Source organism: Coregonus clupeaformis, chromosome 10 (genome assembly GCF_020615455.1).
Source record: "Coregonus clupeaformis isolate EN_2021a chromosome 10, ASM2061545v1, whole genome shotgun sequence".
NCBI lineage: Eukaryota > Metazoa > Chordata > Actinopteri > Salmoniformes > Salmonidae > Coregonus > Coregonus clupeaformis.
Genome location: NC_059201.1, coordinates 54,360,638 through 54,648,995, shown reverse-complemented (window position 1 = coordinate 54,648,995; position 288,358 = coordinate 54,360,638). Strand labels below are relative to the sequence as shown.

The 288,358-nt window shown below is 43.1% G+C and overlaps 3 protein-coding genes and 2 long non-coding RNA genes across 10 annotated transcripts; 1 reads left to right on the top strand and 4 right to left on the bottom strand.

Annotated features, from left to right (window-relative positions):
* Positions 1–30,113: 30,113 nt before the first annotated feature.
* LOC121575574 (E3 ubiquitin-protein ligase Itchy) lies at positions 30,114–78,142 on the bottom strand. Of its 3 annotated transcripts, none has more exons than XM_041888752.1 (24): positions 77,975–78,142; positions 75,731–75,799; positions 75,090–75,231; positions 71,662–71,786; positions 70,729–70,860; positions 70,276–70,324; positions 67,657–67,856; positions 66,961–67,180; positions 66,273–66,368; positions 62,530–62,704; positions 61,813–61,882; positions 50,694–50,778; positions 50,466–50,594; positions 49,136–49,208; positions 46,805–46,876; positions 46,460–46,548; positions 46,160–46,319; positions 37,506–37,639; positions 37,119–37,259; positions 35,676–35,796; positions 35,092–35,196; positions 34,873–34,969; positions 33,661–33,733; positions 30,114–33,213 (listed from the first exon to the last, which is right to left on the bottom strand). In XM_041888752.1, the coding sequence occupies exons 2-24, from the start codon at positions 75,753–75,755 to the stop codon at positions 33,114–33,116; spliced, it is 2,613 nt and encodes an 870-aa protein (XP_041744686.1). In that variant the 5' UTR covers positions 75,756–75,799; positions 77,975–78,142; the 3' UTR covers positions 30,114–33,113. The 3 variants fall into 3 exon arrangements, with proteins under 3 accessions (XP_041744686.1, XP_041744688.1, XP_041744687.1); XM_041888754.1 differs by having other exon boundaries at positions 67,657–67,838; XM_041888753.1 differs by having other exon boundaries at positions 77,981–78,142.
* A 9,077-nt stretch (positions 78,143–87,219) lies between these two features.
* On the top strand, positions 87,220–179,976 carry LOC121574659 (N-terminal EF-hand calcium-binding protein 1). The gene is made up of 13 exons (XM_045223291.1): positions 87,220–87,496; positions 90,603–90,627; positions 134,730–134,838; positions 146,074–146,099; positions 148,186–148,283; positions 156,537–156,673; positions 169,979–170,100; positions 170,412–170,491; positions 176,040–176,093; positions 176,911–177,023; positions 177,666–177,743; positions 178,128–178,222; positions 179,597–179,976. The coding sequence occupies exons 1-13, from the start codon at positions 87,371–87,373 to the stop codon at positions 179,623–179,625; spliced, it is 1,092 nt and encodes a 363-aa protein (XP_045079226.1). The 5' UTR covers positions 87,220–87,370; the 3' UTR covers positions 179,626–179,976.
* Positions 179,977–183,066: 3,090 nt separating this feature from the next.
* LOC121576023 lies at positions 183,067–184,241 on the bottom strand. Its single transcript, XR_006661518.1, has 3 exons — positions 183,991–184,241; positions 183,572–183,854; positions 183,067–183,452 (listed from the first exon to the last, which is right to left on the bottom strand). It is a non-coding gene; the product is annotated as an uncharacterized LOC121576023 (long non-coding RNA).
* A 3,697-nt stretch (positions 184,242–187,938) lies between these two features.
* LOC121576022 lies at positions 187,939–194,877 on the bottom strand. 2 transcript variants are annotated; one of them, XR_006002404.1, is made up of 4 exons: positions 194,846–194,877; positions 189,179–189,249; positions 188,080–188,205; positions 187,939–187,960 (listed from the first exon to the last, which is right to left on the bottom strand). It is a non-coding gene; the product is annotated as an uncharacterized LOC121576022 (long non-coding RNA). The 2 variants fall into 2 exon arrangements; XR_006002405.1 differs by lacking the exon at positions 194,846–194,877 and adding an exon at positions 191,083–191,153.
* Positions 194,878–220,005: 25,128 nt separating this feature from the next.
* Positions 220,006–270,077, bottom strand: LOC121575573 (protein CBFA2T2-like). 3 transcript variants are annotated; one of them, XM_041888751.2, is made up of 11 exons: positions 269,861–270,077; positions 232,251–232,403; positions 231,216–231,457; positions 229,951–230,040; positions 227,302–227,498; positions 226,757–227,004; positions 224,266–224,351; positions 223,327–223,534; positions 222,294–222,362; positions 221,867–222,057; positions 220,006–221,386 (listed from the first exon to the last, which is right to left on the bottom strand). In XM_041888751.2, exons 1-11 carry the CDS (start codon positions 269,886–269,888, stop codon positions 221,066–221,068), a joined length of 1,833 nt encoding a protein of 610 aa, XP_041744685.1. In that variant the 5' UTR covers positions 269,889–270,077; the 3' UTR covers positions 220,006–221,065. The 3 variants fall into 3 exon arrangements, with proteins under 3 accessions (XP_041744685.1, XP_045079022.1, XP_045079023.1); XM_045223087.1 differs by lacking the exon at positions 269,861–270,077 and adding an exon at positions 252,105–252,397; XM_045223088.1 differs by lacking the exon at positions 269,861–270,077 and adding an exon at positions 240,281–240,555.
* Between the last annotated feature and the right edge of the window lie 18,281 nt (positions 270,078–288,358).

Sequence of the window (288,358 nt, the reverse complement as noted above, 5' to 3'; positions counted from 1 at the left end):
GCCATCGTCTACTACACTGCTCTCATCACCCCACAGGGGATCATCGACACGGCTGATTAGCCATCCTCAGAAGACCACTTCCAGAACGAGTGAAAGTAAACAGACGACTAAGAAGAAGGACATTGTGACCTCTTGTGGACAATCTGAGCCTTACATCTGAGCCTTACATCTAAAAGGCCATCCAAAAAGAGAAGGCCCAATCGACCCTTTCCACAAAGGCCTGGGTCCAACAGAGATGACAAAGACAAACACGTAAATACATGCATTACTTATTACCAAAAGGGCGGCAGTTCTGGGCAAAATATTAGGATTACTATTAGAGTAGGTCCATGTGTATCCAAGTGTTTTTCTCTCTCTCGCTCTTTAACTCGTCATCTTTTGTAACAAGTGTCATATTGTGTTAGTCCGCTAGGGACCCGTTTTCATTGTATTAAGTTTTGTAATCCCTACCTATACCGTGTATGTGTTTGTATCTTGTGTTATCATTTTAATTAGTTAGTAAATAAATAATTAAATCAATTTGTGTGGTACGGAATGATAAGTAAGACCCGGGTTCGTGCAGACTTAAAGAACCTACGACTTTCAGAATGAGACTGATATGAGATAAATTATTAATAAATGACTGTTAAATGATAAGAGATATCTATATATTTTTAGAGTTATTTGGGTAAACGGTAACTCGTTAAACAACTTTTCCCATGGTGCCCCAAATTCATAATGAGTTAATTGTTACATGATTAGGTAATTATTCGATAAATAATAGTCATCACAATAATGAAAGGCACGTCACAACACTGTTCAGAGGGGACTTGTCCGTTGGTCTGGAGTCCAAATTGGAGATGTTTATTTCCAACCGCTGTGTTATGGTGTGGGGATGCTTTGCTGGTGACACTGTCTGTGATTTATTTATAATTCAAGACACACTTAACCAGCATGGCTACCAAAGCATTCTGCAGTGATACGCCATCCCATCTGGTTTGGGCTTAGTGGGACTATCATTTGTTTTTCAACAGGACAATGACCTAACACACCTCCAGGCTATGTAAGGGCAATTTTACCAAGAAGGAGAGTGATGGAGTGCTGCATCAGATGACCTGGCCTCCACAATCCCCCGACCTCAACCAAATTGAGATGGTTTGGGATGAGTTGGACCGCAGAGTGAAGGAAAAGCAGCCAACAAGTGCTCAGCATATGTGGAAACTCCTTCAAGACTGTTGGAAAATCATTCCAGGTGAAGCTGGTTGAGAGAAATTGAAATTGTAACCAGCTCTGTATTGCCTGTTTGAGGAAGAGAGATACTTTGCCACTTCCCATTTTCGGTTAATTGAAAATGAAACCTTGTTCAATCTGCATAAAGTTCAAAATGCAATTTTTTAACAAGGGATGGGTATTTCTTAGTAATCTACTTGAGAACCATTTTTCATTTAAGTAAAACTTTTTTTATAAGTGAAGCTTTTAGTGAGAGGTTTAGTGCTTTAATATTTAGTAATCTCAGCCCACCCAATTCATATTCATTATATAGATAATGAATATGAATTGTCTTTATCTTGTCTGGCTTAGCGTCCAAGATAAAGATAAATATTTTTTGCTCATATGATTTGAAAAACTAGTCATCAGGGGTAGGCATCGCCATAAGTAAGTGAGTAAACTGAGATATGACTAACGAATTAATCAGTGTAATTTTTCCATAAATAGAGAGGTTGCAGGATTTTTCTTTCTTTAAATCTTATTTTTACTAATTTTGTATTGAAACTCATTGTGGAGAGCTCACTTATATATTTTTTGATATGAATACTAAGTATGTCTACTTCACCGTCAGCCCATTTTATAGGCAAACTGCAGGTTCATGTAAAAGTTGTGTCTTTTAAAGATCCAATACGTATTATTGTACACTTATCATAATTGGGTTTTAGTCCAGAGAGCTAGAAAAGTTATCTACATCTTCAATGAGACATTGCAGGGATCTAGATTGCGGACTTAATATAAAACTTGAGTCATCGGCATACATGGAAACCTTTGTTTTTACCCCTTGGATTTCTAATCCCTTAATGTTCTTATTTGATCTGATTTTAATAGCTAGCATTTCGATGTCCATAACGAATAGATATGGTGACAGCGTACACTCTTGTTTAACTCCTCTTGACAAAAAAATCCTGGCATTTATATATAAATTCCACTCATACTTTATCAAAGGCCTTTTTAAAATCCGCTACGAATACCAGGCCTAGATTCATGTTGTTCTGTTATTTCTAGCAGTTGTCATATATTGTCTCCAATGTATCGTCGATGTAAAAAACCTGTCTGGTCAGGATGAACAATACCTGGTAAAACCTATGCATTTTGCTGGTATCTTTTCATCACAACATTGACGTGTAAGAGGCCTCCAGTTTTTTAGATGGATTAGATCTTTATATTTACCATCTGGGTCTTGTTAAAGTATTAGTGAAATCAGACCTTCCTGTTGAGTACCTGACAGACTACCATTTTTATATGAGTAGTTAAAGTTGCACTGCGTAAACTTGTGTGTACAGGTGTTTTTGGAAACCTCCATTGCTAGAATACGGTATTTTTTCTAGATTAGAACTCAATTTCCCAGAAACACCCACTCTCATAGGTGGTCACACACACACACACACGTAAATAGTGCCATACATGCACTCAAACATATTCAGATGGCCTTGCTGTTATGATTTTTGTTGTCCTTGATGTCTTCTATTTTTTGCTTTGTTGTTTTCTTTTTTCCTTTGTCTTTGTCATTTTTCTCTTTTGTTCATTTTGTTGGTTGTTGGTGCATTGGGGACGGGGGCTTGGGGAAGGGGGTATTGGGGGTGGGGAATGGAATTATTATTTTTTCCTCGGTGGGGGGGACTGTCTGGGGGTCTCGGATGGTTGAGGGGCATCTCTTGGGGAACTGTGTGGGGGATCTTGGAGGGCTGGTGGCCTGGCGGTTGGGAGCTTTGACCGGTGGCTGATGGATCGCTGGTTCGGGTCCCCGTTTTTGACCTTGTGGGAGATCTGTCGACGTGCCCTTGAGCAGGGCGTTGACCCTCGTTGCTTCTGTGTATCGCTCTGGATGGGAGTCTGTTAGATGACTAATGTGATGTAGTTGTTGAGCGGCTTCACTGCAAGTATATTGTATGTTTTAAATATTCAATAAATACAAAAAATATATACGTAAAAAAAGATTGAATCCTACTACACCGGCTCTGACGCTCGTTGGATGTCGCAGGGCTTGCAAACTGTTACGGACTACAAAGGGTAACCCAGCTGCGAGCTGCTCAGTGACACGAGCCTATCAGACGGGCTAAATGCCTTTTATGCTTGCGTCGAGGTAAGCAACACTGAAGCATGCATGTGAGCACCAGCTGTTCCGGACGACTATGTGATCACGCTCTCCGTAGCCGATGTGAGCAAGACCTTTAAACAGGTCAACATTCACAAGAGCGTGGGGCCAGATGGATTACCAGGACGTGTACTCAGAGCATGCGCGGACCAACTGGCAACTGTCTTCACTGACATTTTCAACCTCTCCCTGACCGAGTCTGTAATACCTATACATTTCAAACAGACCACCATAGTCCCTGTGCTCAAGAAAGCGAAGGTAACCTGGTTAGATAACTACCGCCCCGTAGCACTCACATCGGTAGCCATGAAGTGCTTTAAAAGGATGTGAGCCATGACCAGCAAGACCATCATTCTGGAAACCCTAGACCCACTCCTATCCCGCCCCAACAGATCCACAGATGACGCAATCTCAATCGCACTCCACACTGCCCTTTCCCACCTGGACAAAAGGAACACCTATGTGTATCAGTGTTCAACACCATAGTGCCTACAATGCTCATCACTAAGTTAAGGACCCTGGGACTAAACACCCCCCTCTGCAACTGGATCCTGGACTTCCTGACAGGCCGCCCCCAGGTGGTAAGGGTAGGCAACAACACATCTGCCACGCTGATCTTCACCACGGGGGCCCCTCAGGGGTGCATGCTCAGTCCCCTCCTGTACACCCTGTTCACCCACAACTGTGTGGCCAAGCACGACTCCAACACCATCATTAAGTTCGCTGACAACACAACGGTGGTAGGCCTGATCACCAACAACGATGAGACAGCCTATAGGGAGGAGGTCATAGACCTGGCAGTGTGGTGCCAGGACAACAACTTCTCCCTCAACTTGAGCAAGACAAAGGAGATGATCGTGGACTACAGGAAAAGGAGAGCCGAACACGCCCCAATTCACATCAACGGGGCTGTGGTGGAGCAGGTCGAGAGTTTCAAGTTCCTTGGTGTCCACATCACCAACAAACTGTCATGGTCCAAACACACCAAGAAAGATGTGAAGAGGGCACGACCACGCCTATTCCCCCTCAAGAGATTGAAAAGATTTGGCATGGGTCCCCAGATCCACCCAGACTATTTGCATTGACAGTCCCCTGTATATAGCCTCATTATTGTTATTATTATTTGTATTTTTCATAGATACAGTGGGGAAAAAAATTATTTAGTCAGCCACCAATTGTGCAAGTTCTCCCACTTAAAAAGATGAGAGAGGCCTGTAATTTTCATCATAGGTACACGTCAACTATGACAGACAAAATGAGGAAATCCAGAAAATCACATTGTAGGGTTTTTAATGAATTTATTTGCAAATTATGGTGGAAAATAAGTATTTGGTCAATAACAAAAGTTTCTCAATACTTTGTATATACCCTTTGTTGGCAATGACACAGGTCAAACGTTTTCTGTAAGTCTTCACAAGGTTTTCACACACTGTTGCTGGTATTTTGGCCCATTCCTCCATGCAGATCTCCTCTAGAGCAGTGATGTTTTGGGGCTTTCGCTGGGCAACACGGATTGAGATCTGGAGACTGGCTAGGCCACTCCAGGACCTTGAAATGCTTCTTACGAAGCCACTCCTTCGTTGCCCGGGCGGTGTGTTTGGGATCATTGTCATGCTGAAAGACCCAGCCACGTTTCATCTTCAATGCCCTTGCTGATGGAAGGAGGTTTTCACTCAAAATCTCACGATACATGGCCCCATTCATTCTTTCCTTTACACGGATCAGTCGTCCTGGTCCCTTTGCAGAAAAAACAGCCCCAAAGCATGATGTTTCCACCCCCATGCTTCACAGTAGGTATGGTGTTCTTTGGATGCAACTCAGCATTCTTTGTCCTCCAAACACGACGAGTTGAGTTTTTACCAAAAAGTTATATTTTGGTTTCATCTGACCATATGACATTCTCCCAATCCTCTTCTGGATCATCCAAATGCACTCTAGCAAACTTCAGACGGGCCTGGACATGTACTGGCTTAAGCAGGGGGGACACGTCTGGCACTGCAGGATTTGAGTCCCTGGCGGCGTAGTGTGTTACTGATGGTAGGCTTTGTTACTTTGGTCCCAGCTCTCTGCAGGTCATTCACTAGGTCCCCCCGTGTGGTTCTGGGATTTTTGCTCACCGTTCTTGTCATCATTTTGACCCCACGGGGTGAGATCTTGTGTGGAGCCCCAGATCGAGGGAGATTATCAGTGGTCTTGTATGTCTTCCATTTCCTAATAATTGCTCCCACAGTTGATTTCTTCAAACCAAGCTGCTTACCTATTGCAGATTCAGTCTTCCCAGCCTGGTGCAGGTCTACAATTTTGTTTCTGGTGTCCTTTGACAGCTCTTTGGTCTTGGCCATAGTGGAGTTTGGAGTGTGACTGTTTGAGGTTGTAGACAGGTGTCTTTTATACTGATAACAAGTTCAAACAGGTGCCATTAATACAGGTAACGAGTGGAGGAAAGAGGAGCCTCTTAAAGAAGAAGTTACAGGTCTGTGAGAGCCAGAAATCTTGCTTGTTTGTAGGTGACCAAATACTTATTTTCCACCATAATTTGCAAATAAATTCATAAAAAATCCTACAATGTGATTTTCTGGAATTTTTTTCTCTCAATTTGTCTGTCATAGTTGACGTGTACCTATGATGAAAATTACAGGCCTCTCTCATCTTTTTCAGTGGGAGAACTTGCACAATTGGTGGCTGACTAAATACTTTTTTCCCCACTGTATATTTTTTTACTTTACTTTCTTTAGTAAATATTTTCTTAACCCTATTTTCTTAAAACTGCATTGTTGGTTAAGAAATTGTAAGTAATCATTTCACGGTAATGTCTAAACCTGTTGTATTCGGCGCATGTTGCAAATACAATTAGATTTGATTTGGGGAGTTTCTCACATTCTTCTCTGAAGATCCTCTCAAGCTCTGTCAGGTTGGATGGGGAGCGATGGGGAGCGTCGCTGCACAGCTATTTTCAGGTCTCTCCAGAGATGTTAGATCGGGTTCAAGTCCAGGCTCTGGCTGGGCCACTCAATGACATGCAGAAGCTTGTCGCGAAGCCACTCCTGCGTTGTCTTGGCTGTGTGCTTAGGGTCGTTGTCCTGTTGGAAGGTGAACCTTCGCCCCCCAGTTTGAGGTCCTGAGCGCTCTGGAGCAGGTTTTCATCAAGGATCTCTCTGTACTTTGCTCCGTTCATCTTTCCCTCGATCCTGACTAGTCTCCCAGTTGATGCCGCTGAAAAACATCCCCACAGCATGATTTTTGCCTGTCTGCTCTCCAAATTTCTCTGTTTCTTTGGCTTAGATGGAGGAGTAGTTGCTGCTGCATCAGGTCGTTTGCCCATCACGCCTGCCATGTCTGTAAGCTAGCTATCTATGCTAGCCAGGTGTTGGCCATGGGCTCAGCTAGCTATCATACCACTAGAATATCCCCTGTGAAACCGCCTCCTCAGGGATGGAAAACACATCACTCATTGTGTGGTCCACAAAATCTGGCGGGAAAATCCGACACAACCAGGAAAATGAATACCAGTGAATACAGCGGTTCTAAGGCAGGCTAGGGGTGCACTATTTTTACTGTTGCATCACATTGGATGACCACTAGCGACCTATTGAAGCTTTTGAACGTAAACAAATTCAAAAAGTGACATATTGCAGCTTTAAGACATATCACCTCTTGCTCCTCCTGAAATAATGTTTTTCTAACCATATAGTGTGCAAATTAGTCACTTCTTCAGTAGGCCTACTACTTTGGTTTTGGCATGACACGGGTATGATGAAAGGTTAAGGAGAATTTCATTTAGATCTCCCTATCAAAACATTATGGGCCTGTTTCCAGGTCTGATGAACACTAGACTGGAAAACAGTTCTGTATAAAACAGATTCATTTCACAGGAAAACAGGTGTGGCCATGTGGGTGTGGAGACATACAAACACAAATGCATGCACTCACTCACTCACGTACACACACACACACACACACACACACACACACACACACACACACACACACACACACACACACTGATTGGGATCTTATCTATACCTCTCCCTGAATTTAGCTGTTTCTATTTAGTCATGTTTTCAAGCAGAGATCTACACAATCATGTCTACTATTATTCCACTATGCGGTCTCTCATCCATTCTACTGAACTACTAAAACCTTGTCGTCAAAGTGGCGGACCTTGGACAATTAGGTTGAGGTTGAACCACCCTCTGGAGAGCCCTGCGGTTGCGGGCGTTGCAGTTGCCGTACCAAGCAGTGATACAGCCCAACAGGATGCTCTCAATTGTGCAAACTTGATGATTGAGTTGGAGGCGTGCTTGGCCACGCAGTCATGGGTGAACAGGGAGTACAGGAGGGGGCTGAGCACGCACCCATGACGGGCCCCAGTGTTGAGGATCAGCGAAGTGGAGATGTTGTTTCCTACCTTCAACACCTGGGGGCGGCCCGTCAGGAAGTCCAGGACCCAGTTGCACAGGGCAAGGTTCAGACCCAGGGCCTCAAGCTTAATGATGAGCTTGGAGGGTACTATGATGTGGAATGCTGAGCTATAGTCAATTAACAGCATTCTTACATAGGTATTCCTCTTGTCCAGGTGGGATACGGCAGTGTGCAGTGTGATGGAGATTGCATCGTCTGTGGATCTATTTGGGCGATAAGCAAATTAAAGTGGGTCTAGGGTGACAGGTAAGGTAGAGGTGATATGATCCTTGACTAGCCTCTCAAAGCACTTCATGATGACAGAGGTGAGTGCTACGGGGCGATAGTCATTTAGTTCAGTTACCTTTGCTTTCTTGGATACAGGAACAATGGTAGCCATCTTGAAGCATGTGGAGACATCAGACTGGGATAGGGAGAGATTGAATATGTCCGTAAACACACCAGCCAGCTGGTCTGCACATGCTCTGAGGACGCGGCTAGCGATGCCGTCTGGGCCGGAAGCCTTGCTGGGGTTGACATGCTTAAATGTCTTACTCATGTTGGCCACGGAGAAGGAGAACCCACAGTCCTTGGTAGTGGGCTGCGTCGGTGGCACTGTGTTATCCTCAAAGCGGGCAAAGAAGGTGTTTAGCTTGTCCGGAAGCAAGACGTCGGTGTCGGCGATGTGGCTGGTTTTCCTTTTGTAGTCCGTGATAGTCTGTAGACCCTGCCACATACATCTCGTGTCTGAGCCGTTGAATTGCAACTCCACTTTGTCTCTATACTGATATTTTGCCTGTTTAATTGCCTTGCGAAGTGAGTAGCTACACTGTTTGTATTCTGCCATATTCCCCGTCACCTTGCTATGGTTAAATGTGGTGGTTCGCACATTCATTTTTGCGCGAATGCTGCCATCTATCCACGGTTTCTGGTTAGGGTAGGTTTTAATAGTCACAGTGGGCACAACATCTCCTATTCAATTCCTGATAAACTCAGTCACCGTTTCAGTGTATTCGTCTAAATTATTTTTGCAAGCTACCCGGAACATATCCCAGTCCACGTGATCAAAATAATCTTGAAGCGTGGATTCCGATTGGTCAGACCAGCGTTGAATAGTCCTTAGCACGGGTACTTCCTGATTGAGTTTCTGCCTATAGGAAGGGAGGAGCAAAATGGAGTCATGGTCAGATTTACCGAAAGGAGGGCGGGGGGGGGGGGCCTTATAATCATCCCGGAAGTTCGAATAGCAATGGTCGAGAATTTTAGCAGCCCGTGTACAACAGTCGATGTGTTGATAGAACTTTGGCCGGCTAGTCCTCAAATTTGCTTTGTCAAAATCCCCGGTTACAATAAATGCAGCCTCAGGATATGTGGTTTCCAGTTTGCATAAAGTCCAGTGAAGTTCTTTGAGGGCCGTCGTGGTATAGGATTGAGGGGGGATATTCACGTCCGTGACTATAACCGAAGAAAATTCTCTTGGGAGATAATACGGTCGCCAATTAATTGTGAGGTATTCTAGGTCGGGTGAACAAAAGGACTTGAGTTCCTGTATGCTACTACAATTACACCATGAGTCTTTAATCATGAAACACACACCTCCGCCCTTCTGCTTCGCGGAGAGATATTTATTTCTGTCTGCGCGATGAACTGAGAACCCATCTGGCTGGACCGATTTTGACAGAATATCCAGAGAGAGCCATGTTTCCGTGAAACAAAGTATGTTACAGGCCCTGAAGTCTCTCTGGAAAGAAATTCTTGCCCTGAGCTCGTCGACCTTGTTATCCAAAGACTGAACATTAGCGAGTAATATACTTGGAAGCGGTGGGTGGTGTACGTGCCCCCTAAGTCGAACCAGCAGGCTGGTCCGAGTGCCTCTCCTCCGCAGGCGATGTTGTCACGGTTTCGGCCGAGGCTGCTCCTCCTCCTGGTTCGGGCAGGCTTCGGCGGTCGTCGTCCCCGGAGTACTAGCTGCCACCGATCTATGTTTCATGTTCGTTTGGTTTGGTCTTAATGTTGTACACCTGTGTCTAGTTAGTCCTCGTTAGTGTTCTATTTAGTTCTCGTTGTGTGTGTCTGTGTTTGTGTGTGATTGCGCTTCTGTTACGTGTTGGAGCTACTATTTCCCTCCAGTGTTTTGGAGTGGTTACTTTGCACATGTTTTGTGCGCCGTTTATTTTGTCGCCTGTGTGCGCCTAGTATTCGCCTTCAGGCTTATTGTGCTTTTGTTTTGTGTGAATTTTGCACTAAAGCCTTTGGACTGAGCCTCTGCGTCCTGCGCCTGATTCATACACCACACCCACCTTCAGCACCTTATGACAGATGTTTTGGGTCAGCCGCTGGAATCAGTTCAATTGCCCTTGGGAGAGCAAACAAATTCGCATTCCTGGTCGTAATGCTGGTGAGTTACCACCGCTCTGATATCCAATAGTTTTTTGCGGCTGTATGTAATGATACAAAACACTTTCTCAGCTAATAATGTAAAAAATAATACATAAAAAAACAAAATACCACAAAGTTTCCTAAGAGCTAGTCGCGAGACTGCCATCTTCGTCGGCGCCAGTCGTTGATGCAATGTCTATAACGTTTGTAGGTCAGGGATAGCCGGGCAACACCAGTCCTAAAAGGCTGTAGTGTGTGCAGTCTTTTGTTCCAGCCCTGCATTATCACACCTGATTCAACTAGTTGTGAAGACCAAAATTTGCTGATTCAATCCTTTTATTAAACACTTTCCCTTATGCAGTGAAAATGATAAAAAAATAATTCCTTCTGAAAATTGTCTCCATCTTGAGGTGGGTGGGTAGGTTGTCTCACATCAAATTCCGCTGTGCTTTGTATTTTTGTTTATCTTCCAGTTTTTCAGGAGTTTGGAATGGCATGGTTACTATTGCGTTATGTTAATAACATTATGATGTAATTTTGATCCCAAGACAATGCCTATAAAAGTGCGGGTCCCAGCCGCTCACTGGGTATAACCAGAGAGGAAGAGACGAAGCGAGAGGTTTTACTCCACCCAAAATCTGTCCATGAAAAATAAAACATTTTTGGATGTTGGTCAATGAGTGTCAAATTTGGTCAACAAAAAATGTAATTGCTAATTTGATCTACTAGAAGTTTCGGAATGGCTAGGTTGCTACGAATAGCCCAGAATGGTTAGGTTGTTACGACTTACATCAAGGACCTTAGCCACAGCCTGTTCACCACGCTACCATGTACAAGGAGGAGACAGTACAGGTGCATCAAAGCTGGGACTGAGAGACTGATAAACAGCTTCTATCTCCAGGCCATCAGACTGATAAACAGTCACCACTAGCTGGCCTCCGCCCAATACACTGCCCTGAACCTTAGTTATTGTTACTAGCCGTCTACCAACCGGTACTCTACCCTGTACCTTAGAGACTGCTGCCCTATGTACAGTGAGGGAAAAAAGTATTTGATCCCCTGCTGATTTTGTACGTTTGCCCACTGACAAAGAAATGATCAGTCTATCATTTTAATGGTAGGTTTATTTGAACAGTGAGAGACAGAATAACAACAAACAAATCCAGAAGAACGCATGTCAAAAATGTTATAAATTGATTTGCATTTTAATGAGGGAAAAAAGTATTTGACCCCCTCTCAATCAGAAAGATTTCTGGCTCCCAGGTGTCTTTTATACAGGTAACGAGCTGAGATTAGGAGCACACTCTTAAAGGGAGTGCTCCTAATCTCAGCTTGTTACCTGTATAAAAGACACCTGTCCACAGAAGCAATCAATCAATCAGATTCCAAACTCTCCACCATGGCCAAGACCAAAGAGCTCTCCAAGGATGTCAGGGACAAGATTGTAGACCTGTCAATCTCCCTCGGCCTGGGGCTCCATGCAAGATCTCACCTCGTGGAGTTGCAATGATCATGAGAACGGTGAGGAATCAGCCCAGAACTACACGGGAGGATCTTGTCAATGATCTCAAGGCAGCTGGGACCATAGTCACCAAGAAAACAATTGGTAACACACTACGCCGTGAAGGACTGAAATCCTGCAGTGCCTGCAAGGTCCCCCTGCTCAAGAAAGCACATATACATGCCTGTCTGAAGTTTGCCAATGAACATCTGAATGATTCAGAGGAGAACTGGGTGAAAGTGTTGTGGTCAGATGAGACCAAAATCGAGCTCTTTGGCATCAACTCAACTCGCCGTGTTTGGAGGAGGAGGAATGCTGCCTATGACCCCAAGAACACCATCCCCACCGTCAAACATGGAGGTGGAAAGCTTTGGGGGTGTTTTTCTGCTAAGGGGACAGGACAACTTCACTGCATCAAAAGGGACGATGGACGGGGCCATGTACCGTCAAATCTTGGGTGAGAACCTCCTTCCCTCAGCCAGGGCATTGAAAATGGGTCGTGGATGGGTATTCCAGCATGACAATGACCCAAAACACACAGCCAGGCAACAAAGGAGTACCTCAAGAAGAATCACATTAAGGTCCTGGAGTGGCCTAGCCAGTCTCCAGACCTTAATCCCATAGAAAATCTGTGGAGGGAGCTGAAGGATTTTTTTGTTGTTATTCTGTCTCTCACTGTTCAAATAAACCTACCATTAAAATTATAGACAGATCATTTCTTTGTCAGTGGGCAAACGTACTAAATCAGCAGGGGATCAAATACTTTTTTCCCTCACTGTACATAGTAATTGAACACTGGTCACTTTAATAATGTTTACATACTGTTTTACCCACTTTATATATGTACACCGAGAGTACAAAACATTAGGAACATCTTCCTAATATTCATTTGCACCCCCTTTTGCACTCAGAACAGCCTAAATCCGTCTGGGCATGGCCTATACAAGGTGTCGAAAGCATTCCACAGGAATGCTGGCCCATGTTTACTCCAATGCTTCCCACAGTTGTGTCAAGTTGGCTGGATGTCCTTTGGGTGGTGGACCATTCCTGATACACACAGGAAACTGTTGAGCGTCAAAAACCCAGCAGCGTTGCAGTTCTTAACACACTCAAAACCAGTGCGCTTGGCACCTACTACCATACCCGTTCAATGGCACTTCAATCTTTTGTCTTGCCCACACAATGTCTCAATTGTCTCAAGGCTTAAAAATCCTTCTTTAACCTGTTTCCTCCCCTTAATCTACACTGATTGAATTAGATTTAACAGGTGACATCAATAAGGGATTGTAGCATTCACCTGGATTCACCTGGTCAATCTATGACATGGAAAGAGCAGGTGTTCCTGATGTTCTGTAAAGCGCATTCGGAAAGTATTCAGACCCCTTGACTTTTTCCACATTTTGTTACGTTACAGACATTCTAAAATGGATTAAATAGTTTTTTCCCCTCATCAGTCTACACACAATACCCCATAATGACAAAGCAAAAACAGGGTTTTAGAAATTTTTGCAAATGTATTAAAAATAAAAAACTTAAATATCAAATTTACATAAGTATTCAGACCCTTTACTCTGTACTTTGTTGAAGCACCTTTAGCACCGATTACAGCCTTGAGTCTTCTTTGGTATGACGCTACAAGCTTGTCACACCTGTATTGAGAGAAAGAATGGCGCTGGAGGGGATGGCTGCCGTTTTAAGGGCTCCTAACCAATTGTGCTATTTTGTGAGTATTTTTTTTTATGAGTCTGACGCAAAGGATATAATGCAGCTCCCAGACAAGGACCAAATCCCCGTCATTCGCATCAAGAAAAAAAGGAAATACAGGGGGCGGAGATCAGGGTGACTTCTGAGAATTCATCGGCGAGTGGGTAACCCGCCTCTACCATCCATTCTATTGGCCAACGTGCAATCACTGGAGAATAAACTGGATGAGCTCAGTTCGAGATTATCCTACCAACGGGACATTAAAAACTGTAATATCTTATGATTCACTGACTCGTGGCTAAACGACGACACGGACAATATACAGTTGGCTGGGTTTTCCGTGCATTGGCAGGACAGAACAGCTACGTTCGGTAAGACGAGGGGTGGGGGTGTGTGTCTATTTGTCAATAACAGCTGGTCCGCGATGTCTAATATTAAGGTGGTCTTGAGGTATTGCTCGCCTGAGGTAGAGTACCACATGATAAGCAGTAGACCACACTATCTACCAAGAGTTTTCATCTATATTTTTCGTAGCCGTCTATTTACGACCACAATCCAACACTGGTACTAAGACCGCACTCAACGAGCTGTATAAGGCCATAAGAAAACAAGAAAATGCTCATCCAGAAGGAGTATACCACCTCAGTCACCGGCTTCATCAATAAGTGCATCGACGACGTCGTCCCCACAGTGACCATACTTACATATCCCAACCAGAAGCCACGGATTACAGGCAACATCCGCACCGACCTAAAGGCTAGAGCTGCCGTTTTCAAGGAGCGTGACACTAATCCGGACGCTTATAAGAAATCCCACTATGCTCTCAGACGAACCATCAAACAGGCAAAGCGTCAATACAGGACTAAGATTGAATCCTAGTTGGGAAGAGATTTTTTATGTACCGATTCCATGGTACAGGTTGTATGAGAGTTGATATATAAAACGACGCAAGATTCAAGACTTTGTGCTTTTCAGCTAAAATTATTATATAGAATTCTTGCCACCAACTAAATGTTGAATATTTGGGGCATACAATCATCGAAGCTCTGCAGATTTTTTTGTAAGGATACAGAACCAATAGACCATTTATTTTGGTATTGCCCTCAGGTAGCCTGTTTCTGGTCTCAGGTTCAGGAAGGGCTGAAAATGCATAACATTGATCTAAAATTGTCACTAGATATAGTACTGTTGGGAGATCTGGAGAGACCAGGTCAGTCAATTACTAATATACTAATACTCTTAGTAAAAGTATTTATCTTCAACTCGCAATCTGTGGATTCTATTCGATTAAATAGATTGAAAGATATATGGTGCGTAGAAATCCGAAGAGGGTGGCCAGCAGAGATAGGTGGGATTGGCTGAAGAAAGCTGAGGGTTGGGATGTGGAGTTGGAGACAAGTGGGAGTGGAGTTGCTGGGCGGGGGATAGAATGACGGTCAAAGTAAAATAAAGTAAAAATAAAACATAACAAAAAGTAAGTTTGAATGACACTGAATGTGACACTGAATTTGAAAGACGCAGTGTTACTACAGCTAATGCCTGTTTGCCTGAGGCTGATGCCGTGCAGGTGTTTGTACACATGCATATAGACACACTCTCATTTAAATGCACACATGTGCACATACACGGACACACACACGCAAATAGTGCCATACATGCACTCAAACATATTCAGTTGGCCTTGCTGTTATGATTTTTTGGTGTCCTTGATGTCTTCTATTTTTTGCTTTGTTGTTTTCTGTTTTCCTTTGTCTTTGTCTTTCTCTTTTTTCTCTTCTGTTCATTTTGTTGGTTGTTGGTGCATTGGGGAAGGGGGGGGACTGTCTAGGGGGGGTCTCGGATGGTTGAGGGGCATCTCTTGGGGAACTGTGTGGGGGATCTTGGAGGGCTGCTGGCCTGGTGGTTGGGAGCTTGGGCCGGTGGCTGATGGATCGCTGGTTAGGGTCCCCGTTTTTGACCTTGTGGGAGACCTGTCGACGTGCCCTTGAGCAGGGCGTTGACCCTCGTTGCTTCTGTGTATCGCTCTGGATGGGAGTCTGTTAGATGACTAATGTGATGTAGTTAATGAGCGGCTTCACTGCAAGTATATTGTATGTTTTAAATATTCTATGAATCTAAAAAAATATATACGTAAAGAAAGATTTAATCCTACTACACCGGCACTGACGCTCATCGGATGTGGCAGGGCTTGCAAACTATTACGGACTACAAAGGGAAACCCAGCCGCGAGCTGCTCAGTGACGCGAGCCTACCAGACGGGCTAAATGCCTTTTATGCTTGCTTCGAGGCAAGCAACACTGAAGCATGCATGAGAGCACCAGCTGTTCTGGATGACTGTGTGATCACGCTCTCCGTAGCCAATGTGAGCAAGACCTTTAAACAGGTCAACATTCACAAGGCCGTGGGGCCAGATGGATTACCAGGACGTGTACTCAGAGCATGCGCGGACCAACTGGCAACTGTCTTTACTGACATTTTCAACCTCTCCCTGACCGAGTCTGTAATACCTACACGTTTCAAACAGACCACCATAGTCCCTGTGCTCAAGAAAGCGAAGGTAACCTTGCTAGATAACTACCGCCCCGTAGCACTCATGTCATTAGCCATGAAGTGCTTTAAAAGGATGTGAGCCATGACAAGCAAGACCATCATTCCAGAAACCCTAGACCCACTCCAATTTGCATCCCGCCCCAACAGATCCAGAGATGACACAATCTCAATCGCACTCCACACTGCCCTTTCCCACCTGGACAAAAGGAACACCTATGTGAGAATGATGTTCATTGACTACATCTCAGCGTTCAACACCAAAGTGCCTACAAAGCTCATCACTAAGTTAAGGACCTTGGGACTAAACACCCCCCACTGCAACTGAATCCTGGACTTCCTGACAGGCCGCCCCCAGGTGGTAAGGGTAGGCAACAACACATCTGCCAGAAGTTGTAAAATTGACTGTGTTCATAAAATGTAGATAGTAAGCATTGTTGTTCACTAGTTTACTCCAAGTAGGGAATGGGTGGTGGGGTTGGAAAGTAATGAAGAGGAATATTTTTTTTTTATAGGATATGTATATGCAGTGGGGAAAAAAGTATTTAGTCAGCCACCAATTGTGCAAGTTCTCCCACTTAAAAAGATGAGAGAGGCCTGTAATTTTCATCATAGGTACACGTCAACTATGACAGACAAATTGAGAGAGGAAAAAATCCAGAAGATCACATTGTAGGATTTTTTATGAATTTATTTGCAAATTATGGTGGAAAATAAGTATTTTAAAAGGGGATCAATAAGGGTCGTAGCATTCACCTGGCTCGATCACGTTCCATTTTTGCCTGTCTGCTCTCCAAATTTCTCTGTTTCTTTGGCTTAGATGGAGGAGTAGTTGCTGCTGGGTCAGGTCGTTTGCCCATCACGCCTGTCATGTCTGTAAGCTAGCTATCTATGCTAGCCAGGTGTTGGCCATGGGCTCAGCTAGCTATCATACCACTAGAATATCCCCCGTGAAACCGCCTCCTCAGGGATGGAAAACACATCACTCATTGTGCGGTCCACAAAATCTGACACGACTAGGAAAATGAATACCAGTGAATATGGCGGTTCTAAGGCAGACTAGGGGTGCACTAGTGTTACTGTTGCATCACATTGGATGACCACTAGCGACTTATTGAAGCTTTTGAACGTAAACAAATTCAAAAAGTGACATATTGCAGCTTTAAGACATATCACCTCTTGCTCCTCCTGAAATAATGTTTTCCTAACCATATAGCATGCAAATTAATCACTTCTTCAGTAGGCCTATTACTTCGGTTTTGGCATGACAGGGGTATGATGAAAGGTTAAGGAGGATTTCATTTAGATCTCCCTATCAAAACATTATGGGCCTGTTTCCAGGTAGAAGGATTACTTTTATACTATTCCAGGTATTACTTAAAGAGGTAGGGTTTCAAGTGTCTCCGGAATGTGGTCAGTGACTCCGCTGTCCTGGCGTCATGGGGGAGCTTGTTCCACCATTGGGGTGCCAGAGAAGCAAATAGCTTTGACTGGGCTGAGCGGGAACTGTGCTTCCGTAGAGGTAGGGGAGCTAGCAGGCCAGAGGTGGATGAACGCAGTGCCCTCGTTTGGGTGTAGGGTCTGATCAGAGCCTGAAGGTAAGGAGGTGCCATTCCCCTCACAGCTCCGTAGGCAAGCACCATGGTCTTGTAGTAGATGCAAGCCTCAACTGGAAGCCAGTGGAGTGTGCGAAGGAGCGGGGTGACATGAGAGAACTTGGGAAGGTCGAGCACCAGACCAGACTAAACTCCCAGTATACTTTCTCCCATCCATTATACTGTACTACTAAGACCTTGTCATCAAAGTTGCATGGTTGAGGTGGAAAAATAGGTTAAAACAAGTTCAATTTGACTTACTTTGTTATTAACATACAAAGTTATGAAGCAGGATAAATTAATTTCACAGGAAAATTAGAGGTGAGACCATGTGGGAATGGAATGACAAATAACAATGGACAATTCTCTAAGTAAAAACAGCATAGTATGTCTAAATTAATTTTCCAACATAACTCCTATAAACAATTATAGGGTGTTGAGAGAAAGAGGAACTGAACTGACAGATTCTGACATTCCCCTCTCCTTTGGAAGAGGATACCTTTTTTCTCAGACTTGCTATTAATGTGAAAGGGTTGGGCAGTACAACAGCATTACTGTCCATTAATACTTGTTAAATGACTCATTTGTTGGTCATGCCCATTTGTAAAATACATTAATCTAGTGAACAATAGGCTAAATGCTGACCTATTAATCAGTATAGAGGAATGTGTTGTAATTCAAAAGGTGAGTATCAGGCTATTCTGTGGCTTGACAGTAGTTATGAGTTACGCTAACTCAAGAAGGCTCTATGACAGGTTGAAATAAAATCAAATCAAATGTTATTTGTCACATACACGTGTTTAGCAGATGTTATTGCGGGTGTAGCGAAATGCTTGTGCTTCTAGCTCCGACAGTGCAGTAATATCTAACAAGTAATATCTAACAATTTCACAACATATACCCAATACACACAAATCTAAGTAAGGAATGGAATTAAGAATATATACATATATGGACGAGCAATGACAGAGCGGCATGGACTAAGCTACAGTAGAATATTATAGAATACAGTATATACATATGAGATGAGTAATGCAAGATATGTAAACATTATTAAAGTTACTAGTGTTCCATTTCTTCAAGTGGCCAGTGATTTCTAGTCTGTCTATAGGCAGCAGCCTCTAATGTGCTAGTGATGGCTATTTAACAGTCTGATGGCCTTGCGATATAAGCTGTCTCTTGGTCCCAGCTTTGATTCACCTGTACTGACCTCGCCTTCTGGATGATAGCGGGGTGAACAGGCAGTGGCTCAGGTGATTGATGTCCTTGATTATCTTTTTGGCCTTCCTGTGACATCGGGTGCTGTAAAATGTAAAAAAAATGTAAAAAATGTGTCCAGTAGGGTGGGCAGTTTGCCCCCGGTAATGCGTTTGGCAGACCGCACCACCCTCTGGAGAGCCCTGCGGTTGCGGGCGTTGCAGTTGCCGTACCAAGCTGTGATACAGCCCAACAGGATGCTCTCAATTCTGCAAACTTGATGATTGAGTTGGAGGCATGCTTGGCCACGCAGTCATGGGTGAACAGGGAGTACAGGAGGGGGCTGAGCACGCACCCTTGAGGGGCCCCAGTGTTGAGGATCAGCGAAGTGGAGATGTTGTTTCCTACCTTCAACACCTGGGGGCGTCCCGTCAGGAAGTCCAGGCCCCAGTTGCACTGGGCAGGGTTCAGATCCAGGGCCTCAAGCTTAATGATGAGCTTGGAGGGTACTATGATGTGGAATGCTGAGCTATAGTCAATTAACAGCATTCTTACATAGGTATTCCTCTTGTCCAGATGGGATATGGCAGTGTGCAGTGTGATGGAGATTGCATCGACTGTGGATCTATTTGTGCGGTAAGCAAATTAAATTGGGTCTAGGGTGACAGGTAAGGTAGAGGTGATATGATCCTTGACTAGCCTCTCAAAGCACTTCATGATGACAGAGGTGAGTGCTACGGGGCGATAGTCATTTAGTTCAGTTACCTTTGCTTTCTTGGGTACAGGAACAATGGTGGCCATCTTGAAGCATGTGGAGACATCAGACTGGGATAGGGAGAGATTTAATATGTCCGTAAACACACCAGCCAGCTGGTCTGCGCATGCTCTGAGGACGCGGCTAGGGATGCCGTCTGGGCCGACAGCCTTGCGTGGGTTGACATGCTTAAATGTCTTACTCATGTCGCCCACAGTCCTTGGTAGGGGCCGCATCGGTGGCACTGTGTTATCTTAAAGCAGGCGAAGAAGGTGTTTAGCTTGTCCGGAAGCAAGACGTCGGTGTTGGCGACGTGGCTGGTTTTCCTTTTGTAGTCCGTGATAGTCTGTAGACCCTGCCACATACATCTCGTGTCTGAGCCGTTGAATTGCGACTCCACTTTGTATCTATACTGATGTTTTGCCTGTTTAATTGCCTTGCGGAGTGAGTAGCTACACTGTTTGTATTCTGCCATATTCCCCGTCACCTTGCCATGGTTAAATGTGGTGGTTCACGCGTTCATTTTTGCGCGAATGCTGCCATCTATCCACAGTTTCTGGTTAGGGTAGGTTTTAATAGTCACAGTGGGCACAACCTCTCCTATTCAATTCCTGATGAACTCAGTCACTGTTTCAGTGTATTCGTCTAAATTATTTTTGCAAGCTACCCAGAACATATCCCAGTCCACGTGATCAAAATAATCTTGAAGCTTGGATTCCGATTGGTCAGACCAGCGTTGAATAGTCCTTAGCACGGGTACTTCCTGTTTGAGTTTCTGCCTATAGGAAGGGAGGAGCAAAATGGAGTCATGGTCAGATTTACCGAAAGGAGGGCGGGGGGGGCTTATAATCATCCCGGAAGTTCGAATAGCAATGGTCGAGAATTTTAGCAGCCCGTGTACAACAGTCGATATGTTGATAGAACTTCGGCCGGCTAGTCCTCAAATTTATTTTACAATAAATGCAGCCTCAGGATATGTGGTTTCCAGTTTGCATAAAGTCCAGTTAAGTTCTTTGAGGGCCGTCGTGGTATAGGATTGAGGGGGGATATTCACGGCCGTGACTATAACCGAAGAAAATTATCTTGGGAGATAATACGGTCGGCATTTAATTGTGAGGTATTCTAGGTCGGGTGAACAAAAGGACTTGAGTTCCTGTATGCTACTACAATTACACCATGAGTCTTTAATCATGTTTCTGTGAAACAAAGTATGTTACAGGTCCTGATGTCTCTCTGGAAAGAAATCCTTGCCCTGAGCTCGTCGATCTTGTTATCCAAAGACTGAACATTAGCGAGTTAAATACTTGGAAGCGGTGGGTGGTGTGCGCACCCCCTAAGTCGAACCAGCAGGCTGCTCCGAGTGCCTCTCCTCCGCAGGCAATGTTTTGGGTCAGCCGCTGGAATCAGTTCAATTGCCCTTGGGAGAGCAAACATATTTGCATTCCTGGTCGTAATGCTGGTGAGTTACCGCCGCTCTGAGATCCAATAGTTTTTTGCGGCTGTATGTAATGATACAAAACACTTTCTCAGCTAATAATGTAAAAAATAATACATAAAAAAACAAAGTTTTCTAAGAGCTAGTCGCGAGGCTGCCATCTTCGTCTGCGCCAGTCGTTGATGCAATGTCTATAATGTTTGTAGGTCAGGGGTAGCCGGGCAACACCAGTCCTAAAAGGCTGTAGTGTGTGCAGTCTTTTGTTCCAGCCCAGCCCACACCTGATTCAACTAGTTGTGAAGACAACAATTAGCTGATTCAATCCTTTTATTAAACAAAAGGGGACCATCGTGTAAAGCTAACTTAATTTTTAGATTTTCTTTATTCTTTTCACTGCATCAGGGATAGCGGGGATTTTGGCTTTGCAGCCATCTTCAGTGTCTATCATTCCTCAATACCTACACACTGACGAAGGCTGCAAAGCCAAAACGAAACATCTGTGTACACTTTCCCTTATGCAGTGAAAATGATAAAAAATTATTTCCTTCTGAAAATTGTCTCCATCTTGAGGTGGGTGGGTGGGTTGTCTCACATCAAATTCTGCTGTGCTTTGTATTTTTGTTTATCTTCCAGTTTTTTAGGGGTTTCGAATGGCTTGGTTACTATTGCGTTATGTTAATGCCATTATGATGTAATTTTGATCCCAAGACAATGCCTATAAAAGTGCGGGTCCCAGCCGATCACTGGGTATAACCAGAGAGGAAGAGGCGAAGCGAGAGGTTTTACTCCACCCAAAAACTGTTCACAAAAAATCAAACATTTTTGGATGTTGGTCAATGAGCGTCAAATTTGGTCAACAAAAAATGTAATTGCTAATTTGATCTACTAGAAGTTTCGTAATGGCTAGGTTGCTACGAATAGCCCAGAACGGTTAGGTTGTTACGACTTACATCAAGGACCTTAGCCACAGCCTGTTCACCACGCTACCATGTACAAGGAGGAGACAGTACAGGTGCATCAAAGCTGGGACTGAGAGACTGATAAACACGGGTATGATGAAAGGTTAAGGTGGATTACATTTAGATCTCCCTATCAAAACATTATGGGCCTGTTTCCAGGTCTGATGAACACTAGACTGGAAACCAGTTCTGTATAAAACAGATAAAGTTAATTTCACAGGAAAACAGGTGTGGCCATGTGGGTGTGGAGACATACAAACACAAATGCACGCACTCACGCACTCACTCACGCACTCGCACGCACACACACACACACACACACACACACACACACACACACACACACACACACACACACACACACACACACACACACACACACACACACACACACACACACACACACACACACACACACACACACACACACACACACACACACACACACACACACACACACACACACACACTGATTGGGATATTATCTATACCTCTCCCTGAATTTAGCTGCTTCTGTTTAGTCATGTTTTCAAGCAGAGATCTACACAATCATGTCTACTATTCTTCCACTATGCTGTCTCTCATCCATTTTACTGGACAATTAAAACCTTGTCATTAAAGTGGCATGGGGTGGACCGTGGACATTTAGGTTGAGGTTGACTAAGCATACAAAGCTCTGAAGCTGAATAAATTAATTTCACAGGAAAACTATAGGTGAGACCGAGTTCAAGGAACTACCCTGATGTCACACACACTCCCGATGTCACACACACTCCTGTTTTTTCGCATTGTTTGTAACTTATTTTGTACATAATGTTGATGCTACCGTCTCTTATGGCCGAAAAGAGCTTCTGGATATCAGCTGGTGCGATGATAAGCTGTAAACCACACTATCTACCAAGAGAGTTTTCATCTATATTTTTTGTAGCCGTCTATTTACGACCACAATCCAACACTGGCACTAAGACCGCACTCAACAAGCTGTATAAGGCCATAAGCAAACAAGAAAATGCTCATCCAGAAGGAGTATACCACCTCAGTCACCGGCTTCATCAATAAGTACATCGACGACGTCGTCCCCACAGTGACCATACTTACATATCCCAACCAGAAGCCATGGATTACAGGCAACATCCGCACCGACCTAAAGGCTAGAGCTGCCGTTTTCAAGGAGCGGGACACTAATCCGCACGCTTATAAGAAATCCCACTATACCCTCAGACGAACCATCAAACAGGCAAAGCGTCAATACAGGACTAAGATTGAATCCTAGTTGGGAAGAGATTTTTAATGTACCGATTCCATGGTACAGGTTGTATGAGAGTTGATATATAAAACGACGCAAGATTCAAGACTTTGTGCTTTTCAGCTAAAATTATTATATCTATAGATTTCTTGCCACCAACAAAATGTAGAATATTTGGGGCATACAATCATCGAAGCTCTGCAGATTTTGTTGTGAGGGTATATAATCAATAGACCATTTATTTTGGAATTGCCCTCAGGTAGCCTGTTTCTGGTCTCAGGTTCAGGAAAGGCTGAAAATGCATAACATTGATCTAAAATTGACACTAGAAATAGTACTGTTGGGAGATCTGGAGAGACCGGGTCACTCAATTACTAATATACTAATACTCTTAGTAAAAGTATTTATCTTCAACTCGCAATCTGATAGATTGAAAGATATATGGTGCGTAGAAATCCGAAGAGGGTGGCCAGCAGAGATAGGTGGGATTGGCTGAAGAAAGCTGAGGGTTGGGATGTGGAATTGGAGACAAGTGGGAGTGGAGTTGCTGGGTGGGGGATATAATGACGGTCAAAGTAAAATAAAGTAAAAATAAAACATAACAAAAAGTAAGTTTGAATGACACTGAATGTGACACTGAATTTGAAAGACGCAGTGTTACTACAGCTAATGCCTGTTTGCCTGAGGCTGATGCCGTGCAGGTGTTTGTACACATGCATATAGACACACTCTCATTCAAATGCACACATGTGCACATACACGGACACACACACGCAAATAGTGCCATACATGCACTCAAACATATTCAGTTGGCCTTGCTGTTATGATTTTTTTTTCTTCTATTTTTTGCTTTGTTGTTTTCATTTTTCCTTTGTCTTTGTCATTTTTCTCTTCTGTTCATTTTGTTGGTTGTTGGTGCATTGGGGAAGGAGGACTGTCTAGGGGGGTCTCGGATGGTTGAGGGGCATCTCTTGGGGAACTGTTTTGGGGATCTTGGAGGGCTGGTGGCCTGGCAGTTGGGAGCTTGGGCCGGTGGCTGATGGATCGGGTCCCCGTTTTTCACCTTGTGGAAGATCTGTCGACGTGTCCTTGCAAAAAAGTATTTGATCCCCTGCTGATTTTGTATGTTAAGCCCACTGACAAAGGCATGATCAGTCTATAATTTTAATGGTAGATTTATTTGAACAGTGAGACAGAATAACAACAAAAATAAATCCAGAAAAACGCATGTCAAAAATGTTATACATTTATTTGCATTTTAAATGAGGGAAATAAGTATTTGACCCCTCTGCAAAACATGACTTAGTACTTGGTGGCAAAACCCTTGGAAATCACAGAGGTCAGACGTTTCTTGTAGTTGGCCACCAGGTTTGCACACATCTCGGGAGGGATTTTGTCCCACTCCTCTTTGCAGATCTTCTCCAAGTCATTAAGGTTTCGAGGCTGACATTTGGCAACTCAAACCTTCAGCTCCCTCCACAGATTTTCTATGGGATTAAGGTCTGGAGACCGGCTAGGCCACTCCAGGACCTTCATGTGCTTCTTCTTGAGCCACTCCTTTGTTGCCTTGGTCGTATGTTTTGGGTCATTGTCATGCTGGAATACCTATCCACGACCCAATTTCAATGCCCTGGCTGAGGGAAGGAGGTTCTCACCCAAGATTTGACGGTACATGGCACCGTCCATCGTCCCTTTGATGCGGTGAAGTTGTCCTGTCCCCTTAGCAGAAAAACACCCCCAAAGCATAATGTTTCCACCTCCATGTTTGACGGTGGGGATGTTGTTCTTGGGGTCATAGGCAGCATTCCTCCTCCTCCAAACACAGCGAGTTGAGTTGATGCCAAAGAGCTCAATTTTGGTCTCATCTGACCACAACACTTTCACCCAGATCTCCTCTGAGTCATTCAGATGTTCATTGGCAAACTTCAGACGGGCATGTACAGTGGGGGAAAAAAGTATTTAGTCAGCCACCAATTGTGCAAGTTCTCCCACTTAAAAAGAAGAGAGAGGCCTGTAATTTTCATCATAGGTACACGTCAACTATGACAGACAAAATGAGGAAAAATAATCCAGAAAATCACATTGTAGGATTTGTTATGAAATAATTTGCAAATTATGGTGGAAAATAAGTATTTGGTCAATAACAAAATGTTCTCAATACTTTGTTATATACCCTTTGTTGGCAATGACACAGGTCAAACATTTTCTGTAAGTCTTCACAAGGTTTTCACACACTGTTGCTGGTATTTTGGCCCATTCCTCCATGCAGATCTCCTCTAGAGCAGTGATGTTTTGGGGCTGTCGCTGGGCAACACGGACTTTCAACTCCCTCCAAAGATTTTCTATGGGGTTGAGATCTGGAGACTGGCTAGGCCACTCCAGGACCTTGAAATGCTTCTTACGAAGCCACTCCTTCGTTGCCCGGGCGGTGTGTTTGGGATCATTGTCATGCTGAAAGATCCAGCCACGTTTCATCTTCAATGCCCTTGCTGATGGAAGGAGGTTTTCACTCAAAATCTCACGATACATGGCCCCATTCATTCTTTCCTTTACACGGATCAGTCGTCCTGGTCCCTTTGCAGAAAAACAGCCCCAAAGCATGATGTTTCCACCCCCATGCTTCACAGTAGGTATGGTGGTCTTTGGATGCAACTCAGCATTCTTTGTCCTCCTAACACGACGAGTTGAGTTTTTACCAAAAAGTTCTATTTTGGTTTCATCTGACCATATGACATTCTCCCAATCCTCTTCTGGATCATCCAAATGCACTCTAGCAAACTTCAGACGGGCCTGGACATGTACTGGCTTAAGCAGGGGGACACGTCTGGCACTGCAGGATTTGAGTCCCTGGCGGCGTAGTGTGTTACTGATAGTAGGCTTTGTTACTTTGGTCCCAGCTCTCTGCAGGTCATTCACTAGGTCCCCCCGTGTGGTTCTGGGATTTTTGCTCACCGTTCTTGTGATCATTTTGACCCCACGGGGTGAGATCTTGCGTGGAGCCCCAGATCGAGGGAGATTATCAGTGGTCTTGTATGTCTTCCATTTCCTAATAATTGCTCCCACAGTTGATTTCTTCAAACCAAGCTGCTTACCTATTGCAGATTCAGTCTTCCCAGCCTGTTGCAGGTCTACAATTTTGTTTCTGGTGTCCTTTGACAGCTCTTTGGTCTTGGCCATAGTGGAGTTTGGAGTGTGACTGTTTGAGGTTGTGGACAGGTGTCTTTTATACTGATAACAAGTTCAAACAGGTGCCATTAATACAGGTAACGAGTGGAGGACAGAGGAGCCTCTTAAAGAAGAAGTTACAGGTCTGTGAGAGCCAGAAATCTTGCTTGTTTGTAGGTGACCAAATACTTATTTTCCACCATAATTTGCAAATAAATTCATTAAAAATCCTACAATGTGATTTTCTGGAGAAAAAAAACCTCAATTAGTCTGTCATAGTTAACGTGTACCTATGATGAAAATTACAGGCCTCTCTCATCTTTTTAAGTGGGAGAACTTGCACAATTGGTGGCTGACTAAATACTTTTTTCCCCCACTGTATATGTGCTTTCTTGAGCAGGGGGACCTTGCGGGCGCTGCAGGATTTCAGTCCTTCACGGTGTAGTTCTGTGTTGATTCCTCACCGTTCTCATGATCATTGCAACTCCACGAGGTGAGATCTTGCATGGAGCCCCAGGCCGAGGGAGATTAACAGTTATTTTGTGTTTCTTCCATTTGCGAATAATCGCACCAACTGTTGTCACCTTCTCACCAAGCTGCTTGGCGATGGTCTTGTAGCCCATTCCAGCCTTGTGTAGGTCTACAATCTTGTTCCTGACATTTTGGAGAGCTCTTTAGTCTTGGCCATGGTGGAGAGTTTGGAATCTCATTGATTGATTGCTTCTGTGGACAGGTGTCTTTTATACAGGTAACAAGCTGAGATTAGGAGCACTCCCTTTAAGAGTGTGCTCCTAATCTCAGCTCTTTACCTGTATAAAAGACACCTGGGAGCCAGAAATCTTTCTGATTGAGAGGGGGTCAAATACTTATTTCCCTCATTAAAATGCAAATGTTTTTCTGGATGTTTTTGTTGTTATTCTGTCTCTCACTGTTCAAATAAACCTACCATTAAAATTATAGACTGATCATTTCTTTGTCAGTGGGCAAACGTACAAAATCAGCAGGGGATCAAATACTTTTTTCCCCTCACTGTGTGTGAGAATGCTGTTCATTGACTACAGCTCAGCGTTCAACACCATAGTGCCTACAAAGCTCATCACTAAGTTAAGGACCCTGGGACTACACACCCCCCTCTGCAACTAGATCCTGGACTTCCTGACAGGCCGCCCCCAGGTGGTAAGGGTAGGCAACAACACATCTGACACGCTGATCCTCAACACGGGGGCCCCTCAGTGGTGCGTGCTCAGTCCCCTCCTGTACACCCTGTTCACCCACAACTGTGTGGCCAAGCACGACTCCAACACCATCATTAAGTTTGCTGACAACACAATGGTGGTAGGCCTGATCACCAACATTGATGAGACAGCCTATAGGGAGGAGGTCAGAGACCTGGCAGTGTGGTGCCAGGACAACAACCTCTCCCTCAACGTGAGCAAGATAAAGGAGATGATCGTGGACTACAGGAAAAGGAGGGCCGAACAAGCCCCAATACACATCGATGGGGCTGTAGTGGAGCGGGTCGAGAGTTTCAAGTTCCTTGGTGTCCACATCACCAACAAACTATCATGGTCCAAACACACCAAGAAAGTTGTGAAGAGGGCACAACAAAGCCTTTCCCCCTCAGGAGATTAAAAATATTTGGCATGGGTCCCCAGATCCTCAAAAAGATATACAGCGGCACCATTGAGAGCATCCTGACCGGTTGCAACACCGCCTGGTATGGCAACTGCTCAGTATCCGACCGTAAGGCGCTACAGAGGGTAGTGCGTGCAACCCAATATATCACTGGGGCCAAGCTTCCTGCCATCCAGGACCTATATACTAGGCAGTGTCAGAGGAAGACCCAAAAAATTGTCAAAGTCTACAGTCACCCTAGTCATAGACTGTTCTCTCTGCTACCGCACGGCAAGCGGTACTGGAGCGTCATGTCTAGGTCCAAAAGGCTCCTTAACAGCTTCTACCTCCAAGCCATAAGACTGCTGAACAATTAATCAAATGGCCACCCGTACTATTTGCATTGACAGCCCCCTGTATATAGCCTCATTATTGTTATTATTATTATTAAATATATTTTTTTACTTCAGTTTCTTTAGTAAATATTTTCTTAACTCTATTTTATTAAAACTGCATTGTTAGTTAAGGGCTTGTAAGTAAGCATTTCACGGTAATGTCTACACCTGTTGTATTTGGCGTATGTGACAAATACAATTCGATTTGGGGAGTTTCTCCCATTGTTCTCTGAAGATCCTGCCAAGCTCTGTCAGGTTGGATGGGGAGCGTCGCTTCACATCTATTTTTATGTCTCTCCAGAGATGTTAGATCGGGTTCAAGTCCAGGCTCTGGCTGGGCCACTCAATGACATTCAGAGACTTGTCCCGAAGCCACTCCTGCGTACTCCCCCCAGTTTGAGGTCCTGAGTGCTCTGGAGCAGGATTTCATCAAGGATCTCTCTGTACTTTTCTCCATTCATCTTTCCCTCGATCCTGACTAGTCTCCCAGTCGATGCCGCTGAAAAACATCCCCACAGCATGATGCTGCCACCACCATTCTTCACCGTAGGGATGGTGCCAGGTTTCCTCTAGACGTGATGCTTGGCATTCAGGCCAAAGAGTTCAATTTTGGTTTCATCAGGCCAGAGAATCTTGTTTCTCATGGTCTGTGAGTCCTTTAGGTACCTTTTGGCAAACTCCAAGTGGGCTGTCATGTGCCTTTTACTGAGGATCGGCTTCCGTCTGGCTACTCTACCATAAAGGCCTGATTGGTGGAGTGCTGCAGAGATGGTTGTCCTTCTGGAAGGTTCTCCCATCTACACAGAGGAACTCTTGAGCTCTGTCAGAGTGACAATCGGGTTCCTGTCTCCTCCCCTTTATATACACTGATTGAAGTGTATTTAACAGGGGACAACAATAAGGGATCGTAGCATTCACCTGGTCAATCTATGACACGGAAAGAGCAGGTGTTCCTAATGTTTTGTACACAGTGTATATATACACTGAACAAGAATATAAACACAACATGCAACAATTTCAAAGATTCTACTGAGCACAATTAATCTAAGGAAATCAGTCAATTGAAATAATTTCATTAGGCCCTAATCTATGGATTTCACATGACATCTCCTTCGCGTAGAGTTGAGCAGGCTGTTGATTGAAGGCTGAGCTGTAGTCACTGAACAGCATTCTTACATGGGTATTCCTCTTGTCCAGATGAGATAGGGCAGTGTGCAGTGCGATGGCGATTGCGTCATCCGTGGATCTGTTGGGGCAGTATGCAAATTGTAGTGGGTCTAGGGTGTTGGGTAGGGTGGAGGTGATATCTTCCTTAAGTAGCATCTCAAAGCACTTCATGAAAACAGAAGTGAGTGCAACGGGGCAATAGTCATTTATAGTTCAGTTACTCTTGCTTTCTTGGGTAGAGGAACAATGGTGGACATCTTGAAGCAAGTGGGGATCACAGACGGATAGGATAGATTGAATATGTCCGTAAACATTCCAGCCAGCTGGTCTGCAAAGTCGTTTGCGGCAGAATTAAGTGGGAAAAGTCGCTAAATGCTGTCAAAACACACCAAAGGCAGCCTGAAAAGTAGAGGAATTTGTCGCTAGAATTTTTTACCAATAAAAGTCACTGTATAAAATATGGTTGGGACGTTCCAAGGATTCCAGATAGCAAGGACCAAGACATGATTGAGTGCAGCACAAATATTCACCGTCACGGGACAATGAATCTGCATAAAGGTTCAGCCACCCACCACAAAACTCTTCACAAATCATAATTCATTCAGTTCTCTCAAGAAAAAAAGCTTTGAAATGAGTACAAACATACAATCAAGTAGGATATCAAGTTGATTAAACTAAATAAAAAGGTTACAAATATATAAAAGACTGAAGTTCCAGTAGCTCAATGTTTTATTTCAGAATTTTCTAAATGAATTTAGACATTTTCAACATCAAAGATCCTTCCTCTTCACATTCACATAAGAAAAAATAAATAGTATCCAACCATAAACTCCCTTTTATTAAAAGGTCAGAGCTTTTACAAAGAAAAATACAGTGAATACACTATCAACATGATTTACAATCCAATCATCATTAGAAGTTAAAGTAGTAGTTAACACCTGCATATTTCTATAAATGTTATTCCTCTATGATCTGGGAACATGGCAATAAAAAAAGTGGTTAATCAGCCGAGTAAGGTGCTATCGCTTGTTATTTGTTAAATATTCCATTGTTTTCTACATTTAATTCACAAATTATGATTTGTATAACAGCAATCTTCACAAAGTGGTGAGCCAGAATCGGTGCATGTGGCAAAGAAGTCATGAGTATGAAGTGAAGAAATGGAAAAGAATCACCCTGACAATTCGCCCAGTTATATAAAACTGTTTCAGAGCCAAGACAGAGACAGAGCCCAGCCATACAATACATGGCGATTTTAAAACAAAAAATGAGTGTTTCTTATTGGACAAGTTCAAGGAGTCCATCCGTTTCAAAATGTTTTCAAACTACTGAACATGACCCAGATGCTCATAGCGAAGACAGCCTGGCATTAACATATAATATTTTTGCCAAATATGTAAGTTGGTGTCCAGTGCATTCAAATAACACACTCAGGACAAGGTTATGCATGTCACTTGCATGTTTGATTTGACTGCAAATACACATCTGTGACCTAAACATTTCATGAATGAAAGCTATATTTCACCTAACTTTATTACACTGCCACTGTTCCTGTGAAGAAATCCTACCAAGAGGCCTTATATAGATATGCCTGAGAAGCAGAGGACACAAAAAGGTCAGAAGTGGCAGATCTCATTCAATGCCAATCAACAGGCTGGTGTTCATCAGGTCACGCGACAGAAAAAGTTTTGCAACATTTTGCAATGACAACCAAGAATGAGGACAAGTCCAGGTAGTCCCTCCCGGTTTGTCAATTTTCTTCCATGTGCTGCCGAACACAACCCATTTGTTTTCTGGCAAGCCTTTCCTCTTCCTCCCCCCTCCTATCGGTCTGTCTGAAACTAAGCTTAGCACTTATCTTGACTTGACTCTGGGCTTGTCTGTTTGGTGTCTATACATTTTTAAGATACAATGTTGCCTATTTCCAAACATATTTTCCCTCAAAACACAGTGCTGACCATTTGGGGTTTTGCATGGACATGGTTCAGATTTTATTTTTGATTCACAGTCTTTTTGCTATGCTCACTGCAGCGGTTTTAGAATATAGCCAACATCATTTGGCTATATATAATATCTAGAATGACAAAACTGAACCCTATAAAACTAGGGCCGCATTGGTGTTGAGTTAATTACATGTTAACTACTATTTGTTATTGTAATTCTTATCCTCTTAGTCACTTAACATAATATACAGTATATTTCTTAGGGCTATGGGCCTGGAACATGACTTACTGTATATTCGGGTTCATTCATACTTAGTTCTACTTAGTAAGTACGCAATTTGAAAAAGTTAACTGCATCATACTGTATATTCATGTAAAGTTATACATGCTGAGCGTTCATTAAAATCAACTAGTTTGAATACTTAATCGTTTGATCTTTAGTCATGGAGTTAATAGCCATTGTTATACCTTTCAGTGGGAGTGATTTTCACAAGCTGTTGTCTTAGTTCATTTCCTAATTATCTCATTCTTAAATTTACTCCTAAAATGTCCTCTTCCCTATCGGTTGTCCTTACGTTAACTCTTGACACGCTGCTGACATTCCCACGTCATTAGTAACTCATTCGGTTTGCCATAAAAAAAAAAATAACGAAACTGTTATTAGCGTATACATTTTAACCCCTATACAGCTCAAACCAGTACTGTCCTGATCCTGCATTTTTGGGAAAGAAAGGTTCCCTCAAATCACACAACAAACCATGGTCGTCTACAGTAGGCACAAAAACAAACAGTTTCAAACAGAAATCTAAAATGGCTTGGGCACTCTTATTAGACAAAATGTTGTCACTTTTCTTCCATTTGAGGCCTAATGAATAAGACCCTGTTATACTACAATGATTCCAGGCTATAAAAAAAGCATTCTCCATATTCTGGGTTGGAATCAATACCTAGACTTGATTAAAAACTGACATAAACAATAACTTTGGATTGCGGTAAATAATGAATGTCTGATTTATCTATATTAAGGGCATAAACATCTGACTAGAACACTATTCTATTGCACTTAAAAAATATAGCTTTTCATCTTTGCAACATTCACAAATACCTTACTGCCACAACACGGTGGTGTGGCAGCAAAGTAGATGCCTTAAGTGTCAATATTTCTTTCGGAAAGCGACATGTTAAATCAAGTAAAACTGTCAATCTCTAAATGTTAAATCGACGAGAGGTCAATGTCTTTTTGGAAGAGTCCGCAGCACTCGATCCTAGCATTAATTCATCCACCCATTCATACACTTAACAATCAGGGCTCAGGGAGACGAAGGGAAGAAATGATACGGCTGACATTGTACTGCATAGTCAATCGTCTTCCGTGATTATTAACTACTGTGGTGCAGTGTGGAGATGAGACAGAGACAGAAGTGACTTGGGGAGGGAACATCCCCTCTTCCTCCCTCCCTCTCCCTATTCCTCCTCTCCCTCTCACTTCCTCCTCCTCTCTTCCTGGACACGTGGGCTGAATAAGGCAAGCTGCAACAGGGTCACACAGTTTAGTATGAAGTGTCATCACCATGGAGACAGACTGACTCCACCTCAGGTGTAGGGGTTGTGTCTATAATGGGGCTCGGGACTGCAAAAAGGAGTGTGTCTATCAGTGTCTGCCCTTAGCAAGAGAGCCAGGACCTGGGGGAAAAGTGCTGTTGCTGGAGAGCATAACGTCGCGTGGAAAACGGCTCCTCGTGGCGACCATTTTGGCTTCCCCATGTTACTACTCCTGTCCGAAGCCCTCAGTTTCCTCAATGGCAAACATCAGCTTTTCCTTCAGCTGCTCGTAGCTCTTGTAGGGGGGCAGGTCCAGTCGATTAAAGCTTTACAAACACAAAAGGAATACAGAATGAGACAGTTACATTGTAAATAGACACATAAATGATACAGACTTGAGAAATTAGGTCCCGTGTGTCTGTTGGTAAGAGCATGGTACTAGAAACACAAAGATCGGGGGGGTTCAATCCCACGGGGATCACAGACACATAGTAAACATTTATGTTCTCACTGTACAGAGTTGCTTTTGATAAAAGTGGCATGAAATGTATTAGATATTTGATAAAATTATTTGAAAAAGAGAGGAAAGGTTGTCTATGGTTGAACTGAAAACGACAAAGAAGTCTTGTGCGGAAGGGCAACGTTTAATGCAGATTGAGTTCAGAGAGGCGAACTGGCACAATCCCTTTAGATAGGCCAGGAATTAGATTTTGATATTCAGACAGTGAAAGTGCTGAGAAACTACCTGTGAGTAACGCCATGAATGAACTTACCAAGTGTGACTTCTTGGAAGCCAGTTTTCTTTGCCCACCTTCTCGATGCAGAACTTCTGTGGGCCATTACTCCCTAAAAAAGTAACAAATAAATTACACGATTCAACTCTCCTCACTTCTCATCCACACAAGTAACATAAAAATCCTCAATGTCTGTAATTGGGCCTGGTCTAGAGGTCTATACTTGTTTGTCAATTTCCATCTTCAGGTAACTGTCAAAATTAAGGAAACACTTGAGTAAATGAGGGATACAAAGTATATTGAAAGCAGGTGTTTCCACACAGGTGTGGTTCCTGAGTTAATCAAGCAATTATCATCCCATCATGCTTAGAGTCATGTATACAAATGCCCAGTTGCCCATTATTTTGGCTACTGTGACTAGAAGAAGAGATCTGTGACTTTGAAAGATGGGTCTCAAGGGAGCATAGGGGGTTGAAAGGTTGTTTGTGTGTCTCAGTCACCAGATCTCAACCCAATTGAACACTTATGGGAGATTCTGGAGCGGCGCCTGAGACCGCGTTTTCCACCACCATCAACAAATGTTGTTCACTAGTTTACTCCAATTAGGAAAGGGGTGGTGGGGTTGGAAGATAATAAAGGGAAATATATTTTTTTAAAGGATGTGTATGTGTATATGTATGTATGTATGTATGTATGTATGTATGTATGTATGTATGTGTGTATGTGTATATGAATGTGTGTATATATGTATGTGTGTATATATATGCATATATATATATTTGCGAGGGGAAAAAAATATATGGGGGATTGGAAGTGATGCAGACAATTACATTGATGGAAGTTACAATCTATCTGCAATATTAAAGCTGATCTACCCCCAATTTTTTTTTTTTTTATGATGGAATTTCTCGAGGAAGAATGGCATCTCATCCCTTCAATAAGAGTTCCAGAGAATCAATGCCAAGTCACATTAAAGCTGTTCTGGTAGGGGACACTTGGTGTTTCCTATATTTTGGCAGTTACCTGTATGTCTCCCCTTCTGTCTCAATGTCTTTATTTATCCAAATAAAAATCCTCCAAACATATTTTTCCATGGATGACTTGCTCAGTATCCATAAACAATCCCTTTAGGTGTGGGTTAGTTGAATGAATATAACAAAACATATCTTATATTGGGATAACAGGGACAGGGGTTAGCCAGCCTGTTCTCTAACTTTTTCAAATACATGTATTATTTATTCTCCAACGTACCCATGAGGTCAGCGAAGCCACCCATGGGGAGCCGACAGGTGCCAGTGACAAACTGCAGCAGCCTCATACGTTTCTCATTGTCCATCTCCTTCACAAACTGGAATAAACATTTTCACGTCAGAACATTTATGCGTAAAAATATGCCAAACACCCCTTCACGATATTCCATAATTCGTGAATTAATTAACTGCTTCATTAAAACGGTAGAGCCATGCTGACCTGCCAGAACCAGAGGATCTGTTTGCTACTGCGTGCGTAGTGCCTGTAGATGGTGTTCCTCTGCCAGTCCACCAGGTCTATCTCCTGCATGCCACACAGCATCACCTGGTGGGGGGGACCAGATATTACATTACACCACACTCAATGGGGAAGAGCTGTGCACTCTGGAAGCGTGAGTTTTGAACCCAGTCCACCAGGTCTATCTCCTGCATGCCACACAGCAACACCTGGTGAGGGGACCGGATATCACTTTGGGAGAATTTAGTTTTATAACCCGCTATTGTGGTGATTGACCAATGCTGGTTTCCAAATTGACCCCGAGAATCAACAGTCTAGGGCAGAGGCACTCGATACTTCAGTGCAAGAGGGAGGGAAAAGTTTAAATACTGAAGGTAGGTCTCATGCCACATTCTGTTTAACAGTCATACGGTTAGATTAAAAGGAGGCCTCACTATTTGGAGACTCCCCTTACAGATTGTCTAAAAAAGATTGAGTAAGCAAAAAGCTCTGTGAGTGGTTTTCATGTCACATTTGTTCATTACAGAAACGTATTCGATCAGTCTATGAATGAACCCATTGTGTACCTCCAGTTCCTTTGCGTCAAAGTACTGCAGGTACTGCTGGGGGAGGACCTCATTAAAGCCCTCGAAGAAGGCCTGGGTCTGCTCTTCCACCCCTCTGGACAACCTCCACTCTGCCACCAACCTGAAGGAAGGACACAAAGAAAGACGTACAATAATGTGTATGAAAATGAGCTTTCTTCTGTTGGAAAAAACATCTGATAGAGAAAGAGTTCACACACACATACTGATTTCTACACTGAACAAAAATATAAACGCAACATGCAACAATTTCAAAGATTTTACTGAGTTACAGTTCATATAAGGAAATCAGTCAATTGAAATAAATAAATTAGACTCTAATCTATGGATTACACATGAATGGGAATACAGATATGCATATGTTGGTCACAGATACCTTAAAAAAGAAAATAGGGTTGTGGACCAGAAAACCAGTCAGTATCTTGTGTGACCACCATTTGCCTCACGCAACGCGAAACATGTCCTTTGCATAGAGTTGATCAGGCTGTTGATTGTGGCCTTAGGAATGTTGTCCCACTCCTCTTCAATGGCTGTGCGAAGTTGCTGGATATTGGCGGGAACTGGAACACGCTGCCGTACACGTCGATCCAGAGCATCCCAAACATGCTCAATGGGTGACATGTCTGGTTAGTATACAAGCCATTGAAGAACTGGGACATTTTCAGCTCCCAGGAATTGTGTACAGAACCTTGCGACATGGGGACGTTCATTATCATGTCGAAACATGAGGTGATGGCAGCGGATGAATGGCACGACAATGGGCCTCAGGATCTCGTCATGGTATCTCTGTGCATTAAAATTGTTATGGATGAAATGAAATTGTGTTTATTGTCAGTAGCTTATGCCTGCCCATACCATAACCACCATGGGGCACTCTGTTCACAACGTTGACGTCAGCAAACCGCTCAGCCACAAGACGCCATACACGTGGTCTGCGGTTGTGAGGCCGGTTGGACGTACTGCCAAATTCTCCAAAACGACATTGGAGGCAGCTTATGGTAGATAAATGAACATTCATTTCTCTGGCAACAGCTCTGGTGGACATTCCTGCAGTCAACATACCAATTGCACGCTCCCTCAAAACCTGAGACATCTGTGGCATTGTGTTGTGTGACAAAACTGCACATTTTAGAGTGGCCACTTATTGTTCCCAGCACAAGGTGCACCTGTGTAATGATCATGCTGTTTAATCAGCATCTTGATATGCCACACCTGTCTGGTGGATGGATTATCTTGGCAAAGGAGAAATGCTCACTAACAGGGATGTAAACAAATTTGTCCACAACATTTGAGAGAAATAAGCTTTTTGTGCGTATGGAACATTTCTGGGATCCTTTTATTTCAGCTCATGAAACATGGGACCAACACTTCACATGTTGCATTTATATTTTTGTTCTGTGTAGTTGGTTTTCACAGCAATCCTACCTGATGTATTCCTCTTTGTTTTCCTCAGTGACCAGGACGTTGCCTCCGTCTGGCTTCAGCTCGTGAGTGGTGACCTCCCCCAGGATCTCCTTGTCCACAGAGAAGTACATCTCCAGGCCACACTCCTCCAAGTTGTTATCCCTGGTGGTTGGGAATCACAAGAGGGCAGTCATCAGCACCTCCTCTTCTCCATCATAGTTATAATCATTATAATTATAATCATTATAATCATCATCATTTTCTACTTTTCCTCTTCCTTATAATCATTATCATCATCCTAACCCTTGTCATCATCACCCTCACTCAATAACAATCAACAGCGTTTCCCGTTTATAAGGAAAGCTGTTCACACTAATTCCCATTTCTAACCCCCATTCCTGGACTCACTTGATCCAGATGAGGGAGTTGTAGAATTCCGGGTCGATGGATTCCAGGTCCTTCAGGGCCAGGGGTTTGTTCAGGATGCGCTTGTAGAAGGGCAAGGAGAATCCCGTGTCGATGAACTTCCCATGGAACAAGGCCTGGAGAGAAACAAAATGAACCAGGGATGTGAAGGGCTGTTGCGGTGACCGTATTACCGCCACACCGGCAGTAAAATTCTACGTGACCGTTGAGTCACGGTAATCTCCTCTTATGCACTCCAGACATGCATTAGTAGCTCCCAACTCGCTAACGATCATCAAATCAATTTTTATTTGTCACATGCGCCGAATACAATAGGTGTAGACCTTACAGTCAAATGCTTACTTACAAGCCCTTAACCAACAATGTAGTTAAGAAAAAATAAGTGTTAAGTAAAATAAAATAAAACATAATTAAAGAGCAGCAGTAAAATAACAATATCGAGATTATATACAGGGGGTACCGGTACAGAGTCAATGCAAATAGTCCAGGTAGCCATTTGATTAGTTGTTCAGGAGTCTTATGGCTTGGGGGTAGAAGCTGTTAAGAAGCCTTTTGGACCTAGACTTGGCGCTCTGGTACCTCTTGCCGTGCGGTAGCAGAGAGAACAGTCTATGACTAGGGTGGCTGGAGTCCTTGACAATTTTTAGGGCCTTCTCTGACACCGTCTGGTATAGAGGTCCTGGATGGCAGGAAGCTTGGCCCCAGTGATGTACTGAGCCATACGCACTACCCTCTGTAGTGCCTTGCTGTCGGAGGCCGAGCAGTTGCCATACCAGGCAGAAATGCAACCAGTCAGGATGCTCTCGATGGTGCAGCTGTAGAACTTTTTGAGGATTAGAGGACCCATGCCAAATCTTTTCAGTCTCCCGAGGGGGAATAGGCTTTGTCGTGCCCTCTTCACGACTGTCTTGGTGTGTTTGGAACATGATAGTTTGATGGTGATGTGGACACCAAGGAACTTGAAGCTCTCAACCTGCTCCACTACAGCCCCATCGATGAGAATGGGGGCGTGCTCAGTCCTCTTCTTTTTCCTGTAGTCCATCCTCTCTTTTGTCTTGATCACGAGGGTGAGGTTGTTGTCCTGGCACCACACAGCCAGGTCTCTGACCTCCTCCCTATAGGCTGTCTTTTCGTTGTCAGTGATCAAGCCTACCACTGTTGTGTCGCCAGCTAACTTGATGGTGTTGGAGTCGTACCTGGACATGCAGTCATGGGTGAAAGGGAGTACAGGAGGGGACTGAGCAGGCACCCCTGAGGGGCCCCTGTGTTGAGGATCAGCGTGGCAGATGTGTTGTTACCTACCCTTACAACCTGGGGGCGGCCCATCAGGAAGTCCAGGATCCAGTTGCAGAGGGAGGTGTTTAGTCCCAGGGTCCTTAGCTTAGTGATGAGCTTTGAGGGCACTATGGGGTAGAACGCTGAGCTGTAGTCAATGAATAGCATTCTCACGTAGGTGTTCCTTTTGTCCAGGTGGGAATGGGCAGTGTGTAGTGCAATAGAGATTGCATAATTTCTGGATCTGTTGGGGCGGTATGCAAATTGGAGTGGGTCTAGGGTTTCTGGGATAATGGATGTGAGCCATGACCAGCCTTTCAAAGCACTTCATTGCTACAGACGTGAGTGCTACGTCTCGGTAGTCATTTAGGCAGGTTACCTTAGTGTGCTTGGGCACAGGGACTATGGTGGTCTGCTTGAAACATGTTGGAATAACAGACTCAGTCAGGGACAGGTTGAAAATGTCAGTGAAGACACTTGCCAGTTGATCAGCGCATGCTTAAGAGTACACGTCCTGGTAATCCGTCTGGCCCTGCGGCCTTGTGAATGTTGACCTGTTTAAAGGTCTTACTCACACAGTCGTCCGGAACAGCTGATGCTCTCATGCATGCTTCAGTGTTGCTTGCCTCGAAGTGAGCATAGAAGTATTGTAGCTTGTCTGGTAGGCTCGTGTCACTGGGCAGCTCGCGGCTGTGCTTCCCTTTGTAGTCTGTAATAGTTTGCAAGCCCTGCCACATACGACGAGCGTCGGAGCCGGTGTAGTACGATTCAATCTTAGTCCTGTACCGACTCTTTGCCTGTTTGATGGTTCGTCGGAGGGCATAGCGGGATTTCTTATATGCGTCCGGGTTAAAGTCCCGCTCCTTGAAAGCGGCAGCTCTACCCTTTAGGTCAGTGCGGATGTTGCCTGTAATCTATGGCTTCTGGTTGGGGTACGTATGTACGGTCACTGTGGGGTCGACGTCATTGATGCACATATTGACGAAGCCAGTGACCGACGTGGTGTACTCCTCAATGCCAACGGAAGAATCCCGGAACATAGTCCAGTCTGTGCTAGCAAAACAGTCCTGTAGCTTAGCATCTGGGTCATCTGACCACTTCTTCATTGACCGAGTCACTGCTTCCTGCTTTAGTTTTCGCTTGTAAGCAGGAATCAGGAGGATAGAGTTATGGTCAGATTTGCCAAATGGGGGGCGAGGGAGAGGTTTGCACTCGTCTCTGTGTGTGGAGTAAAGGTGGTCAATAGTTTTTTTTTTCTCCCTCTGGTTGCAAGTTTAACATGCTGGTAGAAATTAGGTAAAACGGATTTAAGTTTCCCTGCATTAAAGTCCCCGACCACTAGGAACGCCGCCTCTGGATGAACATTTTCCTTTTTGCTTACGGCCTTATACAGCTCATTGAGTGCGGTCTTAGTGCCAACATCGGTTTGTGGTGGTAAATAGACAGCAACGAAAAATATAGATGAAAACTCTCTTGGTAAATAGTGTGGTCTACAGCTTATCATCCAATACTCTACCTCAGCCGAGCAAAACCTTGAGACTTCCTTAATATTAGATTTCGTGCAGCAGCTGTTGTTTACAAATACACACAGACCGCCACCACTTGTCTTACCGGAGGCAGCTGTTCTATCTTGCCGATGCAGCGTATATCCCGCCAGCTGTATGTTATCCATGTCGTCATTCAGCCATGACTCGGTGAAACATAAGATATTACAGTTTTTAATGTCCCGTTGGTAGGACATCCGTGATCTTAGTTAGTCTATTTTGTTATCCAATGATTGTACGTTGGCTAATAGGACTGATGGTAAGAGGCAGATTAAGCACTCGCTTTCGGATCCTTACAAGGCACCCCGACCTACGTCCCTGATATCTCTGTCTCTTTCTCATGCGAATGACTGGGATTTGGGCCTTGGCGGGTGTCTGAAGAAAAACCTTTGCGTCCGACTCGTTAAAGAAAAAAACTCTTCGCCCAGTACGAGGTGAGTAATCGTTGTCCTGATATCCAGAAACTATTTTCGGTCATAAGAGACGGTGGCAGAAACATTATGTACAAAATAAGTTACAAATAACACTGAAAAAAAAACACACAATAGCACAATTGTTTAGGAGCCCGTAAAACGGCAGCCATCTCCTTCGGCACTATCAGGTCGCTAATGGCCTGGTACTCAGGGCTCTATTGTCCCTCTAACCACTATGCCATGAATGCAAATGCAATCGAAAATCACATCAAACATTTACAATCAAAACAGTACGTTGTTTTAAAACTCACCTCACTGTGATTGATCAATTCGAAGAAAGAAGTTCAACAACAGGTTGAAACAGAGTAGAAAACATGTTTGTTGTGGATGTTGTTTCAAAGCCTAACAAAACGAAATGGACAGCGCTTTCTAAGGTGATAATAAATTCAAAACACCCATATGCATATTAGAGCTTATGCACAGGCCTATAACACAGTATACAGAAAGTATTCAGAGCCCTTGACTTTTTCCACATTTTCTTACGATACAGTCTTATTCTAAAATTGATTAAATTGTTATTTTCCCCTCATCAATCTACACACAATACCCCATAATGACGAAGCACAAAACTATTTTTAGAATTTTTTGCAAATGTATTACATTAAAAACTGAAATATTACATTTACATAAGTATTCAGACCCTTTATTCAGTACTTTCTTGAAGCACCTTTGGCAGAGATTACAGCGTTGAGTATTATTGGGTAAGACGCTACAAGCTTGGCACACCTGTATTTGGGAAGTTTCTCCCATTCTTCTCTGCAGATCCTCTCAAGCACTGTCAGGTTGGCTGGGGAGCGTAGCTGCAAAGCTATTTTCAGGTCTCTCCAGAGATTTTAGATCGGGTTCAAGTCCGGTCTCTGGCTGGGCCACAAAGACATTCAGAGACTTGTCCCGAAGCCACTCATGCGTTGTCTTGGCTGTGTGCTTAGGGTCATTGTCCTGTTGGAAGGTGTACCTTCGCTCCAGTCTGAGGTCCTGAGCGCTCTGGAGCAGGTTTTCATCAAGGATCTCTTTGTACTTTGCTCCGTTCATCTTTCCCTAGATCCTGACTAGTCTCCCAGTCCCTGCCGCTGAAAAACATCTCCACAGCATGATGCTGCCACCACCATGCTTCACCGTAGGGATGGTGCCAGGTTTCCTCCAGACGTGACGCTTGGCATTCAGGCCAAATTTTATTTCTCATGGTCAGAGTTCTTTAGGTGCCATTTGGCAAACTCCAAGCGGGCTGTCATGTGCCTTTTACTGAGGAGTGGCTTCCGTCTGGCCACTCTACCATAAAGGCCTGATTGGTAGAGTGCAGCAGAGATGGTTGTCCTTCTGGAAGATTCACCCATTTCCATAGAGGAAATCTAGAGCTCTGTCTGAGTGACCATCGGGTTCTTGGTCACCTCCCTGACCAAGGCCCTTCTCCCCCGATTGCCCAGTTTGGCCGTGCGGCCAGCTCTAGGAAGAGTCTTGGTGTTTCCAAACTTCTTCCATTTAAGAATGATGGAAGCCTCTGTGTTCTTGGGAACCTTCAATGCTGCAAAAAAAAGAATTGGAACCCTTCCCCAGATCTGTGCCTCGACACAATCCTGTCTCGGACCTCTACGGACAATTCCTTCGACCTCATGGCTTGGTTTTTGCTCTGACATGCACTGTCAACAGTAGGATCTTATATAGACAGGTGTGTGCCTTTCCAATCAATTGAATTTACCACAGGTGGACTCCAATCAAGTTGTAGAAACATCTCAAAGGAAACAGGATGGACCTGAGCTCAATTTCGAGTCTCATATAATTTTTTTAATTTATTTAATAATTTCTAAAAACCTGTTTTCGCTTTGTCATTATGGTGTATTGTCTGTCGATTGATGAAGTGAAAAAAATCATTTAATCCATTTTAGAATAAGGCTGTAAAGTAACAAACTGTGGAAAAAGTCAATGGGTCTGAATACTTTCCGAATACACTGTATGAGCCCAAGCCCGAAACCCCCCCCCCCTGAATTAAAATAATGATTGTGCCTTTATACAATACATAGCCTTCCACATGTTTCACATGGCAGAAATAAAAAAATGTAAATACTGATTTCAGATATCTTTGGTCTAGCCTACAATTACATTGAATTTGTATTTGATTTTGAATAGCCTAATAATAGGGCATTTTTTATATTTTCATAATTAATAGGCTGACACATTACCTTTTGCTACAGAATATCTCACCCCTGTGAGTTTCCATCTCCTCCCATCTCTCCTTAATTTTTTTCTCCAGTGCGCAGAGAGAGGGGCTGTTAACAGTTTAATGAAATATGTTTCATTGTGAAAACATGTTACTTTCATTTTTCCCGAACAGATTTCACTTGGTTTCCCAAATTAAGCACTGGGTATCTGCAGGAAGAGGGTTGGAGAGCCCATGGCATACAGAGTTTGGGTGGAATATCATCTGTTGCGCATCGAAATAACCGGAGTAGCCTACATGAGTGAAAAACATACCGGTGGAAAGTGGCCTCCATTCGCTATTCCAGTGCATACAGATGATGTCTTTTTTGTCTTGACCACTGTTCCTCACCATTTGATAACGGGCCATTCTTAAATCTTTACTAATTTTACATATTAGTAAAGACAAGATTAAATTGAGAATAGTCTAAGGGGTGAAAATATGATCACTTGATGAGAGAACAGCGTGTGCATCCTGAGGCAAGGAACAGAGTGCAAGCTTTTGCAACTTTTTCAAATCATCAATAGCCTATACTGCACTACCAAGCAAAAAGGCAGTAACTGCTCATAGCGTGGAACTGAGAAAAATTGCTTTTTTAATTGTCCAGCCAAATGAATTCAAGGGAGATCATTGGAGATGTAGTGATCTGTTGAGTTAATTTTTCATTAATGTTGAACCTGACCTCTGACATGACCTTTGACCCTTAAACGGCAGTTGCTGCCTTCTTCCTTGGCATGATATGTTACAAATTGCAGGGTAATACCAACGCAAAGAGCAGTATCTGCCATTTTCATTTGTTAGTTTACTATACTTCACATTTATGCTATTAATAAAAGAGCGTATAATTACAGACAGTGTAACAGAGTTGAAACTGCATCCTTTGTGTGTCTTCCACTAAGATACCAGTTGCATTTACATGGAAATGTCGGTTCTGCGTCAGTCACATTACATTTTTTGACATTTTAGTCATTTAGCAGACGCTCTTGTCCAGAGCGACTTACAGTTAGTGAGTGCATATGTTCGTTTTTTTTCATACATACTGTGTTTTACAAGTAGACCAGGTCTTGTTATAAGAATAAAAGTGAAAAGCAGCACTGCAATTGTTTGAATTACATTAAATTATTACCTATCTTGTAATATATAGATTTTTAATGAGATAGCAATGCTGTGTGTGTGCTCAACCGGAAAACGAGGGTGCGTGGCTTTTGACAATTCAGTATAGGGTGCACGTCTGACTGTTAGCTGGCTAAAGATTGTGTGTGTGGTGTAACGTTACTGATTCAAATAACCAATGGAATGTACTGACTCAAAGAAAGCATCAGATGAAATTTCAGAATATAATTCATTGTAGGGCTTATAGATTGAAGTTAGTATCAATTGCAGATCTCCTCTTATGGGAGCCGGTAGCATTGTTAGTCTATGCTCGCCAGCTAGTTAGCTAGCTAGCTATCTAGCTAATTAATTATGTTCTCAGATCTACTTAGCTAGCTAGTTCTTACCAGTGTCTGGGTGTCAGCGTTTCAGAGCAAGTTCAACCATCATTTCCCCCCGGGAATGCTGTGCCATGATGTTGTGTCCCTAGATTAGCAATGTATGTGTGTGTAGCTGTCAGTCAGTGTCATACAGGTTTGATTGTATCACTATCAGAATAAAATGATATGATACCAAGGTAAAAGGCAGTAACTGCAGCCAAGGGCAGGTTAAAACCAAGCTACAAGGCAGTAAGTTCAGTTACTGCCATTTACCTTGGTTTCACAGTAACTTTTTGCAGTTACTGCTAATATGACCCCCATTTTCTCCAAAACACAATATAACATTAACATTTACCAGACGCTCTTATCCAGAGCGACTTACAGTTAGTGCATACATTTTCATACTGGCCCCCCGTGGGAAACGAACCCACAACCCTGGCGTTGCAAGCGCCATGCTCTACCAACTGAGCTACAGGGGACAATATGAAGCAGGATACTTGTCCACATGATTAAGCATGTATTTAAGGTAGCAAAAATGACATTACCTAATTTTCGACCAAATGAGCAGTTACTGCCTTTTTGCTTGGTAGGGCAGTATAGTCGCATCATGCAGCCCATATATGTTTTGATTTCTAAGACATTCTAAGGTTTGTATCATTCACAACTAAAGTTGCCAAATAACTCTAAATCTAGCGTATATGACCTGTTTCCAATTATCACTTTTACGCTCAACATAGCCACTTCATTTTATTTACTCGCTCCAGAATGGGAAAAATATCCTTTCTTTTTTATTCAGCTAAGTTCAATTAGATTCTTCTTACTATAGAATCATATAAAACAATGACACGGGACTTAAGCATATCTTGTCTGCTAAATGAACAAGCCTACAGCCTATGGCATGGCGCATAGCCAGATAACATACAGTAGGTCAAGGCATATTCTGTTCATCTGAAATACATTTTCTTTATATCATAATGTTTCTTTAGACCTGCCTAAAATAAATAATGGATTTATTGTGATGTGTATATTCAATTGTTTATTTATATATTTTTAAATGTAGATGTTCCAAAGGCGCACATCAGCGGTTTGTATGTGTGGAGGCTTGGAGATGCTAAACATGTTTATGTTAATTAACGGTAAATTACCGTGAGACAGGCTGTCTTTCGCATGACAATAACCAGCTGACAAAATGTCATGACCACCACAGCCCTAGATGTGATCAGGAACTACAGTGTGGCTTATTTCAGGGTTGTGTTAATTCGGCACCAAACAAACTTAAAAGGCCTAATACAGCCGTTTTTGTCTCAATATCAAATCATATCTGGGTAACAATAAAGTACGTTACTGTGATTGTTTTCAAATTGTCAAAAATAAACAAAAACAGCTTTTTAGCAAAGAGCAATTTCTCAAGCATTAATTTTTATAGGACTGTCTAGGGGTGGTCTGAGTTGGGAGGGGAAAACTGAAAACTAGCTGTTATTGGCAGAGAGGTTTGGAACTCTTTTTGATTTGTCTATTCCATCCCACCAAAACAGGAGGTATTTTCAAACAGCTCTTACACTAAAAGGGCATTATCCTAATTTTCATAATTTCACAGTATTATTCCAACCAAATAGTGTGGAAATTCGACCTAAGTGGAAGTCAAGTTTCACCCCATAGAGAGCATTGAGGTAGGTACCATAGCAATGAAGCGTCCGATGAACTTGAAGTACTTGAGGTGGTCGGGGTTGATGTAGGAGGCAGGGTTGATCTGGAGACAGTAGTTGTCCTTGCCGGCATACTCAAACAGGCAGTACATTGGGTTCAGCACCTCGTGGGATAGCAGGAAGAACCACTCCCTGAGAACACACACACCATATAAGAACATACCATACACGCACGCATAAAAAAAAGGTGACATTTGCATTTTTGAAACATTCAATCTTACAATGATCTCTAACATGAGTTCATACTTAACCTATCAGAATAGGTCATTCACCTTGCCACCCCTCCGTAGTCCAAGCCTTCCTCTCCAGGGAAAATGATCCACAGTCTCCGCCTGAGATCTTGTGGATGAAAGCTCATCATCTGATGGACACAGAATTGGAAACAGTTACAACGTTGGACTATTCTGTATTCATCCGCTATTCTGTACCACAGGCACTGGTACAAAAATAGAGTACTCAAAGTTGCTCAAAATAAATTAAACTATTTCTCTTACACCTGATGTCTTTTCAACTAGTGTTATTTTTTATTTATTCACAGGACTACAAAAACAGCCAGTGTCTAATATATATTTATTTATTTATTTGTAATATAAAATATTATTTTTTAATACACTCACTTGCTGGAATGAATCCTCAAAGAGGGTTTTGCGGGTGACTGTGATCTTGATGTGCTGTGGCATTGACAGTTGCTGGAAGACAAAGATAATTACTCAATTTACGGCCACAGGAACAAGATAATACCTATGGGTCGCAATTCTCTACCATTCTGCCATAAATGACAAATCCTAACTTCCAATTAAGTCACATTTTCTTAGTCACTTGTAAGTGCATACTTCGGGAGAATTGAAGACACACTGAATTTTTATATCTTTGAAATTTTGCAGAATAAAATCTCTCGAATCTTGTTTTCATGAGTGTCCTTGAGATAGAAGGTTCTGCATTTCACCATCAGGTATTCCAAGATGGGTGAACAATGGGTCGAGACTTCCACTTCGCTAGAGTCAGCACACCATTTGCTGTTGATGAAGAGGCAAACACCTCTTGATTTCCCTGAATCCAGTGTCCTGTCTCAAATAAAAACGTTTCCTCAGCAATCTACTCAGAATATCCCATAACGACAACACAAAAAACAGGTTCTTCAAATTTTTAAAGAATTCAGACCCTTTGCTGAGACTCGAAATTGACCTCAAGTGCATCCTGTTTCCATTGATCATCCTTGAGATGTTTCTACAACTTGGAGTCCACCTGTGGTAAATTCAATTGATTGGACATGATTTGGAAAGGCACACACCTGTCTACATAAGGTCCCACAGTTGACAGTGCATGTCAGAGCAAAAACCAAGCCATGAAGACGAAGGAATTGTCCGTAGAGCTCCGAGACAGGATTGTGTCGAGGCACAGATCTGGGGAAGGGTACCAAAAAATGTATGCAGCATTGAAGGTCCCCAAGAACACAGTGGACTCCATCATTCTTAAATGGATGAAGTTTGGAACCACCAAGACTATTCCTAGAGCTATTCCAAACTGAGAAATCGGGGGAGAAGGGCCTTGGTCAGGGAGGTGACCAAGAACCTGATGGTCAATCTGACAGAGCTCCAGAGTTCCTCTGTGGAGATGGGAGAACCTTCCAGAAGGACAACCATCTCTGCAGCACTCCACCAATCAGGCCTTTATGGTAGAGTGGCCAGACGGAAGCCACTCCTCAGTAAAAGGCACACAACAGCCCGCTTGGAGTTTGCCAAAAGGCACCTAAAGACTCAGACCATGAGAAACAAGATTCTCTGGTCTGATGAAACTAAGATTGAACTCTTTGGCCTGAATGCCAAGCGTCACATCTGGAGGGGATGTTTTTCAGCGGCAGGGACTGGGAGACTAATCAGGATCGAAGCAAAGATGAACTGCGCAAAGTACAGAGAGATCCTTGATGAAAACCTGCTCCAGAGCGCTCAGGACCTCAGACTGGGGGGGAAGATTCACCTTCCAACAGGACAATGACCCTAAGCACACAGCCAAGACAATGCAGGAGTGGCTTCGGGACAAGTCTCTGAATGTCCTTGATTGCTGCCAAAGGTGCTTCAACAAAGTACTGCGTTAAGGGTCTGAATACGTAGGTAAATGTGATAGTTTATATTTTTTAATAAATGTGCAACATTTTTGAAAAACCTGTTTTTGCTTAGTCATTACGGGGTATTGTGTGTAGATTGATGAGGGGGATAAAAAAAAAAAATCAATTTTAGAATAAGGCTGTAACCTAACAATATGTGGGAAAAGTCAAGGGGTCTGAATACTTTCCGAGGGCACTGTACATCCCTGGGGCTGAGCTCCCTAAGATCCAGGACCTCTATATCAGGCCGTGTGAAAGGAAGACCCAGAACATTCTTAAAGACCCAAGCCATACTGTTCGCTCTGCTTTCGCACGCCAAGCGGTACCGGAGCATCAAGTCTGACACCAACAGACTCCTGAACAGCTTCTATCCCCAAGCCATAAGACTGCTAAACAGCTAACAAAATGGCTACATGGACTTTCTGCATTGACCCTTATATTTTTGCACTGTCTCTATGCACACACACACTCTATGCACATTTTACACACTCACTCACTCTCACATACTCTTCATTTACTCACACACACACATTCATACTGACTCTACACCCACACACTCACATAAAATCAAATACGCTACTGCTACTCTGATTATCATATATCCTGATGCCTAGTCATCTTACCACTATACATATCTAACCCTACCACGCCAGAATCCCTGCACATTGTATATATGGTATAGGCACTGACCCTGTATATAACTTACTTACTTTCTCGTGTTCTTATTTCTCGTGTGTTTTTGTTCTAGTTGACTGCATTGTTGGGAAAGAGCAAGCAAGTGCACGTGTACTAGTGCAGGTGACAAAAACTTGAAACTAGGATACAGGGTGTGTTGGGTACATACCTGACACCAGAACCTGAAGTACTGCACTTTAGCTTTGAAGTCCCTGACGTAGGTGATCTGGGGCCCGTTCTCACTGTGGGAAGCAAAGATGAAATGCATGAGCTTGTTGACACTGACATGCTTATTTCATGGGTCTCACTGGAGAACAACATTTTACATCTTTGGATTGAGTGATACAATTGAACCTTCGCTAAGCCCCACCTCAGAATTTGGGACAAACAATCGCAGTGCTCCGGTGGATAGCAACTGTTGCTAACCAAGCTCGAGTCACGACGACTCGGACAAACTCACGTTTCAAAAGCATGGAAGCCAATGAGGGCAATCTGAATCAGAGAGGTGCGGGGGACTGCCTTAATCGACGTCCGCGTCATCGGCACCCGTGGAGCAGTTGTTGTTGGGGGTTAACGGCAGATTTTTTCACCTTGCTGGCTCGGGGATTCAAACCAGCGACCTTTCAGTTACTAGCCCAACACTCTTAACCGCTAGGCTACCTGCCACCCCAGGGGTACTTGCGACTGTGATTCCTGAAATGCAGAGCTTGTTGGAGTATTTTTATTTAACCTTAAATGCATTGTTTGCTAACTCGTTAGCTAGCGCTCATTGAGTTAACATTGAAAACTTTGCTCACTAACTAGCTATCCAGTTAATATAACTTGTTTTCTCCTAATGCATGTTAGCTAGCCAAGTTAGCTATTATGAATATAACTTTCATCTGCTATTGACATCAGGAGATGATGTGAGAGCACTAGTTGGCTCCAAAAGTGGTTAGCTAGTAGCTTTGACTGCATGCTGACACTGCATTCAGAGCCATCCAGTGACTTGCCATACTACAAACTTTTTTTTACCAGGTTCATGTGAAGCAATTGTAATGGCTGTCCACCACAACATTCCCAAGAGTCTCCTGATCCGCAAGGGGTAGTCTGTGTTTAATTTCACTGTGTATTAAAAACACAGTTTGCGATCATCGTGAGGGATTTTCTCCAATGGTTTGAACTGGCATTTGAACTTCCAGGGAAAATGGGGGTGGGCTTAGTGAATGGTCAATTAGGTGGGTGAGTGCACCTGTGAACTTCGACTAATGTGATTTGTGCATTAAAATTAAGTATTTAAAATATATGAGAGTGTGTGTTAGCACGTGAGTGAGTGAGTGAGTAATGTGTATGTGTGTGTGTGTGTGTGTGTGTGTGTGTGTGTGTGTGTGTGTGTGTGTGTGTGTGTGCGCGCATACGTGCGAGAGTGAGTAAGCAAGTCTAGAGATTAGAAGGCGGCCAGCAAACAAAAGGATCACTAGGAGTGAATGAGTGAACACTTGAGGGTTTAGTAGACTCACAGGGAGGATTTGCCCGTGCGAGGGTCGATGTAGGTGGTGGTTCTCCGGTTGTGGTCCACAAAGTAGGGGATGCCGTCTACGGTGAACCTCATCTCCCAGCCTTCAGGTAGGGGCTTGTCATTCAGCAGCCTACAGCAGGGACAGACACACTTATTTACAGGGCATCGACAGTCATGCACTACTTCCTTAACAGTACAATCCTTGTGTTTGTTTAGAAGTGAAACTGACCCTTGTGTCCGTGGGTCCTCCCACTGAGTCATCCGCGTTGTGTGGTGAACAAAATAAACCCTGCCGTTGGTGTCTGTTCGCTTCTCTGCAGTAGACAAAAACAAACAGAGCAAGAAAGAGACTTAGAATCCCTCATCATAACACGTCTGTTTGCTTCTCAGCAGTAGACTTAAAAACAAAAAGAGCTAGGGTTCTATTTTTCATTAAGGCAGCGCTTTTTAAAAATGTATATTTAATATTGCAGATAGATTGTAGCTTCCATCAATGTAATTGTCTGCAACATTTCCAATCCCCAGTATATTTTTTGGTACATATATATTTTTTGGGGTATACAGTGGCTTGCGAAAGTGTTCACCCCCCTTGGCATTTTTCCTATTTTGTTGCCTTACAACCTGGAATTAAAATGGATTTTTGGGGGGTTTGTATCATTTGATTTACAACACACGCCTACCACTTTGAAGATGCAAAATATTTTTTATTGTGAAACAAAGAAGAAATAAGACAAAAAAAACAGGAAACTTGAGCGTGCATAACTATACAAGTCAATACTTTGTAGAGCCACCTGTTGCAGCAATTATAGCTGCAAGTCTCTTGGAGTATGTCTCTATAAACTTGGCCCATCTAGCCACTGGGATTTTTGCCTATTCTTCAAGGCAAAACTGCTCCAGCTCCTTCAAGTTGGATGGGTTCCACTGGTGTACAGCAATCTTTAAGTCATACCATAGATTCTCAATTGGATTGAGGTCTGGGCTTTGACTAGGCCATTCCAATACATTTAAATATTTCCCCTTAAACCACTCAAGTGTTGCTTTAGCAGTATGCTTAGGGTCCTTGTCCTGCTGGAAGGTGAACCTCCGTCCCTGTCTGAAATCTCTGGAAGACTGAAACAGGTTTCCCTCTAGAATGTCACTGTATTTAGCGCCACCCATCATTCCTTCAATTCTGACCAGTTTCCCAGTCCCTGCCGATGAAAAACATCCACACAGCATGATGCTGCCAACACCATGCTTCACTATGGGGATGGTGTTCTCAGGGTGAGGAGAGGTGTTGGGTTTGCGCCAGACATAACGTTTTCCTTGAGGACCAAAAAGCTCAATTTTAGTCTCATCTGACCAGAGTACCTTCTTCCATATGTTTTGGGGAGTCTCTCACATGCCTTTTGGCGAACACCAAACGTGTTTGCTTATTTTTTCTCTTCTGGCCACTCTTCCGTGAAACCCAGCTCTGTGTAGCATAAAGCTTAAAGTGGTCCTATGGACAGATACTCCATTCTCCGCTGTGGAGCTTTGCAGCTCCTTCAGGGTTCTCTTTGGTTTCTTTGTTGCCTCTCTGATTAATGCCCTCCTTGCCTGGTCCGTGAGTTTTGGTGGGAGGCCCTCTCTTGGCAGGTTTGTTGTGGTGCCATATTCTTTCAATTTTTTAATGATGGATTTAATGGTGCTCCGTGGGATGTTCAAAGTTTCTGATATTTTTTTAAATAATCTGTACTTCTCCACAACTTATTCCCTGACCTGTTTGGAGAGCTCCTTGGTCTTCATGGTGCCGCTTGCTTGGTGGTGCCCCTTGCTTAGTGGTGTTGCAGACTCTGGTGGTGTATATATACTGAGAACATGTGAACACTTAGACTGCATACAGGTGGACTTTATTTAACTAATTATGTGACTTCTGAAGGTAATTGGTTGCACCAGATCTTATTTAGGGGCTTCATAGCAAAAGGGGTGAATACATATGCACTTCACATTCTTAGGTTATTTATTATTTTGAATTTTTTGAAACAAGTTATTTTTTTCATTTCACTTCACCAATTTGCACTATTTTGTGTATGTCCAATGACATGAAATTCAAATAAAAATCCATTTAAATTACAGGTTGTAATGCAACAAATAGGAAAAACGCCAAGGGGGCTGAATACTTTTGCAAGGCACTGTACACAGTACCAGTCAAAAGTTTGGACACACCTACTCATTCAAGGGTTTTTCTTTATTTTTACTATTTTCTACATTGTAGAATAGTGAAGACATCAAAACTATGAAATAACACATACGGAATCATGTAGTAACCAAAAAAAAAGTGTTAAACAAGTCAAAATATATTTTATATTTGAGATTCTTCAAATAGCCACCCTTTGCCTTGATGAGAGCTTTTCACACTCTTGGCATTCTCTCAACCAGCTTCACCTGGAATGTTTTTCCAACAGTTTGAAGGAGTTCCCACATATGCTGAGCACTTGTTGGCTGCTTTTTCTTCACTCTGCCATCCGACTCATCCCAAACCATCTCAATTGGGTTGAGGTCGGGGGATTGTGGAGGCCAGGTCATCTGATGCAGCACTCCATCACTCTCCTTCTTGGTAAAATAGTCCTTACACAGCCTGGAGGTGTGTTGGGTTATTGTCCTGTTGAAAAACAAATGAGAGTGGGACTAAGCCCAAACCAGATGGGATGGCGTATCGCTGCAGAATGCTGTGGTAGCCATGCTGGTTAAGTGTGCCTTGAATTCTAAATAAACCACAACTGTGTCACCAGCAAAGCACCCCCACACCATAACACCTCCTCCTCCATAATTTACGGTGGGAAATACACATGTGGAGATCATCCGTTCACCCACATCGCGTCTCACAAAGACACGGCGGTTGGAACCACAAATCTCCAATTTGGACTCCAGATCAAAGGACACATTTCCACCGGTCTAATGCTTGTGTTACTTGGCCCAAGCAGGTCTCTTCTTCTTATTGGTGTCCTTTAGTAGTGGTTTTTTTGCAGCAATTTGACCATGAAGGCCTGATTCACACAGTCCCCTCTGAACAGTTGATGTTGAGATGTGTCTGTGACGAACTCTGTGAAGCATTTGTTTGGGCTGCAATTTCTGAGGCTGGTAACTCTAATGAACTTGTCCTCTGCAGCAGAGGTAACTCTGGGTCTTCCATTCCTGTGGCGGTCCTCATGAGAGCCAGCTCCTCATAGTGTTTGATGGTTTTTGCGACTGCACTTGAAGAACCTTTCAAAGTTCTTGAAATGTTCCGTATTGACTGACCTTCATGTCTTAAAGTAATGATGGACTGTCGTTTCTATTTGCTATTTGAGCCGTTCTTGGTATTTTACCAAATAGGACTATCTTCTGTATACCATCCCTACCTTGTCACAAAACAACCGATTGGCTCAAACGCATTAAGAAGGAAAGAAATTCCACAAATTAACTTAAGAAGGCACACCTGTTAATTGAAATGCATTCCAGGTGACTACATCATGAAGCTGGTTGAGAGAATGCCAAGATTGTGCAAAACTGTCATCAAGGCAAAGGGTGGCTAATTGAATAACTTTTTGGGTTACTACATGATTCCGTATGTGTAATTTCATAGTTTTGATGTCTTCACTATTATTCTACAATGTAGAAAATAGTAAACATAAAGAAAAACCCTTGAATGAGTAGGTGTGTCCTAACTTTTGACTGGTAGTATAAAAAAGTATATATATATATATATATATATATATATATATATATATATATATATATATATATATATATATATATATATATATATACACATACACACACACACACACACACACACACACACACAGTGAGGGAAAAAAGTATTTGATCCCCTGCTGATTTTGTACGTTTGCCCACTGACAAAGACATGATCAGTCTATAATTGTAATGGTAGGTTTATTTGAACAGTGAGACAGAATAACAACAAAAAAATCCAGTAAAACGCATGTCAAAAATGTTATAAATTGATTTGCATTTTAAATGAGGGAAATAAGTATTTGACCCCTCTGCAAAACATGACTTAGTACTTGGTGGCAAAACCCTTGTTGGCAATCACAGAGGTCAGACGTTTCTTGTAGTTGGCCACCAGGTTTGCACACATCTCAGGAGGGATTTTGTCCCACTCCTCTTTGCAAATCTTCTCCAAGTCATTAAGGTTTCGAGGCTGACGTTTGGCAACTCGAACCTTCAGCTCCCTCCACAGATTTTCTATGGGATTAAGGTCTGGAGACTGGCTAGGCCACTCCAGGACCTTAATGTGCTTCTTCTTGAGCCACTCCTTTGTTGCCTTGGCCGTGTGTTTTGGGTCATTGTCATGCTGGAATACCCATCCACGACCCATTTTCAATGCCCTGGCTGAGGGAAGGAGGTTCTCACCCAAGATTTGACGGTACATGGTGCCGTCCATCGTCCCTTTGATGCGGTGAAGTTGTCCTGTCCCCTTAGCAGAAAAACACTCCCAAAGCATAATGTTTCCACCTCCATGTTTGACAGTGGGGATGGTGTTCTTGGGGTTATAGGCAGCATTCCTCCTCCTCCAAACACGGCGAGTTGAGTTGATGCCAAAGAGCTCGATTTTGGTCTCATCTGACCACAACACTTTCACCCAGTTCTCCTCTGAATCATTCAGATGTTAATTGGCAAACTTCAGACGGGCCTGTATATGTGGTCTAGCGAAGGCGAAGGTCTAGAGCCATGCGTCCTCCGAAACACGACCCTGCCAAGCCGTACTGCTTCTTGACACACTGCTCGCTTAACCCGGAAGCCAGCCGCACCAATGTGTTGGAGGAAACACCGTCCAGCTGGCGACCGAAATCAGCTTGCAGGCGCCCAGCCCGCCACAAGGAGTCGCTAAAGCGCGATGGGACAAGGAAATCCCGGCAGACCAAACCCTCCCGGACGACGCTGGGCCAATTGTGCACCGCCTCATGGGTCTCCCGGTCACGACCGGCTGTGACATAGCCTGGGTTCGAACCCGGAACTGTAGTGACGCCTCAAACACTGCGATACAGTGCCTTAGACCACTGCTCCACTCGGGAGAACATACATAATATTTGTGATGATCTCTGTCTCCATGAAGCCTGGAGGATTATGCATCCAAATGAGAATTACTCTACTATTTAATCCACCACACATACAACTTTTTCTATAATTGACTACTTTTTAACTTCACAACTGGGTTTTAGACCGAGATATCGGTATCATGTGTTTTTTGGACCATTCCCAGGTCATCATAGTAATTTACCCACCTTACAGGGTCAGAAGGTAAGATCAGAAGGTGGCGCTTAAACCCTATGCCAGGGTTCTTCAATTCCGGTCCTGGAGGGCCGAAACACCTCTGTTTTTCCATCATCTCCTTCTAATCAGGGGCTAATTCAGACCTGGGACACCAGGTGAGTGCAATTAACTACCAGGTAGAAATAAAAAACAGAAGTGTTTCGGCCCTCCAGGACCGGAATTGAAGAACCCTGCCCTATGCTATTTAACACACCTGAATGCATCGTCTATTTAAAGAATCAATGGAATCTCTATATTGAGAACGATGAAACATCCAACATATCTCCTTCAATAATTTGGGAAACAGGCAAGACAGTTATGAGAGGGAATTATTTGTAGTACTACATTGTTGGGTTTAGAGCTTGCAAGGCAATGAAGGCATTTCACTGTAATTGTGCATGTGACATTAAAACTTGAATATTATTTCCTATGTCGCAGCTAAAAGAAAGAAAACATTAAAACTACAGTTGGACTTAGATTTAAGGCATCTTGATTAAATTAAAAATACTTCCTCCAAACAGCTCTTCAAAGAATTACAAGCTGCAAGATCAGCATTAGACCAATTTCTTACAGATAAATCAGAAGCATCTATTTTCCAGGCTAGACACAGATTATATGAATATGGAAGTAAGCCAAGTCGCCTCCTCTCAAAACTGGCAAAGAATATAACAGCACCAGACGCTATCCCTTCATTAAAGGATCAATCGGGGGTGGAACGACTCAACACTAGGGAAATTAACTGTCTCTCTACAGATCAGACTCCAGCAATAATATGGCTGACATGAAATCCTTTCTGGATAAACTCTCTCTCCCAACAATACCTGTGAGAGACAGAATTACAATGCAAGAAATATCCGAAGAAATACAAGAGGCAATTAAAACCCTTAAAAATGGGAAGTCCCCAGGTCCTGATGGGTTTAGACCAGAGTTTCATAAGAATTGACAAGATTTAACTGAATCCCTATTTAGGAATGTATACAGACTTCCTTTGCCAAAGGCGAACTACCTCCAACTTTAAACCATGCTAATATTTATCTTATTCTTAAGAAAAGTAAACCAGCAGAAGACTGCTTGAGCTATAGGCCTGTGTCCCTTATTAATGTGGACAGTAAGATCTTATCTAAGATCCTAGCTAGGAGAGTAGAAAGATTTCTACCAACTTTAATAAAGCTGGTAGACGCAAAGGCATTCATTCACCAATGTCAGACATCTCCTCAGCATAATACAACACGGTGAGCAATCCCAACATAGAGCAGTGAGCCTATCACTGGATGCTTCGAAGGCATTTGACCGAGTAGAATGGCCATACCTATTTCAAATACTTAAATCGATTTGAAGTGGGAGAGAATTTCATTAACTGGATAAAGTTGATCTACCATGCCCCTCAGGCTGCTGTGATAAATGGAATGCAGTCACAGTTTTTTGGGGGGGTAGAGGGACACGACAGGGCTGGCCACTGTCGCCCGTCATTTGCCTTGGTATTATACATACCCAGGAAGGTCGTACAGGTGTCAAGATTGGAAGACAAATCCACATATCTCTCTCTATATGCAGATGATATTTTGTTATTCATTTCTAACCCATAAATGTCTATTCCCATTCTTATTAACTTAAAAAGAGGTTTAGCGCCTTTTCTGGTTACAAAATGAATTGTAATAAATCAGAAGCTATGCCCCTAGGGAGCTTGGGTGACAATTTGAACAATTTCAGTTCAATTAGACAAAAACTTGTTTTGTTTATCTTGGTGTAAAAATCACAAATAAACTTCAAAATCTGTCCAACAGCAACTTACCACCTGTACTTAGAGCAGCTAAGGAAGACCTAGACAGGTTGACGGACTTGCCATTATCATGGTTGGGTAGAATTAATCTGATGAAAATGAATGTTTTCCCAAGACTTTTGTATCCTCTACAGATGGTCCCATTATATATACACCAACAAATACTTTGAATAAACTCAATAAATATCGCAGACTTTAAATGGCACAGAAAAATACCAAGGCTGAGAATGAGTAAACTGCAGCTACCGTATAATTTAGGAGGCCTGGCAATACCTAATTTGGTATTTTATAACTGGGCATGTCATCCTCACATAATTGCAGAATGGCTCAGAGATTAACCTTGCTCTAAAATGGATCAGTAATGACTCTTGCGTCACATTTCCGTAAGCATTAAATCAGTTTCATGACTGGTAACTGAAACTCAGCACAGAAACATAACCTGAATCTTAACAGTACCTTTAAAGGGATACTTCGGGATTTTGGCAATGAGGCCATTTTCACGTCTCTGTGTCCAGTATGAAGGAACATAGAGGTAGTTTCGTGAGCTAATGCTAACTAGCGTTAGTGCAATGACTGCTAGTTAGCAGTTCTGACTCCCCTTATTAATAACAAGGTCTTTCCCGCTGTCGTTTCTGACAGCATTTTCCACCTCTGGTACCAGAAAGGTATAAGGTCAATAGAGATGTTTGATGGTGACATTGCTATCATTTCAGCAAATCCAACAAAAATATGATGTATCACACAGACAATTCTATGCGTATCTTATTGAATCCAAGATGGTGTTCCCCCCACATAACCCCAGTTGACAAGCTCCTGTTCAAAGCTGAAAGAACTAAGCACTTTATTTCTTCATTTTATGCTGCTATACACTACTGTAGAAAGTAACTCAAGTGCTCTAATTAGGGTATGGGAAACAGAGATGGAAAGAGGCACACAAATTCAAAACTGGATAAAGGCTGTGCTCGAGGCAAGACAACTGTTCATCTGTGAGATGCAATATAAGATTATGCATAAGGTTCATAGGACTCTCATACAGTTGAAGTCGGAAGTTTACATACACTTAGGTTGGAGTCATTAAAACTCGGTTTTTCAACCACTCCACAAATTTCTTGTTAACAAACTATAGTTTTGGCAAGTCGGTTCAGATATCTACTTTGTGCATGACACAAGTGATTTTTCCAACAATTGTTTACAGTTTATTTCACTTATAATTCACTGTATCACAATTCCAGTGGGTCAGAAGTTTACATACACTAAGTTGACTGTGCCTTAAACAGCTTTGAAATTTCCAGAAAATTATGTCATAGCTTTAGAAGCTTCTGATAGGCTAATTGACATCATTTGAGTCAATCCCAGAACAACAGCAAAGGACCTTGTGAAGATGCTGGAGGAAACAGGTACAAAAGTATCTATATCCACAGTAAAACAAGTCCTATATCGACATAACCTGAAAGGCCGCTCAGCAAGGAAGAAGCCACTGCTCCAAAACCGCCATAAAAAAGACAGACTACGGTTTGCAACTGCACATCGGGACAAAGATCGTACTTTTTGGAGAAATGTCCTCTGGTCTGATGAAACAAAAATAGAACTGTTTGGCCATAATGACCATCGTTATGTTTGGAGGAAAAAGGGGAATGCTTGCAAGCCGAAGAACACCATCCCAACCGTGAAGCACGGGGGTGGCAGCATCATGCTGTGGGGGTGCTTTGCTGCAGGAGGGACTGGTGCACTTCACAAAATAGATGGCATCATGAGGAAGGAAAATTATGTGGATATATTGAAGCAACATCTCAAGACATCAGTCAGGAAGTTAAAGCTTGGTCGCAAATGGGTCTTCCAAATGGACAATGGACCCCAAGCATACTTCCAAAGTTGTGGAAAAATGGCTTAAGGACAACAAAGTCAAGGTATTGGAGTGGCCATCACAAAGCCCTGACCTCAATCCTATAGAAAATCTGTGGGCAGAACTGAAAAAGCGTGTGCGAGCAAGGAGGCCTACAAACCTGACTCAGTTACACCAGCTCTGTCAGGAGGAATGGGCCATAATTCACCCAACTTAATGTGGGAAGCTTGTGGAAGGCTTCCCGAAACGTTTGACCCAAGTTAAACAATTTAAAGGCAATGCTACCAAATACTAATTGAGTGTATGTAAACTTCTGACCCAATGGGAATGTGATGAAATAGAAGCTGAAATAAATCATTCTTTCTACTATTATTCTGACATTTCACATTCTTAAAATAAAGTGGTGATCCTAACTGACCTAAGACAGGGAATTTTTACTAGGATTAAATTGGAATTGTGAAAAACAGAATTTAAATGTATTTGGCTAAGTTGTATGTAAACTTCCGACTTCAACTGTATGTAATAAATGAATGCAGAATTCTCTGATACCTGTTATAATTGTAAGAAGGAAAAAGGAATGGCCATCTGTTTTGGAAATTACATTTTTCTTGGAATGGACCCATAAGTGTCGTGGGAAATAGGCCCTCACTCACCATAGCACAGCACAATCTTCTTAAATAATTACTCTGTTGCCCGCAAATACCTTCTCCTTAACTGTATGAACTACCAACCACCAAAAATAAATCTGTGGTATTGTGAGATCTTTAAAGTGCTGCCACTGGAGAAAATGTTTAGGAACAAGGAAGGAGATTTCTTTACAATATTGGACCCCTTTATGCCATCTCTTCCCCCCAATCTTGCAGATACCCAGAGAAGTGTCAATATACAAATACTATGAATCTATGGATCTTTCGTTGATACAACTGGACCCTGGCCCTTTTGACTCCGCTTTCTTGTATGGAATAATTTTTGTTGTATAGCTGTAAGGCAAGGCCTCTATATTCCGTTAGGGGTATTTTGTATTTTTATATACACTACAGCCACACACTTTGCGACAGTCAAATTAAGGAAGGCATGTATGGAAAAAAATATTTAGAGGTAATGAAACATTGTAAGAGTGCAGAGAACTCCAAGTGAACGTACAATTCGTATTGTTTTTGTTTACTGTCATTGTTTTGTTGTGCTATGTTTTATGTTCCCTTTCGTTTTGGAAATCAAATATATGTACAATTAGTTTATGATGTTGACCTGAAACAAGGAAAACCAAAACATGTATAAATAAAGATATTCTAAAAAAGCTTTGGTGCAGGCTTTCATTGACCAGTGAGTGGTCAAGCCCTCGTCAGACCTACAACGGTTTAATTCATAGAAAGCCTGCCTGTTTACACTAACAGCAGGTGTACGCACATAATTCCCGCTGTCAAAATATAACAAATATTTCTGACACACCCACAACGCAACAGCGAGTGCACTAAGATTTGTGTTTGCATTTGGTTTGTCAAAATAGAGTCCTCAAGGCATCTACAAACTAGGTTTGGTTTTCTCCTAGCAGAACTCTGTTAGGTGAAGAGAACATCTGCCTCGCATACTTGCTAAAGACCTTGGGTCAAAAAACAAGAAAAAAGCTGCAATATTTAAGTTCTTTGTCCCACTTGAGACACTGTATCAATAACATACCCAGTAACACTTCCTAAAAATAGCCAGAAACAATCCAAGATTAAGAAATCTACCATTAATTGAAATTTTTGCCGAGGTCTGAGTCGCACAATTTTAGATTTAACTAAGATGTTTGGTGCAGTATTTCTCAAGTGAAAAAATGTGCATGAAAAGTAGTCTCCTCTCGTTGAACGACAATAAACACTAAATTGAAGAATCCCTACTGTTGACCACTCACAGACAAAGGGGCGTAGACTTCGGCTACCGAATAACGGCTTGCCTCAAGAAAAAAAAGTGTGCGCTCGAACAGCTGAAAACAACCCTGCCGAACACCAAAACTAACAAAAACTTCACAACATTTCTGCAAACTGTGTCGACTGGAAAGCATAGAGTAAGCTTTAGAATCCCTCATCGTACCACATATAGATTTCAATTACAGTGGTATGCTTAGAAAGTGGATTGAATCCTATATCTGTCAAAATAAACCCAACTGGAGACAGCTCAATTTTGACACACCAGTGTTGGGGTAAAGCGAAAGAGTGTGAGCAGTTGCTAACTAACTGGAAGTAATTGTAGCTGGTTAGCTAACTAACCTAGCTAACTGTGGGGCAAAAACAATTTATAGTTAGTTAGCTATAACACTGCCCTGTGCTAGCAAACATGACGCTGCCTCCAAAACTGGCACGGCATTTCTACCAATGTTTACATTTTGAAGTGTGTGACGTCTCCACATTCCAAGCATAGTGACATAAGTTACAGTTGAAACGCATTGTCGTGGAATGTGCTACTTACCCCAGCCATGTGGCAGCGGCCCAAGTGGGTCAAACTCTTTGTTTGCTGCAGCTATTTGCTGATCCTGGAGCTACAATGGAGAAACAAGGAGGGAAATTAGCAGAGTTTACAGTACATGTGCTGAAAAATGATTCTTTACATTGGTATACAGTGGGCTTTACATTGCCTTAATAAGGTTGCTAATCATAGATGAATCAGTAATTTGATAGGTGACTACATGGTCCCACCCTATTACTTCCACCAATCCAACCGGTTCACAACTGTGATTCCTTGAAGGGCAGATGTATGTTATTTTAAGTATTCCTACAGAGCCTGAGGGTATGTCCCATATTATCTCCTTTCTCATGAAGTGTGCACTCGATCACTACTTCCCACAAGCCTAAAAGCATTGGATTGGTGGAGCCATGGACTAAATGTGAGTTTCCACCATATTTCCTATACCAGTCATTACTTTTTAGATCAGTGGCCCAATCCCAAATCCACCCCTAGACCCTAGACCCTATACACTTGTGGAGATCTGAGATGATTTGACAGGTGTAAGCAATTTGGTAATAGTTTCAATTTGGCCCTTTGATAAGGTAGGTGGTTCTAAGGCTAAGTTTCACCTTCCAAATAATCTCAGATCTTCACAATTTGGGATTGGGCCTATGCAGGGAAGTGAACAAGTGCACACTTTGGGAGGAAGGAGAGAGAATTGGGACGTAGCTCATGTCTTACCCCAAATATGAACCTCTGGTTGAACTGCTGCATGGCCCCCTGCAGCTGGCTGCGCTGGTGCTGCCACTCCTCGTAGTTGCGCACTGACTCCTGCGTGGGGCGCTGCCACGTGGTGGTCCGGGTGATGTGGTCCACGAAGTACACCCTGCCCATGGGGTCCACACGCCGCTCCCACCTACACGGGATATGAGGGGAGAGGAGAGTGAATTATGTATGACGGCAAAATGATGAAGGCCCTGTTTGAATACTTCAGAAATAAGGATCCATTTCCTGTCTACCTTTCTTGAAGTAATCACAGATCTGAAATGGTTGGATTGGTGTAAGTAATAGGGTGGTAACCTTGCTTACATCTATCCATTCACTTATACAATGAGTGTACAAAACATTAAGAACACCTTCCTAATATTGAGTTGCACCCCCCCTTTTGCCATCAGAACAGCTTAAATTCGTTGGTGAATGGACTTTACAAGGTGTCGAAAGCATTCCAGAGGGATGCTGGCCCATGTTGACTCCAATGCTTCCCACATTTGTGTCAAGTTGGCTGGATGTCTTTTGAGTGGTAGACCATTCTTGATACACGGGAAACTGTTGAGCGTGAAAACCCAGGAGCGTTGCAGTTCTTGACACAAACCAGTGCGCCTGGCACCTACTATCATACCCCGTTCAAAGGCACTTTAATATTTTGTCTTGCCTATTCACCATCTGATGCATGTCACAATTATCTCAAGGCTTAAAAATCCTTCTTTAAAACTATCTTCTCCCCTTCATCTACACTGATTGATGTGGATTTAACAAGTGACATCAATAATGGATCATAGATTTCACCTGGATTCACCTGGCCAGTTTGTCATGGAAAGAGCAGGTGTTCATAATGTATTGTACACTCAGCGTACAATCAATCAATCAATCAATTTTATTTTATATAGCCCTTCTTACATCAGCTAATATCTCGAAGTGCTTTACAGAAACCCAGCCTAAAACCCCAAACAGCTAGTAATGCAGGTGTAGAAGCACGGTGGCTAGGAAAAACTCCCTAGAAAGGCCAAAACCTAGGAAGAAACCTAGAGAGGAACCAGGCTATGAGGGGTGGCCAGTCCTCTTCTGGCTGTGCCGGGTGGAGATTATAACAGAACCATGCCAAGATGTTCAAAAATGTTCATAAGTGACAAGCATGGTCAAATAATAATCAGGAATAAATCTCAGTTGGCTTTTCATAGCCGATCATTAAGAGTTGAAAACAGCAGGTCTGGGACAGGTAGGGGTTCCATAACCGCAGGCAGAACAGTTGAAACTGGAATAGCAGCAAGGCCAGGCGGACTGGGGACAGCAAGGAGGTGGTTCTAAGGCTAAGTTTCACCTTCCAAGAGCCTTCAGAAAGTATTCAGACCCCTTTTTCCACATTTTGTTACAGCTTTGTTCTAAAATGGATTTTAAAAAATTATATCCTCAGCAATCTACACACAATACCCCATAATGACAAAGTGAAAACAGGTTTTTAGAAATGTTTGCACATGTATTAAAAATAAAAAACAGAAATACCTTATTTACATAAGTACTCAGACCCTTTGCTATGAGACTCGAAATTGAGCTCAGGTGCATCCTGTTTACATTTGATCATCCTTGAGATGTTTCTACAACTTGATTGGAGTCCACCTGTGGTAAATTCAATTGATTTGACATGATTTGGAAAGGCACACACCTGTCTATATAAGGTCCCACAGTTGACAGTGCCTGTTAGGCCGTCATTGTAAATCAGAAATTGTTCTTAACTGACTTGCCTAGTTAAACAAAGGTTAAATAAAACTAAATAAAAAAAGAGCAAGAATCAAGCCATTAGGTCGAAGTAATTGTCCGTAGAGCTCTGAGACAGGATTGTGTCGAGGAACAGATCTGGGGAAGGGCACCAAAACATTTCTACAGCATTGAAGGTCCCTAAGAACACAGTGCCCTCCATCATTCTTAAATGGAAGAAGTTTGGAACCACCAAGACTCTTCTTAGAGCTGGCCGCCCGGCCAAACTGAACAATCGGGGAAGAAGGGCCTTGGTCAGGGAGGTGACCAACAACCCAATGGTCACTCTGACAGAGCTCTAGAGTTCCTCTGTGGAGATGGGAGAACCTTCCAGAAGGACAACCATCTCTGCAGCACTCCACCAATCAGGCCTTTATGGTAGAGTGGCCAGACCGAAGCCACTCCTCAGTAAAAGGCACATGACAGCCCACTTGGAGTATGCGAAAAGTCACCTAAAGACTCTCAGACCATGAGAAACAAGATTCTCTGGTCTGATAAAACCAAGATTGAACTCTTTGGCCTGAATGCCAAGTGTCATATCTGGAGGAAACCTGGCACCTACGGTGAAGCAGCTGTGGGGATGTTTTTCAGCGGCAGGGACTGGGAGACTAGTCAGGATCGAGGCAAAGATGAACGGAGCAAAGTACAGAGATCCTTGATGAAAACCTGTTTCAGAGTGCTCAGGACCTCAGACTGGGGCGAAGGTTCACATTCCAACAGGACAACGACCCTAAGCACACAGCAAAGACAATGCAGGAGTGGCTTCGGGCTTCGGGTCTCTGAATGTCCTTGAGTGGCCAAGCCAAAGCCTGGACTTGAACCCAATCGAAACACCTCTGGAGAGACCTGAAAATAGCTGTGCAGCGACACTCCCCATCCAACCTGATAGAGCTTGAGAGGATCTGCAGAGAAGAATGGGAGAAACTCCCCAAATACAGGTGTGCCAAGCTTGTAGCGTCATACCCAAGAAGACTCTAGACTGTAATTGCTACCAAAGGTGCTTCAACAAAGTACTGAGTAAAGGGTGTGAGTACTTATGTAAATGTAATTTCAGTTATTTATTTTTAATAAATTAGCAAACATTTCTAAAAATCTGTTTTTGCTTTGTCATTAAGGGGTATTGTGTGTAGATTGATGAGGGGGGGAAAACTATTTAATCAATTTTAGAATAAGGCTGTAACCTAACAAAATGTGGAAAAAGTCAAAGGGTCTGAATATTTTCCGAAGGCACTGTATAGCTACACTTAACTCAAAGAAACAAGTAGCGGAGGCATTTCTAAAGTATTACAACAGGGCTGATATTCCTCTAAGGAGGAATTTACCATTACAACTGAGCTAGAAGTGGTACCACGCAACATTCCTAGTGGCCATCTTTGTGCAGATGCTCTATTGAAACTCATTTAACCCAAATTATTTTACATTGTACTTTAACACTTTCTTTAATACAGCGTAATATACACAGTTACTGTAATCCAAAAATACATTGGTTACTTTTCAAAGAGTAGGCTTAGTTATTTACATTTACATTTTAGTCATTTAGCAGACGCTCTTATCCAGAGCGACTTACAGTTAGTGAGTGCATACATTCTTTAAAAAAAAATCATCATTTTTTTTTTCATACTTGCCCCCCGTGGGAATCGAACCCACAACCCTGGCGTTGCAAACGCCATGCTCTACCAACTGATCTACATCCCTGCTGGCCATTCCCTCCCCTACCCTGGACGACGCTGGGCCAATTGTGCGCCGCCCCATGGGTCTCCCGGTCACGGCCAGCTACGACAGAGCCTGGATTCGAACCAGGATCTCTAGTGGCACAGCTAGCACTGCGATGCAGTGCCTTAGACCACTGCGCCACTCGGGAGATATACACTACTGCCGTATGAAAGCCAAACATACAGTATATGAACTAAGGATTTGATGAATAAAGTATTTGTTTCTTAAGCGTTAGTTACCCAGAGGGGAGAGACTCTGGTCGGTCCCATGTCGTCCTCTTCTCAATGTGATCCACGAAATACATGCGGCCATTCTGGTCCACCCTCTGCTCCCAGCTTCATACAAAACATATAGAACAGTCAGAAACTAGAGTTGACAGGCAACAGGCTTTCGCAAATGTAGTCTTAATACCTAAAGGAATGTTAAGTTCCTCATAAAAAGCATAGTAAAAATGTGCATTCACATTTCAAAAAATATTACTACTAGTAACTGATGTACATTTTACTATTTATACTTATTACATGCAACTACCCACGTTATACATTATACAATAGGGATACTGGCACTTATGTAACAGACTAAACGCTGACTAGAGTAATCCATTATCTTTTTGACTGACTGTCACATGAGTTAGCCATTTCTCAAGTCCCATCTACTGGCAGTTGAGAGGTTGTTTGAAATATAAAATTGAAGTGTCAACCGCTATTCATAACCAATGTGGAGTTAAACATTGAGTCAACTCTACAAAGTGGTGTACTACTAAAGTCAACCTTAACGCTCACTTTTACACAATGCAGACACACAGCGTGGGGATATATTGCACAAAACATACAGTAGGCTATATAGGGCATACAGTCAACTCCTGACACTCTTTTTGTACTTGCTAATGATAAACATCTGGTTAGGAATCTATGAGAGTCCCCTTACCCTGGAGGCAGTGGACCGTTAGGGATGACTCGGGGGGGCCCACCGGCTGGGGGTGCACCGGCTGGTGCCCCGATGGGCGGGGGGCCGCTGGCTGCCTGTGGGGGTGCAGCTCCGTTCTCCTGAGGGGGGTCTGAGGAGGTCCCGCTGGCCGAAGCCAGGGACGAGCCGTCTGCAGCAGGGGGCTCACTCACCTCGCTGTGGGTGGAGCTGCTGGAGGAGGCTGGACGGAGGAGAGAAGGTTAGCTGTGGTCGCTAGGAGACGGTAATGAGAATCTAGTAAATAAGGCTAAGGTTACTAGAATGCATATCTGTGTTGAATACCATATCTGGCCAGCACTTTATTCTTTCAATTTCACAATATGGCATGAATAGTGAATGGCATTAAAACATGACAGTTTCATTACATGAGAGAAGGCAATAAATGGACATGGCATTAGCATGTCAACACATGAAAGGAATATCTTTCAATAGTTCTGTCAGAGAATTCTATGGTTATCTCTTGTATTACTATGGTTTTACTTTTTCTATAGTATAGTATTTCTATAGTTTGGCTATGGTATTACTACGGTATTGCTGTGGTATTTCTATTGTATTACTACGATATTTCCATGATATTTCGACCGTATTTTTATATCAAGGGTAATACTATGGTATTTCGATAGTATTTCTACGGTATTCTTTTTGCTTGGTGCCCACCTGGGGAAGCGGCTGGTCTGCGTGGGGTGGGTGGGGGAGGCCGTGCAGGTCTGGGCGGCCGTGTGGACTTGGAGCCCCCTGGGGATGGGGCGGGAGACCCCGTGCTGCTGACCGTGTGGCTGTTGGGGACGATGACCCAGTCCTCTGTGGAGTCACTGGAGGGGGACGTGTCCCTGCTGGATCTGGGTGGTATGATATCACTAAAAGTCAAAAGATGGAAACAAAAGTAACAATGCCAATGGATGCTGATCCTCTTTCAACAAATACTTTTTCTTCGACGTTTTCACTGTAATGTAGTGCCTTTTGCTTTTTGTTTCCCTTTGTGCCAATTATTTTTGTGATCAACCTTTTTATTTACTACTTTTATTTTACAATACACACATACCGGAGGATCCCATCACTGATATCAGCAATTATGACACTACAAAACAATATAAATATTTACATACTGTCAAGAGTTAACGTCATGTAAAATAAAATGTCCTCCCCTCTCCCTTACCAAGAATGTCAATTAATTAGGATCAAGAATTGTTAAGATATGTCCTTTGTTAAGATCATTGCAAATCAGCAAGCAGTTATCCGGACTTCCCAGAGTATATCGATAACGTATTGAAAAAATGCAACTGATATTGATATAGATTTTCCATATCGGTGCCCATCTCTAGTATTCACAATGGGAAGATATACTACTGTGACTGAGTAATATACAAAAGTATTTTCAAATCAAATCAAACTTTATTGGTCACATCCACATGTTTAGCAGATGTTATTGCGGGTGTAGCGAAAAGCTTGTGTTTCTAGCTCTAACAGTGCAGTAATATCTGTGTTTGTTTGTTTGTTTTTTACCCCTTTTTCTCCCCAATTTCGTGATATCCAATTGGTAGTAACAGTCTTGTCCCATCGCTGCAACTCCCGTACGGACTCGGGAGAGGCGAATGTCGAGAGCCGTGCGTCCTCCGAAACACAACCCAAACGAGCAGCACTGCATCTTGACACAATGCCCGCTTAACCCGGAAGCTAGCCGCACCAATGTGTCGGAGGAAACACCGTACACCTGGCGACCGTGTCAGCGTGTACTGCGCCCGACCCGCCACAGGAGTCGCTAGTGCGCGATGGGACAAGAACATCCCTGCCGGCCAAACCCTCCCCTAACCTGGACGACGCTGGGCCAATTGTGAGCCGCCCCATGGGTCTCCCGGTCGCGGCCGGCTGCGACAGAGCCTGAACCAGGATCTCTAGTTGCACAGCTAGCACTGCGATGCAGTGCCTTAGACCACTGCGCCACTCGGGAGGCCCAGTGCAGTAATATCTAACAATTCAAAACAATACACACAAATCTAATAGTAAAATAATGGAATTAAGAAATATATAAATAAATATTAGGACGAGCAATGTCGGAGTGGCATAGATTAAAATACAGTAGAATAGAATACAGTATATGAGATGAGTAAAGCAAAAATGTGTAAACATTATTAAAGTGACTAGTGTTCCATTATTAAAGTGGCCAGTGATTTCATGTCTATGTATATAGGGCAGCAGTCTCTAAGGTGCAGGGTTACGTAACCAGGTGGAAGCCGCCTAGTGATGGCTATTTAACAGTCTGATGGCCTTGAGATAGAAGCAGTTTTTCAGTCTCTCGGTCCCAGCTTTGATGCACCTGTACTGACCTCGCCTTCTGGATGATAGTGGGGTGAACAGGCAGTGGCTCGGGTGGTTGATGTCCTTGATCTTTTTGGCCTTCCTATGACATCGGGTGCTGTAGGTGTCCTGGAGGGCAAGTAGTTTGCCCCCGGTGATGCGTTGGGCAGACCGCACCACCCTCTGGAGAGCCTGCGGTTGCGGGCGGTGCAGTTGTCGTACCAGGCGGTGATACAGTCCGACAGGATGCTCTCAGTTGTGCATCTGTAAAAGTTTGTGACGGTTTTAGGTGCCAAGCCAAACTTCTTCAGCCTCCTGAGGTTAAAGAGGCGTTATTGCGCCTTCTTCACCACACTGTCTGTGTGGGTGGACCATTTCAGATCATCAGTGATGCGTACGCCGAGGAACTTGAAGCTTTCTACCTTCTCCACTGCGGTCCCGTCGATGTGGATAGGGAAATCTCCCTCTGCTGTTTCCTGAAGTCCACGATCAGCTCCTTTGTTTTGTTGACATTGAGTGAGAGGTTATTTTCCTGGCACCACACTCCCAGGGCCCTCACCTCCTCCCTGTAGGCTGTCTCGTCATTGAGTTGGAGGCGTGCGTGGCCACGCAGTCATGGGTGAACAGGGAGTACTTGAGGGGGCTGAGAACGCACCCTTGTGGGGCCCCCGTGTTGAGAATCAGCGAAGTGGAGGTGTTGTTTCCTACCTTCACCACCTGGGGGTGGCCCGTCAGGAAGTCCATCACCCAGTTGCACAGGGCGGGGTTCAGACCCGGGGCCCCGAGCTTAATGATGAGCTTGGAGGGTACTATGGTGTTGAATGCTGAGTTATAGTCAATGAACAGCATTCTTGCTGACTCAATACCTTAATAAGTACATTTTCCCAAACATTTACAAAAGTAGGTTTGTTCACTTGAAGCACTTACAGAAGACATAAAACAATTATGAGAAAATACTATAGTAGTATAAAAACACGATACCTGTTGCCACTATCTCCGTTCTGTCTCACCTCCCCGTTTGGAACAGCAACTGTTGAAATGTTTTTAAACATCAAAACAAAGAAGAATACAATTCTGAGGGGAGAAATAGATCACATTCAATCCAGGGAAAAATATTAAAGGGATAGTTCACCCAAATCACAAAATGACCCTGTAAGCTGTCTATGGACAAAGTATGACAGCAATCCATGCTTTGATCTGGCCACTGTTTCAAATGCAAACTTTTTTGTGGCACAAATGCAAGTCAATGATACCTATAATATTCCCACGGGGGCCAGTATGAAAAATGTATGCACTCACTAACTGTAAGTCGCTCTGGATAAGAGCGTCTGCTAAATGACAAAAATGTAAAATGTAACTAGCATTTATGCGTAATAAATCAATGTCATTTTGTAATTTGGGTAAACTATCCCTTTTAAATCACATGACCCTCACCATGGTCCCTCTCTGCAGAGGTGAATGTCTCTGGGTCCACCTGCATGCCGTCCAGACAGACTGACAGGTCCCCCACCACGTCTGTGTGGTCTCGGTCTGAACACAGCTGCAGGGTCTGCACCACCTCAGACACTGACACACAGGAGAGGAGAGTTGAGAGATTTGGCATGCACGCACACCGCACATACACAAAGACATGCACACACACAGGCATGTAAGCATGCGTGCGCACACACATGCTAGTTTGTAAACAAACTAAAAAACATGGATGTGGTGGATTAGCTTGAATTCTAGCCTAGATGTAGTCCCATCTCATGTGAGAAATATGACTTGTGTTCCTGAAAAAGCTATGGCTGGGATAACAAGTATCATATGCATGTATTGACCATATTATTATAATTTTTATTCATTAGCCTACATAGGAGGTGCGTCTGGTTCCTTTGACCTCTGACTGTAGTGCAAGAGTTTATGAATTGGTGTTTGAGGGTCACATGTCGACCATCACTGAAAGGACTCACTGTATTGGCAGAGCAAGCCCATTCGCCTGCTTGAGTGAAAGTCAAAAGTGGGCTAATATAAGCTGTGGTGAGGGCTGCTTCACAAAGAATAACATACATGTATCAAATAGTGGATTAGAGAGGAACATCTCATTTCCCCCTACCAGACCACAGCACACACATACAAATATTATTCCATAGCGTGTTTGCAGAGTCAGACAGATTTAGGCCTATGTGCAGGCCTTGACAAGACAAAAAGTATTTGTTAGTATATAAAGGCCTATATGTAAATATGACGATCACTTATTGCAAAGCTCTTGTATATCTTATGTCCCAATGCATTACGCTTTTCCGGTATCAAATAGTCAGAGATTTCAGATAATCACATTTCATACTATCTGCTCTGTGCCTTATAGGGAGAAGAGAATGAACTCACGTTTCATATCATTGGACTTTAGGGTTTCACTAATTTCCAATGTGGCCATTCCCAATAAGATGTCGGCCTTCAGCGTCTGATGACTCCATACCCGGAAAATGAGCTTACTGAAAGGTGTGAGAATTCTGTGTAGAGGGAAAAAGCATATTTAGTTACGGTTGAAATACTGCACGTAAGCTATACAACAGTACACAAGGAGGAGACAATAGTGTTGTCACGACACCAGAATTTTTACTTCGAAACCGATACCAGGTTTAGTATCACGATACTCGATACCACAGCAACAAAATAAGGCCTATTAGCCAAAGAACGGCAATTGATCCAGACAGATATTTTTAGTTTAATATCTTTACATTTGACATTTTAGATTTTCTTACGTATGCACATACAATCAATGTGACTTTTTTTAACCAATCTAACTACAAAACAACATATTGGTAGTAATTTATTTTAATAGTAAATCTCTATTGATAAACTGGGTAAATCAAGATGTAGCCTATTCACAATACAGGTGAATGCATATTCAATATGTATGCGCATGCATCGAGTTATTGAGCTTGTTTTGGCTGATATCACGAGGCTACAGATAAAATAACAATGTTTACCTTCCATTTGGGTAGGGCTGTCCACGACCACCAAAAAATCTTGGGTCGACCGAAAGTCGTCTGTTCGTTTTCCATATATAGACATACCCTATGTGTTTTTAAAAAATCAACTATACGCATTGAGCTTGTCTGAAGCTTTAAGCTTACGGTTTGATGAAATAAGACAAATGCCTCAAGAGGACACCAGAGATCTAGATAACCAGAAGACAAAAAACGTAACCTGGGCTAACTATTCTCCTCACGCTCCTGCTGGCTTTTGCAGATTCTGCCATTACTCTCCTGAAGTTGCTGGTAATAGGCAACTTTTCTCATGTGGAATGCCAATTTATCTTACCATTTCTACCGCTCTGCATGCAAGTTATGGTTTTCATATGCACATTTTCGTGAAACAGTCATTTCTAATAATGTCTTCATATCTCAAAATCATTGTCATGTGGTTAATCAAAATTATATCCAAATCTAAATGAAAAATGATACAAACCTAAAAAGTAACTTATATTGCCATCTATGTAAAAATAGCCTACATAAACCCAACAAATAAAAACATTGCAGCCTGCAGGTAGAAAATATCCTGATAAAAATAAATATCCATAAATCACATTGGCTACACATGGCCTGTCTACAACGAACTTGAAACATTGTATAAACTATTAATTTGGGTCCGGCCCGAAGCTTGCACTAACGAACTTACAACATTGTATAAAATATTCTGGGCCCTCAGAGTTTCCTGTGCCAGTTAGCTCGGTACAGACACAGCTGTAGGCTATTTGCGCAAGGGATAAGAAGCAGTGCTTGACTTGGGCAGGAGTACCGGCACCTCATATTCTCTACTGCTTGAGTTCCTGTTCCTCTTATAGAATATTAGCTCAAAAGTATTGTGGAGCTCCTGCACCTAAACAGTACCAGCACCCAAAATGAGTACCGGAACCTATTTCAGTCCAAGTCAAGCACTGATAAGAAGTAATCAGGCAGACCTATTTTATGACGTTTCCACTGGATCAGAGCATTACATTGTTCCCTTTCACGCTGTGTGGTCTGGAAAGATTTTTCAAATACATTGAGGAACTATTGTAATTCTCAATGGATGTAAAAACAGACTTCATTTGCTTGCTGTTTTGAGGTGAAGAAAACATTGATTTGAGAAGCTCCACAGGTCATTACCGCTGGTGCGTTAAGCCAATCAGAAATACTATCGGATCCCCAAATGGGCACATTTATATGCATACATTTGCGCGCAGGCCAGGTAGCCTATAGGCCTACTTCTATGCGTGCGCGTCCTTCCTCAACATTGACAGGAGCGCTCCAAACAAAAAGACATTGACTAAATTGACAAAACTTGTAAATGGAATGAAATAAACCTAAACTTGTTTCTCACAAGTGTAGCATCGGTTGTGCGCTCTGTAAACAACGTGTCCACTCCGACAATGACAACAGGAATAATAATATTTAATGCATTAACAGAAATTACGTAACCAAAGTAACAAACATTATAGATTGGGAATTAACGGTAAATGTACTACTGGTGATATATGTACTGGGGAAATGATATACACTAACAATCAAACACAAACAATTCACACAATGAAGTTATGAAACAATGAATATGCACAAATTGGTGGGAGAGAGCGCATTCTGGAGAGAAGTGCATTGTGCATCTGGGCGCATGGTGAATCCGACGTCTGCATTGGCCATGCAGCATTTACGGTGACATGGCCTCAGCAGAAGTCAGGGCATTCATACTTCTTGCGCTTCGCAGAGCAGTGCAGAGCTGTTGTCAAGGAAGTGAGTTTGTGTTTTCTACAAGGTGTACCGACCCCACCTACCATCAACCAATCATGTCAATGCAGAGCTGTACAGAGCCCTCCGCATTGTTACATTTGGGAGGCGCATGGCGATGCGCAATATATATATATGAACGCAAATATATATATATTTGTTACTGCTCGACTAAAACAATCTCGGTCGACCAACAGCCTAACGACCAAACAATCGACTAATTGGGGTCAGCCCTACATTTGGGACTTACTTTATTGTACTGATCAACAAGCACAACAAGCAAGCTCTTCCTTTATAAAAGTGTGCTCTGTCTCTTTAAGACCCATGACGTCATTTACACACAAAGACAATCTTAACGTTTTTAAAGTGTTCTAGCCTGTACTGGACATTATTTTGGGAACAGTAATTAGCAGTTTCAACATTTCTACATTCTGTGTTGCACTATTCAAATGTGTTAACTTTTGTGCAGCATAGGTGGTGATGCAGCCCAGACTCCCAGTGAGTTCAGTGGTTCCTCATGGCAGGCTAGAGCAAACAATGAATGAGTAAGTGGAGCAGGCATGGTGCTCTTGTGCTACAAGGGGACATCGGCTGCACTGATAGACTTGATCCTCTCTCAATCAGTAGACGACGCAAGACACATTTGACAGAAGTACCGAAAGTAAAAACATTTTTTAGCACCGAACCGTTTTTCATGTTATAGTATCGAAAAAGTACCAACGTTTCGGTATACCATGCAACACTAGGAGACAACATGCAATTCTTGGTGACAGGCTTAAACAAGAACACTATTATAAGGAGTGAGTTACTCCCATACACAATTGTAAGATCACTGTGGGCCGGTTTCCCAGACACAGAAAGCCTAGTCCTGGACTAAGAAGCACTTTCAATGTAGAATCTCCATTGAGGAAGCTTTTTAGTCCAGTACTGGTCTTAATCTGTGTTCGGGAAATAGCCCTGTGAGTTTGACAAATGCACTATATAGCCTATGCTAAATGAATATACATGCAAATATGAATGCAAATAGTTATTGCTGTAGCTACTTACACTGTGAGTGGCTGCTTCCATTTGGGGTTGTGGGTGTTGTTGCATTTCTCTGTCTTCTTCGACTGGCCGTCCACAGCCACCTCCACGTACGGACTGGGGCCAAACCAGTTCTTTTTGTTCTCCTTCAGTTTGGCCGACAGCACTGCGTGCCAAAAAGGAAATAAAACACACAAATAGCATGGTAAGCGAGAGTGTAATAAATGCTCTTATCAGTCACTGAAGTCAGATATAGAAATAAACCTCAGAATGGAAATGTGAGAACTACATTCACTTAGGCCTAACCACTACCTTTGTTTTGGGGTCTGCTAATATCCTACTATGTTATGTTTTTTATATTTTTTTGAACCACTGAAAATAAAAGTTCCCTCAAAATAAAGTTATTCTATATACTATAAATACTTGATCAGAGCCTGTGCCATCAGCTAGGCCTATAGAGAACAAGCACTGGCCAGTCCGATTCAAAGGTGTCTTCTACTGCCTCCTCGGGTGTCAGCGGTTGATTACTATTTCCATTCTATTCAAACGATATTACATAGGCCTACTGAAAAAAGAAAAACATACTACCACTTTACTATTAGCCTATATAAAGTACTAGCTACTTAGGGCTATAATTTCGGCTGTAACAAAATGTCAAACCTCACCGGTAACTTGAAGTTGGGCCTTCATGGTTCAGCCATTAACACTGCAGCCCACTTCGCCTATGACAGGATCTGTAGAGAAAACAAACGTGACATCACACGTAAACATTAGGAGACAAGACACTTGTTTATATTACAGGTGTCCTCGTTTACACAAGGGATTATCCCACTGTAGTCAATGGAACATTTAAATATACTACTATACTTAGGACTATAACAAACTTAAACTAAACAAGCCAATAAAATGCTAACATCGAGCATTTTGTTATACAGAGTAAAAAGTTGCCAAATAGCCTACCATGGCATTCTAATAGGCTAGGCAATCCCAACTACCATGTTACTGTTCAACCATAGAGCCGTGACATTGGTGGTTACAGCTAAACTCAGAAGGATAGGAAAAGTTAAATCCCTCCTGGATTACCAGATTACGTAAACTGGTACATCATGAGTCACCGATAGTTTTAGGCCCTGATTGGTGTCCTCAGATAGTCTTTTGGCCTAGCGGCTCATAGGTGACTGAGTTACAGGCTGTGGGTCCTTGTCAAAAAACTATGACATTTGAGATTATAGATTTCATTATTGCTTAGATTATGTAAACGTAGTCCTATGTACATAACCAAATTTGGTATGCAATATCCTAGCTAGAGTGCCGACAGAGTTGTATCCAAAGCAGAGCCAAGACAATTCAATCAAGTAGATTTAATTTAGGTTTAGGAAACCTGTCTCTTCGATAACAAGCTATGAAAATGCTTTTGCATGTGTACCTATGTAAGGCCAGTGTAAGCTTTCAATCTGCCAACAAGTTAATAATTAATGTCTAAGAATATGCCAATGGAACAGTCCACGCCATTTAAAATATATTCAGGATCGTAAAGAAGGTAAACAAACACGGAAATCTGAGACATACACATCAGTGTAGGACAGTTATTTTTGTTTGGGATAAAAGCTTAGGTATGATGAAGCAGGTTGGAGCTGTCTAAAAAAGCCTCTATTTGCTCATCATCAATGCAGTGATTGCAAATTGTAGGAAAAACAAGGAGAAAATGTATAGGATATTGCAATAATAATGTATTACAATTATAAAGCGCTTTTTCATTATACAATAATAAGGTAGCCTAGCCACCCAAAGTTTGAATATAAACCAAATTTGATCATATTAACATTTCTCTTAACACAAGTAAATAGGCATTTTTAGACTATAAATCCATAACTTAGGCTATAAATACATGACGTTACTGTTTCGTTTCCCCTGGCCAAAGGGGACCAGAGCGCATAGGCATCTCTAGGCTACCTGCAGCTGTGGTTGTTATCAGTAGGCTACAGTTGATCAGACTGAAGCACGGATTAATTGTGCACGAGTTGAAATCATGAGGCAAATCAGTCTAAACAACAGTACTTTGTCCCTCTTTTCAAGGCTTGTGTGTCAATATTTGTTGGGGCAAATGCCAGCTCGCCAGATGTTGCCAGAGGCCCTGCTGTGCTGATCTCTGCAATGTGAAAGATAGATTGATTTACACATCTCGAAATGTCTATTTAGTATTTCGAAATACGCAAGTCAACATTTTGAAATACTTAAGTTATAATTTCGAGATACTAATTCGACTTTTTTTAGATAGTGTCGACCTTTTAAACAAATGTTGTTTGTGGCAATGGGCTTCCACAGAAAAAAGTTAAATTAGCTAACTAACTAATCCACGTTTTAGTATTAGCTAGGTCTACATGGTTGTATTTTGCTAACGTTAGCTAATTTAGCTAACTAAAGTAGCTACTGTAAGTTAGCTAACTAGCTGGCCTGTAGATATTCTTTGAATAATTTCTGATTCAACAGGGTATAGATACAACAATGTATAGCCTACTGCTACATGGTATAGGAGCGATAAAATAGGGAAATGTCAAGCGAAAAGCGAAAGCGGAGATTTCAATAACAAGACCCGGTCGCTCTGTCTGGTTGAAAGCAGGCCAAACAAGCTAGCTAGCCTATCACACAACCGCTAACAACAACTCTGCTAGTAGCTATCGTTACCTATTAGTTTCACAACATATAGTAGAACAAACACTACCTAAGCAAATCAAGATTAGATCAGTAGCATGTGTCGTAAAGTTTTGCACAGGTTTGCTAGCTTTGAATTTTGCTGTCACATAGGTGAGCTAGCTAACGTTAGCTAGCTAGCCTAGGCTAAATAGCTAGCTACGGATATCTTTGAAAACGGACAATTCATCCATAAAAACGATTGGATTACGTCTTACCCGTACCCGAGGGTAGCAAATGTTTCTGTAATGTCCCCCTCACGCCCACCAAGGCATATGTGGACGGTAAATGATTTCTCAGAAAAACTAGAAAGCTATCTGACAGGTACCGCTCATAACCCTTGGCACGGTTTGCACGAGCCCATTCACTTCTTCGTCTATGGTATTTTGGCGGTTCGCAAACAAACGTTAGAGGTGCATGCCGCCACCTACTGTACTGAAGTGTGTAGTCAATCACCGTTATTCTTCTTCTTCTTCTTCCTCTTCTTTTTCTTCTTCTTCTTCTTCAAAGAGGTTTAACGGCGGTTGGCATCCAATTTGTTGCATTACCGCCACCTGCTAGACTGGAGTACAACTCCCTCATCTATTCCTTAAAAAATGAAATAATACAAAGCACAGAAATATACCCTACCATCTAACACTGCACTTACAAATTCAAAACTATTCCTAATAATTAACCCCACCCTTCTTCACTATTGAAATATACTCACTCCTACCTCATGCCCTCATCCTGAAATGATGAGACATCACCACTTAACACTCCCTGTAACTCTTCTGCTGTCAAGTCTCACACACCCAAATATCTCTCTGCAGCTGCCACCACAACCTCAATTTTCTTCGACTTGCGTTCCATCCCTGCAGTACAATTAATAACCATTGCTATAAACGCTAAAACTCCAATCTTACTGAAACATATATCACTTGCTTGCCTATCCCCCTGTACTGTGCCATTAAACCCCTACAACTCATCCAGAACGCTGCAACCCGTCTGGTGTTCAGCCTTCCCAAGTTCTCTCACGTCACCCCGCTCCTCCGCACACTCCACTGGCTTCCAGTTGAAGCTCGCATCTGCTACAAGACCATGGTGCTTGCCTACGGAGCTGTGAGGGGAAAGGCACCTCCGTACCTTCAGGCTCTGATCAGTCCCTACACCCAAACGAGGGCATTGCGTTCATCCACCTCTGGCCTGCTGGCCCCCCTACCTTTGCGGAAGCACAGTTCCCGCTCAGCCCAGTCAAAACTGTTCGCTGCTCTGGCACCCCAATGGTGGAACAAGCTCCCTCACGACGCCAGGACAGCGGAGTCACTCACCACCTTCCGGAGACACTTGAAACCCCACCTCTTTAAGGAATACCTGGGATAGGATAAAGTAATCCTTCTACCCCCCCCTTCTACCCCCCCCCCCAAAAAAATAAAATAAATAATAATTTGTAAAGTGGTTGTCCCACTGGCTATCATAAGGTGAATGCACCAATTTGTAAGTCGCTCTGGATAAGAGCGTCTGCTAAATGACGAAAATGTAAATGTACTGGTACATACCCCCTACTCTCAAAACTCAAAAGAACAGACAATGACTCTTCTGTTTCCCCACTCTCACCACCCTGCTTGCGCCGCACCAAACGACGAGCATCACACACACCGGGAATCTTCTCCTTCAGTTGATCCACTTTTACATTTACTGCTACCCCAGTAATCACTCCTTTCAATGGTGCCCTTTTCTTGAGAGCGAAACCATTCACATTTCTTGCCCCATTTGTTTAACTCTGAGCGCCTTCTCCCTCTGACCAGCAGAAACACAAACAATTATCACTAGACCACTTCTGGTTATCCTCACCGATTCCACTATACCCAACGCTTTTTTCACCCATCTTGAAACCACAAATGGATCAGCCAAAAGGCAAGGATCCACTTTTTCCACAAACTTCACTCCTAATGTCACAGACTCATCTTTATCCTGACCCTCTGTGCAAGCCTCTGGCTCCGAGTACTTCACCACACCTACCACCTCCAATACTTCACCCTCATTCTCTTCCATTTCTCCTCCTGTCTTCAGCTCACTTTGCTTACATTTCCTACCTGTCTTCTTTAACTAACCTTCTCCCTTTTTCCCTCCATTTTTAACCGACTCAAACTCACAGTCTTCCTCCCTCTCTCTCTTAGACCTCCTCTGCCTCTCCTTTTCCCTCCACTCCTCCTCCGTCATCCAAGCACACGTCTCCTTATTATAATACTGCTTTTCTCCTAACCAATATCTGCTTCTTGCCTTCTCAAAGGACTACATTTCCCCTCTCCTTTCCCCTCTGGCTTCTATTCTATCCTCTGGACTTGTGTCGACATCTTGGCCTGCGTCTTCCATTGGAAAAAATGTGGTCCGCCACATAGTCCATTGGCCACCACTTCATACAATTTCCATGCTGCCTGCTGCTCAACGCTTCCGATCCCCCTCGCCTTACTGGGTAGAGCTGGCCTTACACTGTTTTCCTCCTTCACAAAAAGCAGCCTCCTACAGCGTTCTCCATCAGCGTCTTCCTCCGTCAATCACAGTTTACAGACAGACAAAATAATAAAGAAAGAAACACAACCTGATTTCTGCCTACATAGACATACCCACAAGTAATGATTTATCATGAGAGGGCCATAAACAAAAAATAGTAACGCTTATACTGCCAGAAAGATTACAATCTCACCTTTCTGGTATAAATAGTTATAAATTGCTGAGGTGTAGTTATTTTTAGGACACAAGCTCAAGTACACAGTACAAATAGGATAAAAATATAAAAATATTGGTGACAAAACAGATGGCACTGTGATAGACTACATCCAATTTGCTGTGAGTGTTGAAGGCTATTTTGTAAATGACATCGCCGAAGTCAAGGATCAGTAGGAAAGTCAGCTTTACGAGGACATGTTTGGCAACATTTTTATTTTAACCTTTATTTAACTAGGCAAGTCAGTGAAGAACAAATTCTTATTTACAACGACGGCCTACACCGGCCAAACCTGGACGACGCAGGGCCAATTGTGCGCTGCCCTATGGGACTCCCAATCACGTCCAGTTGTGATACAGCCTGGAATCGAAGTCTGTAGTGACGCCTCCAGCACTGAGATGCAGTGCCTTAGACCACTGCGCCACACGGGAGCATGAGTGAAGGAGGCTTTGTTGCAAAATAGGAAGCCGATTCTAGATTTAATTTTGGATTGGAGATGCTTAATGTGAGTCTGGAAGAAGACTCACAAAGCATATTTTTTCATATTCAACAAAAGTGGGGGAATAGGGCTTGACATTATTGAAATACTTTCTAAATATAGTAACAATCAAATTATAAATGACTTAGTGTAATATTTCACATTTATTATAACTGTAAAATAAATATGATCATACTTAGTTGCAGTACAAAATTGTAACTGATGACAGAGCATTTTCTGCCCAGTGTTCTCTGCACAGATGCAATTCAAATGCCTGCTGACTCATTACAACTTCAGCTTTAAGCACAAGTTGAGTTCGTCTCTCTGTGACCAAGAGAAAGTGATCTTGTTTCAATTCTACAAAATAATTTTTTCATGTTGGGAGCTCTAAATCCATCTAAGAATATCACAGCGAGATGAGACTGCGTTTGCTGCCATTGCTAGTCTCCCGTCCTATTTGCCGTATTTTAAGCGGAGCTGCCAAATTCACAAACAAGAGAATTCGATCCTTTGTCTGGATAGGCCTTATGCAAATTATGTGTGAGATTTTAATGGTAGGTTTATTTGAACAGTGAGAGACAGAATAACAACAACAAAATCCAGAAAAATGCATGTCAAAAATGTTATGAATTGATTTGCATTTTAATGAGGGAAATAAGTATTTGACCCCTCTGCAAAACATGACTTAGTACTTGGTGGCAAAACCTTTGTTGGCAATCACAGAGGTCAGACGTTTTTTGTAGTTGGCCACCAGGTTTGCACACATCTCAGGAGGGATTTTGTCCCACTCCACTTTGCAGATCTTCTCCAAGTCATTAAGGTTTCGAGGCTGACGTTTGGCAACTCGAACCTTCAGCTCCCTCCACAGATTTTCTATGGGATTAAGGTCTGGAGACTGGCTAGGCCACTCCAGGACCTTAATATGCTTCTTCTTGAGCCACTCCTTTGTTGCCTTGGCCGTGTGATTTGGGTCATTGTCATGCTGAAATACCCATCCACGACCCATTTTCAATGCCCTGGCTGAGGGAAGGAGGTTCTCACCCAAGATTTGATGGTCCATGGCCCCGTCCATCGTCCCTTTGATGCAGTGAAGTTGTCCTGTCCCCTTAGCAGAAAAACACACCCAAAGCATAATGTTTCCACCTCTATGTTTGACGGTGGGGATGGTGTTCTTGGGGTCATAGGCAGCATTCCTTCTCCTCCAAACACGGCAAATTGAGTTGATGCCAAAGAGCTCAATTTTGGTCTCATCTGACCACAACACTTTCACCCAGTTCTCCTCTGAATCATTCAGATGTTCATTGGCAAACTTCAGACGGGCCTGTATATGTGCTTTCTTGAGCAGGGGGACCTTGCGGGCGCTGCAGGATTTCAGTCCTTCACGGCGTAGTGTGTTACCAATTGTTTTCTTGGTGACTATGGTCCCAGCTGCCTTGAGATCATTGACAAGATCCTCCCATGTAGTTCTGGGCTGATTCCTCACCATTTTCATGATCATTGCAACTCCACGAGGTGAGATCTTGCATGGAGCCCCAGGCCGAGGGAGATTGACAGTTCTTTTGTGTTTCTTCCATTTGCGAATAATCGCACCAACTGTTGTCACCTTCTCACCAAGCTGCTTGGCGATGGTTTTGTAGCCAATTCCAGCCTTTTGTAGGTCTACAATCTTGTCCCTGACATCCTTGGAGAGCTCTTTGGTCTTGGTCATGGTGGAGAGTTTGGAATCTGATTGATTGATTGCTTCTGTGGACAGGTGTCTTTAATACAGGTAACAAGCTGAGATTAGGAGCACTCCCTTTAAGAGTGTGCTCCTAATCTCAGCTCGTTACCTTTATAAAAGACACCTGGGAGCCAGAAATCTTTCTGATTGAGAGGGGGTCAAATACTTATTTCCCTCATTAAAATGCAAATCAATTTATAACATTTTTGACATGCGTTTTTCTGGATTTTTTTGTTGGTATTCTGTCTCTCACTGTTCAAATAAACCTACCATAAAAATTATAGCCTGATCATTTCTTTGTCAGTGGGTAAACGTACAAAATCAGCAGGGGATCAAATACTTTTTTCCTTCACTGTAGGTTTCCACTAGCCGACTCAACTCAACTCCATGGTGAAGGAAGTTTCTGATGTAACTAGTGGCCCATTTCACAATATTTGTATTTTATTTTGGGGGGTAGAAAAGCTTTAAAATTGCAGATACAGTGCCTTGCAAAAGTATTAAGCCCCCTTGGAATTTTCCCTATTTTGTTGCATTACAACCTGTAATTTAAATGGATTTTTATTTGGATTTCATATAATGGACATACACAAAATAGTCCAAATTGATGAAGTGAAATGAAAAAAATAACTTATTTCAAAAAATCTAAAAAATAAATAACGGAAAAGTGGTGCGTGCATATATATTCACCCCCTTTGCTATGAAGCCCCTAAATAAGATCTGGTGCAACCAATTACCTTCAGAAGTCACATAATTAGTTAAATAAAGTCCACCTGTGTGCAATCTAAGTGTCACATGATCTCAGTATATATACACCTGTTCTGAAAGGCCCCAGAGTCTGCAACACCATCAATCAAGCGGCACCAACAAGCAAACGGTACCATGGAGACCAAGGAGCTCTCCAAACAGGTCAGGGACAAAGTTGTGGAGAAGTACAGATCAGGTTTGGGTTATAAAAAAATATCAGAAACTTTGAACATCCCATGGAGCACCATTAAATCCATTATTAAAAAATGAAAAGAATATGGCACCACAACAAACCTGCCAAGAGAGGGCCGCCCACCAAAACTCATGGACCAGGCAAGGAGGGCATTAATCAGAGAGGCAACAAAGAGACCAAAGATAACCCTGAAGGAGCTGCAAAGCTCCACAGCGGAGATTGGAGTATCTGTCCGTAGGACCACTTTAAGCCATACACTCCACAGAGCTGAGCTTTACGGAAGAGTGGCCAGAAAAAGAAAAAAATAAGCAAACACGTTTGGTGTTCGCCAAAAGGCATGTGGGAGACTCCCCAAACATATGGAAGAAGGTACTCTGGTCAGATGAGACTAAAATTTAGCCATCAAGGAAAAATGCTATGTCTGGCGCAAACCCAACACCTCTCATCACCCAAAGAACACCATCCCCACAGTGAAGCATGGTGGTGGCAGCATCATGCTGTGGGGATGTTTTTCATCGGCAGGGACTGGGAAACTGGTCAGAATTGAAGGAATGATGAATTGTGCTAAATACAGGGAATTCTTGAGGGAAACCTGTTTCAGACTTCCAGAGATTTGATACTGGGATGGAGGTTCACCTTCCAGCAGGACAATGACCCTAAGCATACTGCTAAAGCAACACTCGAGTGGTTTAAGGGAAAACATGTACAGTTGAAGTCGGAAGTTGACATACATTTAAACTCAGTTTTTCACAATTCCTGACATTTAATCCTAGTAAAAATTCCCTGTCTTAGGTCAGTTAGGATCAACACTTTATTTTAAGAATGTGAAATGTCTGAATAATAGTAGAGAGAATGATTTATTTCAGCTTTTATTTATTTTATCACATTCCCAGTGGGTCAGAAGTTTACATACACTCAATTAGTATTTGGTAGCATTACCTTTAAATTGTTTAACTTGAGTCAAACGTCTATCTCTTAACACCATTCATTTTTTATTTCTATTTGCCATATATTTTTCAACTGTGCTATGATGTTTCACAAAAGTTCTGATCCTTTCTATTCTCATAGTTTCTACAGATTGTAAATTAAAGATAAACATTTTTGCTAAAAGTATTATTATATTATTGATCGATTGACTATGACTTTTCAAATCACCCAGCAGTGCTATTTGTAGAGTTAGCTGCAGGTAAATGTTGCAATTCTTCAGGCATTCCTGGACCTGCGACCAAAAACAAGCTACATACTGTATGGACAGTACCAAAACAAATGATCTAATGATTCTGTCTCTTCGCAGCAAAATCTGCAGAGCTGGGATGGTTGTATCCCCCAAATATATAACATTCTATTGGTTGCAAGAATTTGTATAATAATTTAAATTGAAATATTATAAGTTTTGAATCCAGTGTCGTTTGGTGTATCAGTTCATAAACTATGTGCCATGGAATCGGTACATCGAAAATCTCTTCCCAACTATTTTACAATCTATATGAAACAGCTGTCAATTTTTGGGTCCTTAAATGAAACTGGTATACTTTTTTATTAATCACAATTTTCTTTAAACAATTTTGCTCTTTAATGCATGGCCGACAGACAAGTTCCTTACTCTTTTCACCTTCAACTTGCCTCTTCCATTTCTGCGGTAATGCTGCAATCAGTTGGTTGAAATTCTAGATAGAGCAGACATTTCCAGATATTTTTGTTAGCTACATGTGTGACATAACTCCACCTGTCTTATTTATGATATCATTTACAAAGATTATACCTTTTTTAAAACATTTTCGAAAAATAGTTTAGTGTTAGGGTTAGACATAAAGTTAGGGTTAGGTTTAAAATCTGATTTTAAGAAGACACATTTTATAAATTGGCGGGGTTTAGCCATATTCATGACTTTGTGACGACCCCTTTGTGCGCAACAACGTAGCTAGTAGGCCACATTTTTTGCATGATAAATTAGAATTTCAAGAAGTTAGAGATTCACTCCCAAAATGAAAATAAAATATTTTTACACATGGAAACAAAATCTTGTGGGAGATAAAAAAAAAATACAATAAAAAAAGTAAAACAATCAATGTTTATTTATTAAAAAGAGTTTAGGTTTTGTTTGAAACAGGATTACAGTAATACATATTCATAAGAGTACACAAATCACAAACTCTGCACTGAACCTTCAGTGACAAAAGCTCTCCCCTGCACAGGTTGGGGTGAATATGTGAGAAAAATAATATATTTTATCTCTGGTATTGTTATTCATTGGCTAGCCTATCACCACCAGATGGCAATGTCTGGCCCAACAAACCTCTGCTGCAGCTACAGTGGGGACAGAAATTATTGACTCCCTTGATAAATCACTGTATAAAATAAATAATTCAAATACTGAGCTATATTGTATGCTCCAAAAAATTGGGAACTTATATTATTTTATACTAATACAATTGCTCAGAGAAAGATTAATATAAAATTGTATAAAAATAAAAAAAAGGTAGGGGCGAAAATTATGGACCACCCTGTTATCAATACCTTTCAATACCTCCCCTTCTGAGGATAACACCACTGAGCCTTTACAAAAATGTTTTATGAGTTGGAGAACACATTGGGAGGAATCTTAGACCATTCCTCCGTACAGAATCCTTCCAGATCCTTGATATCCATCGTATGTGCTTATGGACTGCCCTCTTCAATTCAAACCACAGGGTTTCAATGGGTTTTATGTCCGGAGACTGAGTTGCAGAATTTTGATTTTGTGGCCAATTAAAAATTTATTTGTGGATTTTGTTGTGTGCTTGGGGTTAATGTTTTGCTGGATGATTCACTTGCAGCCAAGTGTCAGCCTCCTGGCAGAGGCAACCAGGTTTTGGGCTAAAAGTTAATGATGCGGTTGACCTTAACAAGGGCCCCAGGACCAGTGGAAGCAAAATAGCCCCTAATATCAAAGATCCACCACCATATTTTACAGTAGGTAAAATATAGATGCCAAACCCACCACTGGGTTGTACTCGGCCAAAGAGCTATATTTTCATGTCATCTGACCAAAGCATTGTTTCCAATCCAAGTGCCAATGCCCTTTAGCAAACTTCAGGCATTTACCTTTGCTGTATGACATGAAAATAGAGCTCTTTGGCCGCACACACCAGTGGTGGGTTTGGCGTCTAAATGAGAATGCATGAGCAGAATTTTTTTAAGGTCAATGGCACCATGAACTTTACCCAGTAAAAAAGCTTGCATCATAAATAACGATTCATTATTATGTGTAGATCAGTCACATCAATTTACCCATGATACATCACAGTTTTGATTCTCTCTCAAACAGGATCATTATCTGCTAATTTCGCTGAGTCTACCTTTAACCTACAGGTAGCGGGAGGCCTAATTTTATTTCCTCCATATCAACATCCTTATTGTAGCTCGATCAATGTTATTCGCTACTAATGTTTGAAATTTGCCTATTCCAGCCTTTTCTACCGTTTATCTTGTAAAATAATGTTATTATTGCGCCACGTGGTATCTTTTCCTCCTCTTGCCTTGCAGGGATGCGCAACAAAGATTTCGACCAATCAGCGCTCTAGAAGGTGGGGGTTACCTACCGCAGAAAGTTGCAGAGCAACATCACTGTTGGAGCACCGTTGCAAAGCAACGTCACCGTAGGAGCATCGTTGCCTAGGCTTTAACAGGGCAGGGCGACACTTTTGAACCCCTTGTCAAAAGGCTACCCTTTTGAGCTTTCAAAAGAGCAGGTGTCTACAAGTTGCCTATACATCTTCCACATCATTCAGAGATGTTGGCGTGCACGGAGATGATCACTATGTGCCTTCAGTCGGCGAAAAATAAGCATATTCGCGCTCAGCAGGAACAACCGCAGCCACTGCAAAGCCCGGTTAATGGACTTCCAATTTTCAAAGATGTAAGTAGTCATATATTCTCTCTGAATGTTTCTGACAGCAGAGCTATCAAGCTAGTGAAATTCTTTATTTGCCTAAGATTGATGTATGTTCATTTGGGCTACAAACAACTGTATTTACAAACAATGTAAACATTTAGTGGCCCATTTCACAATACTGAGCAATATTGTAAGCATGCACAAAAAATTGTATACATGATTTAACTATAGGTAATGGTGTTACCAGTGAACCTCGAGGTATTTATAATCAATCATCATGGAGATAAAGCTACTGGTTTTGTAACCATCTTGTTTTGAATATTCATGATAAGTACATGTTGCCAAATTGTGGCTAAAGACACCATTATCAACCTACTGTAACCAACACAAACATTCAATTGAGGTCCAGTACCCATATCTCCACCTCACCTTACTGCACTCATTGACTCCTGATATGATATTTGACGACCATTTATTGAACTCAACCTCTGGGTTGGTGTGTGTGTGTGTGTGTGTGTGTGTGGACATGTTTAACTGTTCTTGTGGGGACCAGAAGTCGTGTTTAACTATTCTTGTGGGGACCAGAAGTCCCCAAAAGAATAGTAAACAAACAAACATTTGACCAACTGGGGACATTTTGTTAGTCCCCACAAGGTCAAATGCTATTTCTAGGGGGTTTAGGGTTAGAATTAGTGTTAGGGTTAGGGTTAGAATTATGTTAAGGGTTAGGGTTAGGAGCTAGGGTAAGTTGTAGGGTTAGGGTTAGAAGCTAGGGTTAGGTATAGGGTTAAGGTTAGGTTTTTGGGTTAAGGTTAGGGTTAGGGTAAGAGTACGGGTTAGGGTTAGGTTTAGGGATTAGGGAAAATAGGATTTTGAATGGGACTGAATTGTGTGTCCCTACAAGGTTAGCTGTACAAGACTGTGTGTGTGTGTGTGTGTGTGTGTGTGTGTGTGTGTGTGTGTGTGTGTGTGTGTGTGTGTGTGTGTGCTGGGCGGTATCCAGATTTTCATACCTTCATACGTTCCTGTACCATACCGGGGTATTTGGTATTACCGGCAGTAACAAGGGGCGCTATTGCTCTCCAAAAAATTTTTGGGGACAAAAGTATTTAGGCACCAAGGATCTTCATCCAGGATGGGATTGCTGGTCTCTGCGGTAACCAAGAAGCTTGATCTTGACATCTAGCCACTTAGCTAGTAAGTTAGCAAACCAAATGTATAGCTGGAGCCCTGAGTTAGAGATAATTTATTTGGCACATCTTAGATTGTTAACTTATAGTTAGTTATAAGCAGTGGCATAGCAATGTTTCTGCAAAGCTTGACACGAGTCAAGATCTGAAGCAATAATGGAAAAGCTCCGTAGATAGACTGCTGTTTACATCGGCTTTTACAGTAACCTTGAATACTAACACACTGAAGTGACATAGTGGCTTCTATTGTGTAGTTTTTACAGCATCCCTTGTTTTTTGGTTAGTTGGTTTATATGTTACATGATCATCACAGTGAGTTAGGATCTGTTCATTTGTGGATATCTTATTCATATAACACACCGAAGCTCCAATGAGGTTTTTACTGTCTAGTTTTAATTGGATTCCTTGTTTGTTTGTTTGTTTCATCACAGTGAGTTGGGATCATATGTTATTTATGTGACCCTCTCTCCCCACCATGCACTAACCAAAGGAAGAATAATGAATGCACTTAGATAAAAATCTATTTTCTATGACATCATCTCCTTGTAAATGTATTGTGCAGTTCAGAATATAGATTTATTGAGATGCATGCACTCCTGCCTGACAATACCAACTGATTAACTTTATGAATGGGAAATTGATTTTCTATCGCCCTCAAGTGATAAACAACCCAAATATAGCGTTAGAGAATGTTTGGCTAATTAATTCGGTTGATAAGTGGGTTAGCTCTTTGAGATATTAATATATTACAAGGCTAAATAGTTCCGAGATACGGTTGTAAATTTTGCCCTTGGAAATGTGTCGTCTTATATGGCATATTTTTCCCTATAGGTAACATACAAAAGTCACAGTTTATGATAGCAATTTGAATTCATTGGAGTGTGAAGCTGTGCGTAATGTTTGTTATCGGAACACTAATAATCATGGTCTAAGCTGCAATTTGAACACAGAGGAATACAACCTCATATCTCAAATGCTTGAATTAAGCAGAAGGAGAAGGCCAACGCTTCAAAAGATTCTCCTCTGAAGGTTTGATGACTTCTTTGTTGACCGTGTGTAAAATATTTGTGTGTGTGTGTGTGTGTGCGTGCGTGCATGACTATGCGGGTGTGCATGACTGTGCATGCATGCGTCCTTGTGTGCGTGTGTGCGTGTGTGCGTTTCCGTACACTGAAAACAGGAAATGACGATGAGGGAGGTCATCCTCAGGCAGTCACTTGGGCACCTATTTATACCCCTTTTCTAACCTGAGGCCAGTCTCCTTCCCCTCATAGAGCACCGTGTCAGTAGGACACAAGGTTCCCACTGGTTTAACACCTGCCGACGTGCCATCCGAAACGGAGACGCTCTGGGAAGCAAGGCTGACCTTTATCTGCACGTTGTAAATGATGCATTATCCTCTCAGAACACTGGAGCAAAATATGGGGCCATGCAACTGAGCCATTCTCACTGCTGTCTATAAGCAAATGCCAAGTAAATAATATTTAGACAGATAGGAGAATGTGTTGGGCTAGTTAGACACATAATGGGCTTCTTTAATACATGTTCTTTCATTTCCAAGGAAGACAGGAAAGCTAATTTCTTCTATTTTTTTGTTAATTGAAGTGTAAAATAGATGTCTTCAGATCTTTAGATGTCTTCAAATCTTTCATTCAAACAAGCAAAATGGGTCATGGGAATGTATTTCTATAATTTACAGTAAACACAATGGCATGACTTTTCACTTATCGACTTGTCTAGCACAGACAAATGCATCCGAAATAGAAAAATAATTGTGTTAGATACGTGGTCACACTATTTGTCACAATTAACATAAGGATATCACAGTCTCTGGGAACTGTTTTTATGATGAATTACCCCAATTTGAAATAGCCTTGCAAGAAACCCTATTTTGACGCTTTGTTAAAAGCCATACCTAAATGTTTTCCCTTTTCTTTCAGATTTTCCGCCGCGCTGACAAAAACGGTGAGTAAACAACATAGATTTTGTCTCAAGTTTTGATAATGTGTTCTTTAAAACACAAAGATATTTTAACATCACCAATAACACATTTGATTAATTTATCAATAAATCAAGGTATATTCCCAAAGGAATGGAAGTCAGCTGTTGTTACCCCCATATAAATCTGGAGATTTTTTTTATGGTAAATAATTATAGACCTATAAGTATTTTGCCAATAATTTCAAAGGCTGCAGAGAGGGTAGTTGCTGAGCAATTGACTGATCACTTGAATACTAGTGATTTCTCATTACACCCTATGCAATTTGGTTTCAGAGCTATTCATTCTAATGAGTCAGCAAACTGTTATTCTTTGGAGAATGTTACATTGAAACTTGACAATGGGGGAGGGGTAGGAGCTGTGTTCTTAGATATCCTTCGCCTGCGCTTATGGACTGCCCTCCTCAATTCAAACCACAGGTTTTCAATGGGTTTCAAGTCCGGAGACTAGTGCTGAACAATTGGTGCTTTTTGAGGTCAGTTCGGTTTTGGTTAGATAATTTAAAAATAATCACGGTTTTTGATTTCGGTATCAATTATTATTTTTAGACATTATGTGGGTTGAATGCTGAAACAACACTGAATAAAACAATTAATAAAAGTCCCATGATGGTAGTGACTGCACATTACTGCTTATCACATTAACCATAATTTATTCACATTACTTTACTTTAATAAAAATATTTGTTTTCTTTGATGACTTTATTATTTCATTCCAAGTCATTATTTCATCTCTATAGAGCTGATGCTTATGCTGTCTGACAAAATCACTATTTTAGTAGTTTTTCAAAGTAAATAAAAGCATACTTTTATGACTTTTATAACATTTACATTTTAGTCATTTAGCAGATGCTCTTATCCAGAGCGACTTACAGGTGCAATTAGGGTTAAGTGCCTTGCTCAAGGGCACATCGACAGATTTTTCACCTAGTCGGCTCGGGGATTAGAACCAGCGACCTTTCGGTTACTGGTACAACGCTCTTAACCACTAAGCTACAGTGAGGGAAAAAAGTATTTGATCCCCTGCTGATTTTGTAAGTTTTCCTACTGATAAATAAATGATCAGTCTATAATTTTAATTGTAGGTTTATTTGAACAGTGAGAGACAGAATAACAACAACAAAAATCCAGAAAAACGCATGTCAAAAATGTTATCAATTGATTTGCATTTTATTGAGGGAAATAAGTATTTGACCCCTCTGCAAAACATGACTTAGTACTTGGTGGCAAAAACCTTGTTGGCAATCACAGAGGTCAGATGTTTCTTGTAGTTGGCCACCAGGTTTGCACACATCTCAGGAGGGATTTTGTCCCACTCCTCTTTGCAGATCTTCTCCAAGTCATTAAGGTTTCGAGGCTGACGTTTGGCAACTCGAACCTTCAGCTCCCTCCACAGATTTTCTATGGGATTAAGGTCTGTAGACTGGCTAGGCCACTCCAGGACCTTAATGTGCTTCTAATTGAGTCACTCCTTTGTTGCCTTGGCCGTGTGTTTTGGGTCATTGTCATGCTGCAATACCCATCCACGACCCATTTTCAATGCCCTGGCTGAGGGAAAGAGGTTCTCACCCAAGATTTGACGGTACATGGCCCCGTCCATCGTCTCTTTGATGCGGTGAAGTTGTCCTGTCCCCTTAGCAGAAAAACACCCCCAAAGCATAATGTTTCCACCTCCATGTTTGACAGTGGGGATGGTGTTCTTGGGGTCATAGGCAGCATTCCTCCTCCTCCAAACACAGCGAGTTGAGTTGATGCCAGAGAGCTCGATTTTGGTCTCATCTGACCACAACACTTTCACCCAGTTCTCCTCTGAATCATTCAGATGTTCATTGGCAAACTTCAGACGGCCCTGTATATGTGCTTTCTTGAGCAGGGGGACCTTGCGGGCGCTGCAGGATTTCAGTCCTTCACGGCGTAGTGTGTTACCAATTGTTTTCTTGGTGACTATGGTCCCAGCTGCCTTGAGATCATTGACAAGATCCTCACGTGTAGTTCTGGGCTGATTCCTCACCGTTCTCATGATCATTGCAACTCCACGAGGTCAGATCTTGCATGGAGCCCCAGGCCGAGGGAGATTGACAGTTATTTTGTCTATTTGCGAATAATCGCACCAACTGTTGTCACCTCTGCTTAGTGATGGTCTTGTAGCCCATTCCAGCCTTGTGTATGTCTACAATCTTGTCCCTGACATCCTTGGAGAGCTCTTTGGTCTTGGCCAAGAGAGTTTGGTATTGGTGGAGAGTTTGGAATCTGATTGATTGCTTCTGTGGACAGGTGTCTTTTGTACAGGTAACAAACTGAGATTAGGAGCTCTCCCTTTAAGAGAGTGCTCCTATTCTCAGCTCGTTACCTGTATAAAAGACACCTGGGAGCCAGAAATCTTTCTGATTGAGAGGGGGTCAAATACTTATTTCCCTCATTAAAATGCAAATCAATTTATAACATTTTTGACATGCGTTTTTCTGGATTTTTGTTGTTGTTATTCTGTCTCTCACTGTTCAAATAAACCTACCATTAAAATTATAGACTGATAATTTCTTTGTCAGTGGGAAAACGTACAAAATCAGCAGGGGATCAAATACTTTTTTCCCTCACTGTACCTGCCGCCCCACCATTTCTTTGTGGATTTTGATGTGTGCTTGGGGTTATTGTCTTGCTCAGCCTCCTGGCAGAAGCAACCAGGTTTTTGGCTAAAATATCCTTGTACTGGGTAAAGGATCTGACGGATCTGACGACACCTATAGCTTTAATAGTTTTTTGTGTTCTGTGTTTTGGATAATTTTATTATTGTACTTTTTTGAATGATGAATTATTGTTGTTAAAGTTCATGATGCCGTTAACTTTAACAAGTGCCCCAGGACCAGTGAAAGCAAAATAGCCCCATAACATCAAAGATTCACCACCATATTTTACAGTAGGTATGGGGTTCTTTTCTGGACATCTCTTAATTCCTGTAGATTACTTTTATTTCTCCCTTTTTGTTTACAAAACTCTTCTGTACAAGCTTCCAATATATCTCACTTCTCTGTTCAAGTATAAAAAATACGGGCAACAAACCCGCTCACGGGGTGGGTTAACTCTTGAGGTCCCTCGTGTCTTTACCAACCTAGGTAAATCAGCCTTTAGTTTTAACGCCCCCCCATGTTTGGAATAATTTACAAACCTCATTAAGTCTTGAAACCCTGGTGCCAATAAGGCAGTTTAGAATGCTGATGAGGGACGAATTGTTTTGGTTGATTGTGGTGATTTATTTGTGTTGTTGAGATGTGGTGTGTCTATTTATTGTACTTCTTACTAAAGCACTATGTTGGCCAAATCATGGGCTGGTGCCACCAACTGTAAAGGTTAGTGTCACTAGGGGAAAATGTTATTCGGGCTCTAGGGCGCAAGTGTAGAACGCATGTTACCCTTCTAACATCAGCTCGCTTGCAATAAGGTGGGAGGGGTGACAATGTTTGAGGTTTGTCCTTTTAAAAACCACTTTTTGTGTAACACGGTTGATAATGGCACGGATTTTGAGAGTGCCCAGTGCCGATGGAAGGAGAGATGTATATTTTGTGCCGGTGAATCTCGTATTTAGAAACATAAAATAACGATTGGCTTCCCCCCATTTTGTTTAATTTGATTAAAAACTAAGCATAGCCTACCCTCCCCTTAATCAAGGCTGGTTTAGCAGCATCGCATAGGTGCGTTTTTTTTATCCTGGCCATTAGCTAAAATTAGCCAATGAATAAAGGGGTTTTAAATGGTCTACTGAGAGTGCTTTGACATATTTTAGGTTTTTGCCCTCATGGTTTTTCATTATTCACAATTCACATACCTGCATTTCTCATGTTCAAGTAGGCTATCCATCTCCATTTTCAGAGAGCGCCCCTCGTCCGATTACCAAAGACACGCTCCTCCAAAACTATTCAGTCCAGGGGCCATCTTTAGAGTAGGGACTGCAAAAATACTTGACTAATTATTAGTAAATGGTTTATTAATGTGGGAGTAATTAACACTAGAACCACGAAAGCAGTCATTTTGACTGCACATTATTATTATTTTACTTTTGTATTGTGAGCCCACGAGGGGACAACTCATGACATTCCCGGCCAAGATTTACAGATCCTGTAATTGACAGCGCCCCCTTTCAACCCATCACAGAACAAACAAACTGCTCTTCCCCACCATCCTTCTACAACTCTGAATACCCTGCTGGTTCTCAGGAGACAGTCAGCAGACCCCTGTTACGACTCACATGTATTAAGGGAGGGAGGTCATCCGAGACCTTTGGCTCCACAGCTATGTTACAACGAAGGAGTCCTTCTTTCCTCACTCTCCTTAACAAGGAGAAAATGGCGAGCGAAATAGGACAACTCAACATGTTTTCTTCACTGTATTAAAACTGTTGGACTCATGACATGTTGATATAACCTGAATATACATTGTGATACTTTTCCTCTCTTTTTCCCATGTTATTAAAAGGTATAATGTGGATTTTGCTGTAACATAACATGTCTGGATTTGATCATGGTGACGTTTGCATTCCCCAAACTACGTACTTCATCCCAGAGACTGTTTTTTATTCAAAACACCTTTTTACATTCTGTGAAATACTTTCGAGTATGTTTCATGTTTATTTCATATGAACATTGATATGCTGAATGCTTACAATCTACGGGGTGTTCCCTTATCGCACAACCGGGCCATTAGACCCCACCTCTGTGAGTCTGACTATACAGTAAATAGGAGGACTTACTAAACAGAAATTAGATCAGATCTTTGTGAGGTGTAGGTCACTCCTTGACGTTCAATGTTCCATCTCCTTGGAAACCAAAACATTGCTGCAAGAAACCTACTCAACTTTGGCTTGTACCATCCTACTCAAACAGAAAAACACCTGAGAGGAACCCGCAACTTTGCTCACTCATGATGAATCGCTGAGTCTTCTTGGCTCCCAAAGGGGACCCGAACCAACGTTATATTATCTCCTTGGACTGAACGAACTGAGAACTGAACTGAGAGAGAAAGAAATCCTATGTTTGAGCTCCGACGAGGGCCTTCTTTTTCTTGTTTTTTGGTACTTTCACCCATATTTCTCCCCAATTTCGTGATATCCAATTGGTAGTTACAGTCTTGTACCATCGCTGCAACTCCCCTACGGACTCAGGAGAGGCGAAGGTCAAGAGCCATGCGTCCTCCAAAACACGACCCTGCCAAGCCACACTGCTTGCTTAACCCGGAAGCCAGTCGCACCAATGTGTTGGAGGAAACACCGTCCATCTGGCAACTAAAGTCAGCTTGCAGGCACCTGGCCCACCACAATTAGTCGCTAGAGCGCATTGGGACAAGGGATTCCTTGCTGGCCAAGCCCTCCCCTAACCCGGACAATTGTGTGCCGCCTCATGGGTCTCCCGGTCACGGCCGGCTGTGAACGATGCAGTGCCTTAGACCGCTGCGCCACTCGGGAGGCCTTCTTTGACCGAAACCGTCAAACACCAGGACCACAGACCTTTTCCCTGTGTACCACTCTGTCATAACGGAAACTCAACTATACCAGACCACACTCAAATTCACGTAAATACCTTGTTGCATTAAATTTCCCTTTTGTGTGACGCTGTTGATTAAGACTATTGTTGATATAGGATTGGTATAACGGTTAATGATAACTACGGACAGAGTTAATTCAAGGGATCTATATTTTTGGATAGGATAACCAAAATAATTACAATAAATTATTCAATAAATTATTCCAGTAATTAATCAGTAAATTATCTAGAATATCCATTACTTTGCCATTTTTAAAGTCATGACCCCCTCCATCCTTAACTTTTCCTAAATAAGTCTATATAACACACTGCCGTTGTTAGAATCTTAATATCACAAACAAAACTGAAGTTATAACCAGTTTTAGGAGGGCATGTCATTTTTTGAAAGTTTTTCCACGTTGCCCTTCCTTCTCCCAGCAGTAGGGCCTGCTCCGCTCCTTCTCCCAACAGTGGAAGGTGCCGTGCCCAGTTGATAATCACCCCGATAATTGCCTCGAAACTGAACCTATACCGAAAATAATTTCACACATATAACAACAGACGAAATAAATGAAGTTAAGTATGTTGGGGGAGAATGGGTGAGTTGATGAGCGAAAGATGCATAATTATGTAATCACCAATTGTGAATTAAGCACAGGGTGGGCCATTCTATTGTATTGGTACAGTATATTCAAATTATAATCTCAAAATGGTACGTACCCTATATCAGTCCACCAAATCCAAACAATCTTATCATTCTACTCTGGAGTACACATTGGGAGCGTACGTAATTTACAATGGCAAGAAGACCAAGACGAATGGATGCACATGCTGCGTTAGCGCTGCTACAAGATCTGAATGAAAACGACTCAGATGGTGGAGAAAAAATGTATCATGACATTGCTGATTAATATTTTTCTGATTCTGAGCCTCAGCGTGAACCTACACCTAAGCGCATAAAAGCCAGAACGGTACGCACTGAGCAGGTGGCCGTGCCACCACCAAATGAAATGGTGAGACAGGAGAGAGGAAGGGACAGCACCGTTTGGATAGAACAAGCCGGTGACCATGCTACGGGCCGATTATCAGCACAAAATGTAATCACTGAGAGAGCAGGCCCGACATCTCAAGCAAAAAACAACATCAGCAATGCACTCACCAGCTGGAAGCGTTCATTTCAATCCTGTATGTCCGTGGAGCATTCTGTGGAAAGACAGTGTAGACTATATGGAGAGCTTCAGGTCAGACATGTATGGGATACCTTTCTTTGGAGAAACCATGTCACGGGATTGCTTCAGAGAGATCATGCGTTACCGCCGTTTCAATGATAAACAAATGAGAATGCGACGCCTGGAAACAGACAAATTCGCCATGGTATCCGACGTATACACTACCAGTCAAAAGTTTGGACACACCTACTCATTGAAGGGTTTTTCTTTATTTGTAAAAGAATTTTACATTGTAGAAAAATAGTGAAGACATCAAAACTATGAAATAACACATATGGAATCATGTTGTAACCAAAAAAGTGTTAAACAAATCAAAATATATTTTATATTTGAGATTCTTCAAATAGCCATTCTTTGCCTTGATGACAGCTTTGCACACTCTTGAGGTTTTTGTTTTTACATATAGCCTAGAGTAACATAAACTAATGAAAATGTTTTTGTGTTATTTGAAATGCTTTCTTCTTCGTATTCATATTTCACCTTCATAAACACAACCAAATGATTATTTTTGCGATAGCATATATGAAATATATGAATTACACTGTTAGAATGTTGCAGTCAGAATGACTGCTCATTAGTTTGAAGGGGGGTCCCGCGAGGCCCAGCGGTTCTAGTGTTAATAAATGGTGAACACACAATTTATGAAACTGGTATCAAGGGACTCATGCTGCTTACGCCAAATGACGCAACAGGAACCACCCACTGGAGGTGCAATAGCCCATCCGCATTTAACCCAACCACTCTGAATCAGGTGAGGGGGGCTGCCTGTAGCGACGCCCACGTCATTAGTGCCTGGGGAGCAGTTGTTGTCAAGGTTAACTGCCTTGCTCTAGGGCAGTTAAAATCTGCAGTTCTAGGGTAGAACTAGAGATTTTTCCACCTTCCCAGCTCAGGGATTCAAACAAGCAACCTTTCGGTTACTGTCCCAACGCTCTCGCCGCTAGGCTACCTGCTGATCCGACAAGTTGTGCATTCCGAGATCCCATTCTTCATACCACTGTTATACTGCGCCGTTATTTGCCTGTTTGTAGCCCGCCTGTTAGCTTGCAGCATTCTTGCCATTCTCCTTCGACCTCTCATCAATGAGCTGTTTTCGCCCACAGGACTACCGCTGACTGGATGTTTTTTGTTTGTCGCCCCATTCTCAGTAAACCCTAGACAATGTCATGCGTGAAAATCCCAGGAGGCCGGACATTTCGGAGATACTGAAACCGGCACGCTTGGCACTGACGATCAAATCAAATTGTATTTGTCACATACACGTTTTTAGCAGATGTTCTAGCGGGTGTAGCGAAATGCTTGTGCTTCTAGTTCCGACAGTGCAGTAATATCTAGCAAGTAAAATCGAACAATTTCACAACATATACCCAATACACACAAAACTAGGAAGGAATGGGATTTAAGAATATATACATATATGGACAAGCAATGACAGAGCGGCATGGACTAAGATACAGTAGAATATTATAGAATCGAATGCAGTATATACATATGAGATGAGTAGTGCAAGATATGTAAACATTACTAAAGTGACTAGTGTTCCATTTCTTAAAGTTGACAGTGTGTGGTCCTCTGTAGCTCAGCTGGTAGAGCACGGCGCTTGTAACGCCAAGGTAGTGGGTTCGATCCCCGGGACCACCCATACACAAAAATGTATGCACGCATGACTGTAAGTCGCTTTGGATAAAAGTGTCTGCTAAATGGCATATTATTATTATTAAAGTGGCCAGTGATTTCAATAGGCAGCAGCAGCCTCTAATGTGCTAGTGATGGCTATTTAACAGTCAGATGGCCTTGAGATAGAAGTTGTTTTTCATTCTCTCGGTCCCAGCTTTGATGCGCCTGTACTGACCTCGCCTTCTGGATGATAGCGGGTTGAACAGGCAGTGGCTCGGGTGGTTGATGTCCATGATTATCTTTTTGGCCTTCCTGTGATATCGGGTGCTGTATGTGTCTTGGAGGGCGGGTAGTTTGCCCCCGGTAATGCGTTCGGCAGACCGCACCACCCTTTGGAGAGCCCTGCTTTTGTGCGAGGTGCAGTTGCCGTACCAGGCGGTGATACAGCCCGACAGGATGCTCTCAATTGTGCATCTGTAAAAGTTTGTGAGGGTTTTAGGTGCTAAGCCAAATTTCTTCAGCCTCTGTTGCGCCTTCATCACCACACTGTCTGCATGGGTGGACCATTTCAGTTTGTCGGTGATGTGTATGCCAACGAACTTGAAGCTTTCCACCTTCTCCACTGCGGTCCCGTCGATGTGGATAGGGGGGTGCACCCTCTGCTGTTTCCTGAAGTCCACGATAATATCCTTTGTTTTGTTGATGTTGAGTGAGAGGTTATTTCCTGGCACCACACTCCCAGAGCCCTCACCTCCTCCCTGTAGGCGGTCTCGTCATTGTTGGTAATCAAGCCTACTACTGTTGTGTCGTCTGCAAACTTGATGATTGAGTTGGAGGCGTGCTTGGCAACGCAGTCATGGGTGAACAGAGAGTACAGGAGGCGGCTGAGCAAGCACCCTTGTGGGGCCCCAGTGTTGAGGATCAGCGAAGTGGAGATGTTGTTTCCTACCTTCACCACCTGGGGGCGGCCCGTCAGGAAGTCCAGGACCCAGTTGCACAGGGCGGGGTTCAGACCCAGGGCCTCGAGCTTAATGATGAGCTTGGAGGGTACTATGGTGTTGAATGTTGAGCTATAGTCAATGAACAGCATTCTTACATAGGTATTCCTCTTGTCCAGATGGAATAGGGCAGTGTGCAGTGTGATGGCGATTGCATCGTCTGTGGATCTATTGGGGCGGTAAGCAAATTGAAGTGGATCTAGGGTGACAGGTAAGGTAGAGGTGATATGATCCTTGACTAGTCTCTGAAAGCACTTCATGATGACATAGGTGAGTGCTACAGGGCGATAGTCATTTAGTTCAGTTTCCTTTACTTTCTTGGGTACAGGATCAATGGTGGCCTTCTTGAAGCATGTGGGGACAGGAGACTGGGATAGGGAGAGATTGAATATGTCCGTAAACACACCAGCCATCTGGTCTGCGCATGCTCTGAGGACGCGGCTAGGGATGCCGTCTGGGCCGGCAGCCTTGCGGGGATTAACATGCTTAAATGTCTTAATCACGTCGGCCATGGAGAAGGAGAGGCCACAGTCCTTGGTAGTGGGCCTCGTCAGTGGCACTGTGTTATCCTCAAAGCGGGCGAAGCAGGTGTTTAGCTTGTTTGGAAGCGAGACGTCGGTGTCGGCGACGTGGCTGGTTTTCCTTTTGTAGTCCGTGATTGTCTGTAGACCCTGCCACATACGTCTCGTGTCTGAGCCGTTGAATTGCGACTCCACTTTGTCTCTATACTGATGTTTTGCCAGTTTAATTGCCACACTCAAAGTCGCTTAGGTCACTTGTTTTGCCCAGTCTAACGTTCAATTGAACAGTAGCTGAATGCCTCGATGCCTGTCTGACTGCTTTATATAGCAAGCCATGGCTACGTGACTCACTGTCTGTAGGAGCGAACCACTTTTGGGAACCTAATAAACTGGCCACTGAGTTTATATTAGACAAAGAAGAAAATCACAGAATAAATGCCTTATAGATTAACATTGGTTTATATATTACCTTATAACAGCCTTACTACACATTTCAAATTAGTGCATGTCGTGTTCCCCCTGCCCACTTAGCTAAGTGTTTAAATATTAGACTACATTCAATTCAATAGTAGAAAAAGGAGAGCGAGTGAGTGCCAGTTCCTTAATGTTTTGTCTGTTTTGTCAGCCAATGGCTACATTAAGGAACTGGCAGTCTCTCTCTCTCCCTCGCTCTGTTTTCTTCTACATAGTTTATGTGGATGTGGATAGATTTCCAGCGTTGTACTGTGTTTGACAGTGCCATGCGCGTTTGTGTATCTTTCTGCCAAGAAGTGACAGGCCTTTTAGAGAATGAAATTGGCGGAATACTTTCCAGACTTTCCAGCTTCCAGTGGTGGTGGCTATGTAATGTAATCAGACACCAGAGTCACTCGTTATTACAGCTCATAAGCCCACTTGCTGGGCTGAAGAGACTGAGATTCAGAAGCAAATAAACATTGATAAAACAATTAAAATACAGACAGTCCCCAAATTGACCTTTATTTTAATACATGATGACTTGTGTTTAATAAAATGCACTGTATACATGTCTAGTAGTAGGCTATTGCAAGTAGTCTCTAAATGTTCCCCCGAATCCTCCCCTTACCTAATTAGCCTATTATAGTAGGTATGAAATATATTTCATACAATATACAGCCAAAATATTAGGCCTAACTGCCAGCAGTTTCTCACAGACAGACCACTCGGATGAGCAGGACCAGAACTTTTAGCAATAAGTCGGTTCATTTCACACATTTAGCAGCGTTGGCCTCAAGAGCCCTTTTGTTGGTCTCCAACTTTTTCTGCACCATCTTATGTTTTTCTGTTCTGACTGAGTGACTGCCAGAGAGTCAGAGCGGGTCTCACTCTCTTAGATGATGCGTGTTTGACTTTAATGCCATATCAACAGTGGATTTATTTTAGAATCTGCCTCGCACATAGGCAACAATACAATTGACAGGAGCCTAGTATTTTGTATAGACTTCAGAATTGTATGTGTAAAGACATTTAGGCCAACATGTGCACACAGTGCCATGGAATGAGAGAAGAGATTTATGATATCATGCTTCTGACCTGATCCTATTTAGAAATATTGTTATTTGTTTAAAAAAAATATTGATTGTTTTTATTAGAAAGATTCACCGTCCGTGGGTTTATGGTGAGAACGTACATAGCTCGAATGCAATGCAATTTAATCTGCTATTTCTGGAGAAGTGCAAATATGTATCTGTAAGATGGTTCTTTGATGTTAATAAAACATTACACTTGTTACTTTACTGGCGCCGACGAAGATGGCAGCCTCGCGACTAGTCTTAGGAAACTTTGCGGTATTTTTTATTTTGATGTATTATTTTTTACATTATTAGTTCAGAAAGTGTTTTGTATCATTACATACAGCTGGGAAAAACTATTGGATATCAGAGCGGCGCTAACTAACCAGCATTACGACCAGGAATACGACTTTCCCGAAGCAGATCCTTTGTTTGCTCTCCCCAGGGTAATTGAACTGATTCCAGCAGCTGACCCAAAACATCGCTGGCGGAGGAGAGGCACTCAGCGCGGCCTGCTGGTTCGACTTAGGAGGCGCGCACACCACCCACCGCTTCCAAGTATACTACTCGCTAATGTTCAGTCTTTGGATAACAAACTCGATGAGCTCAGGGCAAGGATTTCTTTCCAGAGAGACATCAGGGCCTGTAACATACTTTGTTTCACGGAAACATGGCGCAGACAGAAATAAATATCTCTCCGGGAAGCAGAAAGGCGGAGGTGAGTGTTTCATGATTAACAACTCATAGTGTAATTGTAGTAACATACAGGAACTCAAGTCTTTTTGTTCACCCGACCTAGAATACCTCACAATCAAATGCCGATCGTATTATCTCCCAAGATAATTTTCTTTGGTTATAGTCACGGCCGTGTATATCCCCCCTCAAGCCGATACCACAACGGCCCTCAAAGAACTTCACTGGACTTTATGCAAACTGGAAACCACATATCCTGAGGCTGCATTTATTGTAGCCGGGGATTTTAAGAAAGCAAATTTGAGGACTAGGCTGCCAAAGTTCTATCAACATATCGACTGTTGTACTCAGGCTGCTAAAATCCTTGACCATTGCTATTTGAACTTCAGGGATGGTTATAAGGCCCTCCCCCGCCCTCCTTTCGGCAAGTCTGACCACTCCATTTTACTCATCCCTTCCTATAGGCAGATACTCAAACAGGAAGTACCCATGCTAAGGACTATTCAACGCTGGTCTGACCAATCGGAATCCACACTTCAAGATTGTTTTGATCACACGGACTGGGATATGTTCCGGGTAGCTTGCGAAAATATTTTGGACGAATACACTGAAACTGTGACTGAGTTTATCAGGAAGTGTATAGGAGATGTTGTGCCCACTGTGACTATTAAAACCTACCCTAACCAGAAACCGTGGATAGATGCCAGCATTCGCGCAAAACTGAATGCGCGAACCACGGCATTTAGCCATGGCAAGGTGACTGGGAATATGGTAGAATACAAACAGTGTAGCTACTCGCTCTGCAAGGCAATTAAACTGGCAAAACATCAGTATAGAGACATTCTTAACCAAAGCGACTTACAGGAGCAATTAGGGTTACAATTAGGGCACATCGACAGATTTTTCACCTAGTCGGCTTGTGGATTAGAACCAGCGACCTTTCGGTTACTGGCACAATGCTCTTAACCACTAAGCTACCTGCCGCCTGAGACAAAGTGGAGTCACAATTCAACGGCTCAGACACGAGATGTATGTGGCAGGGTCTACAGACAATCACAGACTACAAAAGGAAAACCAGCCACGTCGCCGACACGACGTCTCACTTCCAGACAAGCTAAACACCTTCTTCGCCCGCTTTGAGGATAACACAGTGCCACCGACGCGGCCCATTACCAAGGACTGTGGGCTCTCCTTCTCCGTGGCCGATGTGAGTAAGACTTTTAAGCATATTAACCCCTGCAAGGCTGCCGGCCCAGACGGCATCCCTAGCCAGGTCCTCTGAGCATGCGTAGACCAGATGGCTGGTGTGTTTACGGACATATTCAATCTCTCCCTATCCCAGTCTCCTGTCCCTACATGCTTCAAGATGGCCACCATTGTTCCTGTACCCAAGAAAGTAAAGGAAACTGAACTAAATGACTATCGCCCTGTAGCACTCACCTCTGTCATCATGAAGTGCTTTGAGAGACTAGTCAAGGATCATATCACCTCTACCTTACCTATCACCCTAGACCCACTTCAATTTGCTTACCGCCCCAATAGATCCACAGACGATGCAATCGCCATCACACTGCACACTGCCCTATCCCATCTTGACAAGAGGAATACCTATGTAAGAATGCTGTTCATTGACTATAGCTCAGCATTCAACACCAAAATACCCTCCAAGCTCATCATTAAGCTTGAGGCCCTGGGTCTGAACCCCGCCCTGTGCAACTGGGTCCTGGACTTCCTGACGGGCCGCCCCCAGGTGGTGAAGGTAGGAAACAACATCTCCACTTCGCTGATCCTCAACACTGGGGCCCCACAAGGGTGCTTGCTCAGCACCCTCCTGTACTCCCTGTTCACCCATGACTGCGTGGCCAAGCACGCCTCCAACTCAATCATCAAGTTTGCAGACGACACAACAGTAGTAGGCTTGATTACCAACAATGACGAGACAGCCTACAGGGAGGAGGTGAGGGCTCTGGGAGTGTGGTGCCAGGAAAATAACCTCTCACTCAGCGTCAACAAAACAAAGGAGATGATCATGGACTTCAGGAAACAGCAGAGGGTGCACCCCCCTATCCACATCGACGGTACCGCAGTAGGGAAGGTGGAAAGCTTCAAGTTCCTTGGCGTACACATCACTGACAAACTGAAATGGTCCACCCACGCAGACAGTGTGGTGAAGAAGGCGCAACAGAGCCTCTTCAACCTCAGGAGGCTGAAGAAATTTGGCTTGGCACCTAAAACCCTCACAAACTTTTACAGATGCACAATTGAGAGCATCCTGTCGGGCTGTATCACTGCCTGATACAGCAACTACACCGGCCGCAACCGCAGGGCTCTCCAGAGGGTGGTGCGGTCTGCCGAACGCATTACCAGGGGCAAACTACCCGCCCTTCAGGACACCTACAGCACCCGATGTCACAGGAAGGCCAAAAAGATCATCAAGGACATCAACCACCCGAGCCACTGCTTGTTCACCCCGCTATCATCCAGAAGGCGAGGTCAGTACAGGTGCATCAAAGCTGATACCAAGAGAATGAGAAACAGCTTCTATCTCAAGGCCATCAGACTGTTAAATTGCCATCACTAACACATTAGAGGCTGCTGCTGCCTATTGAAATCACTGGCCACTTTAAGAAATGGAACACTAGTCACTTTAGTAATGTTTACATATCTTGCATTACTCATCTCATATGTATATACTGTATTCTATAATATTCAACTGTATCTTAGTCCTTGCCGCTCTGTCATTGCTTGTCCTTATATGTATATATTCTTAAATTCCATTCCTTACTTAGATTTGTGTGTATTGGGTATATGTTGTGAAATTGTTAGATATTATTTGTTAGATATTACTGTACTGTCGGAGCTAGAAGCACAAGCATTTTGCTACACCCTCAATAACATCTGCTAAACACGTGTATATGACAAATAAAATTTGATTTGATTTGTAGCCATGAAGTGCTTTGAAAGGCTGGTCATGGCGCACATCCACATCCACACCATTATCCCAGAATCCCTAGACCCACTTAATTTGCATACCGCCCCAACAGATCAACAGAATATGTAATCTCTATTGCACTCCACACTGCCCTTTCCCACGTGGACAAGAGGAACACCTACGTGAGAATGCTGTTAATTGACTGCAGCTCAGCGTTCAACACCATAGTGCCCTCAAAGCTCATCACTAAGCTAAAGACCCTGGGACTAAACACCTCCCTCTGCAACTGGCTCCTGGACTTCCTGACGGGCCGCCCCCAGGTGGTAAGCGTAGGTAACAACACATCTGCCACGCTGATCCTCAACACGGGGGCCCCTCAGGGGTGCGTTCTCAGCCCCCTCCTGTACTCCCTGTTCACCCATGACTGCATGGCCAGGCACGACTCCAACACCATCATTAAGTTTACCGACGACATAACTGTGGTAGGCCTGATCACCGACAATGATGAGACAGCCTATAGGGAGGAGGTCAGAGACCTGGCCGTGTGGTGCCAGGATAACAACCAGGATAACAACCCATTCTCATCGACGGGGATGTAGTGGAACAGGTTGAGAGCTTCAAGTTCCTTGGTGTCCACATCACCAACAAACTTTCATGGTCCAAACATACTGTCACGCCCTGACTCTGAGGACTTGTATTTGTTGAGTCAGGGTGTGTATTTTCCGTGTTGTGTGTTGCTATGTTGATTTCTATGTTTTAGATCTAGCATGTGCAGATCTATGTTGGCCGTGGTGGTTCCCAATCAGAGGCAGCTGTAGCTCGTTGTCTCTGATTGGGAACCATACTTAGGCAGCCTTTTGGCACCTGTTAGTTGTGGGATCTTGTTCCGTGTAAGGTATGTTGTTTGTATGCTACCTTGGACTTCACGTTTCGTTTGTTGTTCTGCCGTGTGTTTAGCCGTAAATAAATATGAATGCATATCACGCTGCGCCTTGGTCCTTCTCGTCCGTAAACGATCGTGACAGAAGATCCCACCAATCCTGGATCAAGCAGCGTGACGAGGAGAGAGGAGGACTTGGGAGGAGATGAGCGAGAGTCTGGCAAGAGGGATGGAGGCCATGATCACGGGGGAGAGACAATCCCCCAAAAAATTTAGGGGGGGGCTCACGCCGTGGACGACGAGGCAGCAGGAGGCCGCGATAGAGCGGTTCCGCTGTTTAGCAGAGGAGGCCACCAGATTAGGGGGGTCATTGGTTCAGAGGGAGCAGAAGGAAAGTGTAGAGGCACGGCGAGAGGAGCTGGTTAGGCAGCAGAAAGAGCGGGGGTTAATGAAGGAACCCAGTCCCGCTCCTCGCACCAATCAAGTGGTGCGTGTCGCCAGTCCGGTCCGGCCCGTTCCTGCATCCCGCACTAAGCCAGTGGTGTGTGTTCCCAGTACGGTTCGGCCCGTTCCTGCTCCTCGCATCAAGCCAGTGGTGTGCGTCGCCAGCCCGGTCCGGCCTGTTCCTGTCCCTCGCACCAAGTCAGTGGTGCGCGTCGCCAGCCCGGCCCGGCCTGTTCCTGCCCCTCGCACCAAGCCAGTGGTGCGCGTCGCCAGCCCGGTCCGACCTGTTCCTGTCCCTCGCACCAAATCAGTGGTGCGCGTCGCCAGCCCGGCCCGGCCTGTTCCTGCCCCTCGCACCAAGCCAGTGGTGCGCGTCGCAAGCCCGGTCCGACCTGTGCCTGTCCCTCGCACCAAGCCAGTGGTGCGCATCGCCAGCCTGGCCCGGCCTGTTCCTGCTCCCCGCACCAAGCCAGTGGTGCTCGTCGCCAGTCCGGCCCGGCCTGTTCCTGCTCCTCGCACCAAGCCAGTGGTGCGCGTTGCCAGTCCGGCCCGGCCTGTTCCTCCGGAGCCAGAGAGTTTCCTCATCCACGGACATTGTTTTTTGGTACGGACCAAATCTGAATCAATCATAGACGTCTATGTTTGGTTCAGATTTGGTGCGGTCCAGACCGGACTTGATTTCATCGTCCACGGACATAGATTTTTGGTGAGACTGACCTGCCCAGCAGCACAGCGCATCGGACTTGGTTTACATAAGAGAGCACATCACACATTTTTTGCTTGAGAAATACTTCACCAAATACCGTAGCTAGATGTAAAATTGCGCAACTAAAACCTAATCTGCAAAAACTTCTAAATTAATTACACAATTCTTGAGTTATCTTAGATTCATTCTGACTACTTTGAAGAAGTGATACTGGCATTGTTCCAATGGTGACTCATGGGAGACAAACATCAGTAACTGCCACATTGAAACACAACCCCAAGACTGAAATCTCGTATTTCTTAGTTAGCAACAAGAAACACATGGGGAATCTGTGCTTTCAGTCGCTCTTTAATAATACAATTATACTGCTTAAAAATGTATGCATATGGAATGAATATCAGTAGCATCATTGAAATATAATTAAACTGAGGAATAACCATCATTTTAATTGAATAAATGTTCCTCCATAAACTAAGATTTAACAACTTCCACTTGTCAATGTTATGTTTTCTTTGTTGGAGGACTGGAAGCATATTGATATCCACTATCTTATCTAACTCTGATGTCAACATAATCTCCAGATACTTCATACCCGATTGCATCCACTTTAAATTAAAAGGGGTTAACCATAGTTGATGTGCATATTGTAGAGACTGGCATAGCCTCAGATTAATGCCAATTAGCCTTGTATCCAGAAATAACAGGATAAAACAGGGGTTTTTAATCAGCAACACGATGTCATCAGCATATAAGAACAATTTATGTTCCTCTCCCCCATTATATACTCGTTGAATCTCTGGGTTTCCCTTTATAGAGATCGCCAGAGGTTCTATCGCTATCTAAAATAGTAAAGGAGAGAGAGGGTCCCCCTGTTTTGTAGATCTAGATAAATAAACAATTGAGAAATCATTCCATTAGTCTGTACAGCTGCCATCGGACCTGGATACGGGACATCAATCCAATTCATAAACCCAGGACCAAAACCTAACCTACTGAGGACAAACTTGAGAGACCAGGGCAGGATGGAGAGTTATTCAGCCACAAACGTCTGAAGCTATCACTTGAGTTCCTATTTTTGACAAAGCCAACCTGGTCAGTGTGGAAGATATCTTGAATAGTTTTCTCCAGTCTAGAGGCAATAATCTTAGATAATATATTTTTTGTGTTTTTGTGATCGGGCACAAAATCCCCAGCTGTCACCGATGCTCGTTTTATGTGAGCGAGTCAGAGATGCAATCTGAGGTCTACCGATCCCATCTTTGAGCCGTCCCAGTATTTTCAAACGTTTGATTTTATCGGCACAAAATCTGCAAGTGTGATATGTGGAATGACAAGTTTCGAGAACAGTGATCAGCAATAGCCAATGAGAGCTCGCCAGAGAAGAATGTGTAGACTCTAGCAGGAGTGATGACTAGTAGCCTACTAGTATGTGTTTGTACTTGCCTTTAACCGAAGCCAAGTGTCAAATTACTGTTAATTCTAGATGCTCACAGCTCATATTTTCTGCTATTGATTGTCCTTCTGCATGTAACAAGAAAGATATAAAAAAAAAAACTAAATAGCATTCCCACTTTATCAAGCCATTGAGGTAATATTAACGGATGTGCGCCTTTGCTCTTGTGGCGCTCTGGTGAAATTGCCCTGTTCTCGTAAAGTGTTTCTGGTATGTCTTCGGGCCACATGAGATTATAAATTATCAAAATAAACAAAACACGTGTGGACAGCCGCAGTTCTACCATGTCTCTCCTGAGGTCCTAATCATCGCTACCAAACTGTAATTACCTCTCAATAGCCATCAACGTCCAGAAAACTGTTTTGAGGGATGCTTAAATGTGCTTCGGCTTCTACTCAGCTTTTAGCCAACGGCTATCACTGCTCTTCATCTCTTGATTTTCATAAACTCCACTTCGATATCTGGGTGGTTAGAAAATAAGGACCGCAACAGTGACCTTTATATAGACGAGTCTGCCTGATGAAATAGAGCAGCGATGAAGTAGAGGCTCTACTGCCTGATGAAATAGAGCAGCGATGAAGTAGAGGCTCTACTGCCTGATGAAGTAGACAGCGATGAAGTAGAGGCTCTACTGCCTGATGAAGTAGACAGCGATGAAGTAGAGGGTCTACTGCCTGATGAAATAGAGCAGCGATGAAGTAGAGGCTCTACTGCCTGATGAAGTAGACAGCGATGAAGTAGAGGCTCTACTGCCTGATGAAGTAGACAGCGATGAAGTAGAGGCTCTACTGCCTGATGAAGTAGACAGCGATGAAGTAGAGGCTCTACTGCCTGATGAAGTAGACAGCGATGAAGTAGAGGCTCTACTGCCTGATGAAATAGAGCAGCGATGAAGTAGAGGCTCTACTGCCTGATGAAGTAGACAGCGATGAAGTAGAGGGTCTACTGCCTGATGAAATAGAGCAGCGATGAAGTAGAGGCTCTACTGCCTGATGAAGTAGACAGCGATGAAGTAGAGGCTCTACTGCCTGATGAAGTAGACAGCGATGAAGTAGAGGCTCTACTGCCTGATGAAGTAGACAGCGATGAAGTAGAGGCTCTACTGCCTGATGAAATAGAGCAGCGATGAAGTAGAGACTCTACTGCCTGATGAAATAGAGCAGCGATGAAGTAGAGACTCTACTGCCTGATGAAATAAAGCAGCGATGAAGTAGAGGCTCTACTGCCTGATGAAATAGAGCAGCGATGAAGTAGAGGCTCTACTGCCTGATGAAATAGAGCAGCGATGAAGTAGAGACTCTACTGCCTGATGAAATAAAGCAGCGATGAAGTAGAGGCTCTACTGCCTGATGAAATAGAGCAGCGATGAAGTAGAGGCTCTACTGCCTGATGAAATAGAGCAGCGATGAAGTAGAGGTTCTACTGCCTGATGAAATAGAGCAGCGATGAAGTAGAGGCTCTACTGCCTGATGAAATAGAGCAGCGATGAAGTAGAGGCTCTACTGCCTGATGAAGTAGACAGCGATGAAGTAGAGGCTCTACTGCCTGATGAAGTAGACAGCGATGAAGTAGAGGCTCTACTGCCTGATGAAATAGAGCAGCGATGAAGTAGAGGCTCTACTGCCTGATGAAGTAGACAGCGATGAAGTAGAGACTCTACTGCCTGATGAAGTAGACAGCGATGAAGTAGAGGCTCTACTGCCTGATGAAGTAGAGCAGCGATGAAGTAGAGGCTCTACTGCCTGATGAAGTAGACAGCGATGAAGTAGAGGCTCTACTGCCTGATGAAATAGAGCAGCGATGAAGTAGAGGCTCTACTGCCTGATGAAGTAGACAGCGATGAAGTAGAGGCTCTACTGCCTGATGAAGTAGACAGCAATGAAGTAGAGACTCTACTGCCTGATGAAATAGAGCAGCGATGAAGTAGAGGCTCTAATGCCTGATGAAATAGAGCAGCGATGAAGTAGAGGCTCTACTGCCTGATGAAGTAGACAGCGATGAAGTAGAGGCTCTACTGCCTGATGAAGTAGACAGCGATGAAGTAGAGGCTCTACTGCCTGATGAAATAGAGCAGCGATGAAGTAGAGGCTCTAATGCCTGATGAAGTAGACAGCGATGAAGTAGAGGCTCTACTGCCTGATGAAGTAGACAGCGATGAAGTAGAGGCTCTACTGCCTGATGAAATAGAGCAGCGATGAAGTAGAGGCTCTACTGCCTGATTAAATAGAGCAGCGATGAAGTAGAGGCTCTACTGCCTGATGAAGTAGACAGCGATGAAGTAGAGGCTCTACTGCCTGATGAAATAGAGCAGCGATGAAGTAGAGGCTCTACTGCCTGATGAAGTAGACAGCGATGAAGTAGAGGCTCTAAGTATAACAACGGCGGTGGTTATTTACTTTCTTTCTGGCCTGTTAGAGAGGCTATCAAAGAGCTAGCACTCTAGTCTAGCTAAAATGTTAGTTATGAATCCCCTATGGAGGCTCAGTATATCCTTGGGAATTAATCAAAGTCTTGAGGAGCTGAGATCTTCAGGACTAGAGTTACTGAAGCTGACCTTTTTGAGAGATAAGACGCTGTCCTACTTTGTGCACTACTTTTTGTTTACTTTCTCCTCGCAGCTTCTCATTTAGCTTACTGCAGCGACTTCCCATGGCTTCGATTAACATTTTATTCCTCCCCTTATGCAACGGAAATATACACTGTGTATACAAAACATTAAAATGCAAAAGGCCTCCTGTGGGGACAGGTGATTAAAAATGTAGGACAAAACACACATCACGACAAGATAGACACCACAACACTACAACACTACATAAAGAGAGACCTAAGACAACACAGCATGGCAGCAACACATGACAACACAGCATGGTAGCAACACAACTTGGCAGCAGCACAACATTGTAGCAGCACAAAACATGGTACTAACATTATTGGGCACAGACAACAGCACAAAGGGCAAGAAGGTAGAGACAACAATACATCACGGGAAGCAGCCACAACTGTCAGTAAGAGTGTCCATGATTGAGTCTTTGAATGAAGAGATGGAGATAAAACTGTCCAGTTTGAGTGTTTTTTGCAGCTCGTTCCAGTCGCTAGCTGCAGCGAATTGAAAAGTGGAGCGACCCAGGGATGTGTGTGCTTTGGGGACCTTTAACAGAATGTGACTGGCAGAACGTGTGTTGTATGTGGAGGATGAGGGCTACAGGAGGTATCTCAGATAGGGGGGAGTGAGGGTTTTATAAATAAGCATCAACCAGTGGGTCTTGCGACGGGTATACAGGGATAACCAGTTTACAGAGGAATATAGAGTGCAGTGATGTCCTATAAGGAGCATTGGTGGCAAATCTGATGGCCGAATGGTAAAGAACATCTAGCCGCTCGAGAGCACCCTTACCTGCCGATCTATACATTACTTCTCCCTAATCTAGCATGGGTAGAATGGTCATCTGAATCAGGGTTCGTTTGGCAGCTGGGGTGAAAGAGGAGCGATTACCAAGTCTAGATTTAACCTTAGCCTGCAGCTTGGATATGTGCTGAGAGAAGGACAGTGTAGCATCTAACCATAATCCCAAGTACTTGTATGAGGTGATTACCTCAACCTCTAAACCCTCAGAGGTAGTAATCACACTGGTGGGGAGAGGGGCATTCTTCTTACCGAACCACATTACCTTTTTTTTTTGGAGGTGTTCAGAACAAGGTTAAGGGCAGAGAAAGCTTGTGGGACACTAAGAAAGCTTTGTTGAAGAGCGTTTAAAATAAAATCCAGGGAGGGGCCAGCTGAGTATAAGACTGTATCATCTGCATATAAATGGATGAGAGAGCTTCCTACTGCCTGAGCTATGTTGTTGATATAAATTGAGAAGAGCGTGGGGCCTAAGACTGAGCCTTGGGGTACTCCATTGGTAACAGGCAGTGGCTGAGACAGCAGATGTTCTGACTATATACACTGCACTCTTTGAGAGAGGTAGTTAGCAAACCAGACCAAAGACCCCTCAGAGACACCAAAACTCCTTAGCCGGCCCACAAGAATGGAATGGTCTACCATATCAAAAGCTTTGGCCAAGTCAATATAAATAGCAGCAAAACATTGCTTAGGGCAATGGTGACATTATTTAGGACCTTTAAGGTTGCAGTGACACATCCATAACCTGAGAGAAAACCAGATTGCATACCAGAGAGAATAATATAGACATCAAGAAAGTCAGTCAGTTGATTATTGACAAGTTTTTCCAACACTTTTGATAAACAGGGCAAAATAGAAATTGGCCTATAACAGTTAGGATCAGCTTCATCTCCCCCTTTAAATAAAGGACACACCGTGGCTGCCTTCCAAGCAATGGGAACCTCCCCCGAGAGGAGAGACAGGTTAAAAAGGTCAGAGATAGGCTTGGCGATGATAGGGGCTGCAACCTTAAAGAAGAAAGGATCTAAACCATCTGACCCAGATGTTTTTTTGGGGGGTCAAGTTTAAGGAGCTCCTTTAGCACCTCAGACTCAGTGACTGCCTGCAGGGAGAAGCTTTGTAGCACGGCAGGGGGAAAAGAGGGAGGGGCATCGGAGCTAGTCGCATTAGAAGGGCTGGGAGATGAGGAAATGTTGGACGGGCAAGGAGGCATGGCTGAGTCAAATAGGAATCCTGACTTAATGAAGTGCTCCTTGTCAGTAACAACCACATCATCAACATTAAGGGACATGGGCAGCTGTGAGGAGGAGGGTTTATTCTCCAGGTCTTTCACCATTTTCCAGAACTTCTTGGGGTTAGACCCAAGAAATAACTAACTTTGGCCTTCAGGATAGCCTGAGTGCACTTATTTCTAATTTGCCTGAACGAGAGCCAGTCAGCCTGAGTATGCGTGTGCCGAGCCTTTCGCCAAATGGAATTATTGAGGTGGAGTAACTGCCAGATCACAGTTGAACCAGGGGCTGAACCTGTTTTTAATTCTAATTTTCTTTATGGGGGCGTGTTCGTTATCAATACCACTGAGCGTCTTCGACAGAGGGGATCAAGCTGATTCTATACCAATTTACAGAGGCCAGGTCATGAAGGAAGGCTTGCTCATTAAAGTGTTTTAGCAAGCGTCTATGACAAATCAGGACAGGTCATTTAACTGAGCAGCCATTTCAAACACAGGCTGTAAAACAGTGATCACTAAGGTAATTACAGAAAACACCAGACTGATACCTATCAGGATTATTTGTGAGGATAATATTAAGGAGAGTAGCCGTTTCTGGGTGTTTTGGAGTCATACCTTTTGGAGAATTTAATTTACCCAGACCCATATGCATTAGGGCGTCTAACCATGGTGCTCTGAATGACAGAAATCACATTTAGATTATGGTAATGCATCTTAACAGAACATGCAACTCATAATGAAGCAGTCAATTAAACCTCATTTGCCAAAATGCAATTCGTGGGAAAACACCATTCTAAACAGCACACCTGGGAAAACACCATTCTAAACAGCGCACCTGATAGCGGTTCCATATGTGACAGAGATAAAAAATCTCTGTTCGAAACTTAGAAAGAGGGGGAATGTAAGGTGCAACAACTAGGATGGGTTTTTAATATGAGTAGGATTGTGCCTTTGGCTTCTGGACAACGAAAGAAAGTTAATATGAAAACCAAAAGAACAGGAGAGAAATGGCATAGCGGTGGGTCCAATAGGGAAGTAAAAGGAAATACATTTGCTAAAATTACATAATTACTCCTGTCTATACCGAAATAAACACAAATACACCAAGACAGTCGTGAAGAGGGCACGACAACACCTTTTCCCCCTCAGGAGACTGAAAAGATTTGGCATGGGTCCCCAGATCCTCAAAAAGTTATACAGCTGCACCATTGAGAGCATACTGGACAGTTGCATCACCGCCTGGTATGGCAACTGCTCAGCATCTGACCGTAAGGCACTACAGAGGGTAGTGCGTATGGCCCAGTACATCACTGGGGCCAAGCTTCCTGCCATCCAGGACCTATATACTAGGCGGTGTCAGAGGAAGGCCCTAGAAATAGTCAAACTCCAGTCTCCAGTCACCCAAGTCATAGACTGTTCTCTCTGTTACCACACAGCAAGCGGTACCGGAGCGCCAAGTCTAGGACCAAAAGGCTCCTTAACAGCTTCTACCCCCAAGCCATAAGACTGCTGAACAATTCATCAAATGGCCACCCGGACTATTTACATTGTTTTTACACTGCTGCTACCCGCTGTCTATTATCTATGCATAGTCACTTTACCCCTACCTACAGTTGAAGTCGGAAGTTTACATACACTTAGGTTGGCGTCATTAAAACTCGTTTTTCAACCACTCCATACATTTCTTGTTAACAAACTATAGTTTTGGCAAGTCGGTTAGCACATCTACTTTGTGCATGACACAAGTAATTGTTCCAACAATTGTTTACAGACAGATTATTTCACTTATAATTCACTGTATCACAATTCCAGTGGGTCAGAAGTTTACATACACTAAGTTGACTGTGCCTTTAAACAGCTTGGATAATTCCAGAAAATGATGTCATGGCTTTAGAAGCTTCTGATAGGCTAATTGACATCATTTGAGTCAATTGGAGGTGTACCTGTGGATGTATTTCAAGGCCTACCTTCAAACTCAGTGCATCTTTGCTTGACATTATGGGAAAATCAAAAGAAATCAGCCAAGACCTCAGAAAATAAATTGCAGACCTCCACAAGTCTGGTTCATCCTTGGGAGCAAATTCCAAACGCCTGAAGGTACCACGTTCATCTGTACAAACAATAGTACGCAAGTATAAACACCATGGGACCACGCAGCCGTCATACCGCTCAGGAAGGAGACGCGTTCTGTCTCCTAGAGATTAACGTACTTTGGTGCGAAAAGTGCAAATCAATCCCAGAACAACAGCAAAGGATCTTCTGAAGATGCTGGAGGAAACAGGTACAAAAGTATCTATATCCACAGTAAAACGAGTCCTATATCGACATAACCTGAAAGGCCACTCAGCAAGGAAGAAGTCACTGCTCCAAAACCACCATAAAAAAAGCCAGACTACGGTTAGCAACTGCACATGGGGACAAAGATCGTACTTTTTGGAGAAATGTCCTCTGGTCTGATGAAACAAAAATATAACTATTTGGCCAAAATGACCATCGTTATGTTTGGAGGAAAAAGGGGGTCGCTTGCAAGCCGAAGAACACCATCCCAACCATGAATCACGGGGGTGGCAGCATAATGCTTAGGGGGTGCTTTGCTGCAGGAGGGATTGGTGCACTTCACAAAATAGATGGCATCATGAGGAAGAAAAATTATGTGGAGACTGTATGTTGAAGCAACATCTCAAGACATCAGTCAGGAAGTTAAAGCTTGGTCGCAAATGGGTCTTCCAAATGGACAATGACCCCAAGCATACTTCCAAAGTTGTGGCAAAATGTCTTAAGGTATTGGAGTGGCCATCACAAAGCCCTGACCTCAATCCTATAGAAAATGTGTGGGCAGAACTGAAAAAGCGTGTGCGAGCAAGGAGGCCTACAAACCTGACTCAGTTACACCAGCTCTGTCAGGAGGAATGGGCCAAAATTCACCCAACTTATTGTGGGAAGCTTGTGGAAGGCTACCCGACACGTTTGAGCCAAGTTAAACAATTTAAAGGCAATGCTACCAAATACTAATTGAGTGTATGTAAACTTCTGACCCACTGGGAATGTGATGAAAGAAATAAAAGCTGAAATAAATCATTCTCTCTACTATTATTCTGACATTTCACATTCTTAAAATAAAGTGGTGATCCTAACTGACCTAAGACAGATAATCTTTACTAGGATTAAATGTCAGGAATTGTGAAAAACTGAGTTTAAATGTATTTGGCTAAGGTGTATGTAAACTTCCGACTTCAACTGTACATGTACAAATTACCTCGACTAACCTGTACCCTCGCACATTGACTCGGTACCGGTACCCCCTGTATATAGCCTCGTTATTGTTATTTCTTTATTATTTTTTACTTTAGTTTATTTGGTAAATATTTTCTGAACTCTTTCTTGAACTGCATTGTTGGTTAAGGGCTTGTAAGTAAGCATTTCACGGTAAGGTCTAAACCTGTATTCAGCGCATGTGACAAATAAAGTTTGAATTGAGGATCAGTAGCTTCTTACATTTTTTAGCTGTGGATTGTTTCAAATCACCAGTGTGTAGGCCTATGCCTTTTTGGGAAACCCTCAATTTGGGCAGCGCGCATGTCAATAGGCCTAGCTGATTATTGAGTCGCGGCTGTCAATGAAAAGCATTTAAAATATGTGTGAAGATAATGTGTCTTAAGTATAATTGAAAATGTTGAGACAAGAAGAAAGGGAGGAGTGTGTTGCGAAGTCTCTCTCCAGAATGGCTCAGCTATCTCCCACCAATTTTTGCACATTCATTGTTTCATTGGGTGAATTGTTTGCCTTTTGATTTTTATTTCCCATTACATATGTCACCAGAAGTAAATGTACCATTAATCCCCGTCATTTGGTTACATACATTTCTGTTAATGCGTGTATTAATTACACTCATTTACCATTCTTATTCTCAGAGTGGAAACGTTGTTTGCCTAGTTCACAACCTGCTACACTTGTGTGAAACAAGTTTTGGTTTATTTCATAACCATCATTTTACGAGATTTGTAAATTGTTTCATTGCCTTTGTTTGGAGTGCTCCATGTCAGCAAGGAGCATGTGTCTGGTTACTCTGTCCTGATAAGGTTGAGAGAGGGCACGCGAGTGAGAATGCATAGAAGTATCTTGCCTGTTGTGCGGAAATGTAGGAAAGTGTTGTTTTTTTTTACATCCATTGCGAATGATAATATAGTAAAATCAGTCAGTTATGTTTATTTAAATTTTTTATGAGCATGGTCTTATTTCTATTACAGCATATTTGATGACTGTCATTCATATTCCATTCACCCAGCTCAATGTAACATCGATACTCAAATTTTCCCTATACCCATCATGAGGTTGCTACAACCTAGCCTATAAATGAAAGTTTACAATGTAAGTGCACTGGTCGAGAGAAAGATTTGAGTAATCAAGGTGACAGACAGTGACACATTCAATACTGCCTTGCACACTCTTGCCTGCATCTAGCTGATCTAGGGTGTAATCATTAGTCCAAGGGTTCCAAACAAGAGTTTCCATTGGACAAATTCAGGTAGGTCTATCCCCGTTTCATTCCGTTTGCTTCCGTTTAAGATTTTGTTTTTCAACAGAATCGTCGGAATGAATACACCCCTGATTACACGCAAACAGTTTACTTTCATAGCAGCCACATACAAACAGCATGATCACTTTGCTCATTGTATATACAGTGAGGGAAAAAAGTATTTGATCCCCTGCTGATTTTGTACGTTTGCCCACTGACAAAGAAATGATCAGTCTATAATTTTAATGGTAGGTTTATTTGAACAGTGAGAGACAGAATAACAATAAAAAAATCCTGAAAAACGCATGTCAAAAATGTTATAAATTGATTTGCATTTTAATGAGGGAAATAAGTATTTGACCCCCTCTTAATCAGAAAGATTTCTGGCTCCCATGTGTCTTTTATACAGGTAACGAGCTAAGATTAGGAGCACACTCTTAAAGGGAGTGCTCCTAATTTCAGCTTTTTACCTGTATAAAAGACACCTGTCCACAGAAGCAATCAATCAATCAGATTCCAAACTCTCCACCATGGCCAAGACCAAAGAGCTCTCCAAAGATGTCAGGGACAAGACTGTAGACCTACACAAGGCTGGAATGGGCTACAAGACCATCGCCAAGCAGCTTGGTGAGAATGTGACAACAGCTGGTGCGATTATTCGCAAATGGAAGAAACACAAAAGAACTGTCAATCTCCCTCGGCCTGGGGCTCAATGCAAGATCTCACCTCGTGGAGTTGCAATGATCATGAGAACGGTGAGGAATCAGCCCAGAACTACACGGGAGGATCTTGTCAATGATGTCAAGGCAGCTGGGACCATAGTCACCAAGAAAACAATTGGTAACACACTACGCCGTGAAGGACTGAAATCCTGCAGCGCCCGCAAGGTCCCCCTGCTCAAGAAAGCACATATACAGGGCCGTCTGAAGTTTGCCAATGAACATCTGAATGATTCAGATGAGAACTGGGTGAAAGTGTTGTGGTCAGATGAGACCAAAATCGAGCTCTTTGGCATCAACTCAACTGTGTTTGGAGGAGGAGGAATGCTGCCTATGACCCCAAGAACACCATCCCCACCGTCAAATATTGAGGTGGAAACATTATGCTTTGGGTGTGTTTTTCTGCTAAGGGGACAGGACAACTTCACTGCATCAAAGGGACGATGGACGGGGCTATGTACCGTCAAATCTTGGGTGAGAACCTCCTTCCCTCAGCCAGGGCATTGAAAATGGGTCGTGGATGGGTATTCCAGCATGACAATAACCCAAAACACACGGCCAAGGCAACAAAGGAGTGGCTCAAGAAGAAGCACATTAAGGTCCTGGAGTGGCCTAGCCAGTCTCCAGACCTTAATCCCATAGAACATCTGTGGAGGGAGCTGATGGTTCGATTTGCTAAACGTCAGCCTCGAAACCTTAATGACTTGGAGAAGATCTGCAAAGAGGAGTGGGACAAAATCCCTCCTGAGATGTGTAAAAACCTGGTGGCCAACTAAAAGAAACATCTGACCTCTGTTATTGCCAACAAGGGTTTTGCCACCAAGTACTAAGTCATGTTTTGCAGAGGGGTCAAATACTTATTTCCCTCATTAAAATGCAAATCAATTGATAACATTTTTGACAAGTGTTTTTCTGGATTTTTTTGTTGTTATTCTGTCTCGCACGGTTCAAATAAACCTACCATTAAAATTATAGACTGATCATGTCTTTGTCAGTGGGCAAATGTACAAAATCAGCAGGGGATCAAATACTTTTTTCCCTCACTGTATATATATATATATATATATATATATATATATATATATAATTCCTTCTCACAACTATCTACGCGCTCTCCTCCTCTCACTTTTTCCCTTCGCTTGTGGACTTCAGTGCACAACACATCAGTTGTCTATGACCAGGCAAAAAACATTTCCAAGCCAAACCTTCCTATCATAACCGCTACACACAGCCTACATTGTTGTCACCATATTAGCTACATCATAGTCAACATAGCTACTAGAACTAACGGGTTAGCAAACCCACTACAGTCATATTGTACAGTGTACAGTCAGCAGGCAGTTTAGCAGTGACACCGGTGGGCCCCTGTGGCAATACATCTATAAAACCAAAAGCGTACTTTGACTTTGAAGAGTTTCAGTGTTGGATAGCCATAGCCAGCTAGCTATCATAGCATCCCTCTCTGTTTTAGCCGGGTGTTTGAGTAGGCTAAACTAGCTTGCTGCATTTTCTAGCTAAGTGAAAGTGAATGTGAAAAAAATCTAACGAAATATACAGTAGCTAGCTCTTTCTCCCTCTCTCCCTTGCTTCTCCTTCATTTTTCAAGAAATTAATTTGTTCAAAAATGTTCAACGATTGTCTTTCTCTCTCTTTGAGTCAACTACTCACAACATTTTATGCACTGCAGTGCTAGCTAGCTGTAGCTTATGCTTTCAGTACTAGATTCATTCTCTGATCCTTTTTTAATGTTTCACTATTTTTTTATTCACTGAGGAGGATGGTCCTCCCCTTCCTCCTCCGAGGAGTCTCCAGTGATTAAAACTATAGTTCCTCACAGTAAGCTATTTGAAAAATCTTTCCAACAATTTCCCCCTCGATAATCACCAATCCTCGGTGTGAAAGAGCAATGGAAGTTAAAGGCCTACTGCTGCATTGGGCTATAGGCTATGAGATTCTTGCACTCATTACTTTAGCCGCCAATGGATCACGGTGAATCAATGTGTCCATATGGCAGAGGCTGGTGATCTCGCATTAGTTAACTTTCAGATTTTTATGATTAACCATGTGACAATGATTTTGAGAAACAAAACCATTATTATTGAAATGAAGCTGTTGCACGAAAATGTGCATATGAAAATCATAACTGGCACACAGATCGGTAGAAATGGTAGAATAAATTGTACGCTTCCCAAACTTGAAACTCACGCGCCGCCTTTGAAGTCTTTATAAAATAATTGCCAACACGTTTCCATGGTCGGATTTTGCCTATAGGCTACTTAAATAAAACATTCAGGTTTTAAACGATTAAGTATATTTTCAAAATGCACACTGCCACCAGCTCACATTGTAAAGTGGTGGGTGACGCGCTGATAGCCTGTTGCTTGCACTTAAATGGTGAATGGGAGGCGCGCTAAAAATACCAGTTGAGAAATAAAAATAATAGCTATTAAATAAAAGCACGTTTTACTCCAGCAGCAACCAGCTGAGGAGCTGCAAGAGAAATCCTGCTCAAAATCTATTTTCCATTCCAAACTATCTGGATTCTCTTTTCTATTCCAAACTATCTGGATTCTCTTTTCCATTCCAAACTATCTGGATTCTCTGTTACATTCCAAACTATCTGGATTCTCTGTTCCATTCCAAACTATCTGGATTCCCTGTTCCATTCCAAACTATCTGGATTCTTTTTTCCATTCCAAACTATCTGGATTCTCTGTTCCATTTCAAACTATCTGGATTCTCTGTTCCATTCCAAACTATCTGGATTCTCTGTTCCATTTCAAACTATCCGGATTCTCTGTTCCATTTCAAACTATCCGGATTCTCTGTTTTTTTCTCCTAGTAATTTTTCCATTCCAAACTATCTGGATTCTCTGTTCCATTCCAAACTATCCGGATTCTCTGTTCCATTTCAAACTATCCGGATTCTCTGTTCCATTTCAAACTATCCGGATTCTCTGTTTTTTTCTCCTAGTAATTTTTCCATTTCAAACTATCTGGATTCTCTGTTCCATTCCAAACGATCTGGATTCTCTGTTCCATTCCAAACTATCTGGATTCTCTGTTCCATTCCAAACTATCCGGATTCTCTGTTCCATTTCAAACTATCCGGATTCTCTGTTCCATTTCAAACTATCCGGATTCTCTGTTTTTTTCTCCTAGTAATTTTTGCTGGCAACAGTTTTATTTATTGGCTTGTCATTTTTTTTACCACCCAAAAGCCTGCAATTGCCAGCTAACGGAAACACTGATGGATGACAATATATGTCCGTTGCATGAGGGTCATCTTGGTCGTCTTCTCTGTACCGTGTGTTGACATTCAGCACAGAAATCATATTCTATTATACACTTGAGTGTATAAACATTAGGAACACGTGCTCTTTCCATAACATAGACTGACCAGGTGAATCTAGGTGAAGGCTATGATCCCTTATTGATATCACTTGTTAAATCCACTTCAATCAGTGTAGATGAAGGGGAGGAGACAGGTTAAAGAAGGATTTTTAAGCCTTGAGACAATTGCGTCATGGATTGTGTATGTGTGCGATTCAGAGGGTGAATGGGCAAGACAAAAGATTTAAGTGCCTTTGAACGGGGTGTGGTAGTAGGTGCCAGGCACACCATCTTGAGTGTGTCAAGAACTGCGATGCTACTGGGTTTTTCACGCTCAACAGTTTCCCGTGTGTATAATGAATGGTCCACCACACAAAGGACATCCAGCCAACTTGACACAACTGTGGGAAGAATTGGAGTCAACATGAGCCTGCATCCTTGTAGAACGCTTTCAACACCTTGAAGAGTCAGTCCATGCCCCGACGAATTGAGGCTGTTCTGGGGGCAAAAGGGGGTACAACTCAAATATTAGGAAGGTGTTCCTAATGTTTTGTACACTCAGTATATACAGTATCATAATTCATTTGAAACACATTTCTTATTTCTCACCTTGCGATTCCTCAACTAGCATTCCGAAAGTATGTTTGAGTGAACATTTAGCCCACTGCTTAAATTCTTTGGACTGTATGTCTCCCATAGGTTTTATTACATAACACAACCAGTTCTCATTCACCTCACCAGTCAACTCCACAATCTATTAGACTGATTGTCTTGTTTTGTCAATCAAATTTTAACAACATGTAAATCTGGATGTCCTTATGAAGACTTTCCTGGTTCCGGCATCTCCAAACATAGCTATGGTAATATAATGAGACATGAGTAAATTCACAAGTAAATTGAATGGCGGGAATGAGTTTGGACAAGATTATTAGAAAGCTACCTCTCTCTAATGCCACATGTTCCAGCTAGGTGCACAATGAGAACTTATTACCAGTCTACCAGATGCTAACCTCAACTCGATCGCTGTCTCTCCCCCCTTCAAATCAAATCAAATCCAATCAAATTTTATTTGCCACATGCGCCGAATACAACAGGTGTAGACATTACAGTGAAATGCTTACTTACAAGCCCTTAACCAACAATGCAGTTAAGATTTTTTTTTAAATAGCAAATAATTAAAGAGCAGCAGTAAAATAAAGTAACAGTAGGGAGGCTATATACAGCGGGTACCGGTACAGAGTCAATGTGTTGGGGCACCGGTTAGTCGAGGTAATTGAGGTAATATGTACATGTGGGTAGAGTTAAAGTGACTATGCATAAATATTAAACAGAGTAGCAGCAGCGTAAAGGGGGGGGACAATGCAAATAGTCTGGGTAGCCATGATTAGCTGTTCAGGAGTCTTATGGCTTGGGGGTAGAAACTGTTAAGAAGCCTTTTGGACCTAGACTTGGCGCTCCAGTACCGCTTGCCGTGCGGTAGCAGAGAGAACAGTCTATGACTTGGGTGACTGGAGTCTTTGACCATTTTTTGGGCTTTCCTCTGACACCGCCTAGTATATAGGTCCTGGATGGCAGGAATCTTGGCCCCAGTGATGTACTGGGCCTTACGCACTACCCTCTGTTGTGCCTTGCGGTCGAAGCCCGAGCAGTTGCCATACCAGGCGGTGATGCAACCAGTCAGGATGCTCTCGATTGTGCAGCTGTATATCTTTTTGAGGATCTGAGGACCCATGCCAAATCTTTTCAGTCTCCTGAGGGGGAATAGGCTTTGTCGTGCCCTCTTCACGACTGTCTTGGTGTGTTTAGACCATAATAGTTTGTTGGTGATGTGGACTACAAGGAACTTGAAGCTCTCAACCTGTTCCACTACAGCCCCGTCGATGAGAATGGGGGCGTGCTCAGTCCTCTTTTTTTCCCTGTAGTCCACAATTATCTTATTTGTCTTGATCATGTTGAGGGAGAGGTTGTTATCCTGGCACCACATGGCAGATTTACTGGTACTGTTGTTGGGTACGCTTTGTGGGCAACTGTTGATGTAATCTGACAGTACTACTGGCCAGGGCAGACTGGAGGGAGGGTTAACCCTATGGCCCCTGGAAAGTATAGGGCCAGGGGATTTTCCTAACCATGTGACCTGGCCTCACGTAGAAACATAAATTGACAAGCAGGGCACCAAATGTAAAGCATTTGGTTAATTTAATCATAATCAAAGCCATGAAATTGGTAATATTATCCCCTTACAATGAACATTACACAATATTCCAAAGGTCTTGTGTTAGTTTCTGTATCATTGATGTCGTTAAATATAATAAAAGTTAAAATGGTGCCAAGTCAGAGTAGGAGAGTATGAACTACATAGAATACAGTGAAATCAGAAGCGATGATCTTACAGATCCAGTCACTAGGGATTTGAACTGGCTCATGCTGTCATTCTCTGCCAATCAAGGTCAATTCCCATAAGTACATTCATCCCACAGCAGGCTACTCAATTGCTATTCCTTCTGTCTGACCCCTCAGTAATAATGGATGAAATACGCCGAAGCAACAATGTGCTCTTCTAGGTCATCCTGGTTTCTATGAGGAAGACATTTCAACCCAGAACTGTCAGAGAAGTGAGCTCCCTGTAGTCACCATTGGGCTGCCAAAGAGGAAGGCATCAAATATGGTAGCTGGACAGCAAGACCTGGGAGGTCTTCAATGAAAGAAGGGCATGGTCAGATGTTGAAGGCACACATCTATATCGGATTCTGTACAACATGTACTAGATCAGGTATCTATCCTTTCCTTTATCCTGTTTTTGATACCTGTGCACCTGTGACTGACATTATTTTGAAATAAAGACTATAAAAGAGCCTCTCATTGTTTCTAGATAAAGCATGAAAATATTGTACCATGTTTCCTGCATATTTACTTCTATTTCCTAAAAACTCGGTAGAGCGTCATCTCAAATCAGATTTTGTGGAAGAATATTCGGCAGGTAGCTTAGTGGGTAAGAGCGTTGTGCCAGTAACCGAAAGGTTGCTGGTTCTAATCCCCGAGCCGACTAGGTGAAAAATCTGTCAATGTGCCCTTGAGCAAGGCACTTAACCCTAATTGCTCCTGTAAGTCGCTCTGGATAAGAGCGTCTGCTAAATGACTAAAAATAAATAAATAAATAAAATAATATTCCTTGGAGATTTCAGCCGTGTTATAGCCTTTGCCTGTTTTTCTTATCACTGATCCTCAATTCTGCACAAAGCCACTGACTGCATCATATAGGACCTTGTTGAACTAAGAACTCTTTCATTATGTCAAAATTGGCTTTTTCCTATTACCAGGAAAAAGTTGTAAACAATTACTCTAAGTCTGTTTGTCGCAGCTTTTGAAAGTGTATTAGCCATTTGGTGGGGTTGTCGTTAGCTACAGTATTTGAAGTGAGAGGAGGTGACGGCAACGGCCTTTCATCATCCTCCCAGCCAGCACATTACAAATTCAGAACATCCATGATGAGGTCTGCCACGGAGCTCGGCGAACAGATGGTCCTCAAATTTGCCCTTGAATTGAGCAGAATCAACCGGCTGTAACTTCTGGCATATTGAATTATAATAATTGTTACCTTGTTGTGTGCAATTTGGCCAGATTGGCCTGACTATTTGGGCAGTTTGCTGGAAAGTAGCTCTGAGTTCTTTTTGAGCGTTTGGATATGGTTTGCCCTTTCAAGTTGCTTTACTTTGTGTCCAGGGCAAGAGCTGAGAACTTAAGCCAAAGGCTGCATCCCAATAGAGCTCTGCTACCCGACCTGAGCCGATGGGCCCTGACATTATACATCAGGTAGGGCCTGTTTTTTCATCAATAACTAGAGTACGGGTAGGGCTCGGGTATCACTAAATTGATCACTAACATTTTGAAGCTGAGCCATTTGCTCGTGCTCTGCTGCTCAGTACAGTCATATCTGACTAAGGTCATAATGGTGTCAGAAGTGCTTCGACCTCATCAAATATAGGACTATTTCACAGAAAATAATAATGTCCTTAAGTTTCGTCTGAGTTTAAAGTGACAAAGTAGCTTGCAGCTTTCTCATGTCTCATCATTGAGGAGAGCAGCCTAAGCGGAGCCGTTGCTATGGATACTCACCGACTCAGAGCGCCATGAGCAGAGTGCTTGCAGAGCGAAATGCCTGTGCGCAGGGAATGAGTGACAGACAGAGAAGGGCAGCTAATGGATTTTACTAACTAAGGAAGTTATTTCTGATTTTGGGTTTCGGTCAGGGCCAGGTTTTAAATTTGGCAGAAGCAATCAGGCCTGGGTAGGTTAGGGCCTGAATGTCGGCATGGGTAGGTTAGGGCCTGAATGTCGGCATGGGTAGGGCTCAGGCTTAGAATTCATCCCAAATGGTACTCTATTCCCTACATACACTGCACCAAATACCTTAGTTTCAGACTCCTAATTATCCTTACACCTCTTAAGACGAGCCACTTCCATGCCAGTCGGAATAACTTTTATGGTGTTTTATCTCTGAACACTCAAAATCTGGTTTCTCCCCTGACTGTTGGATGTAAACAACACTCGGTGGAGACTAGAGATCCTGAGTGCCATTGTTTCCAGCTTGAGACATGCCATGTGTCCAGCCTGAGACATGACCGGTGCGTCAATCTAAGTAACATAATACAAAACTCCCCATCAAAATACGTCAGTTTAAGCTAGAGATATCCGTTTTTTTGCATGAGCTGCGTCTCAATCGACCACCTTCGCCTATGTCGGCCTTCCGCATCTGCGGTGGGAAGTGGCAGAGCAACAGTGCTGTTTGTCAGACCAGGAGACATCCCGAAAATCGGTCTTCTCATGAAAACATCAGTAGCATCCGAACTCTACAGAAAGGGGAGACTCACTAACATGACGGTGTTCTCCATTTTGCTCTACAACCCCCAGTGTGTCACGGGTGTTACACCCTGATCTGTTTCACCTGTCTTGTGCTTGTCTCTACACCCATCCAGGTGTCGGCCATTTTCCCCATTATCCCCTGTGCATATACAGTGGGGAGAACAAGTATTTGATACACTGCCGATTTTGCAGGTTTTCCTACTTACAAAGCATGTAGAGGTCTGTAATTTTTATCATAGGTACACTTCAACTGTGAGAGACGGAATCTAAAACAAAAATCCAGAAAATCACATTGTATGATTTTTAAGTAATTAATTTGCATTTTATTGCATGACATAAGTATTTGATCATCTACCAACCAGTAAGAATTCCGGCTCTCACAGACCTGTTAGTTTTTCTTTAAGAAGCCCTCCTGTTCTTCACTCATTACCTGTATTAACTGCACCTGTTTGAACTCGTTACCTGTATAAAAGACACCTGTCCACACACTCAATGAAACAGACTCCAACCTCTCCACAATGGCCAAGACCAGAGAGCTGTGTAAGGACATCAGGGATACAATTGTAGACCTGCACAAGGCTGGGATGGGCTACAGGACAATAGGCAAGCAGCTTGGTGAGAAGGCAACAACCTTTGGCGCAATTATTCGAAAATGGAAGAAGTTCAAGATGACGGTCTAGTTGTGGATTTAAAAGAAAACATGAAACATCAGCGTACAATGACACCTTTGTTTTTAAGCCCTGGATTTCTAATCCTCTGATATTAATATTGGATCTGATTTTAATAGCTAACATCTCTGCTGTAGCTGCAGCTGTTGTTGGAATAGTTGAGCTACTTGTGTAGAACGGGACATAACATGTTGAAGAAACTGCCATGTGGGGAATCGTAAGTGACTCGTTTCAGATAGTTTCATCTTGTTCTTGATACCATGTCTTGTTCTGAGGTGTTTTGGCTGATTTCATGTCGATGCTAATATGGCTAGCTAACGATGTATTTGAGAGACGTGCTCATTGTGCAAATGTCTTTGTTTTCAATAAACATTGGAGACGAAATGTAGTTTACATGTTGTCAGCAATCTAAGCCAACCATGTCTATTTTGCCCCATAGTTGCGCACGTGTTGGTTTTCTTGCAACCAACCCGTCTATGCATAATCCTTTACTGGGACAGCAAAACACGTTTTTACCGTCTGGAAGAATATTGGTGTGCTGGATGATTGAATACTAACACATATTCAGCTTAAAGGTGATTTTTTGTTATTTTGAAGGTTTTTTTAAGCTTTATTTAACTAGGCAAGTCAGTTAAAAACAAATTCTTATTTACAATGACGGCCTATCAAAAGGCAAAAGGCCTCCTGCAGGGACGGGGGCTGGGATTAAAAATATAAAATAAAAATGTAGGACAAAACACACATGACGACAAAAGAGACACCACAACACTACAACACTACATAAAGAGAGACCTAAGACAACAACATAGTATGGCAGCAACACATGACAACACAGCATGGTAGCAACACAACATGACAACAACACAACATTGCAGCAGCACAAGACATGGTACAAACATTATTGGGCACAGACAACAGCACAAAGGGCAAGAAGGTAGAGACAACAATACATCACGCGAAGCAGCCACAACTGTCAGTAAGAGTGTCCATGATTGAGTCTTTGAATGAAGAGATGGAGATAAAACTGTCCAGTTTGAGTGTTTTTTGCAGCTCGTTCCAGTCTCTAGCTGCAGCGAACTGAAAAGTGGAGCGACCCAGGGATATGTGTGCTTTGGGGACCTTTAACAGAATGTGACTGGCAGAACGGGTGTTGTATGTGGAGGATGAGGGCTGCAGTAGGTATCTCAGATAGGGGGGAGTGAGGGTTTTATAAATAAGCATCAACCATATGGATGGTGTTAAGAGATAGATTGGAGGTATTGAATATAGTTGAAGGATGGGACTAATAACAAATAACAACAAATAATAACAAAGATAGCTAATAATGTAAGCATACTGTGTCCATAATAAGTATATAGGTTGTATGTTGGGAGCTTTTGGGAAAGAGCACAGTTAGAAAGATATGGCATATAGAAGCAAACCGGATGGACATCATGAAAATGATCGGAGAGGTTGAGAGTAGAAGAAGTTCAGGAGCAAAAAAAAAATATATATATATATATATACAGTATATATATATACAGTGGGGAGAACAAGTATTTGATACACTGCCGATTTTGCAGGTTTTCTTACTTACAAAGCATGTAGAGGTCTGTAATTTTTATCATAGGTACACTTCAACTGTGAGAGACGGAATCTAAAACAAAAATCCAGAAAATCACATTGTATGATTTTTAAGTAATTAATTTGCATTTTATTGCATGACATAAGTATTTGATCACCTACCAACCAGTAAGAATTCCGGCTCTCACAGACCTGTTAGTTTTTCTTTAAGAAGCCCTCCTGTTCTCCACTCATTACCTGTATTAACTGCACCTGTTTGAACTTGTTACCTGTATAAAAGACAACTGTCCACACACTCAATCAAACAGACTCCAACCTCTCCACAATGGCCAAGACCAGAGAGCTGTGTAAGGACATCAGGGATAAAATTATAGACCTGCACAAGGCTGGGATGGGCTACAGGACAATAGGCAAGCAGCTTGGTGAGAAGGCAACAACTGTTGGCGCAATTATTAGAAAATGGAAGAAGTTCAAGATGACGGTCAATCACCCTCGGTCTGGGGCTCCATGCAAGATCTCACCTCGTGGGGCATCAATGATCATGAGGAAGGTGAGGGATCAGACCAGAACAACACGGCAGGACCTGGTCAATGACCTGAAGAGAGCTGGGACCACAGTCTCAAAGAAAACCATTAGTAACACACTACGCCGTCATGGATTAAAATCCTGCAGCGCACGCAAGGTCCCCCTGCTCAAGCCAGCGCATGTCCAGGCCCGTCTGAAGTTTGCCAATAACCATCTGGATGATCCAGAGGAGGAATGGGAGAAGGTCATGTGGTCTGATGAGACAAAAATAGAGCTTTTGGTCTAAACTCCACTCGCCGTGTTTGGAGGAAGAAGAAGGATGAGTACAACCCCAAGAACACCATCCCAACCGTGAAGCATGGAGGTGGAAACATAATTCTTTGGGGATGCTTTTCTGCAAAGGGGACAGGGCGACTGCACCGTATTGAGGGGAGGATGGATGGGGCCATGTATCGCGAAATCTTGGCCAACAACCTCCTTCCCTCAGTAAGAGCATTGAAGATGGGTCGTTGCTGGGTCTTCCAGCATGACAACAACCCGAAACACACAGCCAGGGCAACTAAGGAGTGGCTCTGTAAGAAGCATCTCAAGGTCCTGGAGTGGCCTAGCCAGTCTCCAGACCTGAACCCAATAGAAAATCTTTGGAGGGAGCTGAAAGTCCGTATTGCCCAGCGACAGCCCCGAAACCTGAAGGATCTGGAGAAGGTCTGTATGGAGGAGTGGGCCAAAATCCCTGCTGCAGTGTGTGCAAACCTGGTCAAGACCTACAGGAAACGTATGATCTCTGTAATTGCAAACAAAGGTTTCTGTACCAAATATTAAGTTCTGCTTTTCTGATGTATCAAATACTTATGTCATGCAATAAAATGCAAATTAATTACTTAAAAATCATACAATGTGATTTTCTGGATTTTTGTTTTAGATTCTGTCTCTCACAGTTGAAGTGTACCTATGATAAAAATTACAGACCTCTACATGCTTTGTAAGTAGGAAAACCTGCAAAATCGGCAGTGTATCAAATACTTGTTCTCCCCACTGTATATATATATATATATATATATATATATATAATAGAATTATTGTAAAATTAACTCTGTCCATAAGGTGTAGATAGTAAGTATAGACCGGAAGTAGAGGCCTGGGCATTGTTGTTCACTAATTTACTCCAAGTAGGGAAAGGATGGTGGGGTTGAAAAGTAATAAAGGGGAGTATATATATTTTTAAAAAACATGGGGGATTGGAAGTGATGCAGACAATTACATTGATAGAAGATACAATCTATCTGCAATATTAAGCTGATCCATTCCCCCCCCCCAAAAAAAATAAATAAAATAAAATAAAATAAAAATAAGCATCAACCAGTGGGTCTTGCGACGGGTATACAGAGATGACCAGTTTACAGAGGAGTATAGAGTGCAGTGATGTGTCCTATAAGGAGCATTGGTGGCAAATCTGATGGCCGAATGGTAAAGAACATCTAGCCGCTTGAGAGCACCCTTACCTGCCGATCTATAAATTATTTCTCCCTAATCTAGCATGGGTTGAATGGACATCTGAATCAGGGTTTGTTTGGCAGCTGGGGTGAAAGAGGAGTGATTATGATAGAGGAAACCAAGTCTAGATTTAACCTTCAGCTTGGAATGTGCTGAGAGAAGGACAGTGTACCGTCTAGCCATACTCCCAAGTACTTGTATGAGGTGATTACCTCAAGCTCTAAACCCTCAGAGGTAGTAATCACACTGGTGGGGAGAGGGGCATTCTTCTTACCAAACCACATTACCTTTGTTTTGGAGGTGTTCAGAACAAGGTTAAAGGCAGAGAAAGCTTGTGGGACACTAAGAAAGCTTTGTTGTAGAGCATTTAAAATAAAATCAGTGGAGGGGCCAGCTAAGTATAAGACTGTATCATCTGCATATAAATGGATGAGCGAGTTTCCTACTGCTTGAGCTATGTTGTTGATGTAAATTGAGAAGAGCGTGGGGCCTAGAATCGAGCCTTGGGGAACTCCCTTGGTGACAGGCAGTGGCTGAGACAGCAGATGTTCTGACTATATACACTGCACTCTTTGAGAGAGGTAGTTAGCAAACCAGGCCAAAGACCCCTCAGAGACACCAATACTCCTTAGCCGGCCCACAAGAATGGAATGGTCTACCGTATCAAAAGCACTGAAAGCACCTGCAGGCATGGGCCAACTACCCGCTATAATCTCGTCAGCACTTTATCATTTCAATGCACGAGAATGAAAAAAATGTGACATGCGTTTACTCCTTATTCTCTCTTAAGGGACTTGTGGAGGATGCCCATTATGATTGCTGGACCCATTTTGTCAAAGCCTGTACCATCTTATGTACAAGATGTATCACAGTGGAGCAAGTTGGGGAGGCTCATCGCCACTTGCAACAGTTCTGTGAGAGCTTTGCAAGGTTGTATGGAAAACAGTATTGCACACTAACTATGCACCTCCATAGCTACTTGAAGACATGCTTTTTGGACTATGGTCCAGTATATGGTTTCTGATGCTTTCCATTTCACCGATTTCATAGGTAAACAGAAGACCAACAATCACAGCATCTCAGTTCAGTTAATGAGAGGTTTTAACTGTCCAAAGGGTTAAAAGCAGGGTCTGACCAACTGACTGATAATATGAGAAACTTGTTAGCAGGCAGTCATGAGAGAGATGACATGCAGTACATGTAGGTCCTGATGGTACCAAGTACTTAAATAATTGAGAATAAGTATCTGACCAGTGTTGAATTTGCAGTGAGCTCAGACATTATTTGCCTGCCCCCTAAACAGCTGTTTGTCATAGCAAGTGAAGATCAGAATGATCTGTATAGTGTCTTCACATTCATGTATCTAAACAAGGATCTCACCATTGCACAGCTTACAGAAGAACATGATAAGGTAGACATGCTGGGAGAGGTTATAAGCACTGATCAAAGTATACGTTTTCGCTCAACATATGTACTTGCAAAGTGGTTTGCCACTGACAGACAGATGGGCCTACCACGCATTCAACCAGATGTAGAGCTAACACCAGGCATAGTAACACAGTTGTTCTCTTGTGATGTGCTTGTTGGTCCAGCACATGAAAACACACATTTCTCATGTCATGGCTCGTGTAAATCTGTTCCTGAAACATCTGAATCAATATAATTTCAGGCCCCCTGTTGAGGTTTGGGGCAAGGCATTGGAATCTGTATCAGAGGCATAGTTTATTCCAGTTCAGAGAATTATGAAGCGCTGTGCATATTGCCGGTATAAAGTGCAGTTTGCCAGGACTACAGAGACCGTAACTGTGGTAGTACCAGTTTCAAGCAGGGCTGCTTTTTAGGTATTAGGCTACTTGGAGGGGAAGCTACAAGAAATCAAGGGCCTAGCATTGGGAATTTGAGAGTAAATCCACTGTTTCTTTTTTACATTGTAGCGATAAAAAAACGTTTCATTATTCATCATTGTTTGGGTTTTTAAAGTGTATCATACTTTTCATATGTTTTATTATCCATTTTTTATATGGAACTTTGCATTGTACTGTGAAACTGCTTGAGGTGTTAAAATCCAAATTGTCAACCAGGCTTTTTAGCTTGGCCTATAATCTATAACTCCTTTTTGTTTTATGTTCTTTGATAACATTTGATCACTTTTATTGCTGTACTTGTTTTTTCATTTTATTGTTTTAAGTGAGTTGCTATTTTAAATGCACTTCAAATAAAGTTTGAATTGAAGTTTGATTTGATATTGGATCTGTAATTGATGATTGTATGAATATAGACTCCATTAACTTATCATTCATAAGACATTTTTAAAATGTACGAACTAGGTTTTATGCCTACTAAATAAATGTTTGGAGTAGATGCCTGCTGAGCTGAACTGGGGCGTGATATGAGGACAATAGACAAAGTGTTAGGGGCTAATAGCATGTGTAAAGACCCATGACCTCCCAGAGCCGACTAATCAAGACTGGTCAAGCTCTGTGTTTATTCTGACTTCTCAATACTGAGCTCTACTACTTATCATTAAAGATATTCTTACTTACACACTCGGAAACAGACCATTTTACGCTGTGATAGTGCACTACTTATGACCAGAGCTTTATGGGCCCTGGTCAAAAGTAGTGCACTATATAGTAAATGGGGTGCCATTTGGGATGCAACCAAAATGTTATAAATCTGCTGGTGACTTCCTTCTGTCCGTCAGTACGCGCAATCTGGCTAGCCAGCTGCTGACTCCAGCTCCAAAGTTTGTCTGTCTAGTCCTCCTGCCAAGCGACAGCTTAACACCAGGAATATTTTCATCACAAATCGGACAACTAAGGGCACTAAGCTCTTCCTGTGCCACCTACTATTGATTTGTACCAAATGTAACAAACATCAACACTGGCCACTTGTTGTTGTGTTCAGCAAAGTCATGGCACCCTGTTCCCTACATAGTGCACCACTTTTGACCTGAGCCATATTATATTTTACAGCTCTATTTCCTCCAGATCTGGTATCAAATAGTATTTGTTTTCTATCAAATACTTTAAGCTGCACTTGACTGAGTTTGCCTGGCATAAATGAATGGACAAAAATGGAATAGTCCCAAAAGTGCAAACTCCAACCATCTGGCACAGGCATGCCCAATCAAACGCTCATAGCATTTGAAAGACCGCAAATAGTATTTCAACCCTGGTATGATTCGCTATGGCCATGTGTCTCAGTCATTGATGCATAAACTGTGGTCTTGTGTTGTCTTTCAGATGATGGAAAACTGTCGTTTGATGAGTTCAATGCTTATTTCGCAGACGGGATTCTCACCACTGAGGAGTTGCAGGAGCTCTTCTACTCCATAGATGGGCGGCAGAATAAGTATGTTCCCTTTCTTGGTGATACCTCACGAAACTAGAACAAAACAAGACCATGATTTTTTGGTATTTTCACAAAATGTTATCCATAGAAGGGTCCTTTAGCGGAAGGAGGAAGAATTGTTGACATATGTTTGACATTTGTATCTTAAAGCATAATTGAAAATAAAATAATTAATTGAAGGTGGAGTATTTAAGACACCATAATGTCTCATCTGTAGGAACTACAAAGCAACATTTGGTTTCATATGAAGCTTTACTGCTTGCTCTGTAATATGAGTAGTATTTTCTTACATTCATTTCTTACAACAATTTTCTTACATTAATTTATGAATATTGAAAAATCTAAACATCTATACCATTTTAGATTTGGCAAATTTTTCATATAGTTGAGCAAAATATACTCTACGGGAATATCAGTGTTCCAGAGTGGGATCTCCTACTACTTTTCGAGTTATGATCCAATTTCTAAGCATCAGAGTGAATGTAAAAATGGACTCAAAATGGTCGCCCTCTGCTGGTGATTTGCAGGATGTGCAATGATACAAGTAAAAGGAGGGTTGTGATTGCTTACATTCTCTGTATAAAAAAAGTTAAAACTAGCAGAGATCCCTCTCTGGAACTTTGACATGCCTGTAGAGTGGCTTGCGAAAGGATTCACCCCCCTTGGCATTTTTCCTATTTTGTTGCCTTACAACCTGGAATTAAAAAATTGATTTTTGGAGGGTTTGTATCATTTGATTTACACAACATGCCTACCACTTTGAAGATGCAAAATATTTTTTATTGTGAAACAAACAAGAAATAAGACAAAAAAACAGAAAACTTGAGCGTGCATAACTATTTGTCTGGGCTTTGACTAGGCCATTCCAAGACATTTAAATGTTTCCCCTTAAATCACTCGAGTGTTGCTTTAGCAGTATGCTTAGAGTCATTGTCCTGCTGGAAGGTGAACCGCCGTCCCAGTCTCAAATTTCTGGAAGACTGAAACAGGTTTCCCTCAAGAATTTACCTGTATTTAGCGTCATCCATCATTCCTTCAATTCTGACCAGTTTCCCAGTCCCTGCTGATGAAAGACATCCCCACAGCATGATGCTGCCACCACCATGCTTCACTGTGGGGATGGTGTTCTCTGGGTGATGAGAGGTGTTGGGTTTGCGCCAGACATAGCGTTTTCCTTGATGGCCAAAAAGCTCAATTTTAGTCTCATCTGACCAGAGTACCTTCTTCCATATGTTTGGGGTTTCTCCCACATGCCTTTGGTGAACACCAAACGTGTTTGCTTATTTTTTTCTTTAAGCAATGTCTTTTTTCTGGCCACTCTTCCGTAAAGCCCAGCTCTGTGGAGTGTACGGCTTAAAGTGGTCCTATGGACAGATACTCCAATCTCCGCTGTGGAGCTTTGCAGCTCCTTCAGGGTTATCTTTGGTGTCTTTGTTGCCTCTCTGATTAATACCCTCCTTGCCTGGTCCGTGAGTTTTGGTGGGCGGCCCTCAATTGGCAGGTTTGTTGTGGTGCCATATTCTTTCAATTTTTGAATAATGGATTTAATGGTGCTCCGTGGGATGTTCAAAGTTTCAGATAAAAAAAAATATAACCGAACACTGATCTGTACTTCTCCACAACTTTGTCCCTGACCTGTTTGGAGAGCTCCTTGGTCTTCATGGTGCTGCTTGCTTGGTGGTGCCCCTTGCTTAGTGGTGTTGCAGACTCTGGGGCCTTTCAGAACAGGTGTATATATACTGAGATCATGTGACAGATCATGTGATCAACAATATTGATCTTGCAAGCTAGAGACTTAGCTAGCAAGTTAGCAAACCAAATGCATAGCTGGAGCCCTGAGCTGGAGAACATGTATTAAGAACATCTTAGATAGTTAAACTTACAGTTACAGTGGGGAAAAAAGTATTTAGTCAGCCACCAATTGTGCAAGTTCTCCCACTTAAAAAGATGAGAGAAGCCTATAATTTTCATCATAGGTACACGTCAATTATGACAGACAAATTGAGAGAAAAAAAATCCAGAAAATCACATTGTATGATTTTTAATGAATTTATTTGCAAATTATGGTGGAAAATAAGTATTTGGTCACCTACAAACAAGCAAGATTTCTGGCTCTCACAGACCTGTAACTTCTTCTTTAAGAGGCTCCTCTGTCCTCCACTCGTTACCTGTATTAATGGCACCTGTTTGAACTTGTTATCAGTATAAAAGACACCTGTCCACAACCTCAAACAGTCACACTCCAAACTCCACTATGGCCAAGACCAAAGAGCTGTCAAAGGACACCAGAAACAAAATTGTAGACCTGCACCAGGCTGGGAAGACTGAATCTGCAATAGATAAGCAGCTTGGTTTGAAGAAATCAACTGTGGGAGCAATTATTAGGAAATGGAAGACATACAAGACCACCGATAATCTCCCCTCGATCTGGGGCTCACGCAAGATCTCACCCCGTGGGGTCAAAATGATCACAAGAACGGTGAGCAAAAATCCCAGAACCACACGGGGGGGACCTAGTGAATGACCTGCAGAGAGCTGGGACCAAAGTAACAAAGCCTACCATCAGTAACACACTACGCCGCCAGGGACTCAAATCCTGCAGTGCCAGACGTGTCCCCCTGCTTAAGCCAGTACATGTCCAGGCCCGTCTGAAGTTTGCTAGAGTGCATTTGGATGATCCAGAAGAGGATTGGGAGAATGTCATATGGTCAGATGAAACCAAAATATAACTTTTTGGTAAAAACTCAACTCGTCGTGTTTGGAGGACAAAGAATGCTGAGTTGCATCCAAAGAACACCATACCTACTGTGAAGCATGGGGGTGGAAACATCATGCATTGGGGCTGTTTTTCTGCAAAGGGACCAGGACGACTGATCCGTGTAAAGGAAAGAATGAATGGGGCCATGTATCGTGAGATTTTGAGTGAAAACCTCCTTCCATCAGCAAGGGCATTGAAGATGAAACGTGGCTGGGTCTTTCAGCCTGACAATGATCCCAAACACACCGCCCGGGCAACGACGGAGTGGCTTCGTAAGAAGCATTTCAAGGTCCTGGAGTGGGCTAGCCAGTCGCCAGATCTCAACCCCATAGAAAATCTTTGGAGGGAGTTGAAAGTCCGTGTTGCCCAGCGACAGCCCCAAAACATCACTGCTCTAGAGGAGATCTGTATGGAGGAATGGGCCAAAATACCAGCAACAGTGTGTGAAAACCTTGTGAAGACTTACAGAAAACGTTTGACCTGTGTCATTGCCAACAAAGGGTATATAACAAAGTATTGAGAAACTTTTGTTATTGACCAAATACTTATTTTCCACCATAATTTGCAAATAAATTCATAACAAATCCTACAATGTGATTTTCTGGATTTTCTTTCCTCATTTTGTCTGTCATAGTTGACGTGTACCTATGATGAAAATTACAGGCCTCTCTCATCTTTTTAAGTGGGAGAACTTGCACAATTGGTGGCTGACTAAATACTTTTTTTCCCCACTGTATAAAATACCTGGCAAACATCAGCAGTGGATATAAAGTGTAAGTTGATCACCTCTGTGGCGATGCACAACATCGTCAGAAAGATTTTTTACGGTATTGAAAATCATCCCGTGGGTATTTAAAAATGTCCCGGTATACGATATGTAAGGTATACTGCCCAAGCCTAATGGTGTGTAACATTGATTCGATTTATAGTGAAACATTGCACAGTTATGTACAATTCATCAACATGCACACTTCTTGTATACTTGATGTAGATTTTTGCATAACTAAGCAACAACAGAGTAGATGGTGGGGAATGAGAAACAAGAGGCTATTTAAATACGGCCCACAGATTATATATTTTTTTAAACATGACTTAAAAAGCGTAAGCTTATGCAACATTAACCAATTAAAAACAGTTCTGTAGCAATGAGGTTTGCGCAGTAGGCAATAGGCCCAATACATTATCAATTCATATTAGCTATGCTTGAATTTCCCTGCCAATGTTGTTCTTCTCAGACCATTTTGAAATTATATTTTAAAAAATTGTAGGTCTATGATCACACTGGTAATAGGTCATTTGTGGTATTACTTGTGAGGCACAGCTGAGTGAGCATAATCATTAGCTTTTTTTTTACTGGACTGATGGCCGGCATCTGATGGTCAGTCTACTGGGAGGGAGCAGCGGTTAGGCTGCCTCACACCCGACTCACCGTCCCTCCTCTCTCCCTCCCTCTGCTGAGAAAAGGGGACACAGCCTTCTAGCTGATCACGATCGACCGGTTGGTGACCACTGATCTAATTAGAAGTTGTAAAATCCCCAACTTTCCCTTTAAAAGCCTGCTTTTCCATAGCCTTTTCTCTCCTGAAGTGGCAAAAGTTAAACTTTCCATTGTATAAGCCTGTTGAATCGAAATTTATATTCATCTAGCATTTACCGACTTGCTTCCCCAACACGAACAATTTCACAACATTATAGCATTTAAAGTCCAAGCAAGCCCTTGTTAGGGAGATTAGCTTGTCCGTCAAAGTCCCTGCAGCTCAGATGAACAAATAGAGAAACCAAGATTGCCTGAACAAGTCGCACACACACGGGTACACATAATTCTAGGATTATGGTAATGATTATGGTAATGATTATGGTAATGAAAACAATTCTGGGATGGCAAGGACATTTTCCCCCCACAGTGAAGACAACCCCCCTTCCCCAATACACGTGTAAATATTGGACTTTAAATTGTGCCTTCCTGTATTATACTTATGCTAAAATCTTTATTCTATTCTTCTGAGCCATTTACTTTATGTTCGTATTCTTATCTTTTATTATTTATTATTTTTGATTGTCGAGAAGGAACGTACAAGTAAGCATTTCGTTGGATGATGTATACAATGCGTATCCCGTACATACGGCTAATAAAACTTGAAACTAATGTTACTCTTCAAATGAAAACACATCGGCAGCTAAAAGCTCATTCCCTTTGAAGTGACAAAGGGCATCGGGGCTCGTTGCTTTTAAAAGGGATTTTAGTGTCAACGTTGATAAATGACAGCGGACGGTAGAAGGAGCAATGCAGTTTGCACATGCCAATTACACAAGTCATTAACCAGGTTTAATTTGGCCGTCCAAGCAGAGCCAGTAAAAGGTCATTAAATACCAGCAAAGAAGCTCTCTGGATAAGGGAGATGCTTTTATACGTGCACAAATTTTTAATATATACACTACAGGTCATAGGTTTTAGAACACCTACTTATTCAAGGGTTTTTCTTTATTTTTTAAAACTATTTTCTACATTGTAACTATATCAAAACGATGAAATAACACATATGGAATCATGTAAATTTAGTAAATGTAAACAAATCAAAATATATTTTATATTTGAGATTCTTCAAATAGCCACCCTTTGATGACAGCTTTGCACACTCTTGGCATTCTCTCAACCAGATTCATGAGGTAGTCACCTGGAATGCATTTCAATTAACAGGTGTGCCTTCTTAAAAGTTAATTTGTGGAATTTATTTCCTTCTTAATGCGTTTGAGCCAATCAGTTGTGTTGTGACAAGGTAGGGGGGTATACAGAAGATAGCCCTATTTGGTAAAAGACCAAGTCCATATTATGGCAAGAACGGCTCAAATAAGCGAAGAGAAATGACAGTCCTCATTATTACTTTAAGACATGAAGGTCAGTCAATACGTAAAATTTCAAGAACTTTGAACGTTTCTTCAAGTGCATTCGCAAAAACCATCAAGCGCTATGACGAAACTGGCTCTTATGAGGACTGCCACAGGAATGGAAGACCCAGAGTTACCTCTGCTGCAGAGGATAAGTTAATTAGAGTTACCAGTCTCAGAAATTGCAGCCCAAAGAAATGCTTCACAGAGTTCAAGTAACAGACACATCTCAACATCAACTGTGTGAATCAGGCCTTCGTGGTTGAATTGCTGTAAAGAAACCACTACTAAAGGACACCAATAAGAAGAAGAGACTTGCTTGGGTCAAGAAACACGAGCAATGGGCATTAGACCGGTGTAAATGTGTCCTTTCGTCTGGAGTCCAAATTTGAGAGTTTTGGTTCCAACCGCCATGTCTTTGTGAGACGCGATGTGGGTGAACGGATGACCTCAGCATGTGTATTTCCCACCGTAAAGCATGGAGGAGGAGATGTTATGGTGTGGCGGTGCTTTGCTGGTGACACTGTCTGTGATTTATTTAGAATTCTAGGCACACTTAACCAGCATGGCTACCACAGCATTCTGCAGCGATACGCCATCCCATCTGGTTTGGCTTGGTGGGACTATCATTTGTTTTTCAACAGGACAATGACCCAACACACCTCCAGGCTGTGTAAGGGCTATTTTACCAAGAAGGAGAGTGATGGAGTGCTGCATCAGATGACCTGGCCTCCACCAAATTGAGATGGTTTGGGATGAGTCGGACTGCAGAGTGAAGGAAAAGCAGCCGACAAGTGCTCAGCATATGTGGGAACTCCTTCAAGACTGTTGGAAAAGCATTCCAGGTGAAGCTGGTTGAGAGAATGCCAAGAGTGTGCAAAGCTGTCATCAAGGCAAAGGGTGGCTATTTGAAGAATCTGAAATATAAAATATATTTTGATTTGTTTAACACTTTGTTGGTTACTACATGATTCCATATGTGTTATTTCATAGTTTTGATGTCTCACTATTATTCTACAATGTAGAAAATAGTAAAAAATAAATAAAAACCCTTGAATGAGTAGGTGTGTCCAAACCTTTGTACATATTTAAAATATATTTTCCTTCTTTATTATTTTCCCCTAACCCTACCACCCTTCCCCTAATTGGAGTAAACTAATGGACAACAATACTTAGGCTTCTACTTCCAGCTTATACATACTATATAAACTCAGCAAAAAAAGAAACGTCCCTTTTTCAGGACCCTGTCTTTCAAAGATAATTTGTAAAATTCCAAATAACTTCACAGATCTTCATTGTATAGGGTTTAAACACTGTTTTCCATGCTTGTTCAATGAACCATAAACAATTAATGAGCATGCACTTGTGGAACGGTCGTTAAGACACTAACAGCTTATAGACGGTGGGCAATTAAGGTCAGAGTTATGAAAACTTAGGACACTAAAGAGGCCTTTCTACTGACTCTGAAAAACACCAAAAGAAAGATGCCCAGGGTCACTGCTCATCTGCGTGAACGTGCCTTAGGCATGCTGCAAGGAGGCATGAGGACTGCAGATGGGGCCAGGGCAATAAATTGAAATGTCCGTACTGTGAGACGCCAACGACAGCGCTACAGGGAGACAGTACTGACAGCTGATCGTCCTTGCAGTGGCAGACCATGTGTAACAACACCTGCACAGGATCGGCACATCCGAACATCACACCTGCGGGACAGGTACACGATGGCAACAACAACTGGGTCCGTCATGGTCTGGGGCAGTGTGTCACAGCATCATCGGACTGAGCTTGTTGTCATTGCAGACAATCTCAATGCTGTGCGTTACAGGGAAGACATCCTCCTCCCTCATGTGGTACCCTTCCTGCAGGCTCATCCTAACATGACTCTCCAGCATGACGATGCTACCAGCCATACTGCTCGTTCTGTCCCTGATTTCCTGCAAGACAAGAATGTCAGTGTTTTGCCATGGCCAGTGAAGAGCCCGAATCGCAATCCCATTGAGCACGTCTGGGACCTGTTGGATCAGAGGATGAGGGCTAGGGCCATTCCCCCCAGAAATGTCCGGGGACTTGCAGGTGCCTTGGTGGAAGAGTGGGGTAACATCTCACAGCAAGAACTGGCAAATCTGGTGCAGCCCATGAGGAGGAGATGCACTGCAGTACTTAATGCAGCTGGTGGCCACACCAGATACTGACTGTTGCTTTTTGAGCCCCCCCCCCCCCCCTTTGTTCAGGGACACATTATTCAATTTCAGTTAGTCACATGTCTGTGGAACTTGTTCAGTTTATGTCTCAGTTGTTGAATCTTGTTATGTTCATACAAATATTTCCACATGTTAAGTTTGCTGAAAATAAACGCAGTTGACAGTGAGAGGACGTTTCTTTTTTTGCTGAGTTTACATTTTACGGACATAGTATATTTTACATTAGTTATTTTTGTTTGTTTTTTGTCCCATCCTTCAGAAATACCCTCAACCCCTCCCATCTACAGTATCTCTGAAGACCATCCAGTTTTGATTTCTAATTGCCTTATATTTCCCCACTGTGCTCTGATTTCCCAGAAGTTTTAAACCTTTTATTCTCATAGTTTCAACAGATTGTAAATTAAAGATAAAAATGTTTGCTAAGAGTATTATTATATTATTGATCGAATATGACTATTCAAATCACCCAGAGTGCTATTTGCAGAGTTATCTCCAGGTAAATGTTGCAATTCTTCAGCCATTCCTGAACCTGCGACCAAAAGCAAGCTACATATGGGCGGTACCAAAACAAGTGATCTAATGATTCTGTGTTTTCGCAGCAAAATCTGCATAGCTAGGATGGTTGTATCCCCCATATACATTGAACAAAAATATAAAAGCAACATGTAAAGTGTTGGTATTATGTTTCATGAGCTGAAATAAAAGATCCCAGAAATGTTCCATATGCACAAAAAGATTATTGCGCTAATGTTGTGCACAAATTTGTTTACATCCTTGTTAGTGAGTATTTCTCCTTTGCCAAGATAATCCATCCACCTGACAGGTGTGGCATATCAATAAGATGATTAAACAGAATGATTATTACACAGGTGCACCTTGTGCTGAGGACAATAAAAGGCCACTCTAAAATGTGCAGTTTTGTCACACTACACAATACCACAGATGTCTCATGTTTTGAGGGAGCATGCAATTGACATTCTGAGTGCAATTCTCTGTTGCCAGAGAATTTAATGTTAATTTCTCTACCGTAAGCCACCTACAACGTTGTTTTAGAGAATTTGGCAGTCCGTCCAATTGGCCTCACATCCGCAGACCATGTGTATGGCGTCGTGTGAGCGAGCAGTTTGCTGATGTCAACATTGTGAACAGAGTGCCCCATGGTGGCAGTGGGGTTATGGTATGGGCAGGCATAAGCTACGGACAATGAACACAATTGCATTTTATTGACTGGCTATTTGAATGCACAGAAAACCCGTGACGAGATCCTGATCCCCATTGTGATGCCCTTTACCTTTAAGGTATCTGTGACCAACAGATGCATATCTGTATTCCCAGTCATGTGAAATCCATAGATTAGAGCCTCATTCATTTATTTAAATTGACTGATTTCCTCATATGAACTGTAACTCAGTAAAATCTTTTAAATTGTTGCATGTTGCGTTGATATTTGTTGACCCTTAAATGAAACTAGTATACTTTTTTATTTAGCACAATTTTCTTTAACCAATTTTGGTCTTTAATGCAGGGCCGACACACAAGTTCCTTACCTCCTCCCTCTTCTACTTGCCTCCTCCATTTTGCGGTAATGCTGCAATCAGTTGGTTGTAATTTTGGAAAGAGCAGACATTTCCATATATTTTTGTTAACTGCATGTGTGACATAACTATAACCAGTCAAATTTATGATATCATTTACAAAGATTATACCTTTTTATTTTATGCCAAAAATATATACAGTATATATATTTTTTTTGTAAATCAATAAGTATATTTGAATTTAACCATAATATTTATTGTAATATTTGTTCTGTCTTTTCTGGTGGAATAAACTGAAATTGCAACCAGCTTTCTATGGCTTGTTTTAAAAATAGGGATGTTTTGGAGATTATTTCATTTCCAAATCACCGAAAGTGAGAGTTTGTAATCTGAATAAAGGGAAAAATGCCATTCTTGAACAAGGTGTGAGCCATTCTTACTAATCTACTATAGAACCAGTTTGGATTTAAGTATAGCTTTTGTATGACTGAAGCCTGTAGTGAGAGGTCCAATGCTTTAATATTTAATAATTTCTGCCCTCTGAATTCATTATATAAATATGCCCCTTTAATTTTGTTTGGCTTGCCGTTCCAAATAAAGTGGAATATTTTTAGCTGTATGTATTGTATTATAATGAAATCATTTCTTTCTTTCGGGATAAGAATACTGAGTATGTCCACTTCACCATCAGACCATTTTATTGGTAAACTACAAGGTAATGTAAAAGTTTTATTTTCTTGCGATCCAGTACGTAATATGGTGCATTTATCATAATTCGGTTGAAATACAGAGAGGTTAGACAAATTATCTAAATCCTCTGAGGCTGTGCAGGGATCCAAATTGTGGATTTATAAGAAAACAACATTAATTGTCAGCATACAATGACACCTTTGTTTTTAACTAGCCCCTTGATATTATTGTTGGATCTGATTTTAATAGCTAACATTTCGATGGCCATAATAAGTAAATATGCCGATAGTGGACAACCTTGTTTTACTCCTTGTCACGTTCTTGAATGACGGGTCAGACCAAGGCGCAGCGTGATATACATACATGTTTATTAACTTCTAAACACAACGACAAAACAACAACCGAAACGAAAAGTCCAAGGTAGAACACACAACATACCTTACACGGAACAAGATCCCACAACTAGACAGTGCCAATAGGCTGCCTAAGTATGGTCCCCAATCAGAGACAACGAGAGACAGCTGCCTCTGATTGGGAACCACACCGGCCAACATAGAACTATACATACTAGATCCCACACATAGAAAAAGCACAACAAGGAATATACACACCCTGACTCAACATATAAGAGTCCCCTGAGTCAGGGCGTGACACTCCTCTTGACAGTTTCATAGAACAACATTTTAGGTGGTCGCCTTTAAGGTTGTCATTTCTGCCCAGCCATACATTTCAGCCTAGAGAATTCTGACTTGAATATTTCAAATATTGTTACACAAAGTCAGTTTCAATTAACATGGAAATTACATTACCAGAGAGGAGTTCACATTTCTTTAATCAATGCCTGAAGGGTTCACTCAGACACACTAAGTGAAAAACTGTGAGGTGAATTAAGCGTTATTTAGAGCTCGTAGCAAGATGATTAGATAGAAAGCATTGCAATTGGAATATTTTATATAACTTTTTTTTAACCTATTAATTCCTGAAAGTTTTACAGTACGTGAAGTGGTGCAAAGTTTCCCTCTGTAGACTTCGAAATTCTGTCCATGCATTCCAGAGGCACACAACCTCTCCAGGACTTAAATGAAACACCAAAGATCTTTCAACTGCCTGTGATTCAATTAACTCTATTTATTTTCCCATCTATTTCTTTTCTGATACATTGCAGCAACCTAGATACCGACAAACTATCAGGTGAGTGTCTGTTTTAATGTGGCCTATCCTTTCATAAAATTAACCCTGTAGTCTCCCCAACATGCCTCCAGTAATACATTTTTCTCACCTTTGAATCTTTTGTGCTCAACAATTATCTTTCATAATAAGATCAGTATCTTTCCAATGAGCACACCACATCATTTCAACGTGGAAATGTGGGTAATTTTTGTTTGACATTAATCAATGAGATTTCAACCTTTATTCACCCACTCAAAAAGACAGCCAGAAGTTTATTGAATTCCCAATGTGTTATCACTATGCTTTCAACCATCTAAAAGCACAAACAAATTCTAATGGAAAAACTGATATTTTGTATTTATACAACAACTTAATGTGTTATCACAGTGTGTCATCTAATAGCACAACCAAATGACCTAGATTGTAGTTGAGATTACATTAAAAGTACTGTGCATAGTGCAAGTGATCAATGCTGTTCCAGATTCTGCACAAATATTTATATTGTGAAGATCTCCACAGATCTGCGATCTTTGCATGCTATCTTGAACATGCATGCTTTCTATGATTACATAATAAGAATTGTATAGTTACTGTCACCTCAAAATGTGGCCATGGATGTGTTACTCATGTTAAGGTTGAATAAAAATGGTTACATTAGTTTGTAAGATAGCCTCAACCTTAGGCTATTTACAGTATTACAAAAGTCATATAGAATTGTGTTAGGTTGACAATGCAACCAAATATCAACATTTGAAGTAAATGTATATTTTGTGTGCCACTGACTTAGTCTGACTTTAAATCCAGTTTGTCTACAAATTAATATTTTAAATGTTGGATTCACGTCTCCATATCAACAAATAATCTAAGTTAAAGAATAGGACTAAATCAAATCAAACTTTATTTAAAGTTTGATTTGATTTAGTCCTATTCTTTAACTTACTTTTGGTTGAAATGGAGACATGAATCCAACATATTCATTATTAACTTTAAGATTACATTTGACATTAACCAAAACTTGAAACCCTAGGCCTATAGGTGTTGTCTATTTTTAGTTGAACCCTGGGTTGAATTGAAACAATAGCTGTTGATGACTTCGCAAATGCTGTATAGGCCTAAATAGTATCATTGATGATATATGACTTATAGAGTATGGTTACATTCATTTGCTCTGTTAAACCTACCCTTTGGAATGACTTCGATAGCAACACTGAATCTATTTAGTTATTAAGAGATCTCTCAATAATCATTCTCACGATAGCACGTTGGTAGTAGTCAGTGACAAATATCAAAGCTAAGCAGGGCTGGGATGGGTTGTCATCGCCATCAACATCAGCATAATCATCATCATCATAACATCACCATCGGCATTCCGATCTTCATCATCCTCATCATCATCATCGTCATTCTGATCATCATCTTTAACCTTCTATTATTATAAGTATGGGTATAAACTGTTTGACACATCTAGATATCCAGCTTATGAAGATGAGTGGCAGATGGCCTGGAAAGTCAAGAAGTAGGACAAAGACCTGTAAACACTCACTTCCGAGAATAAACCTGCTGCATAATTTATTGAATGGGAAAAGCGTCAGTCAGTGCAGCAGCTTGACGTCAGGTGGATGTTGACTATCTCTTATCACTGTAAGTGCTTTCGCTGTGTCCTCTTGGAGTTAGTCCATTGGACATCAGTCAATGACTGCTTCATAGGCAAAGGAAATCCAGGGCACTCTTCGATTGGTGAAAGTTATAATGCCCTGATTGATTTGACATTACCATAATAAAGTATAAGAACAGAGTTGACACACTTCAGCGTTTCGGCTTACTTACTTTCCGACTTAAATGAGATTATAACAGTTTATCTAATCAACATCTGGTCTTGTGTCTCAGAATGTGCTGTTCTGTTTTGTTGTTTGATCAGTCAAAGATAATTACAACATTTTTCATAGACATTTTTTAGATCTAAGTTTTCATTATGAGGGAAAGATCTTGCAATACCATGCACATTAGATATTCAACTGAGTTTGTTATTTATACTGTACTGTACAGTGTAAGAAACTGGTGTCGATGTTAAATCTAAAATTAGGTTTGCTTTTTTCTTTATTTTCAGATTACTTTGCTCAACACTTGGGGGGATATGTGAATGTCCTCTCTGCTCTGGAGACCCTAAACGTTGCCATCTTGAAGGCTATGGAAAAAACTAAAGAGGTAAGCCTTTGTGATAACTATTTTGAGACATTATATCCATGCTCAAGGTTTACTGTCAAATAGATGAGTGAATTCAATAATCCAATAACAGCTTAGTGACTGTGCGTTACAGAATATACCATACCCATGTCTTGTATTATGAACAGTAAATGCTACACAGTCAATTGACTGGGGACTACATAATATACTCTATAGATAAAGTTTGCAGAACACACCCTATGTAGAATATACCCTAGGCTACAGAATTACCATTGAATATATACCATTGACTGGGGGGTACAGAATATACTCAGAGTCGCTATTCACGACATTAAACAAGTACAACAGCCACTGAAAAATAGGAAAGAATGATCCGGGAGGACCATGTTGGATGGGCACTAGTAGAGAGCTATTCGGTGCCAATGGATAGGGTTCAGCCACCACAGCTCTGTCCGGCAAGAACCAAGATATCTTCAGACAGGTTTATTGCAGGTATTGGGTTCAACACACCACACTCCTCTGTAATGATGGCTCATAGTAAAAGTGAGTGTCAAAAAAGTGGTTCTATGGAAAGATAGAAGACAAATAATAACCATGAGTATAGACTTATATACAATATACAGGCCCAGTAGACTGTGGAGGTATACATGCTAGTATCTAGAATACACATAATGACATATATACACAATCTCTATACTGCTTATGCCAAGATATAATGTAAGGGGCAAAACCAAATACACAGGCTATAGAAATACATTTACAGGATGAAGACCCAAATACTTTTAAGCATAATAATTGACAACATGACTGGAATGTAACCGACGTCTACACATGTGCACAAGACCACGACCAATAGTAACTGCGCCACTAGTAAAGGTACAGGCTAAATTAAGCTATATGCTACATAAGGCTAAATACAGTACACGGTAGCATGAGGCTACAGTACATAAAGGTTGTAAATGTCCGTCACATGGCTATTAAAGATACTATGTCTATAAGCAAACCGTATTAACAGAATAATCCTAAATGAGCATAAATGAGCTAGCATGACTGGCTAACATCTTGGCTAGCAGGCTAGAACAAGCATGACGGACATGGAAAAGTAAAATACCTTTTAAACATTATAAACATGGTAAATAACTAGACTGCTTTAGCAAAACCCAACTAAAGAAGCAATGACATGTGCAGTACTTACACTTAAATGTGCGCACTAACACAAGTCAAATACAGATCAACTTTAGGTACAGTTCAATGAGTCCATTCATTTCTGACTGCAACCTCACTATGAAGGCAGCAGCATGGGGTTCAGTGAGGTGCACGGGGAATGGTGAACTATGATTGGCTGGTACAAGTGGGGTGACTTGGAGGTACCAATATTGTGAAAATAAGGGGTGTTGGGCAAATATACAGAACAAAAATATTAATATTTCAACAATTTTACTGAGTTACTTTTCATAAAAGGAAATTCTCTGGCAACAACTCTGGAGGACATTCCTACAGTCAGCATGTCAATTGCACACTCCCTCGAAACATCTGTGGCATTGTGCTGTGTGACAAAACTGCACATTTTAGAGTGGCCTTTTATTGTCCCCAGCACAAGGTGCACCTGTGTAAGGATCATGCTGTTTAATCAGCTTCTTGATATGCCACACCTGTCAGGTGGATGGATTATCTTGGCAAAGGAGAAATGCACACTAACAGGGATGTAAACAAATGTGTGCAAAAAAATTGAGATAAATAATATTTTTGTGCATATGGAACATTTCTGGGATCTTTTATTTCAGCTCATGTAACATGGGACCAACACTTTACATGTTGCTTTTATATTTTTGTTCAATATATAACATCTACTAGAATAGGGGTGATGTAACTGCTCAATAAGAGCTGGCTGTCAAGATCGTCTAACAGAGTGGACCAATGCGCAGCGTTGAATGCAAACATATTTATTCTCACTGAAGGCAACACGAACAAAACAACGAATGATACGTGACAGTTCACGGTTACCATAAACAGACTCGAAACAAAAACCCACAAACACGAATGAAAACCCGACTGTTTAAATATGGCTCCCAATCAGAGACAACCAGCTGACACTCGTTGCCTCTGATTGGGAGTCACTCAGACCAACATAGAAATAAGTAACCTAGACCCACAACAAAAACATAGAAACTAACACCCTGGCTCAACATACGAGAGTCCCCCGAGCCAGGGCGTGACACTGGCCTTTTTAACAGCCACCGTGGGGAAAACAAATGCCGTTCGCCATCTGCACCCACTCAATTTAGTCTAGATTTACGGAGTTATTACTTCTAAACAAAAACACTTTTTGGGATTCTCATATGCTTGTAATGTTGTTTTGATTATTGTTTGAACGGTCGCTAAGATTATATTTGGTTGTGATCGTTGCTAAATACCTATTTTTGAATGCAGCAGTTGTTAGCTAGAATGCTAACGCTCATTGACATAGACTGTAGCAAAGCTAGCCAAATAATCATTTTACTGGTTGAAGTTTAAGTGTTTTTAAAGTATAATGCAGTTGATTTGCGACGATGACACAAACATTAAATTAAGCAGGACATTCATATGAGCCTTACAATCCAATTATAATCCAAATGTAGCATGAAATGCACTTATACGCAAAATATAAATAGGTTTTATTTTTGCTGGTGGTTTATGAGAACTCCCCCGTGTTTTCCCCCAAGGTGGGGAAATTGTTAATACCGACTCAGAGTATACTCTATAGGATAGATAAAGGCTTTCGAACATACCCTATGTAGAGTATACCCTATGATATAGGCTACAGAATATAGCCTACCTATGTATTGTATTATGAACAGTAAATGCTCCAAAGTCCATTGATTAGAGGCTAGTTTCCCACCATTCAACTGATTCATGACTTTGAGATTAAAAAAAAGGCTCCTCTGCACAGATGGAGGCAATCTAGCTAGTGTGAGTCCAGCAACAATATTGGTGTAGAAATAGTCCAGCCAAGCATATCTGCATTCATTACCATCATATTATGGTCTATATTAGGGATCATCGATTAGATTCAGCCCCGGGACGATTTTTTCTTGAGCGGATGCTCATGGGGCCAGAACATAATTACAAATAATTTGTGGACTGCAAATTGACCGCAAGAAGCCAAAACAGATATAGTATTTGATTAAAACATAATCATTTCAAATCTATCTTATATTTGTATATGATCACATATACAGTGGGGAGAACAAGTATTTGATACACTGCCGATTTTGCAGGTTTTCCTACTTACAAAGCATGTAGAGGTCTGTAATTTTTATCATAGGTACACTTCAACTGTGAGAGACGGAATCTAAAATCCAGAAAATCACATTGTATGATTTTTAAGTAATTCATTTGCATTTTATTGGATGACATAAGTATTTGATCACCTACCAACCGGTAAGAATTCCGGCTCTCACAGACCTGTTAGTTTTTATTTAAGAAGCCCTCCTGTTCTCCACTCATTACCTGTATTAACTGCACCTGTTTGAACTCGTTACCTGTATAAAAGACACCTGTCCACACACTCAATCAAACAGACTCCAACCTCTCCACAATGGCCAAGACCAGAGAGCTGTGTAAGGACATCAGGGATAAAATTGTAGACCTGCACAAGGCTAGGATGGGCTACAGGACAATAGGCAAGCAGCTTGGTGAGAAGGCAATAACTGTTGGCACAATTATTAGAAAATTGAAGAAGTTCAAGATGACGGTCAATCACCCTCGGTCTGGGGCTCCATGCAAGATCTCATCTCGTGGGGCATCAATGATCATGAGGAAGGTGAGGGATCAGCCCAGAACTACACGGCAGGACCTGGTCATTGACCTGAAGAGAGCTGGGACCACAGTCTCAAAGAAAACCATTATTAACACACTATGCCGTCATGGATTAAAATCCCGCAGCGCACGCAAGGTCCCCCTGCTCAAGCCAGCGCATGTCCAGGCCCGTCTGAAGTTTGCCAATGACCATCTGGATGATCCAGAGGAGGAATGGGAGAAGGTCATGTGGTCTGATGAGACAAAAATAGAGCTTTTTGGTCTAAACTCCACTCGCCGTGTTTGGAGGAAGAAGAAGGATGAGTACAACCCGAAGAACACCATCCCAACCGTGAAGCATGGAGGTGGAAACATCATTCTTTGGGGATGCTTTTCTGCAGAGGGGACAGGACGACTGCACACGATGAGGGAGGATGGATGGGGCCATGTATCGCGAGATCTTGGCCAACATCCTCCTTCCCTCAGTAAGAGTATTGAAGATGGGTCGTGGCTGGGTCTTCCAGCATGACAACGACCCGAAACACACAGCCAGGGCAACTAAGGAGTGGCTCCGTAAGAAGCATCTCAAGGTCCTTAGGGCCTAGCCATTCTCCAGACCTGAACCCAATAGAACATCTTTGGAGGGAGCTGAAAGTCCGTATTGCCCAGTGACAGCCCAGAAACCTGAAGGATCTGGAGAAGGTCTGTATGGAGGAGTGGGCCAAAATCCCTGCTGCAGTGTGTGCAAACCTGGTCAAGACCTACAGGAAACGTATGATCTCTGTAATTGCAAACAAAGGTTTCTGTACCAAATATTAAGTTCTGCTTTTCTGATGCATCAAATACTTATGTCATGCAATGAATTACTTAAAAATCAGATAATGTGATTTTCTGGATTTTTGTTTTAGATTCCGTCTCTCACAGTTGAAGTGTACCTATGATAAAAATTACAGACCTCTACATGCTTTGTAAGTAGGAAAACCTGCAAAATCGGCAGTGTATCAAATACTTGTTCTTCCCACTGTATCTCTAGGCAGATAAAATCACCCGCGGGCCAAATTGCATCTGCACTGGGGTTTTTTTGTAAACGTACTGTTCAAAGTAGTCATTGTGCATAGAGTTGTATGGTTTGTTAAACTTTGAAATCAATGTTTTTTGTTTGGCATAGATTTTAAAGTGAAAAATCAGAGTTTATCGTAGAATTTCCCATCTGCTACTGAAACTTATAGATGATATTGGAGTGGAGCAGAGAGAAAATCTCTGAGCCGTTTGAAAAAGTTTAAACATTAGCTAACCCAGGAATCAGTGAAGCACATCAGTAAAGGAACGAGAAAACACAGCAATCCCTGTTAGAAAAAGAGGGGACTGTTACTGCATAATTATGCACCCTGTCACAATTAAAGCCCCATTCTTCCATTCACTTCCTTATATGTTGTCAGAAGGAAAATCCATAGAGGTTTTTGCTTCGCTAGCGATTGTTAGCAGCTGTCACAAATATCACCACCAAGGCCCTAGACTAGAACCTTGGTATTTATCTACAGTACACTCTTAGAAAAAAGGTGACATCTAGAACCTAAAAGGGTTCTTCAGCTGTCCCCATAGGATAACCCTTTGAATAACCCTTTTTGGTTCAAGGTAGAATCCTTTTGGTTCCAGGTAGAACCCTTTTGAGTTCCATGTAGAACCCTTTATACAGAGGGTTCTACCTGGAAACAGAAAGGGTTATCCAATGGGGACAGCCGAAGAACCCTTTTGGAACCCTTTTTTCTAAGAGTGTAGCAAGGGTTGCCTCCCAAATTGCACCCTATTCATCATATAGTGCACTACTTTTGACCAGGGCCCATATTACAGTTACATTCTTGTTAGGACGAGTCTCCCGCTAGTTACATTTAGAATAACTGGTATTGTATGAAAACCATTCCATGGCCAATATTCAAATCAATCAATCAATCAATTTTATTTTATATAGCCCTTCTTACATCAGCTAATATCTCAAGTGCTGTACAGAAACCCAGCCTAAAACCCCAAACAGCTAGTAATGCAGGTGTAGAAGCACGGTGGCTAGGAAAAACTCCCTAGAAAGGCGAAAGCCTAGGGAAGAAACCTAGAGAGGAACCAGGCTATGAGGGTGGCCAGTCCTCTTCTGGCTGTGCCGGGTGGAGATTATAACAGAACCATGCCAAGATGTTCAAAAATGTTCATAAGTGACAAGCATGGTCAAATAATAATCAGGAATAAATCTCAGTTGGCTTTTCATAGCCGATCATTAAGAGTTGAAAACAGCAGGTCTGGGACAGGTAGGGGTTCCATAACCGCAGGCAGAACAGTTGAAACTGGAATAGCAGCAAGGCCAGGCGGACTGGGGACAGCAAGGAGTCACCACGGCCGGTAGTCCCGACGTATGGTCCTAGGGCTCAGGTCTCTCAGTTGGCTTTTCATAGCCGATCATTAAAGAGTTGAAAACAGCAGGTCTGGGACAGGTAGGGGTTTCGTAGCCGCAGGCAGAACAGTTGAAACTGGAATAGCAGCAAGGCCAGGCGGACTGGGGACAGCAAGGTGTCATCATGCCCGGTAGTCCTGACGTATGGTCCTAGGGCTCAGGTTCTCAGAGAGAAAGAGAGAACGAGAGAATTAGAGAGAGCATACTTAAATTCACACAGGACACTGGATAAGACAGGAGAAGTACTCCAGGTATAACCAACTAACCCCAGCCCCCCGACACATAAACTACTGCAGCATAAATACTGGAGGCTGAGACAGGAGCGGTCCGGAGACACTGTGGCCCCATCCGAAGAAACCCCGGACAGGGCCAAACAGGAAGGATATAACTCCCACCCACTCCGCCAAAGCACAGCCCCCGCACCACTAGAGGGATATCCCCAACCACCAACTTACAATCCTGAGACAAGGCCGAGTATAGCCCACAGAGGTCTCCACCACAGCACAAACCAAGGGGGGCGCCAACCCAGACAGGAAGATCACGTCAGTAACTCAACCCACTCAAGTGACGCACCCCTCCCAGGGACGGCATGAAAGAGCACCAGCAAGCCAGTGACTCAGCCCCTGCAACAGGGTTAGAGGCAGAGAACCCCAGTGGAGAGGGGAACCGGCCCGGCAGAGACAGCAAGGGCTGTTCGTTGCTCCAGCCTTTCCGTTCACCTTCACACTCCTGGGCCAGACTACACTCAATCATATGACCTACTGAAGAGATAAGTCTTCAGTAAAGACTTAAAGGTTGAGACCGAGTCTGCGTCTCTCACATGGGTAGGCAGACTGTTCCATAAAAATGGAGATCTATAGGAGAAAGCCCTGCCTCCCGCTGTTTGCTTAGAAATTCTAGGGACAATTAGGAGGCTCTGCGTCTTGTGACCGTAGCGTACGTATTGGTATGTACGGCAGGACCAACTCGGAAAGATAGGTAGGAGCAAGCCCATGTAACGCTTTATAGGTTAACAGTAAAACCTTGAAATCAGCCCTTGCCTTAACAGGAAGCCAGTGTAGGGAAGCTAGCACTGGAGTAATATGATCAAATTTCTTGGTTCTAGTCAGGATTCTAGCAGCCGTATTTAGCACTAACTGAAGTTTATTTAGTGCTTTATCCGGTAGCCGGAAAATAGAGCATTGCAGTAGTCTAACCTAGAAGTAACAAATGCATGGATTAATTTTTCTGCATCATTTTTGGACAGAAAATTTCTGATTTTTGCAATGTTACGTAGATGGAAAAAAGCTGTCCTTGAAACAGTCTTGATATGTTCGTCAAAAGAGAGATCAGGGTCAAGAGTAACACCGAGGTCCTTCACAGTTTTATTTGAGACGACTTTACAACCATCTAGATGAATTGTCAGATTTAACAGAAGATCTCTTTGTTTCTTGGGACCTAGAACAAGCATCTCTGTTTTGTCCGAAGTTTAAAAGTAAAAAGTTTTCAGCCATCCACTTCCTTATGTCTGAAACACAGGCTTCTAGCGAGGGCAATTTTGGGGCTTCACCATGTTTCATTGAAATGTACAGCTGTGTGTCATCCGCATAGCAGTGAAAGTTAACATTATGTTTTCGAATAACATCCCCAAGAGGTAAAATATATAGTGAAAACAATAGTGGTCCTAAAACGGAACCTTGAGGAACACCGAAATGTACAGTTGATTTGTCGGAGGACAGACCATTCACAGAGACAAACTGATATCTTTCCGACAGGTAGGATCTAAACCAGGCCAAGAATCATGTATGCGGTGAATAGTAACACATTAATTTGAGTAAAACATATGTAATCACCTTTGGTAGCTGTTACTATATGTTAATAATCTTATCTCCTAATGCTTTAGCTGTCGTGAGCTCAACCGCTCTTAGAATTGATTTGGGCTCTCCGAGTAAAGGTTGCCAACCTGTTCCCTCTCGCTCGCTCTCTCTCCGCAACCCCCTCACTACCTCTCCCTCCAAATCTCTCTCCCCCCACCCCCACCCTCTCTCCCCTCTCCTTCATCTCCTTTCCCTCGTTAGGAGTACCAGGGCTCCTCTGTGCTGGGCCAGTTTGTGACCCGCTTCATGCTGAGGGAGACCTCCAGCCAGCTGCTCTCTCTTCAAATGTCCCTGCAGTGTGCCATGGAGGGCGTGGAAGAGCAGAGCAATCCTGCACCGTAAGTCGCTAGTGCTCAACACACCTAAACACTATGGCAGTACCATCTTATTACTCAATACCCAGTCTCTGATACACAACGGCACCTCACGACTCAACACCACGCCAGCTGCACCTCACAACTAAAAAAAATGGCACCACCCCATTACCAAACACTATGGCACCACCCCACTACTAAACACTATAGCACCACCCCACTACTAAACACTATAGCACCACTTCACTACTAAACACTATAGCACCACTTCACTACTAAACACTATAGCACCACCTCACTACAAAACACTATAGCACCACCTCACTACTAAACACTATAGCACCACTTCACTACTAAACACTATAGCACCACCCCACTACTAAACACTATAGCACCACTTCACTACTAAACACTATAGCACCACCCCACTACTAAACACTATAGCACCACCTCACTACTAAACACTATAGCACCACCCCACTACTGAACACTATAGCACCACCTCACTACTGAACACTATGGTACCACCCCACTACTAAACACTATATCACGACCCCACTACTAAACACTATAGCACCACCTCACTACTAAACACTATGGCACCACCCCACTACTAAACACTATAGCACCACCTCACTACTAAACACTATGGCACCAACACACTACTAAACACTATAGCACCACCTCGCTACTAAACACTATGGCACCAACACACTACTAAACACTATAGCACCACCTCACTACTAAACACTATGGCACCACCCCACTACTAAACACTATATCACGACCCCACTACTAAACACTATAGCACCACCTCACTACTAAACACTATGGCACCACCCCACTACTAAACACTATAGCACCACCTCACTACTAAACACTATGGCACCAACACACTACTAAACACTATAGCACCACCTCACTACTAAACACTATGGCATTCACCCCACTACTAAACACTATGGCACCACCTCACTACTAAACACTATAGCACCACCCCCACTACTAAACACTATGGCACCACCTCACTACTAAAAAACTATAGCACCACCTCACTACTAAACACTATAGCACCACCTCACTACTAAACACTATAGCACCACCTCACTACTAAAACACTATGGCACCACCCCACTACTAAACACTATGGCACCACCTCACTACTAAACACTATAGCACCACCCCACTACTAAAACACTATGGCACCACCCTCACTACTAAAAACTATAGCACCACCTCACTACTAAACACTATAGCACCACCTCACTACTAAACACTATAGCACCACCTCACTACTAAACACTATAGCACCACCTCACTACTGAACACTATGGCACCACCCCACTACTAAACACTATAGCACCACCTCACTACTAAACACTATAGCACTACCCCACTACTAAACACTATAGCACCACCTCACTACTAAACACTATATCACGACTCCCACTACTAAACACTATAGCACCACCTCACTACTAAACACTATAGCACTACCTAACTACTAAACACTATAGCACCACCCCACTACTAAACACTATAGCACCACCCCACTACTAAACACTATGGCACCACCCCACTACTAAAACACTATAGCACCACCTCACTACTAAACACTATGGCACCAACACACTACTAAACACTATAGCACCACCTCACTACTAAACACTATGGCACCACCCCACTACTAAACACTATGGCACCACCTCACTACTAAACACTATAGCACCACCCCACTACTAAACACTATGGCACCACCTCACTACTAAAAACTATAGCACCACCTCACTACTAAACACTATAGCACCACCTCACTACTAAACACTATAGCACCACCTCACTACTAAACACTATGGCACCACCCCACTACTAAACACTATGGCACCACCCTCACTACTAAACACTATAGCACCACCCCACTACTAAACACTATGGCACCACCTCACTACTAAAAACTATAGCACCACCTCACTACTAAACACTATAGCACCACCTCACTACTAAACACTATAGCACCACCTCACTACTAAACACTATAGCACCACCTCACTACTGAACACTATGGCACCACCCCACTACTAAACACTATAGCACCACCTCACTACTAAACACTATAGCACTACCCCACTACTAAACACTATAGCACCACCTCACTACTAAACACTATATCACGACCCCCACTACTAAACACTATAGCACCACCTCACTACTAAACACTATAGCACTACCTAACTACTAAACACTATAGCACCACCCCACTACTAAACACTATGGCACCACCCCACTACTAAACACTATGGCACCACCTCACTACTAAACACTATAGCACCACCTCACTATTAAACACTATGGCACCACTTCACTACTAAACACTATAGCACCACCTCACTACAAAACACTATAGCACCACCTCACTACTAAACACTATAGCACCACTTCACTACTAAACACTATAGCACCACCCCACTACTAAACACTATAGCACCACTTCACTACTAAACACTATAGCACCACCCCACTACTAAACACTATAGCACCACCTCACTACTAAACACTATAGCACCACCCCACTACTGAACACTATAGCACCACCTCACTACTGAACACTATGGTACCACCCCACTACTAAACACTATATCACGACCCCACTACTAAACACTATAGCACCACCTCACTACTAAACACTATGGCACCACCCCACTACTAAACACTATAGCACCACCTCACTACTAAACACTATGGCACCAACACACTACTAAACACTATAGCACCACCTCACTACTAAACACTATGGCACCAACACACTACTAAACACTATAGCACCACCTCACTACTAAACACTATGGCACCACCCCACTACTAAACACTATATCACGACCCCACTACTAAACACTATAGCACCACCTCACTACTAAACACTATGGCACCACCCCACTACTAAACACTATAGCACCACCTCACTACTAAACACTATGGCACCAACACACTACTAAACACTATAGCACCACCTCACTACTAAACACTATGGCACCACCCCACTACTAAACACTATGGCACCACCTCACTACTAAACACTATAGCACCACCCCACTACTAAACACTATGGCACCACCTCACTACTAAAAACTATAGCACCACCTCACTACTAAACACTATAGCACCACCTCACTACTAAACACTATAGCACCACCTCACTACTAAAACACTATGGCACCACCCCACTACTAAACACTATGGCACCACCTCACTACTAAACACTATAGCACCACCCCACTACTAAACACTATGGCACCACCTCACTACTAAAAACTATAGCACCACCTCACTACTAAACACTATAGCACCACCTCACTACTAAACACTATAGCACCACCTCACTACTAAACACTATAGCACCACCTCACTACTGAACACTATGGCACCACCCCACTACTAAACACTATAGCACCACCTCACTACTAAACACTATAGCACTACCCCACTACTAAACACTATAGCACCACCTCACTACTAAACACTATATCACGACCCCACTACTAAACACTATAGCACCACCTCACTACTAAACACTATAGCACTACCTAACTACTAAACACTATAGCACCACCCCACTACTAAACACTATAGCACCACCCCACTACTAAACACTATGGCACCACCCCACTACTAAACACTATAGCACCACCTCACTACTAAACACTATGGCACCAACACACTACTAAACACTATAGCACCACCTCACTACTAAACACTATGGCACCACCCCACTACTAAACACTATGGCACCACCTCACTACTAAACACTATAGCACCACCCCACTACTAAACACTATGGCACCACCTCACTACTAAAAACTATAGCACCACCTCACTACTAAACACTATAGCACCACCTCACTACTAAACACTATAGCACCACCTCACTACTAAACACTATGGCACCACCCCACTACTAAACACTATGGCACCACCTCACTACTAAACACTATAGCACCACCCCACTACTAAACACTATGGCACCACCTCACTACTAAAAACTATAGCACCACCTCACTACTAAACACTATAGCACCACCTCACTACTAAACACTATAGCACCACCTCACTACTAAACACTATAGCACCACCTCACTACTGAACACTATGGCACCACCCCACTACTAAACACTATAGCACCACCTCACTACTAAACACTATAGCACTACCCCACTACTAAACACTATAGCACCACCTCACTACTAAACACTATATCACGACCCCCACTACTAAAACACTATAGCACCACCTCACTACTAAGGCACTATAGCACTACCCAACTACTAAACACTATAGCACCACCCCACTACTAAACACTATGGCACCACCCCACTACTAAACACTATGGCACCACCTCACTACTAAACACTATAGCACCACCTCACTATTAAACACTATGGCACCACCTCACTACTAAACACTATGGCACCACCTCACTACAAAACACTATGGCACCACCTCACTACTAAACACTATGGCACCAACTCACTACTAAACACTATAGCACCACCCCACTACTAAACACTATAGCACCACCTCACTACTAAACACTATGGCACCACCTTACTACTAAACACTATGGCACCATCTCACTACTAAACACTATGGCACCACCTCACTACTAAACACTATAGCACTACCTAACTACTAAACACTATAGCACCAACCCCACTACTAAACACTATAGCACTACCTAACTACTAAACACTATAGCACCACCCCACTACTAAACACTATAGCACCACCTCACTACTAAACACTATGGCACCACCCCACTACTAAACACTATAGCACCACCTCACTACTAAACACTATGGCACCAACAAACTACTAAACACTATAGCACCACCTCACTACTAAACACTATAGCACCACCCCACTACTAAACACTATGGCACCACCTCACTACTAAAAACTATAGCACCACCTCACTACTAAACACTATAGCACCACCTCACTACTAAACACTATAGTACCATCTCACTACTAAAAACTATAGCACCACCTCACTACTAAACACTATAGCACCACCTCACTACTAAACACTATAGCACCACCTCACTACTAAACACTATAGCACCACCTCACTACTGAACACTATGGCACCACCCCACTACTAAACACTATAGCAACACCTCACTACTAAACACTATAGCACCACCTCACTACTAAACACTATAGCACTACCTAACTACTAAACACTATAGCACCACCCCGCTACTAAACACTATGGCACCACCTCACTACTAAATACTATGGCACCACCTCACTACTAAACACTATAGCACCACCTCACTACTAAACACTATGGCACCACCTCACTACTAAACACTATGGCACCACCTCACTACTAAACACTATGGCACCACCTCACCACCTCACTACTAAACACTATAGCACCACCTCACTACTAAACACTATAGCACCACCCCACTACTAAACACTATGGCACCACCTCACTACTAAACACTATAGCACCACCTCACTACTAAACACTATAGCACCACCTCACTACTAAACACTATAGCACCACCTCACTACTAAACACTATAGCACTACCTAACTACTAAACACTATAGCACCACCCCCACTACTAAACACTATGGCACCACCTCACTACTAAACACTATGGCACCACCTCACTACTAAACACTATAGCACCACCTCACTACTAAACACTATGGCACCACCCCACTACTAAACACTATAGCACCACCTCACTACTAAACACTATAGCACCACCTCACTACTAAACACTATAGCACCACCTCACTACTAAACACTATAGCACCACCTCACTACTAAACACTATAGCACCACCTCACTACTAAACACTATAGCACCACTTCACTACTAAACACTATGGCACCACCTCACTACTAAACACTATAGCACCACCCCACTACAAAACACTATGGCACCACCTCACTACTAAACACTATGGCACCACCTCACTACTGAACACTATGGCACCACTTCACTACTAAACACTATAGCACCACCCCACTACTAAACACTATGGCACCACCTCACTACTAAACACTATAGCACCACCTCACTATTAAACACTATGGCACCACCTCACTACTAAACACTATGGCACCACCTCACTACAAAACACTATGGCACCACCTCACTACTAAACACTATGGCACCAACACACTACTAAACACTATATCACCACCCCACTACTAAACACTATAGCACCACCTCACTACTAAACACTATGGCACCACCTTACTACTAAACACTATGGCACCATCTCACTACTAAACACTATGGCACCACCTCACTACTAAACACTATAGCACTACCTAACTACTAAACACTATAGCACCACCCCACTACTAAACACTATAGCACTACCTAACTACTAAACACTATAGCACCACCCCACTACTAAACACTATAGCACCACCTCACTACTAAACACTATGGCACCACCCCACTACTAAACACTATAGCACCACCTCACTACTAAACACTATGGCACCAACAAACTACTAAACACTATAGCACCACCTCACTACTAAACACTATAGCACCACCCCACTACTAAACACTATGGCACCACCTCACTACTAAAAACTATAGCACCACCTCACTACTAAACACTATAGCACCACCTCACTACTAAACACTATAGTACCATCTCACTACTAAAAAACTATAGCACCACCTCACTACTAAACACTATAGCACCACCTCACTACTAAACACTATAGCACCACCTCACTACTAAACACTATAGCACCACCTCACTACTGAACACTATGGCACCACCCCACTACTAAACACTATAGCAACACCTCACTACTAAACACTATAGCACCACCTCACTACTAAACACTATAGCACTACCTAACTACTAAACACTATAGCACCACCCCACTACTAAACACTATAGCACCACCCCACTACTAAACACTATGGCACCACCCCACTACTAAACACTATAGCACCACCTCACTACTAAACACTATGGCACCACCTCACTACTAAACACTATGGCACCACCTCACTACTAAACACTATGGCACCACCTCACCACCTCACTACTAAACACTATAGCACCACCTCACTACTAAACACTATAGCACCACCCCACTACTAAACACTATGGCACCACCTCACTACTAAACACTATAGCACCACCTCACTACTAAACACTATAGCACCACCTCACTACTAAACACTATAGCACCACCTCACTACTAAACACTATAGCACTACCTAACTACTAAACACTATAGCACCACCCCACTACTAAACACTATGGCACCACCTCACTACTAAACACTATGGCACCACCTCACTACTAAACACTATAGCACCACCTCACTACTAAACACTATGGCACCACCCCACTACTAAACACTATAGCACCACCCCACTACTAAACACTATAGCACCACCTCACTACTAAACACTATAGCACCACCTCACTACTAAACACTATAGCACCACCTCACTACTAAACACTATAGCACCACCTCACTACTAAACACTATAGCACCACTTCACTACTAAACACTATGGCACCACCTCACTACTAAACACTATAGCACCACCCCACTACAAAACACTATGGCACCACCTCACTACTAAACACTATGGCACCACCTCACTACTGAACACTATGGCACCACTTCACTACTAAACACTATAGCACCACCCCACTACTAAACACTATAGCACCACCTCACTACTAAACACTATAGTACCACCTCACTACTAAACACTATAGCACCACCTCACTACTAAACACTATGGCACCACCTCACTACTAAACACTATAGCACCACCTCACTACTAAACACTATGGCACCACCCCACTACTAAACACTATGGCACCACCCCACTACTAAACACTATAGCACCACCTCACTACTAAACACTATGGCACCACCTCACTACTAAACACTATGGCACCACCTCACTACAAAACACTATAGCACCACCTCACTACTAAACACTATGGTACCACCCCACTACTAAACACTATAGCACCACCTCACTACTAAACACTATGGCACCACCTCACTACTAAACACTATAGCACCACTTCACTACTAAACACTATGGCACCACCTCACTACTAAACACTATGGCACCACCTCACTACTAAACACTATGGCACCACCTCACTACTAAACACTATAGCACCACTTCACTACTAAACACTATAGCACCACCTCACTACTAAACACTATGGCACCACCTCACTACTAAACACTATAGCACCACCCCACTACTAAACACTATAGCACCACCTCACTACTGAACACAATGGCACCACCCCACTACTAAACACTATGGCACCACTTCACTACTAAACACTATGGCACCACCTCACTACTAAACACTATAGCACCACCTCACTACTAAAGACTATGGCACCACCTCACTACTAAACACTATAGTACCATCTCACTACTGAACACTATGGCACCACCTCACTACTAAACACTATGGCACCCCCTCACTACTAAACACTATGGCACCACCTCACTACTAAACACTATAGCACCACCTCACTACTAAACACTATGGCACCACCTCACTACTAAACACTATAGCACCACCTCACTACTGAACACTATGGCACTACCTCACTACTAAACACTATGGCACCACCCCACTACTAAACACTATGGCACCACCTCACTACTAAACACTATGGCACCACCTCACTACTAAACACTATGGCACCACCTCACTACAAAACACTATAGCACCACCTCACTACTAAACACTATGGCACCACCCCACTACTAAACACGATAGCACCACTTCACTACTAAACACTATGGCACCACCTCACTACTAAACACTATGGCACCACCTCACTACTAAACACTATAGCACCACCTCACTACTAAACACTATAGCACCACTTCACTACTAAACACTATAGCACCACCTCACTACTAAACACTATGGCACCACCCTACTACTAAACACTATAGTACCATCTCACTACTGAACACTATGGCACCACCTCACTACTAAACACTATGGCACCACCTCACTACTAAACACTATGGCACCACCTCACTACTAAACACTATAGCACCACCTCACTACTAAACACTATAGCACCACCTCACTACTAAACACTATAGTACCATCTCACTACTGAACACTATGGCACCACCTCACTTCTAAACACTATAGCACCACCTCACTACTAAACACTATAGTACCATCTCACTACTAAAGTCTATGGCACCATCTCACTACTCAACACCATTCCAGCCACCACCTTACTACTCAACAACACTATTCTCAAATACACTACAGTACTGAACCCCAGCACCTCAGTACTGAACATCAGAGCCTCCCTACCCACGTACATGGCAGTAATAAACAGATGCTTCTCAGTAGGGGTGTCATGCACCCATTATTTTAGATTGGGGCATGAAGTACGTGAGGATGGAGGGGGGGTGGGCTGTCCCACCTCCGGAAGTGAGAGAAGTTAGCATTTTTCAAACACCTGAAAAAGCTTTCCTGCAATCTAGAGCCATATATTTTTCTGCATAGGTTATCTAAGCATACCTCTTCACCTGTTCAATTGTCATTTCAATTAATGATGCACAATTGATTCTGTAAGAACTTGTATGCCTTAGGAGTTAAGTACAACTGCCACACTGGTATATAAACGTCCTCTCACTGTCAACTGCGTTTATTTTCAGCAAACTTAACATGTGTAAATATTTGTATGAACATAACAAGATTCAACAACTGAGACATAAACTGACAAAGTTCCACAGACACGTGACTAACAGAAATGGAATAATGTGTCCCTGAACAAAGGGGGGGTCAAAATCAAAATTTAACAGTCAGTATCTGGTGTGGCCACCAGCTGCATTAAGTACTGCAGTGCATCTCCTCCTCATGGACTGCACCAGATTTGCCAATTCTTGCTGTGAGATGTTACCCCACTCTTCCACCAAGGCACCTGCAAGTTCCCAGACATTTCTGGGGGGAATGGCCCTAGCCCTCACCCTCCGATCCAACAGGTCCCAGACGTGCTCAATGGGATTGAGATCCGGGCTCTTCGCTGGCCATGGCAGAACACCGACATTCCTTACTTGCATGAAAAAAAAAGCACAGAATGGCTGGTGGCATTGGCATGCTGGCATCCCTGTAACGCACAGCGTTGAGATTGCCTGCAATGACAACAAGCTCAGTCCGATGATGCTGTGACACACCGCCCCAGACCATGACGGACCCACCACCTCCAAATCGATCCTGCTCCAGAGTACAGGCCTCGGTGTAACACTCATTCCTTCGACGATAAATGCGAATCTGACCATCACCCCTGGTGAGACAAAACCACGACTCGTCAGTGAAGAGCACTTTTTGCCAGTCCTGTCTGGTCCAGCGACGGTGGGTTTGTGCCCATAGGCGACTTTGTTGCCGGTGATGTCTGGTGAGGACCTGCCTTACGACAGGCCTACAAGCCCTCAGTCCAGCCTCTCTCAGCCTATTGCGGACAGTCTGAGCACTGATGGAGGGATTGTGCGTTCCTGTTGTAACTCGGGCAGTTGTTGTTGCCATCCTGTACCTGTCCCGCAGGTGTGATGTTCGGATGTACCGATCCTGTGCAGGTGTTGTTACACGTGGTCTGCCACTGCGAGGACGATCAGCTGTCCGTCCTGTCTCCCTGTAGCGCTGTCTTAGGCATCTCACAGTATGGACATTGCAATTTATTGCCCTGGCCACATCTGCAGTCATCATGCCTCCTTGCAGCATGCCTAAGGCACGTTAACGCAGATGAGCAGGGACCCTGCGCATCTTTCTTTTGGTGTTTTTCAGAGTCAGTAGAAAGGCGTCTTTAGTGTCCTAAGTTTTCATAACTCTGACCTTAATTGCCCACCGTCTATAAGCTGTTAGTGTCTTAACGACCGTTCCACAGGTACATGTTCATTAATTGTTTATGGTTCGTTGAACAAGCATGGGAAACAGTGTTTAAACCCATTACAATGAAGATCTGTGAAGTTATTTGGAATTTTACGAATTATCTTTGAAAGGCAGTTTCTTTTTTTGCTGAGTTTAGTATTTTCTAAAGTCTAGCAACCTTTCCAGCAGGCATGCTAGCTAAGATTGTTAGACAAGCTACTCTATCTTGATTGATAGCTAGTTATGAGTTCGGGAGATTTGGAACCTATCTAGCTGGCTAGCTAAAGTCAACTTCATAAAATTGCTAGGTAGCTAGTATTACAGAGAAACAACAAAACATTTTGGTTTTATTTATTCATCTAGAAGGAATCAATAGGCTACATACTGTTGCTTGATCAAATTAATTTGCAAACATACTTCCTCCGAGTCCTGCCCATCACCGGCAGCTAAAATCAAATCAAACACTGTGTGTCACTCGACACTCTCTCTCCTCCTCCACTGACGATACTGTCTGCACACACTAGAGTATCTAACATCCTGCCTAGTATATCTTTGCTCCGTGGTGTACCTTGGAAGGAACCACTTACTTCTCAGTCTGCAGAAAAAAAGCTATCATACACAACATCCTGTGAACTGATGTGAGAGGGTGTCATTTAACGGTGTTCTCTAAAACATGTCATGAACATTTGCTGTGTAATGGGTACTTCTGGATGGATTATATTGGTGGATAGTGCAGTAATTAATATACTACAACTTTCTTTTTGCTTCATGAATGCATCAGGACACTCTAGTCAAATACGCATAAATTGGGGTAATTAAATGCATCATCATTTCATGCTGTCCGCTCTATTGTTTAAGTGGACCTATTCATTTGTCCAGCTTGGAGCACTCCGATTAGGATGGTTAAACATTGACACAGATAGCCAGTGACAGATAGCAACGTGCAGAGCCTTTGCACCCCAAATGGCACCTTATTCCCTACATAGTGCACTAATTTTGACTGGAGCCCAATGGGCACTATGTACAGTAGAGGATAGGGTGCCATTTGGGAAGCAGACTCTGAGCAGCCCTGTAGTGTGGAGTCCACTGTGGTGCTCCTCCGGGTGCCAGCACATCGTTTATTGGCCATAATGATGTGATTTGTGGGGGATGAGTCACAGAAGGAGAGCAAGAGGGGGGAGAGAGACTAGGGAGAGGGGGGGAGGGAGATACAGAGAAAGGATGAGAGAGAGACGGAGAGGAAGAGGGAGGAGAGAGACTAGGGAGAGGGGGGAGGGAGATACAGAGAAAGGATGAGAGAGAGAGACGGAGAGGAAGAGGGGGGAGAGAGACTAGGGAGAGGGGGCGAGGGAGATACAGAGAAAGGATGAGAGAGAGATGAGAGGAAGAGGGAGAGAGAGACTAGGGAGAGGGGGGAGGGAGATACAGAGAAAGGATGAGAGAGAGACGGAGAGGAAGAGGGGGGAGAGAGAGACTAGGGAGAGGGGGGAGGGAGATACAGAGAAAGGATGAGAGAGAGACGGAGAGGAAGAGGGGGGAGAGAGAGACTAGGGAGAGGGGGGAGGGAGATACAGAGAAAGGATGAGAGAGAGACGGACAGGAAGAGGGGGGAGAGAGCGATTGAGAAAGACACATAGAGGGAGAAATAAAGAGGGAGGGGGTTCAGAGGGAGAATGGGTCACTGAGATGGACAAAAACAGATAGATGGGGTTGTGGATGTAGGGGAGGTAGACACACACAGAGATACAGAGAGAGACACATACACATATACACACACACTCCTAATACAGCCTGATACTGTGTCCTCCTTTCTTTTTAATCTGCGGTAGTCTTCTACGTGCTGCAGTGCCCTTTGGGGCTTCTACCTTGCCCAGCAGGAGAACTGTCCCAGTCATACACTCCCTTGGCTCTGGGGAGAGGTAATCAGTCTTAACCTGGAGAAAACAGCAGCTCTCCATCCATCTACTCTGTCACACACAAACACAAACAGAGGCACAAAGACTCAACCAGACTCAGATGCGCACACACACGCACTTCATCTTTGATTTTGAAGTGTTAGGGCCACCCCTGAGCAGTCGATGCCATGTCCTACACTTCCAAGGGCTAATTACAATGTTGGGCTTGTTATTTGGAACCATCCACAAAATGGCTTCCTTCTTTGTTGTGTTTTGGTTCGACAAATGTACTGCTGCTACTGCCTTCTGTCATCATTCTCAAAATGTTATCTTCTTTTCTGATATTATTCTCCTCTCCTCTCTGTATGTTATCCCTCCCCTCTCTTCGTCCACTGTGACCGGCGCCATCCTTCCTTTCCTCACCGCCTCTGACAGTTACACCTTTATTTTTTACTTTTATTCCTCCTCTGTTTCTCATTCTGTCTGTTTTCAGGAGAGAGGTGAAGGTGGCGGAGCATCCCTCTGTGCAGAGAAACAGCAGACGATGTGGTCGCAAGGTTCCGAAGAACATGTGCCTCTCCCCCACCCACCCCTACTCAGGCATCCTCACTACAGGTAATACCAATGCTAGTGTAACCGGTGGGAAATGGCTAGCTAGTTAGCGGTGCGAGCTAGTGGCATTTCAATTGGTGATGTCACTCGCTCAGACATTGTAGTTGTTTCCCTTGCAGAGGCTTTTGTGTAGCGATAGGTAACGATGCTTCGTGGGAGGCAGTTGATGTGTTCAGAGGGTCCCTGGTTCGAGCCCAGGTTGGGGCAAGGAGAGGGACGGAAGCAAGACTGTGACATTAATGATGTTAACCAGGATCACTCTTAGAACTAATTGAATAGGATCTCTGTGGGTGTTGGTGCGTGTGTTTCTCTAGGAGTGACCATGGAGACTGATGACCACTGGTGCTCCCAGATCAACAGGCTCCAGCTGCTATTGGACAAGCTGGAGTGGCAGGTATTGAACTGTCGCGCCTTTACATCTTGCTCTATTGCTCCGTGCTGCTCATTCCTTTCCCATATCTCCCTCTATCTTTGTCTCTCTCTCTCTCTCTCTCTCACTCACTCTCTCTCTCTCTCTCTCTCTCTCTCTCTCTCTCTCTCTCTCTCTCTCTCTCTCTCTCAATTCAATTCAATTCAATTTGCTTTATTGGCATGACGTAACAATGTACATATTGCCAAAGCTTACTTTGGATATTTTCACTATTAACATAATTAAAATAATAATAATCAATATTGTCAACGGGACAACAGTAACAACAATAACCAATGGTCAAAATAACCATTGAACAATAACAATATAGAGGACAGGTTGGTTGATTGGTCTGTCAGACACTGTCCCTCATCTTATGGCAGGCAGCAATGTAGCGCGCTGCCAACCCACAGCTCTCTGCGTCCTCCCCCAACAGGACAGGTAGCCTATTCTCATCAGAGAGGTCTTTGAAACCTTGAAAAACTGTTTCAAATTTGGGGAAATGACCCTCTCTAATTGTTCTATATTTTTGACATTTTGTCAGGAAATGCAGCTCTGTCTCAGGTTCTGCTGTGGTGCAGTGGTTGCACAGCCTTCCTCTACAGGGAGCCAGGTTTTCCTGTGTCTACCCTTCTCAATGGCAAGGCTGTGCTAACTGAGCCTGTACTTTGTCAAGGTTTTTCTAAGGTTTTGATCAGTAACCATGGTCAAATAGTTAGCCACGGCGTACTGTCGATTTAGGGCCAGATAGCACTGCATTTTACTTTGTGCTTGTGCTTGTGTTTCCCAATAAACAATGTAGTTTTGTTTTGACTGTGTTGTAATTTGGTTTATTCTGATTGATTGGATGTTCTGGTCCTGAGGCTTCAGTGTGTTAGTAGAACAGGTTTGTGAACTCAGCCCCAGGACCAGCTGGATGAGGGGACTGTTTTCTTTGCTCAGCTCTTGGTATTGCAGGGCTTGGTAATGATATGAGAGGGGGTCACTGTATTTTAGTTTCCAAAATGTAATTGCTATTTTTTGAGTTTTTATTATTAGAGGATATTGGCCTAATTCTGCCCTGCATGCATTGTTTGTAGTTTCCCTCTGGACATGTAGGAGAATCTTACAGAACTCTGCATGCAGGGTTTCAGTGGGGTGTTTGTCCCATTTGGTGAAATCTTGTTTTGCAAGTGGACCCCACACCTCGCTGCCATAAAGTGCAATTGGTTCAATGACACATTCAATTCGTTTTAGCCAAATTTGAATAGGTATTTCAAATTGATTTTGTTTTTTAATGGCGTAGAATGCCCTTCGTGCTTTCTCTCTCAGTTCATTCACTGCATCATTAAGGTGTCCAGTTGAGCTTATTTTTAAACCTAAGTAATTCTAGTGTGTGCAGTACTCTATATATGTTGTACCAATTGAGAACTTTGGTCTAATTCCCTGAGATCTGGATCTTCTCTGGAAAATCATAATTTTTGTCTTTTTGGGGTTTACTGTCAGTGCCCATGTCTGGCAGTACTGCTCTAGCAGGTCCAGGCTCTGCTGTAGGCCATGTGCTGTGGGTGACAGCAGGCATAGGTCATCTGGGAAGAGCAGGCATTTAACCTCTGAATTGTGGAGACTAACACAAGGGGCTGGGGATTTTTCTAGAATAGTGGCCAATTCCAATATGGAAGTGCAGGGCTCAGATTGCAACCCTGGCGAAGGCCCTGCCCCTGGTTAAAGAATTCTGTTATTTTCTTGCTAATTTTGATGCTGCATGTATTGCCAGTATACATTGATTTAATTATGTCATATGTTTTACCCCCTACACCACTTTCAATAACTTTGTAGAACAGTCCTGTATGCCAAATAGAATCAAATGCTTTTTGGAAGTCGATAAAGCAAGCGTACATTTTGGTATTATTTTGGTGGACATGTTTATCTATCAGGGTGTGTAGGGTGTAAATATGATCGGTCGTGCGATGTTTTGGTATAAATCCAATTTGGCTTTTACTCAAGACATTGTGCTTATTAAGGAAGTTTAGAACATTTATAATACTACAGAAAATCTTCCCCAGGTTACTGTTCACACAAATGCCTCTGTAATTGTTAGGGTCAAATTTGTCTCCGTTCATAAAGATTGGGGTTATGAGTCTTTGATTCCAGATGTCAGGGAAATAACCTACACTCAGGATCAAATTAAACTGTTTTAATATAACCAAATTTACATTTTGCACTAGTGAATTTGAGCATCTCATTTAGGATGCCATCAGGTCCGCATGCTTTTTTAAATTTGAGGGCCTGAAGTTTCTTATAGAGCTCCTGGTCAGTTACTGGGGAGTCCAATGGATTTTGATTGTCCTTTATAGCTTTTTCTAATCCATTCAACTTCTCATGAATTTGGCATTGTTCTGCGTTTGTGTCAATTTTAACAGTGTTGTAGAGTGTTTTAATCTGGTTTGTCAATATGTCACCATTTTGTATTGCTAATTCCTCTTGTTTAGATTTTTTTAGTTTTTTCAAATTTTACCAGAAGTTGTTTGTGTTTATGGACTCCTCAATTAGTGTCAGCTGCTTGCTGTTGTACTGTGCTTTTTTGGTTCTGAGTGTACGTTTATAAAGTCTTAAAGTCTCACGGTAATGAAGGCGTAATTCACCATTATTTGGATCTCTGTGCTTTTGGTTTGATAGTGTTCTAAGTTTTTTCCTTATAATTTAACAATCTTCATCAAACCAGTTGTCATCTGTGGTCTGTTTTGTTTTTTATACATTTCAGTTGTGCTTCTTTTGCCATTTGCCTGAATATATAGTTGATGTTTTTTACTGCTAGATTGATGCCTTCTTTACTGTGAGTGAATGTGGTATCCAGAAAGAGTGTTTGAATATTTTGGCTACTGGTTGCTTTCTGGTATTCTTCTGTGCTGTTTTGGGCCCATGAATTTCTGATGTTGTATAGCTTACTGGGCTGTGAATGTGTGGCTGTAAATGGCACGTCTCTTCCTCAAGGCTGGGGAATATCTCCTCTGAGTTATATGGGGATCCTGAGGGGGGGATATACACTGCTCAAAAAAATAAAGGGAACACTAAAATAACACATCCTAGATCTGAATGAATGAAATAATCTTATTAAATACTTTTTTCTTTACATAGTTGAATGTGCTGACAACAAAATCACACAAAAATTATCAATGGAAATCAAATTTATCAACCCATGGAGGTCTGGATTTGGAGTCACCCTCAAAATTAAAGTGGAAAACCACACTACAGGCTGATCCAACTTTGATGTAATGTCCTTAAAACAAGTCAAAATGAGGCTCAGTAGTGTGTGTGGCCTCCACGTACCTGTATGACCTCCCTACAACGCCTGGGCATGCTCCTGATGAGGTGGCGGATGGTCTCCTAAGGGATCTCCTCCCAGACCTGGACTAAAGCATCCGCCAACTCCTGGTCAGTCTGTGGTGCAACGTGGCGTTGGTGGATGGAGCGAGACATGATGTCCCAGATGTGCTCAATTGGATTCGGGTCTGGGGAACGGGCGGGCCAGTCCATAGCATCAATGCCTTCCTCTTGCAGGAACTGCTGACACAGTCCAGCCACATGAGGTCTAGCATTGTCTTGCATTAGGAGGAACCCAGGGCCAACTTCACCAGCATATGGTCTCACAAGGGGTCTGTGGATCTCATCTCGGTACCTAATGGCAGTCAGGCTACCTCTGGCGAGCACATGGAGGGCTGTGCGGCCCCCCAAAGAAATGCCACCCCACACCATGACTGACCCACCGCCAAACCGGTCATGCTGGAGGATGTTGCAGGCAGCAGAACGTTCTCCACGGCGTCTCCCTACTCTGTCACGTCTGTCACATGTGCTCAGTGTGAACCTGCCTTCATCTGTGAAGAGCACAGGGCGCCAGTGGCGAATTTGCCAATCTTGGTGTTCTCTGGCAAATGCCAAACGTCCTGCATGGGCCCTCATACCACCCTCATGGAGTCTGTTTCTGACCGTTTGAGCAGACACATGCACATTTGTGGTCTGCTGGAGGTCATTTTGCAGGGCTCTGGCAGGGCTCCTCCTGCTCCTCCTTGCACAAAGGCGGAGGTAGCGGTCCTGCTGCTGGGTTGTTGCCTCCTACGGCCTCCTCCACGTCTCCTGATGTACTGTCCTGTCTCCTGGTAGCGCCTCCATGCTCTGGACACTACGCTGACAGACACAGCAAACCTTCTTGCCACAGCTCGCATTGATGTGCCATCCTGGATGAGCTGCACTACCTGAGCCACTTGTGTGGGTTGTAGACTCCGTCTCATGCTACCACTAGAGTGAAAGCACCGCCAGCATTCAAAAGTGACCAAAACATCAGCCAGGAAGCATAGGAACTGAGAATTGGTCTGTGGTCACCAACTGCAAAACCAGTCCTTTATTGGGGGTGTCTTGCTAATTGCCTATAATTTCCACCTGTTGTCTATTCCATTTGCAGAAACAGCATGTGAAATTTATTGTCAATCAGTGTTGCTTCCTAAGTGGACAGTTTGATTTCACAGAAGTGTGATTGACTTGGAGTTACATTGTGTTGTTTAAGTGTTCCCTTTATTTTTTTGAGCAGTGTATATTGCACTAAGGAACACATATTTTCTCTCTCTCTCTCTCTCTCTCTCTCTCTCTCTCTCTCTCTCTCTCACACACTTTCTCACTTTCTCTCTCTCTCTCTCTCTCTCTCCCTTTCTCTCTCTCTTTCTCTCTCACTTTCTCTCTCTGTCTCACTTTCTCGCTCTCTCACACTTTCTCTCTCTCTCTCTCTTTCTCACTTTCTCTCTCACTTTCTCTCTCTCACTTTCTCTCTCTCACTTTCTCTCTCTCTAATTTTCTCTCTCTCTCTCACACTTTCTCTCTCTCTCTCTCTCTCTCTCTCTCTCTCTCTCTCTCTCTCTCTCTCTCTCTCTCTCTCTCTCTTTCTCGCTCACATTCTGCCTGTCGGTCTGCCTGTCTGTCTGCCTGTCTGCCTGTCTGTCTGCCTGTCTGTCTATCTGTCTGCCTGCTTGCCTATCTGCCTGTCTGCCTGTCTGTCTGCTAGCCAGTCAGTATCTCACTCTCTCTGTCTCTTTCTAGTTTGTCAATCCAGAGGGACCTATACTGCAATATCAGAGCAATTCATAACCTGCAGCATGTACTGTAGTGCACTGTAATTTCATATGATAGCTTATTGCTCTATGTCTCATGGTTGGATAGAAATAGAGGGTTGCCAGTGTACTGGCAGCGGTTGGAAATTAACTCTAGTCAGAATGTGTGTCAATGATACAATGTATTGGATAATTATATTATATACCTGCAGGAGATAATTATATTCTAGTCAGACCTGGGTTCAAGTAGTATTTGTTTTCTTTTGAGCCACATGGTTGTGGTTTACACTTTTGGGACTATTCCATTCCATTGGTCAGGAAAGCTCAGTCAAGACAGAGCTAAAGTATTTGAAAGAAAGAAAACATACTTTTTGAACCCGGGTCTAATTCAAGTCCTAGTCAATGTGAGTTTGAGCTTTTCCTATTATAACTAGGTTTTCAACTGTCTTTTTCAGGGTCCAAAGTTGGAACCCCTGAAAGAAGATACGCTGGCCAGTACATACAAATCTGTGAGTGATGATTGTTGTTACTCTAAATTCGATTCAGTTCAATGCAACTTTATTAATACCCTCAGGGGCAACTTAGGCCAGTCATTGGACAGTTATCCAATAAAAGTACACTAAAAGTTTTTGTTAATCTTTTTAAGTTTCCACACACATCCCATTTCTGTACAGTGAGTACTACAGTGTCACTTTGTTTTTGTTTTACAAAGCGGACCGCACATGACGCAATCCAAATTAATTCACATTAGCATCCGCCCCTGGGTGACTGTAAGCAGAACACCTCCAATTTTTCACAGGAGCCCTTTAGATTGATCATTCACACATTGAGTTTCTCCTCACAGGCACAAAGAAAACACTCCCCTATCTGCTCCTAAAACCTGTATCTGTACTTTACCAGACCATTTTTTTGCCTATAGCCCAGATACAGTAGCTCAGAGGAGAGTTTGATGTAATCTCTCAAACACCTTACTGTTCCTGTGTTTCTTGCACTCGTCTTTTCTTACTTGCCGATATCTGCTTTTTTTAAAGAAAGTTTTACTTGAGATAACTGATATGTGGTTGTCTTACCTACCTTAGTTGAATGCCCTGACTGTAAAGCCTAAGTTATACCTTATGTACATAAGCAAGGCAACAACTAAATTAGCTACCTAAAATGACAATCGCGCGTACTTGCTTTGAGGTCGCCATTTTTCGTAGCTAATTGTAGTTCTTGCGTGGCGTACGTACGTGAGTATTAATTAGGCTTAAGTCGCTCTGGATAGGAGCCTCTGCTAAATGACCGAAATTGAAATGTTGTGTTTCCTTGTGGTCTCCGTGCCAACAGAACATCCTGCTGGTGCAGACACAGATGTCGGCGACAGAGGAGGACCTCGAGGAGTTCCAGAAGGTGCTCAAGAGCTATGTGGACGCCACGTCCAACCACAGCGACAACTTGCAGTGAGTCAAATCAAACAATCAAACTTATTTTATGAAGCCCTTTTTTTACATCAGTGCGAAGTGCATTACAGTTACCCGGCTTAGACCCCAAAGCACAGTGGCTTGGCACAGGGCAATGCAGGGCACGTGACTCGCCACCAATTGATTCACGTGACCTGGCCAGAAAAACATGAACTAAGGCCAAGAGTTTTTCCTGGTCAGATCACGTTGGCAGGAAAAGCCTATTCCTAGATTATAGAAAATGTCTCACCAATGGGATTGTTCTATTTGATCCCAACTATGGCATGCATAATACTTTCCAAAAGTTCCTAAGAATTAGTGACATTTTCATAGGGAACATCGATTGATCCATTAAAAGACATAATAATGAATTTGTGCCATAAGTGCCCATTTAATGCAAATTATATCTAATTGCTTTGGCCTGATTGACTGACTGGGTCAGATGCTAACTTCAACTCTCTTGCGCTCTTTCTTTCTCTCTCTCACTCTTTCTCTCGCTCTTTCTCTCGCTTTCTCTCTCTTTCACACTCTCTCTTTCTATCTCTTTCTCTCTCTCTCTCTCTCTCTCTCTCTCTCTCTCTCTCTCTCTCTCTCTCTCTCTCTCTCTCTCTCTCTCTCTCTCTCTCTCTCTCGCTCTCTCAGTGTGTCTATCCAGAAGCTCCCAGGGAAGTCGTGCTACATAATGTATGAGTTTTGGCAGGATCATATCTCCCGGATGAGGTGGGTCTGCTGGGTGTGTGTGTGAGATGCTGGCAGGCTGCTCATCTCTCTGATGGAAGCGCTCTCCTCCACTGATGATGAGCAGATGGCCCATCTCTCATATCATGACACACACTCACGCATACACCAATATATACAGTATGTCATCTGCAGTATAGATCAAACTCTGATACAGTAATATGTGTTATGTGTTGAATGTCTTTGCATTCAATAGTATGTACATTCTAATTTTCTTATAAATTGATGTGCATATCTTCAGTGCAAAGTCTTATGTAATGTCGTTTACTAACCAAGCCGTTCCCCTATTGAATATTGTTAATAAGGATGATTGTCTTACTGTAATGTCAAGTCTATTGCTGGTTGCTGTGTTCCTGTCCTCCCTAGCTACCTGCAGTCCGATGCCAGTAAGAATTTCCAGCGCTGTGTCATTGATACGTTGGAGGATTCCGAGCTTGTTTCTACTACCATGCTGCTCCCAGGTAAACTCATGTGTGTGTGTGTGCGTGTGTGTTTGTTTGTGTCCATTTCGATACCTATCTGTATTTACAGTATCACTTGTGTTTTCCTGCAAATGTTTTCACATTATTGCTCAACAAAAGACCCCAAACATACACAATAACATGTCCTAAGGCAAGTACATCATTTCACACTGGTCTTTGAGCGATTACAGTGGCTTAAGAAAAAAGTTACAATTTGGAGATAGGCGTTGTTAAGCCATCCTTTGGGAACAAGACATACCCCCTATGGTGGTGTTCCACACATGGCAGGGTTCCCAGAATTTGGCCCCCGTGTGATTTTGTTTGCCCCCACCACTGACATAAGACTGTAAAAACACCAGCAAATCAGCTCCAAGTGATTTTAATTTTAGAAATCTGTTCCAAAGTGTTCCCACACATAATAGAGAGATATACACTGAGTGTACAAAACATTAGGAACACCTGCTCTTTCCATGACATAGACTGACCAGGTGAATCCAGGTGAAGGCTATGATCCCTTATTGGTGTCACTTGTTAAATCCACTTCAATCAGTGTAGAGGAAGGGGAGGAGACAGGTTAAAGAAGGATTTTTAAGCCTTGAGACAGTTGAGACATGGATTGTGTATTTGTGCCATTCAGAGGGTGAATCGGCAAGACAAAATATTTAAGGGCCTTTGAACAGGGTATGGTAGTAGGTGTCAAGAACTGCAACGCTGCTGGGTTTTTCACGCTTAACGGTTTCCCGTGTGTATCAAGAATGGTCCACCACCCAAAGGACATCCAGCCAACTTGACACAATTGTGGGAAGCATTGGAGTCAACATGGGCCAGCATCCCTGTGGAATGCTTTCAACATCTTGTAGAGTCCATGCCCCGACGAATTGAGGCTGTTCTGAGGGGAAAAAAGGGGGTGCAACACAATATTGGGAAGGTGTTCCTAATGTTTGGTATACTCAGTGTATGTGATCATATACAAATGTAAGCAAGGTTTGAAATGATTATGTTTCAATCAAATATTGTATCTGTTTGGGCTTCTAGTGGTCAATTTGGAGTCTACAAATTGTTCAAACCCCCTGACCATCCGCTCAAGAAAAAAATCGGCCCGCGGCTGAATCTAATTGATGATCCCTGCCCTATGGAGACGGACCAGAACGCAGACCTGGGTTCAAATACTATTTGAAATCCTTCAAATACTTTTAGCATTTGCTTTAGCCTGCCTGGAGAGCTGGATGGGTGGGGTTTACACTTTTGCAATTATTCTATTGGGAAGCTCAATCAAGCCCAGCAAAAGTATTTGAACCCAGGTCTCCTAGAAATGACTTGTTATTTACCCATTGATCCACAACTCAAATGAAACTCCTCTCTTTTTTCCTGTAGCATCTTGGTGGATTATGACTAACAACTAGCAGCAGACCACGGAACACCATGTCTCCTGCCCCCATGCACACAACACAACCACAAGACAGCAAATGCAACATTTCATCCAAGTGTTTCAGTTCAAAACTACCGGACACGGAACACTGCGTTAAAACAGCATCCTGCGGCATCTTTCTTATGTACCAACGACCAGAGATGTCATGCCCATAGGGGGCACAGGGGCACATGCCCCCTCAGATTTGTCCTGTTAAAAAATATATATATATATATAATTTTCATTCATTTATTTCACCTAGAAATGTAATGAAGTTGGCTTTAGCTAGCCCAGATAGGTTCCCAATCTCCCAACCTCATAACTAGCCATTTCAGGCTATCAATCAAGTTAGAGTAGCTAGCTTGTCTAACTATCTTAGCTGGAATGCCTGCTGGCAAGGTTGGTAGACTTTAAAAAAACATGCAAGCAGCACTGGTCATTACCGTAATGTGCTGTTTGTTTGAAAAAAGGGGCAAAGCAAAAGCAGCCAAAACAGTAGACATGAAAGTGATTCGCAAAAGCCAATGGCAATTTTTTTTAAAGCTAGAATTGATTAAGTCTTGAATCAAAAGACACTAGTTTAGTCGTAGTGCATTTCAACAGCGTGGAGATATTATACAGTTACTGCAACATGATACATGCTTTTTAATGACTTGCTATATATAACTTGCTTACTCTTCAGTACAATTGAAGAGAACGTTTGGGGCTAGCAGTTTAAGATGCATGCAGACCAACGTTTCACAGAGTCTCTGAAATTAGTCACTTTGCATTCTCGCTGCATAGCCTAAAGATAATTTATTTCCTTAGATAGGAACCAAACTGTGATGTTGTGTTTTGAATGCTGAATTGTTCCTACTGTAGGGGGGGAGGTATTGATGTTGCACCCCACTGCTTTCTTATTCTAACATAAGGGCAATGTGATGTTTTTATAGTTAGGTTTTCTAGTGGTTATGTTTATGCCTTTTTAAAGTAGTTTATCCCAGATAATTGACCTGTTTAAAGAATGTACACTACCGTTCAAAAGTTAGACATTGTTAATGTTGTAAATGGCTATTGTAGCTGGAAACAGCTGATTTTTTATGGAATATCTACATAGGCGTACAGAGGCCCATTATCAGCAACCATCAGACCTGTGTTCCAATGGCACGTTGTGTTTGCTAATCCAAGTTTATCATTTTAAAAGGCTAATTGATCATTAGAAAACCCTTTTCAACGTCAACAGTGAAGAGGCGACTCCGGGATGCTGACCTTCTAGGCAGAGTTGCAAAGAAAAAGCCATATCTCAGACTGCCCATCTTAATCTTTTTTTTTGCCTCCCACTCCTCTTTCTATTCTGGTTAGAGCCAGTTTGTGCTGTTCTGTGAAGGGAGTAGTACACGGCATTGTACGAGTTCTTCAGTTTCTTGGCAATTTCTCGCATGGAAAATCCTTCATTTCTCAGTACAAGAATAGACTGATGAGTTTCAGAAGAAAGTTATTTGTTTCTGGCCATTTTGAGCCTGTAATCGAACCCACAATTGCTGATGCTCCAGATACTCAACTAGTCTCAAGAAGGCCAGTTTTTTTGCTTCTTTAATCAGCACAACCGTTTCCAGCTGTGCCATTAGAACACAGGACTGATGGTTGCTGATAATGGGCCTCTGTACGCCTATGTAGATATTCCATTAAATATCAGCCATTTCCAGCTACAATAGCCATTTCCAACATTAACAATGTCTACACTGTATTTCTGATCAATTTGATGTTATTTTAATGGACAAAAAAATTGCTTTTCTTTCAAAAACAAGGACATTTCTAAGTGACCCCAAACGTTTGAATGGTATTGTATGTATCTACATAGATATATCATAGAAATACATATTCTCCCAATTTTTCCATAGTTGAATTTATTTCATTTGTAAGATACTAGTAAGAGAATCAGGCATATTCATGTGTATATGGATATGTTGTCATTGTGCTTTTGTTGTTAATTAAGTATATTTTTTATGTAGGAATTCAACATATTAACTATAATAAAAGTCAATGGCCAGTCAGCCTACTCAACTGTTTTTAATTTCTAGGTATACAGGTACACTTAGAAAAAAAGGTTATATCTAGAACCTAAAAGTGTTCTTCAAAGTGTTCTCCCGTGAGGACTGCAGAAGAACCCTTTTGGAACCCTTTTTTCTAATAAAATAAAATAAAATAAAATTGTATTTGCCACATGCGCCGAATACAACAGGTGTAGTAGACATTACCGTGAAATGCTTACTTACAGCCCTTAACCAACAATGCATTTCTTTCTTAATAAAAAAGTAAAATAAAACAACAACAACAAAAAAGTGTTGATAAAAAAAGAGCAGAAGTTAAATAAAATAACAGTAGGGAGGCTATATATACAGAGGGGTACCGGTGCAGAGTCAATATGCGGGGGCACCGGCTAGTTGAGGTAGTTGAGGTAATATGTACATGTGGGTTGAGTTAAAGTGACTATGCATAAATAATTACCGTTTTTTTCAATTGTTTACACGCGATTTTGAAAACAGAGTTATTTTTGTCAAAATATAATCACAATTATCCAAACACCACAATCAATTAGCAAAATTTCTAGATTGTTTGCAAAATGACACACTTCAGTCAAAACATACACACTTCAGTCAAAACATATACACATATTTGTGAAAATGCTATTTGTTTTCATTTAACCAACACAGTCATCAATGATCATACACTATTGCAGCCAGTTTCACACTGCTGTGATAAATAAAAAACACATTTGTAAAAAAAAAAAATAATAGATTTTTGGCCAGACATTCTTACTGTATGTGAGAGATAATTTAGGTGACAAAAAATAGTGAGAAACTCACAACATTATTCATGATTTGTTTTGAGATATAAGGAGAATGTAGACAAATACTGTAGGCCTACTATAACCTTACCAAGCACTGCACAACACTTGATGCTGCAGACTGAATATTTCAAGTATTTATTTCAATACTTACAGTATTTCTTACCATAATCAGTTACAGTAATCAACCAACAATGATATCAATTACTGTAAACAAATAAAATCCGTAGACAAATAAAAATTACTGCATGAATTACAGTACATACACTTTGACTCTGAAGAAAAGTAAAGTAAAAGTAAACAGAAATGAAAGAAAACTACTGTAAAAGCAACAAGAATACTGTAACTATCCGTCTCTCCGTCTGGCTGGATCAGGCCATAACATTTCATCCACATCACAGGCTATGTCTTCATTGGCAAGGCACCGTTGGAAGAATCGCCTTGTGTGACGAATCCACCCCTGCACTGAAGCTGCTTCAATAAGATCACATGCCTGTTCCATGGCCTGAATGAGGGGCAAACGGTCATAAGGCCGCAGGTCATATACCTTCCACCGCCACGCTGAAAAAAATTATTCTATAGGATTCAGGAAGGGGGAGTATGGGGGGAAGGTATAAAACTTCAAAATCAGGGTGATCATGGAACCAGTTCTGGACTAGAGCAGCCCGATGAAATGAGACATTGTCCCAAACGACAATGTACCGCATCTGGTCCACTTGGTGTAATGCTGTGACAATCTCATGCAATCGGTCAAGAAATGCAAGTATCAGATTTGCATTATAGGGTCCCAGATTTGCATGGTGGTGGAGGACCCCATTTTGTGTGATAGCAGCGCAAAGGGTGATGTTACCCCCTCGCTGCCCTGGCACATTGGTGATTGCCCTGTGCCCAATTACATTTCTCCCTCTTCTTCTTGTTTTTGCAAGGTTAAATCCAGCCTCATCCACATATATAAATTCATGTTGAATTTCAGCAGCATCCATTTGCAAGACTCTCTGAAACACATTAAAGAAAATAGGATGCTATTCAATATCTATAGCACAGTATTTTTTTTGTGACAGAACATTATGAGCAGTGCATGATACCACACCATAGTCAGATGAACAATGCATACCTCCACATACTCATTGCGCAGATGTTTCACTCTCTCTGAATTTCTGTCAAATGGTACCCGATACAGTTGCTTCATGTATATTTGATTTTTCTTTAGGATTCGACCTAATGTTGACAGAGAGACTCGTTGGATGTTATTGAAAATATTGTCATCATTGATGATATTGGCTTGGATTTCTCGTAGCCTGATACAATTATTGGCCAAAACCATGTTCACAATGGCGGCCTCTTGTGCACGACTAAACATAGGGCCCCTTCCACCTTGGTGTCCTCGACCCTCAATCCTATGTAAAAACAAAATAAGCTAAAAAATTTTTACAAAAAAATATATATATATATGCAGCCTACTGTCAAATGTCACAGTAAACAATATTGATTATACAAGCTTCAGTTTCAATGTATACTGTGTGGTTAGCTTACCTGTTTTCTCGATGAAATGTCCGAATTACTGACGCAACAGTATTTCTGCTGAGATTTGGTTGAACTCTTTGTCCAGCTTCCATCAGTGTCAGTCCATGGTTGATAACATGGTCAATAAGTGTTGCACGGATTTCTCGAGTCAAATTTGGTCCTCGTCTTCTTTGTTCAGGTTCTATCAACTCTTCAAGTCCTTCTCTACCTCTTCCTCTACCTAGGTGTCTTCCTCTACCTCCTTCTCTTCCTCTACCTTCTTCTCCTCTACCTATGCCTCTTCCTCTACCTCCTTCTCCTCTTCCTCTACCGCCTTCATCTCCTCTTTGAGCTCCCCCTCTCATTCTCACTCTTCTTCTTCTTCTAACTCCTTCCATTTTTGTTGAAGACAGGTGAACTCACCTGCTGCCTTTTATAGCACACCTGAGTGCTGCGTTTTCAAATTAGCACATGTGTGCTTCCACACCTGGTAGATGTGTTTATCCAATTCGTTCATTAGTGTGGTAATTGGCAATCCGGTGCTTTGTAATTACAAGGAAGTAACCTCACGATCCTTATCTGTGTCTAAGGTGTGAAAATGTGTGTAGAGTTTTACAAATCACTGTGTGTAATGTTTTGCAAAAAGGGTGAGGCGGACATTGTGTGTAATGTTGTGCAAATCTGTGGAGGTGTTTTGCTCATTGGAGTACAATTTTGCTAATTGTGTGGAAATTTTAATTTTAGTGTGTAAACAATCGTAAAAAACTGTAACAGAGTAGCAGCAGCGTACAAAAGTGTATTGTCAATAAAAGGTTATTACTTCAAACCTTTTCTCTACTAAGTCTTTTAAAGTCCACTGTAGTTGAAAACGATAACACATTTAGAAACTTCCTTTCATGAGCATTTGGCAGGCTCGTGTTGAGCAAAGCACTTTCTTCCCATGTTGTCAAGACTTCTCGCCTAGAAAAACTATTCATTTTAGCCTCATGAATAACGGTTTCTCAGAAACGGTGACATGATGGAAAGAGAAGCAACTCCCTTTGCATAGAAATGAAGATGGCTGGGAAAGAGCTCGACAAAAGCCCCCGTCTCTCCTTGAAAGTAAAATTAGTTTGAGTGTGTCGCTGTTGCAATCATTGTCAAGTACTTCACGCTCAGATGCGATGTGGTCATTGTGTCGTATGTATGGTACATGGAGAGAGGCTGGCGGAGATTGATTGAGGGCAAACCTGTAGGGCCGGTTTACTTCACACAGATTAAGCAAATTGAGCATGTTCAATGGAGATTCTCCATTCAAAGTGCTTTTTAGTCCATGACTAGTGTCAGGGATCTGTGTCAGGGAAACCGGCCCGAAGAGATACAATACTAATAGGGACACGTTTCTGGGACACAGATTAAGCCTGGTCTTGAACTAAAAAGCTAACTCAATGGAGAATCTCCATTGAAAATGCTTTTTAAATCCAGGATTAGGCTTAATCTGTGTGCAGGAAACCGTCCTATTGTTAAATTAATTCTGTGGGCATACCTTAGGTGGCATCATATACTTTGTATCATATACTTTGTGTGTGTGTGTGTGTGTGTGTGTGTGTGTGTGTGTGTGTGTGTGTGTGTGTGGGTGTGTGTGTGTACCAGAAGTCTTCAATGATAGTGAAACAAGGAAATATTGGACAAGTGGGGACATTTTCCCGGTCCCCACAAGGAAAAGGGCTATTTTAGGCTTATTGGTTAGGTTTAGGGTTACAATTAGGGTTGGAATTAGCTTTAGGGTTAAGGGTTAGAATTAGGAGTTAGGTTTAGTTTTAGGGTTAGGGGTTAAGGTTAGGGTTAGGGTAGCCTCATTGCAAACCAAAAAAGGGAAGCCTGGGGAAGTTCCATGGCAGAAATCAGCTAAAGAGGGGTCGGAACCCAGTGAAAATCAGTGACACCTCACAGCACGTCAAACCAATCAAATGCCTTGCTTGGGCGGAGCTCCAAAGGTGCATGCTCACCAGATTAGTGTCGTAAGAGCAACACTGCGTGAGCACAATTTATTTTAACAAAACAAAAAAGCACTGGTGACAAAACATGTTAGAACGTTTGCTGCAAGCTGGTTTTGACGGCATTTCTCTGTTATTTCGAGATGCGCTGAAGCTGCAGCAAGAGGGGAGAAATCGTCCACAATGCCGGCCATATCAATATATATATTTTTAATGTTGACGTTTCTGAAGTGATATTTGGCTGTAAAGGCTAGCACGAGGGACAAGAAGTAGCTAGACACAATGAGGTTCGTTTTGAGAAAAGTCAGCTAACCTTGTGAGCTACCTAGGTATAACTAACTAGCTAGCAACTAGCTAGTTCAATTTCTCTCACGATTATAAAGCCAACAATATGTTAATTTAAACACCATATTATTGACCTGAAAGGTTGACTATGGTCAGTGATACATAGAGCAACTATGTAGGCTACTGTCTATCTATAGGAACAACCAGGGCCATAACTATATGAGGGCACCGAACTCTGTAATTTTTTTCTAATCAAAATCAAAAGATTTATTACATATGTTTTACACAATAAAGGAAATAAATTACGGATCAACATCTAAATATTGCTCCCAGCGTTGATCAAAGCTCCAAACGCTTATATTCTTGATCTGACTGAGTTCTAATCACGCCTGCCTCTTTGCTAACGTGTGGAATCATGAATAGTGGTTTGTTTGTTGTGTTAGCCTGCGTCCATCGGATTTGCCTCCCGGATTTGCCTTTTTAGCAGCACATTCACCACTCTCAAACGGCTAATCCGCCACCTGGTAAATAATTGCTTATAGATACCTACAGTCAGTCAGCTGGGTAGTCTGCAGAGTCTTCTATTGCGTAATGTTCAAGGGCTCTGGCTAGTATAACTTAGCCAGCTAGAAGGATGAAGTAAGAAGCTAACATTAAACAGAGCCTTCCTCAGCAGGAGCAAAATATAGGCTACTAAGTTCTCATGACTTTGCTTTACAGAGAGTAGGTTACTGAGACATACTGTGATGTGGCGCTCAGTGGTGAGGCAGGCTGCAATGCATGCAGGAGAAGCAGAGGAGACAGAGAGAGGGGAAGCAAGGAGAGAGAGAGGTTAGTACAGTGGTTCTCAAACTTGGGGTTGGGCGTCATGTGGGGTCTGTATTCTTATCAAACAAGTTAGGAACTTTAAAAAAAGATATGTTTCAATATGAACATCACCTTCCCTACAGGCCTAGGCATACATAAAAAAATCTGTTAAAATGCAAACTATACAGTTCTAAAAATGTCATATGTTTTTGTTTATCGGTGGTTGTTCATTTTATCTCAAACGCCCACTGGAGTTTATAGTTTACCTATTACCCACCTTTTTTTACCAATACATCACTGATATTAATACAGAATTGTATGTAATATTCTAATAATTCATGTGAATGTGATAATACGGTCATCTGTGTGCTCCATTGATATCTGTTTGTGTGGAGCTTGATTACTAATGACTAGGAATACAAATGTGAACGCTACACTCTACAAAGAAAAGGTTCCTGGAGTATCCTTTAAGGGTTCTTCAAATTGAAACTGTGGGGGAACCCCTATAAGTTTGTCGAAGAACCCTTAAAAAGGGTTCTTCAAAGAACCCCTTTTAATGGATCCTCAAATAACCTTTTGGGGTGACATTTTTTTATGTCCCCCCCCCTATTATAATATTATTATTAATTATAATATTTTTATTAATAATAATATATTTTTATTAATTATAATAATAATACACATAACAATAATAACAATAACACAATATTTTAGTTCTCAGTGTTTATTATGATTTTTGTGGGGAAGCAGAATTTAAAATCCAAATATGAGGTAAACTCCCAGCAGTGCCCCATGTCCAATGTGTATATCCTCTGGCGTGTTGATGTTAATGTGTTGATGTTCTCCATATCCATAGCCAGAATGATTTTGCAGTGCATGGTGATTGAACAGGTTTCCTGTTATATTCATCAGAGGTGTAGGGAGGGTGAAGTCTGTGAATCCAAAAAATTGTAATTATACAGATGATTAACAAAACATGCACACGACAGAATTCATACCTTGGTTTATGTGGTGAATGTGAATGTTTTGATAATAGTTTTCATACACATACCTTGTCCATAATGTAGAGGCCTATGGGAAATTCATTGAAGAGGTAAGGGAGGAGGATGGGAAATGTGATCAACATAACATACCAATACGAATTGACATACCTTTGTATGCCTCCTCGTCTGTATACCTGCAGACACAGACACAAAAGTGAGCAGTTCAGTCATCTGCATCCAATAAAGCTAGCCTTCAACATATTCTTATAGCCTACATATTCTTATCTATTCTTTGATTGATATCCATTTAATTGTGTCAATTTTCTGTTTTAGAAAGATTTGCACAAATATGAAAAGATAGATGTTATCATCATAAAACAATATCAATTTAGATCATACAAGGGACAAACCTTATCTTAAATTGAGGAGATCTTTACATTTTTCAGTTAAGTGCCTGCACCTGCTGTCCTTTCAAATCCAAATGTTTCAGTTGGTCAGTTAGGTTCCTGCAAGAACCCCCACCAACTAAGGAGGTTTCTCGATGAACCCCACCTCCTATGGGGTTCTTGGAAGAACCTTTTGGGGGCCATTTTCAGTGCCAAGAACCCTAAGGTTCTTCAAAGAACTTTGAGGATCTTAGAAGAACCCTTGTTGAACCCCTAATTTTTTGAGTGTATGGCCGAATTGATGATGCATGCCATATGATAAAATGTATTTACATAGCTGATATACTGAGAGAGAGAGACGATCAAAACTTCATCACTTCAAAATATACAAATAAGCTAACTCGTATCTAAAGATTAGACATCTTAGTCTAAACAACAATAGATAATTGAGTAGTAACCAGTAGGCTGTTAATACTAAAGCATCATTTCAAGTGGGAAGAAAAACTCAATACCAGCGGTGGCCAAAATTACTCCACTGATCCCTGATCTACTGGCAGAGCAGACTTCTATTCCAGCCTAGCAATCGCACATTCATTAGATTTGCTAAATTGGATCAAGTGTGTTATTGCTGGGCTGAAACAGAACCCTGCACAACCAGCAGACCTTCAGCAGTGTTGGCCTGCTCCAGTTGTAATAGGTTTATACATTGTGTGTGATGTTTAACTGTATTTTTGTATATAACATTTGCTAACATAGGTAGGCCTACACATATAGGATATACCCTTAGTCTCTTGGGACATTCCTTGGGTCCTCTCTCTTCATCTCCAAACAGGCTTTCACAGCTTTCCGTATCTGAGGACAGAAAACATCCCAAAGAAACAGGCTTCATTCAAATTAGACAGCACTGAATATTATGTTGCTTTTATCCTTCTGTCCTCAAAGTTTAAATAAATAAATCACGTTTTTAGCTAATATTGGCCTAAATGTGCATCTTTACAGAAAACATGTTGTGACTGCATTTTTTAAACAGAAATAGCAGAGATGTCCTTCAGAATTAGCAACTTGGATTAAATATGACGGTGGTTCCATTTCCAGGCCTTGTATAGCCTACTACTGAATATGGTGCAAATGTATGCTCAAGATATGTCACCTTCATGTGAAGAAGCACAATGATTTTCGTACAAATTCATAAAAAATGAAAAGCTGAAATGTCTTCAGTCAATAAGTATTCAACCCCTTTGTTATGGCAAACCTAAATAAGTTCAGCAGTAAAAATGTGCTTAACAAGTCACATGAGTTGCATGGACTCTGTGTGCAATAATAGGGTTTAACATGATTTTTGAATGACTTCCTCATCTCTGTACCCCACACACAATTATCTGTAAGGTCCCTCAGTCGAGCAGTGAATTTCGAACACAGATTCAACCACAAACATCAGGGAGGTTTTCCAATGCCTCGCAAATAAGGGCACCTATTGGTAGATGGGTCAAAATAAAAGAAGCAGACATTGAATATCCCTTTGAGCATGGTGAAGTTATTAGTTACACTTTGGATGGTGTATCAATACACCCAGTCACTACAAAGATACAGGCGTCCTTCCTAACTTAGTTGCCGGAGAGGAAGGAAACCGGTCAGGGATTTCACCATGAGGCCAATTGTGACTTTAAAACAGTTACAGAGTTTAATGGCTGTGATAGGAGAAAACTGAGGAAGGATCCACAACATTGTAGTGGAAAGAAGGAAGCCTGTACAGAATAAAGAATATTCCAAAACATGCATCCTGTTTGCAACAAGGCACTAAAGTAATACTGCAAAAAATGTGGCAAAGCAATTCACTTTTTGTCCTGAATACAAAGTGTTATGTTTGAGGCAAATCCAATACAACACATTACTGAGTACCACTCTCCATATTTTCAAGCATAGTGGTGGCTGCATCATGTTATGGGTATGCTTGTAATCGTTATGCACTGGGTAGTTTCTCAGGATAAAAAAGAAACGGAATGGAGCTAAGCACAGGCAAAATCATGGAGGAAAACTTGGTTCAGTCTGCTTTCCAACAGACACTGGGAGACAAATTCACCTTTCAGCAGGACAATAACCTAAAACAGAAGGCCAAATCTACACTGGAGTTGCTTACCAAGAAGACATTGAATGTTCCTGAGTGACCGAGTTACAGTTTTGACTTAAATCTACTTGAAAATCTATGGCAAGACCTGAAAATGGTTGTCTAGCAATGATCAACAATCAATTTGACAGAGCTTGAAGAATTTTGAAAAGAATAATGGGCAAATGTTGCACAATCCAGGTTTGGAAAACTCTTAGAGACTTACCCAGAAAGACTCACAGCTGTAATCGCTGCCAAAGGTGCTTCTACAAAGTATTGACTCAATATATTTCTGTATTTAATTTTCAATCAATTAATAAATGCAAACATTTCTAAAAACATATTTTCACTTTGTCATTATGGGGTATTGTGTATAGATGAGGTGAGAAAAATAAATATATTTAATCCATTTTGAATTCAGGCTGTAACACAACAAAATGTGGAATAAGTCTAAGGCTATGAATACTTTCTGAAGGCACTGTAGTTATATGATTTACTCTACATACTGTAATAGGTTATTCCTCCACATTCATAAGATGGATTTCTGTACTTTAAATGGAGACTGCATTCAACAGACTTACATTGTCAATAATTTGCACCACATCAGTTGAATTGGTCAGCTTGGATTGTATTTTTAAGTCATAGCCAACCGTCGAGATCACCTGTCAAGAGCAGCATTTTGCAAACCAATACATTTATTCATACAACTCATCAAGATGAATAAAACAAAATGTGTAATTGTTCTCTTTGAATATTTTTGGTTTGCATGAGTTATCCCTTTTCTATTAATATTAAACTACACATTTATTCTGTTTCATATCTGGCCACATAATGGCACATCCACAGATGTAGCACACTGAAAACAGTTGCCTCGTGATTGAAATTTGGTTTGGAAATGAACCAGAATCATACAGTATGCCATTTGTATGAATATGCAGTGGATAGCAAGGACATTAGATGTAGATGAGGGCCAGTCGTCTGTTAGCGCCTCCTGTTCCTCCCCGTCTCTTCCTGAGACGCAGCATCCACACACACACACACACAAGATGCGGCCTGTGAATAACATTACCGTCTTGAGGAAAGAATGGTCTTACTGTATGTGTCAGACTGTTGCCACATTGACCAGGCTTTAAGAAATCTGGTACCATATTCATAAAGTGTCTCAGAGTAGGAGTACTGACTTAAGATCAGTTTGACCTTTTAGATCACAATGAATAACATTACAAGACAGAGGGAATACAACTTCAAAGGAATACAAAATGAAGAAAGGGAAGAACTAAGGTAAAACAAATAAAGTGAAGTAGAAATAAAGACAGCTATAAAAAGTGACAGGTGCAAACTTAAGTGTGAATCCTAACTTCCACTTAAGTCAAACTTTTAACTTAGTCTTACACTGACATCAATGCATGACTACATTACAATTTGACTTATTAAGTGGAAGTTAAAGTAACTTCCCAGTGAAAATCTGACTTTTAAAAGTTGTTGACTCGTCCTATAATCGTATTTGTGGCCTAAGTATAAATTGGAGAAAAAACACTTAAAAAAACCCACCTCAAACCTGTATCTCAAACAGACCGTTTAAAAAATGCTTGCTAATTACTCATAGAACAAGATGTCATCTCTCTGAGGAGGATGAGCTGGCCAATTAGTGGTCTTCCATGACTATTTTTAAAGACTGGTATACGCCCACACCATTCTGTTGTTGGGGTATGCCCACACCATTCAACACAGAAAAGCTGCTTTTTACATACTTAATTACAATTTTTTGAAGGAAAACTATTTAACTCATATTGGAAGTATTTATAGGTCATATTTCATAGAAATCTGGAAACACTGGGCAGTTACTTTAAGATTCACCACTAAAGGATGGATGACTCGCACCAGAATCAGGAAGAACAGTCTGAATAGGCCCTTCGCTAGTCTTTACTTTACTGACTTTATTGTCCCCATGTGGAAATTTTGTTGCAGGATCATGTACATGTTTAAAGTGCCGTTTAAATACAGTAGAAAACAAATTGACAATACAACACTCATAACAGTTACATGGCAATAAAAAGAGACTAGCCTGCTGGGTCTCTTGTCTTCGTGTCTTTCTACAAAATTTTAGTAATTTAGCAGACGCTCTTATCCAGAGCGACTTACAGTTACTGAGTGCATACATTTTTTATTTTTTCATACTGGCCCCCCGTGGGAATCGAACCCACAACCCTGGCGTTGCAAGCACCATGCTCTACCAACTGAGCTACACGGGGCCCTAAATAATCTTCATTTAAATCTCAACGATACACAGGGATTTATCTTATTCTCTCTTCTTGCCTTTGAATTACTAGAGGGAGTTCTGCTCTACAGAAAGTGCTCGGCAACATAAATACCAATATACTGTGGAATAATGCATTATTCTTTGAGAACTCTGCTCTTGGAGTTTAGGGACTCAGGAGAATAAGGTTTTTATTAGGTTGTGAAAGATTCCAATATTCCAGTAGTGTACTTATTGCTTGGTTCATTATTATTTTAAACTGTATGCTTAATAAATTGGGCTTGTGTTGCTTTGGTTAATACGCTGCTATACAGTGTTCATTCTCTTGGGTATTGCAGATAAGACAGTGTTACAGAATAGAGTAACAATTTACTGAAAGCCAACAGGTCAGTGGCGGTTCTAGACACATTTTACTAGGGGGGCCAAGGAGGGGCCAGTGTTTAATCAGGGGGGCACACATAAAAAAACTGGCAACACATGATATTCAAAGATTATAAACTTTATTTTACTTTAAAATCATATGACATTTATTATAACACGTATTTTGTACAAGAGTGCAGATGCAAGAGAGATAGTGCCATAAAAATGAAAAAATAAAAAAATAAAAATAAAATAAAAAGTACAGGGTACAAATACAGGGTTCATATTCAATGTGAACAAAACTCCAGGATACAACAAAGGGTACAACAATGTGCCATTTCCTATTTATGGAAGCCCCACTACTGTGGACAGTTGATTCCACATTTTGTTTTAAGAAAGAAAACTTTCTGAGTGATTTATAAACAAAACACACTACCCTGTATCCATTTAGGTAAAATAAACCAAATCAGAAAAGAAATTCAATTCAAAGAGGCTTTACTAGCATGACCATATTGACATACAGTATTGCTAAAGCACATAAACAGGGAAACGCGTTACACATTAACATCCAGTAGTCCAATAGGATGCAGACAATAAACATTAAGTTAACATTCGTTTAAAAGCAACAATCATGTCAACACAATGTAGCAATATGAACAACACTGATGGATATCAGCAACAACATGAAAACAAGAATATTACAGGTGTCTGTGTGTGTGTGTGTGTGTGTCTGTGTCTTTGTGTACTTCACTGTCAGTTGATGAGCAGGTGTACAAAAAAAGGCTTTACAACATATATGGGCAAGTCCATTTAGGACAGCACATTTCCACCATAGTTAACATTAGAAAAAATGACAGCATGAATGCTCACTAAACAAACATATACTACATATACCTTTTTATACACATTTTTTTTCAGTAATTTTTAAGAGTGAAAGGGAAGTAAGCAATCGCTCATCATAGGATCATACATATTTCAGTTACAATATTAGTTACAATATTAGTGTTAGTTAGATCATCATGTCAAAGCTGGACCTGCAAAGTCTGAACGACACAAGTGTGCAATGATTGGAGTGATTTTGTTTCTTTTTTTCTTGCTTTGCTTGTTTTAAAAAGGAAAAATCATAGTTGGTAAAAAATAAAATAAACTTTCGTTGAAAGGTATCACACTGTATAATTTACAAATATCTAAAGAGGTTTAGTGGATGCCATAAAACATCTGTGGAGCTTGAAGATTTGTAGTACATAGATGTTTGGCAGAGATAATTCAAAAGAATAAAATCATAAACTCTATCTAACTTTTTTGTTTGCTGGGGCAAAAAATGACTTTATGTCCCTTCCTCGTTTCATGATAACTATTAGAAGAAGAAAAAACGTAGGGGCATGCATTACATTTTGTTACCTAACCATCCCTCCCTACTTAACACTGGCAGATAACCTGTTGATTACTTTACTAAAAATGTATTTGTTATCGCGATGCAACAGCCAAGACGGATGAAGTTACGTGGTTAACATCACAACATTGTGTAGACCTAGCAAGGATAGCCTACTAACATTTGGATATTTGCTTCTGCTTCGATGAGTTTGCTTAGATATGATTACATTTCTAAACAAATCGAGACCAGACATTTAAAAACTTGATTTGATTTATGTGTGAGGAACAAAAGGAACATGTAGGCTATGTGCAAGAACAACAAGTCACTTATGATATTAAATCGTTTTGCTTACCTTCGACCTTCGGGTGCGCCACTCTAATTTACCCGTGTAGAACGTTGCCGTGTAGAGCGTTGCATTAGTTCCGCTTTTGGCGCTCGCGTGTAAAATAGTTATAAATTCATAATTTTTTATTTGGTCAGCACGGGGGGGCCACAGGGGTGGCCAGGGACATTTCCAGGGAGGCACGGGCCTCCCCCGGCCTCCGTGTAAAACCGCCACTGCAACAGGTATAATGATTTATTACTAGTTATAAGCATGTATGAGCATTTTCAACTGACTCAACATGGCTGTTATAAATCAGAATAAAGATGATAACATACTTACAATGCATTATAACTGCATTATAATGCATTATTATAAATTAAGTGTTATACAGATTGGTAAAGCTACGGGTCCATCCATAGGGAGTTGTTTCTTAGAACAGCATTGTATACTGTCCTTGCCGTTCGCTTTCCGAAGTAGTAGGTGGGAGAGAAATACCGAACATTTATCATCCGACACACGATGCTTGACTTGCTTTAGTGTTCAGTTTACTTAAATTCCTCTCAGTCGTAACCTTAAAGCAAATGAACTCGTCAAGGCGTCACACTGTGAAAATCCATTTACACACACAACAGTGAGAGAGAGAGCGAGAGAGCAAGAGAGAGAGAGCGAGAGAGAGAGAGAAGCATTTCCTGTTGTGTGAATTGTTGTACATTGGATGTGTGGAGACATCCAGCATAAGATTCATAAACTAATTTACTCTCTTTCTCTCTATATGATAAACACATTTTATTAGGTACACCCATCTAGTACCGGGTCAGACCCCCCTTTGCCTCCACAACAGCCTGTATTGTTCGAGGCATGGATTCCACAAGGTGTGGCATTCAAACGTTGCTCAATTGGTATCAAGGGACCTATCGTGTGCCAGGAAAACATTCTCCACACCATTACACCACCACCACCAGCCTGTACCGTTGACACCAGGCAGGATGGGGTCATAGACTCATGCTGCTTACGCCAAATCCTGACTCTGCCATCAACATGACGCAACAGGAACTGGGATTCGGTGGACCAGACAATGTTTTTCCACTCCTCAATTGTCCAGTGTTGGCAATCACGTGCCCACTTCTTCTTGTTTTTAGCTGATAGCAGTGGAACCTGGTGTGGTCGTCTGCTGCAATAGCCCATCTGTGACAAGGACCGACAAGTTGTGCGTTCCGAGATGCCGTTCTGCACACCGCCATTATTTGCCTGTTTGTGGCCCGTCTGTTAGCTTGCACGATTTTTGCCATTCCCCTTCGACCTCTCTCATCAACGAGCTGTTTACGCCCACAGAACTGCCGCTGACTGGATGATTTTTGTTTATCGCAACATTCTTGGTAAACCCTAGACAATGTCGTGCGTAAAAAGCCCAGGAGGCTGGCCATTTCTGAGATACTGGAACCGGCCGATGATCATACCATGCTCAAAGTTGCTTAGGTCACTCATTTTGTCCATTCTAACGTTCAATCCAACAGTAACTAAATGCCTCGATGCCTGTCTGCCTGCTTTATATGTGGTCCTCTGTAGCTCAGCTGGTAGAGCACGGCGCTTGTAACGCCAAGGTAGTGGGTTCGATCCCCAGGACCACCCATACACAAAAATGTATGCACGCATGACTGTAAGTCGCTTTGGATAAAAGCGTCTGCTAAATGGCATATTATTATTTTTTATTATTATATAGCAAGCCACGGCTACATGACTCACTGTCTGTCGGAGCAAACCATTTCGTGAACAGGGTGGTTTACCTAATAAACTGTCCACTGAGTGTAGGATACACATACTGTATATGTGTTCGGTATATGTATCTGCAGATGCGTCTGTTAATACGTTATTTTTCAAATTGCCTGTGCTGCAGCAATGGTAAATCATTAATGACTGACGAAAAGCACCAAGTTTGTTGGCAATCATCTACAGATGGAGGGCGCGTTCCTCTGCCCATGCGAGATGACACAACAACCAATGGGCTAATCCTGCCGGTTCACGCTGCGTTCATAGCCGAAAAAAGTGTCCCAACTGTAGTGGGTTCAGAAGTGGGTTCACCGCCTGTGTCGGCGAAATGGCCGCGAATTGAGCTAGAGCGGTGTTTGTCAGACCATGAGACATCCCGAAAATCAGTCTTCTCACAAAATTGTCTGTAGCTTCCGAACAGTTTGACCCATCTATGGAAAGATGAGACTCTCACGAACACAATGGTGTTTTGATCTACGACCCCCATAAGCGTCTGGGGACAGCCGATCTGCCAACTTCTGTCTGTTGCATCCGAACAGTTTGATCTACACACTAAAATGACCCCTCTATGGAAAGGTGAGACTTATTTTGCTCTAGGACGTCCACAGGCCTCACAAGACTCGTCTGAAGGTCCCTGGTACCATTTGAAAAAATGAATGGGGAGTGCTTGGAGCTGCGCCATGTGAGGACGTACTTTTCTGAGCTCCTCGCCAGAATGTTTAAATATTTGATTAGTTTGTTCCAAAACATATGGGCGTTTTTTGTCGACAATGTCAGGCACCAACCGCAAGAATCAGCCTAAGGCTAATGCTAAAAGACCAGCTAGCCTAGCCAAGGACCATGAGGCTACACCAATGGCTGAACAATGCAGAGCCGAGGTGACTGGACAAGAAGCTGTTCTACAGGCATTCATTGAAATTAAGCAGAGATGCAGTCAGCAGAGCTACGAAACCAGGTTAGCCAGCTGAGAGAGGAGCTGAAAACGACCACTGAACAGGCTAGATCCAATCACGAGGCGCCACTTGACAGCCGCATCACCAGCCTGGAGACGGCGGCTAATGGCTACTCTGACTCGATCACAACACTGGAAAGGAATGTTCTCCAACTGAAAAAGGTAATCAAGGAACTTAAAGAGAAAAACAGAAATTTGAAGGCTAGATCCCGTCTTTCGAATTTACGTGTGAGGGGTGTGAGCGATAGACAGGAGGATGGCAAGCGCCCTACAGATTTCATCACAGAGATGCTACAACAATGCAAATAGTCTGGGTAGCCATGATTAGCTGTTCAGGAGTCTTATGGCTTGGGGGTAGAAGCTGTTAAGTGCCTTGCGGTCGGAGGCCGAGCAGATGCCATACCAGGCAGTGATGCAACCAGTCAGGATGCTCTCGATGGTGCAGCTGTATACATTTTTGAGGATCTGAGGACCCATGCCAAATCTTTTCAGTCTCCTGAGGGGGAATAGGCTTTGTCGTGCCCTCTTCACGACTGTTTTGGTGTGTTTGGACCGTGATAGTTTGTTGGTGATGTGGACACCAAGGAACTTGAAGTTCTCAACCTGTTCCACTACAGCCCCGTCGATGAGAATGGGGGAGTGCTCAGTCCTCTTTTTTCCCCTGTAGTCCAACATTTATTTTTTATACTTTAAGGGGTCTTCAAAATCAAATAGCTAAATGATCCTTTGTATGATTAAAACAATTCCATTTAGCTTAGACACGGCTTAGGCTGTTATGGGTTAATAAACAACTGCAGTCATGTTGTCAACAGCCTTGTGGCTATTATCGCCTTTTGACTGTAGTAAAACAGGAATCTCTTAAGTAGTCCCAGGTGAGGCAGGCATGCGAGGGAGGGGCAACTGCGAATGCGCAATGAACCATCTTAGCAAATGAACACGGCCGCAGCCTTTTTTTGCAAGTGTCACAGTACAGCACAGCATGTCGCACTCACCTGGGCCAAAATTGGCTGGGAAATAAATATTGTACTGCATTAAATTGAAATAGCAATGTTACTACGCCAGTGCCAAATACAGTGGGGAAAAAAAGTATTTAGTCAGCCACCAATTGTGCAAGTTCTCCCACTTAAAAAGATGAGAGAGGCCTGTAATTTTCATCATAGGTACACGTCAACTATGACAGACAAAATGAGAAAAAAAAATCCAGAAAATCACATTGTAGGATTTTTAATGAATTTATTTGCAAATTATGGTGGAAAATAAGTATTTGGTCAATAACAAAAGTTTCTCAATACTTTGTTGTATACCCTTTGTTGGCAATGACACAGGTCAAACGTTTTCTGTAAGTCTTCACAAGGTTTTCACACACTGTTGCTGGTATTTTGGCCCATTCCTCCATGCAGATCTCCTCTAGAGCAGTGATGTTTTGGGGGTGTCGCTGGGCAACACGGACTTTCAACTCCCCTCCAAAGATTTTCTATGGGGTTGAGATCTGGAGACTGGCTAGGCCACTCCAGGACCTTGAAATGCTTCTTACGAAGCCACTCCTTCGTTGCCCGGGCGGTGTGTTTGGGATCATTGTCATGCTGAAAGACCCAGCCACGTTTCATCTTCAATGCCCTTGCTGATGGAAGGAGGTTTTCACTCAAAATCTCATGATACATGGCCCCATTCATTCTGTCCTTTACATGGATCAGTCGTCCTGGTCCCTTTGCAGAAAAACAGCCCCAAAGCATGATGTTTCCACCCCCATGCTTCACAGTAGGTATGGTGTTCTTTGGATGCAACTCAGCATTCTTTGTCCTCCAAACACGACGAGTTGAGTTTTTACCAAAAAGTTCTATTTTGGTTTCATCTGACCATATGACATTCTCCCAATCTTCTTCTGGATCATCCAAATGCACTCTAGCAAACTTCAGACGGGCCTGGACATGTACTGGCTTAAGCAGGGGGACACGTCTGGCACTGCAGGATTTGAGTCCCTGGCGGCGTAGTGTGTTACTGATGGTAGGCTTTGTTACTTTGGTCCCAGCTCTCTGCAGGTCATTCACTAGGTCCCCCCGTGTGGTTCTGGGATTTTTGCTCACCGTTCGTGTGATCATTTTGACCCCACAGGGTGAGATCTTGCGTGGAGCCCCAGATCGAGGGAGATTATCAGTGGTCTTGTATGTCTTCCATTTCCTAATAATTGCTCCCACAGTTGATTTCTTCAAACCAACATGCTTACCTATTGCAGATTCAGTCTTCCCAGCCTGGTGCAGGTCTACGATTTTGTTTCTGGTGTCCTTTGACAGCTCTTTGGTCTTGGCTATAGTGGAGTTTGGAGTGTGACTGTTTGAGGTTGTGGACAGGTGTCTTTTATACTGATAACAAGTTCAAACAGGTGCCATTAATACAGGTAACGAGTGGAGGACAGAGGAGCCTCTTAAAGAAGAAGTTACAGGTCTGTGAGAGCCAGAAATCTTGCTTGTTTGTAGGTGACCAAATACTTATTTTCCACCATAATTTGCAAATAAATTCATAAAAAATCCTACAATGTGATTTTCTCAACAAAAAAAATCTCAATTTGTCTGTCATAGTTGACGTGTACCTATGATGAAAATTACAGGCCTCTCTCATATTTTTAAGTGGGAGAACTTGCACAATTGGTGGCTGACTAAATACTTTTTTCCCCCACTGTATACTGTAAGCCCGCCTTTCTGTAGGATATTCAGTTTGGAAAAAGCTCTGTTGGGTTGATTAGAAGCTAAAATGATCTTGAAAATGCTGAGTCACACTGGGTATGTCCCTCCACCATATTCCCTTCGTAGTGTACCATTTTTGACCAGGGCCCATAGGGCACTATGTAGGGAATAGGGTGCCATTTGAGACGTAACCACTGTGACCAATTCATCTGGAACCTGGTTGGAAAATGTGTGTTGCTGATAAGCCTTGAATTTTCTAATCCAAAAGTAAATCCCAATGCGATGGCTTATCCATATCCTGCCTTAGGCTACCCTTAATTCCCTCGACTGGCTCCAAAAAAAACAGTGCTATGGAGAACACACACTGTCTAAATGTGTCCCTTTGATCTTGTGTTGCACCAAAGCCTTATAATGTCAGGGGGTTTTTCATGTGTATTGAAACTATGTGATGCATAAAAAAAAAAGTAAAAACTTAAGCGGCCTCCCGAGTGGTGCAGCAGTGTAAGGCACTGCATCGCAGTGTTGCGGTATCACTACAGCTTGGGGTTCGATCCCAGGCTGTATCATTACCGGCCGCGACTGGTAGTCCCATAGGGCGGCGCACAATTGGCCCAGCGTCGTCCGGGTTAGGGGAGGGTTTGGCCGGGGGGGCTTTACTTGGCTCATCGCGCTCTAGCGACTCCTTGTGGCGGGCAGGGCGCCTGCAGGCTGACTTCGGTCGTCAGTTGAACGGTGTTTCCTCCAACACATTGGTGCGGCTGACTTCCGGGTTAAGCGAGCGGATGTTAAGAAGCGCGGTTTGTCGGGTCATGTTTCAGAGGACGCATGACTCGACCTTTGCCTCTCCCAAACCCGTTGGGGAGTTGCAGCAATGAGACAAGATCGTAATCATGAAATTGGAGAGAAAAAGGGGGTAAAAATTTAATAAAATAAAATACCTTGTTGGATAATAAATGTGTGTGCATTTACAAAACTTCCGTAATAAAAGTAGACTTGACATTGACAAAAGCAAGACATACAAATGTCATAAGGGGTCATAACAAGTGACGTGTCAATGCAACTGCATGACCATCCTCATGATATGATGATGATGATGATGATCATTTTAATCAGGATACCATCATTTTAGGTAATTATCATTTCTTAAGATTAGCCTGACAACAAGCCAAATGTCACGATCGCCAATAAAGTAGGACCAAAGCGCAGCGTTGGGAGTGAACATGATGACTTTAATGTTGAAATAACGACAAAACACGATCCGTAACGTCCTCAGTACACCGACTGAACATAGAACAAAAACCCACAACCCCCAACGGAAAACAAACAGATTAAATATGGCTCCCAATCAGAGATAACGAGCCGACAGCTGACACTCGTTACCTCCGATTGGGAGTCACTTGACCAAACACATAGAAATACACCCAAAAGAATGAACAACCCTGGCTCAATATTCAGAGTCCCGGAGCCAGGGCGTTACAGTACCCCCCCCTAAAGGCGCGGACCGCGACCGCGCCTCAACAAGGGCTACACAAGGGAGGGCTGGGTGGGCACACCTCCTCGGCGGCGGCTCCGGCCCTGATCCCCACTCCCTCTCCAACCCCCCAAAGTACCCCCGGTCCTGTCTAGCCCCGCTGGCCGGAGCCGGACTGACGACACGCGCCCCTGGCTTGGTGCGTGGAACAGGAATGGGCCTTACCAGGCTGACGACTCGCCCCCCTGGCTTGGTGCGAGTGGCAGGAACAGGCCGGGCCGGGCTGGCGACGCGCACCGTATCCCTGGTGCGAGTGGCATGAACAGGCCGGGTCGGGCTGGCGACGCGCACCGTATCCCTGGTGCGAGTGGCCGGAACAGGCCGGGCCGGGCTGGCGACGTGCACCGTATCCCTGGTGCGAGTGGCCGGAACAGGCCGGGTCGGGCTGGCGACGCGCACCGTATCCCTGGTGCGAGTGCCCGGAACAGGCCGGGCAGGGCTGTCGACGCACACCGTATCCTTGGTGCGTGGAGCAGGAACAGGCCGGGCAGGGCTGTCGACGCACACCGTATCCTTGGTGCGTGGAGCAGGAACAGGCCGGGCAGGGCTGTCGACGCACACCGTATCCTTGGTGCGTGGAGCAGGGACAGGCCGGGCTGGGCTGTCGACGCACACCGTATCCTTGGTGCGTGGAGCAGGGACAGGCCGGGCTGGGCTGGCAAAACGCACCACAGACTTGGTGCGGGGCGCAGGAACAGGCCGAGCTGGGCTGGCGACGCACCCCGTAGGCTTGGTGCGTTGAGCAGGGACAGACAGAACCGCACTGGGGACACACACCCCTGGCCCTACACGGGGATCAGGAACGGGCCGGACCGGACTGGAAACACCCCCCAGTACCTCTCGCCGTGCCTCCACACTTTCCATCCCCTTCGTAACCAGTGGCCCCCTTAAACTGGCGGCCATATCTGCCAACCTCTTGCACTCCTCCGGGCCGTACACCTTCTGCCCCGACGTCGTGAGCCCCCCCCTAAAAAATTTCTGGGGGTCTCTCCTCTCGGTGGACCAGGCCTCCATAGTCCTCTCCCAACCTTCGCTCTTCTGGCTCCACCACTCGTTATCCAACTGCTGCTTGGTCTCGTTGTGGTGGGTTTTTCTGTCACGATCGCCAATAAAGTAGGACCAAAGCGCAGCGTTGGGAGTGAACATGATGACTTTAATGTTGAAATAACGACAAAACACGATCCGTAACGTCCTCAGTACACCGACTGAACATAGAACAAAAACCCACAACCCCCAACGGAAAACAAACAGATTAAATATGGCTCCCAATCAGAGATAACGAGCCGACAGCTGACACTCGTTACCTCCGATTGGGAGTCACTTGACCAAACACATAGAAATACACCCAAAAGAATGAACAACCCTGGCTCAATATTCAGAGTCCCGGAGCCAGGGCGTTACACCAAAACCTTGATTTGTTCATCCCATGTGACATGACGATCATTTAACAACCACTGATTATTATGACAATATCTGAATTGTGTAAAATCATGACATCAGAACATAAACATTATCACAAAAGGGTGAATCCTAACGCTCACTTAAGTCACATTTTCACTTAGACTCCAATTGACATCAACACATGATTAAGTGAAAATTTGCCTTACGTGGAAGTTGGGTGAATTTTGTTGTTGTGTATAACTGGACCTTATTGTATGCATGGAGATTGTACGGAGCAGTGACAAAATCTAAAGTGACTACTGTTGTGTGTTTCCCCCCTCAGAGTAACATCTTGGACAGATTTCCTCCTAAAATCTCTGTAGGTTTAGTTTTTGTGCTGTTCTTTCTAAGAACAATTGTTTGTTAGGCAACAGATTTAAACAGATAAATTTTTACTTGTGTGTCAAATTTAGATAAACTAAGGGTCTGTGATGAAATTACAGTTTAAATATGTAATTTATTATGTAATGATCCAGCAGTTCCAAGTATAATTCAGGCCAAAAATAGTTTTTTGGTGTCACTACATACAGTAATTGCAGTCTGATGTGGCCAGTATTTGCCGGTTATCTGTGGACCAATAGATTGGTTGGGTTGTTGTTGCACTAATACTGTTAGGCAACAAAACACATACAAATGCATGCAAATACATACAGCATTTCAGATACTTAAAAATACTTGAGGTCACGTTAATAAAGCTTCAGCAAGCACAAGTAGGATAATGTTATAGAGTAGCTACATCCATCTTACCTTGATCGTCAACAAGTATAGCCATAACATTACCTCTCCAAAAAGAGGATATGAAGAAAAAAAAGCTCAGCCACAGATATGGCACAAGTTATGTACAGTGCCTGCAGAAAGTATTCACACCCCTTGACTTTTTCCACATTTTGTTGTGTTACAGCCTGAATTTAAAATGGATTACTTTTGAATGACTACCTCTTCTCTATACCCCACACATACAATTATCTGTAAGGTCCCCCAAGTTAAGCAGTGCATTTCAAACACAGATTCAACCACAAAGACCAGGGATATTTTCCAATGCCTTGCAAAAAAGGGGACCTATTGGTAGATTGGTAAAAATTAAAAAAGCAGACATTGAATATCCCTTCGAGCATGGTGAAGTTATTTATTACACTTTGGATGGTGTACCAATACACCCAGTCACTACAAAGATACAGGCATCCTTCCTAACTCAGTTGCCGGAGAGGAAGGAAACCGCTCAGGGATTTCACCATGAGGTCAATTGTGACTTTAAAACAGTTACAGAGTTTAATTGCTTTGATAGGAGAAAACTGAGGATGGATCAACAACATTGCAGTTACTCCACAATACTAACCTAAATGACAGAGTGAAAAGAAGGAAGCCTGTACAGAATAAAAATATTCCAAAACATGCATCCTGCTTGCAGTAAGGCACTAAAATAAAACTGCAAAAAATGTGGCAAAGAAATTAACTTTATGTCGTGAATACAAAGTGTTATCTTTGGGGCAAATCCAACACAGCACATCACTGAGTACCACTCTTCATATTTTCAAGCATGGTGCTGACTGCATCATGTTATGGGTATGCTTGTCTTTGGCAAGGACTAGGGAGTTTTTAGGATAAAAATAAATGGAATAGAGCTAAGCACAGCTGAAATCCTAGAGGAAAACCTGCTTCAGTCTGCTTTCCAACAGACACTGGGAGACAAATTCACCTTTCAGCAGGACAGTAACCTAAAACGCAAGGCCAAATATACACTGGAGTTGCTTACCAAGACAACATTGAATGTTCCTGAGTGGCCGAGTTACAGTTTTGACTTAAAACAGCTTGAAAATCTATGGCAAGATTTGAAAATGGCTGTCTAGCCATGATTAACAACCAACTTGACAGGGCTTGATGAATTTCTTAAAGAATAATGTGCAAATATTGTACAATACAGGTGTGCAAAGCTCTTGGAGACTTACCCAGGAAGACTCACAGCTGTAATCGCTGCCAAAGGGTATTCTAACATGTATTGACTCAGGGGTGTGAATGCTTATGTAAATGAGATATTTCTGTATTTCATTTTCCAAAAATGTGTCAAAATGTATAATATATTTTTTTCCACTTTGTCATTATGGGGTATTGTGTGTAGATGGGTGTGGGAAAAATCTATGTAATCCATTTTGAATTTGGGGGGGGCTTAGCCCCCTCAAATGCTACAAAATGCAAACCAGTGACGGTTGGTTCAGGTTCTTTCAATCACATTCATCTCTCTACTCTGCCTGTCTCCCTCGCTCTCTGTCTGTATTCAGCTTTCGCTAGCGAACTTGCAACCATTCAACAGGGCCATCAGTTTCCCACGCCAATGAGCTCAGAACAGACGCAGCTGTATTTGCATCCCGTATTTCAGCCCCTTTTCAGGTGTTAAATTCATCAATTCATTCAGGCTACAAGAGTGTAGGCCTAATGACAATCGACAAATGTCATTACACTTTTTGGTGTTTGGACGCTGGAATTGTTTTGGAGTGGTCGAACCATTGACTGCATATGAACGTGAGCAGGTAGCCTACTTTTTGAAGGGATTTGTTTGACAATCAGATGAAAACTTCAGGACTGGTTGTGTTCATGCCACATTAAAAGGTAATACATTTTTACCATTAAAATATATGTCTTTACTTAGGCCCATAAAAAAAGTGTAAAATCACGACATATGATTCCATATGTGTTATTTCATAGTTTTGATGTCTTCACTGTTACTCTACAATGTAGAAAATAGTCAAAATAAAGAAAAACCCTTGAATGAGTAGGTGTGTCCAAACTTTTGACTGGTACTGTATACTAATATCCTCAATTAATTATCAGGTAGAACAGAAAACCTGCAGGCTCCGGACCTCGTAGGGTAAGAGTTGAATACCCCTGGTCTAGAACATGTGGTGTAACTTTGGGTCTATGCACATTTTCAGACGAGGTGTGTTTGTACCTGGCGGCAGGTGAGTTTTGTTGGTCTGTACAGGTCTCTGGGCTTTGGGGGAAGTTCTGGATGGCACTGATAAAGAGCAAGAGTGCAATGAACACTACAATAGCACACATACACAGATACAAACCCTCAGCTACAGGAAGGAGAGAAAAAGTATATGATTTGATGGATAAGGTATCAGTAACGTCAACTAAACTTTCTTAACACAGAATATGGAGCAGAAGGGATGATACACGTGTACACTGTATATACATGGAGATTGGAGTGATAGAGATTGGAGTGATAGACTTGACTCCATATGTCTCCTCGTTGAACTTGAACATCTCACTAGCATCCCAGCCAAGATTAGACTAGCAGAGAGAGATACAAGGGAATGGTGGTTAGTGTGTGTGTGTGTGTCTCACTGTGTCTGTCACCAGAATGAAGCCGTCTCTGTTTGCTGTCTCCTCTGTCCCACCTCCTACAGCACTGTGCTTCCAGTTCACCCCCAACGAGCTGATTGCTGTGTCTGTGAATGTAACCACACACACACACTTTAATGCTTGAGGCTCAGATGTTTTGTACAATATTTGGACTCCTCAGTCCACATGAGTTTTTCTCATAATACAGCTCACAGAGACAAAGAGAGCGAGAGAGAGAGAGAGAGAGAGAGAGAGAAGGAGAGATGAGAGGCATAACTGTAAATCAACCATACAGTAACACCAACTACAAACAATTAACAAACCAAACAGTAATTAGGAATTGATGATTCATCATAATGAGATGGGAAGTGAGTACTGAATGACTTCAACTACTTAGCATCACTGAGATAGATGTACAGTAGCATGAGGTGAAAATAAAGACAGATGGAGACATTGGCTATGTCCAAAATCTGTCTTGCCTACTACCTACTTAAACTGTTTACAGTGGACTTACTGTATCATAGAACATACTATTTAGAATGTACTGTTTCGTAAAATGAATGCAGTAAGCGAGAAATATCAGCATACTAGGCTCCTCCATATTCAGAATGTGTCATCAAATGCGCGATTGCGTTAACTCCTGCCATTCGTTCATTTTGGTGCAGCGTGTCAATTTCTGATCATCGGCTGTTGTCAAACGCACGTCAGAAAAGACGATTCTCTTCCTCAATAGTGTGCAGCGACTTCTACTAGATCAAACGCCGAAATGCGTATGACATCCTGGCATTTAAAGCATACAACAGTTTCGAAATTTCACATACTACAAAACGTTCTATTTTCACATACTCAAAATGCCTACTATTTAGTACTCCTCTCTATTGTAGCTTGCTGTGCCTCTACCTCATTCTTCCCTTTTTTGCTTTTTTTTTCTGGCGCCCACTCCTGAAAGAGTGGTTTTATTGAACAACAAGGTAGGCCGGTCCAGTATATTACCCTCCAGCAGTCTCTAATAATGGTCACATTGTTGGACCATAGAAAGGGGAGGGAGAGAGAGGGGGAATAAGAGATCATGGCAGACATGATGAGTGAGAGATGAGATAAAGACCACCCACATCCACACACACCCCGTAGTAACAGTCTGACTGCAGGTGTAGCCTACTTCTCATTGTTGCTGACGTCTATTGTGGATCATTGCTGATCCTCTTCCTCTCCTCCTGTGATCGGTCAAAGATAGACTCCATGGGTGGCGTGCCCAGCTTGGTTCCTTCTGAAGTCCACAATCACCTCCTTTGTTTTTATGACGTTGAGGGAGAGGTGGTTTACCTGGCACCAAGCCGTCAAAGTGCCTACCTTCTCCTTGTAGGCCGTCTCGTCGTTGTTGGTAATCAGGCCTACTACTGTCGCGTTGTCAGCGATCATGATGATGGAATAGGAACTGTGTGAAGCCACGCAGTCATGGGTATACAGGGAGTACGGGAGGGCACTGAGGAAGCACCCTTATGGGACCCCCGTGTTGAGGATCAGCGTAGAGGAGGTCATGTTGCCTACCTTCACCAGCTGGCGGCGCCGCGTCAGGAAGACCAGGACACAGTTGCATAGGGAGGAGTTCCTTCCCAGTGCCGTGAGCTTAGAGGGCACTATGGTATTGAAGGCCGAGCTTTAGTCGATGAACAGCATCCTCACATATGCATTCCTTTTGTCCAGGTAGGTGAGGGCAGTGTGCAGTGCAATGGCGATTGTGTTGTCCGTGGATCTGTCAGGGCGGTAGGTGAATTGGAGAGGGTCGAGTGTGTCGGGGAGGGAGGAGGTGATGAGGTCTTTGACTAGCCTCTTGAAGCACTTCATGATGACGGAAGTGAGCGCTACAGGTCAGTAGCAATTCATGTGGTGGATAATGTTAAGGCTGTAGGGGTTGAAATAGACCTGAATCTACAGTGAGGGAAAAAAGTATTTGATCCCCTGCTGATTTTGTACATTTGCCCACTGACAAATAAATGATCAGTCTATAATTTTAATGGTAGGTTTATTTGAACAGTGAGAGACAGAATAACAACAAAAAAATGTTATAAATTGATTTGCATTTTAATGAGGGAAATAAGTATTTGACCCCCTCTCAATCAGAAAGATTTCTGGCTCCCAGGTGTCTTTTATACAGGTAACGAGCTGAGATTAGGAGCACACTCTTAAAGGGAGTGCTCCTAATCTCAGCTTGTTACCTGTATAAAAGAAACCTGTCCACAGAAGCAATCAATCAATCAGATTCCAAACTCTCCACCATGGCCAAGACCAAAGAGCTCTCCAAGGATGTCAGGGACAAGCCTGGAATGGGCTACAAGACCATCGGCAAGCAGCTTGGTGAGAAGGTGACAACAGTTGGTGCGATTATTCGCAAATGGAAGAAACACAAAAGAACTGTCAATCTCCCTCGGCCTGGGGCTTCATGCAAGATCTGACCTCGTGGAGTTGCAATGATCATGAGAACGGTGAGGAATCAGCCCAGAACTACACGGGAGGATCTTGTCGATGATCTAAAGGCAGCTGGGACCATAGTCACCAAGAACACAATTGGTAACACACTACGCCGTGAAGGACTGAAATCCTGCAGCGCCCACAAGGACCCCCTGCTCAAGAAAGCAGATATACAGGGCCGTCTGAAGTTTGCCAATGAACATCTGAATGATTCAGAGGAGAACTGGGTGAAAGTGTTGTGGTCAGATGAGACCAAAATCGAGCTCTTTGGCATCAACTCAACTCGCCGTGTTTGGAGGAGGAGTAATGCTGCCTATGACCACAAGAACACCATCCCCACCGTCAAACATGGAGGTGGAAACATTATGCTTTGGGGGTGTTTTTCTGCTAAGGGGACAGGACAACTTCACCGCATCAAAGGGACGATGGACGGGGCCATGTACCTTTCAAATCTTGGGTGAGAACCTCCTTCCCTCAGCCAGGGCATTGAAAATGGGTCGTGGATGAGTATTCCAGCATGACAATGACCCAAAACACACGGCCAAGGCAACAAAGGAGTGGCTCAAGAAGAAGCGCATTAAGGTCCTGGAGTGGCCTAGCCAGTTTCCAGACCTTAATCCCATAGAAAATCTGTGGATAGAGTTGAAGGTTTGAGTTGCCAAACGACAGGCTCGAAACCTTAATGACTTGGAGAAGATCTGCAAAGAGGAGTGGGACAAAATCCCTCCTGAGATGTGTGCAAACCTGATGGCCGACTACAAGAAACTTCTGACCTCTGTGATTAACAACAAGGGTTTTGCCACCAAGTACTAAGTCATGTTTTGCAGAGGGGTCAAATACTTATTTCCCTCGTTAAAATACAAATCAATTTATAACATTTTTGACATGCGTTTTTCTGGATTTTTTTTGTTGTTATTCTGTCTCTCACTGTTCAAATAAACCTAACATTAAAATTATAGACTGATCATGTCTTTGTCAGTGGGCAAACGTACAAAATCAGCAGGGGATCAAATACCTTTTTCCCTCACTGTACATATGAACTTATGTGGTGATAAACCAATTAGCTGCACCCCTATAAACATTGATTGGTTCATAGTGGCCATCTTGTTTGAGCTATGGTAGAGTGGCCAGATGGAAGCCACTCCTCAGTAAAAGGCACATGACAGCCCGCTTGGAGTTTACCAAAAGGCACCTGAAGGACTCTCAGACCATGAGAAACAAGATTCTCTGGTATGATGAAACCAAGATTGAACTCTTTGGCCTGAATGCCAAGCGTTACGTCTGGAGGAAACCTGGAACCCTCCCTACGGTGTAGCATGGTGGTGGCATCATCATGCTGTGGGGATGTTTTTCAGTGGCAGGGACTGGGAGACTAGTCAGGATCGAGGGAAAGATGAACGGAGCAAAGTACAGAGAGATCCTTGACGAAAACCTGGTCCAAAGCGCTCAGGACCTCAGACTGGGGCGAAGGTTCACCTTCCAACAGGACAACGACCCTAAGCACACAGCCAAGACAATGCAGGAGTGGCTTCGGGACAAGTCTCTGAATGTCCTTGAGTGGCCCAGCGAGAGCCCGGACTTGAACCCGATCGAACATCTCTGGAGAGACCTGAAAATAGCTGTGCAGCGACGCACCCCATCCAACCTGACAGAGCTTGAGAGGATCTGCAGAGAAGAATTGGAGAAACTCCACAAATACAGGTGTGCCAAGCTTGTAGCATCATACCCAAGAAGACTTGAGGCTGTAATCGCTGCCAATGGTGCTTCAACAAAGTACTGAGTAAAAAAGTCTGAATACTTATGTAAATGTGATATTTCACTTTTTATATATATATATATATCAATGTGCAAACGTTTCGCCATTATGGCGTATTGTGCGTAGATTGATGAGGGGGGGGGGAAACGTTTAAACCATTTTAGGCTGTAACGTAACAAAATGCGGAAAAAGTCAAGGGGTACTTGAATACTTTCCGAATGCACTGTATATAGCCAATTTGACTTTGCAGTTGGCCCATCTAGCGGAAACCGCTCAGTTCTGCCTCCAGGGCAAGACTCATGACAATAAACATCATCCTGCCAGCCATGGGGGCCACAGTGACAGCCAGTGAAAGCCAGGTGGAGGAGCAATTTCTTTTTGCTTCAATGTAGCATAGTTCAATGTCTTTGCAATATTGAATATGTGCTTTAATCACCTGTGGTAAAGTCATTTGTGCTAAATAAATAATAAGATGTTTTATTGTCACAAATACCGGATAGGTGCAGTGAAATGTGTTGTTTTACAGGGTCAGCCATAGTAGTACGGCACATCAACAGATTTTTCACCTTGTCGGCTCGGGTATTCAAACCAGTGACCTTTCGGTTACTGGCCCAACGCTCTAACCGCTAGGCTAACTGCGTACGTACAATAGTGCTTAATATCACAAATCTGTGTCCCTCCCCTGTATTCACAGCGAGACCAAAGGTGGCATTCTCTGCTGGTTTAGGTAAAATAGTGGGACCCTTCAATACCACTGTGGTCTACCCCAAAGTCATCACCAACACTATCCAAGCCTACAGCCCAATTTCACGTACCAATCTACAAAATAAACCACACGTGTCCACAGAGGCCAGCTGGAGGCCAACATCACTAACAGCCTGCTCCAGTGTCTATGATAGACAGACAGTGTATCTCTCTCTGTTTTCCATCTGATGCAGGTACATTATCTTCCCAGCACCAGTGAGAGAAGTCTACAGATTCAGTGCCATGGACAACAGCTCATGGCAGTATGTGGTCGTACCCTTGTTCATGAAGGACCAGGGTATAATGAGGCCAGAGCAGTACAATAATCACGGAAACGCTGAGAATGTATCCAATGGAGTGACTAGAGCTGGAGGAGGGAGACTTGGTCTACATGCTCTCCCCTCTAAATATAATGGTGATAAATACAACTTATTCAGTCGTTTCCTGCTCTTCCCGATGTGAGGGGAACACCACAAACACTATGATATCTATATCAAAATGGTATCTAGACTCTGAGCTCCGATTGTTCCTATATAAAATATACATAATAAAAAGTGGAACAATTATAATTACATTTTAGTCATTTAACAGACGCTCTTATCCAGAGCGACTTACAGTTAGTGCATACATAATTTTTTTTCATACCCCCTGTGGGAATCGAACCCACAACCCTGACGTTGCAAATGCCATGCTCTATCAACTGAGCTACATCCCTGCCGGCGATTCCCTCCCCTACCTTGGACCAATTGCGCGCCGCCCCATGGGTCTCCCGGTCGTGGCCAGCTACGATTCGAACCAGGATCTCTAGTGGCACAGCTAGCACTGTGATGCAGTGCCTTAGACCACTGCGCCACTCGGGATAATAACTAGTCTTTTGTATTATTTACTGTCAGTGTTGCATCTTACTGAAGATTTCCTTGATGCTAGTTGTATTTCTGTAATTCTACAAATTAGATGGATGGTGAGGTTGGGAGGGGTTTGAGATTACCCTTTTATCTTTCCTCAACAAAATTATATATACTGTCCCATGTTCTTAGTTCCTGACAGGAAAGGCTAGTGTACTAGTGATTGAGGGGGAACAGCCAGTGGGGCTTGTAACAGCCAACTTGTTTCCAGGGGGAGTGCACTTCCACCTCTCTAAAGTTCCAGACCTTCTAGCAGACATCTTAATACACTCACATACAGCGAAGCTACAGTCTTAAAGGGATAGTTCACTTAAAAATGTAGAAGGTACATAGGATAAAATGATTTTGTACTTATCTTGGCTGTTGTTGATAGACTCAGACAGAATATAGTGGTAATGTCCAAACATCAGTATTATGAAGCTGGGCTGTAACATGAGCCATTACACATACATGCGTTAAAGAGGAATTACATCAATCTCCAACTATACCTAAGAGATCAACTTTATGCATTTTCATGCATATATGTACGCTATATTACTGTACTATATTACTGTAAGTAGTGAGGGATATCATTTTTCAACAAAAGCCAAATCATAATTGAAAACAATCGTCAGTATCTTCATACTATGATCATGATGTGAATTTCAACTCATTACCTGAAACTATGTCGAAATGGAATTGGCCCAAACCCTCGTGTGGATTGAATTGTGTGGAAGTGTTTTACCACCACCTACTGGTGTACTATGGTATTACCAGCAAGTCCCCCCATCAACATGTTGATCTCAACCTTTGCATATGAATCCCTGATCACAATCAATTTCAAGGACTAGTAAATATTTATGGACCGCAGAGATGCAAAGTAGACTGCATTATGCATAGCAGAATATGATAAGAAATATAAATGGAAGAGGAAAGTGGAAGGAGGAAAAAGTAAGGAACTTGTCTGTCGGCCTTGCATTAAAGAACATAATTGGTTAAAGAAAATTGTGATAAATAAAAAAGTTTACCCGTTTCATTTAAGAACCAAAAGTTTGACAGCCGTCCCATATAGATTGCAAAATAGTTGGGAAGAGATTTTTGACGTACCGATTCCATGGCATAGTGTTTATGAACTGATATGCAAAACGACGCCGGATTCAAAACTTAGAATTTTTCAATTTAAATTATTATATAAAATTCTTGCTACCAATAGAATGTTATTTGTATGGGGGATACAATCTTCCCAGCTCTGCAGATTTGGCTGTGAAGAGACAGAATTATTAGATCATTTGTTTTGGTACTGTCCATTTGTAGCTTGTTTCTGGACACAAGTCCAGGAATGGCTGAAGGATTGCAATATTTGCATGGAGCTGACCCTGCAGACAGCACTACTGGGTGATCTGAAAAGTCATAGTCAATCAATCAATAATATAATAATACTTTTTGCAAAAAATGTTTATTTTCAATTCACAAACTGTAGAAACAATGAGAATAGAAAGGTTCAGAACTTTTGTAAAACATCACAGTACAGTTGAAAAATATATGGCAAATAGAAATCCAATATGGATGGTGTTAAGAGATAGATGGGAGGTGTTGAATGAAGCTGAAGGATGGGACTAATAACAACAACTAATAACAACAAGATAACTAGTGTAAGACATGCTGTGTCCATAATAAGTATATAGGTTATATATTGTGAGCTTTTGTGAAAGAGCACAGTTAGAAAGATATGGCATATAGAAGCATACCAGATGGACATCATGAAAATGATCGGAGGAAGTTCAGGAGTAAAAACAAACAAAATATAATTATTGACTGTGTCCATAAAATGTATATAGTATGTATAAGCATGAAGTAGAGGCCTAAGCATTGTTGTTCACTAGTTTACTCCAATTAGGGAAGGGATGGTGGGGTTGGAAAATAATAAAGGGAAATATATATATTTTTAAAGGCTATATATGTATATATATATGTATGTATATGCGTATATGTATGTATGTGTATGTATGTGTATATACAGTGAGGGAAAAAAGTATTTGATCCCCTGCTGATTTTGTACGTTTGCCCACTGACAAAGAAATGATCAGTCTATAATTTTAATGGTAGGTTTATTTGAAAGAAAAACGCATGTCAAAAATGTTATAAATTGATTTGCATTTTAATGAGGGAAATAAGTATTTGACCCCCTCTCAATCAGAAAGATTTCTGGCTCCCAGGTGTCTTTTATACAGGTAACGAGCTGAGATTAGGTGCACACTCTTAAAGGGAGTGCTCCTAATCTCAGCTTGTTACCTGTATAAAAGACACCTGTCCACAGAAGCAATCAATCAATCAGATTCCAAACTCTCCACCATGGCCAAGGATGTCAGGGACAAGATTGTAGACCTACACAAGGCTGGAATGGGCTACAAGACCATCGCCAAGCAGCTTGGTGAGAAGGTAACAACAGTTGGTGCGATTATTCGCAAATGGAAGAAACACAAAATAACTGTCAATCTCCCTCGGCCTGGGGCTCCATGCAAGATCTCACCTTGTGGAGTTGCAATGATCATGAGAACGGTGAGGAATCAGCCCAGAACTACACGGGAGGATCTTGTCAATGATCTCAAGGCAGCTGGGACCATAGTCACCAAGAAAACAATTGGTAACACACTACGCCGTGAAGGACTGAAATCCTGCAGCTCCCGCAAGGTCCCCCTGCTCAAGAAAGCACATATACAGGGCCGTCTGAAGTTTGCCAATGAACATCTGAATGATTCAGAGGAGAACTGGGTGAAAGTGTTGTGGTCGGATGAGACCAAAATGGAGCTCTTTGGCATCAACTGAACTAAATGACTATCGCCCCGCAGCACTCACTTCTGTCATCACCAAGTGCTTTGAGAGGCTAGTTAAGGATAATATCACCTCTACCTTACCTGACACCCTAGACCCACTTCAATTTGCATACCGCACCAATAGATACAGACAATGCAATCGCACTGCACAATCCCATCTGAACAAGAGGAATACATTTTACAAGACGCTCTTATCCAGAGCGACTTACAGTTAGTGAGTGCATACATTTCTCATACTGGCCCCCGTGGGAATCGAACCCACAACCCTGGCGTTGCAAGCGCCATGCTCTACCAACTGAGCTACAGGAGGGACTGTAGAATGCTGTTCATTGACTATAGCTCAGTCTTCAACACCATAGTACCCTCCAAGCTCATCACTAAGCTCAGGGCCTTGGGTCTGAACCCCGCCCTGTGCAACTGGGTCCTGGACTTCCTGACGGGCTGCCCCCAGGTGGTGAAGGTAGGAAACAACACCTCCACTTCACTGATCCTCAACACAGGGGCCCCACAAGGGTGTGTGCTCAGCCCCCTCCTGTACTCCCTGTTCACCCATGACTGCGTGGCCAAGCACGCCTCCAACTCAATCATCAAGTTTGCAGACGGCACAACAGTAGTAGGCCTGATTACCAACAATGACGAGACAGCCTACAGGGAGGAGGTGAGGGCCCTGGCAGAGTGGTGCCAGGAAAATACCCTCTCCCTCAACGTCAACAAAACGAAGGAGCTGATCGTGGACTTCAGGAAACAGCAGATGGAGCACGCCCCTATCCACATCGATGGGACCGCAGTGGAGAAGGTGAAACGCTTCAAGTTCCTCAGCGTAAACATCACTGACAATCTGAAATGGTCCACCCACACAGACAGTGTGGTGAAGAATGCACAACAGCGCCTCTTCAACCTCAGGAGGCTGAAGGGCTTAGCCCCTCACAAACTTTTGCAGATGCACAATTGAGAGCATCCTGTCGGGGTGTATCATCGCCTGGTACGGCAACTGTACCGCCCGCAACCGCAGGGCTCTCCAGAGGGTGGTGCGGTCTGCCCAACGCATCACTGGGGGCAAACTACCTGCCCTCCAGGACACCTACAGCAACCAATGTCACAGGAAGGCCAAAAGATCATCAAGGACATCAACCACCCGAGCCACTGCCTGTTCACCCCGTTACCATCCAGAAGGGGAGGTCAGTACAGGTGCATCAAAGCTGGGACCGAGAGACTGAAAAACAGCTTCTATCTCAAGGCCATTAGACTGTTAAATAGCCATCACTAGCCGACTACCACCCGGTTAATAACCCTGCACCTTAAGAGGCTGCTGCACTGGTCACTTTAATAATGGAACACTAGTCACTTTAATAATGTTTACATACTGCTTTACTCATTTCATATGTATATACTGTATTCTATTCTACTGTATTTTAGTCAATGCCACTCCGACATTGCTCGTCCTAATATTTATATATTTCTTAATTCCATTATTTTACTTTTAGATTTGTGTATTGTTGTGAATTGTTAAATACTACTACACTGTTGGAGCTAGGAACACAAGCATTTCGCTACACCCGCAATAACATCTGCTAAATATGTGTATGTGACCAATAAAATTGGATTTGATTTGAATTGATTTGGAATAATTGATTCTCAGGAGAAATGGCCTCGATCCTTTCCACACCATTTTGTACCTTTACACCAAAGGGGGGGCAGAGTTACCTCTGCTGCAGAGGATAAGTTCATTAGAGTTACCAGCCTCAGAAATTGCAGCCCAAAGAAATGCTTCACAGAGTTCAAGTCACAGACACATCTCAACCTCAACTGTTCAGTGGGGGCTGTGTGAATCAGGCCTTCATGGTCGAATTGCTGCAAAGAAACCACTACTAAAGGACACCAATAATAAGAAGAGACTTGCTTGGGCCAAGAAACACGAGCAATGGACATTAGATCGGTGGAAATTTGTCCTTCGGTCTGGAGTCCAAATTTGAGATTTTTGTTTCCAACGCCGTGGCTTTGTGAGACGCGATGTGGGTGAACGGATGATCTCCGCATGTGTATTTCCCACTGTAAAACATGGAGGAGGAGGTGTTATGGTGTGGGGGTGCTTTGCTGGTGACACTGTCTGTGATTTATTTAGAATTCAAGGCACACTTAACCATCATGGCTACCACAGCATTCTGCAGTGATACGCCATCCCATCTGGTTTGGGCTTAGTGGGACTATCATTTGTTTTTCAACAGGACAATGACCCAACACACCTCCAGGCTGTGTAAGGGCTATTTTACCAAGAAGGAGAGGGATGGAGTGCTGCATCAGATGACCTGGCCTCCACAATACCCCGATCTCAACCCAATTGAGATAGTTTGGGATGAGTCGGACCACAGAGTGAAGGAAAAGCAGCCAACAAGTGCTCAGCATATGTGGGAGCTTCTTCAAGACTGTTGGAAAAACATTCCAGGTGAAGCTGGTTGAGAGAATACCAAGTGTGCAAAGCTGTCAAGGCAAAGGGTGGCTATTTGAAGAATCTCAAATATGAAATATACAGTGAGGGGAAAAAAGTATTTGATCCCCTGCTGATTTTGTACGTTTGCCCACTGACAAAGACATGATCAGTCTATTATTTTAATGGTAGGTTTATTTGAACAGTGAGAGACAGAATAACAACAAAAAAATCCAGAAAAACGCATGTCAAAAATGTTATTAATTGATTTGCATTTTAATGAGGGAAATAAGTATTTGACCCCTCTGCAAAACATGACTTAGTACTTGGTGGCAAAACCCTTGTTGGCAATCACAGAGGTCAGACGTTTCTTGTAGTTGGCCACCAGGTTTGCACACATCTCAGGAGGGATTTTGTTCCACTCCTCTTTGCAGATTTTCTCCAAGTCATTAAGGTTTCGAGGCTGACGTTTTGGCAACTCGAACCTTCAGCTCCCTCCACAGATTTTCTATGGGATTAAGGTCTGTAGACTGGCTAGGCCACTCCAGGACCTTAATGTGCTTCTTCTTGAGCCACTCCTTTGTTGCCTTGGCCGTGTGTTTTGGGTCATTGTCATGCTGGAATACCCATCCACGACCCATTTTCAATGCCCTGGCTGAGGGAAGGAGGTTCTCACCCAAGATTTGATGGTACATGGCCCCGTCCATCGTCCCTTTGATGCGGTGAAGTTGTCCTGTCCCCTTAGCAGAAAAACACCCCCAAAGCATAATGTTTCCACCTCCATGTTTGACGGTGGGGATGGTGTTCTTGGGGTTATAGGCAGCATCCTTCCTCCTCCAAACACGGCGAGTTGAGTTGATGCCAAAGAGCTCCATTTTGGTCTTCTTTGACCTCAACACTTTCACCCAGTTCTCCTCTGAATCATTCAGATGTTCATTGGCAAACTTCAGACGGCCCTGTATATGTGCTTTCTTGAGCAGGGGGACCTTGCGGGCGCTGCAGGATTTCAGTCCTTCACGGCGTAGTGTGTTACCAATTGTTTTCTTGGTGACTATGGTCCCAGCTGCCTTGAGATCATTGACAAGATCCTCCCGTGTAGTTCTGGGCTGATTCCTCACCGTTCTCATGATCATTGCAACTCCACGAGGTGAGATCTTGCATGGATCCCCAGGCCGAGGGAGATTATCAGTTATTTCGTGTTTCTTCCATTTGCGAATAATCGCACCAACTGTTGTCACCTTCTCACCAAGCTGCTTGGCGATGGTCTTGTAGCCCATTCCAGCCTTGTGTAGGTCTACAATCTTGTCCCTGACATCCTTGGAGAGCTCTTTGGTCTTGGCCAAGAGAGTTTGGTCTTGGTGGAGAGTTTGGAATCTGATTGATTGCTTCTGTGGACAGGTGTCTTTTGTACAGGTAACAAACTGAGATTAGGAGCTCTCCCTTTAAGAGAGTGCTCCTATTCTCAGCTCGTTACCTGTATAAAAGACACCTGGGAGCCAGAAATCTTTCTGATTGAGAGGGGGTCAAATACTTATTTCCCTCATTAAAATGCAAATCAATTTATAACATTTTTGACATGCATTTTTCTGGATTTTTTTGTTGTTATTCTGTCTCTCACTGTTCAAATAAACCTACCATTAAAATTATAGACTGATAATTTCTTTGTCAGTGGGCAAACGTACAAAATCAGCAGGGGATCAAATACTTTTTTCCCTCACTGTATTTGTTTAACACTTTTTTGCTTACTACATGATTCCATATGTGTTATTTCATAGTTTGGAAAAACCCTTGAATGAGTAGGTGTGTCCAAACTTTTGACTGGTACTGTAAGTCATCCAACAATCTAAAACCAACTGTTTCAAATGCTGTCAAAAGAGGGCCAGAGAAGAGTCACTAATGTTGCACCAGTGTGAACTTTGAACTTTTTCCAGAGGTAAATAGGGAAGCAAAAAACAATAAGCTACTTTAATATACTTTAATTCATGTGTATTATATATCTTCTACTTATTTATTAATTGTAAATAATTGCCCCAGTGGGATGAATTAATCATTCATAAAAAAGTAAATGAAGCATACTTTTATTTAGACTATACTGTACCTAATACAGTATTATATTCCTGATGGAAAACCGGTGCAAACTTCATAAAATCTGAAGACATCTGACCCAGAATTGTACAACGGGTGACATGAAGCTAAGCAATGACTGTAGTAGATTGCTAAACTTCTAGAAATGTGCAGTTTCTTCATCTTTACACCTTACACTATTTTCTATCTTACCATCTTATTTATTCTATAAGCTCAGTGTGGACAAATGGGTGAAAATGACAATAGATAACTATACGCATCATAGAACAAGACAAGAAACAGTGTTTCTGTATATTTATTCTGTGTACAACAATAGACAGTTACAGGCAATGACACTTGTTTAGCAATTGAAAACTTTGGTGATGCATAACAGCTTGTGAATACCTGAACACTTTGTATTTTTTTATATTGCTCTGAAATTCGTAGTAATGTTTTAGTTTACAATATCCACCGACGGCACAACCGTTTTGACACGTGTACGTACACACACACAAAAAGGAACCTGACGAATAACTTGTGCGATCAAGAAAAGTAGCTATACAAACAGGATTGTGGAGGTGACTTCACTATCGTGTCACCTCCAAAATGTCTTTCCACGATGAGGAACTCTGGTACTGTCAACACAGACCCATAACCCTCTTTTCCCTTAGCTTTATATACAAACACAACAGTAAACTAGGAAATATGTACTTCAACCATCACTTTCACCCTTGGGTATAAATGACCGTTCCAAATCTCATACATCCCCCTCAGTCCTCTTAAAACAATACAAATGACAAAAACATTGTCTGAAGTCAGTCCTTAGTCGTCTCATCTCTGTTTGGGATTGTTATTTTGGATGAAGTGAAACAAGTGTCCATCTGTCAGGTGGATTGTCTGTTTGTCCAACTGTTGAAAATGGATCCTCCGAGTCCCAAAGCAGATGAGTGTCTTCTGCCCACCATTACAAAAGCAATCCCTCCCTTCCCCACAGTTTCTCCTCTTTCTGGGTGTAACATGACCTAATTTCCTCCTCCTTTCACGCAATGTCTGTGACATCACTTCATGTCACAGACATTGGGTCATCGTAATTCTTCAAAACAGCTTCCTTCCCTCGTCTCCACTCCCTCACAACCGCTGACCTAAAGTTATTTGTCTGGTGAAAGCCAAAACGATGGAACAATGTACACTAGCTTCTTTCACCTGTCAGCGGTTCGAGAGGAACGGGAAACAGAGCAAGGAAGCCATTTTGGGGCGTCCATTATGAACAGTCACGAACAACAGAATGGAAGGAAAAGGGGAACGGAGGCCATCTTGAGTGAGAGCCAGTATCACTACCACCCTCCATGGTCCTAGTCTTAGTGCCCGTTGCTCTCTGACACTGATGTAGGAGTGGACGGGGTGGAGGAACGAGAGGCATTCGACCCCTTCTCCCCCCCAGGGCTGGCAGCGGTTGGTACACTCTCTGGGGCCTTGGCCCCTGTGGTAACATCTGCAGCGGCCGCAGCGGCCCTGGCTGCGGTGATGGCGGACACAGGCTTGGGCTGGGCCTGCAGGCCGGGGCTGCAGATGAGGTGGTGGCGCTCCCAGTCCTTGTGTTGGCAGAAGGAGCCGCAGTAGCGCGCCGCGTTGCAGCCGCTGCACGTCTCGCTGGCCTTGCGCCCACAGTTCCAGCAGCACTGCAGGGAGAGCGAAATGGAGAGGTTTAGTATAGAGATAAATAATAGACTACAGCTGTGTATGTGTAGACTACGTGCAGGGGGAGAGGAAGAGTGTGTGTACACTATATTTATGGAGAAATGGACAAAGTATACTAGGCAAGTAGTATGTAAATACCACAGTAGTGCATCTACATGTCCTGCAGCTTTGACTATTATTCATATGTGCTCACTATGACTCTCTCTTCACAGTATGTGTGTACACTTAGAAAAAGGGTTCCAAAACAGTTCAGCTGTCCCCATAGGAGAACCCTTTCAGGTTCCATGTAGAACCCTCTGTGGAAAGGGTTCTACATGGGTTCTACCTGGAACCAGAAAAGGTTTCTTCAAAGGGTTCTCCTATGGGGACAGCCGAAGAACCCTTTAAGGTTCTAGATAGCACCTTTTTTTTCCTAAGAGTGTACACAGTTATGTACTTATGCACTAATCTATCCTCCGAACCTCGCTGGAGTCCTCCTGCTCGTTGATGACCTGGATGGCGTCCTCGGTGGCCTTCCTCTTGGCCTCGGACAGCGTCTTCTCCATCTTGGCGCGCTCAGCCGTGATCATCTCAAAGGCCTTCTGCTCCGCCTCAGCCACAGCCTTCTGCACCTCGTCCATGGCCTGACGCTTTACTTCATTCACTGCCTCTTCTGTGAGAGAGGGCACACAGGGGGTCAGGTTTTAGTCCATGTGGTGGTTTTAGGATACATAGTGGTTCTAATAGATGGATGAAGGGGGCTCCTTTATATGAAATGTATATTGAAATATATGTTATTTTTTTCATGAGCGAGAGAGGGAGAGAAAAAGAGATAGAGAGGGGAAGAAGAAGAACATTTCATGTTGAATGCACACACGGGACATTGAACACTGTTGTACCTGCCCTTACCAGCTTTTCTCCAGATCTCATCCGGCACGTAGCCCGAGCCAGGCCGCGGCGCAAAGTCTCTCTGGGATTCTGAAAAAAAAAAAAAAAAAAAAGTTAGCACCCGGCAGACTTGTGTGAGATAGCACCATCCGCTCTATTTACTTGGGATATACAATCCCCTCACTAACCACACCAATTCAACCTTCCCCAGTTGTCCAAATTAACCGAATAGCCGGGCAGCTTGAAGAAGGAGTACATTGGCTAGGGCAGAGGAGCTGACAACCAAGCTGTAGCTACATCCTGTTTGTTTTCACTCTCACTCTTTATCCCTCTCTTCTCTCTCTTTTCTCTCTCTCTCTGAGCTGCTCTTCTCAATCCAGACCCATGCCCAAGCTCTGTGGTGCCCGGGCTGGGTTTGGACTGTGTACACTGTGCCCAGACACACTGCTGGGCACACAGATGGCACTCCGGCCGGGCGGCGGGCAGCCAGCTCTGGGTCTTACAGGATGGCAGGCTGTCACTGCCAGGGCCTTCTGTGGCCAATCTGGACGGGGGCAGCGTTGGCACCTGTCTGGGGGCCATGGAGCAGCATGGGCCCAGGAGAGAGGAGCAGACGAGCACTGAGAGACAAACACTGCCAGCAAGACTGAGTCTGCATCCCAAATGGCAGCTTATTCCTTACCAATATACAGAATATGATGCCATTTGGAATGCATCCTGTATAGGTTTCGAAATGTGTCATTAGTGTGTTGATGGGTGTAGTTCTGTAGATGAACACCAGAGGGCAGTGGGTTTATGTGTGCGACCTTGTGGGAGCTCAGTAGCAGGCGGTTGCTTCAGCAGCTCACCATCAAGGGGCCTACTAGTTTTTAATCCCTTACCCCAGGAATCCCACCTGACAAGATACACACCTGATCGACAGATCTATATATATATATATAATGCATTGATTCATTCAAGGCCAAATCCTAAGGGTAGAAATGAACTTAACTTCTCACCCATGGATTTGAGCTCATAAGAGTTAGTTATAATGTAAAGACAGAAGACCACCCACCATTGGTGAGTCCCTCGGCCGTGTGGGGGCTGTGGGTCTTGGAGAAGGGCGCGGGCATGGTGGCGGCCCCTCCCTTGCGGGGGTCCTCCTGCTCGCTGGAGCGCCGCCGCCAGTAGTTGAGCTCCTCGCGGTCGGACTCCTGGCAGCGGCGCAGCACGGCCACCGAGCGCCGCGTCTTCTCCACCATGTCCACGATGCAGTTCAACACCTGGAGACGGGAGGGACGGAGACAGAAAGAGGGGACCTTCAGAGAGATCCATTTTTGTATATATATATATTTTTAATCTTAATTGATTTTGATATTAGAGCCTTTTAGATAGCAAGTAGATACAATGGAGGGCTTCAGTTCTGGCCCACCCAATTTTCCAAATGTCCAACCACAAAATATGTCCTATATCTACACTACTGCAGTAGATATAGCTTACCTCTGCAGATACAGTATATGTCAGTGGAGGCTGCTGAGGGGAGGACGGCTCATAATAATGTCCGGAATGGAGCCAATGGTATAGCATCAAACACCTGGAAACCATGTATTTGATCCCATTCTACTCATTCTTCTCCAGCCATTACCATGATCCCGTCCTCCCCAATTAAGGTGCCACCAACCTCCTGTGGTATATGTCATAACGTGGGGCTAAGTAATAGCTATATACAGTAGTGTTAATTGGGGTGCATAACGAGTCTCAATACACAGGCCTGTTTTGTGAGACAAAATAAATATCATTTCATTGGGTAGGACTCCTGCTTTGCGCAGTCAATCACTACTGGAGCGCAAGGCTCTCGAATGTAGACAGCCGATTGCTTTAACACAAGTCCACCACTGTGAACGGGACACCCAGTCTGACACAGCCTCGATGGTTCCACCAGGCATTGAGAGGAGCTACGGCACTTATAGTTCCAGTGGTGGTAGCGGCGTCTACTGTCAGCAGCAGTACTTACATGATCCAGATGCCTCCACTCGTCGGCCCACTCTCTGTCTGTCAGCCTGTGGTCCACGGGCTCCTCGCGGTAGCCCCCGTTAGTGCCTGATTAGAAAGACGAGACAAATGAAAGATTAAAGTGGTGATTAAAAAGGAACACGTCATTACAAATGAATATGTCAGGAAGAGAGGCGGAGAGAAGGGGGTGAAAGTGGTGTCCATTAATCATAATAGTCAATCCCACAATAACATTTAGATGGTCTTATTTCACAACAACATTCCATGTCATGACCATAGCTTAGTGACAAGCTGTGGTCTACCATCTCGCTACTAGCTTTACTGTTTCGCTTCCTCATACACAAGAGAGAGGAAGAGGAGGAGTGAAAGACGAAGAGTGGCAAAAGAGTTAAGGATAGAAGGGAGGGGAGAGAGAGAGAGAGATATTCAGTAGGGGATAAGGGCAATACTGAGAATACAAAACATTAGGAACACCTGCTCTTTCCATGACATAGACTGACCAGGTGAATCCAGGTGAAAGCTATGATTCCTTATTGATGTCACTTGTTAAATCCATTTCAAATCAGTGTAGATGATGGGGAGGAGACAGGTTAAATAAGTATTTTTAAGCATTGAGACAATTGAGACATGGATTGTGTATGTGTGCTATTCAGAGGGTGAATGGGCAAGACAAAATATTTAAGTGCCTTTGAACGGGGTATGATCAGGGATGCCAGGCGCACCGGTTTGTGTCGAGAACTGCAACACTGCTGGGTTTTTCACGCTCAACAGTTTCCGTGTGTATCAAGTATGGTCCACCACCCAAAGGACATCCAGCCAACTTGACACAACTGTGGGAAGCATTGGAGTCAACATGGGTAAGCATCCCTGTGGAACGCTTTCGACACCTTGTCGAGTCCATGCCCTGACGAGTTGAAGCTGTTCTGAGGGCAAAAGCGGGTGCAACTCAATATTAGGAAGGTGTTCCTAATGTTTTGTACACTCAGTGTATATCAGAGCGAGAGACGTAAAAACTAAGAAAGAGTTTAAAAAAAAGAGATGAAAAGAGATGAAAAGAAAGAAGAGCGATAAAGAAAGAGAGAGCGAGCGGATGAAAGACAGAGGGAGAGGGGACAGAGCGAGGTCTTTTAATGAGAACCAGACCCCGGGCCCAGTCACGGCATGCAGCAGCGCTGGGACTCCCCCACATCTGGAGGTCAGCTGTCAGTGTAAAACCACCGACACCATCCCCACCCCCCTCTCCTCCCCATTTCTGCCTCCTGTGGCTGGGTAACTGTCGGGGAGTAGTGGGCATCCCCTCCCCATGGTCTGAAGCCAGCAGCATTCCATGGAGGGAGCTGTTCAGGCCGTGTGGCGCAGGCCCACTTCTAAACACAGCCACCCCCTGGCTAAGCAGAGCTGATACCCGCTCTGGTTTGGATGAGTGCAGGGAAGAGATAGCACACACAAACACACAAAGAGAGGCAAACACACACGAACAGACAAACATATAACACAACATTCAAAGACACAAATACACACTTGAACAACAAAAAGGAACAAACACACACATACATACATATTGGCTCATTAATGGTCACACACACTACCCCCCCACACACACACACTATCTATCCACCCCACACACCTCTCTCCTTCTCCCCTGTCTCCACCCCTGCTGCTGTTTCTCATCAGCGCTCCCCAGTTCAAAGCTCTCTGAGATGTGGCGGTGAACAGGCTGGATGGCTTACTGCACCTTGGGACGCAACGCTCGTAAACAACCCCCCCCCCCCCTGCTTCGACTCCCTAAAGGTGTGCCTCGGCATGAACTACTGTCGTTTCCTTAGGGGGGTAGTGTGTGTGTGTTCGCTTCTGTGTTTATGCGAGTGTGTGTCTACTTTGTTGAATATCCCATCTGGCCATTGACATTGACAGGGACCAGATGGCACGCAGATTTACAATGAACTAGATACAATCTTCTCTCAAAGGTACACTACTTCCTGGGTAGTTTGGCACACTTTCTAAGCACACGTGGGGTCCCATGGATTTATGGCCTTCGGAGAACTTCTATGCCGTTTGCTGTGCATGTCCACACACACACACTTGCTCGCATGGACACCCACACAGACCACCCATTGGCAGCTTTCATATCGACCACACTAAAGGCTGGTTGTGTGTGAGTGAGAAAGAGTGCTGTTTTATGATGCAACCTCTGTGTTGCTTGAGTCATCCCTTACGAGTGTTGTGGAAAACAGCAGAGGGATCAATGTGAGAGAATCAAGGATACCTACATCTGTTCATGTAGGGCTAAACCCTGAGCTTGTATATGCATCTGGGTTGTATTTGTTTTGTGTGTGTCTCTTCTTAGAGGTCTCTCTCTCCAATTATTTTGTATGGGTGGCCCCAGCGGGAATCAAACCCACAATCCCTTGGCGTTGCAAGCACCATGCTCTACCGACTGAGCCACACAGGACCACCAGTAGGTGTGTACAGTAAACATGTGTTTTATCTACCTGGTAGTCTGGGCCTGTCCTTCAGCTCGCGGAGCTCCAGTATCCGGCTCTCACGGTGCAGTAGGTGGGGGGCGCTGATGTCCTCCAGGGCGTAGTGTTGCAGTGGGGGCGGCGTGGGGTGCAGCTGAGCGCTGAGGGGCAGGGGATGGGCCGGGCTGTGGCGGGGCGCAGGGCTGATGGTGCAGATGCGCTTGGTTGGGGGCTCCAGGGGGGCGGGCGGGCGCTCGTGGAAGCCATTCTCTTTGGCCCTGCAGGAAAGATGTCGGGGAGGGAAGGCATGAGAGAGAGTGGAAATGTGTACGTGTGATATTGGGGAGGGCCGTCTGTTGTGTTTGGGGCTGCTTGCAAACTATACATGGATGTGTGTCTGTCTCTCTGATCTCTGTGTGTGTGTGTGTGTGTGTCTACAGTATATGTCTGTATGTATATGACAGTCTTTCCCCTACCTGTTGGGACTGTGTCGCTCTTGGTGTGTGTGTGTGTGTGTGTGTGTGTGTGTGTGTGTACATTTTGTCTGTCTGTATGTCTCTCTCTCTCCCTCCTACCTGTTAGGGCTGTGTCTCTTGGTGGCCATGTCTCTCTCTCTCTCGCTGGGCTCCAGCAGCAGTTCTGAGGAGTCGGGGGGCGAGGCCAGCGTGGTGCTGAGCAGGAGGTGCTCATGTTGGGATAGGTACTGGGCCGGGGTCTGCTTGGCCGCACGCGCACAGTGGAGCAACTCCCTCTGCAGTAGGGGCAGGTTGGCCTGGGGGGGGGAAAGGGAGGTGAGTGTCATTTGGAAAGCAGAGAGAGAGCGAGATAAGTATAATATACAGTATTCTTGTGAGTTCCTGTAATTATGTTTTCTCAAAGCCTACAAAATCTAACTACAGGGATCACGGCTGTCAAGGAAACGCCACGGAAACGCAGTGGCATCATGGAGACAGTATAGATGCCATACTGTTGCCATAAAAGAGCTGGCTACTATTTCTTAGCTGACAAAACTAGTTGGGAATATCTTCATTCTCTATGACTTTACTGATCAAAAGTTAAATATGCTGATCTGATCTTGTGCAAATTCGAAGTGAATTTCCTATTAAATCCAACTGACATGTCCACAAAATATCATTACATGTCATTTTTTGGTGAAAAACCTGAAACGCATCAGCGACTTATTTACATATCGCGGTATGGTCATGGAGCCTCTGCGGAGTCCTCACGGAAATGCCATGGCGACACGGCAGAGACACTAGGCAGAGACGTATCACTGAGGAGGCCCAGGGGGAGAAAGACATACAGCAGATCTCTCCCTGAGAGGCCAGAGACTAACACACATGCATACACACACACTCTCTCCCCTCCTCACGGGGGTTAAAAATGGCCGCCGTCTCAGTCTGTCTGCCTAGCGTAAGCCCCGTGACTGTTTCTGCTGCCCACCTTTCAGTAGATCACTGCAAAACCCAAACACATAGGAGGAGAAATGAGGCTTCATGTAAGGGAGTGTGTGTAGTAGAAGCAAGGCTGAGTGGAATGAGAGTCTGCGGAGGTCAAATGAGACAGAGAAGAGGGAGGGACAGAACGATACAGAGGAGGAGAGGAGGAAGACAAACATCACATGGTGCAATCAGAACGCAGGCCCCCTCGTAGGGGGTAAAGAGAGCGGGACAAGCGAAAGAGAGAAAAAGAGTGATGAGCGGAGGCAGAACAGAATGGCCACCGAGCCTGATGAGAGGATGCAGGCCCCTCCCTCCCTCCCTCTCTCTATTTCTCTTTCCATCTCTTAATGAGCAACAGGTCCGAGTGTGCTTATAATTATAGACTTCCTCATTCCCCCGTTCTCCATTTAAGACCCTTACCCCCCCTACCCAGGGCCACCGCTACATCAGTCCACCACATATGTTGTCTGTCAGTTAAGCGCCGGTCTCTCTCTCTGCTGGGCGGATGCGAAATTGGCGGCGCCGGGCAAGCCTGAATGACTGCTTTCTTTTAATGCGACACAGAGTCCATATGGCGCACTGTTGAGCCCCATTAAAGGAGGGAGGGAATGGTTTATAGTCATGTTTCACACTTCCGAGCTCTGTCCCTCTTTCTTTTCGAGCTATCCACTGCCACGGTGCTAAGGAGGGAAGGAGGGAGGGCGGGAGAAGTTGGGGAGCCTGGTAAATTAAGAAGAAGAAAAAATGTATTTTATTCTTTCAGAGAGTCGGGGTTCTGAAAGGTGAAGGAGAGGTAAACCATGGAAAAAGAGCTGATTTTCACCTTCTGAAGAATGGAGCAAAAACACTGAGAAATTTGACTTGTTGGAAGATTTATGTTGGCTTGTCATGAGGGTAGCTCTTAATAAGTATTCAATTTCAGGCCCCCATGTTGCAAAGTTACTCAACGGCCCAATTAAATAGCGCAACCCCTGTCGCTCGTTAAGTCAACGCATACAACTATATTGTTACTTGGGAATGACCGAAAGGCAATAAATAAATACATTCACAACCCCAATTCTCTGTTTGTATGACAAACGTCTTGACGTCGAATATTCAATTTGAGAAATGTCCATGTTTTCCTAATTTGTAATAATGCTACCGTGTACTTGCGGTTTCTCATTATTTATTACCATATTTGCATTATTATTAGTTCAAGATTTCTGAAGCTCCTCTATGGTTCATGAAAGGAATAGGGCTGCGTCTCAAACGGTACCCTATATAGTGCACTACTTTTGACCAGAGCTAGCTGGAGGTTGGTGGCACCTTAATTGGGGAGGACGGGCTCGTGGTAATGGCTGGAGCGGAATAGCTGGAATGGTATCAAATACATCAAACACATGGTTTCCAGGTGTTTGATGCCAATCCATTTGCTACGTTCCAGCCACTATCATGAGCCGTTCTCCTCTCAGCAGCTTCCATTAAGACAGACAGATAATCTTTCAGTGGAGACTGCTGAGGGGAGGATGGCATTTGGGATGCACACTCGCTGTTCCTTCAATACAAAACATCTGCTTTTTCCACCCCTGATTTCATGACTAATTATATGCAGTCCTTGAATCATTGTAAACCTCCTCCGAACATCAAACGCCTTGTGAAGAGGACAAAGGGGAACGCTGTCGTCCGCACAGCACAGGCCTGGATTCAGTTTATCAATATTTCCACCACATAGGGAGAGAACGAGAGAGAGACAGATAGAAAGAGAAATAGAGAGAGGGGAAATAGAGAGAAGGTAGGTGTTACCTTGAGGAAGGGAATGACGAAGGGTCTCAGGGGGAAGTTGGTGGCTTCTTGGAGCCGCGAGTGGAACTCCTCGATGGTGACCGTTGAATTCTGGGACAGAAGAGAGATCAGCCAACCACAGTTCCCCTCTCAAGGTTCAAAGTCTCCAACACTGAGCGTGTTTTAGATCAACTATGTTGCAGTCGTCAGCAACTGCAGACTGACTGATCTACAAATCATTTGGCATCATAAATAGACCCAAACTACAGTGGATCAGTCCATTTGTAGATCAGTCAAAATGGATGCTCTCGGACACGATGATAGACTTTAAATCGCTTCGATCACTGAGTGACCAGTGCAATAACTACAGAGCACCTTAAGTAAGTTTCCCTTTCAACTGTCAATCAACCTGCTCATGGATGAAAGATGATTGTGCACAGATGATAGATAGGTATTATCTGGAGCACAGTGCTCAATATGTTGCAGATGGGGCCTCTCAAAACCAATACTGTAGGTCCACTTGAGCCACATATAGCGAATATACGGGCATGTTCCTTCCAAAATAAAATATAGGCCTACATAAATAAACATACTATATTTTATACTGAACAAATATCTAAATGCAACATGTAAAGTGTTGGTCCCATGTTTCATGAGCTGAAATAAAAAAGCGTATTTCTCAAATTGTGTGTGCAAATTTGTTAACGTCCTTGTTTGTGAGCATTTCTCCTTTGCCAAGATAATCCATCCACCTGACAGGTGTGGCATATCAAGAAGCTGATTAAACAGCATGATCATTACACAGGTGCACCTAGTGCTGGGAACAATAAAAGGCCACTCTAAAATGTGCACCTGGACAGCTGATGAAACTGTGGAGTATTTCTGTTTGTAATAAAGCCCTTTTGTGGGGAAAAACTCATTCTGATATGCCTTCCCAGGCCCACCAATGGCTGCGCCCCTGCCCAGTCATGTGAAATCCTTAGGGCCTAATTTATTTATTTCAATTGACTGATTTCCTTACATGTAACTCAATAAAATCGTTGAAATTGTTGCATGTTGGTTTATATTTTTGGTCAGTATATGTTTGCCAGATTTGTAGTGAAATCAACATTTATGTTGAAATATATAATTCAATTAAACTCAATTCACTTTATTCATCCCGAGGGTAAATTATCAAATCGCTACTCAAATCAAATGCAACACATCAATACAGAACAATGCAAAGTGACAAGGTTTTTTACAGGCGTTCCATCCATCGTTCCTAAAATGTTTCATCAACCACTTACCACGAGGGCAAGCACCAGGTTGCGGACGCTCTCTCCGATCTCGGGGGAGATGTCGTTGCCGAACTGCTGCAGCGTCGTCAGGAAGCGTTTGAGCTTGCTGAGCTGCCTGGCACCGCACGTGGCCGGGAGCTGCTGATTGGCCAGCGAGGAGGAAGAAGAGGAGCTGGGCCCGTTGCTGTAGCGCTGGGGCGGTGAGGGCACGGCGTTCAGCATGGGCGGGGAGTGGTGGATCCCATTGGTCACTGGGGGAGGGAAGAGGTGGCACGGGGTGGGAGAAGAGCCAAAGAGAGGTCAGCGTAGGAGGTCAAAGAAGTTACCGGAGGAGCTGATAGACTGAATGGGTTGACGCAATCTTTCATATTGGAATCGTCAGATCTTTTATCATGTTTAAGATTTAAGGCCATGAATTAAGGCAGACAAAGACAAGAAGACATACATTTACAGTATCAGGATACACAAAAATCATGTACCACAATCCCCTAATCCAGGGGTGTCAAACTCATTCCACGGAGAGCAGTGTCTGCGAGTTTTTGTTTTTTCCTTTCAATTAAGACCTAGACAACCAGGTGAGGGGAGTTCCTTACTAATTAGTGACCTTAATTAATCAATCAAGTACAAGGGAGGAGCAAAAACACTCGGCCCTCCGTGGAATGAGTTTGACACGTGCCCTAATCAATTTATGAATCACACAGCTCAAATCTGCTGGTTGCTATTAAAAAAGGAGTGAATCCTAACTTCCATTTATGTCACAATTTTCACTTAGCCATGCACTAAGTGAAAACTAAGTGAAGTTACGATTCACCCCAAAGAGCGCAGGCCCTTGGAGGCTCCTCTAGGGGGAGCTAGTGGCAGTGGAGGGGGGGGGCGCTGTCATGGTGTCGGCGAGTCTGTGTATGGTCAAGTTGCCCCTAGAAGCTTATCATGGGTCAGTTTTGTATTTCCCCCCCACTAATGTGTAAGGTTGCGATTGGGGGAGGAGAACGTGATCTTAGATCTGCACCTAAGGGAAACTTCACCCCGGCGCGCGGTACTCACGTGTGGTGGAGGAGAAGGAGGCTGGCCGAGGCCCGCTAGGGTTGATGGAGGGCAGGGGGGGCATGGTGGCGCTGCTGCTGGGGGCTGGTCTGGAATGAGTCTTGACATCCACAGGAGAGCCGGGCATGGCAGGGGTCTTCTTCTCTCCACTGTCTGAAGGGGGAGAAAGAGGGGAGGGGGAGGGAGAGAGAGAGAGGATGTGTGGTCAATAGGTGCATGTGGGGAGTGGTCGTTACGTGGTCGAGGTGTTCATTCAGACACAGTTTGCATGCAGGCACACACATCTGTACGTACATGGTAATGTGTGGCACAGTTGGTAGAGCATGGCGCTTGCAACGTCAGGGTTGTGGTTTTGATTCCCACGGGGGACCAGTACGAAAGAAGTATGAAAATGTATGAACTCACTACTGTCAGTTGCTCTGGATAAGTGTCTGCTAAATGACAAAAAAAATGTAAGTAAATGTAAGTAGGTTTGAAGTTTTGATCATCAGCCACTCAAGTTAAACACTATCCTAAGCCTCATTTTCAGATTCAGCTCAATATTTTCAATGCAGAGACTCTTCAAGTCCTTGCCTTTGTCAGAACCTCCCCCGCCTCCACTCCCACCCCCTTTAGACCCTACTAGAGAAACCAGATGTCTTGGGGTCTAGCCTTGCCTTGAGATCCTCCACCCCTCCATTGAGATCCATGGCAGAAGTGCTAATGAAGAAAAACCATTGTGTTCATGGAGAAGAATGGCTTTTCATTGAGCCAGTGGGACAGGGGCCGAAGAGAGAGGGGGAGAGAAGCAAAAGCTTTTGAATGTTAAACGCATACTTCTCAATATGCCACGGCCAATGAATGAACTGAATGGGACCACCAGATCAGGGGATGGGGAGAGAGAGACAGAGAAAGAGAGAGAGAAAGATTGTAATAATCTTTGGATCAGAGGGCGTCTTTGTTGGGGCAGATCCCATGAAGGCTGCATCTTGTCTCCATTTGGGGTGGATCAGACGCTTCCAACTGCTTTTAGACGGACGATTAATAGACAAGCAGGGTTTTAAAGGGTCAAAGGTTGGGTGAGACGGCTCTTTTCAATAGAGTTCCATGGTTTTAGGGCTTTTCTTTAGGGTGGGACTATTATGCTCTTTTGATGCTATGAACTGAGTGTCTGTCTCTTCATACACAAACATATGAATGCAATAGCCAGTACTTTAGTGACATTTAAGTGTGTATTGTATTTCATATGAAAGCGTGGGTTAATACAAACGTGGGTAAGAACTAGGGTGAAATACAATGTGGAGTTATTTGGCATGTTGAAATAAACAATAATTCTAGTAACTCATTAGTTCGTAGACAACCCTCAGAAAAGGGAAAAGCAACACAGGTATATGCTTGCTTTGTAGTCGATATTTTTCTTTTGAATGACCAAAGCCAGCACACAAGCATGGACACACACATTCCCACACAACAGCGAGGGTTGACCTGAACTCTCGGGCTTGCACCGTTGCACCCCACGATTTGACAGCCCCCCCTCTGCCCCTGCACCTGAGCCCCACTTTGACTCTACCCACCCTTCATTTGTCCCTCTTCTTGTCCTCCTCTCTCTCCATCCCGTGGCCTGCCTGCTATCACTCCACCTGTTCACTAGAGCAGGGGGCAGGAAGGAGGGCTATACACAGCCATTTGGGCTTCTGTCACACACAGACGCACGCACGCACACAGACACGCACGCACTCACACACCGTGCCAGCACGTCGCAGGGAGCCGCCTGGATCGCACACACACACCCTGGTTCCAATGCTCCACACACTCCTTATGGTCAGGAAATGAGGATGATGTCGCAATAGCACAATCCATGGGACGTATAACTTAATAATAACAATATCTGGGCCAACAACAAAAATAGTATGTTATGTGGGAATTCTTTCAGAACTGATATGCAACTCCATCGTCGGAGTAAACCCAACCCTCCATTGCTTTCAATATATTCATTTATTTTTTCAGTTTACCCCTACCTATATGTACTGGTACTCCCTGTACAGTGGAGGAAAAAAGTATTTAGTCAGCCACCAATTGTGCAAGTTCTCCCACTTAAAAAGATGAGAGAGGCCTGTAATTTTCATCATAGGTACACGTCAACTATGACAGACAAAATGAGGAAATAAAATCCAGAAAATCACATTGTAGGATTTTTTATGAATTTATTTGCAAATTATGGTGGAAAATAAGTATTTGGTCAATAACAAAAGTTTCTCAATACTTTGTTATATACCCTTTGTTGGCAATGACACAGGTCAAACGTTTTCTGTAAGTCTTCACAAGGTTTTCACACACTGTTGCTGGTATTTTGGCCCATTCCTCCATGCAAATCTCCTCTAGAGCAGTGATGTTTTGGGGCTGTCGCTGGGCAACACAGACTTTCAACTCCCTCCAAAGATTTTCTATGGGGTTGAGATCTGGAGACTGGCTAGGTCACTCCAGGACCTTGAAATGCTTCTTACGAAGCCACTCCTTCGTTGCCCGGGCGGTGTGTTTGGGATCATTGTCATGCTGAAAGACCCAGCCACGTTTCATCTTCAATGCCCTTGCTGATGGAAGGAGGTTTTCACTCAAAATCTCACGATACATGGCCCCATTCATTCTTTCCTTTACACGGATCAGTCGTCCTAGTCCCTTTGCAGAAAAACAGCCCCAAAGCATGATGTTTCCACCCCCATGCTTCACAGTAGGTATGGTGTTCTTTGGATGCAACTCAGCATTCTTTGTCCTCCAAACACGACGAGTTGAGTTTTTACCAAAAAGTTATATTTTGGTTTTATCTGACCATATGACATTCTCCCAAACCTCTTCTGGATCATCCAAATGCGCTCTAGCAAACTTCAGACGGGCCTGGACATGTACTGGCTTAAGCAGGGGGACACGTCTGGCACTGCAGGATTTGAGTCCCTGGCGGCGTAGTGTGTTACTGATGGTAGGCTTTGTTACTTTGGTCCCAGCTCTCTGCAGGTCATTCACTAGGTCCCCCCGTGTGGTTCTGGGATTTTTGCTCACCGTTCTTGTGATCATTTTGACCCCACGGGGTGAGATCTTGCGTGGAGCCCCAGATCGAGGGAGATTATCAGTGGTCTTGTATGTCTTCTATTTCCTAATAATTGCTCCCACAGTTGATTTCTTCAAACCAAGCTGCTTACCTATTGCAGATTCAGTCTTCCCAGCCTGGTGCAGGTCTACAATTTTGTTTCTGGTGTCCTTTGACAGCTCTTTGGTCTTGGCCATAGTGGAGTTTGGAGTGTGACTGTTTGAGGTTGTGGACAGGTGTCTTTTATACTGATAACAAGTTCAAACAGGTGCCATTAATACAGGTAACGAGTGGAGGACAGAGGAGCCTCTTAAAGAAGAAGTTACATGTCTGTGAGAGCCAGAAATCTTGCTTGTTTGTAGGTGACCAAATACTTATTTTCCACCATAATTTGCAAATAAATTCATAAAAAATCCTACAATGTGATTTTCTGGATTTTTTTCTTCTCAATTTGTCTGTCATAGTTGACGTGTACATATGATGAAAATTACAGGCCTCTCTCATCTTTTTAAGTGGGAGAACTTGCACAATTGGTGGCTGACTAAATACTTTTTTCCCCACTGTATATAGCAATGTTACTTTTACTCTATTGCTATTCACTGTGTATTTATTCCTCGTGTCACTATTTCTCTCTCTCTATTTTTTATCTTTATCTTGAACTCTGCATTGTTGGAAAAGGACCTGTAAGTAAGCATTTCACTGTAAGTCTACACCTGTTGTTTTACGATGATTTGATTTGTGCTTCGCTTGAGTACATCCGCCTCAAGTCAAAAGCATACCACACTGTCCGGGTTCACACTCTTTTCAAGAGGTAATTTTTCAGGATTTGTAAATAACATTTCTACCAAGACATAAAAAGGGAGACAGTGGCCGTGTCCAAAATCTGTCTTAACTACTACTTACTAAAACTTTAGAACTCAAGTATGGGTATTCGGACATGGCCAGTACTTGAACAGACTGTGTATTACAAGAACGCTTTCTTTATCAAGCCAATTTTGTAGCATGATTTACTACAGTAACCATACAGCTCTAGCATCACGCGCTAGTCAAATTAAATAGGGAAACCTTGGCTATGACAAAGGTAATCTAGAAGACATTGCATGGCGCCGTTACAGATCATTTAATGTAATATTTAAATGAGTTGGCCATAGCCGGATGACTTCCTACCTGTGACTACTACTGTCAGTCTGAAGGACACGTCGAGCAGCTGGCACATCAGCCCAAACACACACTATTAGGGAAAATGGTCCAGTGTTAGCGCAAAGAGACACCTATGTTTACCAGTCAATATTGGCCTTGTGCAAGAAGTCTATCTAGCTGGCCTGAGTGCCACCTGTCACCATATCCCTGATATGGATGAACAAAAAGGAAGACATAGAGAGAGCAACAACAAAGAAAATGAAAAAATGTGCCTGAAAAGTAACGCTGTAGTGTACATAGAAATATAATCTAGAATGACATAGAAATATAATCTAGAATGACTTGAATGTGGAAGCCCATTCCATAGCTTCTATTTCTATGATAATGTGAACATTCCCTGAAGCTGTTTCAAAGATCTGGTATACTTTTTAATTACTTTTTTTAAATGTCACGCAAAGGATAATACTATAGATTAGAATACACTGGCATAGATACCTAGTTAGCTTTCAGACAGTCCTAGCAAATTTACTGCTTGAGAAATTGCTCTTTGCTAAGAAGCCATTTATTATTTTTGACTATTGTAATTGAAAACAATTACAGTAAATGTACTTAATTGTTACCAAGAAATTATTTGATATTGAGATAAAAACAGCTACATTGGTCCTTCATATACTGTATATTACTACTAATCGTACTATAGCCTATTTAGAACATACTGTTTAGGACAAATGTATGCAGTATGAAACAAATATCAACATACTACTCATCCATACAGAGAAGGCGTCATTGAATTGGTAATCGCACTTGTTCCGCGCCAAATCGTTGATTTTTGTAGAGAATTGTTCCTCTATTCTGATTATCAGCTGTCGTCGAACACACGTGGGTGTGAAAAGACAATTATCTTCCTCAATAGTGTGTACCAAAATTCTACTAGATGAAAAGCCAAAATGAGTATGACATCTGAGCATTTAAAGTATACCAATTCATCGCAAACTCACATGGCCTACTATGTAGGCCGCAAGTATGCGTATTTGGACACGGCCTACCTCTTAAATCGTTCATGTTATTTTCTTATTTTATATAGATAGATATCTCCTGTGCACCAGGTGTCTCCAATCTCCCACTCTAATAAGCAATCTAACAGCTGTGGAGAGACTGGGGGTGGGAGAGAGAGGTTTCGAGAAACAGATGAAGCGGTGAACTGGAATGGCCGACATCCTCCTTACTGCGGTCTATTCCCTCATGGCCCGTAAAAGAGTCACTGCATTGAATAACTAGATCAAATGTGACACGTGTGTGTGTCTTGAGGATAATTGTGTTATATTTGAGTGGGTAATCAGATGAAAAATGCAGATGGAAGAAGCATGTTTAGTTGATAAGAGTGACTTTGAGCGTGTGGTACAGAAATGTCAATTATATGTCATCAGTTATCCTCTGTAGCTCAGCTGGTAGAGCACGGCGCTTGTAACGCCAAGGTAGTGGGTTCGATCCCCGGGACCACCCATACACAAAAAAAATGTATGCACGCATGACTAAGTCGCTTTGGATAAAAGCGTCTGCTAAATGGCATATTATTATTATTATTATTTATTATTTATCAGTTACAAAAGCTCTGAGTCTCATACTGGGATGCAGGAAAAGAAACTAGGATACAAGGAAGGAAAGAAAGCATATTATAAGGCTTCCAAAACTCAACTCGACCTTGAAGCCAGTTCTACTGCATTTTTTCCATTGTTCCCCTCTAATCAGGGACTGATTTAGACCTGTGACACCAGGTGTGTGCAATTCATTATCAGGTAGAACAGAAAACCAGCAGGCTCCGGATCTCATAGGGTGCCCCGAGTGGATTGAAAACATGCTTTGGTGATGATATTTCACTTCCTTATGTTATAAAATATACTGAACAAAAATATGAACGCAACAATTTCAACGATTTTACTGAGTTATAGTTCATATAAGGAAATCGGTCAATTTAAATACATTCATTAGGTCCTAATTTATGAATTTCACAAGACTGGGAATACAGATATGCACCTTAAAAAAGAAAAGGTAGGGGCGTGGATCACAAAAGCAGACAGTATCTGGTGTGACCACCATTTACCTCATGCAGCGCGACACATCTCCTTCACATAGAGTTGATCAGGCTGTTGATTGTGGCCTGTGGAATGTTGTCCCACTCCTCTTCAATGGCTGTGCGAAGTTGATGGATATTGGCGGGAACTGGAACACGCTGTCATACACGTCGATCCAGAGCATTCCCAACATGCTCAATGGGTGACATGTCTGGTGAGTATGCAGGTCATGGAAGAACTGGGACATTTTCAGCTTCCAGGAATTATGTACAGATACTTGCGACATGGGGCCGTGCATTATCATGCTGAAACATGAGGTGATGGCGGCGGATGAATGGCACGACAATGGGCCTCAGGATCTTGACACGGTATCTCTGTGCATTCAAATTGCCATCGATAAATTGCAATTGTGTTTGTTGTCCGTAGCTTATGCCTGCCCATACAATAACCCCACAGCCACCATCAGCAAACCGCTCACCACACAACGCCATACACGTGGTCTGAGGTTGTGAGGCCGGTCGGACATACTATCAAATTCTCTAAAACGACGTTGGAGACAGCTTATGGTAGAGAATTTAACATTAAATTATCTGGCAACAGCTCTGGTGGACAATTCTGCAGTCAGCATGCCAATTGCACGCTCCCTCAAAACTTGAGACATCTATGGCATTGTGTTGTGTGATAAAACTGCACATTTTAGAGTTGCCTTTTATTTTCCCCAGCACAAGGTGCACCTGTGTAATGATCATGCTGTTTAATCATCTTCTTCATATGCCACACCTGTCAGGTGGATGGATTATCTTGGCAAAGGAGAAATGCTCACTAACAGGGATGTAAAAGAGAAAAAAGCTTTTTGTGCATATGGAACATTTCTGGGATCTTTCATTTCAGCTCATGAAACATGGGGCCAACACTTTACATGTTGCGTTTATTTTTTTGTTCATTGTACATTTTACATCTGGCCATCCAACTAGGGTAAAACCTCCAATAACTTTTGAACGGATTATGATAGAGACTTGAGGTTTGGACCATTGTTTATTTTTTTAGGATTATATACACAATTAACATATTTTACCCATTGGTCAAAAGATGTCTTTTCATGATCTACGACTCATCTTGACACTAATGGGGGATGGAGTGAGGAGTGGCAGCGCAGGCATTCACCACTTATCACTGTCTGACAGCTTCCTCTGAACATACATCAAATCAAATCAAGCTTTATTTATCCAGCACATTTCAGACATGGAATGCAACGCAATGTGCTTCACAGGAAAAAACTAATAAAAACAACGAAAATGAAATATTTACTACACAACAAACAAAACAAAAGAATAACAATAAAACTGAACGATTAAAAGCCCCATAAGGTAAAGCAAAGCTACAAAGCTGTGTTTTAAGATCTCTTAAACATGTCCACAGTTTCGGCCCCCCTCAGGTTCTCTGGCAGGCTATTCCAGAGGCTGGGGGCATAGTAACTAAAGGCTGCCTCTCCATGCCTCCTGGTCCTAGCTTTGGGATAGTTAAAAAGGCCAGTGCCAGAGGACCTGAGGGACCTACTGGGTACATAACTTAAAAGCATGTCTGATATACATTTACATTTTAGTCATTTAGCAGACGCTCTTATCCAGAGCGACTTACAGTTTTAGTGAGTGCATACATTTGTCATACTGGCCCCCCGTGGGAATGTATTGTGGTGCACAATCGTGGATTGATTTAAAAAGCAATAGAAGAATCGTACAATTAATTCTAAAACTCACAAGCAGCCAGTGCAGAGACCTTCAATCCGGTGTAATGCTCTTCATCTTGTCTTGGTCAGTACCCGTGCTGCAACATTCACGTGCACAACATTTCCTGGCGTGTGGCCATTCCAACCCACACATAGCTAACCTTTATGTTGTAACTCAAGGACACCTGACAGACAATGTGACAGTACCACAACAACAACAACAGCACCAATGTCTCAAACAACAAATGGAAAAGAGCTTCTGCATTCTGTGTCAAAATGACTAGCATTTCGCTTCACAAGCGAGACACGTAGAGCGCTTCTAAAATACAAATTCTACTTCTGTTTTTAGAAAGATACATTTCCATCAAAAGGCCTTGGTAGTTCTGAGCTCTGAATGCTTAGAAATCCATATAAAAGAAATGACAACACAAAAACGGACCATTGCACCCACCTACCTACCGCCCTCGCACTCCAACCAACAAAACTCTCAGGAGATAGATATATACATCGAGAGAAAGAGAGAGAATGAAAAAGAGAGATACAAAAATGTAAAGTTAGAGAGGGAGAAAGTCAAAAAGAGGACAAGAAGAGAAGGCTGCCCGCCAAGCCAAGGACACAAAAGGTTTAAGCTATCAGCCCCTTAGCACCACCACCGCTACCGTTGCTGCCTCAATCCCAAACCACCCCCCCCCCTCCGCCATATGGATCTAATCGGGCAAGAGGCTGGCCAGCTGGGACCCCCAACAGTCACCTGTGACAGAGAAAGAGGGGACAGAAGGGCCCCAGCTCCCCCAGTCAAGGGGAGAGACACAATACTGTGTTCCAAGGGAAGGAGAGAGGGAGAGAGAGAGGGGGATAGAGGGAGCAGGGGTAAAGACACGAGGCACTGAATGCAGCGGGGTGAGAGTGGACTTAAGGCTGGAAACAAAGCCTGCACCTGGTCTCTGCCCGTCCACACGCACTGACAATACAGCGCACATCTGTTACCCTCTCTGCCTTTCTCTCGCTCTGTCTGTTGCCCACACACACACAAACACATGCGCAAAAACACATACACACAAGCACATAAACACAAAAGCACACACACATGCGCTAAATAACACACATACATTCACACAAACACACGCGGTCAGGCCGAGCCATCCTCGTGTCCTCCACAGCTAAGCAACAGGTTTGAACAACTCCCCCATGACAACTGGGTAAATAAAGGCTTAGCGCTTGCTCCTAAATCGGGGGTCTGTCTGTGTGTGTGTGTGTGTGGTGTCAGCTTTCTGATATGCGGGAGGAATACGCAGCTAGCTCCATTCAGCTCATTTGAATAAACTTTATTTATAGTATTTGCCTCTCGGGCGGCGACAACTCCAATCGGCCAATGGAACATTTTATTGTAACCTCCGTAGTGTCTAATCAACTGGGGGTGTTAAAAGATGATTTACTACCTATGGACAGGTAAATATTATTTATAATATTTTGTGGGGCCTTGATCCAAGAAAGACTCAAATTAAGTCCTGCCTAACATTTCAGACAGAGCAAGACATCCAAGGCTGCATCCCAAATGGCACCCTATTCCCTATATAGTGGACTACTTTAGACCAGAGCTCTATGGTCTCTGGTCAAAACTTGTGCACTATTAAGGGAACATGCAGCCATTTGGGACACACCCCAAGTCCGTTGGACAAGCAACGTCAGGGAAAATAAATGAGTCTACACGTTAGAGGCGCCACGGAGGGAAAAAGGCCTCAAACGGCCCGGCTGTATGTTTGTCTTGGCTCGCCTTACATCTCAAACTACATAGCTGGACCCGGGCCCCACGTCAACAGGGTACCTTTGTGTGTGTGTGTGTGTGTGTGTGTCCCCGTCCATGTGTGTGTCCGTCCGAGTGTGTGTGAGTAAGTAACAGATGTGTCGTCAACGTGGGCCCATCACGTTTCTCAGAGACGAAGGGATGGGAGAAAAGAGAGGGGGGAGGCGGCTCCTGACTGATCAGGGTGGGAGCACTCTTTGCCCCCCCCCTCCCTCCCCCTCCAGTCTATAACCTCGTCTCTCAGCAGTAATTACAAAAACACAAACGGCTGTCCTGGCTGGTGCCTGTAAAAAATGACTGCAGAGATGGAATAGCACTTACTGGCACAGAATGACAGAGAAACAGCAGAGAGAGAAGAGAGAAAGAAACACGAGCGAGCGAGCGAGCGAGAGAGAGAGAGAGAGAGAGAGAGAGAGAGAGAGAGAGAGAGAGAGAGAGAGAGAGAGAGAGAGAGAGAGAGAGAGAGAGAGAGAGAGAGAGAGAGAGAGAGAGAGAGAGCGCGCGCGCGCGCGAGAGAGACAGAGACAGAGAGAGAGAGAGCAAAAGCAGAAGACTGTACGGTGTACAAACGCCTGCTATAAAAGTGTGGCCCCATGAAAAAAAAAGTGACATTGAATTCAAAAAGCAGGGAAGGAACGGGCGATTGGGAGAGAGGACTCATAAATACTGTAGGACCTGAGGAAGGGAACGGCTTCAACGTGGACATGAGATCAGCGCTCTGGGTTTAAATGGCCCTCCACGTGTGTGATAGGGTGCGTCCCATACGTTCCCTATATAATGCATTAGTTTTCACCAGAGCCTGGTCAAAGTAGTGCACTATATAGGAAATAGGGTGCCTCTACACCCCCCTGTACACTATTCAATCACAATTGTTAAGGAAGGCTGTGACATTCTTCTCTTCAGTTGGGTGTTTTTCTGTTCCACACAGAGTATTGTTGCGTTTGATGAATGCATGAATCCAAATGGCTTAGGTCAACCCCTAGAAACCTGGTTTACAGATTTGATTGAATAAGGTCATTTTAAAATCTCCATGGACTGTGTCTTCATTTAACAAAACAAGTAATAGGTTATAGGGAAGTCGTCTGATATACTAGTATGTTGGTGATGCTTGAAACGGAGTCACACACACAAACACCAGTGACTGACGGGGACACACACACGATCACATTAAGTCTGTAACCAATGGCTCGATTGTCACTTTTTGACTGGGAGTATCATCCATTTCAGTGGCACAACACACACCTGCGTCACTGAGTGCCGCTGGGTTAGATGGAGGGTGTGTGTGTGTGTTTCTGTCTGTCTGTCTGTCGGTCGGTCTATAGAGGCTAGTACCAGTTGTGGGGTCAGTCACCAGGTGAGTGGGAAACTCATACAAAAAATTCTGTGAACACATCTATGCAAAACAAAAGCTTGTCAAAAAGCCAAAAATCACACACTGAATGACGAAGTGACATAACCCCTATTTGCATCCTTCATCCATCCCCATTCTACCCCCATTCCCACACCAGCAGCACTCCTTCTCATTGCCCAATAGATGCTTATAGGGTTACAGCCCTTCTCACCTCTCCATGCCTAATTGATTTGCTTGCCATCAATCATCCGAGTCCCCACCACCCTGATGTCTCTTTCAACTCCAACTGCGCCCATGAAAAACGATCACCGACAATTACATGACACATTAAAATGGGGAAGCAGCGCGAGTAGTGTTGCTGTCATCCCTTCGGATTTTACCTCAACTTTCTGCCGCCACTGTTGATTAACGACCCGGCTCGCAAAACACATCGATAAAACTCCCTTGACACTGAGCACGGTCGTAAATCAGAGAGTGGTGGGTGCTCATGAGTTCTTCTGTCTTTCAAAGGGTCAGACAAACCGGCTCCTATTCATTACGAACCGCCTGACATTCCACTTAACCTGCTGGCCTAGACAGCACTCGTTTTTTATCATGTCGGACATGGACGGAGTCAGAGAGAGGCAGCGCCGAGGCGAAAGCGTGTGACACTAGTCTACTATAGCAAGCACAGGCAGCGTTCGTCTGATTAAATCAGGCTGTAAAACCCAACTAATTGCTATATACAGCCTGAAACGAATGCCTGCAAAATCATGAAAATGATCCTTACAAGCCAGAATGTTTAATAAAATTACATTTAAAGTAGCCGACTAAACTCAACTCCACGATTTATGATAGAGTTGTGTCCACTAGTGTGCCCAGCAGACTGGGGAACTGTATTGAGATCAAATGTTGAATCGATGAGAACATTTGCAGAATGTCGGCCAGAATCCATCCATATTTGGTAGTGAGTGGAAATGCCCACCGGATGCTTCACATTTAGAAATCCAGTGAAATATCTGTCTCATTGTTCTATCTGTGGCTCTGCTCCGTGAAGTGCAAGAAGTATGAATGCCCTGACTTCTGCAGAGGCCGCATTGCAGTAAATGCTGTAAGGCCAATGCAGACTCCAGATTGACCATGCTGCTAGCTTTACTCTACCGGTTGCCTGTGCGGTTTGTCCTTCAGCTGCTCAAAATTTGAGTCAAAATATCCACAGGAAAGTATTGTTTAACCCACTTAGAGAGCTGGTAGGTAGCCTATTAGGTTCGCTTTGGCACCAATGTAAAATTAGTTTTATATTGGATAGGCCTATTCGGTTCTCATCAATAGCTATTGAACCAAGCATGCCATGACAATGAAAATCATATATTCTGAATCAGGGGAGGATGGAGAACCATCCACACCTTATATATATATATATATATATATCTTTAGATGGTTTTGAAGATTTAAATTCAACAAAAAATAATAATACTTGAATATACCATTTTCATCAATATATTCCTGTAGCTATTTTGTCTAAAATTAGAGTAAGTTTAAATCTGGCTTGTAGGGACCATTTACATGATTTTGCAGGCATTAGTTTCAGGATATATCTACCAATTAATTGTGTATTACAGCCTGATTAATCAGACAAGGCAGTGTTGTCCATAAAATTGGATACGAGCTTTCAACAGGAACGAGAGACACTAGTAAGGCAAGCTCATTTGAGACCAGGTGCAAGGAGGGAGGCTTATTATGAACAGCTCCACCAAGGGAAAGAGGAGGTCAATCAAAGCCAGATGTTCAATACGCCACAGGCCATGTTTAACGCATGAATAAGCCTTGGTTTTCACAACGCAGATTATGACGGTGGAATACTTGCACATTGACAGAGGGAAAATGTCAGAAGATGAGTAATACAAGTCATAAATAGTCAGATATGGGAAATGTTGGGAGTATACCCCCTGAAGTCTAAATTTGAAAAGTTCTTAAATGGTTGGGAGCAAGCCAGGAGAATGCACCTAGAGCAGGCGTGTAAAGCATTGCAGTGGAATGTTGGACTTATAGCCTACTGTCTTGCATTGACGTGTAGCCTACAGGCCTGTTCACATGCATTGTAGAGCTATCCTTACCCAATCTATTTGCCAATTTATTTGATTCATGAATTGGCTTTCATGAGAGTCCGCTAATAGCCTAATATTCTCTCTGCAACTTCAACATAAAACCCTTCACCTAAGGAATGAGGGTGGAGTGATTAAAAATACACACATCATGACATGTAACTATTTCCACCTTCACACAATGCCCCGTTAATAATCAGCCAGCCATATGTGCCTATTTCCCAGGAGTGTGTCAGAGCAGGCCCATGTATGTACTCATCCACTGGCGTTGAGCTGTGGGTTAAGGCGTCCGCATACTATGTTATGTTTGCGTCCAGCAGAACTCGGCTAGGCGTAACCGAAAGTCTGTGCTCGCATACTCCCTAATAGACCTTCACTTGCAAAATGAGAAATAATGGCAGTATTACTGTTGTTTGTCCCTCTTGAGACACCATAGCAACAACATAGCCAGTACAGTTCCTCAAAATAGTCTGAATGAATCTAAGATAAATCAAGAAATCTGTAATTAATTTCGACGTTTTTGCCGAGGAGGCCTTCGTTGCGCAATTTTACATTAGGCAAAATTGTTTGGTGCAGTATTTGCATGAAAACGAGTTGTCTCTCGTTGAATGACAACAAACAGTTAATTGACGAATCCCGTTCATAGTTCCCACCCATACTGTTGACCAATCACAGGTGAAGGGGCATAGACTTCGGCTACCGAACTTCGACTTGCCTCAACAAAAACATTTAGTGTGCACGAACAGCCCAAAAAATCCCTGCCGAACACCAAAACAAACTAAAACATCACAAAAATGTCATCATAATATACAGTAGGTGCAAACAGGCGCGCCAAGATTCGACTGGATAGATTTGACTGGATAGCATGCGACAGGCTGACTAAAGTCAGCAGGTAGCTTAGTGGGTAAGAGCGTTGTGCCAGTAACCGAAAGGTCGCTGGTTCTAATCCCCGAGCCGACTAGGTGAAAAATCTGTCGATGTGCCCTTAAGCAAGGCACTTAACCCTAATTGCTCCTGTAAGTCGCTCTGGATAAGAGCGTCTGCTAAATGTATAATAAAAATAAAAATAAAAAAGTCAGTCCTAATGTTGGAGCTGCACTGCCTCTGCCAGAGAGACAGATAAGGACAACAATGGGACTGTGCTTAGAACAATGGAGAAAATTAGTGTGTGGGGGGTGCTGGGGATGGGTGTGTATGCATTCGTGTGTTTCAGTGCAGTTGTGTTAGGGCTGTGACAATACCAGCATCACAATATTTTTTCCAAAAATTAAAACACGAAGCAGATCAAATTCTTTAGTTCTTTCAAAACCTGCTGTATGTAAAATGTTGTGTGCTATAGTTTGAAAAATAAATAAATGTGACTCTAGATGATAACATAATGATGTTTGTTTCCAACATTAGTGCTGTTTACCTAAAGAAGTGAAATCCGCTTCATATTTTGTTTCCTTGCCATGCTACTAATGAGTATTGCGATACTGGTATCGTCTTGGCCCTGAATATGTGTGTGTTCCAGTCGGTGTGTGTGCATGTTTTGGTGTGTGTGCATGTTTTGGTGTCTGTGCGCAAGATTGTGTGTTTCTACGTGGGTGTGTCTTGGTGTGTGGGGAGTGTATTATTGTTATTTTATGCTCTATACTACCTACACCCGGGGTCTCAAAGCGGGCGGTGCATCTTGCTTCTCTGTACAGTCAGTCGCAGGTCCATAACTCACGGCTTAGGAGAGGGAAATAGACAATAGGACAGAGGAGGCCCCAGAGAGTTTGTTTGCTCACCATAATTAATTACATACTTGGTCATGTGAAACAGAAAACTGGGAGTGGAGCAGTTGAGGCTAGTGGCAGGAGCTATGGGAGGATTTGCTCATTGGGCGGCAGGTAGCTTAGTGGTTAAGAGTGCCAGTAACCGAAAGGTCGCTGGTTCTAATCCCCGAGCCGACTAGGTGAAAAATCTGTCGATGTGCCCTTGAGCAAGGCACTTAACCCTAATTGCTCCTGTAAGTCGCTCTGGATAAGAGCGTCTGCTAAATGACTAAAATGTCAAATGTAAAAATGTAATGGCTGGAATGGAATTAATGGAACCAAGTCAAACACATAAAACAAATGGCAACCACATGTCTGACTCCGTTCCATTTATTCCGTTCCAGCCATTACAATGAGCCCGTCCTCCTATAGTTCCTCCCACCAGCCTCCTCTGGAAGGGAGGCATGTACTGACCTGAGAGAGCAAGGGAGGGAAGGAGAGAGAGTGAGGAAGGTAAAGAAGGAAGAGAGAAAGGAGAGGGATCAATAGGAAGGGAAAGAAGGGAGGAAGAGAGAGAGAACCTTGAGAAAGGAGAGGATAGAGAGTACGGTAGTAAGAGAGAGAGAAAATGGGAAACAGAGGACAGAGGCAAAAGAGAGAGTGGGGGTTTAACAAAATGGAGGAGAGTGGATAGCGAGGAGGAGAGACAGAGGAGAGGTGTTTGTGTTGGATGGTAGCTGTCATAGAGCCTGTGAGGTGGGCCTGAGCCAACACACACACACTCTGTAGAGGTCACGGATGATAGATAGTGAGAGAGACAGAGAGAGAAAAAGAGAGAGAGAGAGAGAGAGGGGTATCTGTGGGCCCTGTGCATGGTTCTGATAGAGGTCATGCATGGGGAAAGGGAAAAGAACACACCAAAAAATGCAATCTCCTTTAAAGGGATACTGTGAGATTTAGGTTGTTTATCTACTTACCCAGTCAGATGACCTCATGAATACCACTTTTATGTCTCTTCGTGCAGTTTGGAGATTATTGAAGTTAGCATATCGTTAGCTTAGCACAATTGCTGTAAATCTCCTGTTACAGTAGCCAAAAGCAGGGGATTAGACCCTCTAACTCCTCCAAAACTGGGTGTTTGGTAATTTATAGTCTTACAAAGCTATACATAGTAATCAATATTTTATACATTCGTTAATTTCACTGATAATCATAAGAAACAAGATTCACTTCCTCATTCTTTCCCAGTTGTCGCATAGAGATGTATAGAGATCGCAACATTGTACTCCATTATGGCGTCTGTGAGCAGCGCCATTGAAACAGATACAACGTTGCGTCTGACTGGTTAAGTAGATAAACTCCCTACATCTCCCTTTAACACAGCTTCTATCTATGAATCAACCTCTCACTTACACAGAATACACACACAGCGACAAAACAGTGTCTCCCTCGAAAGCAACTCCCTACACACACAGAACCTAATATATACAAATCACACACACACACACACACTACTTTTTCTTACACACACACACTACACTCAAAGGACCACAGACGATAGGGTTCAACAACCACCACTGACACTAAGGGCCATTTCTCAGGGGCCCAACATGCCGTTTAGCGCTGTCACTCCCCCAAGACCCCCCCCCCCTCCAAGACGGGAAACGTATCTCTTCAAACCAGTACAGTGAACAAAGGCCTGCGGTTCTGGGTCACCGGGCTGGGGCACAAGGCATTACCCAGAGCCACAGGCTCCAAGCCAGACCTCTGACTCTAACACTTCTCACAAGAAGGGTGCCCTCTTAGGGGGGGGGGGGGTATGAACTTACACTCTCATACATACACACTCACATGTACTCATACACTTACACAAGCAGTCATAATCACACACAAGCAATATCCCCCCCCCCACCACACACACACAAGCAATATCCCCTCCCACCACACACACAAGCAATATCTCCCCCCCACCACACACACAAGCAATATCTCCCCCCACCATCACACACAAGCAATATCTCCCCCCACACACACAAGCAATATCTCCCCCCACCACACACACAAGCAATATCTCCCCCCCCCCACACACACAAGCAATATCTCCCCCCACCACACACACAAGCAATATCTCCCCCCACCACACACACAAGCAATATCTCCCCCACCACACACACAAGCAATATCTCCCCCCCACCACACACACAAGCAATATCCCCCCCACCACACACACAAGCAATATCTCCCCCACCACACACACAAGCAATATCTCCCCCACCACACACACAAGCAATATCCCCCCCACCAAACACACAAGCAATATCTCTCCCCCCACACACACAAGCAATATCTCCCCCCACCACACACACAAGCAATATCTCCCCCCACACACACACAAGCAATATCTCCCCCACACACACACAAGCAATACCCCCCCCACCACACACACAAGCAATATCTCTCCCCCACCACACACACAAGCAATATCCCCCCCTCCCTCCACCCACCACACACAAGCAATATCCCCCCCCCACCACACACAAGCACTCTATCTCATACACACACACTAACTCATCATATACAGACAGTTTACTCTAAAATGGATGTTTAGAGAGAGCAAATTGTTGTGATTGGGGCCTCTTCTCCCCACCTCTCCCCTCTTCCTCCCCATCCCCACCTCTCCTCTCCTCTCTTCCTCCCCCAGACACACCTCTCCTCTCTTCCTCCCCATCCCCACCTCTCCCCTCTTCCTCCCCATCCCCACCTCTCCCCTCTTCCTCCCGACACACCTCTCCCCTCTTCCTCCCCAGACACACCTCTCCCCTCTTCCTCCCCAGACACACCTCCACCTCTCCCCTCTTCCTCCCTATCCCCACCCCCACCTCTCCCCTCTTCCTCCCTATCCCCACCTCTCCCCTCTTCCTCCCCATCCCCACCTCTCCCCTCTTCCTCCCTATCCCCACCTCCACCTCTCCCCTCTTCCTCCCTATCCCCACCCCCACCTCTCCCCTCTTCCTCCCTATCCCCACCCCCCACCTCTCCCCTCTTCCTCCCCATCCCCACCTCTCCCCTCTTCCTCCCCATCCACACCTCTCCCCTCTTCCTCCCCAGGCTAGATATCACAGCCCTAGTCACTGGAACTAATCAAGAGCTTCCTTCTCCCCAATGTTTGGAGCAGCTGCCTGGAACTTGTGTGTGTGGACCACAGAGAGCAATGGAAAGAGGGAGGGGCAAATAAAGGTAGCATTCTAAGTATTTAAGCTGAGTGGACAAAGGTCAATGGTGTCGCTGACTTCATGAAAGTCTGATCTTTCTCATTCATCTCAGCAATTCATCACTAATTATTGCTATGGACTAGGTATAAATTCATACTTCATAGGTAAGAGAATGTAGGTGGATGAGTGTTTGAATGGATTTTGTATCATAATATCCTAATATTTCTATATAAAACACTGATGAATGAGTCTACTTTGAAACTGTTGAAAATTCACGTGTGGAGACAGAATGGGGGCCCATATCTCCCTCTCTCTCTCTCTCTCTCTCTCTCTCACACACACACACACGGCTCCTGCTGTCAGGAGTGTGACAATGTCCAGCCGGCCCCCAGACGCGAGACTCCATGGTTTGAGCCTGCCCAGTCCTATCTCCCTACAGGCGTGGAGTCCTGCTCTACTTGGCTGAGACTTGCCAGGTCCCCTCTCTGTCTGTCTGTCTCTCTCTATCTCTCCATTCCTCTTTCTCCATCCACTCCACCCCAGCAAACATAAATACACAGAGACAAGTCCATTCACTGTACCAATAGGAATAGCCTTCCCCTTCATTGTTTTACCTTAAAACATGCCCAGGCATCACCCTTTGATGCAGCAGAGCTCTTCTTGAAAGATATATAGCTTGCCCTACACTATAATAAATGTACTAGGTATGTACTTGAGTTGCTAACAATTTCAATTAATTATTAGCTATGGTAAAGTGTGAGGCTTGCATACAGTGTTAGCAACAAGAGTATTCTTTGGATGATGGCTGTCCAACCCTGTTCCTGGAGAACTATCGTCCTGTAGGTGTTCGCTCCAACCCTAATCTAGCGCACCTGATTCTAATAATTAGCTGGTTGATAAACTGAATCAGGTTAGTTACAACTGGGGTTGGATTGAAAACCTACAGGAGGGTAGCTCGCCATGAACAGGGTTGGAGAGCCCTGCTCTGGATATTACTCTTAACAATGTGTTGCTAGGTAAACTTTTAGGCATAAGGAAAGCATAAAGATAGCAATATCCTTCCTTAACCTTCACTGACTTGTCATAGTCACTCAAGCCTCACCTCAACATAAGCATCCATTTTGTTTACCTTAAAAGCGTGGAATAGCCTGGCCGTACAGCACACAAGCAAATGAACACGTCAGTGTCTTTCAAAACAACTGGAAAAGATCTAAACAAGACTATACCATCCGTCTGAGCTTCTAGACTAGGAAAATATTTGAACGACTAAGAAGCAACCTCCTAGTAGTAAGTAGTCTTGCATTTACAGTGTCAGTGTGTGTTCTAATTCAAAACCAGACCCAAGGCTTTCACAAACAGTCATTTGCAATACTGAGCTGACAGAATTGGTCTTAAAAGGCAGCAGTTCTTGGTGCTAAGCTAACTCTTAGCCATGTGCATCCCTCTCTTCCCTTGGCAGAGAATGATAAAGAGAGGAGGAGATAAGAAAGAGAGGATGATTCACCATCTGTACAGAGGCTAATTGGGCTAGACAAAGCACACACTCTCCTTCGGTCGATCACACACTAAACACACTGAAGCGCACACAGAGACATAGATAAATACAACAAAAATAGACTATGCACTAGGAGCACACAAGGAAAAGGGAAATCAAATCTGTTTTACCTCCACCCTAGTAGAGTCGGCTCGTCTGTCCTAATTCAGCTGGGGTGCCGTTGCTTTCTTAACGTTCTCTTCTCTCTCTCTCTCCACTCCTTCATATGTCAGGCATGTGTTTGCGTTCCCACATATGTGAGCCCCAGTGTGGCCGAGTCCAGAGCCAAAGAAACACAGATGGCTCCCAGATGGAAGAGGATATCCAGGCAGTCCAGTACTGTGCGTTCTCTCTCGCTCGCTCTATTCGTTCTCTCTCTCTCTCTCTCTCGCTCTGTTCGCTCTCTTGCTCTGTGCCTGTTATCTTGCTCTCTCTCTGTCACACACACTGTGTGTTCTCTCTCGCTGTGTGAACCTCTCTCTCTCTCTCTCTCTCTCTCTGACTCCTCCCCCCTTTTCCCACAGACTCTTTCCTCTGTTTCCAAGGGCAGTCTGCTGGGCTGATGTCACCGACAAGGCCACGTCCCTTCTATTTAATGTATTTACCGACGGACCTCGTGATTAACATAACTAATTGTACTTGCACCTTCAGGCTAAACAAAGGCTGTGACAAGTAAGTTGGGGTTGGGGTAGAGGGGCATTAATTTCCTCTTCACCCCCCCCCCCTTCAAGAGGGGGGCTCTCACAATGTTTAATACCCCCTCTGTGGCCCTTTTTCTTTCTTGGGCTCTCTTTTTGTTTCACCACTTTAATGCAGTCTGGTAGGCCATTGAATCCAGTGTGTGGACACTTGCGAGGAAATGAATGCAACCTCTTGTCCTCAAGCTTCACTGAGTTAAATTTAAGCCAGCGACTGATTTATCGGCAGTACAAGAGAGAAAGAGAGAAACAAATAGTAGAAAATGGATGGTTTTGCTTTTCACCAACATTTTTGGGGGACCCAAACCTCTAAAAATAGAATTATAGAGCCGACTTTAGATTGTCAAGACTGAGTTCCTTCTAATTCTGTGGTGAGTCAATGATTAGACTCTATAATTGACAACTGGCAAACCACGGTACACATAATCAAGGCATTTCAAGGCTCCAGACAGGAGTACTCCAACTAGCACACACAAGTGCTCAAACAAACAAACAAAAAACAAACAGCAGTCCAAGACAAACACTAGCAGTTCATTAAGAGGTGATATAACCCACCCTTGCACGCACACACATCCTAATTGCCTCCCAAGGTTCAGCTGATACTGCAGGTTAAAACGAGGCAACTAAGCCAAGCGCAGACACACATGCACACGCACAGCACAGCTTTATTTGATATCCTTGGACTGATACATTTAGAGAGTGCATCTGGCCAATGGAGAGAGGGCCAGGTGGCCGTGGCAGAGGGAACAGGAGGTGCAGCACTGACTGCGGGTGCTCCGCAGATGCTAACCCAGACGCTACGCTTGCTAGCCCTACAGGTCAGTGTGTCCATGCTAGCTAGCTAGCACTAAATTCAGATAACATACACCAACCAACCATTCTTACTTAGCCTTTAGCTTTCTCTGCCACGCATACTGTCTGAACTGTCTATGTCTTGCCCATAATCGCTCCATAGAGGGAGAAAGCTAAGCATACACTTATGTAGTCATTTTTGAAGGGGGAAAGTCAATACTGAATGCGATATGGAATTGCTTTAGCTCCTTCATGCTGTCTCCCACAGCTGTTAACCATTCTGCTAGGCTGTGCGGCCGAGACTGGAAAAAAAAGGGAAAAGAGTTGCTAGCTGCCCACAAAATGAGATACCCCAGTAAATTTCGAGCATCTGTTTCTGTTCACACGCTCTCTCTCCGAACATCTACTTTTAGAAAAATAAACAGTGCTTAAACGACAGCACCAGCGCTCTCCTCTAGTCCAGAGGTGGGAGGAATGAGGAGTTTGGATGTTGGAGGGTCTGAAGGGGGTAGAGAGAGAAATATAAAATCGTTACCTCACCCACTCACTAATTACGCCTTGTGATGGATAGCTTGTTGTGTGAGTGAGGGGAATAGGAGGAGGATTGTGGTAATGAGTCCACAATGAGCTCATACAATACAGCTACGGGTCCAATGGATACAGTGAGGGAAAAAAGTATTTGATCCCCTGCTAGTTTTGTACGTTTGCAAACTGACAAAGAAATGATCAGTCTATAATTTTAATGGTAAGGTTTATTTGAACAGTGAGAGACAGAATAACAACAACAAAAATCCAGAAAAACGCATGTCAAAAATGTTATAAATTGATTTGCATTTTAATGAGGGAAATAAGTAATTGACCCCTCTCAATCAGAAAGATTTCTGGCTCCCAGGTGTCTTTTATACAGGTAACGAGCTGAGATTAGGAGCAGTGTGCTCCTAATCTGTTTGTTACCTGTATAAAAGACACCTGTCCACAGAAGCAATCAATCAATCAGATTCCAAACTCTCCACCATGGCCAAGACCAAAGAGCTCTCCAAGGATGTCAGGGACAAGATTGAAGACCTACACAAGGCTGGAATGGGCTACAAGACCATCGCCAAGCAGCTTGGTGAGAAGGTGACAACAGTTGGTGCGATTATTCGCAAATGGAAGAAACACAAAATAACTGTCAATCTCCCTCGGCCTGGGGCTCCATGCAAGATCTCACCTCGTGGAGTTGCAATGATCAATAAGAACAGTGAGGAATCAGCCCAGAACTACATTTACATCATTTAGCAGACGCTCTTATCCAGAGCGACTTACATTATTATTATTTTTTTTCATACCCCCTGTGGGAATCGAACCCACAACCCTGGCGTTGCAAACGCCATGGTCTATCAACTGAGCTACATCCCTGCCGGCCATTCCCTCCCCTACCCTGGACGACGCTGGGCCAATTGCGTGCCGCCCCATGGGTCTCCCGGTCACGGCCGGCTACGACAGAGCCTGGATTCGAACCAGGATCTCTAGTGGCACAGCTAGCAATGCGATGCAGTGCCTTAGACCACTGCGCCACACAGGAAGATCTTGTAAATGATCTCAAGGCAGCTGGGACCATAGTCACCAAGAAAACAATTGGTAACACACTATGCTGTGAAGGATTGAAATCCTGCAGCGCCCGCAAGGACCCCCTACGCAAGAAAGCACATATACATGCCTGTCTGAAGTTTGCCAATGAACATCTGAATGATTCAGAGGAGAACTGGGTGAAAGTGTTGTGGTCAGATGAGACCAAAATCGAGCTCTTTGGCATCAACTCAACTCGCCGTGTTTGGAGGAGGAGGAATGCTGCCTATGACCCCAAGAACACCATCCCCACCGTCAAACATGGAGGTGGAAACATTATGCTTTGGGGGTGTTTTTCTGCTAAGGGGACAGGACAACTTCACCGCATCAAAGGGACGATGGACGGGGCCATGTACCGTCAAATCTTGGGTGAGAACCTCCTTCCCTCAGCCAGGCATTGAAAATGGGTCGTGGATGGGTATTCCAGCATGACAATGACCCAAAACACACGGCCAAGGCAACAAAGGAGTGGCTCAAGAAGAAGCACATGAAGGTCCTGGAGTGGCCTAGCCAGTCTCCAGACCTTAATACCATAGAAAATCTGTGGAGGGAGCTGAATGTTCGAGTTGCCAAACGTCAGGCTCGAAACCTTAATGACTTGGAGAAGATCTGCAAAGAGGAGTGGGACAAATCCCTCCTGAGATGTGTGCAAACCTGGTGGCCAACTACAAGAAATGTCTGACCTCTGTGATTGCCAACAAGGGTTTTGCTACAAAGTACTAAGTCGTGTTTCGCAGAGGGGTCAAATACTTATTTCCCTCATTAAAATGCAAATCAATTTATAACATTTTTGACATGCGTTTTTCTGAATGTTTTTGTTGTTATTCTGTCTCTCACTGTTCAAATAAACCTACCATTAAAATTATAGGCTGATCATGTCTTTGTCAGTGGGCAAACATACAAAATCAGCAGAGGATCAAATACTTTTTTCCCTCACTGTACAGATGTGTAGGGCCTTGACCATTTGGAGAGTGTGTGTGACTGTATATGTGTGTGTTACCTGCTTCGTAAAACAAAATGTGCAGACTAACAGTGAAATGCTTACTTACGGGCCCTTCACAACAATGCAGAGAGAAAAGTAGAAAAATAATAACACAATGAATAAAAACACAATGAGTAACGATAACTTGGCTATATACATGGGGTACCAGTACCGAGTCAATGTGCAGGGGTACGAGGTAATTGAGGTAGATATGTACAGATAGGTAGGGATAAAGTGACTAGGCAACAGTATAGATAATAAACAATAGCAGCAGCATATGTGATGAGACAAAGGAGTTAGTGAAAAAATGGTAAATGCAGATAGTCCGGGTAGCTATTGGTTAACTATTTAACTAACTAGCAATCTTATGGCTTGGAGGTAGAAGCTGTTCAGGGTCCTGTTGGTTCCAGACTTGGTGGATCGGTACCGCTTGCTGTGCGGTAGCAGAGAGAACAGTCTATGACTTGGGTGGCTGGAGTCTTTGAACATTTTTAGGGCCTTTCTCTGACACCGCCTGGTATAGAGGTCCTGGATGGCAGGGAGCTCGGCCCCAGTGATGTACTGGGCCGTACGCACTACCCTCTGTAGCACCTTAATTAATTCCTTAGTGATGTGGACACCGAGGAACTTGAAGATCTCGACCCGCTCCACTACAGCCCCATCGATGTGGATGGGGGTGTGCTTGGCCCTCCATTTCCTGTAGTCCACAATCAGCTCCTTTGTCTTGTTGACGTTGAGGGAGAAATTGTTGTCCTGGCACCACACAGCCAGGTCACTGACATCCTCCCTATAGGCTTTCTCATCGTCGTCGGTGGTCAGGCCTACCACGTTGTCTCGTCAGCAAACTTAATGATGGTGTTGGAGTCGTGCGCAGCCACGCAGTCGGGGGTGAACAGGGAGTACAGGAGGGGACTAAGCACGCACCCCTGAGGGGCCCCTGTCTTGAGGGTCAGTGTGGTGGATGTGTTCAGTCCCAGGGTCCTGAGCTTAGTGATGAGCTTGGAGGGCACTATGGTGTTGAACGCTGAGCTATAGTCAATGAACAGCATTCTCACATACAGTAGGTGTCCTCTTATCCAGGTGGGAGAGGGAAAAGGGGACATTGTGGTCACACCTCGATAAGTGATCATTTCTTTTTGGGGGGACCCAATATCAGTGAAAATGACACAATTCCCTTCAGTATAGAGCAGAGAACACCGGTTCCCGGACACTCCCAGGACCACTCTTCACATTTCCTGAAAAAATGTAATGACAAGACCTGGGAAATTAGCCTACAACATTTCCCCCCAATGTCGCACTAATGCAATTCCACAAAATACACAAGATGCACAGCAGCAGATTGGCAAAAGGAAAGTTGAGATGAGTGCTAATGATCATCTTTATTCTAGTTTGCTCATACTGTATATTAGCTGATCAGAACATTTTGCTAGCATGTTGTACAAGTGGATTTTGCTTTTCACTCCTGTCCTACTCCCGTCCAAAAGCATGTGACTTGTCTGATAATTAGTAAATGTGATTTTGTTTCACTGAATCTCTGCCTGTATATTTGGTTAATTGATCTCTGGCTGGACAAGTGGAAGTGGTAGCGCATTTATTAATTTGCTCATCTACATTTAGCATGCAATAATGTAGCCCCAAAAACGGGTATTATATATCTATTGACTCACTTAGTAACCTTATATAGAATTAAGTCCAAGTCGTGCATTCTAAGAGCAAGTTGAGTCGAGTCACACGTTTTTTCAAGTCAAGCAAAAAATCTATACATGCAACTACTTGTTCAACTCCAAATCTTTGTCTATTTATTGAGGAACCAGACAGTCATTTTCATTATTTTGTCTACAACATATTTTGATTATTCTATGTAATTGTAAAATATGGACCTTGTGGCAGTCGTAAGGGCATGAAATCAGCAGAAGGCAAGGCAGGTTGACGTGCTCAGAGAGTGTAGATTTATTTACAGGTCTTGGTGATCCAATGGTGAAAGCGCCATATCATACAAAACATACAAGTAGATTTACTAAATATACATGGCAATAGCCCAAAAGAAATAGCCTCTGTATTAGGCTTAACCTGTCCTAAATGAACAGACACTGGTAGAGGGGAAGACAGCATTGCCTCCCCTTGAGAACACAAATCAAATCTGTCTAACAGTAGCTCAAACAGGTACATAATATAAGCACTTGGCCCCCAGGACCATACAATTACCCAATTGACAATTACAACCAATAAACTGGTTCTACAATGTAAAAGGCAATTTCCACATCCATTGTTACATTGGTACATTCGTCTTAATCAGACTTAATGATTATTAATGATATTTCAACACCATGCATACAGGGAACAATCATTTTCTATTATTCAAAGTTCTGACTCCAAAGCGTGGAGCGCAGGCCACATAGACTATTTCTTTGCGCACTGAGGCGCGCGTGCTCCTATTACGCACAACAAAAATGACAGAGACATAGGACACAGACACACTGAACTCCGACATAACCCAGGAAATATGAACGAAGGAAACCATACATTGAATAAACAGAACTTCTACCTCATGAGTCTTGTGAACGTTCATGTGCACAATAAACATTGTGCCCCCTCAGAACAGGGTAAGAAATGGCAATTAGCCATTATTATAGATGCTATATAGATTTACCACATATGCATTTAAATGTGTGAAAGCAACAGCAAACATTTCAACGAGAGAAAAAAGCACTCTCCACTGGCCTATGGTGCGTCTTCGCTACAGTAATAATTCATTTTAACAACAAATTCCAAATGCAAGCTTCATAAGTTAATGATCAATTTCAAGCAATTTTTACATACCAAAGGACCGGTAGGCCTTTGCTAGTAAATGTTGCCCCATTGCTGGTGAGCTTGCAAAGTAAACAGTTAATAATATTCTTGATCACCATTTTGTTTTTTTGCTGCATATTTATTCATTATGGCTATCCTCTGTCCCTACAATTTGATGTTCGCGCTGCACCTGAACCTATAGCTCCTGAGTAGCGCAGCGGTCTAAGGCACTGCATCTCAGAGCTTGAGGCGTCACTACAGACCCCCTGGTTCGATTCCAGGCTGTATCACAACCGGCTGTGATTGGGAGTCCCATAGGGCGGCGCACAATTGGCCCAGCCTCGTCCGGGTTTGGCCGGTGTAGGCCGTCCATTGTAAATAAGAATTTGTTCTTAACTGACTTGCCTAGTTAAATTAATTAATAAATAGCTGTACTACAAATCAGCAATCTGTTCGCTAGCTCACCCGACCTGTGTTGATTGACAGTTTGCTGGTCCAATCAGATGGCCTAGTGTGCGTTTCACTAGACAATCTGTTGCAGGTTTTTTTGCAAGGGCGATGCTGTGGCTCCTGTCTCTGTCTGCGTGTAGAGTAATCCACGTAGACTCTGTGCCACAAAATGAGTGACAAAACATTACAAAACCTGGCCAGACAATTTCAAGTCATTAGTCTCAAGTCAAAGTCAAGTCGCGAGTCTTGAGGCTCCAAGTCCAGTCTCAAGTTATTTTATTTTATATCAAATCGAGTCTCAAGTCATCAAAATTGTGACTAGAGTCAGACTTGAGTCCAAGTCATGTGACTCGAGTCCACAACTCTGCTATTTTCCTATTGTCCCAATCCCACTGAAACCCAAAATCATGACTCCTGTCTTGCATGAAAATTCCTAACTTTATTCTGTAATCCATAGGTTGCAATTTCAAAGCACGTTTTGCCTATGCATTTCAAAATACCGCTATAACATTTCCCCCCGCTTCTCTGCGCTGTCTGATATTGTTGCCCATATGAGAGCTTCGGTAGAGAATGTGATCAACAAACGGGATGAGAGTAAATATGGATTTTTTTTTGCAGAGTTGGTCGCCGTTAATATACCTTGATATTTAAATAATTTATTCTCTTCATCTCCCGTTATTCATGAGCTGATCTGTTATCTGTATAATCAACAACTCGATTTTGCCAAATAGGAGATATTCTGTCATTTTTTGAGGTTTGGCAACTTTGGTCATTTTACTTTTGTTTGACTGCCGTTACAAAGTTTATATGATTTGACAACGCTATAGCCTACTCGGGGTGCATACTGAGCATGCTCTGTGTCGAGATACCCTAGGCCTACTGGTAAAATGCACTGAATTAATTGAGGAACATAACACTCCGAATTTATGAACGGCCTGTTTCGAAATTCACAACAATGTCATTGCCGATCAAAGTCACTCTATCATTCCTAAATATCAGTTTCACTTCCTGTTAAATCATTACATAGTGGTGCAGCCAAGCCAGCAGTGTGGCGCAGCGCCCCTCCTATTTTGGGAGAACCCTGGCATAGTGACAATATCTTGGATTTAAATGGGCACTTCCAATTTTTGTGGTATTTCCCAGGACTCCGGGGATCAATATTAATTACTCCCGGTATTGAAACTTGATAGATTTTCTGGAAAATATGAATCCCTAGCAGAGACAATCATTACCCCATTTGCACTTATAATGACCATAGCCACATTACCCAAATGTACTTATCAGGGATGGAATATGTTGTGTGGTCTCAATCAAAAACCATCCTCACAGTCATGCTTCCCTCTTGGAGCAAACCCAAAAGCCTTTACACACGCTTTACACTCGCACCACCTTCTGCTAGGAAAACACAGCCGCCCCCGGTCAGCTGAGGTGACTACTGAAAGGTGTCATTATCATCACAAAAGGTGGCCATGTTGCCTCATGAATGGCCGTGGTAGTGTTGATGGGAGGCTCCATCTCCAAAGGGGGCTGGGGTAGAAGAACCTCGCTTCTTAAATGGGCAATTATCTCTAGGCTTTTAACATGCCCCCAAGGGCAACAAAGCTGGGGCCAGCCCAACAGCACTTTGGGCCTCCTCTTATCTGTGTGAGAGAAAGCCACCAACCACCACAACGCAACAGGAGCCCCAGGAGCCCCATTGTGCTAAGGCGACGCACGAATGATCTGAATGCAATCAACGGCTAATGTATTAGCATTAGCGCTACGTTTGGTTTACATCTCTGACGGCTTCAGTCAAGTGTCGTGCTGTATTAGCATACGAAGCCATTCAAGGAAGTTTTAGATAACAAAAGTTTGAGAAGCATGCAGGGAGGGAGGCAGCAGCATTTACTTAAATTTCATTGGTGATAATGGCGTCATGACTGTTAATGCTTAGTAAACATGCTAATGACAGACAAACAAGGTAGCCTACTCAGGAAGTAAACAAACAAACAAAAAACTATGAGGCAGCTTGAGTGTCTGTAAATACATTTTCTATAAGCCACACGACTTAAAACATTCATTAACTTAATTCGCAATGCTGCGCAAACATGCTAACGCTAGCCAAATGGAGCTCCATGCAGGAAGTCAACAACAACACTGGGATGCTGTGAAAGTGTCTTTTTTTCAGCCGTAAAGTACCTATTCCACCTCCACATTGGTTTAAGTAGACACCAGTGAGTGTTTATGTGTGTGTTTTTGTGTTTTTGTGTATGTCTGTTGGAGGCCAAGCTTGTCTTTCGTCATTCACAGGCTTAAGAGCCAGCCAAAACAGCTCATTCCTTGGCTTGCCTCCCACCCACCATATCTCAGCCCACAGGAGTTCCTTTGGAATCAATGAAAGCACAATGCACCTGAATCTCTGAGTCTCTCTCTCTCTTCTGCTTTTCTTTTCAGACTCCTGCCTTAGATTTTTGGAGGAGGAAACTGCAGCAGTCCCGTCTGATATTTTCCATTACATCTGCTGTAGGGACAACCTGACGGGAGACATAATCATTTTCTCCATGTCTGGTAGGTTCATTTACAGTGAAGGAAAAATAAATAAATAAGATGCTTGGCAGTGGTCTGGTCACACGCTAAATCTAGGGGACTATTTTACTCGCTGCATGCTCGGCACAATAATGATATCAAATCAGAACAGGCCATGTGAAGTCCTATGGGTGTTCTCTTCTTGGCCTCGTCTCCCCCCTCTTTGCAGCAACTCAATTCAAAGCTATCGATTCACTCAAAGGCTCGTTCGCAGCTCATCCCGGGATATTAAAAACAAATGGGTGGGGGGGCCGCTCCGAGCGAAAACACAAGAAAATCCATTGACTGCTACTTTACCCCCCCCCCCCCCATTACCCCCAAGCTCCACCTTACCCACCCCCTCCCTCCCCATGAGCTATTGTACCCTCCTTTTCAGACACTCCTATATCACCAATAACAAATGGGTCCCTCTTTTTCTCTCTCACTCACCACCCCCCCCCCTTTCTCGTTCCCTCTCTCTCCCTCTCTCCCTTGCTCTCGATGAAAGGCAGGCATTGAGCCGGCAGTGGTATTCCAAAACCTCAGCCCACGGCTCCAGAGTGTCTGGCTATTCAACACTGCTGGGAGCGATTAGTTTAAGTAAGGCCTGACCCGCCTACTCACCCATGGAAAACCGTCAGATCTCTTGTTACACTTTTGGTTGGAGAAGGGAGGACTGTGCTTTCGAGTGCCTGTGTGTGCAACTGTGCATGTGGTGTGCTAATGTGTGTGTGTGTGTATGTGGTTGTGAGAGAGAGAGAAAGAAAGAGCGAAAAAGTGTGTGTGTGTGAGAGAGCATGTGTGTGTGTGTACACGCTTAGAATTTATGAGAGGTGGGTCACACGCTCACTTGGCTGCATCTTCCCTAAGTTTCCACAGAGGAAGGCCAAGTGCGGGACAGACGCCAATCCTTTTCTCCAATAACTCTGTTAAACGATATTCAATAACCACCTTCTCCTTTTCTCTCCAGTTAAACTGCGCACCAGATAAACCAACCGGCCTATCCGTGGCAGACTCCATATATAGCTAAAGCCTTACATGCCCTTACTTACAGTATTATAATTATTAAAATTGCCAAGGCAGCGAGAGCTCGCTTGAAGTTTGACTTGCTCTGCCAACCTTACCAAATTCTCAGTATTTAACCAACTGCCAGAGTGCAATGTGCTTTCTATGGTGATACTGTTGCTTTCATACCTACAGTATGCAGGCCTAAAGCCTTTTTTCTATAGTATAGCCCAGTAACATATGCAATATGCATACTCCATTCTTATTATCTTATAGCCTACACCTACAGTATTATAAGTCATGTGAAGTCTATGATTAACATAAGCATAGTGCATTAATGTACTTACATTTACATTACATTTACGTCATTTAGCAGACGCTCTTATCCATACCTAACAGCGACCTTGTAAAACAATAGTGACTTCGCTACTACTTTTTATAGAAAACAGAAATTTCGCAAAGGGCACGTCTGACATAGTAAGAACCGTATTCCTCTTCATATTAAATGGTTTAAATTGAGCTTCATGCCAAGATGGTGGTTTGTTGTGTCGTCCATTACAGGAAGGACCTGACAATAGTGCCACTTTCAGCCCTACAAATAACTGTATTGTTCCTGTCATGTCAGAGACTAAACAATAGGCAGGTGAAATGAAACGTACATCAACACGGGGGCCCAGGAAAGAGAAAGTCCTCATCTTTTGGATTCAAAGGCGTGCTTTGACATTGCCAGCCAAAGACCTCTCATCTCATTGGGGTGTTTGGTTACTGTGTGTGTGTGTGCGTGCGTGTGTGTGTATGCAGACGTGCATACGTCTGTGTTGTTTTGGTATGTGTGTGAGTGTGTATGTGTGTAGTTCTTTCGTGTGTGTGTGTGTGTGTGTTTCTTCCTCCACCTGCAGTTGATCCCATAATAACCTTCTAGTTATCCCCCAGGCCGGAGCAGCTGTGTTGTGCTCTTGCCTGGCGACGGCCACACCTGTGTTTTGCAGGTGGCTCATCTGGAGGGTTGCATTGGGAACACCTGGCCAAGCAGAGATAGAGCCTGCGGGGGGGGGGGGATTTGTGAAGGGCTCAATTATAGCTTGGCTAGATAAGGACTCTGGGGCATGGCCCAAACACACACTCACAGGCATGCCTTTGCCTTACTCAAGGTTCAGTCGCAGGGATGTTTAGACTTATCGAAGGTGCGCTCCCCTCCAAGGTGTGTGTGTGTGAAAGAGAGCGAGCGAGAGAGAGCGAGAAAACCAAGCCTCACAGACTGCGGACGATGAGCCCACCTGCCTTGGCTTTGTGACTACAAGAGGCAAACTAATAAAATACAGAGGAAAGACACATAAACATCACACACAGTACGTGATCAAAAGTATGTGGACTCCTACTCGTCGAACGTCACATTCCAAAATCATTGGCGTTAATATAGAGTTGGTCCCCCTTTTGCTGCTATAACAGCCTCCACTCTTCTGGGAAGGCTTTGCACTAGATGCGGGGACTTGCTTCCATTCAGCCACAAAGTTGGAAGCACAGTATCGTCTAGAATGTCACTGTATGCTGTAGCGTTAAGATTTCCCTTCACTGGAACTACGGGGCCTAGCCCAAACCATTAAAAACAGCCCCAGACCATTATTCCTCCTCCACCAAACTTTACAGTTGCCACTATGCATTCAGGCAGGTAATGTTCTCCTGGCATCCGCCAAACCCAGATTCGTCCGTCGGACTGCCAGATGGTGAAGTGTGATTCATCACTCCAGAGAATGCGTTTCCACTGCTCCAGAGTCCAATGGCGGAGAGCTTTACACCACACCAGCCAACGCTTGGCATTGCGCATGGTGATCTTAGGCTTGTGTGCAGATGCTCGGCCATGGAAACCCATTTCAAGAAGCTCCCGACGAACAGTTCTTGTGCTGAAGTTGCTTTCAGAAGCAGTTTGGAACTCGGTAGTGAGTGTTGCAACCGAGGACAGATGATTGTTACGCGCTTCAGCACTCGGCGGTCCCATTCTGTGAGCTTGTGTGGCCTACCACTTTGCGGCTGAGCAGTTGTTGCTCCTAGCGTTTCCACTTCACAATAACAGCATTTACAGTTGACCGGGGTAGCTCTAGCAGGGCAGAATTTTACAAACTGACTTGTTGGAAAGGTGCCACGTTGAAAGTCACTGAGCTCTTCAGTAAGGTCATTCTACTGCCAATGTTTGTCTATGGAGATTGCATGGCTGTGTGCTCGATTTCATACACCTGTCAGAAACGGGTGTAGCTGAAATAGCCTAATCCACTAATTTGAAGGGGTTTCCACATACTTTTGTATATATAGTGTAGGTCGGAATAGATCACATTCCAACAAAACATACTGAGAGCAAGCTGGTCTGGTAAATTGGAGATACGGGAATAACGGAACAACAGCAGGGTTTCATTTCACAACAACTGTATTCATAAAGCATCTCAGAGTGGAAGTGCTGATCTAGGATCAGGTTCCCCCTGTCCATAATAATTGTATTCAGTATGATCTAAAATACTGATCCTAGATCAGGACTTTATGATTTCAGACCCTGAACAGACCCCCATCCTCTGAAGCTCAGCAGGACTGGAAACAGAACGGAGATGGATGGGGTGCAGTTTGATGAGATAGCACGAGGAGTCATAAAGCGCTCGTACATCAGACACATGGGAAGAGTTGTAGGGAGACTTTTCCTGAATCTTCCATCATTTGCCTTCATGACGCGAGCCTTGATTTAGGTCAGCCGGTTAGCCAGAAAAGGTTTGCGTGAGCGGTAAAGCATATAACGAGACAGACTTGGACAGTGTTACACATTCTTTGTCATGAGCTGATGTTTTTTTCTTTTCTTTTTACAGCCAATGATGTGTCGTGTCATGTCACGATTATGACAATGTAAAGAATGCCTTGCGAGAGAAGGTTCACAGCAACGTTTTCCAAACTTTCCAACATTTTGAAAGATTTGGAATAGTCTGTAAAAGAGGGGGGGGGGTCCAAAAAAGAACTGAGTTTCTCATTTGAAAACCAGTCCATATTGTGCTATCAGTCTTCAATGGGAAATTCATACAAGCATGGATTTGAACTCTCCTCTGGGTGCTGACAAGCCCACTGCAGCTGGACTCCCCAACCCCATTGACCAGGAGAGAGAGTAAGCAAGAGGGGTAGAATATCCCCGAAAGCCGTGGAGAATAGGGGGAACCAATCCTAACTAGGCTTTGTCTGGGCTGGAGGAGGGAAGAACGGGTATTAAAAAAGCATAATGTGGTGGTAAGTTCCTTTCAGTTCCCTTTTTCCACTGTGAACGCTCTAATTTACTACTGGGTGACTAGTACTTTTGTTCTCGGTCAATGTCCTCCTCTTAAAGTAGGAGACTAAATAAATGCCTGCAAACAATAAGGCCCCCACGTCCCACCAGTCAAATGCCCGAAAATACAGCTGGGAAGAAAGGATACATGCATTTTCAAGGACGGTTTTGAAAGAAACACTTTTCACAGCAGGACACAAAGGTATTTTCCATTTTTGGGGAACTTTAAAATGCCCCTCAGAAATATGCTAAACATATTTCGAACCCCATAGCTGGTTTCAAACCCTTGAATGTGTCAAATAATATCAACATGTAACACGGCTACAATGACACAGTACCTACATTATGAGGCTAGTTAGTAAAACACAATTATAGTATTAACAGCTCTGTGAAGACAGCCCTGTAGTCAACTCAACGCCCTAACAAAAAGCCCTAAGTCTTAAGACGGTCTGCTGAAAAACAAACCAAGGGTTTGACATGGAGAGAGGAATGGAGAGCGCAGCGGAGCATGCCCCGGCGCGGGTCCACTAATAGGTCTCGTCTCCTGTAGACTGGCATTCCAGAGGATTGTTATTGGCGGGCGATCCGAAGAGCAGGGCCCACATCTGGATCCAATCCTCCCACCCGGTCCGTGCAGCGCGCAGCAACAAGAAACAGCTGTGTGAACCTGGCGTCAATTAGCTTCACATTCTCTTGACAGTTAATCCGTTCCTCTCCCTTTTTTTTTCATCCTCCCTCCCTCTCTCTATCACTTTCTGTCTGTCTCGCTCTCTCTCCTTCATTTCAGGTTGCCTCACAGGCTGAAGTAATAGGGGTTTGTGAAATAAGGAGCAGTCAATAAGGACCATGGACGGATGGCGACTATCTCACGAAAACCCGCGACATGAGGGTCTGTCAAGGGAGATTAATTGAGTCAGTGACTCGTGTTTAGCCTTGTGGAAGAGATGTAGGGTAGATGTCATGACTGTCAAAACATGAGTGAACTTCAAAATGGATGTGAGAGGGATGTTTGTGATTTCCTCTCACCAAAGGGAATAGATTGATTTACTGAGGGTAAAAGGTTGGTTTTCATTTAGACTTTTGGAGTTGGTATTTAGTAGTTTAGTAGATTATGACCCTAATTACTGAATAGAAGACTTTGGAACAGAATACTTATGCAATTGATTTTGTTGTGGCTCTAATTGATGAGGTTATGGAATAGTGAAGCACCCTGATATAACTCAACACTAAGCATGAAAGTGTGCTCAAGTTGTTTCCACTCATAACGACACTTTACAAATGTCTAAGAATGATCTGCCTGTGCACACACTGAACAAAATGTCATCACCCATCAGTGATCAGTCAAACCTCAAAACCAATTCAATTCCACCCCGCTCCACTTTGCTCAAATCATCCGCATTTCTGAATCAAACATAGATTCATCCTCTTATAGTTAATGGGAGCCAGACTTGGAGCAAACCTCCTCCAATCTGATGGGCCTGACGACGGAGCTGGATGAGCCCCCAGCCAGAGCAGTGCCGTGGGGCCCAGTAAAGCATTAACAGGTGTTACTGGTGGAAAAGACCCACTCGGAGACCAGAGAGAGCAGCACATGAGAGGAAATGAGGATGCTGGGCTGACTCACTCCCCGCTACAGGCACCTCTCTCTCCACAGCGCCAGGGAAATTGTCCCACACGACAACACAACACAAAGGGGCCGATCTGGCAACCCGGACGATCCACTCAAGCCAAACTCAATTAGGAGCCTAATGCAAACCTGCAGGGCTTTGTAATTTATTTCCCTTTTAAAAGTCAGGGGATTGGAATCTGACTCGCTCACACACACAAAAAGCGAGAGAAAGAAAGAAGGAAAAAGGGGAAAATTGTAGGAGCGTCCAACTTGGCCACATGTTTTCAAGCGGATTGAATTTAATCAAGAGACAAAACAGCAACAATTCGGGGAAGTGATTGAGAAAGAACATGAGTGATGATGTACTCTCTTTGACACGTTTGTTATCGCACACTATCTCCCAGCAAAGACAGCGAAGGCACCACTCTTCCATCCATACTGTAAAACCGTTCAATCATATCATTAAAAAAACAACTACGTACTAACTAGATGTAATTTAACATGTATTCAGGTCAACATTTTGGACCAAAATCCCAGAACACTAAGAACCATAAAACGATGACAGTTCTACCATGGCTGCCAGAGGAGCTCTGCTGCTCCCTGCTGGTTACTGTAACAAAATATCATCATTATCATCATCATTACTGTCTCGTCTTTTTCTGGCCATTGTTTGTTATTCTGACGTTGGGGGAAAAAGGAGACGAATTGGTGCCCCCGGGTCAAACAATGATACAGTTGTGCCCTGAGGCTCTGGCTAGAAATGACGACCCCACTTGCATTGCATGACTGTGCCTTTGTCCCAAAGGCTAAGTAGACAAGTGGGAGTTCTCTATTGGCAGTCTTTAGACCGCCTGGTGTTATTGTCTTGAAAAGCTGTAAACTCCAGATGGTGCAAAACTTTGCCTGGTGGATTAATTCCAAATCCTCCAATGAAAAGGCACATTTAGAGTGGCGGCCCATTGGAGCATAATAGCAGGATAGTATGAGCTATATGAGGGCAAAGCTCACAACAGAATGATATGCATGTTATAATTGCCTAATGTTAGGCTACTAATTTAATCATCTAACAACCATGACACAAATGAAAATGGTTGATTATGTTTACTTACGATGAAAGTTACAAGGTAATAAAACAATGTATTATTACATTTACGTTTTAAATAATGAGACAGATTTGCATTGACACCAAATGTTTGAATATTTTGGTAAATGTTGGTCCCATTGAATGTTTGCACTCTCAGTCAAAATATTGAGGTCAAATTGAAAATGTCTGCCTACTGAACATCCTAACATTGCATTAGGCTACAAAACACCCTGGACAAAAGACTGTTTCCATATTTTTCCTGAGCGCATGAGCCCCAGGTGTAGATGACCCAGGATTAGGTGATGTTGTCCCTTTAAAGATGTCCTCCTGTGATTTTTGAACTTTTCCTGTTGAAAAGTGATATCCCAAGTATAAATACAGTAAAGTGCACACACTAAGGGGGTAAAAAATATGTTTTGAGCAAAATAGTGTTTTTGAGACACAACTGCAAACTTCAAGGAGTAGAGCATTCAAGGAGTTGGTTTGATGGGAAGTTGTGATGTCATCAGCCTCCCCCCTTGCTTGAGGAACAATAGAGAACAAAAAAGGAAAGTCCCCCCCCCCGTCATGACTTACCTGGACCACCTATTGAGATGTGCCTTTTAAGTAAATCAGGTGTTAAATTAGGTGAAAAGGAGACTGACTGCCACTTTAAATTAGCAGAGACAGATGAGGAAGCCAGACACCCCACTCCCCTGTTTGTTTTCCTTTTTTTCCTGGTTAAATTAAAGTCAATGAACTAGGTAGACCAGACCCAGCTGCTATTGTATTGGTGTCTATGGGAGACAGACCCAGTTAAGTAGACCGGAACTGAACAATTATTTTCAATGGTAAACGACCTGAGTGATCTATCGTCATTTATCCACCATCTTTGATATTACACAAATAGTAATAGCATAATAATGTCAAAATAATCCAAATAATAATACCCAAAACGCCCACAAACACGTGTTGCGTGTATTTTACAGCACTAAAACATATACAATTCTACAGCATTAGCCTACATAGATACTAGATGAGTTAGGCTACTTACATTGAAAAGCGCCCGGAATCCCGACCATGCTCTTCGCACTTTTAATGACAGTGTGCACGTTTCAAAGTACAGCCTACTGTAATTAAAATGATGTGCTCGTCGAGTGATATCTCGCATTGACTTGCTGTTTTTCAATAAAGATAAAATCTCGCTGTGATTCGTAACACTGCATCAGGTATAGGCTGCTACTGTAGCAAGATTGCACTGAATCTTTGAGTGGGCGGGACTAATTTGAATCCTTTCGACAAAAAGAAAATACACTGTTTGCGTTATTACACGGTCGTAACAGCAGGGAAATACGAACAGCAGTGTTTTGGAAATGATTAACGCGAGTCTCAGCAATAGACCACCACTTGCTCACATATCAACGGTTTAGACAAAATGTTTTTTGCTTGGAGCCATTTATTTTAAATCAAGATATCAATTATGTTTTTGGCAACTGGTCTGCAATGCATATAGGTCATATACTGTAGTCTAAATGTCATTAGGCTACTTCTCAACATTTTATCCTTGGTGAGAATGTTTAGATTGATTCGGTGCTGTATTTTGGTCATGTTGTAGGTAATTTTTTGCCTTCACATGGGCTAAACAATACATTTATATTTACGAAAAAAGTATAACAAATCTATGGACTCACTACTGTAAGTCGCTCTGGATAGAAGCGTCTGCTAAATGACTAAAATGTGAAATATTTAATAATATAATAATAATGTATATTTAAGAGAGATGGGCGTATGCCTAAAACACATACACTTCTAATATTTATTTGAGGCATCCTCGTGCCATCTATAGAGTGTTGCTTTCTTGCCTTTCTACAACACAACAACCTATTGAAGGCAAGGCAAGGAATGATTGGCATTGGACTCCATCCAGGCCCTCATATGTTGTTTCTCTTGCAAACACGATATTTAATTTGGTTGCTGAGAGCTAGCCACCCAAACACATGCCACATGCTCCTGCCTCCTTCCCCCTATTCTCCTCCCCCCTCTCTTCCCCCATCCACCACCCCTGCGAGGCTGCCACCTGCTCTAGGGAGCATGCCGCACAGCTGCTGAGTTACAATAACAAATGAACGCCCACCGTGACCCGGTCCATTACCTGTTTGTGGTCCCCACTAGAGAGCTACTACAGGCTGCAGCCCATCAACCCCACAGGGACCTTCACCTATCGGAGGGTGGCTTGGAGAGGGAGCGAGAGAGCTTGTCATCTTAGGGTCTGCGCTCAACTGCTTTCTCGACAGCATCGAACTGATCTATAAGAGAGTGTGTTTTCGACAAGGAGAGAGAGGGGGGAGGGAGTGAGAGAGGGAGAGATTATGGTCTTATATGTTTACTTTGACAATGTAAAAAAGTTATTTAACTTTCCATGTCAATAAAGTTTATTGAATTGCATTGACAAAGAGAGAGAGAGAGAGAGGGAGAGGTTGTCACCTTTGGGTCTGCAGCTGATCTCTTATCTTCAAACCTTTTGAGGTTGGAACAGGCATTTTGCATGTAATCCCCTCCATCTTCATCATCTCCATCCACATAGCCTACTATTCTAGGGAACAGATGAACAGATGAATAGGGGACAGATGAAGAAAATGTACAATGGATGATAGGTCAAATTCTCACACCATGGCGGAATTATATATATATGTATATGCCATTTAGCATAAACTTTAATCCAAAGCGATTTACAGTCATACATGCATACAGTAACACGTTAACAAAAGATGGCTAAAGTCAAAGAGTGGAGAGTCAGACGGCCGGGATTTGCCGTCATTATTTCCTTGTGTGTGACAGCTGGCCTTGGCGTCTTTGTCACCGCTCCTTTAATCACACACCAGCAGGTCTGCTGCAGCCTGCCACTGAGCTGTGGGTGACCTGGAAAATCGCACGCCCTGCCACACTTCCTGCTCCTACTGACTGTCCGGCCCTTTCCCGGTGACTCTTAACCTGACCTGGGGCCGAATTTGGGTCAGGCGGGGTTAGGTGGGGTTAGGGCCAAGGCCATGGTTTGGTGGGCTTGGGGGGCCAGCAAGATGGGTCGCGGCTGTCGTGGTCGTTGTGGTTGTCATTCAGCAACTCTGTGCCTGCTGTCCACTTGTCCTCCTCCCCCTCTTTTTTTGTCCACCGCATGTTGGGGCCACACGGCGGCACGTGTATCAGCTGAGCTCAGGAAACGGTCATGTCAGAGGGGTCATGCGGCAGACGCCGTGTTAATTCTCTAGAATTAGCACTGCCAGCACCCTCAACATGCGCACACACACAGACACACACACCATCAGTCTTGACACACACACACACACACACAGATATACACCACCACACCTCGCGCGCACGCACACACATCCTGCTAGTACTACCCCATCAATCAAATATGAGACAGTGCAGAGGGCATCCATATCATGAGTGGGGTTAAGCGTAGGGGGGAGAGCAGGGGAGGGATCCCAGACAGACAGACTGTGTGGATTACAACATCCATGGGCCAGATGGAGAGAGAGATAGCCCATTATGTAGATCCTCCCTCTGTCCTCATGCATCTATGCCTTTACATTATTCAGGAAGAGAAGGACGGAAGAAATAATGAGAGCAACGAACAGCGAGGGGACAATAGAGGACAGAGCTATATGGCAGAAGGTGCACAGGTCTCAGGTGCAGCCTCCCTGACCTCGCACTCTCACTTGACCCCTCATTGTCATCCAAAGTCGCACTCATGACTTGAGTCACCTCTATCTGTGGTACTGTATATTTCAGGTAGGTGATACATACATATTGGTTAATGGATGGAGTGAGTCGCCCTAACCTACCCACCCCAACTTATTAAAACTCACTGCAATTTAAAGTACTACATTTATATGCACACTGTATTAATCTGATGCCAACTAACTAGGGTGTGGGAAGACGGTTGGATGGTCTCGCTCTCTCTTTCTCTCACACACACACACACACACACACACACACACACACACACACACACACACACACACACACACACACACACACACACACACACACACACACACACACACACACACACACACACACACACACACACACACATACACATACACACACACATACACATACACATACACATACACATACACACAAACACAAACTCCTGGTTTGACAGTGGAACAGGTGGACCAGGCTAACAGTCAGGGCCCTGGGCCGCGTAACCTTGTCTCAATCAGGCAGGCAGAGCCCAACCTCCATCCCTCCCCCCACCACCCCCTTGACAAGCTGCTGGGGCTGGGGGTAGCAGGCCAGGCTGCCAGCCGTCCACTCAGACAGACACATTGGCCCATATGGCAGCAGCTCTGCAGATCTGGAGAGGGGGAAGGAGGTTGAGGTGGAAGGGGAGTTAAAATGAATCAGCAGACCATCCCCAACTGTCTACCACTCCACCACCACCGTCTTCAGGGAGTTGAGACCATCTTCAGGGAGTTGAGACATGGTTTAGATTGCGGTTGATTGTGGTTGCGTGTCTGTTTTTTTGAGGGGGGATTGTGTTTGTATTTGTGAATGCATATGTTATGTTTGTATATGCATACACACTCACGACCCTCAAAATGCACATATACACACATACAGTGCCTTCAGAAAGTATTCACACGGCTTTACTTTTTCCACATTTTGTTGTTACAGCCTGAATTTAAAATGGATTCAATTGAGATTTTGTGTCACTGACCTACACACACCCCATAATGTCAAAGTGGAATTATGTTATTTTGTTTTATTTATTTATTTAAAATGAAAAGCTGAAATGTCTTGAGTCATTAAGTATTCAAACCCTTTGTTTGGGCAGGCATAAATAAATTCAGGAGTAAAAATGTACTCTGTGTGCAATAATAGTGTTTAACATGATTGTTGAATGACTACCTCATCTCTGTACCCCACACATACAATTATCTGTAAGATCCCTCAGTCGAGCAGTGAAAATCAAACACAGATTCAACCACAAAGTCCAGGGAGGTTTTACAATGCCTCGCAAAGAAGGTCACCTATTGGTAGATATTGAATATCCCTTTGAGTATGATGAAATTATTCATTACATTTTAGATGGTGTTTCAAAACACCCAGTCACTACAAAGATACAGGCATCCTTACTAACTCAGTTGCCGGAGAGGAAGGAAACCGCTCAGGGATTTCATCATGAGGCCAATGGTGACAGTTACAGAGTATAATGGCTGTGATAGGAGAAAACTGGATCAACAACATTGTAGTTACTCCACAATACTAACCTAAATGACAGACTCTGTTTTCTCTTCATTACTCACAACCCTGCGTGGTGGAGATTTTCGAGGGTTGTGTCCCCTTAACTACTCTCTCTAATCTCTCTCTTCTATCCTTTTCTTTGGACGGACCAGGACACAGTAACAGTAACAGTGGCTTGACTGCGGCTGCCGCTACCTTTCTGGTCCAGCGGAAAAGGTCGGTAACACCTGAAGGACATAGTAGAGGGCTGCCGAGGAGAGCCTGACTCCCTCTACCCTCTACCCTTGGCCTGCAACCCTTGGCCTCCCCTGCCTTTTTCTTTTGCCCTCCTCAGGCCACCACCGACCAGACCAGGACCAGCAGACCGCCAACCACCCAGAGCAGACCAGACAGCACCAGAACCAGAACCAGCTGAGAGGACGAAGGACCAAAGACACCAACCTATGCCTGGAGCGAGCAGACCACAGGGGAGTCCCTCCATTGACCTACAGGTCGCAGCTTTCCAGGTGTGTCTGTCCGTTCTGAGGTTTGTCCTTCCTTCCTCTGCAGGACAGAGCACACCCAAAAACCATCACCACCTACATAAAACCACCACCACCTACATAAAACAAGATGACCGGGATGAACCCAGGAGCGATGCTCCACTACAACACGGTGAGGCTGATGCTAATCTCCAACAAGGAGGCTGCCAAGAATGGAGCCGTGAATTGCCGGGGAGCAGCAGGAGCAGCAACAACAACCGCCAGACCTGAAACCATGACCCGCCTGGAATTTCAGCAGGGCAGTTCTCCAGAGAGACATGGGCTTGGTGCCTTCTGACCTGAACTGCCTGGTGAAACCCCCAGGGCCACAGGAATCATTTGAAGCCAATTTCAAGACCCCCCAGTTACTAGAACAGTTTTGGTCAAAATTCAGAAAGTGCAAAGATGCAGCCAAGTTTAACAAACTCCGAGCATACCCCTCTCTGACCCAGAATCCAAGGTAGTCACAGTACAGTTTCACAATGAATGCATTCAGGACTACGACATACATGTTTGGTTAAGCAGGTTCGCCACCAGTGGCGGCTCCTGAAAAAATTCTCAGGGGGGGCAATTTTTCTGATGATTTAGGTGACCTACACACATTTTAAAAAAGATATGTCCAGCAACAACATGAAGACAGGGGAAGCATATAAGTAAATGCCAGAAGCATTTATTGACTGATCTCAAAAGTGTTGGCTTACAAAAGCAAAATAAGTTATCACAGTAAAAATAATCAAGGGTGTTCTTTCACATTCCTCAACACTGCATAAACAATATGCATTTCCATAAACAAATGAAATAGCAGCTGAAAATACAGCATCTTGGTATTTGTTCAGATTGCAGGATCAACAAGAGCTTTTACCACATTTTTTGCCTCATGGTTGAATTGGAAATATGTGCACCTGAGCATAATTCACAACAAGCAAGCAGGAGCTTTTGATAGAGGCTACTGAAAACATTGATGCAACTTATTGGTAATAAGACATTTTTATAGACTTCCATATTCTGCCCTCTTGTATAGATTTGTGAAAATGAACAGTGATAGACATTTTGCCTGAAAACAGAATTTGAAAATAATTTCTAGAAAAGGTAAACACAGCTATCTGTATGGCTTTGTAAAAATGAACAACCATATTCTGGCCAATTGTATAGATTTGTAAATATGAACAACCATATTCTGGCCAATTGTATAGATTTGTAAAAATGAACATGAACTGATTTTATTTTATTTTTCTTTAAAAAAAATGAAAAATAACTATTTTAAACAACATCAACTGTGAACTGATTTGGGCGTGTGTGTGTTAAAGAGACAGACAGGGAGGGACAAAGAGAGAGAGAGGCTACATTACTTGTACTGAAACTGTTCTCTTCTCTCTTTCAATGCAGCAAAGCGGTCAATGACTTTCTCATTGAAATCAGGCATGCTGAGGACTAGTTCCCTCTCCATGGAAAGCATGGCCAGTGCATTCAGACGTTCCTGGCCCATTGAATTTCGCAGGAATGTCTTAACTCGTGTCAAAGTTGAGAAACATCTCTCAGCTTCAGCTGTTGTCATGGGAGTAGTTATGAGGATGTTCAACAGAGTCACAGTCTCAGAGAACGTCTCCTGGAGGTTGTAGCTCATGAGAACCTGGTACAGTGCCAGTGCACCACAGTTTGACTTTCTCGTCGTCGGCAAAAGACCGTTCAGTCTCTCCAAAAGCACACTGGCGATTGAGACTGAGGTTGATTCCGAGATGGGAAGGAACTCAAAAAAGCGCTCCTGCACTTTGTGGTTGCTATCTATGTACCTCAGCACAAGCACCAGCTGTGTCTGTGTAGAAACGTCCGTGGTCTCGTCAGCTTGGATAGCTACGAAGTTCGCCGACTTCACCTCCTCCACAATATGTTCCCTCATGACCGCTAGCATACACTCCAGTAGCTCGTTTTGAATGGTCTTTGATGTGAACTTCTTTCAAAGAGACAATCGAGTTGCACTGAACGCTAGCCATCTTGATAGTAGTACGTGAATTGATTGACGCTGCTACCCGCCTGCTACCCGCTCTTTTCTTGAGTTACGTTCATGGTTATGTTACGTATGACTAGCGCGTAAGTGCAAGCCCTCAGAAACCCATAGAGATTGTATTGAAAGCTCTGATATTTGAAAAAAAAAGATTTTACATGACAGGCTATGAGATACTTCTGGGGCGATTTTCAACCTGACTGAAATCGCCCCAAAAGGGGCGGGGCCATTTGAAGCACGACTTTAGCCTGATTGGACATTTAGTGGCAGATCAGACGTCTAGATTAGAACACTGATAACTACTGTTGCCGTGATATAATTGATTAGAAAAAAAATCCCTTCCTTTTCCCGTTTGGCAGTGCGTCGCCCATATCGCCCTAATGAACACACCGCCCCTGTTCGCCACCCTCAAGTCAGCGGCTAGGAGGGTCCTGGACGAAGACAACGTCTGGACTGGGGCACGAAAATGTCTGGTACTGTTAAGACCAGACGCAACCGGAGTGGGCGGAGTCCAACACCTCCCCAGCACCATCCCGCTGGGAAACAACAGAGGCTCCGTCTACCACTACGGCATGCCCAAACTGTGCAGGAACTGCAGCCAACTGGACCATCTGGCCGCAGCCTGTACAGCCACTATCTGTAAGATCTGTAAAGACAACTACCCACCTCAGACTGTACCTCCACACGCCCCTGCAACCTGTGTAGGAAAGGGGGCCATTTCTTCAGAACCTTCCCCAGTTCCAATACCACCAACCCAAATCCCAAACCCACCAACACCCCTCCCCCTCCACCAGACAACAACAACAAAGACCCAGACCTTTCCACAGTCATCGCCCAACCAACCACAGCCTCCACCCCTGCCGGCCCCTCCACTGTTGCACCCCCAACAAATCCCTTCCTTGCCACCTCCACCCCCTCCAAACCCCTGGTCAAAGGGGAGACGGTTTTGAGAGAGGACATACAACCGAAAGACCCCCTCACCACTCAACTCCAGTTCTTAGATGACGACAACGACCCAAACTGGACAAAAATTACCAAACGGAAAAGACCAGACAAACAACAGACCAACAAGAGATCAGAGCAGAAGACCACACCAGAACCCAAACCCCAACGCCAGCAAACTTGACCCGCTAAACCCCCTATCCCCTTCGAGAAACTGTCTCCCCCTCCTAGACCCCTCGTGTTTGCACCCTCTGTCTTCCAGCCTCCAGCATCCAGCCTTGCCGCCATATCGCTCCTCCTCCAACACCGGCTCAGGCCAATGGACATACCCTCCACCACCACCCTGCTCCAACTCCACCCCTTTCCCTTCCTCCCTCTACACTTATCCCTCTCACAGAACCAGGCCAGAACCAGGAATCACTCATCACCACACCAGAAGAGGCGCGGAGGAAGGACCAAAGCTCTAGCAGGCCATAGGGGAGTACCATCACTGACCTCCGGGTCTTGTGCTTCCAGTTGTGTCTGCTCACTCTTCAGGTTGTCCTGCCTACACTCTGCAGATCCAACACCAGTCCCGGTTCCAGCAACCAGACCCAGCCACAGCACCAGAACACCGTTCCTCAGGTTTTCCTTCCTCCTGTCTGCAGATTCAGCCCCAGTCCCAGCACCAGACCACCAGACGAGGCGCGGAGGAGGGACCAAAGATCACACCTTCACACGGAGCAAGCATTCCACAGGGAAGTACCACCATTGACCTCTGGGTCTAGGGCTCCCTTGTATGTCTGCTTGCTCCTCAGGTTTTCCTTCCTCCCCTCTACAGACCCTGACCCAGCACCAGCCCCAGTTCCCAGTTCCTGGTTCCCGGTTCCTGTTTCTCCCAGCCACACAGTGCCAGCACCAGAACCAGCACCAATCCCTGGTTTTTCCAGCACTAGTACCAGCACGTTTTTTCCAACCCGGCCCCAAAACCAACCCAGGTTTTCCCGGTCCCAGCCCCAACACCAGCACCGACCATGGACATAGCACCGACCAACCTCAACTGCCACCTTCATCCAGCAACTGCCACCTTCATCCAGCAACTGCCAGCTACCACTTCCCCTCCCCCAACACAAACACACAAACACATCATCAACCACTCTACCAGACCAACCATGACTGACTGACTAACAAATTGAAGGACTGATGATTGTTACATGTTATTTGATTGAATTTATGTATTTTTTGTTTTTGGTAATATTTTTATTTAATTAACGGTTTTTGAATTGTTTATTTCGAATTATAACAACATTTTATTTGAAAATAGACCATGTAAAGATTTTTGGAATAACCCAATAAATTGACCTAAATGACAGAGTGAAAATAAGGAAGCCTGTAGAGAATAAACATATTCCAAAACATGCATCCTGTTTGCAATAAAACAGTAAAACTGCAGAAAATGTGGCAAAGAAATTAAATGTATGTCCTGAATACAAAGTGTTATGTTTGGGGCAAATCCAACACAACACATCACTGAGTACCACTTTTCTTATTTTCAAGCATGGTGGTGGATGCATCATGTTATGGGTATGCTTGTCATCGGCATAGACTAGGGAGTTTATTTTGTTGGAATAAAATAAACGGAATAGAGCTAAGCACAGGCAAAATCCTAGAGGAAAACCTGGTTCAGTCTGCTTTCGAACAGACACTGGGAGACAAATTCACCTTTCAGCAGGACAATAACCTAAAACACAAGGCCAAATATACACTTGGTTATCAAGATGACATTGAATGTTCCTGAGTGGCCTAGGTACAGTTTTGACTTAAATCGGCTTGAAAATCTATGATTTGAAAATGGCTGTCTAGCAATGATCAACAACCTACTTGACAGAGCTTGAATAATTTTTTTAAGAATAATGTACAAATATTGTACAATCCAAGTGATTCTAACATGTATTCTCAGTGGGTTGAATACTTATCTAATCAAGATACAGTGGGGGAAAAAGTATTTAGTCAGCCACCAATTGTGCAAGTTCTCCCACTTAAAAAGATGAGAGAGGCCTGTAATTTTCATCATAGGTACACGTCAACTATGACAGACAAATTGAGAAAAAAAATCCAGAAAATCACATTGTAGGATTTTTAATGAATTTATTTGCAAATTATGGTGGAAAATAAGTATTTGGTCACCTACAAACAAGCAAGATTTCTGGCTATCACAGACCTGTAACTTCTTCTTTAAGAGGCTCCTCTGTCCTCCACTCGTTACCTGTATTAATGGCACCTGTTTGAACTTGTTATCAGTATAAAAGACACCTGTCCACAACCTCAAACAGTCACACTCCAAACTCCACTATGGCCAAGACCAAAGAGCTGTCAAAGGACACCAGAAACAAAATTGTAGACCTGCACCAGGCTGGGAAGACTGAATCTGCAATAGGTAAGCAGCTTGGTTTGAAGAAATCAACTGTGGGAGCAATTATTAGGAAATGGAAGACATACAAGACCACTGATAATCTCCCTCGATCTGGGGATCCACGCAAGATCTCACCCCGTGGGGTCAAAATGATCACAAGAACGGTGAGCAAAAATCCAAGAACCACACGGGGGGACCTAGTGAATGATCTGCAGAGAGCTGGGACCAAAGTAACAAAGCCTACCATCAGTAACACACTACGCCGCCAGGGACTCAAATCCTGCAGTGCCAGACGTGTCCCCCTGCTTAAGCCAGTACATGTCCAAGCCCGTCTGAAGTTTGCTAGAGTGCATTTGGATGATCCAGAAGAGGATTGGGAGAATGTCATATGGTCAGATGAAACCAAAATAGAACTTTTTTGGTAAAAACTCAACTCGTCGAGTTTGGAGGACAAAGAATGCTGAGTTGCATCCAAAGAACACCATACCTACTGTGAAGCATGGGGGTAGAAACATCATGCTTTGGGGCTGTTTTTCTGCAAAGGGACCAGGACGACTGATCCGTGTAAAGGAAAGAATGAATGGGGCCATGTATCGTGAGATTTTGAGTGAAAACCTCCTTCCATCAGCAAGGGCATTGAAGATGAAACGTGGCTGGGTCTTTCAGCATGACAATGATCCCAAACACACCGCCCGGGCACGAAGGAGTGGCTTCGTAAGAAGCATTTCAAGGTCCTGGAGTGGCCTAGCCAGCCTCCAGATCTCAACCCCATAGAAAATCTTGGAGGGAGTTGAAAGTCTGTGTTGCCCAGCGACAGCCCCAAAACATCACTGCTCTAGAGGAGATCTGCATGGAGGAATGGGCCAAAATACCAGCAACAGTGTGTGAAAACCTTGTGAAGACTTACAGAAAACGTTTGACCTGTGTCATTGCCAACAAAGGGTATATAACAAAGCTTTGAGAAACTTTTGTTATTGACCAAATACTTATTTTCCACCATAATTTGCAAATAAATTCATAAAAAATCCTACAATGTGATTTTCAAGATTATTTTTCCTCAATTTGTCTGTCATAGTTGACGTGTACCTATGATGAAAATTACAGGCCTCTCTCATCTTTTTAAGTGGGAGAACTTGCACAATTGGTGGCTGACTAAATACTTTTTTCCCCCACTGTATATGAGTGTTTTATTTTTCCTGATTTTTTTTACAAATGATAGAATTTGTCTTCCACTTTGACATTACAGATTATTTTGTATAGATTGTTGACAAAAATTACAATTAAATCAATTTTAATCCCACTTCGTAACACAACAAAATGTGGAAAACGTCAAGGGGTGTGAATACTTTCTGAAGGCACTGTACACACACACACATGACCAGCCTCCCAAACAAACCTGCACGCACACACACACGTGCGCACACACATACAAACACGCACACACAAAGAAAATCACAATCATTCGCGTCTATGCAAAGTTTCAACTTCCTGAAGATGATTGTGTGCTTGCATATAGCTGTGTATACTCACTTTGGTGTATACCTGTGTGCAAATGCATGAGTGTGTGCTGGCTCTATTGTGTCTGTATGGATCTACATGTGAGTAACTACGCTCATGAGCCTTTGTTGAGTCTTAAACGAACCCTGGTGTTCCATTCATTGCAGCTTTTAAGAATATTACATTGTATCCTTTAGAATGGCTTGGGGTGGCCACCTGCCATACAAATGACAAAGGAGAAGCAGCAGCATGACAGATGTATGAAGACCAGGTCATATGGTCAAATAATTTGTCATAATTGTGCCCATTGTTACGTGTGCCAGTCAAATCAAGCAGCATTGTCCACATATATCCACTGATACCGAGAGCCTTAAACATGAATCAATCCTAAATACTAAAGTAATTATTGTTGCAGTGACTTGGAAGCCTTCATTTTCATAACAGTGCTTGTGTCTGTGACTATCATATCAGTCAATGTATTTTAACCTCGGTCAAGGCCTTTCAAATAACAAATATTATATATATTTTTTAATATTTTTTTTACAGTGTTTTAACACTTATATCAGAGTTGGTGCGTGGGGTGGGGGGTTGGGGTACATAGGGTGCTGGTGGCGTTTATGTGGCTTGGCTTAGTATCATATGGATATGTATCACCGTAACAAAGTCATGGATAGATGACATTGAACACAAGTTCACAAAGACAACAGGGCCCGTATTCATAAATCGTTTCAGAGTAGGAGTGCTGATCTAGGACCAGGTCCCCCCAGTCCATGTAATGTAATTCATTATGATCTGAAAGGAAAAACTGATCCTATATCAGCACTCTTAAACTGAGATGCTTTCTGAATATCAGCCCAGGTTTTGTCATAACGCTTGCATAAAGTATTGTAGTTTCAGTATACAGTAGCTGTATTGAAAAGTTTTAAAGTATTGTAAAGTTTTATAGTTATAGCTGAGGTCAGAGGTCATCCCACATTGCTACATTATCCCAATCCTGTAACTAGATTTGGGAAACCTGTATGTTTGTGTCACATTTAGCTTTTCCTGTTTTTCATGTAGTTCTGTATTGCTCCGGGGAGAAGTTTCCCCTAGGTACAGGGGACATCCCCGAGCCGACTAGGTGAAAAATCTGCCGATGTGCCCTTGAGCAAGGCACTTAACCCTAATTGCTCATGTAAGTCGCTCTGGATAAGAGCGTCTGCTAAATGACGTAAATGTAAAATGTAAATGATACAGATCTAGAATCAGCTTCCTCTCCCCCAATCCTAACCTTTAGTTGGGAGACTTCACCCTACACTGTTCTGTATCTGCATTTTTTATGTGTCACATTAGTGACACCCCAGGATGAGCAGACATAACAGTCTCCTGTGTGAAGAGACCTGATAGTCCACAACGAGTCACCTGCAATATATATATTTGACCACCAGAGGGTGACAAAGGTTTGGGAACCAAAGAAAGAGGCTCTAACAGCCACCATTTACAACTTAGTTACTTTTCATTTTCTGGTTTTGCAACATAACATGAGCTTTGGCCAGTGCACAAGAAGTATAAGCCCTCCAAAAACTATCATCAGTATAAGCACATCTGAATAGAAAACATTAGAAAATGTATTCCACACACGCATGTTGTATTGCAGTTCATTTGCTATGGGCCAACTCTTTCCTCATATGTGTATTATTATGTGTTAAAGGTAGACTACATACATTTTCAACGGACTCCATTAGTGTACTTCCTTCCTGTATCCTTGTCAGGGGAGTTGCAGTACAAAAAAGACATAACCTAGAGAGAGAGGGACAGGCATGCGGGTTGAGGGACACTCGTTCTAAATCAGGGTACAGTAACTGCAGTGCAGCAGTACATTTACAGCTAGCCTATATAGCTTCACGGACTCAGACAAGCTCCTTTCATGAGCGCCTCCATGAGCCAGGGGGGTCGGTCGGGCTCACTTGGGGTGACAATGTCTCATAGTGATTTCTTTGAAGGTCTATGTCCCTAGAGTTGGAAAATGTGTGAAAGCAGTGCAGCAATGGTAGCTTTCTCTGTTATCGCTCATTCATTCATCCCTCTATCTACAACCCTGTTCCTAGAGAGGTTTTCGTTTCAACCCCAGTTGTAACTAACCTGATTGAGTTTATCAACCAGCTAATTCTTAGAATCATTTTTTACACACACAGCTAGAACAGGGTTTTAAAAAGATGAATAGATACAGGGCCATCATGGAATCCATTAACCCCACAGAAGCCTTTTTCTAATATGGCCATCAAACAACTTAATGGGGACTTATTGAACAATTTCGCATGACCATACCTGTATGAAATATAATTGTAATATGCCCAAAGATATCTTCAATTGTTCAAAGTGATGTATAATACACAACAAAATGAGCCAGATGTGCCAGATATGTAAAGACGATAAATTACTAATAGAATTGTGGTAAGAATGTGCCCAAAAAGCTGTCAGAATACCAGATTTCTGAAGATGTTATGATCAATAATTGCAATATTTAATCTTCAAATATGTAAAATGGATGTGTACATGTGAATAGTCATGGATGTGAGCTAGGATAACATTGTTGATCATTTTTCCAAATTTTTTTACGTTACAGCCTTATTCTAAAATGGATGAAATCAAATAAATTCCTCAACAATCTACACACAATACCCCATAATGACAAAATGAAAACAGGTTTTTAGACATTTCTGCAAATGTATTAAAAATAAAAACCAGAAATACATAGTATTCAGACCCTTTGCTATGAGACTCGAAATTGGGCTCAGATGCATCCTGTTTCCATTGATCATCCTTGAGATGTTTCTACAACTTGATTGGAGTCCACCTGTTCAATTGATTGGACATGATTTGGAAAGGCACACACCTTTCTATATAAGGTCCCACAGTTGACAGTGCATGTCAGAGCAAAAACCAAGCCATGAGGTCGAAGGAATTGTCCGTAGAGCTCAGAGACAGGATTGTGTCGAGGCACAGATCTGGGGAAGGGTACCAAAACATGTCTGCAGCATTGAAGGTCCCCAAGAACACAGTGGCCTCCATCATTCTTAAATGGAAGAAGTTTGGAACCACCAAGACTCTTCCTAGAGCTGGCCACCCGGCCAAACTGAGCAATCGAGGGAGAAGGGCCTTGGTCAGGGAGGTGATCAAGAACCCAATGGTCACTCTGACAGAGCTCTAGAGTTCCTCTGGGGAGATGGGAGAACCTTCCAGAAGGACAACCATCTCTGCAGCACTCCACCAATCAGGCCTTTATGGTAGAGTGGCCAGACGGAAGCCACTCCTCAGTAAAAGGCACATGAAAGCCTGCTTGGAGTTTGCCAAAAGGCACCTAAAGACTCTCAGACCATAAGAAACAAGATTCTCTGGTCTGATGAAACCAAGATTGAACTCTTGGGCCTGAATGCCAAGCGTCACGTCTGGAGGACACCTGGCACCATCCCTATGGTGAAGCATGGTGGTGTTAGCATCCTGTTGTGAGGATGTTTTTCAATGCCAGGAACTGGGAGACTGGTCAGGATCGAAGGAAAGATGAACGGAGCAAAGTACAGAGAGATCCTTGATGAAAACCTGCTCGGACTGGGGTGAAGGTTCACCTTCCAACAGGACAATGACCCTAAGCACACAGCCAAGAAAATGCAGGAGTGGCTTCGGCACAAGTCTCTGAATGTCCTTGAGTGGCCCAGCCAAACACCGGACTTGAACCCGATCGAACATCTCTGGAGAGACCTGAAAATAGCTGTGCAGCCAACCCGACAGCGCTTGAGAGGATCTGCAGTGAAGAATGGGAGAAACTCCCCAAATACAGGTGTGCCAAGCTTGTAGCGTCATACCCAAGAAGACTCAAGGCTGTAATCGCTGCCAAAGGTGCTTCAACAAAGTACTGAGTAAAGGGTCTGAATACTTATGTAAACGTGATATTTAAGTTTTTTATTTTTGATACATTTGCACAAATGACTAAAAACCAGTTTTTACTTTGTCATTATGGGGTGTTGTGTGTAGATTGATGAGGGGGAAAAAACAATTTAATCCATTTTAGAATAAGGCTGTAACGTAACAAAATGTGGAAAAAGTTAAGGGGTCTGAATACTTTCCAAATGCACTGTATATCATTTCAAAGGTAATTTCATGACCTTTCAGAACCACTTGTCAAACACATTTTTACATGTATCAGGGTTTCCTATTTAAAGACATTTAAAGATAATTTTGCTATGTACCCTACAGATCAAAGTTCTGTTAACCTGAACATTCTGAAAATATGTCTGATGGATAGCTGTGAATCTAAGCTTTCCAATGGTTTATAATTAAAGGGTATAAGTGAGCAATACATTGTTGTATACTGACATTGTTTGTCATAGGGTAAAATCCCTATGGGGAAAATGAATGGGATGGAGGGATGAAAGGAGGAGTAACACACAGAAAGCTACCATTGCTGCACTGCTATCACATATTTTCCAACTCTAGGGAAATAGACCTTAAAAAAATCACTATGAAACATCATCACCCCAAGTGAGCCTTGACGGCCCAAATTTGGGGGTCTGGCTCATGCACTATACAGTGGGGAGAACAAGTATTTGATACACTGCCGATTTTGCAGGTTTTCCTACTTACAAAGCATGTAGAGGTCTGTAATTTTTATCATAGGTACACTTCAACTGTGAGAGATGGAATCTAAAACAAAAATCCAGAAAATCACATTGTATGATTTTTAAGTAATTAATTTGCATTTTATTGCATGACATAAGTATTTGATACATTAGAAAAGCAGAACTTAATATTTGGTACAGAAACCTTTGTTTGCAATTACAGAGATCATACGTTTCCTGTAGGTCTTGACCAGGTTTGCAGACACTGCAGCAGGGATTTTGGCCCACTCCTCCATACAGACCTTCTCCAGATCCTTCAGGTTTAGGGGCTGTCGCTTGGCAATACGGACTTTCAACTCCCTCCAAAGATTTTCTATTGGGTTCAGGTCTGGAGACTGGCTAGGCCACTCCAGGACCTTGAGATGCTTCTTACGGAGCCACTCCTTAGTTGCCCTGGCTGTGTGTTTCGGGTCGTTGTCATGCTGGAAGACCCAGCCACGACCCATCTTCAATGCTCTTACTGAGGGAAGGAGGTTGTTGGCCAAGATCTCGCGATACATGGCCCATTCCATCCTCCCCTCAATACGGTGCAGTCGTCCTGTCCCCGCTGCAGAAAAGCATCCCCAAATAATGATGTTTCCACCTCCATGCTAAATGGTTGGGATGGTGTTCTTGGGTTTGTACTCATCCTTCTTCTTCCTCCAAACACGGCGAGTGGAGTTTAGACCAAAATGCTCTATTTTTATCTCATCAGACCACATGACCTTCTCCCATTCCTCCTCTGGATCATCCAGATGGTCATTGGCAAACTTCAGACGGGCCTGGACATGCGCTGGCTTGAGCAGGGGGACCTTGCGTGCGCTGCAGGATTTTAATCCATGACGGTGTAGTGTGTTACTAATGGTTTTCTTTGAGACTGTGGTCCCAGCTCTCTTCAGGTCATTGACCAGGTCCTGCCGTGTAGTTCTGGGCTGATCCCTCACCTTCCTCATGATCATTGATGCCCCACGAGGTGAGATCTTGCATGGAGCCCCAGACCAAGGGTGATTGACCGTCATCTTGAACTTCTTCCATTTTCTAATAATTGCATCAACAGTTGTTGCCTTCTCACCAAGCTGCTTGCCTATTGTCTTGTAGCCCATCCCAGCCTTGTGCAGGTCTACAATTTTATCCCTGATGTCCTTACACAGCTCTCTGGTCTTGGCCATTGTGGAGAGGTTGGAGTCTGTTTGATTGAATGTGTGGACAGGTGTGTTTTATACAGGTAACGAGTTCAAACAGGTGCAGTTAATACAGGTAATGAGTGGAGAACAGGAGGGCTTCTTAAAGAAAAACTAACAGGTCTGTGAGAGCTGGAATTCTTACTGGTTGGTAGGTGATCAAATACTTATGTCATGCAATAAAATGTAAATTAATTACTCAAAAATCATACAATGTGATTTTCTGGATTTTTGTTTTAGATTACGTCTCTCACAGTTGAAGTGTACCTATGATAAAAATTACAGACCTCTACATGCTTTGTAAGTAGGAAAACCTGCAAAATCGGCAGTGTATCAAATACTTGTTCTCCCCACTGCATGTAGTGTACTACTTTTGACCAGAGTGACCAGAGCTCTATAGGGCCCTGGTCAAAAGTTGTGCACTTAGTAGGGAATAGGGTGCCATTTGGAACAGGCACTCTGTCTGTCTGATATACTAAGAGCTCACTCTTCTCACCCCTCAGGGATTTACAGTTCGTCTGTGTCAGGCTCTTTGGAGTAGTTGGCAGATAGGGTTGGTATTGATTCAGTTTTCAGAGCCCCATACTACCTCCTCATTTACAGTACGGTGTAAACCCGTTTTGAGGAAGGGCCATATGCTAAGAGCCCAAGAAGCGGTCAATATAGCCTGCGTCCCAAATGGCATTCCCTATATAGGGAGTGCACTACTTTTGACCAGGGCCCATTGGGGTCCAATGGTGAATAGGGTGCTGTTTCTGCCTTTCACAAACACTGTATAGGCCTAGTGAGATGGTTGTCTCCTATAAACAGTTTAAAGGTTATTGATGATCCTATTACCCTGGCAATTTTAATCTGAAAGTGGACTGACTTGCTATTTCTCAGCACTTTAATAAAGTAGGCCTATGCTTCACTTTGTTCATTGAATGTGTATTTTCAAATACTGAAACGAAAATGGATACATACCATGTCGCTTCTTAACCTTTTGAGGTGAAAAACTGTAGTGAACTAATAGGCTATGTAAATGAATAATATAAAGTTGCCCTCTGGTCGTGGTGGGCAAATTAAATATCATCACTAAAGTGTGATTGTATTGTAATACAGTTTGGCTAAAGATATTGGGATCTTTA

Excerpts from the sequence above, each read along its gene's own strand:
- LOC121575574 (XM_041888752.1), bottom strand. The coding sequence starts at position 75,755 with ATGAAGGCCCAACTTCAAGTTACCG. Across the intron at positions 62,705-66,272 it reads CCAGAGTCTCTCCCCTCTGG|GTGGGAGCGGCGTGTGGACC; the intron begins GTAACTAACGCT and ends TATCCCGTGTAG. Across the intron at positions 49,209-50,465 it reads CGCACGGGCAAATCCTCCCT|TGAGAACGGGCCCCAGATCA; the intron begins GTGAGTCTACTA and ends TGCTTCCCACAG.
- LOC121574659 (XM_045223291.1), top strand. The coding sequence starts at position 87,371 with ATGTTGGCGTGCACGGAGATGATCACTATGTGCCTTCAGTCGGCGAAA. Across the intron at positions 134,839-146,073 it reads ATAGATGGGCGGCAGAATAA|CAACCTAGATACCGACAAAC; the intron begins GTATGTTCCCTT and ends GATACATTGCAG. Across the intron at positions 178,223-179,596 it reads TACTACCATGCTGCTCCCAG|CATCTTGGTGGATTATGACT; the intron begins GTAAACTCATGT and ends TTTTTCCTGTAG.
- LOC121575573 (XM_041888751.2), bottom strand. The coding sequence starts at position 269,888 with ATGGTCGGGATTCCGGGCGCTTTTCAAT. Across the intron at positions 223,535-224,265 it reads AGTGGAGGCATCTGGATCAT|GTGTTGAACTGCATCGTGGA; the intron begins GTAAGTACTGCT and ends TCCCGTCTCCAG. Across the intron at positions 221,387-221,866 it reads AGCAGGAGGACTCCAGCGAG|TGCTGCTGGAACTGTGGGCG; the intron begins GTTCGGAGGATA and ends CTCTCCCTGCAG.